Source organism: Carassius carassius, chromosome 36, assembly GCF_963082965.1.
Source record: "Carassius carassius chromosome 36, fCarCar2.1, whole genome shotgun sequence".
NCBI classification, from domain to species: Eukaryota; Metazoa; Chordata; class Actinopteri; order Cypriniformes; family Cyprinidae; genus Carassius; species Carassius carassius.
In genome coordinates, this window is record NC_081790.1 from 24,025,713 (window position 1) to 24,295,494 (window position 269,782).

The following is a 269,782-nucleotide window of genomic DNA, read 5'->3' on the forward strand; positions in this document are numbered from 1 at the left end:
CAAAAAAACCTTTCCACTGCATTTCATTGCTGTCATTAAAGGACCTGCTGAGATCATTTCAGTAATCGTCTTGTTAACTCAGGTGAGAATGTTGACGAGCACAAGGCTGGAGATCATTATGTCAGGCTGATTGGGTTAGAATGGCAGACTTGACATGTTAAAAGGAGGGTGATGCTTGAAATCATTGTTCTTCCATTGTTAACCATGGTGACCTGCAAAGAAACGCGTGCAGCCATCATTGCGTTGCATAAAAATGGCTTCACAGGCAAGGATATTGTGGCTACTAAGATTGCACCTAAATCAACAATTTATAGGATCATCAAGAACTTCAAGGAAAGAGGTTCAATTCTTGTAAAGAAGGCTTCAGGGCATCCAAGAAAGTCCAGCAAGCGCCAGGATCGTCTCCTAAAGAGGATTCAGCTGCGGGATCGGAGTGCCACCAGTGCAGAGCTTGTTCAGGAATGGCAGCAGGCAGGTGTGAGCGCATCTGCACGCACAGTGAGGCCAAGACTTGTGGAAGATGGCCTGGTGTCAAGAAGGGCAGCAAAGAAGCCACTTCTCTCCAAAAAAAACATCAGGGACAGATTGATCTTCTGCAGAAAGCATAGTGAATGGACTGCTGAGGACTGGGGCAAAGTCATATTCTCCGATGAAGCCCCTTTCCGATTGTTTGGGACATCTGGAAAAAGGCTTGTCCGGAGAAGAAAAGGTGAGCGCTACCATCAGTCCTGTGTCATGCCAACAGTAAAGCATCCTGACACCATTCATGTGTGGGGTTGCTTCTCATCCAAGGGAGTGGGCTCACTCACAATTCTGCCCAAAAACACAGCCATGAATAAAGAATGGTACCAAAACACCCTCCAACAGCAACTTCTTCCAACAATAGTTTGGTGAAGAACAACGCATTTTCCAGCACGATGGAGCACCGTGCCATAAGGCAAAAGTGATAACTAAGTGGCTCAGGGACCAGAATGTTGAAATTTTGGGTCCATGGCCTGGAAACTCTCCAGATCTTAATCCCATTTAGAACTTGTGGTCAATCCTCAAGAGGCGGGTGGACAAACAAAAACCCACTAATTCTGACAAACTCCAAGAAGTGATTATAAAAGAATGGGTTGCTATCAGTCAGGATTTTGCCCAGAAGTTGATTGAGAGCATGCCCAGACGAATTGCAGAGGTCCTGAAAAATAAGGGCCAACACTGCAAATACTGACTCTTTGCATAAATGTCATGTAATTGTCGATAAAAGCCTTTGAAACGTATAAAGTGCTTGTAATTATATTTCAGTACATCACAGAAACAACTGAAACAAAGATCTAAAAGCAGTTTAGCAGCAAACTTTTTGAAAACTAATATTTATGTAATTCTCAAAACTTTTGGCCACGACTGTATATGAATCTAAACAAAATACAAAATAAAATGCAAATAAATCTACAGTTGTATAAACCATAATTTTTCATCTATTTTTGTGATTACCATTCTGCACTGGATAAAAAAAAGTTAGAATGTAATGATTTCAGGATTTTAGAAACCCTGTCATTAACTGTTTTCCTCTTTTTCCCACTTCTTTTGTATTCTCCAGTTGACACAGTATTTCATTTGTTTTAGTTGTTTTGTTTAAATCAGACAAAGAATCATTTGCTTACATATTTGCTTACACATTACATAAAGCTAAATAGTGGTCTATAAATAATGAAAAAACATAAATATTCAGTAAAATATGACATAAAGACAAACATGTTTTAATTTTTCACAAAAATCAGGTACAACACCAGATTCATGGTGCCAGATTGAAATAAACCCTATAATATATTATAATAAGTGTAATTATAATTAAGGTCTTTGACCTTTCTTTAGTTAGTTCTAATGATGATCTTGAGAAGCCATTATTTTTTCAGACTGCTTGCTCTTTATCTGCTTAAGCTACATGCATCAATGTAGCTTTTCTCCTGATTTCTTCTTCAGACACCTGAGCTTTTATTGACCAAAATGGAACATCATGCACAAGCTTTAGCTTTAGCAACGTCCCACTAGAGGGCAGAATTAAACTGACTTAGTCTACTGAAAATCTAGGCTATATGGTAATATTAGTGCTTTGTTTACATATTTATGCGTGCTGTGTATATTTATTATGTATATATAAATACACATACCTGCATATAATTTCAGAAGAATAAGTTGTTTAAATTTAAGTCCTGCTATCTGACATAACAACATTTCACAAGACAAAATAATTACAGAATTTTGATGAACTTTAATAACCTTTTTATTAAATTTTGGATAGAAGTTTACAATCTCTTGGTTCTTATGATGGTCAGTCTGAGGCTTTATTAATGATAATCAGAAACTGTTTACATGTTTTGTGAAAGATATTCATGAGGTTTTGACTCACCACCACATGTGTGTGTGTGTGTGTGTGTGTGTGTGTGTGTGTGTGTGTGTGTGTGTGTGTGTAATTAAATATGTGCTTTGTAAGCTAACACACTGTTTTATATTCCTTATTATTTTGTGTGTGTGTGTGTGTGTGTGTGTGTGTGTATGTTTAGAAGGCATTAACAGTGATTAACAATTACAAATCTAAATGGGGGCCAGGACTGGATGGGGTGCTATAAACAATTCAATCTCATTTGATTAAGTGAAGAGAAAACACTCTATAAAATGTGTGAATGTCCTCGCTTTTTTTGTTCAGTCCAGCACATATGAGAATTATATGGCTATATAAGATTTCTGCTGGTGATGTCATACAGTACAGAGTTATAAAGACTGTGTTTGGAATATAGCCTTTGATCCTAATTATATTATGCTGCTATATATATATATATATTTTTTTTTTTTTTTTTTTTTTGAGGTAATAAGAGTGATGCTCACTTTCTTTTATCACTTATCCATGTGCACTTAATCTTTATTGTATTATCACAACTCCTTCCCAGTATACACATGTATAATAAACATGTTGCAGATTTTTTTTTGTATTAATCATTTATTTGCCTTTAGTGGCAGGGGGGTGTAAGATTCCATGCAAACCCTGATCACAAGTTTTGTCGTCCTTGAGCACACGCTCGTAGTCACTGCACTGTAAACCACACAAAACTTAAGGATTTCTCACTGACTCCTGTCAGCTTCATTGGCTAAATGAACGAGGTGTTGGGATGGATATGGCAGATGGCTAACTAACCCTTTCGTGTCTCTGACGCACTGCTTTGGTGGCGATGCTTTGCACTGGAGGTGTCCTGCATCATTCATCTGTTCAATCAAATCGTGAGTAGCATTACACAGCGTCATGTATCACCACATGTTTACTGAGATTGCTGACCTTGAAACGCGGTGCGGTGATTTCAAGACATCGTAATAGCCTAATGGAGGTGTAGTTTAAAGAAATAGTCAAGATTATATGTAAGGTTAAAAAATGAACCGTTACGATATTGTTTTTATACGTTTCAGCAGAATCAGCTGTCAATAATCAGTGTATAGTTGATCCATCATTTGTTGACATTCCATGGATCAGTGCGTGAAGGTTTATGGGTGGGTAGTTACTGTTGAAAACGCTGTGAAAACGGCATAAACATAGTAAAGGATTAATTAAGTCATCGACATGAGGATTATGTGCTTTTTATGAAGAAAACACCTTGGTTTGGCAAAATTTCGCCTTAAAGACGATAGATTGCGATGTTTACATGCTCCAGTCGCCGTTACGCATTTCCTGGGTCTGAATGTCCCGGATGCACAGATGACATAATGCTGATTTTAACCTGAATCTGCTGATGATGATGGTGATGGTGTAACAAAATATACTTTTAAGATCCATAGTAAGCCATCTGAAATGTTGTTATTTGTGCATAAAGTGGTAAAAAAAAAACATTCTTAAAATGTCATAAAAATGTATGTCTTTTTCACTAAAACAAAATAGCCTATCAAACCAAGTGGCATTGCAACAGTCAAGCTCTGGAAGTAAAATCCCCATTTATTTTCTCCATATGGGAAATTATATTGAAGACAGGCATAATGAGAGCTGCAAGGTTGTTAATCGATGGTATTGTTGAAGCCATCAGCCTGCATTATATCAATTTATTTTCTAAATAATCGTGTTCAACATTGAAGGCCCTGGGGAAAAACTGCATTACTCATGATTCTGCAGAGATTACCATCAGAGAAAAAAATGTGGGTGGATTCAAGATCTAGTGATCACAAATGGAAATCACTTCATGGAAGTGACCATCACATGTTCCCTTTGCTAACGGACTTCTGTAAAGGGATTCAGTTGTCCACTTTCGTCTGGAACGTCCCTATAAATGGCATTCCTTTTCCAAAGTGCCCTTCAAGAGTGCAAAAAGCCATTTGGAATTCACCCTTAGAGTTAAATGAAGCACTGCAAATAACATACTGTAGACTCTGTTATCCTATGCTCTTAAATTGCTTAAATGTGTGTTGTAATTTTATATTTCTCCATAATTTTTAATTCATTAAAGGTGCTCTAAGTGATGTCACACATTTTTTAGGCCAAAACAATTTTTGTCACATCCGGCAAACATCTCCTCACTATCCGCTAGCTGCTTGTCCCCTGAACACACTGTGAAAAAACGGGGTCTCTCTAGACACCACAGGCTCCACAAACAACAAGAGAAACAAACTGGGCTCACCCGCACCACAAAACATAACAAACTGTTCCAGCCAATAACCGACAAGAAAGATTTGGGGGGTTAGTGCACGGATGAGAAGGAGGGAGGGTCTAGCTAGCCTCCGTTTTGTTTGACAACAATTTGAACATCAACAAGAAGTTACGACTCCCGGCATCGCTTAGAGCACCTTTAACACTGCTTATTGTAGGAACCGGTTGTTTTTATCTTCATATGGGCATGTTTTATAATTACCTCAATAAATGTATGTGTTGATTTTTATGTCAAATACTTAAATTTAACCAGCTCAGTCAATAAGAATATCATAATCTGTTACTAATAAATTTTTATCAACGTCAACAACAGCCATCTTTAAACTGCAAAGAAATGAAACACCTGACATGGCATTTATGTTTACTTGTACAGGCTGCCAAAAGCTGCTCAAATATGGCATACATGTATTTACACAACATTGTAAAAAACCTACAGTATATACAAAGAATAAATTAAATTAATAAAATTTACAAAAAAATAAATAATTGAAGAAAGAACAGGAGTTCTTTACAGGGCTACAATAGTATGACAAAAATTACATTATTGTTGATTATCACTCTGGATATAGTCATAATAATAGCATTTTCGTGTTTGGGGGAATGGCTTATTCTGGCTACAAAGTCCAATTCTGACTACAAAGAGAAAACAAACTAAGAACTGGTCATGCATTTATTATTATTATTATTATTATTATTTTATATGCTTTAGAATATCCAGGAAAGTGAGCAATGATTATTTCCCATCATTGACTTCAGTGTAGCATGAGAAAGCACTCTCAAAATCGCAGAAGCTGTCTACAATTTGAAATTAATCTTATTTATGCACTTTGTTGTTTATAATGACAAAAAACTTAAGAGTGCAGAATTTAGTCAGTTTAAGCATGCACTGACCATTACTGGGCTTCTTCGCCCGAAAACGGCCGAAAACTTGAACGTTTTGAAATGTTTAATTTTTTTGCTTCATCGGATGGGGATGAAACTTGGTGACTTTTGTTGTATTACCTATATGAACACACAAAAAAATCAAGGAGATGATTCTGATATGTTAAAGGGTCGTAAAAAAAAAAAGTCACACTTAGCTTCCTCCCGCCCGAAAACGGGCGACATAGGAAATGAATGGGAAATACGAAAAAATAGGAAAACTCAGAGAAACTTTTGGTGGTACAAGCTACAGATCAGCAACTGTGCTGAAAAAAAAGTGTACAGCAATGAAGGGGTGACACTCTAGAACATCAAGAGTGCAAATAAGACCCCCCCCCCCCCCCCCACACACACACCCACATACACAGATAAACTGGCGACTGCAACAGCAAATTTGTAGAATATTCCACAGAAAATCAATAAATGAAAAAAAAAAACTTGCTCAAATGCACACACACACACACACACACACACAGAGAGAGAGAGAGAGAGAGAGAGAGAAAGAGAGAGAGAAAGAGAGAGACTGGTAAGACTACAACAGCAAATTTTGAGAATATGCAAAAATAAATAAATAAAAAATACAAAAAGAGACTCTCGCTCAAATGCAACACACACACACACACACACACACACACACACACACACATTCACTCACACATACACACACACACACACACACACATTGTGTTCCCTTTCTAACCAAATGCTATAGTTTGATTGTAATCATAATGCAAAACCTGATACTTATCTAAACATTTTTGTTAAGAAAATAAAGTAATCATCTTTTAGAATATCTAAATGTATATCTAAATAAAAAAAAACGAATAAGAGAGAAATCATGTCTAAAACAACAAAAGGAATCAAAAAGCCTTTCTATATAGGATATATAGGAAGCTATAGACAGCCTACAGGCTGGTACAGGACATTACACAAAAGTGGCTATTTTTTAAAGCCACTAGATGAAGTTCTTCTCCTGGAACATTTTTTTTTTAGGCTGGCACTCTATTTTGATGTGAAATGCTGCATTTATTGAAATTTTTTTTTAAATAAATATAAAATAAAAAATGATATATTAATTCTAATGGAAAAAATAGCTCATAAAAATTATATAATTAATGCAAAGTATCATAAAAAAATCTAAAAATTCTAAATAATAATCAGAAAACATTATAGAACAAAAATATATTTGATTGGTTATCCTGGGAAAAAGTAAAGTACAATTTTAAGGCTTCACCCGTTTTCGGGCGGGAGGAAGCTAAGTGTGACCCATTTACGAAGAAGCCCAGAGGGTTAAAGGGGTCATAGGATGCCCATTTTCCACAAGCTGATATGATTCTTTAGGGTCTTAATGAAAAGTGTGTAACATAAAAAAAAAGTGTGTTTAACATTGGTTAAAATTTCTCAATGGTAGTAAAACAGAGCAAGCCGTTTTGTAGCATTTTCCTTTAAATGTTAATGAGCTCTGCTGACCCCGCTCCTTTCTTCCGAGGTGCTCTCAGAGAGACTGTTTACTTTACATTATTACATCCAACACCTCAATCGCTTAGGAGTCATTCTTGTCCACATTTGCTTCATTGGTGAAACAATTGAGGACTGATGACAGCTCACTCAGGGTGGGTCTAAGGTAAGACACCAGTCTAGTCTGTGCTGAAACGTCACTGTCAATCAAACGATCGTGGGAACTATCCCGAGTCATCTGAGATCGGCTCATTTGAGAAAACTAGATTAAGAAAAAAAAAACACTGGGTGTTTTTTTTTATTATTAGAGGGTAGTTGTGTACACACACTGCCAACACACATTTCAGTTCAAACAACTTGTAAAAGTGCATGTAGCATCCGACGACCCATTTAAGCATTCTGAAACTTGTTTGATGTTAATGTCACGATCATTAGATGGAGTGCCCATGAACTTCCGTAGAGGGCACTCCACTCAGGACCATTCCACCCATCAACCACCAGATGTCACTTGGACACTAGCACCTCTCATACTGTTGCACCACACCCGAACTACATTCCCCATGAGTCACTGCATCACAATCACCTTGCCACACCTGCTCCTCATTCATCAGCCAATTTCCTTGCCACACCTGCACCTCATTTACACACACATAAAAGCAGCACAATCACTCTCACTCACTGCAAAGTCTTGTTTAGCCTGTCTAACATTTCTGAGCGTTTCTCCCTGTGTTTGTCATTCCCGTGTTTGATCTTTGGACTGATTACTCTGACTCTGATTCTCTGCTGCCTGCCCCGATCTCTGCTTGTTTCTGGTTTCGACTCTGGTTATCCCTGACACACCTGACGCCATTCCTGATTTCTGCCTGTTTGACCATTCTTTAATAAAACGCTGCATTTGGATCCGAACGTCTCTGGCTCATCATTACAGAAGACTTTGCCAAACCAGGATCCAGCAGGTTTATTGAACCCCAGACCAGGTATGGATCCAGCTAAAAGTTCATTCAACCCTGTAGGTGTGCTATGCTCCATTTTTCAAGATGGCTGACCAATTGAGCTCTTTGTGGAGGAATTCATTAAGTATAGTAACCTTTTGCCTGGGAATGAGGATCTGGTAAAGGACTGTTTCTGGAGTGGTCTTGACGCTAAGATAAGCTTAAGTTTACCAGAAGAAGACCCTAGCTGGACCAAGGAAAGTTTATTGACTTTGTATTGTAGTTTTGTGGCTCTCCCTTTACAGTTGAGGAGGTCACTTCTCCAAGCTATCCAGCTCCTATCCGTTTGGTGGTCCCTGTACCTGAGCTTCTGCACAAGATGGCTGCCAGCCCAGCGCCGCTGCACAAGATGGCCGCCAGCCCAGCGCCGCTGCACAAGATGGTCCCCAGCCCAGCGCCGCTGCACAAGATGGCCGCCAGCCCAGCGCCGCTGCACAAGATGGCCGCCAGCCCAGCGCCACTGCACAAGATTGCCGCCAGCCCAGCGCCGCTGCGCAAGATGGCAGCCACGGTTGATCTTCCAGAGTCAGGTCAGGTCCCCGTCGACTTTCCAGAGTCAGGTCAGGTCCCCGTCGACTTTCCAGAGTCAGGTCAGGTCCCCGTCGACTTTCCAGAGTCAGGTCAGGTCCCCGTCGACTTTCCAGAGTCAGGTCAGGTCCCCGTCGACTTTCCAGAGTCAGGTCAGGTCCCCGACGACTTTCCAGAGTCAGGTCAGGTCCCCGACGACTTTCCAGAGTCAGGTCAGGTCCCCGTCGACTTTCCAGAATCAGGTCAAGTCGCCACTAACACCCAAGAGTCAAGTGAAACAACAGTTAAACTTCATGAGTCTAGTCAGGTCACCGTTGACCATCCAGAGTCAGGACAAGTCTCCGCTGACCGTCCAGAGTCCGGTCAAGTCACCATTAACACCCATGAGTCAAGTAAAACCACAGTTAAACTTCATGAGTCTAGTCAGGTCACCATTGATCAGGTCCCTGTTGATTTCCCGGAGTCTAGTCAGGTCACTGTTGACCATCCAGAGTCAGGTGAAGTCTCCGCTGACCGTCCAGAGTCAGGTCAAGTCACCATTAACACCCATGAGTCAAGTAAAACCACAGTTAAACATCATGAGTCAAAGCAAGTCACCATTAACCTCCGTGAACTAAGTCAAGTCACAGTTGATCTTCATGAGCCAAGTCAAGTCACCAACGATCTTCATGAACAAAATCAAACCACAGTTGATCTTCAGGAACCAAGTCAAGTCACAGTTGATCTTCAGGAACCAAGTCAAGTCACAGTTGATCCTCATGAGCACAGTCAAGACACCAACGATCTTCATGAGCACAGTCAAGTCACCAATGATCTTCATGAGCCAAGTCAAGTCACAGTTGATCTTCATGAACTAAGTCAAGTCACAGTTGATCTTCATGAACTAAGTCAAGTCACAGTTGATCTTCATGAGCCAAGTCAAGTCACCATTAACCTCCTTGAGCCAAGTCAAGTCACCAATGATCTTCATGAGCCAAGTCAAGTCACCAATGATCTTCATGAACTAAGTCAAGTCACAGTTGATCTCCATGAACTAAGTCGAGTCACCACGGGTCTACCAGAGCCTCGCCACGTCTCAGCCGAACTACTAGAACTCTCATCCTATCCTGTCATGGCCATGAAGGCCATCCACCAAGTCACTGTCTGTCCTGTCACGGCCACGGAGGCCATCCATGAACTCACCGCCCGCCCTGTCACAGCCACGGAGGCCAGCTACCATCTCATCACGGCCACGGAGGCTGCTATTAACCTGTTTATGTTCTCTGTTTCAGTCCCACCTGAGCAGACTTGCTCTCCTGTGCCATCGACTCCGCTGTGGTGGTCCTCTGCTGTGCACTGGTGGGCTTCTGTCCCGTCCGCTCGGCTGAGGTGGTCCTCTGCTCCTCCCTGGTGGGCTTCTGTACCGTCTTCTCAGCTGTGGTGGTCCTCTGCACTGCCCTGGTGGGCTTCTGTCTCATCCGCTCAGCTATGGTGGTCCTCTGTTCCGCCCTGGTGGGCTTCTGTCCCGTCTTCTCGGCTGTGGTCGTCCTCTGCTCTGCCCTGGTGGGCTTCTGTCCCATCATCTCGGCTGTGGTGGTCCTTTGCTCCGCCCTGGTGGGCTTCTGTCCCATCTACTCGGCTGTGGTGGTCCTCTACTCCGCCCTGGTGGGCTCCCATGCCACCTGCTCTACCTTGGTGGACCCCGGTTCCCGAGTTAGGCCCACGGCGGGCCCCTGTTCCCGAGTTAGGCCCACGGCGGGTTCCTGTTCCCGACTTAAGCCCATGGCGGGCCCCTGTTCCCGAGTTAAGCCCTGTTTCCGAGTTAAGCCCATGGCGGGTCCCTGTTTCCCCAGTCAGGCCCAGGAAGGGCCCCTGTTTCCCATGTCAGGTCCAGGAAAGGCTCCTGATCTCCATGTTAGGCCCAGTTCCGCCTGCTCTGCCCCCGGTCCCCGGCCACTGCACGTCCACATGGACCTGGCCCTCCGTCCCTCCCCCTATTCCGCCTCCGCTCCACCGCCCTCCTATATTGTTTTGAGCGTCTGGAAGCCGCTCCTTTGGGGGGGGGGGGCTATGTCACGATCATTAGATGGAGTGCCCATGAACTTTAGTAGAGGGCACTCCACTCAGGACCATTCCACCCATTAACCACCAGATGTCACTTGGACACTAGCACCTCTCATACTGTTGCACCACACCCGAACTACATTCCCCATGAGTCACTGCATCACAATCACCTTGCCACACCTGCACCTCATTTACACACACATAAGCAGCACAATCACTCTCACTCACTGCGAAGTCTTGTTTAGCCTGTCTAACATTTCCGAGCATTTCTCCCTGTGTTTGTCATTCCCGTGTTTGATCTTTGGACTGATTACCCCGACTCTGATTCTCTGCTGCCTGCCCCGATCTCTGCTTGTTTCTGGTTTCGACTCTGGTTATCTCTGACACACCTGACGCCATTCCTTATTTCTGCCTGTTTGACCATTCTTTAATAAATGCTGCATTTGGATCTGAACGTCTCTAGCTCATCATTACAGATAAAATGCTCAGCGCTGCAATAAATGTGTAAACATAAATCTGATGCAACGTGAGTAGATCTCTTTCACATTTCACTTTAATCATTTCAGCCATAATAGATATATTTTAATTATGCAGTGGGGTTTTATTTATTTTTATCTTATTTATTACTTATTTATTATTTTGTAATCTTAAATTTGACTCTAATTTTGGTCTATTTTCATGGTATTTTTTTACCACTTTAATTTCTGGCCCATTTTTGTCTTTTTGTCCAGTTTTCAAATACTTTTCTGCTTCAAATCAAAATTTGTAATGTTGTGATTCACCTTACAGCTGTTTCGTTCATGGCTTGTGATTCTTTTTTTTTTAAAGATAAATAAAAGTAAAAAAAAAAAAACTAGGAAATATGATTGTGAAAAATACTTCTGGAACCAAGGCTGCTGAAAAAGTTGGAAAACACTTTTTTATTAAACAAGAAAAAATATAGGCTGGGGCTTTATTTTTTATGCATCTCCTCGCTAACTCTAGCTCACATCAGACTGGCGGTTGGAGGGGAATGGTTAATGGAAATTAGTCTGCTTCCACTTTTAATTAATTGTTTGGCCTAAGTAAAGGAAGTGTTTACTTTGTATTGACATACTAACAATTTTAACTTGATTGTAAACAGGTGCTGTAACCCGCCAACATCTAGGAGCCTTCCATGGATAGATCCACATTTACCCAACAGGTGGAGAGCGTTGAGCGTAATGTAAAATTTTTGCAACAGGAACACCGGATCCTCCTTAGCGGTCTACGGCTAGAGATCCGCAACCTGAAGAAACGATGCAATGGTCTGTCACTCATCCTAATTCCATAGATTCTCCATTCTGAACTCAAATATAGAAATACCTAATACAGGACTTTGCACTTAATTAAGTATGATTTCATAAGAAAGCAAAGTTTTGTCAATGAAACAGTCTATATTAAGTTAAAACAGGTCAAGTAGATTTTATTTATATAGTGATTTTCACATTATTTTATAGCTGTTTTACATAGAATATTTACCTAATCACCTAAAAATGAGAGTCCTTTTTACTTACCCTCATTTTGTTCCAAAGCTTACTACATTACATTTTGAAGAATGCTGATTTTGTTAATTTTCATTCATTAGGACAGAAGGGAAAATTTAAGGTATGCTTAACTCAGACCTTGCACTTCAAATTAAAACCTCTTCCTCCATCAAACTGACTAAAACAGTGGTCTGTGAAGTTAAGAAAACAAAAATTAAGAAACATTTTTCTGCACAGTCAAAGCTAATATATATATTAATAAAATATGCTGAAATATTATCTTGAACATTTTTAGTGCAATGACTATGTAAAAACCAGTTATTTCTTTTTTGGAATTTAATTTTGTTTTGTTTGTTTTTTGTAAATAGAAAATATATAGCTGCATTTATATATTATAGGAAGCGGTCCCTTGCAACAGGATTGTCACATTTGGTGGTCCTTAGCATCAAAAGCCCTTGGCCTAAAAGATACTTTCATGGCACTCTCATGTCTGTTAAATCCTCTCTGTGTGCATATCATTACAGAGCTGAGTTGTGAACTAAGTGAAAGAGCACCAGTAAAAAGCCAAGAAGGTAAGTATCAGATTTCACAAGATTCCAGTCATTCCCACATGTTCCCTCAACTACATGTTTTTTACAGATATCAAACAAGAGGAAGAGCTTCTGCAGGCACGATTACTAGAGACAGAGCAGCATCTGGCTGAGGAGGAAAGCACCCTGGTGGAGCTGCGATCAGAGCTACGGAAAAAGGGGGCACTTGCGAGCGCACTGCAGGTTCGACTTCGAGATGAAGAGCGGCGATTCCTGGAGGAGCTAAAACGACGCAGTCATAAGATTACAACATTGAGTCGTGATCTCCGCAAGCAGACTGACCTGGCCGCTCAGCTCTCCTTCCAACTGCATTCAGCACAGTTTCGATTGTATCACCAGACAGAAGACTACGAGGAAGAGGATGAAGAAGAAGAGGATGAAGGAGGCACCATGCAGGTAGGAGGCACTAAGGCTGGATTTACTCATAACCTGGGGCATGAATAAGACTTATTCTTTTACCTTTCCACAGGAATCAGAATGGACTGCAAATTCTCCATGGACATCTCCAGTAATGGCGGAAAGTCCACGTCAAAGCCGAGCTTCAGGAAGGGTGCGGAGATCAGAAAGAGTGAGGGAATGCGTGCCCCGCGAAAGGGTGCTTGGGCCCGAAGAGGCACGCCCCATGCCTGATCCCGCCCTTTTCCTTTATCCTTTCAGACATAGGCTCCTCCCCTTGCACAGGTCACTTGGAGGTCACTGGAGAGAAGGTGGCCTTTCAAGGATGCCAGAAGCTCGAATAGGTAGATTCAGAGACCGACCACTGAGGGAGGACATTGGACCAGAGACAACTGAGTTATAAAGTGCAACAGTGCCCTTTATTCAATGGCCTTGGTTCTGGAGGGATTTTTCCCATTCATTTTTCCTATAGAGTGTTTTTTAAAGGTGCTGTATGCAATTTTTTTTCACTGTACTAAAGCATAAAAATACCATAATATGTTTGCAGGTATGTAAGAATACACATACTTGTTCCTCCAAAAAACTAAGCGACAGCCAGTTATTCTGCTTTGAAATGTGTGTTCCTTGTCTGAATGTCTGTTTTTTTTTTTGGTCTGTGTGATTCCGCCCACTGCTAATTTACTAGGGATGTCCAGATCCGATCGCGTGGTTTCAGACTCGATCGGAATCGGACGTTACCTCCCGATCAGGACTCGGATATATATATATTCTCATTAATTTTTAACACATCTTTTGTTATGCGGTGGCACAGAGTTAGACCCTTTTGACTCCACACAGAAACAGCAACTCGTGCGGCATGACATCACTTTGTTTTCAAGAGCTGGTGTGTATAAATATAGATTCAAACTCAAAGAGACATGATAGTTTGCGCATGACCTGATATTTCATTCAGACCAGGATACAGCGAGAAGAACATCACAGAGCGCTAAACTCTCATGCAGTGTGTGTTTCATTCATACTCGAAGCCGGAGCACGCTCTCGCGCTGATATCAGGATATTCCTAATATGGACAAAAGCGTCCAGCTATGCTGTGGTGCTCACAGGAAAACAGAAACTTATGCAAACACGAAGACATTAATATACGATCACGACAATAAATTGTTCAAGTCATCTCCAGCAGGTGATAAATAAAGTATGAACAATGCAGTGCTGATTGACATAGTATTTATTACAGTATAGAAACTATTCTGCATTATTATGTGATAAACAGTGTTTGTAGTATATAAACAAATCATTATTATTTGTTATTGTCCAGCATTTATAGATTTCTAAGTCAATTAAAAGCTAGAAATTAGAGAAAAAATAAAGTTGCCTATACTACCAGTCAGAAGTTTTTGAACAGTAAGCTTGTTAAGGTTTTTTTTTTTTTTTTTTTTTTTTTTAAGAAGTCCCTTCTATTCACCAAGCCTGCATTTATTTGATCCAAAGTACAGCAAAACAGTAAGATTTTGAAATATTTTTACTAGCCTATTTAAAATAGCTGTTTTATATTTGAATATATTTCAAAATGTAATTTATTGAAGATCCTGGATCTGTTTTTTTGCTCTTCTTTATTCTTTTTTTATCTATTATAGAAGTATCGGATCGGGACTCGGTATCGGCAGATACTCAAAATCAAATGACTCGGACTCGAGGACAAAAAAACCTGATCGGGACATCCCTATAATTTACCCAATAGTATTTTGACACACTTGGTTGCCAGTTAGCGGAAAATTTCTCAGTACTGCAGCCATGGAAACGAGCAAACAAACTGGATCAGAGATCGCAGATTCCACCCCACCTAAAAAGCCTTGGCATCCAAGCTCTATGGCTTATTAAAACATAGATAAGTCAACTTATCAATGTACAGTGTAAGGCTTGGTTTCCTCCATTATCAATTGTGCTCATTCCTTTTTCGTGTTCTCAATCTGGCAACCTGCAATCCTTTGAATTTGGATCGCAGTACCCATGTCAACTGCTAGCTATCAATATCACATACTGCACCTTTAAAAGTGTTTGTTTAAGAGATATAATCAACCAACTTTAACATATTCAACAAAAACATATACAATCGATTAGCAACCTCATAGTTTAAAGTAGCTCTGTCTTTAAAGGTTTATATGTTATTGTTGAAAATCCATTGCCCTATGGAGAAAGTGAATGGGATTTTGACTTCCAGAACCTGATTGTTGCATTCTAGAAACTTCCAAGCAAAGTTGTAAGGAAAGTTACAGAGTAAAGGCCCGTTCACACCAAGCACGATAACGATAAAGATATAATTCTAAAAATCATTCTCAATATTAAAGAATAGCGGAGTCCACACCACAACTATAACGATAAAGGCACAGAGAAACGATATCGTTGGAATCACCTTCAGAACGATTTTTTTTTCTGATGAACGATAAAAACATTGCCAACCAATCAGAATCAATCCTGCTGTAATGAGCTCGAGAATTTAAAGCAGCAGACGCGCATCCGCTTAGAATACACAGACAATATCGTTCGCTGGTGTGGAAGCTAATATCGTTATCTTTATAGTTATCTTTATAGTTATCGTTCTTGGTGTGAACAGGCCTTAACTCTCGAGTTACAGAGCACCTGAAACCTACATTGTGATGTCCATTTTTGAAATCTTTCTTTTTTTGAATCCAGAACACTCTATAACCGAGTTTTCACTTTCCATGCAGTTATCATTTGTATCAGTGAAGTGAATTATTCTTATAACATTAGACACACTTTAGAAGAACAGCAAGGGCAGATGCAGGTAAACAGGTGTATTATATTGTTTTTGTGTTTTTGGTTTCTCTGTCTCTATTGGAATATAGCTGTATAATGTGTTGAATATATATGAAGTGAAACTTGGTTTATTTATTAAATATTACAAAAATGGTTTATATTTGTTGTTCTAGTTCTGTTTATTCACATATTTATTATATTTATAAAGTTCCTTGAAAGTATGTTCACTGATGAGGACTGGGACAAAAGAGGCTAAAATACTGAAAATTAAAAAAGAAAATACACTGTATAAATGTATCAATGAATCTTCAATTTCAATGTATCAATGAATTTTTATAAAAGTTTTGTTTAACTTTGTTTCTTATATATATATATATATATATATATATATATATATATATATATACATATATATATGTTGACAACTTGTACAAGCTAATCTGTTTTAGTCATGCATTACATACCATTACATGGTACATGCATAATACTGAGATAACAAATTAACAGACAGTTACAAGAAATAAATCCAAAACGTCAGAAGTGTACGTTGGATGATTTTTGTCTTTTATGACTGGTTCCAAAATGTTCTGGAATGTTCCAGAAAGCACTAGAATAAAATAAAATAAAAATGTTATATAAACTTGCAGAATGTTGATCATGGCAAAATATCTTTTAAAATAAAAAAACATATCTGATGATTTTGTTCTTAACCAATGTTTAATAATTAATTAAGTTCTAAACTTACTTGATCAAACTGTTTACCAAATACTGATTTTACATTAAAAAAAAATGGTACAGTAATAATTAGCATCACAGAATTACAGAAGAACCATGAAAAATTTAAGTGAAATAATTTTTTTTATTAAATTTAAATGCAGCAGCCATTTTGCTTTTTATGGGGCAGTATTACAGACACCTCAATCTTAATTCTTGACTTACGATTTGAAGAATTTAGTGAAACTGGTTACTAAATGGATAATGGGATAAGAAATACTTACAATTTGCCATTATATAAAATTCCCAAATATTTTTTACAGGTTGTTACAGAATTGACACATCAAGGTTAGATTATAAACAAAATTAGCCTGCTCTAAATTATAACAATTATCAAACTCAACAGAGTCACAGGTTGAGAGGGCCTACAGTAGGCTAGTCTATGAAAAACTGACTGTGATATTACAAGATATTGTTTTATATAGTTTCGTAATACTGTTTCTTTTAAAGAAACATGGTATAATATATTTTTGATCAAATCAAGTGAAAACGTTATGGACAAGTAACAAACATTCTAATCGAATTTATATATTTCAAAACTAAAAACCGCTAAACCTGTGGCTGCTTCTCTATTTTGTAAGTTTTTTCATAGACTTTAAAAAACAGTTCAACTATATTTCTTATGTATAATTAAAAATACTGCAATATCAGTCACCTAAAGAGCGATCTTAACGACCTTGAGCGTATTAAGATAAAATATACTTTTCCGTTCTTTGGAATTCATATGTTAATACGTTTATATTTATTTTGGTTCCTATACAAATTAATTTAATAAGATATCTATAATAAACGGCCGTTGTGTCATTCGAATCGAAAAGGACAGTTTAGCGACCGTTAGTAGCTTACGCGCATGCGCAGAGAATAAAGGTAAGCTTCTGGGAGAAGAAAACAAGGAGAAGATCCATAAGCTTACAACAAAAATAATGCGTACAACTGCTCGTTTAGTATTCTTAAGGTTCTCTGTTCCACCCACTTCTCCGACTATTGTAGCTTTTCCAAACAGGTCCTACATTCCGCCGGTGCTGCAGCACTGTGTCATAGCGACCGCTCGAGCCAGCAGCTGATTCAGAGCAAACATCAGAGAGGTGCATCAGCGAGCGATCATATAGAAGACTCCTGGACGAGTGTGTGATCTGGCATGGATTCAAGAAAGCATGTCATGTGCTTTTTTGTTCATTGAAACTAAAGAAATGAGTAGCGATTTCTCTGGAAGAGGAATGGGATGCAGGGAACTCCACCTCGACGCCTCCCACCGGGAATAGAAATGTATGAGACACAGGATGAAGGGCAGAGGAAAAGACACTATAGAATTGTGCTGCGTCTTATGGAGAGAGGGACATCTCTGCTTGGGACAAGCTATTCTGCTTACCTGTGATTCTATAGAGATTTATGGGGCAGATGGACAGCGGGCACATTTATGAAGGAATATAACTGTGAGAAGATGCTTGCATGTTTAATATTAATTATTAATCCGTTATCTTCAATTGCATAGTAAAACAAATGTGTATTTTTAATCAGCCATTTTATTTTAATCAAGTCTATGCAAGGTTTCTGATCTTCTGCTGTTAACTTTTTTAGGTATTCTTTTTTTTTTTATAGGAGATACTATCAACCAGCCAGTCAATTAATCTATGCATAAATGATCCTTTCAATAATTTCTGGCATGCAAAACAGAATTGAATGTCTTTACTGTATTTGCTGTCTAGAACATGTTTAAGCTATTGCAGAGTTGCCAGATGCCAGGCTTGGTAATTGGGTATGTCAGCTGTCTGTCAGGCTTGTCTTAAAGATTTACCAACAAAGCAAGGTTTTTCTAGCAGCCAAGGTCATTTTAAAACCAAATGAGCTCTTATTAGCTGACTCACAGTTTCTTGGGCTGCAAAATTACAGTTCTTTTGCTCTTGTGTACACAAGTGGACAATATGGGGAACATACTTTACTGTTGCCGTAAGGTTTCCGAGTTTGTTAATGCCAAGGGAGCTGGGAACCAGACCGAGGAACAGTCTCTGCTGCTATCCCAAGAGAATAGTGATATAGAAAGTCTTTCTCCTTCAAGAAGCTCGGCTGACCTTCTGGCCTCTCCTGTTCTGGACCAAGATCATCTCCTGTTCCCAGACATCATACTTAGTAGCAACCTTCGGGTCAGAGGGGACTCGATTCAGCCTTTGGAGCTCTTGTTGGCAACGAGGAGGGAAGCACAGGATGTCAGAAGGGACGAAGGAGTATATGAAAGCAATCTACGAAATGGAGGAGAGAGAAATAGAGAGCTGGTGGGGCCGCCAAGCACAAACATTACAAGCATAAATCAGTTATGCTCAACAAAGGATGAATGGCCCCTTCTGTCATCCCTGTATCAGATACCTGCTGCTCAAAAACAAATATGCACTCATGGACTAGAAGCAGACACTTGTAAACATCATGGGATGGGACTATTTGCAGATATTACGGTAAGTCAAAATTCTTTTTCTGGTCATAAGAGCATTCCTGTGCTTGCTGCATCTTCACTGGATGCCTCACAAAGTGACATTGACGTCAGTCAGAGAGAAGATGGTTGGACTCAAACAGAGCAGTTCACTGAGCGTGAAGAACCTAAGGAGCAATCAAGAGTAAATGTAATACACACCGAAAAGAAACTAGACAAGAAACTACTGAAGGAACCAAACAGTGCACCTCTTGATGCGATGAAGATGCAACCTGTGAATGCCATTACAAGTGAATGTCCTTTGCTTCAGAAGATGCAAAGGGAAGCACAAACCTTGGAACTCATAGCACAACCAGATTTCTTTGAAGACTCTCAAAGACCAGACCCAGAGCAAGATGCACAGAAGTATGAGACACTAGAGATGGAAATTATAAAGAGAGAGCAAACTAATGAGAATGCTACTACAACTGCAGAGCATCTTCTTTGTATGGAGAAGAAAATATCTCATGTAGAACAACCAGAAATTACAGACATGAGCTCTGGGCTGATGGAGGAAGAGTTAGGAGAGATTGAGCAAAGCCTGTCACAGATGGACCAGGACTTGATGTGGAAAAAGAAGGAAGTGGAACAGATGCAGTGTGACCTGGAAGCACTAAAGCAGAGCACAGGGTTATCACTGCAGGATTCTGAGCAGACAACCCTCGCTGTGACACAGGTAGAGCAAAGAAAGGATCAGACTGAACGCTTCACACTTTTTGTGGTTGATAAACTGTTCCTGGCCACTCCGAATATTTCAGGTGTGTATTCTTTCTAGGGGTGCACAGTATATAGGAATATAACCTTTTTATTATTTATTTTTTATTATCAGTATTGGAAATATTGGGTATTTAATTGTGCATGCTCATTTCCCCTATTTTTAAACTAAGATTTCTTTAATGCTCACTTAAGATTAATATTTAATAACATTTGTAATTAACTGAGTATTAATATTAATTGAATAACAATGTAATTGTTAGCAAATCCCCTAATAAAAATAGGTTTAGTACAATACAATAAAATTCTGTACAATATGGTGTTGTTATGCCAGCATTTAAAACAGTTAATTTTAGTGTTTAATATTTTAATTATTTTGTTGTTGTTGTTGTTTTTAGAAACAAATGGCATATCATTTTATTATTGGTCAGCCATAACCTGAAAATAATTATAGGCTTAACAATAATTATAAACAAATCAAATCTAAACAAATGTATAACAAGTGTTTTAGCTATTTTTATAGAAGTGCTGATAAAAAAATTGTGAATGTTTCAAGGTAGGCCTTAGTTCATCCCAAACCTTTCAAAACTCTTTTTTTAATCTACTTGTGATTTGTATTCTTCTGTTTTCCAAAATACAAGCGCCCAGTGCCGAAATCATGTCTAGTGACCATGTGCTAGACACTCCAGCAGACAACTTGACTGAACAAGTAGAGGGCGATAGCAAAAAACAAGAGCTTCCTGCTGTTCCGGACATGGACCCATCTGAGGATACAGGATTCACGGTGAAAATCCAGGCTCCTGGAACAGAACCCACGGACTTCCAGGTAAAGACTTGTCACCTACAGGAATTCAAACAAAGCTGCTTTCTACTGTATGTGTAGATATAACCTGATATTTATCTGTCTATATGTCTGTCTGTTTATATTGGGCTCAAGGTGTCACCTTTAGCGATGGTGCAGGAAATTAAGCAAGTGTTGATGGACCGGGAGGAGACCTGTCGTCGAACCTGCTTCTCCCTGCAGCTCAATGGAGTAACTCTTGACAACTTTACCCACCTTAGATCTATACCAGGTCTTCAGGAGGGCTCCATTCTGAGGGTTGTGGAGGGTAAGGCTGTAAAAATGTACCTGATTAAGGGCCAAATTTCCTAATCAGTGTAAATTAGCAACTGGTAATGGTTATGTCAAGTGCAAAATGAGTTAAGATACTTTTCTGGGAGGGGGGGGGGCTTAAATGCACCCATAAATGAAAATTCTGCCATTAATTACTCACCGTCATGTCATTCCAAGTCTGTAAGACATTCGTTCATCTTCAGAACACAAATTAAGATATTTTTTGATGAAATCTGATAAATTGATACATTTTGTGGCAACCGTCAACTGTTTGGTCACCAATATTCTTCAAGATATCTTATTTTGTGTTCATCAGAAGAAAGCATTTGCAACAAGTGGAGAGTGAAAAAAATTAAGTCAGAATTTGCATTTTTAGGTGAACTATCCCTTTAAATACTCTCTGCCCACACATTTTTTGTGTGAAAGGGAAATTCCTACAAATGCATACATATACTAAGGTCAGCCATTAAAAAAAAAAAACCTTTCATCACTAAATTCTGGCAATAGTTTTTTAATGGCAAAAGAGGTTTTGCATTGGTGCAAACTTAACAGTTTGGCCCTAAATCAGATTGACATTATCATAGTTGACCAAGTAAGCTATAACTAAGCTAAAACGTCACCTAAAAGTAAAATGGTTGAATTTTAAATTTTAGGCATGCATACAATTAGCACCATTAACTGCCTCAAATTTCTGTTCTTGCCCCCCCTTTGAATTTGACCAAGAGCCATACACTTTTCGAGAAGTGCGTATCCATTTACGCCACATCAGAGACCTTTTAAAGAGCCTGGATCTTACTGATGGTTATAATGGAGTGGAGGGCAGCTCACCGTCCTTTCTCAGTTGTGTCACAGAAGAATGTCTAGAAGGTAAGATACCTGTCTTAGGATAAATAGATACCAGGCTTAAAAGTTTGGTAAAAAAAAATAACCTTATACAGTAGATCTATATACCAGACCTATAAATGAATAACCGGAGTTTATAAAATATTGGTGCTTGTTGCCTCGCGGAACTGCCGATGAACTGAAGATGGCACAGTTTGATTTTAAGGTGACCAATCAACAGAAAGGGCCGTTTAATTCCCGTCCACGTGTAGAAATTTAATATTCAAGCTGTTTATACATTTTTCTACCCCTGAACAAAAAAAGGGAAGATTTAGCTGAATTCTTGTTTTCTTCTTTCAATATTAAATAAAAAAATGAATGAGTGACGAATGATAAACGGATTCAAGTCAGTATGCAATACAAGTATATTGGCTTATTACAATTTTAATTTCATTTAATTCCCAGAGAACAGCAAACCTAAGCGAAAAGGTGAAGGGTTGAAGCAGATGAGCTGCAGCCCTCCAGATCACATCCTTCCAGGTTCTAAGGAGCGTCTGCTGGTTCCCCTACTACCTCATACAAATTCTGGGAAGGTAAGAATTAAATGATCTGTGACAGTAATGGCAGTAAAGTTGTTCTAGACAGTATTTATTTCTGGGTTAAGGATGATAATATGTAGTTGTTCATCTTTTAAACAGTCCTCAGGGTGCTTGAAGGTTCTGACAATGAGTAGCTGGAATCCCCCTCCTGGAAACAGAAAGATGCACGGAGACCTCATGTATTTTAATGTGGTCACCATGGAGGACAGACATTTTAGTATAACAGCATCAAGTCGTGGGTTCTACGTAAATCAGTGAGTTACCGAGTACAGTTCTCTTCTAAATTGTCCTTTCCCTCATAAAGGCAAATAGAAATTTATTTTAAAAATCTGGTTCACTTAGGTCTACGACTTCAAGTTTTAACCCAAAACCAGCCAATCCTAGTGTCCTCAGTCATGCTCTGCTGGATCTTCTGGGTCATATCAGTCCAGTTTTTAAGAAGAACTTCAGTGCCTTGCTGAAAAAGAGGTATGCCAATTCTCACAAGGAGTAAAAGAGGACCAAAAAACTGAGCTAAAGCATGGGTACTGCGCCTATATTTTACTCAATTAAAAGACACAATTTCTGGCTAAAACATTCTACAGTAATATTTATGCATTATAGTACTTTACATTGTAAAATATTTTAGATTTTTGTTGCCGTTTAAATACAATATCAAAAATATAATATGCAATACAAAAAAATAATAATTTTTTTAGCTGAAAATCACTTTATCACAGCAACGAGACTATTAAAATCGAGTGATAATCATAGTAAATAAGAATAAACAAATACATTTTTTGATAATAGTACTGAGTCTGTAGAGGAAAATATGCAATGTCAAGATGCAAAAAATCATAATGTTCCTAAAAATAAGAACTGTTTATTTATTGAGGAAATGTATTCATATGAATTTATTTATATAGGAAATGTTTAAGTCTTGTTGACCTGAAAAATATGTACTGGTCTGAATAAAATTATAGTTGTACAAATCTAACTTCTGTCTTATTTTAGAGGGTCCACACACCCCTTTGAAAGGATTGCTACACCTTTCCAGGTGTTCAGCTGGACTGCTCCAGCACTTGACCATACAATGGACTGTGTTCGAGCAGAAGATGTCAGCTCCTTCCGCCTGGGTTATGAAGAACATGTGCCTGCTCTGGTAAACATGTTGAAAGTCAGCACACAAGCCAGTTACATGAATAGATTTTAATCAATTTCTCTGTGTTGAACAAAGGCCCGGGACTGGAATGAAGAACTTCAGACCACAAGAGAGCTTCCAAGGAAAACCGTGACTGATCGTCTGATGAGGGACCGAGCTGTTTTTAAGGTATCTTTATCACCAATCATCAGGGGCATAAATTCTTACAGCATCCCATCCCAGAATCCCATCTTACAGTAGGGGAGAACAATAAACCTAAAATTTCTCAATAGCAATTTTTGAAAGAGACACAAATAATACAGCTAATACTGTACTTGTAAGGATAAGTGTACGCAGAGGAAAGCCTCACTACTTTTATTGTAGCAGGGAGACCGACCGTGCCCAATTAGACAACTTCATGCTGTTGTGGTCACAGCGCGATAGCACTTGTGTCTGTTGTAGACATGACTATCCATCAAGCAGGTAAAGTTATTATTGCTAAAATAGCAGACTCATCAAAAAATGCATTGGCACCATTTGTATTAAAGAGAAAATAATCACTTCATCCAATTTTTAAATGAATAAAATAGCCTTGACAGCTGAGTTTCACAACCACTGATTTTTTTCTCACTAATCGGACTGTAGGTAATGCAGGGTTGCCAGGTTTTCGCCAAAAAAAATGCCCAAATGCTACTCAAAACTATCCCAATCAAGTGTCGAGGGGGGGTTCCACCGGTAAAATTTGCATTCCAGGAGCTAAATATCACGTTAAGGGCGCCGCTAAAAGGAAAAACAACCAAAAGTAGCAAGGCAACTGTTAAAGTAGCCTAATACCACCAGAAAACCACTAACTTGGCAAAACTGATTGATGTAAGAGAGGAAAGCAGGCATTTGGACCAAAGTACTGTGAGGCAAGGAAGGGGGGGGCTCAAAATGTTTTTAAACTTAAAACGCATTTTTACCCCGTTTGCATTGTTGTTTCACTACTTACAAAGTTATTTAAAGTATAAAACATTGTTATTTATAGTACACAGCATGGTCTGCTTAATAAGAAATGGAAACAAACCAAATTTAGCTGGGATTGGACTATGTTTAGGGTGTGCTGTGGGCAGCCATTTGGTCCAGCACCAAAAGCACCTCAGTTGTGTTATTGAAGGTGGTCATTCACTAACCCCACCTGCAATCCCTGCTAGGGCTGAGACTTGAACCCATGACCTTCAGGTTAAAAGTCTGACTGTCTAACCTTTAGGCCACAACTGCCCCTCATCTCTGACATCAGAAACAGTCAACATTTTATCAGTGAACAAAAACTTTAGCTTTAACCAATCAGCTCTTGAAGAACCTGTTGATAAAAATATACTTTTGTTGAGCACACTCTAAATGACAAAATAGCTGGATGGAATTTGCATACAACACTTAATTCTAATGGAGAAACAAATGAGGGGGTGAGAGTTTAACATTTCATGCATAATCTGTGTATCCTGGCTAAACATAACATAAATTGTTTTGGTGTAGTTACTAAAATTTGTCCTATTGAATGCATTTTTTACTACCTCTGGAAGTGGTTCAATGTGGACAAGCTCGAAACGTTTTAGACCGTTTACACCTGTATTTAACGTTGTCCACTTGTGATCGAATCATTGAAAACCAGGTGTAAACAGGCCCTTAGAAAACTAACCAACACAGCATAACCCAAAAACCCAGAACCCAGTGTTGGTAGTCTTAAAATGTTAAATTACATTGGCGCCAATAGCTTTGTGGCTATTGCGCTGTTGCGCTTCAGGTGTCCCGAGTTCGAGTCCCAGCTCATGGATCTAGGAACAAACACTCGTAATGAAGTTAAGAGTGTTCTGCCAAAAACCAAATCTGATATCTGAAAAACCTAAACTGTATTGTCTGTTCTTGATGTCTGTTTAGGCTGTATCTAAACCAAGTAGACCAATAATTATTACCACATTTTATAGGCTAACAGTGATTTTGTGAGCACTGCCACTCGAGGAGCCATGGCAGTGGTAGATGGTAACGTGATGCCTATCAACCCTAGTGAAGAACCACGACAACAAATGTTCATCTGGAGCAACACTTTCTTCAGTTTAGGCTTCGATGTGCGGGACCAGTACAGAGATCTGGGAGGTGAGGCTGCGGCCCACGCCGCCCCTCTTCTTGACCTGAATGGTGTGAGAGCTTATTGGGCAGTGGATCAGGAAGGCCTCTTCCTGTTTGGCACTGTAGTGATCGATTACAGCGGCTACCGCGTCACTGCCCAAACTATCGTGCCGGGAATCCTTGAGCGTGACCAGGAACAGAGTGTCGTCTACGGCTCCATTGACTTTGGCAAGACTGTTGTGTCTGATGACAGGTAGAAGGATCGTGTTTATTTTAACAATGTGTTAGAAATTACATAAACAATTAATACCTATTTGTAACCACATTTTTATACTCTGTGAAGGTATCTAGAGCTGCTTGACAAACCCAGTAAAAAGCTGAGAGTGCAGCGCCATCTAGTGCTAAACAAAGATGATACAGCAGTAGAGTTGTGCTCCTCGGTGGAGCACAAGGGCATTGTGGGTAATGATGGACGGCCTTACATCCTGGATCTACTCTTCACCTTCCCGCCCGACCTCAACTTTCTTCCTGTAGAAGGAGAGGATTTGGATCCTGTGTGTCTACATCTAGGCTTTCCAAAGTTACATCCTCATCGCCTGGTCTGCCTGAGACAGGAACTCATTGACGCCTTTGTGAAGCACAGGTGATTCTGTTCACCTGTCTTATGATCAATATATGGGTGAATCTCATAAAACATGTCAGGAATGTCATATTTAACTCTAAAATCAAAAACAAAACAAACAAAAACATACAGAAAATGAAGCCTATTTTAATATTATATATACATACACATTGGGTTAAACTACTAGTATTGAACACGTCACCATTTTTCTCAGGGAATATATTTCTAAAGGTGCTGTTGACATGAAATTTTCCCCAGATGTCAATAACAACCCAAGTAACCCATACATACAAAGAGAACAAAACAAATATGTTCAGAAAAAATGTATGTGTGATAAAATTGAACGACAAAGGGAAAAAGTACTGAACACAAGGGAGGTGCAAAAAGGCACGGAGAGCCAAGACACCAGCTGAAATCTATCAGTAACAAGAAAACAATCCTGCTCCAGTCAGTGGAAATTAATATTAGCTGGTTCAGTACCAGGATGATAAAGATGAATTCTAAGGAATATTTGCTTAATTGTCATGAAAACAGTGTCAAGATGCAAAATCTTTGATTTTCTTTAGGCCTTTTCATTTTGTAGTTAAATATGATTTGTAACAGGTTTTGTGAGATTCACTCACACAATTATTCTAATGGTACTACATTTATTAAATTAAATTAAATTAAATTAAATTAAATTAAATTAAATTAAATTAAATTAAATTAAATTAAATTAAATTAAATTAAATTAAATTAAATTAAATTAATGCATTTAGCAGACGCTTTTATCCAAAGCGACTTACAGTGCATTCAGGCTTACAATTTTTACCTATCATTTATCATTTTAATTTATCATTACTACATTTATAGAATGATTTCAGTGCTTTTATTATAATTCATTGTAAATAGCAAAGAAATCTTTTAAAAATAAATCAAATGCACAGAATAAAAAAAAAAACCTCATATCATGATGCAGATATTAACCTGATGTGAGTTTTTGAGCTAAACAGTCTTTTTATATGTGTGTCTATCTCATAAGATACCAGATATTCATGGAGAATATCTCCAAAAGTACTGAGCATGACAGAGAAATCGCCAAAGCCGTTGGCACATCAGCGATAAAGAGTGATCCAATTACTACACCTCAGCTTCCCTCAAATACTGTCACACCCCAAGACCAGGGCACAGAGCACCATTCCCTAAAAAATGTGCCAGTGAATAACATCCAGCAGGGGTCTTCAATAAAGCATGTCTTCTCCTCCCTCGGGGATGCTTTTGACATACACTTCAATCCTAACGTCTTTTGTGCAGGTGCGCTGTTAGCTTTTTGGACCAGCAGACAATATTAGAAATATGTGTGTGGCTTAATATGAACATTACTAATATTTTCATTCTTTTAACAGGTGTACGTTTTCCCAAGGAAAGTACTGAAGATATCCAGAAACAGAAACAGCAGTTAAAGGAAGCAGCAGTGTTTCTAATTTCCAATCAAATGCCTGCATTTGTAAGTTGCTTTTTTATAATGATTGAACTTATTAAACAGATAGTCCCTGATGTCTGTCCTTCTGTAACCCTGGAGATGAATGAGAGGATTCACATCTTGTGTCTCTGTAGATGAAGAGTTGCCTTGCCCATACATCAATGCCTACAGATGGTGTCACACTAACAGAGGCTCTCCATCAGCACGGCATCAACATCCGATACCTGGGAACTGTGCTGGAGTATACTGAGAAGATACCCCAGAAGGAAAGACTTGATCATGTCTATGTGAGTGTGTATTTCACTCATGCATTCAATCAGTTCAGTCAATTCTGAATGCAACGTACACATCTGTACACTACCATTCGAAAAGACAGATAATTAGAGATAATTATAATAAGTAAATTACATATACATTTACTAGGGGTGTAACGGTACGCAAAAATCACAGTTCGGTACGTACCTTGGTTTTAAAGTCACGGTTCTGTTTATTTTCGGTACAGTAAGGGAAAGAAATGGAAACATTAAACTGCAGGTTGTTCATTACTATAAACTTTTTTTTACAATTTGTTTACACTTTTTTTAAAATACTTTTTAATAAAATATATAAAAAATAAAAAAATAATGCGAAATAAAATACTGCTGCAAAGTTCTCCACTAAATAAAATACTCTCAGTCTCAAACCAATATCATATAATAAAATATAATGAAAAATATAAATAAATAACTATGATTTTTAGTGCAGCATTACCAATCCCAGCTTGTAGGCCTGCTCATATTAAAAAAAATATATATAATTTTTCCAAAGTGTAAAGTGCAGCATCAACAGTTTCAGTTTTAAGACCTGCTCAGATTTCGTTATTGTGTTGGACCGATCGGAATTAAGAGCAAAGGTCTGTTTAAATGCCGACGGGAGCTGCGTTTGAATTACAATCGTTTTTTCCTAGTTGTAATGATGTTCACACTCGTGTGATGCCTTTTGAAAACCTTAGGCCGGTGACACACTGGCATATTGCACCTGTCAAACATCGTCTATTTTGCCGTCAATGCTGTTGACGGTGTCCTTTATCAGTAGGCTTTATATTTATGCTCAATATGAAGTATAGATATTGTTATCATGAAGACAAGATCCTGGTCTGTCGGCGCCCTCCCTCTAATATGTCACCTACAGTAGCAGCAGCGCGTCAGCGCCGTGTCAGGCACTATTCTGGTGTGTAAAGACACAGAAAACGTGAAGCAGCCGTCACGCAACTGACACGCAGCAGAAACGCCACGCTCACGCCATGCAGGGCGGGATTTGCGCTGAACGCGGAGACTTCCGTCACTTAATATGTTCGTTTGGAAACACGAAAATGTACCTATGTTCCGCACACAAAATATTGCATTCGGTCATTCGGTACACACGTGCACCGTACCGAAAGCCCTGTACCGAAACGATCCAGTACGAATACACGTACCGTTACACCCCTAACATTTACACATTTACATGGAGCAAACAAAAGCTATTTATCAAACAGCTAACAATATTCAACTATATATATATATATACTTAAAGGGGACCTTGATTATGATTTCACTTTTTTAAATTGGGTATTTGAAACTATTTTAATAGTTCAAGTATTTATATATGTTTTATATTTTTTATACTATGATATAATAAATACATATTATATATATATATATATATATATATATATATATATATAATAAGAATTACAAATATCATAACAATTTAATCTTAATGAAAATTAAGGACTAACTCATCTTACTCTTAAGAGAAGAACTATTCAGATCAAAAGAAAAATATGTGCGTCTAATCTGAAAAAGTAATTTTTTTTAACTTTTTCAGAGAATTGCACTCTGTGAGCTGATCACCAGATGTGCGAAACATCTGTTTAAGACGTATCTTTTGGTGAGTGTCCAGAAATTGCTTATGGTGGGGATATCACTAATAAAATGTTGTACATTATGATACCCTTGCCAAAAATCCTTTATCTCTGCCCAAGGCTGTCGAACCATCTGCCTTGTCCGCCTCCGTCAGCCATTTCCTCAACTGCTTCCTCGGCTCCTTCGCTGATGCTGGAGTCATTCAGCAGAACGACAAGTTAGCTTCTAGACGCAGGAGTCGGAGAAGGCAGAGCCATGCGTCTGTGGGTGGTGCTGTGACCTCCTGGTCCAACCTCACTCCGACTGACCTTTGGGGGGCCATCAGAGCCGAGGCTCAGGAGTACTTCCATTACAGCCTGCCCTGGTGAGTGTCCTGTTCTCTGCACACAAATAGATGCTGTGCTGTGATTTGATACGTGGGGGATCTCATCTCTTTCTGGCAGTGGAAGCATCGAGGAGGCCGTGGACAAATGCAGGCTGCAGAGGATCACCCTGCTCAGAGAAATCGCCATCAAAACTGGCTTTCAGGTATATCAGTTTGTAATAACTGTCTCTGTGCATCTCTTTAACTCTGATTGCTAATTCATCTCCATCTCTCCTTCAGATTCTTTTAAGAGAATATCACTTTGATTCTGAGGACAAAACTGTATTCACTGAAGACGACATCCTCAACATTTTCCCCGTAGTAAAGCACATCAGCCCTAGGTCCAGTGATGCGCTTTATCTCCTGCGCTGTGGTCAGTCTAGAGTACAGCAAGGTGAGCTTTCAGAGTAACTCTGAGTGTACCAATAATCTAAATTTAATCAGACTAAAATATTTTATATTTATTATATCATATTTATAACATTTTATTTTATTTAAGTGGCAACAATTATTAGAATGTAACAACAAAATTAAAAAAGTATTTATTAATTATAAATACAAATAATTAACATTATTTTAGCTCAATAAGTGAATAGTGAATAAAGTGAATAAAATAAAAAACAGAAAGTGCATTTATATGCATATTTATATGAATATAGACTAGCGTTCAGAGGTAAGAAGTAAGAAGTATCTTACTCCCACCAAGGCTGTGTTTATTTGATCTTGTGAAATATTATTACAAATATTATTTTCTATTTTAAGATATTTTAATTTGATCCTGTGAGGGCAAACATGAATGTCAGCAACCATTATTCTAGTCTTCAGTTTCACTGATCTTTTAAAAATTATTTTTAAATGCTAATTGCAAGAAACATTTATTATCAAAGTTGAATCATTTATGCTGCTTATTATTTCTATGAATACTGAATATTTTTTTTGTATCAAAAGTACACCATTTATTTGGAATAGAAATCTTTTGTAACATTGTAAATGTCTTTACTGTCACTTTCAATCAATGTAATGCTTCCTAAATAATTATTTGTTTCAAAATATAAAAACATTTACAGACCCCAAACCTTTGAATAGTGGTGCATATCAAGACAAAAATAACAATAAAACAATCTCTAATTTTTTTACCTTTTCTTAATTCATTTGCGCATGTCTAGGTTGTCTGAAAGAGGGCTGTGAGTTAATAAACCAGGCTCTGGGGCTCTTCACTAACGTTTACGGAGCTCTGCATCAGGATGTCTGCATATGTCTGCGGTTACTGGGACGCATACACTACATCCTCGGAGACTACGCTGAGGTATCACATGTTCCAAAATGACAGATGAGCCAAAATAAATCATTTGAAAAGGACATTTTGAAACAAACTTTGAATTTCTGCTGTCAGGCCCTCAGTCACCAGCAGAGGGCTGTGCTGATCAGTGAGAGAGTTCTGGGACTTGAGCATCCCAACACTATACAGGAATACGTAAGTAAAATTCTGTTTATTCAAATAAGTTTAACTCTGGTTTACTGTAGTATCATACAGTTGTTTCCCCTTTGTGTAGAAGCACCTTGGTCTGTATTGCTTTGCTGGGGGCCAGTCAATGACAGCTCTGCGATTACTGTACCGCGCTCGCTACCTGATGCTTCTGGTGTGTGGAGACGACCACCCTGAGATGGCGTTACTGGATGTGAGTTGTGATGATAGCAACGTGATAATAATAAATAACATGGACATTGAACTTCAAATAGTGCCCCTACTTTTATTTCATGTTTTGTTTTGTTTTGTTTTGTTTTGTTTTGTTTTGTTTTGTTTTGTTTTTTGTTTTGCTTTGCTTTGCTTTGCTTTGCTTTGCTTTGCTTTGCTTTGCTTTGTTTAGTTTAGTTTACTTTAGTTTTGCTTTGCTTTGCTTTGTTTTGTTGTTCTGGTATATTTTCACATGCTATTAAGAGATTTATATTCTTTTATGTATTTAAGTTAAGTATTTTTTAATGTTTTTGAAAGAAGTCTCATATGTTCACCAAAGGCTGTATTAATTTGATCAAAAATACAGTAATTACAAGTATTGTTATATTGTGAAATGTAAAAATTTAAATTTGTTTTGCTTTAAAAACAATTTTAAATAACTGTTTTCTATTTAAATATATTTTATAATTAGTTTGAAAAAATATATATTAATTGTATTCAATAATGAGGCATTAAATTGGACTGACAATAAAGACATTTATAATGTAACAAAAGATTTCTGTTTCAAATAAATGATATAATTTAGAATTTTATTTTCATCTGTCAAAACAGATCAATCACTGTTCTCATCATGAATATTAATAAATGTTTCTCAATCGCCAAATCAGTATATTTAAAATGATTTTGTGACACTGAAGACTGGAGTAAAGATGCCGAATAAATTACATTTCTAATATATTCAAATAGAAAACTTGAAATAGTAATAATATTTCACAATATTTTTGTTTATTATCAAATGAATACAGGCTTGGTGATCATAAAAGACAGACATCCTTCAAGAACATTTTAAAAAATCTTACTGACCCCAAATGATTGAACAGTAATACTTTGGTTCATACATTCATATAAATTTCAATCTCAAATGTCCATGGTATTTGCGTCTCCCATAATCTTGATAAGTAATACTCATACAAATATCTGCAAATGTTTAATATTTAAGTACTGAATACACCAAACACTTATCTGAAACATATTCTGCATTCAACTCCTGTTCAGAGTAAGATAGGTCTTGTGCTTCATAGTATGATGGCCTGTGACCTTTCCCTCAAATTCCTCGAGGACGCCCTTGTCCTGACCTCCAAATATCAGGGACCCTCATCTCTCAAACTGGCACAAAGGTGAAGACTCAACAGAAACACATACACATATAGCACTCTAAAATAAATTCTGAACATGACCAAAAAAAATCATGTATCATCCCTCTTTACAGTCATCACTTGTTGGCGAAGGTGCATGAAAGTAAAGGAGATTTCCGTGCTGCACTGATGCATGAAAAAGAGCGTTATGGCATATACAGGAAGCAGGTGAATGATTACAGTTCCAAAAAGGATAAGCAGATTTGTTCTAGGCTAAAATCTAAAGTCTAGATATTCATAAATGCTGTTTTAATAGGCCGGAGAAGCACATGAGAAAACCCAAGCAAGTTCAGAGTACCTAAAGCATCTGACACATCAAGCAGTGATTCTACAGAAAACTATGAACTGGATCTACAAAACTGGCTCAGACACCAATATTCCCCCTTTCAATGTTAGTATTGTACATGTGTCTTAACTGATGCATGGTATAATAATGATTAAATGAATTAATAACGCTTCATCCTCATATAGCTGAACTCTCCAAGTCGTGTCTGGATAATGGAGCAGCTAAATCTCGTCACTGGGATTGTCCTCATTCCTCTTAGGTAAGAGAGATCTGAGGCTTACTTTGTGTTATATGAACTTCATATATTATTATGGTCACATTAAAATATTTTAAAACTGTCCTTGCATTTCTTTCATTCTCTCATGTATCCACTTTTTTATACATTGAAGTAACAGAGACCTTGAGAAACTCAGGACTGATGCTCAGAAAACATCTCAGCTCACACAAAATGATGTTCAGTCCATGGAGGATCTGCAGGGGGCCGTTTGAGGAGCACGACACATCACAAGCTATTACTCAACAGGACTAGAAGACTGCACTTTAAATAAAGTGAACAAACAGATGAGCCCCTAAATGAACAGGGTTCTTCTTGGGGTTTAAACATATTAACATGAAGATAAAAATGTAAAAGTGTAAATGAACTCTTGCCAAAAAAATAAAAAAAATTTATATATATATATATATATATATATATATATATATATATATATATATATATATATATATATATATATTAGCACTCCCTTTAAAAAGCATGAGCTTATCTAGGCAAATTTGCACATTTGTTAACAGGACTGTCTGGTCATTTATGTCCTCTTTGTACATTGATGTATGATGACTGCACTGTATATGTATAAGAGCCACAGAGCAGTGAAAGAGGGCCAATGCATGCACTTCATACTTGACTGACTTCAGCTTGATTTCAAGGAATGTACGACAAGAAATATTGTTATTGCATTGTGATAAAGTGCTACAAATAAAGCAATTTAAATGGATTGCTATTTTAGTATTATTTATATAGTTTTTAATTAATATTTTGAATTTGCTTTTATTTTTAAATTTGCAGTTTTCATTTTTTTATATTACTTTTTCAGTTTTAACTGATTATAAGTTACTTATTTATTTCAATTTAGTGCTTCAAATTAAACTTATTTCAGTTAGCTCCCAAAGCTGCATTTCTTATTTTTGCTTATTTTTTCATTTAATGTTCGTATTTTATTTCAGTTAACAAAAATGTTAGTTTTCGTCTTAGATAGCATTCGCAGCACACTATATAATACGCATGTCTACATGAATTAAAATCTTCCTAAGTTATCTAATTAATAATAGCTCACGCAGAAATTTAATGAAAATTCTTATGACATGCTTATGACATAGTGCAGTTTTAATTGCTTTGTGCTATGCAGTGTGCACTAATATGTAACTACAGAGGATCGCATGTTAACTGACATATTTTTTATAGAGAAAAAATATATGTTTTGAAAATATTCACACTAGGAAGACCCATGGTTAAAATGCATGAATTCATAAATGCCAATATTTATGGAAACGTGCCACCATAACGCGCGGCTCATCCTAGGTGTCGGCTGAAGGTTATGATGATGTAGTGAGCGGCCGCTGTGATCCTCAAGGCGTGCGCGCCCCCGTCCGCTGTGATCCTCAAGGCGTGCGCGCCCCCGGCCGCGTCATCAGTAGACGGTTATGCGGCGCAGAAATCAGGAGCAGAAACAGCGCTGGCTGAGCCGCAAAATCAGAAGTGACTTTCAGCAGAGACACATCCCACTCGTTTTTACTTTTTTACCTTGCTGCGTTATCTGGCAGATGAGACACCCCTCATGTTAAAAGGTAAGGGTCATTTCTGTTGACTGCTAGTTGCTCTATAGTGAAAGTGAGTCAGGTAAAGTGTGTATGTGGCTGCGAAATTTGCGCCGCCTGCCTGACTGACTCAAAATGGCGGACAGGCCGTTAGAGCAAAATAAGGGTGGGAATATCAGAGAACGATATAAACCAACGCCGGTAATGGCATGACTTGCTTACAGACGTAGATGCGAAAATAAAACGTTTCTTTAATTCTCATTAAATTAAATCAAACCCTTGCTTGACCTGAAATTTGTGACAGTCGGCCTTAAGTGATTTGACCCATAATGTTAGCTAGTTCGCGTTAGCATCCTCTCAGCACTAAACGCATTGAATAAGTAATAACAACTGATGTCATTTGTATTTATGTGTTTCAAAACCTCTTTGGACTAAACTTGGCTTCATAAAGCCGTTGAAGTTGTATTTCAGCGGCTGGTGTGGGTGATATTTGGGGTTGGGTGTGCCTGTGATGGTTGAAGGCCGGATTCGTCACATCGATGCCGGTGTATAATTGTATGCTTCGCTACTGTTTTGATAATGTGCTGTTTAATCTGTCAACATGGGCGTGTATGGTATGTTGCGCTATGTTTGCTAAATAATAGTCGGGCCTTTCATGATTATAGTTGGCAAACTAATTGTCGACGTTGACTGTCTGTCTGCCGTCATGTTTTGATCCTGTGTTTAAGATTTAATGTTTTTGAAGAAGATAAATAAACAATATTCTTAAATGATATTACGAGCCATCGGCAACTTAATGTTGAGCAGACATTAATAAATATTGGCTATGCTCAATTCTGGTAAGAAAACATCACTAGCTCAAGAATCATGACATCACATGTAGAGGTGTGAACTTGTCTTGTTCTCGGTAACACTTGAGATATATATATATATATATATATATATATATATATATATATATATATTTTTTTTTTTATATATATATATATATATATATGCACGCCTCATATTATTTAGCTGTCTTCATTCTCTTACCACGCGGGTGTTGCCATGCTGTGGCCAATGATTATTATTTATCCGGCCTAATTCATTTTAGGCTACTTGGCCTGAACTTGCCTTATGTCATGACGTCATTCAGTGTGACGTCTTCATTGCAATCTAATTCTGATATCATTTTCCCCCTGATATAAACTAACTAACGCCTTACCCTTCCCAGATGTACATGACAAACTGACACACGATTCTTGAGAATGTTTTTTTAGAAATAAAACTGGTCATTTTCCATGAATGTATTCAATGTGCTCCTATATGTTTGGAATTGTTGTAAATTAGGGCTTTGTTCATGCCCACACAAATGCTTGACATGTAATCCAATCAAATTTTTGGATGTGATTTGTCTCCTCTGACCAAAGCTAAAAAAAAATGGCATGAATAAATTAAAATGGATGCACCGATGTATTGGCTAATAATTGGTGGCAGTTGATAAAAGCAATTATCTGCTCTATAGGTCATTGCAAATTGTTCAAAAACGGCTAATGGTCAAGTCCAATTATATCCTGTCAGTCAAAAGGGGGTGGAAAAACATGTCATACTGCAACTTGTGTGTGGAGAAAATGTCTCTTGTGTAGATTTAGGGCTGTCGAAGTTAATTCAATAATAATGCACACCCAACACCATTAACTCAGGGATTGCGAACTCTGATCCTGGAGAGCCGCAGCTCTGCAGACTTCTGCTCCAACCCTACTTACAACTCACCTGCCTGTAGCTTCCTAGTAACCGTTCATATCTTGATTAGCTTATTCGGGTGTTTGATTAGGGTTGAAGCAAAACTCTGCAGGGCTGCCGCTTTCCAGGACTACTGTTCACCAACCCAGTATTAACGTAATCTAATTTTAAAATACATACATAATACACACACACACATGTAAATACACCATAGTTAACGCTGGTTCTATAATATGACCCTATGAATCACACACAGTTCAGGCCAGGGTTGCCAGTTCTGTGTTTTTTCTTTTCACCAAACATTATTTGTAGCATGCCGCCCATCCATTATTCACAAAGAGCTTTGTTCTGTTACTTTTAATAAAAAAAACATAGTCACAGCTCTCTAATTCTGTCCATTTTGTCACAAAATTTAAACGATAAATGCTCAGATTGTTGCATTTATGTTTTTAGTACTAATCAGAATATTCTTAAATTATTGCCAAATATTTATTTAAAACGTAGACTGATTACGAGATTGTATATTAAAATTTACCTGGTAGTTAAAAGCACCAGATCACAATTAAAGGTGCTGTAAGTTTTTGACTCTACTAAAGCATAAAAATACCATAATATGTTTGCAGAAATTTAAGAAACATTCTAAGTTAACATACTTGTTTATCTGAAAAACAATGCTATGTTATTGTCAGTTATTCTCCTTTGAAAATGTGTGTTCCAGGTCAGATTGTTGGTCTCTGTTTGGTCTGTGAAACCCGCCCACTGCCAGTTTACTCAATTGTATTTGAGCACCACGGGTTGCCAGCTGGCGGAAAACAGAGCTTATTTCATTTCATTCATCGTCAAGTGCATTTGTTCCTGTTGGTGTCATCAATCTAGCACCCTCGTGTGCATCAAGTTTGAGGAGGGGACGAGTGGGAAAAAAAGAAAGAAAAAAAAACCCTCTCCAGTATTTTGAATTTGGACTGCAATACTTAGTTCAACCACTCGGTCAATCCTACATACAGCACCTTTAAATGAAATCAAAATTCAACAGCAATACATGGTTCCAATCCATTAAATCTCTTCAGTGTGATCCGTGTATACTATATACATGGAAAAAATATTTGAGTAGAATTGTTTTGTTTAAAAGCATTTACCTTTATGAGCGCTTTATGTAGCTGCAAGTATTAAAAGTTAATGAATCCATAAAAGAAAAACCCACAGAATCTTAATTGATTAAATCCTAATTAAATCAGCTGTATTCACACTGACCATCTTCATATAGTTTGTTGCTCGGTCACAGACAGCAACAGTCACAGTGTTGGTCTAGAGTTGAGCAGTGGTTCTTGGAATCCAACAAGTGCAACAAGACCACGCCCCCCTTTTTGTGAATTCATGTGGGCGGAGGTTAGTCAAAAAACGGTTTTAGTGACGTCATTACTGCAGGAACTAGAGGGTTGTATTCCAAACGGGTCGTTTTTTGTAGGTGAATTCTGTTAAATAAAATATCTCGCTTGGCATTGAACTTTGAGCTTTAGAATTTTACAGATATTATTTATACTCTAACAACAACATTACACACTAACTAAAGTTTAAAACATGGGATCACAAAGAAGGGGACCTTTAATGTGTTTGCTTGAATGTGTGGCATGCTTCAAAGTGAATGAGTGGTGCTCTGTTCTGTTCTGTCCTCTACTACACTCCAAACACACATGGTATAGGGCTTGTTTTTTTCAGTGGCCTCAGAGCAGTTTGCTGTTTTTGATTGTTCCACATGAAGTGTTGGATCAGTTAAAGTCCACAGTTCAGTTTTGTGGTAATGTGAATTGAGAACCCTAAGTTATCAAAGCTTTTTACTCGTGGCCGACCGATATATCACCGTCGACCGATATATTTGCCTTTTTTTTTTTTTTTTTTTTTTTTTCCGGCATTGGCCGATAAGTTTTTCTGCTTGGCCGATGTGTTTGAGGTGGGACTTTTATTTTGACGGCGCTGAGAAAGGCTGCTCCTGAGCAAACAATGCTCACATTCTCCCTCTTGTTTACTGTCGTTGTTAACCGTTCTGTCTTATACGAATCGAAGTCTGTCTAATAATCCGATAGAACAGTTAAACAAAGGAATTAATGTATACAGACAGTATTATAATGATTGCTTTTATATTATTAGTAATCGAAAGGCAAACATTATAATACTTTATAATTTGCCGTCAGCATTAAGCAAATATGCATTTATATAATTTAAACAAATCTTTAATTTCACAAGCCATGCAAACTTAGTCTAATCCAGCTGTAAGATCTTGTGAAGTGTGCATTTCTATCTTGAATGATCGCATGTTTTCATTTGAAAAATATGATTCCCAGTGCACACAAACTTCCCAGAATACTGAGTGCCCTGTTGGTTACAGTGTTCACTTTTTTATAATATTTTTATTACATTTATTTTGTGAAAAATACTTTGTCATCTAAAGTATGTTTATTTTAGACATTTATTTTTTAATCCTTTGTCAAATCATTTCAAATTTCTTAAATATTAATAAAAAAAAAATTAATAATATCGGCCTTATATCGGCCCCCTGCTTTCCAAAATATCGGCATTTACATCGGCTGTCAAAAAAACAATATCGGTCAACCACTACTTTTTACACATGGTATTCTAAACATGATTGTTATATTTAATTGTTAGGCAGGAGTGCATTTCAAACTATTGTGAATTACACAAAAGATGGTTCACCAAAAAACATTAATTATGAAAATGTTATCACTCATGTCATTCCAGACTTATCAGACTTTTTTTCATCTAACACACAAATTACGATATTTTGATTATTCTATATATAAAACATCCGTATGACTACATAATCCATCTGAATCAAGTGGTTTAATCCAGGTCAGATACTGTTGCTTTATGTTGAACAAAATTCATTTAAGCTTTATGCACAAGAGCAATGATCAATGCACACACACATAGAGCACATCAAATAGGCAAATGGAAGCCCAAACTGATTTGAGTAAATGGTGACCGTTTTCATTTGTGTGTGAATTCACTTTAGAAACCCTTTTTAAGTCTTCAGCCAAAAATATAGATTTGCCGAAAAATGTAGTTCAGAGACATAAGGCATTACTACACCATTTTGACTGCAAAATGTCTTGTAGCATGAAGTGCTGTTGAAGTCAAGATTGTAATGTGTTTTTGGAATGAACTGCACAAAACATAATATTTGATGTTCTTTCCCAAGTCCAAAACACAGCCACATGTCTGGATATCTCATCTGCTCTCTGAAGGCCAGATCAGGCATTTTTCACCTGTGTCAAGCTATTTTAGTTTGCTCCACACAGATTAGAGTGGATATTTGCAGGCTGTCAAAACTGACTGAAAGGATTACAAGGTCTTGTCTCAGTCCCCCAACACCCCACTTCTCGTCTGGACAACTGTTTTATTGGACCACCATCCCCTCAGGATTAGCAAAGGAGATTTACGCCCTGCCACCTCCAGCACTTCCAGTCTGGTTGTCATCGAGGGGCTCAATGTTATTGTAGATCTTTGGGTTGGCTGTGATGGTTTCTTGTGAGCGCACATGGTCAGAATGAAATGTCTGATTTAATGTAAGTTGAGAATGAGTAAGAAAGCTAATAGATTAGTAAAGGCTCCCTCTTTTAATGTGTTTGTAAAGGTTTTTTGTTTAGTTAAATCATGTCCTAGGCCATTTTAGACTCTGGTCAGGTCAATGTCAGAATTATTGCCGCTTCACATTTATCATGTATGAGCTTTTGTGTTTCTTTTTCTAATTAATCTCTCCTTTTCCCCTCTCATTTTTCCTAGATGGCAAGTTGATCAAATTGGTGTTAGTTCCAGTGGGTCATCAATTTTGTCTTGTGTGTCGCTGTGGACAAAGTCTCCAGGCTGCAAAAGTGACGTCGGTTTGCACAAGAGTGTGAGATTGTGTCTCTCATCCAACAGTTCGTCCTGCTGAGGAGCTGCTCCGGACTGTTTGCCAGCTCCCTACTTGGGGCAGAGACAGCGCCCCCACTCTCCTGCCAAAATGGTGTTGTCACAGAGGCAACGAGATGAACTGTGAGTCTGAATTCTCATGTACTCATGATATACAGACCTGTATCTGACACATTAATAGACCACCATGTTTGAAATTCTGTCACTTATCGTATTTTGCAGAAAATAAATTACAAAGGATCAAAATTGCACTGTTCAGAGAAGTTGCATCAGTGTATAAGCCACTTTTTTATTACATTCAGAAATTATGTAAAACACCAGTAAATAAAAGTAAATGGTATAGTTCCCCTCACTCCACAACAAATCCTTTAAATTTGCCTGTATTCAGAGCAGTACAGGAATGAAAAATGGCAGTCTAATAATTAAAAAAAATTATGTAAAGCGAAACCGAAACTGCCAGTGTGTGGGAAATAACTTCTCTCATTCAGCATGAATCCTAATGTTCACTTTGTGTGTGTTTTGTGTGCTTGCCCTTAATTGCATTATATAAGCCACTAGACTTGCAACTAACGATTATTTTTTCTGTCGACTACTCTAACGATTATTTTTATTACAATAAATGATCTAATGTTCTTTTTTTGATTAGCTAATGAATCCTTTGGATAACTTTACAAAGAAATATAAGTACAACTTCTAATATAATATTTCAACCTTTATTCATTTTCAACCAATGTGGTTGAAGTTTTTACAGTATACAAAAATAAAGAGGCAAAGAAAATTATTTTAATATGGTAAATATGTGTTTAGAATATAGTTTATAATTAAACCACAGTAGCCACAAATTTACAGTTGTCTGAGACGTCATGAAATGTTCTTTAGCATCACAAACCATAAAATGTAGTCATCGAGTTAAAAACATCTCAACTTTTCAGAATGCCGCAAGCGCACCACGGGTCATGTGCCAAGAGCTAACCAGCTTAAATCAGCTTCATCCTTTCCCGTAACAACGTTGAAAACTCAGCTAAGATGAGGGAACAGCTGATAATAGCTGTATATGGATTGCGATTTTGAAATAAATTTAGTAGCAGAGCTACTGCAAGCGATTTTTAGTGCTGCAAATCCATTTATCCTTTGCTGAAATTTCCGCGTCTTCATGGAGAGAGCACGTCATGGTTGTTTAGCAATGGCAGACCCCCCAGGGGCGCAACTGCCCAAATGCTTTGGAAAGAAGGAGAAAGCGGCGCAACTAGTGTTTTCCACGCGTTTTTAGGCGCGATATGTGAACGCCCCTAACGTGTGTTCGAAACCCGCGCCAACACAGACTTACTTTATTTTTTATTTTATCCTTACTTCAGCCGCAGTCGTTTTCCTCTGAGGTGCTCGTTCATCGCATTTGTGCTGCCGTGGTACATCATATCGGTTTTGCAAAGGGAACAAAGGGCCATTTTATTTGGCCTCTGTTTAAAGTATTCCCATACTTTTGATAACAGTGGTCTCTGTTTTTGTGATAGAATGCAACTTTCTCCATTCCCAGTATGCCATTACGCGAGATGTAAACAGTGTGACGCGTCAACGCATTTCACGCACATGTCGACGCTTCATTGCAGCACTATAAGCCACTTTAGAATACAAGTTGCAGCATGTTCGAGATGATAAAAAGTGGCATTCCTGAAAATACAGCAAGTTTTCACTGTTAAATGGGTAGATATCGATGTGTGATAAAATGAAATGATTATACCCTGTGAAACTTGACATCAAGTGCAGTTCAGTGCACTAGTAAAGAACATGACTGCCTGCGCCTCAGGGAGCATCCTGCGACAGCTAGTTAGCTTTAATATTTCATAAAGCCTCCACGAAGTGGAGGAGGGGTTCATAATTACGTGACCATCTTTGTGCATTCTGAGGTTCTAAGCAGTGTTGGGGTAGTTACTCAAAAAATGTAATTAGTTACTAGTTACTTCTGTAAATTGTAATGAGATTACTTTACTAGTTACTGCATTTGAAAAGTAACTTCACTACTTATTACTTTACTTTTTATTTTTCTCAACTCCTTTTTAATGGTTACATTTAATTGTATTCATCAAAAAGCATGTCTAATTCATTTAATTCATAACACATACATTTTCACAGCAATTTATTAAAAGTTTAACAAAAATAAAATGTTCAGGGCCCTATGAAATGTTTTATTTCTTCACCATGTTTTATTTATTTTTTTAGCATGTGTAATTATTTAAATGCATAAAAACAACTTCATTTATTATTTTTTTCTTAAAATAGCCTTATGAAATGTTTTTTTCCCCTCAGAAAGTCTGTTGTGTATTTACATTTTTCTGGTTATCAAATGAAGGCATAAATCAAAACAAATTTAGATTTTATTTTAAAGATAAATTGCATTTCTTTTTTCTTCTTCTGAGAAATATATTTTCAATCTGAGTATGAACAATAAACACAAACTATGCAGCATATAGTAAAAACAATTGCACAAATTGTCTTCAACAATACAGTGCAATAACAGTGCAAATGATTCACAAACTACACACAAAATGAGTGAGAAATATTCAGAGTGCAACAGTAAAAAATAGTGCAACTATCTTTATGAACTGTATAATTATATAATGAATTACTTAGTATACATAATATACATATTATAAATGATCTATTCGTTGCCTGTAATCTGTGTCAGAATCGATTTTACTGGGACATCGCCTAACGACCCAAGACATAAATCCCAGTGCTTTATCAGATATGTGTTTCATCCTTGTTTTTGTTTTGTTTTATGTCAAAGTACTCTGTCGAGTGTTTTTTGTGCTTTTTCTGAGAGTTTTCTCATGCAAATGTGTTATTGTGTGTTTGTATTCATGCACTTACGACAGACTTTCACTTTGTTTTCGTTCATTTTCCAAAGCAATAGGCTATGTTAAGTAGTAGTTCAAAAGACTACTTATTGGTTTAATATGGGAGAGTTTGAACCAATCTGCGCACGGGGGTGGGACTAAGCGTCAACAATCATTTCTGTTTGGCTCAGAGGAACAAAAGCATTGGTTTCTTCTGACGAATCAATGTTGTCAAAATGCGATGACGTAATCACATACACTACGGCGCCTCTGAATATCCATAATGAGTCTTTGAGGGTTAAGCGCTAAGATCAATCGTTATCGGGAAACCCCAGCCAGAACTTTACACACAGGCAAACACGGCATGTGTAACGCAGGAAAGCGCGTTCCTATAGTCTAGTAAAGTAGTGTAGTTACCAATATTATTAGTGTAATGCGTTACTTTACTTCGTTACCCCAAAAAGTAATATAGTTACTGTAATCCGTTACTTTGTAACTCGTTACCCCCAACACTGGTTCTAAGGTTCTCTCGGTAATCTTGGGTGCCCCGTAAATCTGTGAATTTCTCAATTCACTTATTTAAAGAGTGGCAGTGATGAAGAAACTGTTATGATATAGGTGAGGGGCAGTTCTGTCTGATATTTGATGAGCATGTTTAGATGTGTCGTTGTTGGCTGACCACCTTGTTTGGAAGGAATGTTATTGCTGGAAGCTTGTACTGCTGAAGCCTTTAAGCCAAAGCATCATAACAAACATCAAAAGCCTTCACCCAGTTGAGGCCAATGATTGTAATTCAGCAGCTCCCTAAATAATCACTACACTGAAGTTAAATCATGCTTTACATTTTTTCTTTAAAGGCATACTACACCCCAAAATGAAAATTTTGTCATTAATTACTTAAGACTGTAAGTTACAAGTAAGCTTCACTGTCAAAGTCCAGAAAAGTATGAAAGACATCAGAATAGTCCATATGTAAATGAGAGCGTATGCATTGGAAACTGCTTATGTTTCCGATGTGAACTCTTATTTGTTAAGAAATGCGTGTTTTGCATTGTAGCAGATGCAAAGTAAATAGGAGATAGTGGACCTGTTTTGGATGGGGCATTTAAAAGCATAAAATATGAATTTTATGGGGAATGGATATTTTCCCCCGTCACAGCTTTGTGTAGACACTAGTGAAGGGCTTGAGACCGCAAAATGTTCTTGTAACGCCATCAGGCAGTCAGTGAACAGTCAGTGCCATAGTGTTTGAGCTCTTCAGAAAGCCAACTTATGAGTGGTTAGCTTACAGTTGTCTGTGTAGATAAAATTGGCATCGGAGAAAGTATTTTAACTGAAAAAGAATCCACATCACCATTAAGAAACTTATGGAAACATTAAGAAATTTAATGAGGTGGTTGCACTTTGATTCCAGTTTTTGCCTATAGTTACTGGACCACTTGTGTTCCACAGCTTCCTTCAGAAAGGTCACTGTTACTAATACTAGTCTTGAAGCTGCTGACATCTGTCTAAATTTAGCCCATTGGCCAGCTCATGAAATATTCACCATCATCTGAAGAGGTGAAAGTCTCATTTACATAATGAAGCACAGGAAGAGAAAAGAAGAGGCAGTGTTTCGAGAGACTACGTGAACGTGTTCAGTCCTCCATTTTGGCATTTCCTGCTGTGTCATTTGAGACTTTTTCCATCCTTAGTGGTGAGTGTCCATGTCAACCAGGGCGCTGTGTTTTGGTTACTTCCAGGCCCTTTCTCCCCCAGTCTCCACGTTCATTATAGATTGAACTTTCTTACGGAGTTGTACTGCTGGAACTGCACTCTTTATTGCCATGAAGATGTCACCGTCACATCACTTGCAGCTGCGCACGCATTGTGGTGGCAGAAAAACACTGGTTACGAGTGGAGGGAAAATCCATGGAATAACAGAAAAAATGTATTATTTTGTGCCTTTTGGATGTCAATCAAAATGCTAATAATTTTTATGGAATACTGTCATCTAAGACACTATTTGAAGCTAAACGCAGATGTTTAAATGAACAAACAAAGGATTAAAACTACAACAATTGCAACGATGGGGAAAAAAGCCAGTAGTCGGGGATAGGAACCATGAGGAATGGGGGATCAGAATGATTCTTAACCAAGGGGAAAAAGAGAAATGACGAGTTGTTTTCAGAGTTATGAGAGAGAATCTTGGAGAAATGTGAAAATAAAGTCAGATTTTTAAAAATATATGCTCAGATTAATCTTAATTAATCTTAAAATTAATCCAAGGCTTTCATAGACTGCTACTTGAAAACGTTAACTTTCTGCCACCAGTCACCTTTCTGCACATAAAAAAAAAAAAATAAAGTCATCACTGTTTCATAGGGGTGGGCGATTTGGCAAAAATTCATATCACATTTTCTTTTGAAAAAAATCAATATTTTATCCAGATTCTTTTCTATTGTGCAAGTTGTTTGAGCATTACAGCCAAACTAATTCCCAAAACATCTGTCAAAAGACAGCCTTTCAAGGATACAAAATATATAAAATAATTGCGGATATTTAGGCCAAAGTGGGTGAAGAAAATAATCTTGTCATTATTTTTATCTTTGTAAAAAACAAATGAGAACAAAAATGCACATTACAAATACACATAAAATACAAATAAAACAAACAGTTTCTTTTCAGGTAAAATAAGTGTATTTAGCAGGAGCATTCAAGAAATTGAATGAACACATAAAAAATAAATTAATTTGTGAGTGATTTGTTTCTTCTGTTTTGGTGTTTTATTAACATTTAAATGAATAGTTCACTCAAAAATAAAATGTTTTATTTGTATACCATCATTTACTCACGCAAAAGATGTTTTAAATAGGGCTGCACGATATTGGGAAACAATGACATTGCGATATTTATTTTTCTGCGTTATATATTGCAATATGAAATCTAATCAAATTTTTTCTTACAAACAAAAATGGGGTGAGCACACTTACATTCTCATTTTAAATGATTTAAACATCAGAGTATTATTTAAGTTAGAGTAAATTATTTGTTTGTAACTTTAGGATATGGTTTGAATTGTTAACATATTAACTAACATGATCTTACCACGAGCAACACTTTTGTTACTATTATTTATTAATCTTTGTTTATCTTAGTTTATAAAAACACAGCTGTTCATTGTTTGGTAATGTGACTTCACAGTGCATTAACTATGTTAACAAATACTGTACAACTTTTGATTTCAACAATGAAGGCTATAGCCTAAATGTTGAAATTAACAATGTTGTAGAAGTGCAGTTTAGTAATAGTAAATGTTAAATAATTTAGTTAAATAGTTTAATAAATAGAACATTATTGTAAAGTGTTACAGATTTTTTTTAATACACCAATTCAGACGTCTCGTGAGTTCAGTGTTGGGCAGGTCAGTTGTCCATTCATTAAATTGAATCGGTTCAAAGGAATCATTAGTTCGCGAATCAGACGTGTACGGCGCGCGTTGTGTAATTATCTCTGCAGTTTAGGATATCGCACAAGATTTGACAACACAGAAAACATTTCATAACTGGATAGTGTTTTTTTATTTATTTTTTGTTCGACACCATCGTGTCAATTGATTTTGATTAATATGCATGAGGGAGAGAGAAACCACATTTGCACGATGTTGCGACTGAAAACGTGTGGAAAACGCTAGGCGCGCCGCTGTCCTTATTTCCAAAGCACTCTGTATCCTGCGATCTACGCTGGCGCTCCAGTGGTGTCTGCTGTTGCTGGGCAACCATGACCCGCTCTCCATGAAGACGCAGAAGTTTCAGCAAAGAATAAATGGATTTCCAGCACTAAAAATCCCTTGCAGTAGCTCTGCTAATAGATTCATTTAAAAAATGGCTATCCTTGTACTGCTATGATCATCTGTTTCTCCATCTTAGCTTTCAGTATTGTCCGGGAAAGGATGTGCATGACCAGGGGTGCACTTACTGCGACCAGAAAAGTTTAGATGTTTCTAATTTAATTTTCTACCTGTTAGATTGTGTTTTATTTATGTCTACACCTAAGCCTTAAACGTACCCTTTACAATAATGAAATACTATTATTGTTGTAAGTGTAGGGGTTGCAAGACTACTGATTTCTACTAGTCAATTATTTTAATAAAAAATGTTTGAGTTACTCGACTACTCATGGTTCATGCTATTTTAAATGAAAACACATTAAATAGTTTTTTTTTTTTATCAATAAACGCTTATTAATGTATAGGCTTATGCAACAATTACATATGTACATTTTTAAAACTTTATAATTATGACATATTTAAATTTTCATGTAACAGCCAGTATTTGTATCTGTAACAATCACAACATTTTTCGTATCTACATTCGTATACAACATCGTACAGTTACTTGATAAGACCGTTGTGACTTTTTATATTTTTTTTTCGTAGTTAACACTGAACAAGTATGTCGTGTTAAACTAAAATAATTTATTTCTAAAATAATATTTATCATGCAAGCAGAGAGATGTCATGACAAACGTTTAGTGATCATTTGAACACAACTGAATCCATTCAATGCGCACATTTTCATTATGCAGAACACTTTAAGCAAATCTTAATGTTAATGAACTTCACTAAACAGATGTGTGTGTGCTGCACAAACCAGCAAAAGGTAAAGATGCAAACATGTAGGCCAAGTAGACAATGTATCCGTATCTAAGCTGATTATTAGCCTACTCTTGAGAGAGAACTGATTTGGTTTTTGAGAGACTGAGACACGCAACGCTGCTGTTTGATTGGTGAGCGCGCTGTGCTTATTCCATTCATTCATATCATATCGTAGCCTAAGCTTTAAATCATTGCCTTTTAAATATATACAAATTCTATATTACTCTTGCAACGCTCTGATTTCTGAGAGATGCACAGAGAGGCGACAACAATTCGGTGTTTGATTTGCGCTCTTTTCACTCATAAAGTTTACATTCATTCACTTCTGGCTCTGATCCCCTGGCTCACCTGTTATCTAGCAAACACCAGACTGTGTCAGCTTCAGCCGAGTATTCAGGCAGAATTATTCCTTGTCCTTTATTCATTTTTTAAGCCATTATCCGAGCCATTCCGAATAAGGTATTCGGCTTCAGGCACAACCCTAATTATTACATTACATATTTTATTTTTACATGCAACATAGATAAGGTCATATAGTAACAGCTCCATGCAATATTGTAATTCTAAAATTCACGTCGTACTTGCAAACACTTTGTATGTATTATGGTTAATGCATGCTGGAGTAGTTGATTGTTTCCGACAGCGCCGAGTAGTCTATGCAAGCACTAGTACAGTATGACAAAAGTTTCGCTGTATTTATGTGCACATGCCCAGTAGAGCCAAAAGTATCCCTTCTAGCCTTAACTGCGCGCATTTGTCATGTCCCGAGCTTTGCATGTGTGTGTGCGCTGTGCCAAGGCATCAGTCATTTTAATTTTTGACCACAGACATAATGTCAGCAAAAGCAGCATTATTAAGTAAATAAAATGAAAATAAAGTACGGTACTTAAAAATAATTTGACCTTACAGCTCCAAACTCTGTTCTAGAGGGCCAGTGTCCTTTATAGTTTGGCTCCCAGGGTCGGACTGGGGGTAAAACCAGTACTCATTACCAGGGCTCCAAAGGAAGAGAGGGCCCTTGAAAAGTATGAATCTGAAATATATTTTATTTTACCTGGATATTTTCATGGGTGGGGGGCATGGGGGCCCATCAGGACTGCCTATGCATAGGGCCCGGGATCTTGTGTAACGCCCCTCTTAGCTTTAACCCTAATTATACACACTTGAACCAGCTAATAAAGCTCTTACTAGACACATTAATCTTCCAGGTGTGTTAAGGCCAGTTGGAGCTAAACTTTTCAGGACATTGGCCATCCAGGATCTAGTTTGGAGACCCATGTCCTACAGAGTTGTTACTTTGCACATGCTTTTTGATCATTACAAATAATAATGTAAAATTATATTCTTAGAATAGGAGATATGCTGTCTCTCGCATCACAAACATTATCAGTAGTTAAGTATGTGGTCTTGAAGAGGACCCTTTTTTCTCTCATTTGGACTCGGTCTTGACTTGGACTCGAAACTTTTGAACTTGGACTTGACTTGGACTCGTCAAAGCTGGACTTGACTACAGCTCTACAATTAATCTGCGAATCACATTCGTCAAGGGCCGGGAGCAGCTGGCCCGTACAGTTAATGAATAACGGATTAACTACGACAGCCTACATCGCACATCCTGCGATGTGACTATCGTGGATTCATACATCGCGATATCGATGCTTAAACGACACATCGTGCAGCCCTAGTTTTAAACCTGAATGAGTTTCTTTCTTCTGCTGAAAATAATGATATTTGAAGAATGTGAAAAACCAAACAGTTGCGGTCCACAGCAACTTCCGTAGTATTTTTTCCTATAGTATATTACTACGATATTTCTTCAAAAGTAGATTGTGAAGACATTTTTATCATCCACAGTCAAAAATCATTAGTTTCACCGAATTGGTCTGTAGGACATGAGTATTGCATCACCAAAACATCTGTCAAAAGCAAAAGAATAGCCTTGTTCACACTGCAGCTAAATACATTTGTCATTTCTATTAAATCACTTCTCTTTCTGTACACAAAGTCTGTTAAATGTTGTTACTTCATAACAGTAATGTAGCTGATGCTTTCCTGCACTTGAATACCATTGTTACTCGCAAAACTTTTCAGCATTTTTTTTGTGTCCAATTCTTGATGTCCCTAACGAACAAAATTTACATATCTGTAATTGTGACTTGCTGCATATTGATCTCTATGCCACTGCCCATGTGATAAGTGCAGTTTCATCATTGATCATTTACCATTTGCGGAAAGCCTTAGCTGCATGATTCCACATTTCTTTATCTAATGAAATCACCTCTTTTTCTTTCAGAAATCGAGCAATAGCAGATTATTTGCGCTCTAATGGCTATGAAGAAGCATATTCTGTTTTTAAGAAGGAAGCAGAGTTGGATATGGTAATAGCATGTTTTTACACTAAGCTTCAAAATGGAAAAAGATGTATTAGGTCTCATTCTTGTAATTTCTTCAGAATGAGGAGTTGGACAAGAAGTATGCGGGCCTTTTGGAAAAGAAATGGACTTCAGTCATCAGATTACAAAAAAAGGTCAGTAAATCATTTTTTCAGTATATTATCTTTAAAAAAAATGGGCTATATGTCTTAAATAACTGCACAGGTGTCAATTTTTCAAAATAAACAATCCCAATTTTTGTTAGGTAATGGAGTTGGAGTCCAAACTAAATGAAGCTAAGGAAGAGATCACTTTAGGAGGCCCTGTGGGACAGAAACGAGACCCCAAAGAGTGGATCCCACGCCCGCCTGAGAAGTACGCCCTCAGCGGCCACAGAAGCCCTGTCACACGCGTCATCTTCCACCCTGTGTTCAGCCTCATGGTCTCCGCCTCCGAGGACGCCACTATAAAGGTGTTTTTATTACTCTGTATTTTTGTGTCAGATGTTGGGACATTGATAGGCTGCACAAGGATGTGTGCATATGCTATACGGATGGTGTGTTGTGCCATGTTTCAGTTTATAAATCCATCTGCTCTTATTCTTTTCTGCTGAGTCACTGAGTGTCTCTATGGAGAAACCCTGATGCTCTGGTTTCCCTGGGCAATGGCGCAGTGAGCAGTTCTCTGGACACCAGGCAGTGCAGTTATAAGCGTTCTCAGCCTGCATTTCTGTCAGATCATTCTTTGTGCATTTCTCTGTACCTTCTGCATGGCAAGATATGGATGGATCCCAAGTAAATATCACAGCCAGACTGCTGGAGACATGTTGCATCACACCTTTTTACATAGGTCTTCTAGAAATCACCTATTTTCTCTGTTGTCTAACCTGTTGCCATTTGCAGTTGAAGTGGTATACTCTTCCATGCTACGTTTAAAACCGGCTATTAAGCTTTGCTACTGTACATTTAACATTCTAGATTGGAGCTTTAGTGTAAAGTAGAGCTTGCAAAAATAAAACAGTACTGGTTATCCAAAAGTATTTGATGACTCGGCGTGTTAATATTTGCCTAATGTAAATGATACTGTGCAGCTCTAGCAGTCTTTGGTGTTTTGGGAAACCAAGCACTGAGTTAACAGTGTGTGAGTGATGCATTGTCATGAAAAAAGCCAAGTAAAAAAAAATTCTCCATGAACATGGAAAACATCGATAAGGGCATTTACCCATGGTCTGTAGCATTGTGTTCTTTGTTCATCCTCGAAGATAACACTGCAAATTGAGATTAAGTCAGATTTTCATGCTCTCTCAATTGTGAAAATTGTGCGCTCACATTCGATTTCCTCTATCACCGCATCCTCCATTCATCGGTTATTGACATTTGTAAATACCACGAATAAAGACCTCACCAACGGCCTCTTCAGAATTCCTGCTTCCAGGAAAATGGGTCGAGAAAAAAATAGGATCTCTAGGAATGACCCTGCTGGCTAGTTCCTAGAACTGCACTGTGTGAAATCACCGATGTTCTGAAAGTACCAGAGCACTCAAATGTTTTACTCAAGCTACACAAACTGTCTTTGAAAGTGTGCAACATTATTATTATTTTGAATCACTTTGAAACAGGTGTGTAAGCATGTTCCGTTGCATTGTTTTGCAGGTTTGGGACTATGAGGCTGGGGATTTCGAGCGTACCCTGAAGGGTCACACTGACTCAGTGCAGGACATCTCCTTTGATCTGAATGGAAAGCTGCTGGCTTCTTGCTCCGCAGACATGACCATCAAACTCTGGGACTTCCAGGGCTTTGAGTGCATCAGGACCATGCATGGTGTGTATTTGCTACCACATTATAACCATTATTCAAATCTACTGCTTGAAGAACTTCCTTAAATGGCCTTTGAGTTACCATGTACTGCAGCCACCTCCAATATAGGCTTAACGCTTACTGGGATCCTTATTAGTGTGCTGGAGAATCCTCTCTCTGGATGCTGAGACTCAGTCAGGACCTGTTGGTCCAGGGGGAGGGGTAAAGGTTTGTTTGGGTTAGGATTAATCATGCTGACAGATTTAATCTCTCTCTCAAATAACAAAGCTGCCTCTTTTAATCATATGCCATAAGTCCTGTCCTTTACATCTGTCAGTAAATGACTAGATATTTCAAATGAAGATTCTGGTTAATTTTTGTTTTGTTTTGTTTGTTTGACATTGGATGAAAATGCTTCTAACCATAAGTCCAGTTGCTTGAGTCTTAACTGTAACTAAGCTTTCCCCTGCACCTTTTATCTCATTCATCCTCCTCCTCACATCCTCAGGACATGATCACAATGTGTCGTCAGTTGCCATCTTGCCCAACGGTGATCACATAGTGTCTGCTTCCAGGGATAAGACCATTAAAATGTGGGAGGTGGCTACTGGGTGAGTAATACTGAAGTGCATTGTGTGGGTGATTGTGATCCGAATATTGAACACTCAAGAATTTCAGTGAGTCACATGGAGCTTTGAATGTCTTGTAGTGTTTGCCATGTTATTGCCTCAAGCAAAGTAATTACATAATTTGGCTTTTTTTTTTTTTTTTTTTACATAGCAATACAAAACATTCTGGAAGCATATGCATATTAATGTATAATGATTCTCTTGGTCTTGCCACAGCTACTGTATGAAGACGTTCACGGGTCACAGGGAGTGGGTGCGTATGGTCCGGCCCAATCAAGATGGCACACTATTGGCCAGCTGCTCTAATGACCAGACGGTGCGCGTGTGGGTGGTGGCCACCAAGGAGTGCAAGGCGGAGCTGCGGGAGCACGAGCATGTGGTGGAGTGCATTTCCTGGGCCCCTGAGAGCGCACACCCCACCATATCTGAGGCTACAGGTTCTGAGGTACATTGTGTTGGTTGATGTGAGCCTCATTTTCTCTTTTCTGCATCATCATGATCCTCTAGGATGATATAATGTATTTCGTTAATAATTTATTGTATTTACTCTCTTCCAGAACAAGAAGAGTGGAAAGCCTGGGCCATTCCTGCTATCTGGATCCAGAGACAAGACCATTAAAATGTGGGACATAAGTACTGGCATGTGCCTCATGACACTGGTGAGTTAAGCTATAGTTCAGGCAGCTTCATTGTATTATATCTATAGCTATACTGCCTGTGTTCAGAATAGAAAACACTCCTCACTGCATTCGGCTAATTTTTATTTTATATTTTTTAGCTGTTAACAAGTTTGCACTTCTGTTTCCACTTTCAAAAAAGGTCATAATAATGAAATCAAACTGAAATATAAGATACTAAGTTGTAATTCAGAGATCGAATGTTGATATTGACAAAAGGTGTCAGTAAAAATGTGAAAATGAGATACTAAATTATGAGATTTGTCCAATTTCTAAGACAAAATGATCAATAGTGTAAAAATATATGAAGCACTGCTCACAAATAAGTCACTGTCAAACCAAGCAACTTTCTGCTTGTTAGCACGGTGACTTGAACCCGTTGTGAAATCTGCATGGGAAATTTGTATAGAATTCCTGATTAAATGGATTCCTTTTGAAATGTGACTGCACCTGTCATAAATATGAGAAGTTGATAAGTTGTGATTATGAGAAACTAAGTCATACCTGGAGAGTTGGAATGTTTTTTTTTTCTTTATAATTATGACTTTGTTGTAATTGCCTGTTAGTTTCATCTTAACACTTGGTCATAATTTGAATACTTTTTAATTTGTTATAAAATTATTTCAACAAAGTATTGCTTTTTCCTTATTTGTGGTGGAAATGGGCCACCATTTATTTATTTGATGCTCAACAATTTTAAACCGTTGTGTGTTACATTGTGACACTGTCATTGTTGAATGCTGAGTTTTCAATTTCTGAAACCTTTTTTTTTTAAATCCAATTTAGTTTATATAGAGAGTCAGTAACAGTCCAGTTAAATAAAGAGTTAAATAGAGGATGTTTAAAGTAGCAGCTGATTCCCTCTGCTTTATTTCTCATGCTATTAATTAACAGTTGCATTGCATTACCCAATACAATGTGCTCTATTTTATAATGCACATTTTAATAAAATGTATTCATTGTATTCCTTGCATATAGAGATTTTGCCTTGCAATGGTTGTATACTATTTTAAACATGGCCACTGTGTATATATCATACTCTATTTACTGCTTTGTATTTGATTGATTGGTGAAGTATTAGCCAACTGCTTTTTCAAATACACACTGAAGTGACTTTTCCCATTTGCCAGATCTATTGAATCATACAGCAAATTTATGCTTTTATCCATCGTTTCTCCTTCTTCTTTCATCTTTTCCTTCTCTCGTCACTCAGGTCGGTCATGATAACTGGGTGCGTGGAGTGCTGTTCCATCCTGGTGGGAGATTTGTAGTGAGCTGTGCTGATGACAAGACCCTGCGCATCTGGGACTATAAGAACAAGCGCTGCATGAAGACTCTGAGTGCCCATGAACACTTTGTTACCTCTCTGGGTAAGTCAAGCAGATGGTGAAATTTGAGTCTCCATACACCATTAAATAAATGCAATATTCATCCTTTCTTCCACAGATTTCCACAAGACTTCTCCTTACGTGGTGACAGGAAGTGTAGATCAAACGGTCAAAGTGTGGGAATGTCGCTGATCTCCACAGGATCCGCCCGTCCCTTTCCCCCCCCAACGCCACCACTTTGGCCACTCCCACACCTGCTCTTCAGGATGCACTCATTACTATGGTTACCACCTCATCCAGCTCTCTTCTAATAACTATTGTCCTTTCATGTAAATTACTCTGGATGTAGTTTGAGCTTATTAAATGTTTCACAAGACACTCACATGGTAAAAAAAAAGAAATGAGTAAAAAGTAAACAAGTATTCTTGCATGGTGAATCCAGACCTTGTATACTGTACATTATTTGCTTCTCCTCATCTAAAGTACCGTAGGGATGCGGAGCACAGGTGTTGCTCTCGCCTCAAGCATTTATGAACAGAAGGCAGAGTTCAGGGTACAGGGCACTCAAAACCGTTCTGTTGGACATTTACGTTTTCTTTCTTTGACGTTTGTCACATTCTGCTTTACAGAAAAGAAAGACTTTTAAACATTTAAACTGACTGAAGATGAACAGCTTTACATGTCTGTTCCGGGGGTCTGTAATGTAATGTAATTTAACTGTATGAACACCTGGATGCTCAAAAGATTCGTCACTTTAAGAACTGGTAACTACTTCAGTTCACATTATTGAATCGTTCTCATCCATGAAGTCCTTTCCATTTAAAAAGCAGGCAAATCTTCATTCAATCCCATTAGAAACTAACTGCAGGAAACATGATATGAGCTTTTAAAAGGACCTGGATCAGTAAAGTGCACTTGTCCCTGGAGAAAATAGGGTTTACATTTTTGTTTTTGCTTTCTCTTTTTTTTTTTTTTTTTGTACGGAAGATCTCATTCTGACACCCTCCGTCACCACGTCTCGGAAATGGAGGACTTTGACATACTTTATTTACTGATAGAGGGCAAGTGAAGTGTCATTTTACTCCTCCTTAATTGCGCACATTCACCATTTCCAGAACTGCGTTCAACTTTCGGGACAAATGCAGCTACATCTCATCCACGGTCTGATTTCCTCCCAGATTTCTCTCTGACCGCCCACATTCTGCCTCCCTATTCTCGAAAATGACTTCATTGGGTCATAGGTTTCACTAACCCCTTCTGCGTCATTGATATAGCGCTTTCATTGCTTTGTCATTCCGCTGCTTGCTTGCACCATCTGCTGCCCGTCCGCTTGTGCACGCGTTTGTGAAGACTTCAGGAGACGATGCCCATACAGGCTTTCTGATGTGCTCTGTGGTACTGCTCAGTGACCATGTGCCGAGGAGCTAATCTAGTCAGTCTCTCTTGATTTAGGCAGGTTCTTGGCATTGCAGAAGAAGATGCTTTTTTTAAAGTGACACCTCCACCGTAGATCAACGTGCAATATCTATTGGCTGCTCTGTGTTAACTATTAAGGTGTGTATGTGTTTTCTATGAACACAGTTCTAGGAAAATGGCCTTCTGATCAGATTAACAGGGCAGACAGTTTGAAAGGTAATCCACTGGCTGCCGTACAAGGCAACAATTAGCAACTTATAAGACTACATCAGTGGTGAGTAGATTGCTGTGCTTGCTGGTCCGCAGCGTACTGTTTCCAACAGTAGAGTCATGTATGCCCAACCACTGCCATCCTAAAGCTGTGTATGTAGAATCTATGGATGTGTGCGTGGCCGTCACTTCCTGTCTGTGAGCACACGGTGGACTCTGACTCCAGCTATTCGCTTTCTCTGCCTTGTTAATGTGCTGAGAATCCCCAGTATGGAGGACTTCATTCTGCTTTTTGTGGTCTCACTGTTGACACACACTCGTGCACTCACATAAATAAATAATTGTCCATCAGTATATCTTGATGTCATTGTTTGCAACATAATTAAAATAATAAAATATCTGTAAATATACATCAGCCCATCTGTTGTTGTTCTTTCATCAAGGGTAGTGGCCAAAATATTGCCATTCTCTTTGTGGGAATAATGCAACATTTCAACCAAAATAGTTGTTTTCAACAGGTCTGTGAAGGGTATTCAATATTATTCAGTAATATTTGTAGAAAAAGTTTACTAATACAATATGTTTATTAAATCAAGTAAATGTAAATATTATATATACATTGTTTTGCAGTGTAAGAATTATATTATAGTAACATATACTGTACATGGTTTCTTAAAATAAGATCCATGTTGTAAAATTTTTTAATTAAAATGATTTTTTTGGGGGTATGAATTAATTTGGGTTGCAGTGAGCCAAATCAAAAAGCCAAATAAATAATATTCATTTATTATACATGGAGAAGCATTGAATATCTGTGCCCTTAGATGTATTTTATTATATAAAATAATAGGGTTGTGCTGATAGATGATATAGTCAGAGATAACGCCTGTGGCTGATACTCTTTAAGTGATGTCAAGATTATTATAATAATAATTATTATTAGGCTAATATTACCATCTAATTAATATCAGGGTTTATTTGTTCCCTTCTGTTTCTTTTTACGCACACGTTATAGCTAACCACACACACACACACACACACGATTCAGTTGAGTTTTTGAATGCAGTGGCCAATCAGAGGCGTTCAGATGAGTAATCGCTGAAACAAGCAGTTTTGTTGAGTGCGCGTGCTGCTGACTGAATTCTGCTGTCTCGTGAATTCTCTCACCATAAACAGAAAACGCAGGTGTAAGTATAAGTGAGCTGATTTTGATTTTAAGTGATTTAACTTGCGCCAGTAAATGATGTTTTTTTTCTCCTTTTCTGTAGCTGCTGTTTTATGCTTTCTATAATTAGTAAATTACAATGTTTTTATTAAATTGTGATCATGTTAAATACAAATTACGTGTATTAAATAAGCAATATGATATCATGTATAAAATTACCCAGAACTGTGTGATTGATGAATTTTTGAAAAGGGCCATGTTTGTAGGCTTATTCTGTACACTGGTCTTGTCATCTGCAGTGACTTTGTTCTGACCTTGCACATCTAATGATGTCATGCCTGAGAAACTTCAACAGGCTGGCGCCAAAACAGCCGTTTCCATGGAAACAGTGGATGATGCAGCGTGGACACAGCACTGAAGACGTCAATAATGTCTATCTCTCTTTCACTCCAGCTTCTGTTCATTTTTATTTTGTTCCTGCAGATAATACAATACAAGTCAACAATTAAAAACTAAACCATTAAAGCATTTTCATTGCGTTTATCTGCCACTTGTGCATTTGTAGACGTCATTTGACAAACCAGAAACTACTTCATATAAACTTATAATGGTCCTAACATGGGTATAGAAAAAAATAACATCATTTTATGTAAGAGCAAATGATACGGTTTAATTTAAGACCTCATTACATCCCCAGTGTTGAGGATATTAGGAACAATAATATATTTCAGCCTACTACATCAGACATTTAGACACAGGCCACTGTATCCTGGCAACAGTGTGTGTGTGTGTGTGCGCGAGAGAGAGAGAGAGAGACAGACAGAAGGCTCAGTTCTCTCTATGGAGTCTCTAATGAGTCGGCCAATGAGATGCCCATTGTTTGTAAGGGATTCAGTGTCCAGCCATGTGACATTTTGGCCAATGTCTGCATTTCCTGCTCTATATATATATCCTGTGTCAGATACATTTTACTACTCTGTTAAAGTATAAATTGTGAGAAAACAATAAGCTATGCAAAATTTGGTGTTGTGGCATCGTTGACAAAAAGAAGTCTGAAGTTATTAGCATGTTTACCATCATTGTAATAGCAAAAGTAATAGTTTTTTTGCAGCATGTTTGGAGTATAATGTAAACACGGTTTTCTCAAAAAGGGCTTTTAATACCACTAGATGGAGCACTTGCATTGAAAAACAATATAGTATAACAATATCATAAAACATAACTTAGAAATGAATCGTGACATTTTTCAATTAAAACCCATCTAGTCAATAAATTCAAATTGATGGGTGCATGCACAAAGATTTTTGAATGTTACTGTTATTACCATGTTATTATAAAATTTATCCATCCCTTTTCATTGTGAAATTTATAAAAACTAGTGCTGTCAAAAGATTAATTGCATCCAAAAGAAAATAAAAATTCACATAGTATATGTGTGTGTACTGTGTATATTTATTATGTATATATAAATACACATCTATGCATGTATATATTTAAGAAAAATATGCTATGTATACATATTAAATATATTTACATATAAATTATTTGGATATAAATATATACATGTAAATATTTTCAAAATATATACTGTATTTGTGTGTATTTATATATACATAAATATACACAGTACACACAGATATATTATGAAAATAAAAACTTATTTTGGATGCGATTATTCGTTTGATGGCACTAATAAAAACATAATCCCTGAGAATTACCAGTATCAGTGGGTTTAATTAAATTCCTATGAACTTGTAACTCCAATAACATAACAGTCCAAATTTATATCAAACTTTTATTTTATTTATTTAACAAAACAACATTAATGTTACTCTGGAATGTTTATGCAAGTAAATTAAAATGAACAATACACTCTTAGGAAAAAAATGACAAAAGCTGCCATTGTGGTTGTACCTTTTCAAAAGGAATGAATTGTGGATATTACCTTAAAAGATCATATAGTACCTTAGAGGGTTAGTTCACCCAAAAATGATAATTAGGTTTTGTTTTACTCACCCCCGAGGCATCCTAGGTTTATATGACTTTCTGGTTTCAGACGAATCCAGTCAGAGTTATATAAAAGTTGTCTTTAATATTTCAAGATCTATCGTTGGAGTCGGTGGGTATTGCATTGCTTCAGTCCAAAAGAAGTTAAATAAAAAAGCACCCTTCTGTAAAAACTGAAAAAAAGTGTCTCACACAGCTCCAGGCGGGGGGTGAATAAAGGCCTCCTGTAGCGACTTGATGCGTTTTTTAAGGAAATATCCATATTCAAAATATAATAATCACTTTAATGTAGCTTGCGCCAACAGTTGTAAACAGTATGATGTACACTGTTAATTATTTCACTGTAAATTTACAATAAATAGCAGGTTAATAATTGCATGACTTTCACAGCAAGTTACCGTATCATTTTTACAGTAAATAATTGTGAAATGACAGCTGTTTACTGTGACTTCACAATAACTATGCCGTCATATTACTGTGATTTAGCAGTAAGCTGCTGTATAATTACAGTATTTTACTGTGCAATTACAGTTAGTCTATCATATTACTGTAATTTAACAGTAAGGTGCTGTAGAATTACTGTATTTAACCATGTCTATACTGTGATTTAGCATAAATGATGGACCAAACAAAACTGAAAAAAACATTGGTTTAACTTTTATTTTTTTAGAAGACAAATACATTTTAATAACAGGAATAAACACTGTGTAACATGAATGAACACTGGGTAACATAAATGAACACTGGGTAACATGAATGTCTGTCAATATGTGTGTGAATGTGTTTACTGTGTTTACCATTATGTGATAATGGTACTTGAAAAATACAATTTAATAACAGGAATAAACACTGGGTAACAGGAATGAACACTGGGTAACAGGAATGTGTGTGCACTGTGCATGTGTTTACTATGTGATAATGGTACTTCACAACGTAGGAGATGAAAAGAGAAAGAAGGAGAGAGAGAAGAGAGTGAGAGAGGGAAGAAAAGACAAAATGGTGGAAAAAGAGAGGGTTGCAGGTGTCTCACTCCTTCCCTTGCAACAGGCACCTGCATAGTATGGGTTCTGTCCACTATCTACAAAAGATAAGAAAGACAAAAAGTTTAAGTTACTTTGTGGTGCAAGTACCTGCAAGTATGGTACTCGCATTGTAAAACTAATCCTAAAATGTGTACAATTTAAGAAATTACAATTGTAAAAATCATGTGAATAGTACTATATCAATTAATATTAAATCAACAAACCAGAGGACTCTGAAAGTAACATGATTGAGGTTAAGCAAAAATTACATGACATGCGTACATAGTAATGCAACTCAGTAAGCCAGTAATGTGATGTAAATTTACACTTAAAACTATTGTAAAGTTTTTATTCTAACATATCAATAACCTATAACATTGAAAGGCATGTTTAATTCAAATAAACGTAAGAACAATGAATTTTACACATTTTGCAGCGTGTCTAAACTCGTAGAACAGATTAAAGGGATAGTTTACCCAAAAACCCACCCTCATTCCAAACACGTTAGCCCTTCATTCATCTTTGGAACACAAATTAAGACATTTTCTGACTCCTCCATGGACAGCAATTTTATTACCACTTTCAAGGCCCGGAAAGGTAGTGAAGATTGTTAAAATAGTCCATGTGACTACAGTGGTTCAACCTTAATGTTATGAAGCGATGCAAAAATACTTAATAGTGCGGAACACACAAAAAGTATTCTCGTCGCATCATAGCAATAAGGTTGAACCACTGTAGTCACATGGACTATTTTAACAATGTTTTTACTACCTTTCTGGGGCTTGAAAGCGGTTATAACATTGCAGTCTATAAGCGGGATCAGAAAGCTCTCGGACTTCTTAAAATTATCTTAATTTGTGTTGAACAAAATTGTTTGGAACATCATGAGGGAGTGTAATTAATGAGAGACTTTACATTTTTGAGTGAACTAACCCTTTAATAGCTTAAGTAAACATCTTACTGCATAACTAATTCTAGTTTAAAACAAAGACAGTGTTTCGTTAGTCTGTTCTGAAGTTGGAACACAACTTACATTAGACTGACATCCATTTAAAGTCAATGAGCTTCCTGATCAGTGTAAAGACATGCTGGTTTATGTGTCCTCTCTGCCTCTTTGATTTTGTACCTGTCTCTGGGTTGATGCCCAAGAAGCACATATAAACAAAAAGACAGAGAAGAAAGATGTTAGTTTAATTCAAGTGGGATTAAAAAGGTTTCAGTTCCTAGTCATCACCTTCAGTGGGTCACTGCTGTTGCAGTACTGAGCAAAACTAAAGTTAGCTCAGTTTTAACAAGGTGACATAACTTGGATTCAATTAAACAGCAACCATTTAAATAACTTAACAGCAACTGAAAAACATTTACATCACAAACACACAGTCAAGAATAGTCCTGCAACAAAGTAAGTTAGATGTGTGTGATTTGTTAATCATTTTTTAAATAGACGCTGTCATTATAAATAAACCGCATATTTGAGTTTAAAACAACTACATTCTCGCCTGAAATACTTTTAAAACTACATTTCATAACACAATAACAGTAATATTTTGAAAATTATCCGAATAAAAATGGCGGTTGAAAATGCTGCGTGAACTCAGCTGGCAGAAGCCCCCCCATGACCAATAGACGCGAATTCGCGTCTGTTGTGAAGTTAATTTCACGCGCGAATGAAGCGAATGATCTCAAAATGGTCAAGCGGCAAACTAGACGCGAATTTGACGCTCTATTCGCGTTTGGTGTGAACACAGCACTAGTATTATTACCCGTTCACAGACAAAATGGCTCCTAATATCTCCAGATGTCGACCTGTTTTACTTTAGAATAGGACAGCTAACGAAGCTCCACTAATTCAGTGATAAAAACATTTATTTTCCTATATCTTTTTTATAATAAAATGCACTTTATTTTTTCTGCTGACGAGACAGACAACGGCTGCTCCGTTTCACACACACGGCAGAAAAATATGGACGACGCACAGCTAGCTAACATTACTAATTTGAGATTAATTTATTCCACCTTTGCACAAATCCACAACACTATATTGTATCTAGTTGATCATAACTGTCATAATACACACATTAAGGCCACAGCTTACCTTATAACTTTATTTCCCGGTGGTAGAAAAATGCTGTGGGAAAAGAGAGTGCTGTTAGAGTAACGAACGTTAACTACGAAAAGCATGAAGCAAAGCTAAAGTTCAGTTTTGACGGTGTAGTTAACGTGAAGCCTCACAGTTAATAACTTAATACGGTACTACTAGCTATACACTTATTAACACAACCAACGTCTGATCATTCAAATTTGCGCGCTCAAACCTAGACGCGAGTCTGCTCCATACAGTCTATGTTCTGCTCCAGCTAAGTTACAAAAACATGAAACAGAACTTAACTAACGCTAATTTGGTTCATACTTTTAAATAACATGAAATTTCATATTAAAAACACTCATCAAATTGACAAAGTTTGAAATTAAACACTTACCGCACTGAACCGCACTGAGTCTTGTGAAAACCAACGTTTGTTTACAGGATAAAAAGAAGCAATGTTTCCTTACTTTAGCAAAGGAAAACCAGTCTCCTCTTGGCTTATATTGAAATCCTCCTACATTCTTCTTTACAAATCCTCGTTTTGTACTTCTAATTAGTGACCATTGTTTTGTTTTGATCTCTCCGCTGTGATTTCCACGTTAGTCACTTCTAGGGTGACCACCTACTAATAAGCCCAAGGGGGGACAAGGGGTATGTTTCTGAGGGACAATGTGGGACACTGCCTTGCGCGGCGGTGCCCCCACCCCATGGGCAGACTCACTGATAGTGGTTTACCCATTTCTAGCACATACCACCTTACATGGTATATTAATGGGAAGTCGTGGCCTAGTGGTTAGAGGTTGTGAGTTCGAGTCCCGGGCCGGCAGGAATTGTGGGTGGGGGGAGTGCATGTACAGTGCTATCTCCACCCTCAGTACCACGACTTAGGTGCCCTTGAGCAAGGCATCGAACCCCCAACTAATCCCTGGGTGCCGCAGCATAAATGGCTGCCCACTGCTCCGGGTGTGTGTTCACAGTGTGTGTGTGTGTGTTCACTGCTCTGTGTGTGTGCACTTCGGATGGGTTAAATGCAGAGCACGAATTCTGAGTATGGGTCACCATACTTGGCTGAATGTCACGTCACTTTCACTTTTCACTTTCACTTAATAATGCCATATTCCCCTAAACATGTGTAATTGCTGATGTATGCTCATGACAGAATTGACAGATGCACTTCCACTTACGATTTACTTTAGCTATTTTTTTTCTTTTTCATTACAATTTATTCACTTTAAATAAATTATAATATAAAATTATAGGATTAAAATTAATTGTAGTTGCTCAACACCACAGGAACAGTTAAAAAAAAAAGTCTAAACTCACAACTCCTGAGGTTCACGGAACGAGAAGGGAGAGAAAGGATGGTGAACTTGCATGTTAGTAAAGGCAGGCGCATGGAAAAAAAACAGTTTGAAACAGGACACACCTTCTCTTTTTTAATTGATGATAGCGGTGCCTCACTTTCTCCATTTTTCGAATTGGAAAGCGTGCATGTAAAAGTTCCTTCCCAGTGTGTCTGGTATGCACGTGCGTACGCTGTCATGACAACAACGAAAAAGTTGACAACAACCTAGTCAGCAGTTCAACTGAGGGGTGGGTGTGGCAACAGTAGCGTGCTGAACTGTCAAGTAATGTTCGTTTGGCTGCCTGGGACTCGAAGATATAGAGCGACCAACTTTGAGCAAGCATTGATTATGCGTGACACAGTCTCTATTCGTGGGACGCATGAATTGGGCTTCAAACGCTGTGCGCGCACGCGCTACACGGGACGGGTGGTCACCCTAGTCACTTCTGAGTGGCACATGCGCAAGGCTGACCTGTCATCCTCCCAGAACTGCTTCAGTGTGCAACTGTGAGTGCAAGCTAGATTAAAGTGATTATTATGTTTTGAATATGGATATTTTTCTTACAAAGACGCATCAATTCACTACAGGAGGCCTTTGTTCACATCCCACCACCCCACCTACCAACTCTGACTGGATTCGTCTGAAAGCAGAAAGTCATATACACCTAGGATGCCTCGGGGGTGAACAAAACAGCCTAATTTTCATTTTTGGTTGAACTAACCCTCTAAGTGTGCATGTTAGTACCCTTAGCAGTTAGTACCCTTGCAATGGTACCTTAGTACCCTTTTTTTTGAGAGTGTGTTCATTTTACTTCTATAAACTTTCATTTTCAGATGACAGCGATGATAAATGCTTCAATAGGGGCGCATGTTAATGTTTATCAAAAAAATTCAGTCCCAAAAGTGTGTATGAGGAGGGAAAAGGCTAAAATATAATACAAATAAATTTTTGAGACAAAACAAACTTATAGATAAAAAATAATAATAATCAGCCTAAGCATAAAGCAGCTGATACCCAAGTTGTAATAGGCCCCAAAATGTGTAACTTTTATTTAAATTTTTATATCTAAGAAAGAAAGAGAAGTGATGTGTATTTGTATAGTTGTGCCTTATTTGCTAAATTTGCTTTGTGTACTAAAAACTATGATTTTTTTTTGTGTCTCTTCCATGTCAAAACAGATGCAAATGCATTATTTAATAAAATAAATAAAAATGTAAAAAAAAAATCAAAAGAGTAATTATAATTATATTATAAATGATAATTCATTTAGATATAGTATACAAATATGGAGATGTTACAGTGTTTCAGCAGTTGACTTGAAAGACACCTCACTTTATCATCCCAGCCTGCAGTGAACCTGCGAGACATCTCTGGGAGGAGCTGTGAATGACAGTCAGACTGCAGTCTGTGTGCTGTGTGTAGTTAGTAAAGTTTGTGCATGAGCTGCATGTGTTGACATCTGCTATTTGTGTCTTTGTGAAACAGGTGTGCATACACAGACATGCACTTAATGTAGACTGTCTATGTGTGTATTTGTATGTACGTGTATTACCATGTTGCAGCTCTGAGCTCAGTGCTGATTGGAGGAGAGGCTCTGACTGTATTGTAGTCATATAGGATATACCTAAAAATCAGCCAATCACAGTCTGTTGCCATGCAAGCACTCATTCATAGAGATGTCAGCATGCACAAGCCACAATACTGTTACACTGCATCTTAAAAAAAAGCTGCTTCACATTTTTTACATTTAAAATAGTACAAGGACCATTAAAAAGTCTTTATATTGTTAATTATTATTATTACTACTAATAATAGCCGTTGTGGATTATCATTGCAACTGGCCAAATTCTGGAGTCAGGCCATGTATTTTGCTTAAAAGCAATAAGGTCCTTTCATCCTGCATTACGTAGCATTAATTTGAAAAAAATCTTGAAATCCAAAGTATATTAATAGTTAAAGCAATCATAGGCCTAGTAAGTGTTTAAATGCTATAAGACGTTGTATTATTTAAATTAAATATTATTTAAATAAGGTTTTTTAAGTTCTTTACAGCTTTCCAGAAAAGAAGTTTCAGTTTCAAAAGCGTCTGATTTGCATACTAACAACGAAACGGTTCACTTTTAGTTAGGTTTAGAGCTGTTTCTTTCTTAAAATACATTTTCAGATCTATGGAAAAAATAATAATCATTTGTTCATTCTGTAACGGAGCCTGGCTGCCTGTAAAATAAGCTGAATCATAGAGATTCTTGCGTTGATTTCGACGGTACACAGTGAACATCGCCTACCCAAAAGCTAAACAAGATCTGGGCGTGGTCATTTCGACACTCGTTCAAGATGATTGGCAGGTACCAAGACAGCGAGGCAGTCTCACGCTCTATGGCAAGCCGCTTCAACACATAAAATGAAAAAGAAATCCGCACATATTTTGTAACCAACACATATAATTTTTAGATAGTAGTAGTATACAATAGTGACTACAAACCTGAGTCCAAAAAAGTTGGGACACTGTACAAATTTTGAATAAAAACAGAATGCAATGATGTTGAAGTTTCAAATTTAAAGATTTTATTCAGTATACAACACAGATGACATATCAAATGTTTTTTTTTTAAATAATAATTTTAAGGGAAAAATAAGTTGATTTTAAATTTCATGGCATCAACACATGTCAAAAAAGTTGGGACAAGGCCATGTTTACCACTGTGTGGCATCCCCTCTTCTTTTTGTAACAGTCTGCAAACATCTGGAGACTGGGGAGACAAGTTGGTCAAGTTTAGGAATAGGAATGTTGTTCCATTCTTGTCTAATACAGGCTTCTAGTTGCTCAACTGTCTTAGTTCTTCTTTGTCGCATCTTCCTCTTTATGATGCACCAAATGTTTTCTATGGGTGAAAAATCTGGACTGCAGGCTGGCCATTTCAGTACCCTTGTCAATGTCAATGTCACCTTTATTTATATAGCGCTTTAAACAAAATACATTGCGTCAAAGCAACTGAACAACATTCATTAGGAAAACAGTGTCAATAATGCAAAGATGATAGTTAAAGGCAGTTCATCATTGGATTCAGTTATGTCATCTCTGTTCAGTTAAATAGTGTCTGTCCATTTATTTGCAATCAAGTCAACGATATCGCTGTAGATGAAGTGTCCCCAACTAAGCAAGCCAGAGGCGACAGCGGCAAGGAACCGAAACTCCATCGGTGACAGAATGGAGAAAAAAAACCTTGGGAGAAACCAGGCTCAGTTGGGGGGCCAGTTCTCCTCTGACCAGACGAAACCAGTAGTTCAATTCCAGGCTGCAGCAAAGTCAGATTGTGCAGAAGAATCATCTGTTTCCTGTGGTCTTGTCCTGGTGCTCCTCTGAGACAAGGTCTTTACAGGGGATCTGTATCTGGGGCTCTAGTTGTCCTGGTCTCCGCTGTCTTTCAGGGATGTAGAGGTCCTTTCTAGGTGCTGATCCAGCATCTGGTCTGGATACGTACTGGATCCGGGTGACTGCAGTGACCCTCTGATCTGGACACAGACTGGATCTGGTGGCCACGGTGACCTCGGAACAAGAGAGAAACAGACAAATATTAGCGTAGATGCCATTCTTCTAATGATGTAGCAAGTACATAGGTTGTTATGGGAAGTGTTTCCGGTTCCGGTTTACCTAATTAATGCAGCCTAAAAATCCTTTAACGGATTTGGATAATAAAAGCATATTAGTATGTTATGTGTATGCCAGGTTAAAGAGATGGGTCTTTAATCTAGATTTAAACTGCAAGAGTGTGTCTGCCTCCCGAACAATGTTAGGTAGGTTATTCCAGAGTTTGGGCGCCAAATAGGAAAAGGATCTGCCGCCTGCAGTTGATTTTGATATTCTAGGTATTATCAAATTGCCTGAGTTTTGAGAACGTAGCGGACGTAGAGGATTATAATGTAAAAGGAGCTCATTCAAATACTGAGGTGCTAAACCATTCAGGGCTTTATAAGTAATAAGCAATATTTTAAAATCTATGCGATGCTTGATAGGGAGCCAGTGCAGTGTTGACAGGACCGGGCTAATATGGTCATACTTCCTGGTTCTAGTAAGAACTCTTGCTGCTGCATTTTGGACTAGCTGTAGTTTGTTTACTAAGCGTGCAGAACAACCACCCAATAAAGCATTACAATAATCTAACCTTGAGGTCATAAATGCATGGATTAACATTTCTGCATTTGACATTGAGAGCATAGGCCGTAATTTAGATATATTTTTGAGATGGAAAAATGCAGTTTTACAAATGCTAGAAACGTGGCTTTCTAAGGAAAGATTGCGATCAAGTAGCACACCTAGGTTCCTAACTGATGACGAAGAATTGACAGAGCAACCATCAAGTCTTAGACAGTGTTCTAGGTTATTACAAGCAGAGTTTTTAGGTCCTATAATTAACACCTCTGTTTTTTCAGAATTTAGCAGTAAGAAATTACTCGTCATCCAGTTTTTTATATCGACTATGCAATCCATTAGTTTTTCAAATTGGTGTGTTTCACCGGGCTGCGAAGAAATATAGAGCTGAGTATCATCAGCATAACAGTGAAAGCTAACACCATGTTTCCTGATGATATCTCCCAAGGGTAACATATAAAGCGTGAAGAGTAGCGGCCCTAGTACTGAGCCTTGAGGTACTCCATACTGCACTTGTGATCGATAGGATACATCTTCATTCACTGCTACGAACTGATGGCGGTCCTATAAGTATGATTTAAACCATGCTAATGCACTTCCACTGATGCCAACAAAGTATTCAAGTCTATGCAAAAGAATGTTGTGGTCAATTGTGTCAAACGCAGCACTAAGATCCAATAAAACTAATAGAGAGATACACCCACGATCAGATGATAAGAGCAGATCATTTGTAACTCTAAGAAGAGCAGTCTCAGTACTATGATACGGTCTAAATCCTGACTGGAAATCCTCACATATACCATTTTTCTCTAAGAAGGAATATAATTGTGTGGATACCACCTTTTCTAGTATCTTGGACAGAAAAGGGAGATTCGAGATTGGTCTATAATTAACTAGTTCTTTGGGGTCAAGTTGTGGTTTTTTGATGAGAGGCTTAATAACAGCCAGTTTGAAGGTTTTGGGGACATGTCCTAATGACAATGAGGAATTAATAATAGTCAGAAGAGGATCTATGACTTCTGGAAGCACCTCTTTCAGGAGCTTAGATGGTATAGGGTCTAACATACATGTTGTTGGTTTAGATGATTTAACAAGTTTATACAATTCTTCCTCTCCTATGGTAGAGAATGAGTGGAACTGTTCCTCAGGGGGTCTATAGTGCACTGTCTGATGTGATACTGTAGCTGACGGCTGAATGGTTGCAATTTTATCTCTAATAGTATCGATTTTAGAAGTAAAGTAGTTCATAAACTCATTACTGCTGTGGTGTTGGGAAATGTCAACACTTGTTGAGGCTTTATTTTTCGTTAATTTAGCCACTGTATTGAATAAATACCTGGGGTTATGTTTGTTTTCTTCTAAAAGAGAAGAAAAGTAATCGGATCTAGCAGTTTTTAATGCTTTTCTGTAGGATATGTTACTTTCCCGCCAAGCAATACGAAATACCTCTAGTTTTGTTTTCCTCCAGCTGCGCTCCATTTTTCGGGCTGCTCTCTTTAGGGTGCGAGTATGCTCATTATACCATGGTGTCAAACTGTTTTCCTTAACCTTCCTTAAGCGTAAAGGAGCAACTTTATTTAAAGTGCTAGAAAAGAGAGAGTCCATAGTTTCTGTTACATCATCAAGTTGTTCTGAGGTTTTGGATATGCTAAGGAATTTGGATACATCAGGAAGATAACTTAAAAAGCAGTCTTTTGTGTTAGAAATGATGGTTCTTCCATACTTGTAACAAGAAGTACGCAGCCATGATGTTGTAATTGATGTGGTCAGGCATTGTCATGTTGGAAAATGAAAGGTCTTTCCTGAAAGAGACGACGTCTGGATGGGAGGATATGTTGTTCTAAAACTTGAATATAACTTTCAGCATTGATGGTGCCTATCCAGATGTGTAAGTTGCCCATGCCACACCAGAGACAATTTATAAGTGACATGCCACTTCCTCAATCCTCAGTGCAACTATATAAGGAAAACCCGTAACGGCAAAGATGGCGTTTGTATGCACATGTCCCACCCCTCCAGCTGGAAAGCCAATCATCTGCCTTTAACAGTCAAGCCGGGAAACATTTAAAGGGTTAGTTCACCCAAAAATCCAAATTATGTCATTAATGACTCACCCTCATGTCATCCCGAGCCCGTAAGACCTCCGTTCATCTTCGGAACACAGTTTAAGATATTTTAAATTTAGTCCAAGAGCTTTCTGTCCCTCCATTGAAACTGTGTGTACGGTATACTGTCCATGTCCAGAAAGGTAAGAAAAACATCATCAAAGTAGTCCATGTGACATCAGAGGGTCAGATAGAATGACTTTTCAGTTAGAATGACTTTTCAGTCATCTTTTGAAGCATCGAAAATACATTTTTGGTCCAAAAATAGCAAAAACTACGACTTTATTCAGCATTGTCTTCTCTTCCGGTCTGTTGTGAGACCGTTCAAAACATTGTAGTTTAGTGATATCCGATTCGCGAACGAATCATTCGATGTAATCAGATCTTCTTGAAACAGTTCACCAAATCGAACTGAATCGTTTGAAATGGTTCGCGTCTCCAATAAGCATTAATCCACAAATGACTTAAGCTGTTAACTTTTTTAATGTGGCTGACACTCTCTCTGAGTTAAGACAAACCAATATCCCGGAGTAATTCATGTACTCAAACAGTACATTGACTGAACTGCTGTGAAGAAAGAACTGAAGATGAACACCGAGCCGAGCCAGATAACGAACGAAAGATTGACTCGTTCTCGAGTCAAGAACCGTTTCTGTCAGACGCATCCGATTCGAGAACCGAGGAGCTGATGATACTGCGCATGTGTGATTCAGTGTGAAGCAGAATGACACACAGCGCGTCTGAACCGAACTGTTTTTTTTGGTGATTGATTCTGAACTGATTCTTTGCTAATGTTATGAGCGCGGGTAAACCAAAGGCTTGAAACAAGGGCAATCATCGCCAATGACGTCATTACGTAGAGCGCAGAAAAACAGGTGAACCGTTTTCTTCAACTGGTTTATTGAATCGAACTGTCCGAAAGAACCGGTTCACAGAAAAGAACTGAACTTCCCATCACTACTGGTGATCCGAAAACCGATGCAACCGGTTCTTGACTCGTGAACGGGTCAATCTTTCGTTCATTATCTGGTTTGACTCTGTGTTTATCTTCAGTTCTCTATTCACAGCAGTTCAGTCAGTGTACTGTTTGAGTAAATGAATTACTCCGGGATATTTGATTGTTTTAACTCAGAGGGAGTGTCAGCCACGTTTAAAAAGTTAACAGCTTAAGTCATTTGTGGATTAATGCTTATTGGAGACGTGAACAATTTCAAATGATTCAGTTCCATTTGGTTATATCACTACACTGCAGTCTTTTGAACTCTCTCACAACAGACCGGAAGAAAAGACAATGCTGAATAAAGTCGTAGTTTTTGCTATTTTTGGACCAAAATGTATTTTCGATGCGTCAACAAATTCTAACTGACCCTCTGATGTCACATGGACTACTTTGATGATGTTTTTCTTACCTTTCTGGACATGGACAGTATACCGTACACACAGTTTCAATGGAGGGACAGACAGCTCTCAGACTAAATCTAAAATATCTTAAACTGTGTTCCGAAGATGAACGGAGGTCTCACGTGTTTGGAACAACATGAGGGTGAGTCATTAATGACATCATTTTGATTTTTGGGTGAACTAACCCTTTAAGTCTATCGTCTGGTCCCACTGACTCATGCGCACAGTTGAGGTTTTGTGACAACAGAGACGATTGGGCGACAGCGAGTTGTGGTGTGTGCAAAATCAGATGGAATCCACATAGAAGAGGATGATAACAACGTGAAGGCACCGGACTACCAAGGTAGTTAAAGCATTTTATATCAACCACAAATATGCATTTGTTTAAGTGCTTGGCACAACACAATTCTGGATAGAGGATGTAAATGAAGTTGGTGTCGTGAACCCTTGCGTATGCGTAGTAAAAGTATAACCTGTGGGGCAAAAGGCGTTTTAAACCTTATTTTGGGCCAAAGTCATCAAACTTTTTCAGCGAATTTTATCATATTTTACTGCTGTTTCTATACATGCAGTTTTTATGTCCCGGTGACCAGTGAAAGTGCAGTTCTGACTCTCTGCCTGTTCATTTCGCTAGGAGCCTGGTCTTGTTAGTCTGAAATAGCTGCCCGGAGGCGTTGCCAAGATGGCGGCCGAGTGGGATGACTTGCCTAAAAGGACTTTGGCCACACACACTCATGCAACCCCATACCATCAGAGATGCAGGCTTCTGAACTGAGCACTGATAATAACTTGGGTTGTCCTTGTCCTCTTTAGTCTGGATGACATGGCCTCTCAGTTTTCCAAAAAGAACTTCAAATTTTGATTCGTCTGACCACAGAACAGTTTTCCACTTTGCCACAGTCCATTTTAAATGAGCCTTGGCCAAGAGAAAACGCCTGCGCTTCTGGATCATGTTTAGATATGGCTTTTTTTTTTACCTATAGAGTTTTAGCCAGCAACAGCGAATGGCACGATGGATTGTGTTCACTGACAATGTTTTCTGGAAGTATTCCTGAGCCCATGTTGTGATTTCCATTACAGTAGCATTCCTGTATGTGATGCAGTGCCGTCTAAGGGCCCGAAGATCACAGGCATCCAGTATGGTTTTCCGGCCTTGACCCTTACGCACAGAGATTTTTCCAGATTCTCTGAATCTTTGGATGATATTATGCACTGTAGATGATGATCATTTCAAACTCTTTGCAATTTTTCTCTGAGAAACTCGTTTCTGATATTGCTCCATTATTTTTCGCCACAGCATTGGGGGAAATGGTGATCCTCTGCCCATCTTGACTTCTGAGAGACACTGCCACTCTGAGAGGCTCTTTTTATATCCAATCATGTTGCCAATTGACCTAATAAGTTGCAAATTGGTCTTCCAGTTGTTCCTTATATGTACATTTAACTTTTTCGGCCAGTTATTACTACCTGCGCCAACTTTTTTGGAATGTGTAGCTCTCATGAAATCCAAAATGAGCCAATATTTGGCATGACATTTCAAAATATCTCACTTTCAACATTTGATATATTATCTATATTCTATTGTGAATAAAATATAAGTTTATGAGATTTGTAAATTATTCCATTCCTTTTTTACTCACAATTTGTACAGTGTCCCAACATTTTTGCAATCGGGTTTGTAGTATCTCATCAGTTTACAAATTTTCCTAGTACTTATAGCAACTAGTTTTCCCTGTACTGAATAAAAGTATCTATTAAAATGTACATTTCTATTAAACTTTTCAATTGCACTATGAAGTAGTCATTTCTGCTATATACTACTAAACCAGGTAGCGAGTCAAGAAATGTTATAAGAAAACGGATCGATACTAAAGATATAGTAACAACTAGTGGGATAAGTATAGTAGCTAATGATAAAATTGGAATACATAACAACAACTGGCCCTTTATAGAGACCTGCCCCCCCACCACCTTCATTGCTATTGATACGCCCAATAAGCCATGGCTATCTCACACCATACATCATGTTCTCACGCAGTGAAAAAAAAACATCGTGGAGCAAAGAGGACACTGACAATGCACCAGCAGGTAAGACCGGGCAGGTTACTTTTGGTATGGAACAAAGTCTCAGCTTGGAAATGTTGTCATTTTGTAAGAAATTCAAACAATAAATACCATTTTGTGTCTCGTGTTGTGACAGATTGCTGTAGGGCAGTTGGAGCAGCACATGAAGCGATCATCTCTTCAGCTTGACTAGTTATTAGGGTTGGGCCAATGTCTACCAAATTGGCATCAGACGATGTCTTCAGTGATCATGATGGATGATGACATCTGGGGAAGGGCCCGAAGTGTGAATCCGTATACAGAAAGCCACAGAAATAACACATTCTACGGAGTCACTGAAGGGACATGGTTAGACGCTTGCTAATGGTAGCCTGTTACAATACAGTACACAAAAGTTCACTTACCACATAAACAGAGTAAGGAAAGATGACTGATAGGATGATGGCGAATGATTTGCAGATCCTGAGCACCACTGACAAGCATCTAATCTTGTAAAATGTGTGATAAGTACTGTTACTCTGTAGAACACGGAGTACATGTGAACATGAATCTCAAACTTCATACTTCAAACTTCGTGTGGGAAGTCATGGCCTAGTGGTTATAGAGTTCCTAACCCTAAGGTTGTGAGTTCGAGTCTCGGGCCGGCAATACCACAACTGAGGTGCCCTTGAGCAAGGCACTGCCCAACTGCTCCCAACTGCTCTCCTGGCGTCGGAGCATAAATGGCTGCCCACTGCTCTGGGTGTGTGTTCACTGATGTGTGTGTGCACTTTGGATGGGTTAAATGCATAGCATGAATTCTGAGTATAGGCAACTCGGCCGCCATCTTGGCAACGCCTCCGGGTAGCTATTTCAGACTAACAAGACCAGGCTCCTATCTAAATGAATGGGTAGAGAGTCAGAACTGCACTTTCACTGGTCACCGGGACATAAAAACTGCATGTATAGAAACAGCAGTAAAATATGATAAAAAAATCGCTGAAAAAGTTTGATGACTTTGCCCCAAAATAAGGTTTAAAACGCCTTTTCCCCCACAGTTTATACTTTTACTACGCATGCACAAGGGTTCTCAACACCAACTTCATTTACGTCTCTATCCAGAATGCCGGTGTCTTTTACTTAGAATGTAAGGTAACATATGTGGTCGATATAAAATGCTTTAACTGGTAGTCCGATGCCTTCGTGTTGTTATCACCCTCTTCTATGTGGATTCCATCTGATCTTGCACACACCACAACTGGCTATCACCAAATCGTCTCCGCTGTCACAAAAAACAACTGTGCGGATGTGTCAGTGGAACCAGACGATAGGCTTAAATGTTTCCCGGCTTGACTGTTAAAAGCAGATAATTGGCTCTCCAGCGAGAGGGGCGGGAGATGTGCATACAACCATCATTTTTGCCGTTACGGGTTTTCCTTATATAGTTGTATTGAGGATTGAGGAAGTGGCATGTCTCTTATAAATTTTCTATGGTATGGGTCACCATACTTGGATGTATGTCATGTCATCACCAAAAGTGAAAGTAAAAAGCGATCATGCACTCGAAAGCAGTTTCAATGCCCCAAATATTAATAGTGGAACTCTAACACCTGCAATTTATATACAGTATAATTATGCAACTATATATCTCTGAGAGAAAGTATTGAAATATATATTTTCCTCCCATCTCGTATTTATTCTGTAGTGCCATCGGTGATGGATGATGGCAGTGTCTATCGCCCCATCCCTACTAGTTATAGTACGAAATAAACATGAATAAACATCAGAAGGTATCTTGTTTCAACTGCGGAAAGATGTCAATGAACACCATTTTTCAAGTTCAAGTCCACCTATGTTATGCTTTATAGTCTGGTTTATTTGTCAGACAAAATTATGTTATGATGTCAACCAAACTCCCTGCAAAGGGTCAATAAACCGTTTGCAAAGGCCTTCCCTCCTTAGTTACAATGCCACTCTGTACATCAACATCCTGAAAAATACATTGCAGAGCAAAGAGGAAACTGAAAACACACCGACAGACAAGACAGAGCAGGTTACTTCTGGTATGAGACAAGGTCTCAGGGCTCTCATCTTTCAAATTTGGTAATTTTTAAAGAGAGTAAAACGGCTTGCCATACATGGTCTCGCCATGCAAATGAGCCGCGCTCAGCCTTTAGCGGCTGCCCATGTGGACAGACACCATGCCTTGTTGTTCTCCACGCCCATTGGTTCCCTCTCATCTACATGTTTTAATCATGTGCTAATGTACTGCAAGGTAGGGCTACCGCGAAACCCCGGAACATGGATTCCGTAGACGCTTTGCATTATTTCCTTCTTTTATGCTCTAATAAGCGACCGGAAACAAGTTTACACAGATTCTATTCTGCCATATAAATCTCACCATTAAGTCTTGATCATTTATATAAAGATTTAGATCTCATTATGAGATTTCGTTAGGTCTAGATTCCCGATCCTAATGGTGGCGTGACAGCGTGTTGTGCCCTAGTTTTTATTCACTGGTAGTATGAGGGAGGAGCAGCAGCGAGGAGGCCGGTCCTTGCACTGTATGCTTTTCGACTTGTTGTGTTTTCTGTTACTCCAATCGCCATCTTGTTGCCAGTGAAGTAATGTATTTCTGATGAATTTCGGGAGCGCCCTGGATGTCTTATGACTGTCTTTGGAAGCCAGTGGATTATATTGTGATTTAACCCACCACATATATCCGTACCGGGGGCTTGCATACATTTTTAACGGGAACGTATTGTATCGGTGTTGAAAATGAGTATCGATACTCTATTGGAAGCGGCCAGGTATTTGGAGTGGCAAGCCCAGCAACAACAGATTACACGTGGTAAGGCGGGGGAACTGGGTGATTGCATAGATATATGGGTATGAACTAACTGGGATTTTACCCAGCAAACTGCATTTTTATGCCGGCACACTTCAAGATAAATAGCTACAGTTTAATTTTCTTTAAAAAGAAAGAAAGAAAAAAATTGTGAAGCAGGTTTTTTTAATTATTTAAAAAAATTAAGTATTGCAAAAAGAAGAGCTCTTTGTCTCAGTAGTAATGTCCAGTGGTTTACACTGTTTTTAGGGTGCAGGCTTCGTGATTTGGGCATAATTCGCTCCCTTGGTTTCCGGGTTAAATCCATGCTATATTTAGTGTGCTACTATACAGACAGATCCTAGTACATGGCGCGTCATATTTTTGTCATACACATAAAGTTACACGTTTATGCACTTATATTGGCTGGGTAGAATTCTTAAAATTATAACAACCTACTAGTTAATTTATAAACAGGTTAGCTGAAAGTAGCGAACGTCGTGTTTCTTATCCGTTGGGCGGTGGCAATAGACCATTGGTTTTTTCTCCTACATAATGACATTGCTGAGTTGTTATCTGACTTTCAAGACACTGTGTGATTTCATCAACAATTTATTCGTTATCATCTGCTTAATCTTTTTTTCGCACCTTCTATACGCAGAAATTCCATAAAACAGTGTAAGATTTAACTGGCGATTTATATTTCACTTTAAACACAGACAGCGGGGGGGGGCTTTTTGTTTCATTCTCGAGGTGACGTGTCAGTAAAGCCACACCCACAGCAAATACCGCGTGCTGAAAGTCCTCCCTCTTCAGCCACGTGCGCGCCAGACACCAACCCCCGCCCCCCTCCTTCTCTCCCAGGTCACAACTGGGGAGAAAATAGGGCAACGCCACCCTCCCTCAATGCAGAAGTTATATAATGTGAATTTTTCATTCATCTCTAAGTAAAAGCTTGACAGACTGATTTACTCTTTTCCACACTATTTAAATCTTGGTAATACAGATGAAAAAGCTGTACAACACTTGACATATTTGAAAATTTCTTCAAGGTCCCTCTCTTTAAAGACTATTCACATGTGCACATTTTGAATAAACTTACACAATGTTTGACCTTGTACTAGATCTATAAAATTGCATGTAAGCTCAAATGTGCTGAATTAAATGAGAGGCTTTATGTTAAAGGAAGTGAGAATGAAACCCTATGTTTATTACAAAAACAAACAAAAACTAACATTTATTTGCATAAACAGGGAGAATTTCCTTTTGCTTTTTACATTGTCAAACATGGTTAAACTTTCACTTACTGTTTGAGCTTTGGTACGGCAGAAAAAGGTTCTTAACTAATTGTCTAGATCTAATTATTTGTTCTCTTATGTTTCCCAAGCTGCTCATAATTGTACAAGAGCTTTGTACCAGCCAGCACACTTGCTTATCTTAGAGTAATACAGTCATAAATAGGTTAGTTTGAGAAGGTGGTTGTTAAATGTTTGCATTTGATTTTATTGTTCAAAATGAATTATTGTCATTGCTTTTTATGCAAGCACAGTTTTATATGAGCAAAGCCTCTTAAAATCTTTTGTGCTTTTCTTGTCTAGTGGGTCATCATTGCACGTTAGCCTGTGAAAACGGAATGGAATTTTTGCTGTTTGCTAGACATGAGGAAACTTCATTAGTAGTTTCCTTTGTCCCTTTTACGCGGTGCCATGTTGATAATGCACACAAAGCCTACGGACCGCCATAGTATATCCTCAAGAGCTTTACATGCTTTACATTTATGGAGAGCAATATATGGATCTGAGCTTATTAGCCTGGCTGTATAATATTTGCACAGTGACACAGTAGTGTTTGTGATCCCATTTCTAACATGCTATTCATTTCTTTGTACGCTTTTAAATGTCAAGAGAACTGGCATTTTGCTATGTACTTGTCTTCTCCTGTTATATAATGGAGAAATATGCAAGCACTAAAAATATTGATCCCAGCATTCTGTGCTTCTGAGAACGTCTTTCACAGTCAATATTATTTGTCCTGCTGATGCAGGAGGATTCCCGCATGGCGTGGTTTGAACTGTATAGGAACGCTTTTCATCAGGTCACCCCTTTGTCTGCAGCGTGCTCACATTCGCAAGATGCAGTTTCTCCTGCACAGGAATGTTTTGTGGTGCAAATGACAGTTTTGGTTCAAAGACGCTTTGGACAGCAGCCAGAAATCCTCCTTCCTCTTGTATTAAAATTCAAAGATCGATCTGAAGTCACAACTCAGATGCAACTGAATATGGATCGATGCTCTAAACAATAGATCTGTCCATCAGTCATGGAAATCGTCAGATGGCGAGGGCGTACGGCCTGGCCTCAGATTCCCCACGCCAGCTCTTGGCTTTTCGTGCAGACTGCTGTGTGACGTCAGTGTAGACCTGGAGACAAGACTCTTACTTGGACTTCTCTCTTAAAGAGACAGACCACGCAGGACAGCTAGCTCACACCCCACCCTAACTGGAGTCATGATTTGCTGCTCCCTTGCTTTTCTTGTTTAAAATAAAAACTATGGGTACACCACTGGTTTTGCTCCCTGTTTTATGAATTTCATACACTGTCTTGATGTATTAAATGACTCCGTTAGTCTGCAGCTTCTCATTATTAATTTACACTTCACAACTATGAGCGCTTCTTAGACAGAGCCTAGAAAAGCACTGATTAGTTCCATTACTGATCCGTAGTATTGTTGCTGGTATTCATTAGCTATGGTTATAGTTTAGTTTCATTATTATTATTTGTATTATTCATTTTGTACAAACAGAGTAATGCCATTACAGCTAGATAATAAATAGTAAATAACTTTTTGTAATCGGTGCTGTGAATTTATTTTAAGCTATTAATGAATCAGGCGACCACATGAATGTGAGTTTCATAAAATATTTATCAGTCTGAGGGAAATGAATCGTATTTATTATGTATTATATTTTGACAGTCAATGAGTATGGTAGCTCAATAATCCAATCTATTACAATCTTAAGAACAAATTTATTTTTTATTTTCTTCAATGGCCTGGACTTGTGTGTCCAATTGAATGTTGAATTTTGAACATTGACATGATACGATCTGATTGCAGCAAATTGGATTTTGTTTAATCTCAGAAATTTTGTGTAGAAGTATTTCACACAATATTTCCTTAAATCGTAAAAAAAATTGAAATACTATTTGATTTATTTGCATGGGTGTCATAGATTTTTGGAGTGACACAAGGGCTTTTTGGTCATTTTAAAACGTTGCAATTAGCCAGTTATCACTATAACTCTGGTGTATAAAGTGAATTAGGTTTTCTTTGGCAAGCTGTTTTGAACTACTGACAGCTCCAAGCTAATTTAGTATTGGCTTGATTTTTGTTCAAAAAGAAGTCACACCAGTTCTTAGGTTTTGATTTTGATTCTGCTGTGAATTCATGTGAGAAATCAGAATACCTCAAAAACTGTTTGTGAATAGAGCAGCATTTCCTTCTTTCTCTAACCAGAACCTCCAGTTAGAGTCGAGAAGAAAAGAAGTGTTTCCATTAAAGCTTCAAATGTAATTTTATTCAATATTTTATTCAATAAATCAGATAACTACAAAAACTGTGCGGATCAAGCAGTGTTTCTGTCTCTTTCTGATTAGAATCTCCAGTGAGGGAATAGTTCATTTCTATTCAAGCTGCAAATTGAATTTATGCAACAAATACTGCAAAACTATTTACAGATCAAGCAGCGTTTCCATTCTATGTGTTCAAGAGAACAAAATGGTCAATTCTAAGGAAATTCCAAAATATAAAAGAAGAGAGAAGCTATAGGCTTTTTTTATTGTTATTAAATGTAATCAATAACTTGCTATTCAGAATGTGCAAACACAAATGCTCTGACAATCTTCAGGCAGTTTTAAAGGGTAAAAGTAACCAATCATGAGTGAATTAATCAGTCACATGCCTTTTTTAATGAGCGTCTGCTGGGAATGTATTCTGTAAATGTGTTTCAAGTAGTTTATGTATTAAAAATGTATCCACCGCAAGCAAATGCATACTTTTTTTCTTGCACATTTTGGATTGTGTATTCACATTTCATTTTTTTTTATACAGCATCCCAAATTTAAATATACAGTGTATTATTCTCGAATAGCAACTTTCGTTTAATCTGTCTTTGTGCATAATTTTAGGGGTTTTTTTCTCTACAGAGGAGGAGGAGCGGCGGCGAGAGAAGGCCTTGCTGTCCCGTGAGGCGGAGCAGAAGCTCTCCGCCCCAATTATACAGTCTGTCCAAGTTAACCATGTGACCTGGGCCGACAACATGCGGCTCGAGCCACACTGCCACCACCAGCACCACCCGCCGGTCCCGCCCCCTCCCCTCCCACCACCTGTTCCCATAGCTGTCATTCCTATCCCAGTGGTCCCTGCCAACCCTGTGGCCCCTCCCATTCAGTCCGCTTCGTCCCTTCACACAGCCTCCCCTATGCCAGTGGTCACACCCTTGACCACAGCCCTGTGCCCACCAGCAGCCCCCCTCCTCAGCCCCAATGGCAAGGATGCCCTTTCCCCTCCACAGCAGCAGCAGCAACACCATCACTTGATCGCACATGTGAAAGCAGAAGCTAACAGCTTGCCTCTGTCGAATAACAGTCCCAAGCAGCAACCGCAGCCACAGCCACAACAAACACAGGCACTTTTGCAACAGTATCAAGCCCCCATCATCACAGCCCAGCCTTCACCACATCGACATGCCCTCCTGCCCCAGCCAGCACTACCCCAACCTCAGCCCACACCGGCCCAGGGTCAGGAAGGTCAACCGCCCAGACATAACGGAGCTGCTGTGGAAGAGTCACGCAGCCTGGATGGGAAGAGGAGACCTGGAGGGTGAGCTGTGTTTTGTGACTTCATACAAAAAAAACTGAAGAGATTTTTTTTTTTTAAGTGGAGGAGATTAAACTGTATGACACACATCTGTAATCATAACTGAACAAAACTGGGTTGGCTATTTTGTTATGAGATTGCAATTTTTAAAAAGTAGGCTGCTGACCTGTACGGTGACCCATGAGGAGACATAACGCTGTCCCTCAAGTCATGCTGTGTGTTTTTAGATTGTAAACTAAATTTGTGATTTCTGATATACATACAGGTCCTTCTCAAAAAATTAGCATATTGTGATAAAGTTAATTATTTTCCATAATGTAATTATAAAAATTAAACTTTCATATATTTTAGATTCATTGCACACCAACTGAAATATTTCATGTCTTTTATTGTTTTAATAGTGATGATTTTGGCATACAGCTCATGAAAACCCAAAATTCCTATCTCAAAAAATTAGCATATCATGAAAAGGTTCTCTAAACGAGCTATTAACCTAATCATCTGAATCAACTAATTAACTCTAAACACCTGCAAAAGATTCCTGAGGCTTTTAAAAACTCCCAGCCTGGTTCATTACTCAAAACCGCAATCATGGGTAAGACTGCCGACCTGACTGCTGTCCAGAAGGCCATCATTGACACCCTCAAGTGAGAGTGTAAGACACAGAAAGAAATTTCTGGACGAACAGGCTGTTCCCAGAGTGCTGTATCAAGGCACCTCAGTGGGAAGTCTGTGGGAAGGAAAAAGTGTGGCAAAAAACGCTGCACAACGAGAAGAGGTTACCGGACCCTGAGGAAGATTGTAGAGAAGGACCGATTCCAGACCTTGGGGGACCTGCGGAGTCTGGAGTAGTAACATCCAGAGCCACCGTGCACAGGCGTGTGCAGGAAATGGGCTACAGGTGCTGCATTCCCCAGGTCAAGCCACGTTTGAACCAGAAACAGCGGCAGAAGCACCTGACCTGGGCTACAGAGAAGCAGCACTGGACTTTTGGACAAATTTTGCATGTCATTCGGAAATCAAGGTGCCAGAGTCTGGAGGAAGACTGGGGAGAAGGAAATGCCAAAATGCCTGAAGTCCAGTGTCAAGTACCCACAGTCAGTAATGGTCTGGGGTGCCATGTCAGCTGCTGGTGTTTGTCCACTGTGTTTTATCAAGAGCAGGGTCAATGCAGCTAGCTATCAGGAGATTTTGGAGCACTTCATGCTTCCATCTGCTGAAAAGCTTTATGGAGATGAAGATGTTGTTTTTCAGCACGACCTGGCACCTGCTCACAGTGCCAAAACCACTGGTAAATGGTTTACTGACCATGGTATTACTGTGCTCAATTGGCCTGCCAACTCTCCTGACCTGAACCCCATAGAGAATCTGTGGGATATTGTGAAGAGAAAGTTGAGAGACGCAAGACCCAACACTCTGGATGAGCTTAAGGCTGCTATCGAAGCATCCTGGGCCTCCATAACACCTCAGCAGTGCCACAGGCTGATTGCCTCCATGCCACACCGCATTGAAGCAGTCATTTCTGCAAAAGGATTCCCGACCAAGTATTGAGTGCATAACTGAACATAATTATTTGAAGGTTGACTTTTTTTGTATTAAAAACACTTTTCTTTTATTGGTCGGATGAAATATGCTAATTTTTTGAGACGGGCATTTTGGGTTTTCATGAGCTGTATGCCAAAATCATCAGTATTAAAACAATAAAAGACCTGAAATATTTCAGTTGGTGTGCAATGAATCTAAAATATATGAAAGTTTAATTTTTATCATTACATTATGGAAAATAATGAACTTTATCACAATATGCTAATTTTTTGAGAAGGACCTGTATTTAATGTGGAACACAAAAGGAGATCATTTGAGAACGTTCACGAATTTTAAGGAGGTTAAAGGAATAGTTCACCCAAAAATGAAAATTCTGTCATTAATTATTCACCCTCATGTTGTTCCAAACCTGTAAGTCCTTCGTTCATCTTCGGAACACAAATTAAGATTTTTCTGATGAAATCTGAGAGCTCTCTGACCCTGCATTGGCAGCAATGCAACTGAAATGTTCCTAGGCTCATAAACGTATTAAGGACATTAAAATAATCCATGTGACTTTCGTGGTTCAACCGTAATTTTTTGAAGCAAAGAAAACAAAAATACTAACTTTATTCAACAATTCTTCTCTTCCTCTGCCATTATGGAGAGTATCGTGAAATGTGTGTTGCTTTCCTCTGCACGTGTTCACACGCATGTTGTTCATGTGCAGAGGTACTCTCGATAATGGCTGAAGATGTGATTTGGAGGAGAAGAAGTGTTGAATAAAGTCATTATTTTAGTTTTCTTTGTGCACAAAAAGTATTCTTGCAACTTTGTAAAATTATGGTTGAACCACTGATGTCACATGAACTGTTTTACTGATATTCTTAATATGTTTCTGAGACGGGAAACATTTTAGTTGCATTGTTGTCTATGCAGGATCAGAGAGCTCTCATCCAAAATATCTAATTTGTGACCCTGGACCACAACATTTTTAAGTCGCTGGGGTATATTTAAAGTAATAACCAAAAAACATTGTATACAGTAGGTCAAAATTATCGAATAATTATAGAAAATAATTTTTCTTTTATGCCAAAAATATCCCCTTAAGATGCTGAGAACTCAGATGAGAGTCTGTTGCAGCACCTAAATGCATGTGTTCTGAGTTTGCATCGCTTATAACGTGCATTCGCGAACACACTATTCACCAGTTATTTTTGCAAAATTGTAATGAGAAGTGCTTATAAACCTGCTGTTGTCAACAAGAGAGGCACTTTCAGGGCTCTTTGGGCCCAAATAAAAGCTTGATGTTTTAACATTTGAAAATGAAAAAATAAAGACTTAAATGTTAAATACCTCTTATCTACAGTGGAATATTACAATACTGATATTTACTATTGTTTATAAATATTCTTAGCTAGTAGTAGAAGCAATCATAATTTTGGATGATTTGTGCAGCCCAACCACAGCAAACCTGAAGGATTTTTATATATATATATATATTGCATAATAAACAATGTTCCCCCCAAATCAAGCCAAAGTTTTGGTCTGTTGTTCTCATGAAGCTATCATTTGGCTTCAGAAGACTCATACGGACCACTTATTATAGTACTTTTATATATTTTGTTTTTTCATAGCTTTGACAGTGTTTAATGTCATTGTTTGTGTAAGAGCTGTAGGAAAATCTTTCCTTTTGTGTTCCCTAGAAGACAAAAAATGTTAGAAATAACATGAGCGTGAGTTAGCGATGATGACATTTGCTCATACATGAAACAGACCATGATATAAAACGTAATGGGTTGATTTGTTAACGTTAACTTATAGTGACCTAAAAACATATTCAATATTTTTCCCGCAGGGCTGGAACTCGAGAAGTTCACAACAAGCTGGAAAAGAACAGGTGGGTTAACTTCTGTTTACATTTTAGTTTTTATTCACTTTGACGAACAGACGCTGAGCATGTAAAGTCATTGAGTAGCCTTAATGTAAGTTGTATGGTGGCTGGAATTGATCACAGACACATTAACCCTTGTCGCTTTGCAATTAATGCGCTATTTGTTTTTACTGGCTTGAAGGTCTTTAGTAACCACAGTAACAAATATTATATCACAAAGCAATTGCTTTTTGACTTCCTTCACCAAATCACTTTGCCTCAACATCTGTTAAAACTCTCACTTGCTTTGCACAAAACGAATAGAAACTGAATGATCGGTGCTTTTCGTTCTATCACAGACGAGCACATCTGAAAGAATGCTTTGAGACCCTCAAGAGGAACGTTCCTAATGTGGATGAAAAGAAAACTTCCAATCTGAGTGTCTTGAGGAGTGCGCTCCGCTACATCCAGGTAAATCAATGATGGGATTGGATATGAGTGCTGTAAAAGGTTTTACGTGCATCCAATTGAAAATAAATAATATTTTAATAATATAATCAATATATTTTGCATATAAAAGAAGCCTATTTTTAGGGTCATTGAGAATACTAAAATTTAAAAATATTTAATTTTTCTCCTTTGATTTCTGAGGGTAAAGGTTTGATGACCCGGACATGTTTTTATGAGATCACCTAGAAACACATCCATCCTTGTTTCCTTTTGTAGGATAACTGGTGAGGACTGTTACATCTGTGAGGATGGAGTTTTGATTGGGAATGTTTTTCCTTTGACCTATTATAGTCGATGCCAACTTGAATTCATAAAGAAATGATAATTTCATTTATTCCCAAAGCATATTTTATGGTAATAACGAATGACAACCGATAATGTGTTGGGAATAGGTCAGAAGATGGGGATTTGTAGTATGTTTTCTCCTCCTTTTCTCGTTCTCACCCTCCCACCCACATCCATTTCTCCACATGTCTGCTGGCAGAATTGTCACATGGATCTGCCGAAACATTCTGAGTCAAATTCTTCTCTGTGTGTGCTCATTAGATCTTTCCCTTACCCTCTTTCCCTGTTCTTTTCTAACTAAGAGGTATACTTCTTTTTTCCCCACTTGGCTGTTTCTCTAGCCATCTGTTTTTTCTTTGCAAGCTAAATATGTTCATTTGAGAATGTGAAAACCTTGATATATTTTAAATTACTGAAGATTACATTTTGCACATTTAGAATTCATTTGGAGGTCAATGACATGTTGTTAAAGTGCATACAAGTTTCCCGGATCAGAACATTAACACTGACGTAGATACAGCTGACATAAAAGCGCCAAGGTCACGGTCGATCGTTTCATTTGCAGACTGCAGCCGCAACAGTTAGTATAATAGTGTAAAGATATAATAAAGATATAAAAGACATATCTTTGAGTTATGATCTCAAAAGCTATAAAACTGAAGCCGACGATGGTTATAAAGACACGATAAACACAAGCGAGTCAATGTTGGCCACCCGCTCGCACGCTACTCTCTTCTGAGAGCGCAGTTCTGTTGCTCTCTCTCCCAGGGTTGCCAGGTTGTCACAACAATTGCTACTCAAAACTATCCCAATCTGAGTGAGTGAGTGAAGTGAGTGAAGTGACATTCGGCCAAGTATGGTGACCCATACTCAGAATTTGTGCTCTGCATTTAACCCATCCGAAGTGCACACACACAGAGCTGTGAACACACACACACACTGTGAACACACACCCGGAGCAGTGGGCAGCCATTTATGCTGCGGCGCCCGGGGAGCAGTTGGGGGTTCGGTGCCTTGCTCAAGGGCACCTCAGTCGTGGTATTGAGGGTGGTGAGAGAACTGTACATGCACTCCCCCCACCCACAATTCCTGCCGGCCCGGGACTCGAACCCACAACCCTTCGATTGGGAGTCCGATTCTCTAACCACCAGGCCACGACTTCCCAAAATTGTTAGCAGAGGATGGTTTCGATCCATCGACCTCTGGGTTATGGGCCCAGCACGCTTCCGCTGCGCCACTCTGCTAGGCTCTGCAATCTTGTTTCGGGGATCCCCTGGTAAAAATAGCATTCGGTTGGGGTAAAATAGACGTTTTTTGCGGGGTTCCCCTGGTAAAATTCGCATTATTTTAGGGGATAAATATCACGTTATTGGAGTCTCTTAAACCGGCGGACATGAAACATAACCCTCGGCATCTGTTAAAGGAGCCTAATTTCGCGGGAAAACCGTGGACTTGGCAACAGTGCTCCCTCCCTTGTCTGCTTTGAGCCTGCTCCGTGTCCACGTGAGGCATGAGCACATGGCTAGCGCGAGCCCGGTGACGTCAACTGCTTTTCCGTGCTCGTCCTCCCCTCCCGCTCCCTCCCTCAGCGCGCGCACACCAGACACACACATGCCGACCGAAACTGTTCAAATCAAACAATGCACTGTTGCAGCAAATGATGCGTGCTGTATGGCATGCTTGTGTGAAAGTAGGTTACGCTACATTGTTCGAGTCGAGTTTTTTCTTTCTTTCTTTTCTGGGCCGTGGAGCTGTGAATCGTTGTAAGCAGGGAGACTGGTGGTCAGTGAACAGCAGGGGGTCCCTCTGTCTGTAGATTGAGTTTCTTTACAGTTTCGCTCTAGATGCAGTCAAATGTTGTCTGCGGGTTTTTTCCAGGCATGGTGTGCTTGTTTTACGCCCACTGGTTGTGGAGCAATATATAACAGGGACAGCAGTGATGAATTTTCATACAAGAAAATGAGTTACATGATCGTTTAACAGCTGCAGTGATGTACCATCATCTTTGGTGTTGATTTATGGTGGTCCAGTATGTGCTAATGTTGATATTTTATTACACGTTATTTGCTCCTGTGGTCAACTAATATTTTTTGTTCTTTTGGTGGCTGATATGATATAATGCCTCTATACATATGATCACACTAATAAAAATATAACATTTTGCATACTTTTAAAAGAGTACTTATGGAAATAATATACTTTAGAGGAATGTATTGAAGTGCAAACTGATTTTCAAGTCCATTGCAATTAAATGGTAAAGTATTATAGTTGACACAAACTGAATGCATACTGAATTTCATAATTTTGTTATCTTTGAAATGTGGTTGAAGTTTACTGTCATCATTTAAGTTAAACTACAGTGTACTTTAATGCCATTTCTTCTGAAACTTGTAAGTAATATACTTGTAAGTTCATGTAGTTGTAATTACATACTTGAAATGATGCTCAAATGTAGTACATTTAAAATATATATTAACCTTACATTTAGAATTGTTTTATAATTCAATATTAGTTTATATTTTAACATACTAGGCTACAGTTAAATTTTAAATCAATTATTTTGTATGTGCTTAAATTGTTTTTTGTCAAATCAGTTTAAACTTCTGATACACAGTTCTCTGAGTGTACACAGCTAAGTTCTCTTTCGTGTCTTATTGCGCTTAAACTGTCAAATACACACAAGTTTGTTAAAAACGCACAAGTTACAAAAACAGTTGGTTATGTCTGTGAAGGTAAACAGCTGGGGAAAAAATCACATGTTTATATTAGGTCTGTGTGGCCTCAGTGTAATATACAGTAAATAAATCAATAAATCCATTGCTCTCTTGTCTCCTCTGAGGCTCGTCTGTGCAGCCAAAGACAGAACAGTTAGCATGCTTTGCTCAAACTTTTGCAATGCTGTATTTAAATTGACCAATTAGTCATCTATGTACTTTAATTTACTCTTATGTAAATAATTTTAAAAACAAAAGATGTGCATTATCTATTGACAAGACACTCAAAGACAATGCAACTGAGGCACAGTAAATTGGGCAATAAAAAAATGAAATATTGGATGTTTAACAGCCTATTATAAAAAATCAGTCTCTAATATTATTGCAGCATTATTTCATTGTTTGGATGTTCAAATGCAGTTTTACTTAAGCACCCTCTTTTTCAAACTACATGTGGTAAAAGTGAACATGAAAGCGCAGGGATGCTGGGAGCAGGTGAGGGATGTTTTAATCACAAAGGTAGAGAGGCATGAAGACATGAAACGGGGAGGGAGTGTGAGAGCCATCAGACTGGAAAACACTAGAGGTCGATGTGAGCCAATCGCATTAGCCCTTGCCTCTCTCTTACACCTTCTCCTCAGCACCACGTTGCTCCTACCCTGCTCTGTTGCCAAGGAGACCATAGCGGGTTCCAGCTGTTGCCTTGGTGATATCCAGTGGGAACTGATATCTAGTCTGTAGGAATGTCTAGTCGATTTCTTTACACACAAAAGATGGAGTGGGTTCAAAACTGTCCTGGGGTCAGTCAGTCAGCACAGGGTTTGTACACACATTAGGATTTGAGCTGATGGCTGGGGTTGATGTTTCCATGATATCATGACTGCTTTATCACTGACTGAAGAGTCGCATTCACAAGAACTATGACGACACAGTCTTGTTGTCATTCTGATTTGTCATCTTGACTTGTTTATTTCAAGTGCATTTCGCTTCTAAAGCATCTCTTCTAGCAGTATTAAGTTCAGTTGTTTGTCACAAAAACATGCCTTTGTTTCTGTGAATCTTTGACAAGGTGTTAAAAGTCATTTAACAACTACAACAAAGTCCAAAATGCAGTTCTCGAGACCTATGTTTTTGCAGACTACGTTCAGCGTGCGTTTCCCAGAAAATAATTGCACACCTCAGAACGATCGTCAGCAAATCAGATTCAAGCATTCAACGGCCCTGTAGTATAAAATGCTTTAATGTTAAAAAAACACATTATTTTTCAAATATTTTACATTATTGTAGGTCCTCTGTGCCCCGCCTCTCTCAAACACGTCGTCTTCTACAAAGTCCCTCCTTCTGACAAGCACAGTCTGCTCTGATTGGCTAAACTGACCCAGTGCATTATGATTGGCCGAACACCGCAAGCACTCATCGGAAATGTTACGCCACTTGCCATAATCGCAAGCTTCATCTTTCAAAATAAATGTAACGACAGTTCATAGTGTAATTAGTTTTACCAACAGTTCAAGCTCGAAAGAGTAACGGAGTCACGTGACAGACACAGTGATGAAGCTCGTATGTGTTTGCAGTACACAAGCCATGGATGGTTAAGACAGCTGACTACACTGTGTGACCCACTCTCTTCTCTCACTCACACATACACACACGACACACAAAACTCCGCATTTGAAAATTTAATAGCAAATACTTAAACTAATAACAAAACATACATACAGTAGCTGATTCAGAAGCGCCAGATTGTCGTAGCAAAGTCAGAATTAACTCCTCTGAATTACCTAGGCTGACAAAACAGTCATCCGTAAAATGAATTACTGTTCTGTTGTAAGTAATCTTAAAGATTCCTAAATGCATATACTTTGGGAAGGTCAAATAAAGTGCTTTTGCTTTCTCCTAGATCCACACAGTATCTCCCTGACATGACTGCTTCAACACTAACTGTGTAACTGAAACCACACCTTCTTTTTTGCGTGAACATTTGGGTGGCATTATGCAAATATTTCCACATAGTGATGTAGAGATGTGGGGGCGTGTTTGAATGAGCCGTTTTAGGCAGTGCGCTTAAACTATAAAATACACAAAGTTTGTTTAAAAACACACGAGTTCCATAAACAGTTGGTTATGTCTGTGAAGGTAAACAGCAGGGAAAGAAATCACATTTATATTAGATCTATGTGACAGTAGCATAATATACAGTAAATAAATCCATTGCTCTCTCGTCTCCTCTGAGGCTGGGACTCTAAACACTGTTCTGTGCTCATCTGTGCAGCCAAAGACAGAACAGTTAGCATGCTTTGCTCGAACTGTTGCCATGCCATTAGAACTGGTACACTGGATGGAAACTTTCAGATTAAGGGGCAGTATAAGTAAAATAATATCTTATTATAATTTATATTATAATAAGATCCTCTCTCTTCTACAACACAGGGGTGCGAAATCTTGAGTGGCTCGTTTTTTCACAAGCTTGCAGAGAAAGAATTAGCAAAAAAAAAAAATTACTGCGTTGTTCTTTTTCATGTTTTTTGGGTTGCACTTATAGCACTTAAACATGGGAAAAAAAGCCAGATTTTCATGATACATCATTTTTAAAGTCATATTAATATTAATTTTAAGTCATATTATTTGGCAATATAAGTTTTTTTTTACAACATAACATTTAACAACATAAGAATTCATTCCAAAAACCTTACAAATAAATTGCATAAACCCAAACTTTTGTGCTGTGTATGTTTATGGCTTAAAAATATCAGACAGAATTTAATATCTGTGCAACCCTACATTTAGTGCATGTTTGTGTAATTTTATGTCAATGTTAAAATAACTTTCAGTTGCAGCCTAATATCATCAGTTGAAGGTTCAAAAACACCGTTTTAGAAAAATGTTTAAAGATTTAATATGATACATTTTAATAGCGCTGTTTGCATGTAGAAAACAGAATGTGTTGGCTTGTATGTATCGCTCTGTGTGTGTGTGTGTGTGTGTGTGTGTGTGTGTGTGTGTGTGTTGGTGTTGACCTGCTGTGTGAAGGGGGTTTAGGGCCAGACAGTCCAATCTGACTAATCCTGGATCAGGCTTCACTAGGACAGACTCTCTCTCTCTGCCTGCGCTCTCAACCTACTGCACCAGTCGCATTCATATTCCCTTAATACTGTATCAGTGTTATATAATCCCAGACACGCACGAAAAACCCCCTCCATCTCTGCACATCACTCTATCTTCGTGCACGCTCATGGTCTCGCTGCTTTCTATTCTTCAGCACTCAGAAGCATGCGGTTATCATGTATACTGCGGCCCTCTGACTCTACAGGAGTACTGTTAATTAGGAGCTGTGTTGTTGCACACTTTCTTTGGCAAGAGCATAGGTGAGGAAGGACTGAGGAGGAATCTGGCTGATGTGAGTGTGTCAGAGCCATCACGTGAACAAGGCTTTGACAGACAGGCTGGGATGTGTAAACTGCTTTGCTCCATGGACAGTTTGTTTCCTAAAATTTTATGAACACATATGTTAAACATTGTCACATGGCCAGCCTCTCTTACTCACATTTCTTGAATGTGGATAGACATAACTGCTCCTCTTCAAGAGTTTAAATGTCTAAACAGTTAGTTTCCATTAGTGCGGTCAGCTGACTTAACACAAAAAGTGGGTCAAACCATTTGCCTGTGTGTCTGCCACATCCCTTCTTTCATTCCTCTCTTCTTCTTCTCTTCCCTTAGGACTTTAAACTGTTGCTCTCTTTTAAAAAGGTGCACTCAGTTATTTCTGTATGTTCGCGTTGGCGTTATTTTGAGGGGAGTGAACATGTTCAGTTCAGAGGGCACTGCAAACAATAAAGGAAATAAGGGAATGGGGGAACATTGATTCTCTTGTTTTTCTATCTGCTAGTAGTTCTTCATTATTCAATTCAAACAGGAAGTAGAGACTGTATAGCCAATGCATATTCTTAAGCTTAGACATCAGTTAATTGTTTAAACACATTTGTTGGCTGATTGAGAAATTTCATACTGAATCCAGAACGTGTGTGATTGAGTGTTTGCGCAGTGATGAATGCTTCATGTGCATATTAAAGTGCAGATGATACAGTTATGTATCATGTTTCTTGCAGACTTTGAAGCGGAAAGAAAAGGAGTACGAGCATGAGATGGAGCGCTTGGCACGGGAGAAGATCGCCACTCAGCAAAGACTCGCCGAGCTGAAGAATGAGCTGAGCCAGTGTATAGACATCATGGAGATCGACAGGATACTCCGACAAACTGTTCAACCGGAAGATGATCAGGCCTCCACATCAACAGCATCAGGTACATCACACACACAACACTTAAAATCACAGTTTCCACAAAAATATTAAGCAGCACAGCTTTTCAACTATTCATAATAAGAGATGTTTCTTAAGCAGCAAATCAGCATATTAGAATAATTTCTGAATGACATGGAAGACCGAAGTAATTGCTGCTGAAAATATAGCTTTTCCATGATAGAAATTTAAAAATATACTCAAAAGAAAACCATTATTTAAAATTCTAATAATATTTCACAATCACTTATTTAGATGTATTTGATAAAAAATAGAATGTTTATTTTAATCACTTAATTTTTTGGAACTTTTTCTAACACCAGAAATAGATCTAAAATTATTATTCTATTTTTTATTAATCTTTCCCCCCATGTTGAGGTTTTTTGCACCAGAAACAGTTCTTTGTAGTTTTTCATGGTGTGTATAACTAAACAGACCATTTTCCTTCCCAAGTTTACACTGATGTCATTTTACATCAAGCATCAATTTTTCCCGTGATATGATTAATTGTAATGTGTATCAGGGCTAAGACACAAGGTAAAATCTAATTACCATGAATCATTTCCACTCTTTTTAGAGGGTGAAGACAACTTCGACCAAGATGTAGATGATGACATGCTCTCCTCCCCGCCCTCGTCTTCTGCGGCCAAACCGTCTGCACCGGCGCCGTCAGAGCCCCGCGCTGCCATGCCTCCACCCTCCATTCTCACCACGCATATCGCCATACATCACAAACCCACCACACCACCCAATCAACCCCAGCCCACCGTGGTCACCCCTCAAGCCATAGCCCCTGCGCCCCCTTCCCACATCGTTTCCCCTCCTCAGCCAACAGTCATCACCCACGCATCCGTATCGCATGCGTCCGTCATCCAAGCTGTCAACCACGTCATCCCAGCTGGGCCAAAACATCTGGCGCACATTGCGCCCTCTAGTGGCGGCCAGCCTATCGGGCACATCACCGTGCATCCCGTGGCCCACCTCCCCGCCGCAATCTACCCGCAGTCGGTGACCGTCTCGCAGGCGGCGATGGTGGGGCACATCACACACACGTTGGCACACCACCCGCACACTCACGCCCATGTTAATGGCACGCCGGTCACAGGCCAGCAGGCCACCATGGTGGGAAAGCCAACAGCTGTGGTCGCTCACCATCACACCGGGCTGGTGGGCCAGACGGTGCTCAATCCGGTGACTATGGTGACTGTTCCTCCTTTTCCCGTCAGCACACTAAAGCTGGCCTGAAGAAAAGAGAGGCTGCACAGAACGACTTCCATGAATGGAGGTCTTACGAAGCGAGAGCAAGAGAGACTAAAGACGAAGACCTTAAAGGACGACTAGATCCTGTTTAGAAAATCACTACTGTCGCTCCTGCGTGCTGGGACCTTGTCAGGATCAGAGCGTGTCCTCTTTCGCTTGTAGAAGGGGCTTGCTTGTCTTTTGCCATGCAGCATTGGAATGAAATTCGTGTAATGCACTTGCTTAACTAAATCCGAAGACATTGGTCAGTCTTTAGTAATGTGAGAGTGGAGTGCTAAAACAAATCAGTTCTTCTCTTTCCCTCATGTCCTTCTTTCTTGTGTGCAAATGATCTCACACTTTACATTCACTTACCAAAAAATCTCCTCTTTATTTAAAAAAAAAAACGAGTGCTTAAAGGTCAGTACTGAAAGCATGCAGACAAACGTTTACTGTGTAACTATATTTAAGGGTCTTTTAAAACTCTTCATACGGGGCTTTTGACTAAAACAAACAAACGGGTACATCCAGACTGAGGACAGGTTTCTCAGTGTCTTTGTACTTGCGAGCAAATGTAAGTGCCTCAGTCTCAATTCAAGCCCAGTGGCGCCACTTGCTGCCTACGGAGTGCAACAACAACACTGCTGAATATGAAGCGCATGCGCATTAGACTGCCAGGACCTGACCTACAATCACAGACACCGCAATTAAAGTCTTAAAAAAAGTGTCGGAGCGAATGGGTTGTAAGTAAACTCAACTAATATACAAGTCAACATCTGAAAAACACATGTATTTTAAAGTACATTTATAACAAGTGCTCAGATATTTAACTTAATAATACTTCGTAATACTTGATTAACGTTTCAAATGATTAAAAGCGTTACTTACGTCGTGTGATAGTCGGGCATTAGTCAAATCAGCAGTTACTGATGTTCTCGTGCTTGTAGCAAGCAACAGGATGAAAAACGTCGAAAGAAGTCCTAGAAAATAGTTAACGTGAATGAATCTCGGGCGTCACGCCGCGCGCACGTTCCTCGGTGGCGTCATCGGTGCTGTTGTGTGTCCATTCTACGGCCATCGGCGCAAAGTCATTGTCGTGAAATAATCGCTTGTTAATAAGCATTTTAGGAGGTTAAAACATGCTGTTGTCGGTTTCACTGACATCAATAGCAGTGCTGCTCTTAAATCGGCCGTCATTCTCAATGCACTCGCTTGGTTGACCCTGCACAGTTTACCCATGTGAACCTAATGGTTTTCTGTCGATGGTTAGGTACACCACGTTGTTTCTTTTTTACTGTCACTTTCAAACGGAACACTGTGATTCATGCTCTCAACATCCTCTTTCTGCTGCAAAAAATTGAGGTTTGGATTTTCTGTTTGACTTCCTTTTAATTTTTGGAAGAATGTGACGATGGAATAATACATGCTGTGCTTCACGCTCAGTAAAAAAAAAAACACATACAAAAAATAGCCTAAACTTTGTGAAATTTATTAGTGTGTTTCATTTTCCATTTTTTTAAATATATGTGTATGGATGTATGTATATATGTGAGGTATGTGCATGCATTCACGTGTATGTATTTTAGGATTATACTGATGCCTGGTTTTGCATGTAGATTGCTGTTTTTGTTTGTTTGTTTAAATGTTAATCCCTCCCCTTATTTCATTTTTTTTGGGACCATGTATCATTCTGTATGATGTGGGCGGGACCGTTAGACCTCATTCTACATTGATATTATATATGAATATATGAAAACTGTGCATTTTTCCCTATGGAGAAAGTTTAAGTTATATATCGCCTGTACATTTTGGGCTGCATTAAGATCGAATTGTCCACCATGTTTAACTAAAATAGTAATAAAACGTATTAAAATATGCTAGATTACTACAAAAAAAAAACATTGACGATTCATAATAAATCTTATGACATTTACAAGTCAAGTTGTATTGGTCTTATTTCTTATGCATCACAGCAGTCGTATTTACATTCAATCTAAAATATTAAAAGTATTTCTGTAGATGTATTCATACCTTTTCAGACGGCTAATTTAGGACACATTCCTTCAAACACCTACTTTCACAAGATGCACACATTATATAGTTATATAGTTAATATTCTCTGCACCTTTGACATCGTAAACATTTCAGTTAATTGATTAGTCTGTCTTAATATCCATGATGCATCTGTTCCTGAATCCTTTCCAGAACTTCCTGCATTCGGCGCAACTGCAGAAGGAGAAAGTAACCAGATTAATTACAACTATCAGAGAACTTTAATGAAATGAGAGACTTAACAAGCACCAAACATGCACTGGAGACATTGTATGCATCTAATTAAAAAACAAAACTGTATTACCTCTTCATCTTTCTCCCAAATAAGTCGCTCAGTCTCGCTGTCCACCGGCATCAGAGGCACAGGAAGATCTGAGGTGCTGTCTCTTTGCCGGTTACACAGGCTGGATGAAAGAAACAGTAACATAAACCACACAGGAAGGTCAGTGATGAAGCATCATGATCATGAATAAGCACACCATTAATTTACACTAAAGAATATAGTCTGATGATGTCAGTTCATCCTCTGACCTGCGTTTCCTCTCCCTGACCACCATGCGGGTCATGTTCTGGATGCACTGAGCGCGGTAATTCTCGTAATGAGCTTCCCGTGTCACATCCTTCAGGTCTTGCATGTGCGTGCGCACCAACATGTTCCTCAGCTTCAGGAAGTCGGAGTGAGCAGGGTTCTCCACTGCAAGAGCCATTTTGATTTAATATATAGTACATATGTGTGCTGTACAGAAGTGATGAGCACTTTCAAAACAACGGCTTCATGAATTTTTAGTTTCGAATCATATCATACTCATATTTTACACATACTACCAAAGTGACATGATTTCAGTAAACGAGGCTGTTTCTAAACTAAAATGTTTTCGACATTTCAGTGATCCACTGCTAGAGGTGAGCTCTGTGAACCCCTAAATCGTACAAGATCACTGAGATTGCCCCATAACGGTAAACCACTGAACAAGCGTCTAATTCTGTCCTGATTTCAGATCAGATTTTATAAATTTGTATAATTATAAGGAATAATAGTATAGTTAATAATCATTTAATGTCCCGATTAGCCGAGACATTCATTGAATAACCAAAACAAACCCTGAAAATGGATAAAAGATCATATGCAGACACTTAATATTTAATGGATGGTTAGATAATTTTAGTTTACCCTATTTATATGCATGTTTGGACTGAGTTTTCATTGCATTTACACAGTTTTGACCGTTAGGTGTCACTAGTGTGTGGTTTAGAACACTTCGAAATATTGAATCATTTTGCGAAGCAATTGGTTCAGTTGTTTCAAAGATTTGAAAAGCTTCGTTTCTCTCATCAAAACTGTACCTATATATGGAACTTTGTATCCAGCTCTCTATATATCGAACGATAGCTAAGCTACATTTTTGTTACAAATTAAATAACTTGCATCATCCCAAATAAATAAATAAATAATCACTGGCTAAAAATATAGTTTACACTTTTCACCAATATTACAATCAAGATGTTGAGATTTGCTATTTAATACATATCGCTATGTATCCAGGTAAGAGCATACTGTACAGATTATTACTGTTTTTGCAAGGACACTTAATTAATCGTCTGTGTACAAACAGAAGAGTATGTACAATAGTACATTAAAGTCTACGATGAGGTCTAAGTACCTTCCACCACACCCCAGGGGTACTGACGGCCTCTGAAGCGCCTGCCTTGGCTTTCAACTTGGACATTACTGCCAATTACTGCAAAGGGAATGGTGTCCTGTAACAAAGAAGGAAATCCACATGTCAGTTTGGTCTGTGTTATGGTAAGTGTGATGTAAATATGGAGCAGGGCAGGGCACCTTCAGTTCCTGGTGTTGAAGTTTGAACTCCTCATCTTCATCTGAATCACATTCAGGGAACTGGTAGATGTTAATATCGAATCTCTCAATCTCCATACGAATCTAGAGAAAAAAAAACAAACCCATGAGGACTGTGATATTATATATAGATACTTTTTATACACTCCATACCTTCATTTTCATTTTTCTGACTTCCAGTGGGGTGAGACCATCTGCTTTGGCCAGCACAGGCACTATGTTGACCTTCTCATGTAGCATCTTCATGAACTCCACGTCCATCGGTCTGAGTCTGAGGAGAGACGGGAAGAAAGTGTCACCCATCCCATAATTCCTGAGGTACATTTCCAAAACAAAATGCCAGTGCCACCTCTATTGGTTCATATTATCATTAAACTGATTTAATCTTAAATAGTGGTTGATTGATATGGGTTTTACAACATGCTGATTGCAATATTTCAGAGGTTTCAAAAAATCAATATAGAACATGATTCTGGGATTGACTTAATAACTAAACACCTTTTTTTTTAGATGATGCTGATAACCTAAAAATACTAAATGCTAGTAGCTACAGTAGTTGTCAGGGAATGTTACCCATGGCCATATGGTGAGATGAAGTAGAGGCAGCAGTGCACACGGTTGTCCTGAATGTTTTTACGGTTGAGGCCGCTTTCATCACGAAAGTATTGCTCAAACTGCTGGTCAATGTAGTCCACAACTGTCCTCCAGCTGTTACAGTTAACATAAAATTGAGGTTACAAAACTGAAAACGAGCAAATGTATTTGTATCAGCAAAGTCCAACATGTATTCGGAGAGAAATGACTTCATTTTGTAGTTCCACCTCTCTGTGTTGTTGACAGCATCCCCGAATCCTGGTGTATCCACAATGGTGAGTTTCAGTTTGACTCCTTTCTCCTCTATAGCCACAGTGTGTTTCGTGATTTCCACTGTCTGTGAGATCCGCTCTTCAATGAGTCAGTGATAAATACAGATAAAGAAAAACAAGAAAACAAGTTAAAAATGTGTGCCTAGTTATTAGAAATGTAATAGTTGAATTAATGGTTTCATGTAGTTTTGAAAATGTATACCATTTTCAAGAAAAGTTAGTTTCATGTGGTGTAACCATCAAGTAATATTAATAACATTTTCCTTACACCTTGAATACATGTTCATATATTAAGCATTATTAAAATGCTTTAAAATATATACTTTTCAAAGTAAATCAATTGTTTTTAACACATATTATGAATGTATTAATTAACAAATATTATTACACTTATTGGGGGGGGGGGTATAACCACATGACTTTTTACAACCTGAACTTTGCCTCGTCATTAAGTCAAATTATCTGATATTTTAAGAGCCGTTTTAGTTCCTCCATATTGGTTGCACCACATGACTTTGATTTAATCCACAAGGGTTTTTAAATATTTCATCAAAATGAATTTTAATTAAAAAATATGTTTGATGGCGTATTTATGTCACTGTAATTTTTAAATTGCAGTTGTTTTCTTAAACAAAAAATGTGTTGTGATTGACTAAACTACATAATGCTTATAAGTTGTTTTACAGAAGAATGAACTCTACACCAATGTTATTTCTAGTATAATTAAAATGCTATTACAGTTTTTCTTACTATTTTCTAAAAAAAAAATATTTGTATGTCTTTACAGTTTACAGTTACAATTTAAGTAATTGTGTTGTGGTTTGTCTTTTTTTTTTTTTTTTCTTTTTATATTTCTACACAATTTTTTTGTTGGTTTATTTAGTTTATTGTAGTATTTCAACTTGTTGTTTTATTCCAGGAAATGTTTGAGTAAATTTTTTATTGATTTTGTTTCGGTTAATGATATCCTACCTTCAGCATTCAGCATCTTCCTGTCTTTGTAAAGGTCTGTGAGGAAGAGGCTGTTGACTAGTGTAGATTTCCCCAAACCCGACTCCCCTGGACGGATCAAAAGAAAGTTTCATTGGACATCAAATTTAATTTTTACTTTGTGCTGGCTGTGACATATAGCATCTGATGACCTCACCTGCCACCATAAGAGTAAAGGCAAACCCCTTTTTCACAGATTTCCTGTGCACTTGGCTAGGCAGCGTTGCAAAGCCAACATACTCCTTATCTTGATCCTAAAAGTTGGGGATGTGATTTAAAAATAAGTATTTTCAAAATTAGGTCCAGAGCAAGCCATCAAATAGGCTGACAACATTATGCATCATACACAGGACTGGCATTACCTCAGCAGAGTCATAGGGGTCAAATCTGCCCCAAGGACTTTTTGGGCGAGAGGGGCTCAGGGGAGAATCCAGAGAGCTCATGGAGCTGAGCTGTCCACGGTGGGGTAACTCCGTCTCAGAGCCCAGGAAACTTCTGTTCATCGGCCGGGTGAAAGTGGGTGTCCCTAGTGTATTAGGGTGGGTGCTGCCATCCGGCTCCCTGTCCATCATGGGCTTCTCACATCCAGGGAAGGTGTGAGCAGCTCTAGGGGGCAGGTCTCTCATGGTATAGGCCAGTTCAGCGTCCTCACAGTCTTCTATGGCTAAACTAGACAACTGCAGATGTGGAACACAAATTACTTTATTGTTTCCATATGTATAAACTTAATAACACACACACACACACACACACATATACATATATATATATATATATATATATATATATATTATATATATATATATAAATAAAATAATCAGTTTGAAGGTTGCACTGTAACAGAAGTAAGCTACATACATCTTTTTTTCTAGTCTTTTTTCTAGTGCTGTCTAACGATTAATCATGATTAATCACATCCAAAATAAAAGCTTTTGTTTACATAATATATGTATGTGTATATATATATCAAAAATTTTGTTTATATGTTAAATATATTTATATATAGTATAAAATATAAGAATATAAATATATAGATGTAAATGGCTACATGTAAATATTTTCTAAATATTTACTGTGTGTGTTTATATATACATAATAAATATATAAAGTATATATTATGTAAACAAAAACTTTTATTTTGGATTCGATTCATTGTTTGACAGCACTATTTATTTTTTGTAACTTATTTGTTTGTTTACTGAATAGTGATTAACCTTTTCTTTCTTCCATCTGATGATTAACCATTTATAGCTACAGTAATGTTGATTACTAGACAATAATATAATAATAGACAAACACTGTAAACCTTAATGGTCAAAATAATTAACTGTTGAGTAGGGATCTCTTAAATTAAGCAATTTCAAACAAATGGACTTTTATGAGTATTCAGTTCTCTTTTTCAAGTTGAAATTGTGTGATATTTTTAAGTTAAATGCATGAGTTATCTTACTCAAATACTGCAGGTATGAGTACAAAATAACAATTTTGATGTAACTTGAGTTTTGCCCACTTATTCAGGTTGACAGTGAAAGACAAAAGCATTTTTGTGGGAAATAAAGAGTGATATTTATATAAGTATTCTTTGATAATCTTTCTAATAATTTCAGAGCTTGACCGACCAAGTCCACATTTACTTTTATTAGCTATATGGAAATGTTTTGGAATTATTTTGGAGCCAGAAAATCATAAGTGGCACTGGCATTTAATCATACACAATTTTAATTTGTCACTTTACTCAATTCCCCTTCATTCTGCCCCAGACCAATTCATCCATAGTTTATTAGCAAACTATTAATTTAACAATATATATATTTTTTTATGAATTACATGTTTTATCACAACAAAATCACAATATCAAATAGATATAAAAGAAAAGAACAGAACAGCTTTGAGCGGTTTGAACGACAGTAAAGGTTCATCTCTGTACAGATTGACTACAGAAAGTCGCTCAGTCTTTAATGCAAACAACGTGACCTGCATTCAGCCTGTCACTGCTCATTAGTCCAGACACATTAATACCTCACACTAATGCTCTGATCTCCAGTAAGATGCTGGAGAAGTGTGGATTGTTTTGTCACAACTCTTACTACATTTCTATCTTAGAGGAGATGAATTGTTATGCATCCATACCTCAGGATCTGGTGCCAATGAAAGCATGTAAACAAAGAGAAAAAATATTATTCAAGTTTCAAAATTTATCTAGATTTAGTCGGATGCGTCAATGACCTACATAAGCAAATCCATTATGTAAAAATGTATTGTGTTTATCTTAAAAAAAAAAAAAAAAAAGTCTTACCGCGCTCGCGCTGCCTGTACATCGCATTCACGAACCTGTTGGTGGTCGACGACAGGTGCTCCATGTTCCCAGACGGAGTTTACATCCACTTGTCAATGCTTTGGGTGTTTTTCTAATGATCTTTTCCTCTATGCGGGGTTTATCTGTGGAGTTAATATCCGCACTAAAATTAACGTACCTTCCCTGACCCTTAAAACGCTTGGTAACCTACATACGGATGAAAGCAGGCACAACTAACGCGGTTGACTGTCCAATCTGACAACGGCTCAGTGCAATCAGTGAGAGCAGCGCGTCGCGTTCACTCGCGTTTCAGTTGCGTCGCGTTTATAAACAAGTCTTTGATTGGTCGCTTAGGTGCCAACGCCAGCTTAAAGATGCGTTGGTTGGCGTCATTGCGCTCGTTTGTAGGTACACTACTATAATTATATTGCGTTTAAAATATGAATGAGATTGAAAACCTTAACATATAATATGCCAAGTAAAATAATAAATGTCTTTATCTGTGAACAAATCGCCATAACCATGAAAAGACATGATTACTTTCATTATAGTAGCTCAATGGAAAAAAATGAATAAATAATAATTTTTACATACCAAATGATCAGTTACAGATAAACTGTAAGTCTATGTTATTCATTTAAAAAGAATGTAAAAACTCTACAGTAAACTCGATCCGCTGGAAATTAACATTATATAATATACAAAACCAAAGGCCTGCATTCAATGTGAAAAAACAATAATTTAGTAAAAAAAAAAAAGAGTATGAATTGTGCTATGAATTATTATAAATATGAATAAATTATATATTGCCATGTGAAATCTAATATTTAGGAAAATAGGCAGTTGCACAGATAGACCCCAAGAGGTGCTCAAGCAGCTGCCCTTTTGACCTCTGACTATACAAGTTCCTTTTTTTAGACTTTTTATATTTTACTTTTTTATATAAGTTTGGTCAATGGTATCACTTCTGAATATGGCAGATAACTGAATTTTAATGCTAATAGACCTTAGTTGGGATTGGACCGTATTTAGTGTTTGACAGGCATGAAAATGAAGCTGTGAGAAATAGAAGTGCAGGCTTGTACAGGACAGTGGTTTAACAATACCAATTATTCAGTCGACAAAACATCTTTCTGAAAAGAAAAAACTTCAGTGGACAAAGTTGTGTAAGTTTGAGATTTGATAATAAATATGGTTATTAAATACTGGAGCGAACACCTGGAGGAAGCAATCACCAGTCACTCTCAAGTTGATGAATGCTGGAGTGACAGCATCTCACAAGATTTAGTTGATTTGTCTGTATGAAGAAGTGATGTTGCCCTTTAAGTGTCAGTTTGTATTATAATGTTTATTAAGCTAAAAAAAATTCTATTTCTCTAATAGTTTTGTCCTATAACAATAATTATACTTTTCTAACTCTTTCCTTTGTTAGCACTCTTGGTGTATCATATATTAACCATTTAGACTACTCCATCAGCATTGTAAGTAGGCTGTGCATTCTATTTCTCCTCTCAGTCACTGTTTTAATTTCAAACATCTCATATCAACATTAATCATAGACTATATATGATTTTTCAATAGACAACTGCCATTTTTTGTAATTTGTAACTTTTTTTTCAGCTTCATGACTGACAGGGATTCTTAACAACAGCAGCCCGTCATGTGTGAGGAGTTAAATTGGTTTGTCCTGTGGCAAATAGTGACCACTGAAGAGGATGTGGCACGGGTTATCATGCGCCAGGAAACAGTCACATTTCAAATGTGTTGCCAATCTGTACTGTTGCACTGCAATATTTAAACTGTAAATTTGGCAATTCAAATCTGATTCCAAACATTAATCTTATACTAATCTAATAGACAAAAAACTAATCTAAAAACTGTCTTCTAGGGTGGTTTTTCCAAACTCCTTCCACAGGAGGTCACTCTGCAAATTCTTGCACATCAGAGCAATTCAAAGACGGCTTGTCATAAGGTGAGATCTTGATTTCAAGTTGTTGTTTTTTCTAAAATAAAATTATCATATATTACCATTCATTCATAGATATGAAGTTTTTGAGGAGCCATTATATGACATTTAAAAAAAAGAACTAACCGTATCTTGAACTTAACTTTACATAAGCACATCATATCTTATTTTAAGAAACACCTAAAGGTGTGTCTGGGTTCTGCTCACCTATCAATATATTACTACTGGATACATTTGACAGTTTTTTCTTTTCTTTTCTTGCAGAAGAAATTTTAAAGAAAACATAGCAGCTGTGTCTCTCAGAAAGTGTTATTTTGTCTTTTCAGAGACAATAAATGACAATACATGTGCATTTAACAGTAAAGCATTGATTTGTTTCCTGAGTAAAAATATGAGTACCCTAATTTAAAGTTATGCAGTAAAAAGAGGCTGATTGTATTTTAGTTACATAGTTTCTATTTTTATTTATTTATTTTTGTTTCGCCCCAAATAAATGTATGGGTCTAAATGGTAAAAAAATTTTGTTAGACACCTCAATTTAAATAATTCAAACATGCAATAGGGTCATGGCTCTGTCTTTAAGTTAACTTTTTAAAATTGTACATTAAAAAAAAAATATATATATTCTTCAGTAGGCCCTTTCATTGCCTCTTCCGTTTTGAGATTTCAGTGAGACACACATTGTCCTCATCTGTCATCTTGCTGAAAAATCCTTAGACATTCTCCTATTGTTAACAAAAACAAACCAAAGAAAAAAAAGAATTATTGTTATTAACAAGGTCATGAAATTTTCTCAGTGCTAAAGGATAAATAAGTTGCCTTTTTATACCAAGAATGGGTTCCTGCACAGGCTATTTATACGATAGTTCTCATACAACACATAGTGGGTTGTGTGTATCAGGTCCTGCATGTGTGTGCGGATCAACATGTTTCTCAGATGCACAAAATCACTGTGAGATGGATTCTCAACTGTTAGAGAAAGAGAAAAAAGGGATGTTTAAAGAGCACTTTACATACAGTATACCCATCATAAATGACCTCTGTGTTATATTCAGTTAATAGAAAGAAAAGTAGGGGAAAGAGCAATGTTAGAGCAACTTCTCATTTTGTTATTGACAGAAGAGATTCATGTAGATAGGAAACAACACAATGACATAATTTTTATTTTTAAGTCACGTATTCCTGTTAAAATTAATTTAGCTCTTTATATTTTAACATCCTAAATGTTACCTTAAGTATAAATGTAACATCTCATGGTGTAAGTAAACATACCTTCTACAGTGCCCCATGGATAGACACGGGCTCGAACTCTTCTGCCATTTCTCTCTACTACTGTACTACTCCCAATAACAGCAAAGGGTATACTTCTCTATAGGAGGACATAGAAACATTGTAGAGTTGTCACAAAAGTTTTATAAACATTAACAAATAGGCAACAAGATAAATCCTTATAATTTTTATTTTTTTTAAATAAGATTAAAAATGACTGCGTAAATAAACAGTGCACTTATTTATATTGAATGTGCACTTGTACTATACTTAATATTTTAAAAGTATATTTATAAAAACTATACTTGTAAATAATATAATACCAATTAAATAAAAGTATAGTACACTTTCATGACTGTTTTTAACACACGTAAATACACTTTTAAATAGTTCACTTCCTAATAATTTCAAATTAAAAGTTAAAATTTTTTTCAATAACCATCTAGTGTGCTTTAAAGTACAGTCATTTTTATGTAGACTAACATACTAAAGCACATGTATTGATTATTTTAACTGTAATGTGTAATTTGATATTACATTAAAAGGAGGGGTATCGAATGTTTTATAAACAAGGCCCAGTTCGAAGCTGGATTTAAACATCGTTTGTTAATGAAAGATGAGAGTGGTCCCAGCGATAAAAGATTCCGGACATGATTCAGAACTGCAGATAGGTATAGGTAGGTAAAGCTGCATCAAATTTTTGTATTTTGTTGGCATTCTGACTCTTTAGCTCCACCCACAGTGCACCGCCAGGAGCTCAGCTGTTTTCAGAGAATAGTAAAGCTGTATCTTTCTTTTATAAATATATTACATTAGTTTACTATAAATGCCTCAGTATTCATTTTAAATCAGTACATTTGACAGTACTCCGATTCTTGGTGAAAAAATATGTCATTACAACTTTAAAGAAGCAAAACAAAATCTGTGACTCTTTTCTAAAAGAAACCTGTAGTCCTGACCTTTATCTCTAGAGTCTGCTGCTTAAACAGATCTTCATTATACGTGTCGCACTCCGAGACCTGGAAGATCCTGATTTTGAATTTATCAATTTCACTCAAAATCTAAGGAGACAAATGGGATTTGTTTAGCTCATCTGGTGGTTTTTGTTGACAGTTCCATGTTCTCAAAAATATCTACATGATACACTTTAGAAACATCTGTCACTGTATGTGAGTTTACTCAGACTTTCAGTACACGTGCCTTCTCACCTTTGCCTTCATATTGCGGGTCTCTTTTGGAGTGAGGCTGTCTGCTTTAGCCAGCACAGGCACAATGTTGACCTTCTGATCCAGGGCTTTCATAAAGTTCACATCAATTGGTTTGAGACTGAGACAGCACAAAGGAAATTTGTCATTTGAACATGGTCTCAGTTTTCATGGTTACTAAAATCCTGGGATAGAAACAGACACAAAAACACCTGTGCCGAGAAGAGGTCTTACCCATGGCCATGAGGCGAAATGAAGTACAGACAGCAGTGCACTCTGTTGTCTGTTATGTTTTTACGGTTCAACCCAATCTCATTTTTGCGGTACTTCTCCATCTCCTGATCTACATAATGAACCGCAGCCTTCCAGCTGGAAGAAAAACCATGTGTAAATACCTTTTTGCATTTTTAAGGCCCTATCATACACCTGGCACAAAGCAGCACAAAGCACAGTGTAAGTGTTTTTGCTAGTTTCAGGCACACGCAGGTCTCATTTTCAAGTCCTGCGCCGCGCTGCTCAAATAGCAAGTGCATTTGTGTGCCCATGGGCGTACTGGTCTAAAAGAGAGGTGTGTTCAGGCACACTGTTGGGGTGTTGCTTTTTGAGAAACTGAAAATAGACTGCGCCATAGACCAACTCAAACCTTGTCTAAAGTCTGGCATATATTTGGCTGTCTAGTATATTTTATTTGTTATATACGCGGGTGCAAAACACGCATACACTTTGCTTATTACACACACACAGCAGCTCACAAACATTTTTTTTAATGAAAAATTACATTCTGCCATGTAAATAGCGAACCCACCATGGCTTTAGTGCAACTGGCTTTTAAAGGGGATGGGAGATAAGACTCTGATTGGTTTATTGCACGTTTCGCCCAAAACACACCCATTACTCATTAGGAGAATAGGGACAACCCGTTTAGACCATTTGCCTGGGTGCGCCAACCGTTTTCCAGTTGTTAAACTAGCAAAGATGGATCCATACACGCCCTGAGTGCACCTGCGCCGTGTGCTTTAGACCAGTGGTTCCCAAACTTTTCCATTCCACGACCCACCTAGACAAGTGTAATATATTTCACGACCCACCAAAATATTAAAAAAAAAAAAAAAACAACGAGTGAAATTACTTTAAACCTAATCTTACTTAAAATTTTTATGACAGAAATTAAGTATTTAAGAAAAATAACCATTTTATTTTAGAGTACAACTGAAAATTTCACTACAAATTTACAAGTTTTAATTTTTGTTTACTGGCGTTAAAATATGTAGTGTCCATAAAAACGTGAAGCAGGCTCACTCCAGTGAAGTGTGATCTGCGCTGCTGTGTTTTGTTGCATTCATGATCCTTCCGTGTGTGTCGGCGAGAACGGAGCACAATCCAACACTTTTTTAGAAAAGCATAAGAAGCAAAGCAGAACTATCTAAAACAGTTTGGAGATTAAAATAATTGTGAAATAGGTAAAAAAAGACCGATTGAACCTTTTAATGACATTGCTCTGAGACCTTCAAAACACGCAACGCACACGGACTTAATTGCAATTTGAAAATCACACTAAGGATATTGCAGTTCATTATTAATGTTGGTGGGCTATATCGTTGTGATGAGTGGGTTCCCAGTTCCCGCCTCCTTCTTCCTGTGATTGTGAAGATTTTAATGTTTTACACTGGTGCCGAAGCCAGGGAGGAAGGAGGGGCGCGCTGCCGAAGATCCTTCGCCGCTGGGGTGAATCCGCAGTGCCATCGAGCAGGGCGAAGGAGTCTGCCGCCGAGGGTGCTCGATGTGGTGGGCTGGAGTGAGTTGCCGGGGGGGGGGGGGGGGGGCGAACTCACTCCAGCCCACCGCCTCGATGACTCCTTCGTGGAAAGAGGTGGGAACCGGCGGACAATCAAACAAAGTTTTAATAACCAAATAAACACAAAACAGCGCGACAGCCCCTCTCGGATGACTGCCGTGCACAAATAAAAAACAAACACAAAATAAAACCCAGGCCTGGTCCTCTCTCGTCCTTCACTGTCATCGCTCCTCTTTTGTATCTTTCCGATCTCCTCCGTGGTTCTTGAGACCGGTGAGTGTTGCTCATTTCCCAATCACTCCACCGGCCTAGCTCTGTTCCCATGGCACTAGGCCCCGCCCCACTCGTCACATTCGTGCAGCCCTAGACTGAACTGTGTTAGTGTCTGTGTGTCATTGAAACGCAAAATTAGCTGCAGCCAAGTGACTTTGTGCGACCCACCTTGTTCCATTCCGTGACCCACGAGTGGGTCGCGACCCACAGTTTGAAAACCCCTGCTTTAGACCATGTGCTTAGTTTGTTAAAATAGGGCCCTTAATATTTCTTCTTAACAAGCAGTCACTCAAGTTATGTGATTCAATTTGGTAATTCTAAAACAGCTTTTAAAAAAGTGCTCAATAACCTGCGCTGGGTAGTAATTACAAAGATATAGAAGCCCAAGAGTCGAAACACTGTTGTGTTATGGGTAACAGTCTGTAGATGGCGCTGTTGAGGCGCAGCCCCCATTATGGACTGAAAGCTGCTGAAATTGTTAGCGACAGTTTGAGTGTAGAGGTTTTGCTGTTCGTTTTTAGAAATCTATACAAAACTTGAACTGGCTAGTAGCTGGCTAGCAAGTAGCTGGCTAGTAGTACACTAGTTTCCGAAATATGGTCAGAGTTCTTTTTTGTTCATGTGTGCATTTGCTAGATTATACACCTTTTTGACTAATGCTTCCATTCTATGTCAGTGCGTCTTCTCTCACAAAAGGAAAAAAAATACAAACAAACTTTTCATACACGAATGCACACACAATAGATGGTGGTTTCTGATTAATTACTGAGATCTTATAGCACCACTTCCATTTTAGTACTGTTTATAGTTCATGTGTGCACTTGCTAGATTGCACATCTTTTTTCTGTACCTTTCCGCCTGTAATAGGACATTCACAGATTGTTTTTGTTCTTGCCATTGGAACGTTCACTGTGTGCACTTTCACTGAAGATGTTGAAAAACAAGTTGTTAATATTTTTGTGATATTCTTGTTAAAGGTGAACTGTCTTTAGAAATGCTCATTTATAATTTTATTTATTTAGTTATTTTTACAAATTATATATATGGTGATGTTCACTAATGTCAAAATCAACATTTGAATAAATCTTATTACTGTGTGTCTGCCTATATATTATTTCATGAATTTCTGTTATTCATATAACAAGGAAAATGCATAATAGAACATAAATATTGATAGATTAAAGGTTTGCAATAATTTTATAATTGTATCTTTGCAAACCGTAAGTGGTAGGCTAATGAAGCCGATTCGGTGGGGGACATACCCTTACAAAAAAGTGCAATAGGAATCTTATATTATATAGGAATCAAAATATTATAGTAATCTTATAGGAATACTAGGCCTATAGTAACTTGGGACATACTACAGAAGTACGATAAGACTACTATAGAAATACTATAGCAGCTTTAAAATATTATAGAGGTATTACAGAACATCACAGAATATGTTATGTTCTGTAATACCTCTACCTCTATAATATCCTAGAGCCGCTATAGTATTTCTATAGTAGTCTTATAGTACTTCTATAGTAATATTTTGTCCCAAAATACTATTTTCCTAAGGGTAATTAGGCCATGCATAACCAACACATAGACGAATATTTTCTGTCATTTAACGTCGGTCATCCTCATTAATGTATTTTAAATTGTTTTCATATTTAGATATGACGGCCAGAAAAAATTAAGTTCTGTTAAGTTTTTGTTATGTTAAGTTTTTCAGTGCCATTGACTCCCGTTATTTCTCGGCGTTTTCCTTCAGTTTTCAGTCCATAAAGGCGGCCGCGCCGTCACGTCATGGGGGCAACTGTTGCTATGGAGCGTTCTATTGAGTTTCGCCTCTTGGGCTTCTATACTCTTTGGTAATTATTTCCATGTAATCTGAATTACATACTCAGATTACAGACTGGCAGTAATATTTTTATAATTTATTGATTTTCTCTAATTCTTATTTTTTTCTCTTTTAATTTTCGTTAAAAATCTGTAAACATTAATGGTCCTTTTAAAGTAATAAACAAATTAGTGTTACTGTGTGGTTGCCTCATGGGGTGCCTGGCTGGGAGCATATGATGAGCTGTATTTCCCAAAAATATCACATAACCATCTTTTATTTGACAGTATTACAGGAAAATAAATGAATAATACAAGTCTTTGCTGTTGCAAGATATATCTTGACCACTATGTCAGTATAGGTTCAAGACCATTATCATATGAATGAGTGGAACATAAACAAAAAATGAATGAGTACACATTTAAAACTTAAAATACCTTTCATGATTATTAATGGCATCTCCAAAACCAGGGGTGTCGATAACAGTGAGTCTTAGATTTACTCCCTCTTCAACAATGTCTAAAGTGTTTTTCGTTACTGATACTGTCCGAGCTATCTTCTCTGTGAAAGAGATATTAATACATTTCACAATCTAATCTTCTCTGCAGTTTGGTATACTACTTTTATAAGTAGTATACAAATGTTGTTCAATAATGTTAGGTTTACCTGAAACACCAGGCATGCATCTGTCCATATAGAGGTTTGTGTGGAAAAGGCTGTTGACAAGAGTGGATTTGCCTAAGCCAGACTCACCTAAACATATAAATGATATATTTTAGGATTATAAACATTCCAAGAAAAAATACATTTTAAAATGCATTAAAGTTTTAAATTGTAATTAGACTTCTTTTAAAAAATGTGTAGTGTGTGTGTATGTATGTATGTTACATGTTTCTTACCAACAACCATCAGATTGAACACAAATCCCCTTTTCACTGCTTTCTGTTGTACTTGGTTTGGCAATGTAACAATGCCAACATATTTCTGGGAGGGAGAGTGAAAAATAATCTGGTTTGTGTACAGTACATCACATCATACATCTTTTTAAAGTGTAATACTGTTTTACTGTATTTTTGATCAAATAAATGCAGCCTTTGTAAACATGAGAGACTTCATCATACTTTGGCCACTGAAGGTGGGCAGCATGTTACACTACCTCTAAAAAGCCAGGAGAGTCAAAGCTGCCCCCTGGACTCTTGGGTCTAAGAGGTGATTTGTCATTAGCGGAATGAGTCTCTTCAGCCAGAGAAGAGGATGAGCCAAATATGTGAGACGAATGGATATTTTCATATTTGTCCTCCGCTTCAGTGGAGTCGCAAAGAGAAGTGTCAGGATCCCTGAGGAGACTTTCCATTCCAGAGTCATTCAGAGTTACGGAAAACTAGCAAAAAAAGCATAATGTGACTGAATGTGATGACTGGCAGCTTGTGTAAACTGAATTTGTATTTATTTATTTTTTTAACTTTTTGTTTTTGATTGTTTTGTTTATTAAATACAAAACCTACCTCCCCTACTATGGCAGATATTCATGAAATATGAAGTGGCATGGGAAATAGACAAAAAAAATAATAACAGTTTTAAAAGTAATTTCCTTGACAACATCAACTGTATAAAGCACACATATATGATATTTATCTATAACAATAGCAACTTACTGCTAAGAATAAAGATAAAAAATTATTCACAAACATAAAAATTAACTGTTAAAATTAAAAGTGTTAACTTTACCTTGAAAGTCAATGTCCTCAATCTGTAAACCTATAGTGATTGCTAGATATTGTAAATATTTAATAGATGCTGTTAGACTTTCTTTTTTTTTTGAGAGCCCCTAGTGATGGATGTTTAAATAGCATTTTCATTTAACGTTCGCTTAATACAACAGCAGAGAACGAATTGAGGCTTATATATATATATATATATATACATATTTTATTTTATTTCTGGGCCTTCTAGGAACCGTAAGGTGGTTTAAATATAGTAAGTATAGTAACGTACTCTTTAAGTGATTAAGTTGCGGCCCGATATCCAAATGTTTGTTCATTTAACAGTTAACTTAGATATCCTGATATGTCGTCGCTTGGAGGTATGAAAATGTCCCGGTTGAAACTAACCGTTATTACATAGCGTATGTTTATTGATATTAATAAATACTCACTGTCACTGTGCTTATCCATTATGCTCCTCAACTGTTGATAAATGCTAGTTTTGCCTAGACAAATAAGTACATCGATAACCTCTCGTCAACCAGCACATTCATCGGTTGAAAAAATACAAGAGTTAATCAACTGTAAAATATCCAACGGACAGTGGTGAATGTGTAAAATAATAGTAAATCTATGAAAATCTTATTATTTCTTACTTGTTAAAGAGGATCCGTTTCGGTGAATGAACTAAACCGTCAAACTGGCTTCAGTGAATTCAAATGAAAACATGACATTTATTCGTTCCGTCAGTTGGGAGTTTCACAGTATCTTACACGTGTAACAGAAAATTAGACATACATGAATGTAAAATAATAGCCTAATATTAATAATAAAAAAGTCTACAATCGTACATAAACAATAAAGACAATTTAAAATGTAATGAAACCCCAGACTACTTTTTCTGAGATTTTAGCAGAGGTGTTTGTGTTGCACATCATGATGGAAGACTATGTTAGCATCCAATAATTTTAACTGTTGGAAGAAACTGGTTAATTTGAATCCGCTAGAAATATTAAAAGCATTTTTGCTTACATTTAAATTTACATTTAGTCATTTAGCAGATGATTTTATACAAAGCAAGCAGGACAATGGAAGCAATCAAAATCATCAAAAGAGCAATGATATACAAGTGCTATACAAGTCTCAGTTAACTTAACGCAGTACACATAAGGTCTTTTATTTTAGCTTACATTTATAATACTAACAATCTATTAGCACCATTGTGTCTGAGAACAGTACAAACAGATCAAAATGACTACAGCAGATTGTACTACCAAAAACAAGTAAAAAAAATAAAATAAATAAATACAGTGACCCTAAAATGTATTTAGACACTTAAATGTAGCATTACATAGCAAAATATGAAAATTGAATACTAAGGGGAAAAAAGTAAGGGTCACTGCAAAAATGGCTCAGAAAAAGTATTTAACCACATTCATACATGATCTGGGGTCAGTTGCATAACCTAAGCCTCGGTGTTAAGATTTTGTCTTAAGAACTAGTCTGACCAACTAGCAGTTAGCAAAGGGTAATGAGTCTTATTTCTGTCAGGAGGACCACTATAGTCAAAGATGACTCACAGTTAGCGTACAGTTTGGATTGGAGGAAAGGTTCTATTCTAGCAGCCTAGAATGGATAAGAGCAGGGAGAGCAGCAATAACCCCCCATGTTAAACAGAACATAACAAACATGAATGTAGATATCATTAAGGTTCAAAATTTTATGTAACATTTAAGATCTTAGTCTGATTCAATGAGCCTCAAAAGGCTGAATCCTGACTGACGAGAGGAGGAGTTGGGGATGGAGGTGGGTAATTAGCTATTGAGCAACGTGAAAGCTGGTGATAATACTGAAGGACCTTATATATGAGTGCTGTTATAGTTGTTGCATTCCTATAGGTAGACATGGATCAACTGAGAGTCAGCTGACGCTAGCTTGACTAACGTGGACTGCCAGAACTGACACTATGCTTGATTTTTCTGATTCAAAATAATAAAATCTAGGTTTTAACGTAACAGATGAACTTGTAAGACTAGTCTTTTGTTCAACCGCCCACAGATCACATGAAATTTCAGCTTCTGCCTAAGGCTGAATTCTCCATCTGTTTCGCAGATGGAATCCCATAAATTTGTTTTGACTGGCTGTGGTTCTCCCAAAACGTTTGGCGGATTTTATCTAGTTCTGACATCAAAGGAAGTCGAATCTCCATGTGCATCATTAGGTTCTCCAGCCACTCCTCTAATTTAGCAAAACTGGGACTATAGAAAGAAATAGGGAGAAAAGGCCACGTTTCAGCATATGAGATTTTGTTTATGGTAAGGTTATGTAGATGACCAATGACAATCACCGTTTTTCAGCCTCCAAGGCACAGCAAAGAACCGCAATGGGAAAGAAAGCCGGAGGGCAATCTTTGGACCAGCATCGCTTCAAAAATTCATTCACATTCAGTCCATACTCCTGTGTGCGAGGGAGGTCATCCGGATCGGCATATACTCTTCCAATAATCTGCCATAAGGATGGAATATACATATACTGTATGTTAAATTATCTTTATATAAAAATTTGGACTTAAGGTAGAGAAATATGTAAGTTCACCTCACAAACGACAATCCCAAATGAGAAAATGTCAACATGTTCATCGTAGATTTTTCCTGCAGGTGAGAAATAACATGTAAAAAAGAAAAAAATCACAAAACTGAAAAAAGGTCAATCCTTTGATTGTTAATTCATATGGCTCACCTTGGATCATTTCTGGTGCCATCCAATAGGGGTTGCCCACCACCGTATACCGTTTTTTACGACCAAGCTTGTTCAGTTTGGACACTTGTCCAGGAGAGGAGCTCTTTTCTTCCTTTACAAGCCGGGCCAAACCAAAGTCTGCAACTACCACTGTTTGGTTCTGTGAGGAAAACCAGTACTGTCACACAATTCAGCTCAGTTGGAGACATGCTCTACGTTTAGAAGTATTCAGATGTATTCTGACCTCTTGGACAAAGCAGTTGTGTGAGTTCAGATCCCGATGAATGACATTCATTGAATGAAGGTAAGCCTGGATTGGGCAGAGAAAATACATGTATTTGGATGCTAACTATAGCTTCAGATTCATATTCTTTGTCAAAACATGTCTTTGTATTAAGCAATTCGGCAAGGGTTTGAAGATCTAATGAAAAGATTTCCATCTTTTATTGCATTGTTGGATTGCTCTTCATTACGTACCATTCCAGCGGCAATGTCCTTGGCATAGCTCACTCTAACTTTCCAAGTGTGATCCTTGTCACAAATAATGAAAAAAAATTTGTTTATTAACTCAGAACCATAACAGCATGCTTTTCGACAAGAATATATGGACTTCATGAGATGAAATTATATACAGTAAGGAAAGAACAAACAGGAGGTAGAGCTTTTTCACATTTGGCTCCCAAACTCTGGAATAGCCTTCCTGATAATGTTCGGGGTTCAGACCCACTCTCTCTGTTTAAATCTAGATTAAAAACGCATCTCTTTCGCCAAGCATTTGAATAATGTATCTTAAATTGTGAGTATAGTTGTATCTGATCAAATGTGCATTCTGATTCTTTAGCTTGGGTTAAACTAATCAATTTTACTTTGTTGGAACAGCAGCTATGCTAATGATGTCTCTATTTGTTTCTATGTTGGTAACTAGGATTTACACAAGCTCCAGTCTGGATCCAGAACACCTGAGAAGAGATGATGCTGACCCTCAGAGGACCCCAGATGATGCTAACCCTGAATCAACAAACAGAACTAACAAATATTGCTACAAGTGTGACTGCATCATATAATAATGATTAATTATTAATAAAATTAATATTGTTCATCATCTGGCTGACTACGACTTGTATACATTTTTCTACAAATCCTGTCATAGGTGCACAAACTGACAGTCACCACTTATAAGCTATTACTAAATATTGTAGAAACATAATTTTCTGTAAAGTTGCTTTGTAACGTTTTGTATTGTAAAAAGCGCTATACAAATAAACTTGAATTGAATTGAATTGAACAAACCTTTTTCTGGATGGTGTCCCTCAGCGTTCCTCCTTGCACATACTCAGTGATCAGGTTCAGTCGTTTGTCTTTGTAGAGAATGCCGATAAACTTTAAGACATTAGGATGCTCTAGGCATCTCATAACTTTGACCTGGAGCCAAAAACGTTTAGATTAGCAAACAATCCATTTGCGCCATAGCAGTCTGAGAAAGAAAAAAACTATGACGAACCTCTTTCAAGAATGTCTTCTGAGTCTCTTCATCGAACTGAAGAAGTTCCTTAATCACCATGACCTCACCTGTTTCCGAATGCGTCACCTGAAAACCCAAAGGAAGCGGTTAATTCCTTCATTCCATCAGTCTGTGATCTCAGGTGATACTCTATGTGATCATTCAGACATACTGCTTTACCTTTATGGCTTGTCCAAAACAACCTTTACCCAAAACTTCACCGTATATGAGGTCAGAGGGTCGGAAGATACGTTGTGTTTTGTCAGTGGGGTCAAAACGCAGAGACTCTGATCGATTAATGTCTCTTCTATGGGAAAGAAGTGCAGCATGCCGTTGTGAGCATGGACCTTTATCAATGCTGCAGCTGCGCCTACAGAGGCAGACAAACAGAAATTAATAATTAATAAAAGAGCCTGACATAAATACGACCTTTTAAATTATTTGGTGCTTTTTTTAAACTAAAAATTCCAGTTTTATCTTCACAGGGAAAATGTTTATGTGTATAATTTCACACCTATAAGAAACCTGTATGCAGTTCTCAAAAATGACTTTCAGATTTCTTTATCAAATAACATTTGATATATTTTCTTAATTTTAGTCCTATTATCCAGTAAAAACCTCTAAAAATCATCTTACAGTACATAACACGATTTCAAGACTTGTTTCCAAAGAATATTGATATGTGACTCTGGAGCACAAAACCAGTCTTAAGTCGCACAGGTATATTTGTAGTCAAAATGATTGATTTTTCTTCTATGGCAAAAATCATTAGGATATTAAGTAAAGATCATGTGCCATGAAGATATTTAGTAAACTTCCTACCATACATATATCAAAACTTAATTTTTGATTAGTAATATGCATTGCTAAGGACTTCATTCGGACAACTGTAAGGCGATTTTCTCAATATTTTTATTTTTTAAGACGTATCTGGAATCTGTATCTCGGTCAAATATAGTCCGATCGTAACAAACCATACATTAATGGAAAGCTTATTTACCAGCTTTCAGGTGATGTATAGATCTCAAATAAAAAAAACGGACCCTTATGACTGGTTTTGTGTTCCAGTGTAACACATGTTCATGGTCTATTGGCAAAATGACTTTTGTTTTTTTCTTGTTTTAAGTATACATCTTTAAAACAAATTATGGGAACAATTTAGAATAACACTTGTTAACTATTAACTACGACATTTCTCTCAATAAATTTGCTGCTTATTAATAGTTAGTAAGGTATTTGTTAGGTTTAGGTATTGGGTAAGATTAGGGATGTAGAATAAGGTCAAGTAGAATAAGACATTAATATGTTCTTAATTAGCACTAATACATGGCTAATATTCTAGTAATATGCATGCTAATAAGCAACTAATAGGTGTTACCTATTCTAAAGTGTTGCCCAAATTACCACAGGAAAGAATAAATTAAAGGAATAGTTCACCCAAAAATGAAAATTCTGTCATCATTTACTCACCCTCACATCATTCCAAACCTGTATGAGTTGCTTTCTAGAAGATATTTCTAGAAGATATTTTGATGATTGCTAGTAATCAAACAGTTGGTGGTTGCCACTGACTTCCATAGTAGGGAAAAATACTATGGAAGTCAGTGGCAATCACAAACTGCTTGATTACCAGCAATCTTCAAAATATCTTCTTTTATGTTCAACATAAGAAAGCAACTCATACAGGTTTGAAACGACATGAGGGTGAGTAAATGATGACAGAACTTTCATTTTTGAGTAAACTTTCCCTTTCATTTTTTTAATGTGCATTCTCTAAAGAAAATTGCCTATCAAAAAATTAATGTTGCTTATATGTTTAGATATTTTTTTACCTAAAACAAGAAAAAATGATTTTGTTTGCAGTGTAGCATTACATGTAATAAAGTCTAATAGGGCCATAATTCTTACAGAATATTTCTGGATCTAGGGCTTATTTGACTGCTGCTGGAAAGGGGAAAGAAACCTAGTTTTCCAGGCTGGTCCAGTTCTTCTCCCAGTAGGCCAGATAAGTCTTCTTGTTTTGTGAGTTCTTTAGGATCATGTTCAATTGTGATTTGTAACCAGTGCTCTGTATCATGAATCAACTGATCTATCTGTAAAAAAAAAAAAAAGCCAAAATATAAAGGGTAATAGATGAAATGAGCTCTAGATTGTTGTTATCTTATCTGAGGTAAAGGACTGACCTCATTGAGTGGAATGTTCTGGACAGAAATTCCATTGATCTCAAGAATGCTGTCTCCAACATGGATCAAAGGCTTAACTTCAGGGCTCAGGTTGTGCATGTCCACTCTGAATTTTTTATATCAATATTAATTGAATGCTGTCATTAATTTAACAATTTATTTAATAAAATGATGTTTATTGGTCCTATATTTTTGCTCAGGTGTGACTGTGTCTAAATTGACAACTTACTGAGATACAGTGATCAAAGGGCTTGCGTCCTTCTGCTCTACCGTGAAGGATAAACGTCGTCTGCTTTCTGCAGAAGGAGGAAATGACATCGATGTCACAGTATGAGAAAGCCGTGAACATTTTGCTGCAGAGTGTTGCATTGACACCTTCTGATGTCCACATTGTCCGCTATGAGAGAAGAAGAGATCTTATTAACTGAGGTACTTACTTTCCCATCAAAATGCTTAGCAATTGGCAAGTAATAAATGTTTTTACAAAACCAACCAGTATAAATTGGCATTATCCACTAGAGTGAAAGAATCACCATCTCCAATAACCATGCCACAGCTTTCACAGAGAAAACACTCGGGATGGTATTTATGCTTCCCAGCTACCTGCAGAGATGGAAGGAAGAGGCACTGTTATTTTCTAGTACAGTTTATCTTGAATTCAGCTGAAACTGTAAGTGAGGAATTGAGAAGTGGTACAAGGTGGATGACATCATTCTGCAGAAGTGAAGCAGCACAATGAAAGGAAGCAAGATTGTGAGTGGGAGGGGTCCATGACCTCAGGTCACAGCAGGAAATGGTGACAAAACACAAAAACCTCCAAGTTAACCTTTTCAAGATCAAATTGCTGTAACCGTTTAGTGACTGAATTGTTGTCTGGTTGTGCAGTCTACTAAAGGAACGCATGTATTCATGAATCCACTACTATCCAGTTTTTTAGTCAGTATCTTAAAAAAACAGAAATGTCACATTTTGTTGTAAATGCTCTGTTGCTTAACACATTCTTCACAAACGTCTTGTTAGTGTAAGTGCTCAGTGACATTCAAAGATGGCCATGCTTCTTTCCATGCTTTATTTACAACAGCTGATAATTAAAAATATAATACTAAAACTAAAATCAGTCATTTGAAATGTCATAAGTCAATTTAAGCATCACAACAAAAAGGCTTAAATCTCTTTTTGGGATTTGATGAAGATTAAATGTATTTAAATTAAATTTATTAAATTTCTAACACTTTTTTTTTTTTTAAGTTTAAGTTAAATTGAGCAGTAAATGAAAACAAAAGTAAACAGAAATATAAAAATAGATAAAATTAACATGCACATATATCCAATATTGGCCAATGCAGATAAAAGCTAGCTACAGTTAAAAAAAAAAAGAAGTTTTTGTTGTTGTTGTTGTTTTAAGTTTATGTAAATGCACATTATTGGAATATGTTTTTCTGGAAACTTCTATAACAGTCTTTCACCTTCAAAATGTCATGTTAAATTCAGACTATTTTTTCAGTTTATGTAGTACCAAAATATTGAGCATCAAGTTTGTTTTACTAAGCTAACATTTCCCCTTTATTTTTAATGTTATGAACTGATTTGTCAATGTTGTATTCTTACCATAATGAGACCGGTGGTGATAGACTCTGAGCAGCCGTGGCATTGCTCCCCAAATCTTGACCAGTAATCTTTCTTACAGAAGAATTGTCCATCTCTTTCATAGTACCAATGAGAAAGAACCGAATTACATACACAACACCTAACAAAGAGAGAGGGACAGATAAGAAAACTTGTATTTTTATTTACTTATTTATTGCATATTTTTACAAAACTTAAAGAGGTGTCACATTAAAATTTTGTGCTAAATTGGGTCACTTGAATACATTTACTATGTCATGTAACTACTGTTCGTGTCAGATTATGCTGAAGTGAATATTAAATGCTAAAAGCCAGGGGCGTTTTCTTTCTTGCTGCATCTGAGCAGGATGCATGTCATGTGTTCCACAGCTGGTGGTTATCTGCTCTTTTCCTTTCATTCACGGAAACACATGCACATTACACACACACTAATGTACACAGTTTTAAACACTAGCAAACAAAGAGCAGAAAATCAGAATAACAAGAAAGTGTTGTTTAATTCTATGGTTGACAGGGGTGTAAAGTACAGTATTGTTCTTCATTACTATAATTAAGTATTATTTTGGTGAATCTGAGCTTTACCTGTGTTATTGAAACTTGCACTTCTACTCAGATTATATTACCTAAAACAATACGTTTTATTCATTACAACAACATATTGATCTCATTAACCTTTTCTTGAATTAAAAAAATAACTAAATGGATGGATAACTTAATTAAATGAATACATAGATATCACCTAACAAAGCAGTCCATCTTCACAAGTTTCATTTTCTGAATGAAATAAATTTCAGTGTAAAATCTGTCAAAGCATCATTTGAGCATGTCTCTTTAACAGTCTATTTTGTAAGTATATAACACTTTTACATTTTTTATGTCAAGTTCAGCTGAATGTAAAGCTCTTTTGCTTTACTTTAAGAGTGTTTTGTCTAGATACTTGAGAATTTAATATTAATACAGTAAAGATAAGTACAATTTCAATATACGTTATACGCCTCTAGGCCAGATTAAATACACTTTTGCACATTTCATCCACTAGTCTGAAAATAGCACTCTATTACAGACAGGATTCAGCACAAACTCATATATCATTCTTTGTACAAGTTTGCCTGTTATTGTAATGAATATATGCAAAATTATATCTAAATGCCAATGTAATCATAGTCCTGCATCACTTTAATAAAACCAGATTCTCAGTAGAGAAGTGGGAGTGAACAGACCTATTGTGCAACAAACAAAGTATGAATTATTTTTCTGTTTACACAAACACAGTGTTGACTGTGCCAAAGAAGTCTCATCCCAACTCACAAGACCACACACTTCTACACTTCGAGAGGTTATAAACCAAAATATAAGTTTTAATTTTAAAACGTTCTATAATTACGTTATCTCACGATAACAATCTGAAAGTAAACTGTTGACAAAGAAGTTCCTGTTTTTGTTTTACAAGAAATGTACAGACAACGGAAAAACACAACTGTGAGCCTTTTCCGAGAAATAAAGGAAATGAAAGAAGCAAGACATTGAAACTTAAGAGAAAACGTAAAGTAGCAAACAAAACAAGTCCGATGTGACTTACCTTGCCTTCCCTCCTCTCCGGCAATACAGGTCCTGACAAGACTTGAGCATAGCAACAGTAGTAAAGCTCTGCTAGTTTTCTTACTGTCCTCCACTCATTTCATGGGTGGAGTGAAGTGGGAGGAGAGGACCAAACTGTTACATACACGCTCAAATAGTTTTTCTTTCATACTGAGATTCACTAGGCTGCTTCCTGCCAAGAGTCTGAAGAAGAGAGAGACAGATCCCTCCCACTCCTCCTAATTCTAGCCCACCCTCTTCTGCTTTAATCTGTAGCAGAAAGAATGCATTCTGTTTCTGTCAGAGGATATGGAGTTAACCGACCTGTGTCACATGCCAGACCACCTGCTGATAGCCCTCATGAACTACATGACGGGGCAAAGACGTGCGTTTAAATGCCACTGATTCATGAAGGGAGGGTTTGTGTAAGTGTATTCATGCAAGAGAAATTATGAAATGATCTTGCTTTGGAACTGCTCACCACGTGTTTGTTTGAGGGTTACTTACATCCAGTCTTTAAACTTTGAAGTAGAGTGGAGCTGCAAAAGTAATTTAAAATTGTATATTGTAAATAAACAGGTTTGTATATGTAAAGGTTTGCTATCAGAATTATATATAGTGTGGAGGCTATACTGAAAAACGTAAAACAATTATAAAAGCCAAAGTGGTGACTTGTCCTGACCTTACATTTATGTAAAAAAAAAAAAAACAACAACAACAAAAAAGGCTAAATGTTTCAGTTAAACTCTGGCTTCATTACATGGTAAATAAATAATATATAAATAAAATACAATATTAGGATATTCAAATTTTATTTTGGATGATATGCTTAAAATAATTAGGCCTAAATGTAAGATTTACAGAAGATAAGTATTTGAATTGTAATAAATCAATCATGAATTGATTATATATTAAAACTTCTGTCCAGTTGGATTATAGGCTTACAGGTTAGCCAGAGTCAACCTGAGGAAGGGTATCTGCCAGGACAAACTCACACATAAACAGAGGATTGAAGAACACTTAATTCTTCAGACTCCCAGCATATATGGCAAAGCATAAAAACTATCACAGATTACAAACAACCCAGTACTGTGCCTCCCTCCAGCTCTGCCGCCCTCCCTGAAGAGCTGTTATTTTTATGCTCGGTTTGATCAAAATAATAAGGAGATCTCCCTCGATGCTGAGAATCAACCCAGTGAACTGCCTCTCACATTCTCCACCTTAGATGTCTACTCCACTCTGTGTAAGGTGAATGCACGGAAGGCAGCTGGCCCTGACGGAAAACCTGGTCGTGTGCTTAAAGCCTGTGCGGAGCAGCTGGCTGAGGTCTTCACAGACATTTTTAATCTGTCCCTGGCCCAAACAACTGTCCCCACTAGCTTCAAAACCCCTACCATCGTACCAGTAAAAAAGCACTCCACTGCCTCGGTCCCTAACGACTTCCATCCTGTCGCACTCACCCACATCATTGCCAAGGCCTTTGAAAGGCAGGTTGCATCCCACTTAAAATCTTGTTTCCCTGCTTCACTAGACCCATTCCAATTTGCTTATCGCCACAATAGATCAAAAGAGGACGCCATCTCTACGGCACTTCACTCTGCCCTCTCACCTGGACAGTCAAAATACACATGTGAGAGTGCTGTTCATTGATTTCAGTTCTGCATTTAATACTGTAATCCCCTCCAAGCTGATCTTCAACCTCAGCCAGATTGGAATCAGCACATCCCTCTGCAACTGGACTCTTGATTTTCTGACTAACAGACCTCAGTCTGTTAAGTTAGATAGCCTCTCGTCCTCCATCATCACCCTGAAAACCGGTGTGCCACAGGGCTGCGTACTGAGCACTCTCCTGGACTCCCTAGTGTCAAGTTCCTTGGCACCCACATCTCTGATGACCTCACCTGGTCCCTTAACAACTCCACCTTATTAAAAAAGGCACAGCAGCGTCTTTACTTTGTACAGATCCTTAAGAAAGTTCACAAGAGTCCCAGGATCCTAGTGAAATTCTACCGCTGTACCATTGAGAGCATACTCACAAACTGCATCTCAGTATGTTACAGCAATTGCTCCGCATCTGACCGCAAAGCACTCCAGTGGGTGGTGAAAACTGCTCAACGGATCACCGGCACCCAGTTAACTTGAGAACATTTATCACAACAATGCCTGGGCAGGGCAAGAAACACCATCAAGGATGCCTCTCACCCTAACCATGGACTCTTCACCCTCCTTCCATCCGGCAGGCATTACAGGAGCCTACGCTCTCGCACTAGTAGGCTCAGGAAGAGTTCTTCCTCAAGGCTGTGACACTTCTGAACGCCACACCACCAATCTAACCTGCACCTGCTTTCTTACTGCACTGGTCACAGTACTTTACATACATGTATTTTAACTGCTCATATTTTGCACAGACTGCACATTGTTCACGCTATTACACTGTAAACTGTACAAAGCACAGTAAACTATTTCTATAAAAATATCATTGCACTACTGATATTTTGCATAGAATACTTTGTTTAACAATACTATTGTACACTCAACCAACTGTATTTATTACCACTGTCTTATGTTGCTGCTGTTCATAATGTATATATAATTGCATTCTTATTTATATTCTGTATATACTCTGCTCAACACTGTAAATAGCAACTCCACTGTACATTCTGTAAATCATAGCTTCACTTACTCTGCACTTATATGTATATAAAACACTATATTCTTGCACTTCTGGTTAGATGCTAACTGCATTTAATTAGCTCTGTAATAAATTGTGCATCACAATAAATTAGTTTATTAGTTTATGTTAAAACTGTGTGATCCAAATGGAAGGAAATTTTATATAGAATTCAAATATCTTAAACGTAGGCCTAAATGCTTTGGTTTTAAAATAGTAATTTTGATTTTAAATCAATAAAAACAAATTACATTTTATTATAATATATATATATATATATATATATATATATATATATATATATATATATATATATATATATATATATAATGTTTGTATTATTTTAAAACAATTTCCTTAAAAAAAAAAAAACATGATTTAGTTTTTACTATTTATTTTCAGAAATGTGTGATAAAAGGCCCAAAAAAAATTAAAGGTCATACAAAAATGTGTTGGAGTTTCACAAGTAACAAGTGCATAAACATGAAGAAACAAACATAAACAATGCGAGAAGATTCACTAGATGAATTGCCTTTATCATACTTTCATGTCACATTTGAATAGTTGCACTTATACAAACACAGATACAACATTCACAACACATGATGCTTAAAAAAAACGAGTTAGGCTAAATGCATAGATATCCTTAAAAACCCAACATTTTAATTTAATAAGAGTTACGTTAAAACAAACAAACAAAAACAAGGTTTTACTAAGGTCAGGATACTAGAAAAGAAACCGCTTCAAGTTCCTGAGGTATCGTTGAAGACAGCTTATAATCCTCAGTACTTAGATGCTGTCTACTGCAGTTACGACAAGCATTTTGTTCTTATAAGACTAAAATTGGTAAGCCTCCTTCATGTGACTATGCTTTGAATGAACGAAGATGCTGGAAAAAAAACAAAATATGGATTCATGAACTCATATGCATATAGTGCATATAGCTAGAAAGAAAACAGGTTCTCTTTACTTTATGATAGGTGGCCAGAACATGAAGCCTAATGATGCCGGTTCCCCCACAGACACAGTTCAGCCTCAAATAGCAGCGACATGTCCTTAGATTGCATGTGTCTAAATACACAGCTAAGTGTAAGTGAGCAACTGCAGCAAAACCAGAAGAGATGCACAGCTGGAACTGCAGAATTTTAACATTAAATGATAAAACGGTAAAAAAAAAAAAAAAATCAAACAATCATATTAAACTTGTAGAAACTGTATAGTGACATAAGTAAAGTAAAGGGAGTTTAGGCAGTGCAAAGAGTGCCTGGTTCACATCACATCTAATCACACGGCTGAAAAATTCTTTAGTGTAAGTCCAAATCGCTCACATATTACATGAGGCACTTTTAAACTGTAAAAAAGTGCATTTGAGATCAGGCAGTAGCACCACTGGTTTATGAGGTCACTTTTATCAGCTGGTTTCTCACTTCCTCCTTCTTCCGCAGTATTTGCCTTGGCATCCTGCGCCCCCTACAGGAAAAGACACTGTCACTACCACCACTACTTCTATAACAGCGTGTCATGTTCATTCAGAATACAAACAGTGTTATTTCAGAATAATTCAGAAACTATTGTACTTCTATTTTTTTTATCAATATTTTGAAATCGTTTTATTTCTATACTTGCTGTTTTCATTTTAATTTTAGCTTTATTTGCCTTTTTTTGAAGGTTAAACTAAATGAAATGTTGCTTTGGCAGAAAAAACAAATGTTTAAGGGTTTTAAAAAATATATTTTTGTATTTTATTATATTTTCATATTTTATAATATTTAAGTTAAAGTTCATTTGAATTCAATTAACAAAATGGTTTTTGGATTTAGTTCGCTACAGTAACCACAATACATATATAATGAACTACTGCGGTATTTGGGCATTTTAGCTTTATGGTCAATATAGCACTTGTGTGAGACCCATTTTACATTTACATGGAATAACATGCACTGAAGAGCCATTAATAAGACCAGGAATGTGTATTACGAAAGTGGTGTCAATTTCATTTTGATTTTAAAGCTGATTCTTTGTGTTCTGTGGTTTGATTTCTTTTGGTTTATTAAAACATGAACTTTTGCAACTAAAAGTCATTATTTCAGGTTTCTGTTGTATGGACAATAGAAAAAAACGGTGCATTTATGTCTGCTTACGTACCTCTGAAGCCTCCAGCACCTAGAAAGCCTTGAAGAGCTGCATATTTGGCTGCTTTTGCTATAAAAAATCACACAAGACACGAGCAATAAATACTTGTTATTGGCTGTAGATAATGTACAGGTCTAGACCAAACTATAATTTTATCATGTGCTGCATTTGTAATATTAGCTAATAAAGAGTGTGCTGAAATAGCAGAACGTCTTACATTGCTGAGGTGTAAGTGGAGCACTTCCAGGTCCCCCTGCACCAGTGCCACCATAACCTACAATACAATATAATATAATCACAACTCTTCATTAACCACTCTGAACAAATTACACTAATCAATGTAACACATTGGTACAGTAAAATATCATTCACTGTTTATTTACACACCACCAAAATGTTCCTCTAGTAATGTTTTGATCCAGAATGTTTTGTTATGCTAATTTATATGTTTTTGACGGCTGTGACTTTATTCGTGATTTCCTTGGATTTTTTGTGAGAAATCCAAAGTATTAAAGTAAACTGACGTCCAATGAAAGAGTTGCATTGCATCTCGTGTTGGCTATCTTTCAAATGATCAATTAAAGTGATCGTATCTCATCAAAAGAGACTCATATAATCATATGATTTTTTTTAACGCATGTAGGTTTTGACTTTCAATGGATGGATGAAAAGAATAAGATCCAATGTAACTCTGTTTACTGATCTCAGCTGTTTTATAAATTTATCTGAGAGAAAAATAGGTGTAGATGAGGAATTTCCCCAAGAGGCATAAGAAGAATTGAGGAAGGATATAATAGCTCACCTGGCTGATAGCCTTGACCACCCAGTGTACCCGTGCCAAAGCCTTCAGGACATTGAAACAAAGGCAGGTAAATTTAATCTCTCCAAAGTTTACATCCAGTATTCTCATTTAGTTGGTGAGACGAATGAGAAGAATTTGACAAAAGCCATGCTCTAAGTAAAGTGAATTTGCCTTATTATAAATATTATTAAATGGCAATTCAACAAATATAACTTTACCAGTTCCTACTGGGCTTCCAGCACCTCCTCCTAGACCTCCACCTGCTCCTCCTAGACCTCCCATGCCTCCAGCTGCACCTAAACCTCCATACCCTACAATAAAAACAATATGTCAACATTATAATCATATGATGGCAAAGATGTCAGTAGCGATTCAATTTAATGTCACCACAGCAATATCTGATTGAAGTATGAACTGAGGTGAGCATTTCTGTACAAATGTAATACTTACTTAAGTTTTAAAAACAATGCTATTTATGGAAAAACACACTTTTAAAGAATATAGTAAAATTGCAAACTGACACCTAAATGCATTTAATGCACTATTAAATTAAATTTATTATATTTTAAATATATATTAAATGCAACTTTAGAATACTTTTTTGACCCATTTAAGTAGGACTTGTGTACACATTTATAAATAATTTTACATTGTGGAAAGTACTGACAAGAATTCATGGTAAACTACACTATACTTGAATGCATTTCTATTGAAAATTGTGTGTCACATATTTAAATATATTTCTAATTACACATTTGCAGTGATGAAGGAGCAGTTTAGTACAGATATAATATATTAACTTGTAAATTAATGCAATATAACTCTACAGTTAAAATTAATAACCAAGTAAGCACATCAGTTAACATCAAAATAATTGTACTTCTCTGAGATTATTAAAAGATTATATATATATATATATATATATATATATATATATATAATTAAACTACATTATTACAAACAGCACTTTTTAAAAGTGTGTTTAGAAATTATGTCAAGAAAGCATACTATATGTAAGTACACCTAAGTGGTCATTTATTTCATTAAGATATCTCCAAGAACAGTTTTTTAATATAAGGTTCTTTTAAGATGTGAAGAGCACTGCAAGTGCATATTCAATACAGTTAACAATTCTCTCTACCATCATCCAAGCCAGACTAGGAGTTTACCATTACATTCAGGCTCCTAAGATAATGTAATGATAATATCATAATTATCATAAATATCATAATTATCAAGTCATAATTATATCGATATTTTAAAACACAATAACCTGATTTCCCAGGTTTCAAAGCTCCAGCTCCCAGGCCACCACCTGGATATCTGGCACCTAAACCTAAAACAAACAAAAAAGCTTTAATATAATTATTTATGGCACAGATGTGTAGTTAATGTGATTTAAGATGCACATGTATATTTTAGTATTTAATGCATTGTTGCATTTGTAATAGATCTTGTCGTTTATATACTAATTATCACATTTTAATTTTATTCAATCTGTTCTAACTATGTGAACAAATTTCATTCAGTTTTATTGCATTACTATCAAACTTATGTTTAATGTATATTAAAGCACATCATACCCAGCCCTCCAACTCCTCCAGGACCTCCACCAACACCTCCTGGTCCTGCTCCTAAACCACCACCAAGACCTCCAGGACCTCCACCAACACCTCCTCTTCCAGCCCCACCTAATGTTCCAGTTCCTCCATAGCCTGAAAAAAAAAAACAGAAACAAAAACAAATACGTGTGATTTTTTTTTTGTCTAACCTACAAAGGATAGGTTATTGTAGTATTAAAGTGCTGATTTTATGGGTTTTACATACTTTTAGGTGGTTTTACCGCGCCAGGACCATAACCATAACCAAGCCCTTAAAAAAAAATAAAAAAATTCAAATGTAAAAAAGTGTCAGTCGTCCAAATTTCAGAAGTAAAAACATAATTTCTGTCGTCCCTTTTCTTGTAGTTCTTTGATCACACTATCAAAAACTGAAACTTCAACTTCGAATTTGGGTGATTTTTGCAATTTCTCTCTGGTATTGTTAACAAGAAATATACACATCAGCTGCTTGGGTGTCCCACATTACCCAATGTTCCAGGTTACCCTTATTAAGCATTTTTAAAATTGTGGGAGGAATATGAGATGTGTAACACCCAAATAACACTTCAAATACTTACCACCAATTCCAGGCCCTCCAAGTCCCCCAGCACTGCCCGGGCCACCACCATAGCCACCTGGACCACCTCCAAAGCCACCGGGTCCTGTTCCATATCCGCCTGGGCCTCCATACCCACCAAGTGTGCCTGCTGCCCCATAAACTTTCACCAAAGTGATAAATTCGTCATTCAACAGTCTTTCCAGGTCAGTGTGTAAAATACAACCAAACTACACTTTCATCATAAGAATTGTGGATTAGCAAATATGTTTTCTGGTACCTTTTCCTTGTTTGCTGCCCACTGCAGCCCCACTGGGGAACCTGAGGCCTGCAAAAAATGAAACATACAATTCTCAACAAAACAACAACTGTCATAACTGGTACATAAAATATCATCTGAAAAATATTTACCAGTCCCTGGTAGGATCCCACCGGCCCCTAAACTTCCAGCTCCTCCATAACCTACAATAGATTTACAAACTTATAAGCTAAGGCACAAGCTAATTACATTCTAATGTAAATGTTGAGTACACTTTATTCATCTCCACCTCCTGGTAGTAAACCACCACCTCCAGGCAGAAGTCCAGCTCCTCCTGTTCCGGCTGGACCCGTTCCACCTACACCTCCAACTCCTAGAGCTCCAGTTCCACCTGTACCGCTGTAAACTACATGAAACACATTGATTGTGTTATAATCCTTGTTTTGCAAACACAGAAAAACACAGCTAATAGACGTTACAGATCAAGATGTTCATGGTAAATCACCTTTAGGGGGTTTAACTCCTCCTCCAACTCCACCTGGAACTCCACCAACTCCTCCTGGAACTCCTCCTGGAACTCCACCAACTCCTCCTGGAACTCCACCAACTCCACCTGGAACTCCACCAATTCCTCCTGGAACACCACCTGGAACTCCACCAACTCCTCCTGGAACTCCACCTGGAACTCCACCAACTCCTCCTGGAACTCCACCTGGAACTCCACCAACTCCTCCTGGAACTCCACCTGGAACTCCACCAACTCCTCCTGGAACTCCACCTGGAACTCCACCAACTCCTCCTGGAACTCCACCTGGAACTCCACCAACTCCTCCTGGAACTCCTCCTGGAACTCCACCTGGAACTCCACCAACTCCACCTGGAACTCCACCAACTCCTCCTGGAACTCCACCTGGAACTCCACCAACTCCTCCTGGAACTCCACCTGGAACTCCACCAACTCCTCCTGGAACTCCACCTGGAACTCCACCAACTCCTCCTGGAACTCCACCTGGAACTCCACCAACTCCTCCTGGAACTCCACCAACCCCACCTAGACCACTGCCTACACTTCCAGGTCCTCCTTCAATAATGCCTGGGGTATCTCCACGTCCAGCAATGGCTCCACCTCCAATGACTACAGTAAGAAAAATAAAATAAATCTTTTTGCAAATGAAAAAGCACCCGCTTTGCTTGACCAAATATTTCAAGACAGTAAGAGTACAGTGAATGGCATGAAGTACCTGGGGGCTTTAGTGGTTTGGCTCCTGGAAGTGTCCCGCTATCGCCAACTCCTAAGGTAGAACAACTTTATTTTAAGTGATTTATTCATACAGGGACATACAAATATTAAAGCCTCTTCAAGCAATGTTTACCACGAACCTTATTTTCATATAAACTAAAAATCAATCAAAAACCACCATTCTAAAAACCTAAAATAAGAACTTTTCAAGGGAACCAATAAAAAGACTAATTCTTTGTACCGGACTCAGGAAAAAAAAAAAGTTGTCTTTGTCTCTTATACAGATTATATTTTGAATTTTCACCGCTAATTATATTTGCATTAAAAAAGCATTAAAAAGCTCAGTAAAATGTCATTTTATTAAAGTTACTAAAACCACACCCAGGTGAAGAAAAGAAAGCTGCATTTCCATAATGTACTTAAAGTGCTCTATTTTCACACAGTAATTATGAACTTAATATACTAAAATTATTCTTTAGTACCTTTTAAGATAAGCTTAACTACATTAACTAAATGTACTCAGCTGTGCTATTTTGGGACACCATGAATATGAACTAAAAATGTTTAACAAATCTCTATTAAATACAACTCTGTATTTAAAAAAATGTATTTAGTTACCACATGTAGTACACTTGAACCATCTTTCATACACTAGTACACTCAAGTGTAGTGTAAGTGGTGACTAAATATTTATTTTATATACAGTATGTTAAAAGCACATTCTAGTTTATATTCACAGTGTCCCAAAATAGGACAGCTGAGAACCCTTAGATGATCTTAAGTTTATTTTAAAGGTTCTGTATGTAGGATTAACACCGAGCACATTTTCAAAGGAATAACTGACTGTAGCATTGTCTTTCAGATAAACAAGTGTTAACTTAGCATATTTCTTAAATATCTGCAAACATATTATGTTATTTTTATGCTTTAGTAGAGTCAAAAATGTACATACAGTACCTTTACGAAAAGTATTAAATAATTGTTTTAGTATATTAAGTACAAAATTAGTACGTGAAAATAGAGCGGAAGTGTACTTTTCTTTTCCACTTGGGCATGCAAGAGACTCCTCGACCACTAGAGGGAGCCGTAACATTAGCAAGTTTTGAACATGATGTCGGTGGATTATTTCGTGTAAATTGGCTGAACTCCTACCACTAGCAAATACTAAAATAACAAACAGGAAACATAATCTTGAATTCAGTTATTTTATGTGAGTCCAGTATTTATTTCAGGTTACGAAGACTTACTGTCGGGTCGTGGCACTCCCGTTCCACCTAAAAAGGGAAAACGTCAATAAGGTAAAAAGGAATGGTCAGACTTAATAAATTACTGTTACAGTACAAATAAAAGCTATATACAAACCTGGTACAGTTCCAGAGATACCTAAAACATGAAAAAAAGGTCATACATTTAGTAATTTTGTGTTGACGTATCTCTTCAAATCCCATTTTCAACACTTCATAAGCAATTACAAATCATTCTGAACACGCAATGTATTTTGATTTCAATTTATGTTATTTTTTTGTGTTATGTGGTTTTGCTTGGCTTTATTACGGCCTTCATGAATAACCAGCTGTTACATAGTAGCCTACACAAATGGAAATAATTTTAATTAATTCGACTATAAATATGAATTGCTTATTTTAAGAATAGTTTTGCCAATACTAGGCCTACTACCTCTACTACTAATATTCATAGTAAAAGACACAGTTTACTCCAAATATGTACGACCATCTTACTTCTGTGGACCAAATAGCAAAATTTTAAAAGAATATTCAGTCAAAACATAGTGAACAAGAAGGTATGAGTGGCAGGACCTGGCATCTTAAAATCCATCAAGTACATCCTCTTTTCCTCCATCCATTCAGTGTTAAAGATAACAAATACATGATTTTATGGTGCAGTTTAATCCATGCTTCAAACTTGAAACAAAGCTTTATAACCCAAAATCGTATCAATGAATCGTGAATAGTGTAGTTGGCCAAAGATTGTGTCTGAACAAACATAATCTGGTGAACTTTTCATGTCTGTACTGTAGGCTTGTCTGGATTTTTGACTGTTACAGAAGATGCAATGTATGCTTTTTATTCTATGTTAAGTCCATGTTGCAGGTTAGCCACCACTTTCGATTAATGGGTACATAAATCACTCAAGATATGTATATCATTTTTAAAATGTCTCAAAAATGGTCTTAAAGACCTATTTTTTAAGTTTGTGGTATTAACGTTTTTTTTTTTACGCAACTCGGTGATGACGTCACGTTGGGGAGAAGTCGAGGAAAGGTCGCCTCAGCTTAGTATGATGCCGCGTTCCAGGCAACCTGTAACCCCTGTTTTTCCAACCTTAAACCCGTGAAAGTGCACTGGAACGGTAGTCAAACCCGTGACTTCCCACCCGTGAACTCGTACTAGATAGATGTACTCCGAGTTACGAACTCTGCTGTCACATAGCCTGCGAAACAACAATGGCAGCCTCTACGGATAATATTGCCTATGGATGCAGTGTTTACGCAAGTGGTGCACGTTAAAAAAACGATTTTAGGACAATATAACATTGCAATAAAATTAATAATCTAGCTACAATTGCTTGCGCTCAGGAAGTTTGGCGTGACTTGCCTGGAACGCTATAAAGTCGTGAGTCGTGGTTTGAAATCGTGACTTACGGGCTCAAAAACCTGCCTGGAACGCAGCATTGTCAAGTTCCGAGGTCACACAGCACGCGAAACAAAGATGGCAGCCCCTACGAATAATACTGCCTACGGATGTAGTGTTTATGCAAGTGGTACACGTTGAAAAAACGATTTTAGGTCAATGTAACGTTGCAATAAAATAAATAATCTAGTTACAATTCCTTGCGCTCAGAAAGTTTGGCATAACTTGCCTGGAACGGTACAAAGTTGTTAGTAGTGGTATGAAATAGTGATTACGAGCTCAAAAACCTGCCTGGAACGCAGCATCAGAACTAAGAGGTGGCAAGAGCTAACATGTATGATGGCCCGCAGCCATATAATTTCAAACCTGCCAGACGTGAGAGGACACATGAGGAATTGCCAAGAACTGATGTCCGTCAAAGCTAATTAAATGCATGGTCCGAGGAGAATGAGTGGAGAGTTGGTGAAGTGTCCTGGTAAGTTGCTATCATTTAGCATCGCAGCAATGAGCACTGGAGCTAGTCTACGAGCAGCAGTGCACAATAAGACACACACACACACACACACACACACACATATATATATATATATATATATATATATATATATAATTTTTTTTTTTTTTACTGTCATTGAGTAGCACCAACTGAAAAAAAATCAACGTTTTCTTTATATCTAGTGGCAGTGATCATGACATTAGTTCGGATAAGTACCGGTAACCTTTGTCATAGTGTCGTAGAACTGGTAAACTTTGTCTTTGTCATCTAGAAATAGAAGGCATCATGCTAGCTATATGGACGTTTCTAAGCGTTTATTTCTGCCTCCGGTGAAAATGTTGTTGCAAACGTAGCCGCGTGTGTGTCGCTGGCGCTGTGTTTGGCAGGTGCTTGTGTGGGCGGTGCTATCCCATGGAAACTGCACTGGAAAGCTTTTACTGTAGGGAAGTGAGTGCGTTTGGGTCGCTGTTGGTCGATATCTATCTATCTATCTATCTATCTATCTATCTATCTATCTATCTATCTATCTATCTATCTATCTATCTATCTATCTATCATCTGATCTGCGCTATCTGAATACTCTCGTCTTCTACTCGTCTCTCTCTAGTCACTCTCAATGCTCTCAAGGCGGGCTGTGGTAAATTCTCTCCCCAACGTGACGTGATGCAATGCATTGTGGGGGAAAGGAGACCGCTGTAAGATAGTACCTTCTTTTACGTATTATATTCCGTTTTGTGATACCCAACAACATAAAATACAATGGATAACAGTTTAAATGTTTATTACCAACAAGCAAATTGCACAAATTCGTTAAAAAATTAACCCTGCAACACGGCCTTTAGATGTGAGCTACAAAAAGAAATCACATTGATAAAAAATAGATGACAAACTGAACAGGATGATGTCTATAAAGCTCACTGAAAAAGAAGAGTCTACCTGTTTTTTCTCCAGCTAAGATGGGTATTCCTGTCCCACCAACCCCATCAAGTCCACCTGAAAAAGATTACATGCTGCTCAGTTTCTATACTTTAAAAAGTTGGAAATTCAACTTAAAATATCACCTCCAATAGACCCACCTGATCCCTCTATTGGTCCGCCAGATTCTGAAATAATCACAAAATAAAACTGGTGGCTAAAAGGTGAAAATGCCTGCTCATTTTTTCTTACATTGTCAAAAGGGACAATTGTTTTATTCTAGTTGATGGGATCAGATGGGATGTAAAAAAAAACAAGAAAAAAACAACAAAACAAAATAAAAAAAAACTTGTCTTACCAGTCTTGGGAGCTTTTGTTCCACCTGTGTGTTCAGGAACAAACAAATTAACAGCTAAATAACAAATAATAGATGCAATAAATATCTATAATAGAGTAAAGGAAAAAGGGGAATAATCTTGACCTTCTCCAGCACCACGGGTTGCACCATCAGGACTGCCAATCACTAACATGGAACAGGTAAGAGTGATGGTCTACTATTATGGATATTACATACAGTATGTGTATTTTAATGAACATTCCAAATGAATTGCATTACCTCCATCAACTCCAGGTTTAGGTCCTGCTCCACGATCTGTGCCGGTAGCATCTGTACTTCCTGGAATTGCTGTTCCTCCTATGATGCCTATGATGAAAATTGGAATAGCAATACGGTACTGGAAATATGGATTGGTTAGATTATATAATCATAGATTGCCAACTCACCATATTTGTCTGGTTTAGTCCCTGAAACGGGTGTGCCTCCAGCCCCACCTACACCAACTGTGATGAAACGCTGAGCATGTAAACAAATTCCTTTCAATTAACTGTTATTAAGTCGTCTTTTAGCAATAATCATCACCAGTTCCAATTCCGGTTCCTATGGCCCCAGTTCCACCAGTTGCTGGTAGTGACCCACCCAACACACTTCCAGCCCCACCAGCAGGTTGTCCTAGTATGAATGCATGGGGTAAAATCTTAGTTTCTATATTTGTGATATTTTAATTATAAAAGTTAAGTACGAGAAGTGGTTTACCATATTTAGGTGGTTTTTGTGCTCCTCCATACCCTTAAGAATGAAATGTGCAAAACAGCAGGTTCACCCACCAATGCTTAGATGACATACTTCAATTTTAGTAATTAGTATTTCACATCTAATGAAAGTTTTTAAAACTTTACCTCCATATCCAACACCGGTCCCAAGTCCGCCAGGCAGAACTAAAACACACATTGTTTGAATTGTATAAAACAAGTACTTAAAACATTTCACAAACTGCTGTATGTTCCATTGAAGAAAGAATGTCATGTAGTTTTAAAACAAGTAAATATAGGTAAGTACAGATTTCTTTGGATCGAGTGTCCCCACATACCGCCAGTACCTCCCACCAATCCTGTTCCAGCTCCAGGTACACCTCCTGCTCCCAAGACACCTCCAGATCCAGGTAAACCTTTCAAGATATACATGGGTTTAGACCTTGTTAATGTTCTATCATTTTAAGGCAAGCATTTTATATTTATACTTAACAAATATTGGTAATGTGCATTAAACACAGATACATTATATTCAAAAAAGATTTGGTAACATTTTTGTTACCAATTAAAGATTTGTGTACTATATATTACTGTACTATAAGTGTAATATATATTAATCAATGATCAAGAGCCATTTGCAATATACATGTATGTGTATGTAGTGTGTTTCAACTTGCCATATTTAGCTGCTTTTGATCCAGGTCCATATCCTATAAGACACATGTAATTAATTGAAGGATAAGTTGATCAGGTACAGTTTTAATAATACAGATTTATTTATTCCTGTGTATGACTTACTCTGACTGGTTTAAATTACCTCCAGCACCTGTTCCATACCCAGGCCCAAGCCCTCCTCTGCTTCCTGCTCCGACAGCACCACCAGGTAATCCAGACCCCTGGCCTCCTACAATCCCTGGACCATAACCACCAACTGGCCATGCCCCCGTGCCAAATCCTCCTGCTGGACCAGTTCCTACCTGACCCTGCAGACCAAGTCCCGGAGCTCCTCCACTACCAGCAGCACCTACACAAGGATTAAAATAAGTGTTAATGTCATATTGTAATAAAAAAACAGGATGGCATAATGAATTGAAAATATCCTACCATATTTTAGGGCCTTTGGTCCACCTGGATATGCTGCATTGGATACAAAGTATGAATGCAAATATGGAAACAAAAAGAAAGCATAAACTTCATAAATGTAATAAAGTGTTTGTCAGCATACCTCCAGAGCCCGGTCCATATCCTCCAGCAGGTACTCCTCCTGGCCCATAACCACCCACAGGTGCCCCTCCAGGTCCGTAGCCACTGATTGGTGCTCCCCCTGGTCCATAACCACCAATTGGTGCCCCCCCAGGTCCAATTCCTCCACCTGGTGTTCCTCCAGCAGCTCCAACACCTGACACTGTTCCACTACCAAGTGACCCTCCTAATCCTCCAGGCAATCCTGTTCCACCAGTAATCCCTTTTTGAAAAAAAAAACCAAAACAAAAAATTTTTAATTTATAATTTGTCTTTTTCTACATGGATACTAAAATTAGGAGATTATTTAATTTCACCATACCATATTTGCGAGCTTTGGCCCCAGCGTATCCTAAAATACAAGAAGTCAATATTAGAGAAATATGATTTAGCAGTGGTTAAAGCTATGTATCGTTCTTGTTATGAAACTTTGTTTCGTAAAGTGTTTAGATATGAGCACAGCAAGATTTTTATAGCTTGTGCTTCTGTGGAAAACCTCCAATGATCCAATCTTTAACTCTTTTCACCTGCTGATAAAAATACTCTAGTCTAACAACTTAAAGATGTCGCCTCAAAAAACATTAGCTAGAAAAGTGTCATGAGGCATAACTGCTCAATGATGAGCTGCAGCGTATCGAAATACTACTTATGCTTAAAATCAACATCTGGTAGATAATCAACAATGTGCGCTAACCACACTAAACCTACATTACTGTGTGCTTGAATGATACAGTAATCCTCTTGGATGACACTGATGAGACATTAGAATGTGCCCAAGAATGCAATGGCTATGTTTAGTCAACCAAAAGAAAGGTCATCTGGGGATAGACTTGGCTAGACATGCTACTTTGGTTTCCAGATTGGCTAGGGTTTAATTAAACTACAGAAAAGGTTGAAGCTATCATTTTCTTATGACATTGCATTACTATGCCTGGTGAGTTATTAGTGATGCTTTGTGCCTGTCTGTCAGTTTGGTTCAATAACAAATGTCAATATAACCAACCAGTGTCAATGTTGCAATGTTCATCAATTTTGAACAAATCTGATTTAGCTATAGAGCAGAAGACAACAGTGTCATTGTTTTTTAGCCCAGTGTTTGAAATCTTCAGAAACTCTGATTTACCTCCAGGTCCAAATGCACTTCCAGAAACACTACCAGGTCCAAGCCCACCACCGGGTACACCTCCTGGACCAAAACCCCCACCAGGGACACCTCCTTGTCCAGCCCCAGTTCCTGGTATAATCCCTGCCCCAAACGGTCTAACACCAGTGCTTGGTAATCCACCTGGAATACCTGCTGCTAATCCAGTGCCTGGGCCTAAACCAGCACCTCCACCAAGTAGACCTTGAAAAATAAAAACGTTGTAAAGCTAAGTAAAGTTTGGATAATAAATGATATCAATAAAACCAACATAATTCATTTAACAGTGCAGTTTGTTGAATCATTGAATTAAAGGTTGCTTTACCATATTTACGAGCCTTTGCCTCTGCATATCCTGCAAAGCATCAGAATATTTATTATTAAATATGACCTCAAATCTTTATAGCAAACTTTATATCCTAAAATATGATGGTATGATTTGGTACCATTTCCAAAGCCGGGGAGTCCCCCAGCACCACCACTAGGAAGACCACCAACTCCACCAGGTAATCCACCAAGTCCACCTCCAGGTAGCCCTCCAACTCCGCCTCCAGGTTGTCCACCAATCCCAAGACCTCCACCAGGTAATCCACCAAGTCCACCTCCAGGTAGCCCTCCAACTCCGCCTCCAGGTTGTCCACCAATCCCAAAACCTCCACCAGGTAGTCCACCAAGTCCAACACCGGCTGCTCCACCTGGCAATCCTCCTGTACCTAAAGTCCCACCAGGACGTCCAAACTGAGCTAGGAAGTATTTATCAGTGAATATCAATATCTTACATTTCTTTTGGTTTCTGTGACTGTGGTAAAATTACATAAATTATATATTAAATAAAATCATCAAAGCTAAGCACAGTATTGTATTCTTATATTATATTATTAGGATTAGATTTGTCCTGTGGGAAACTAGTTGAGGAGCCCTTTTGTTATACAGTATATACTAAATCATTAAGACGCATGTTAAAGTAATTTTTTTAACAATAAAAGGAGCCAAACAATAGAGCCAAAAAAATTAAGTCTGGAGTTTTAATGAAACTATTATTTTGTAAGGTGAAAATATAAATAAAAACTCTGTTCATACACACCTTCCTGCAATTTTTTATAATTCTCAGCACCTTGGTTTAGGTGTGTTTGATTAGGGTTGGAGCTAAGGTAACTCCAGGAACAGGGTTGGCTATCCCTGTGCTAGAGCTAAATTGTATATTTATGGACACAGTTAAGACAATTACAATGACATTAATATTGATTTGTCAATATCAAGAACTACAGTATTTCATTGTACAATGCGAAATGTAAAGTCATACCATATTTTCTTGCTTTGGCTGCAGCATATCCTAAAACATGGCAGAACATAAATATCATTGTGCTGTTAATGATAATAAATTTGAAAACAAAACAAGTTAATTATCAGGATACCTTCAGGACCAACTCCAGGTCCAGGGATTCCACCTGTGCCAAGACCACCAACTCCCAAACCAGAACCAGGAAGTCCTCCAGCTCCAAGGCCACCCGCTCCCAAACCAGAACCAGGAAGTCCTCCAGCTCCAAGGCCACCCGCTCCCAAACCAGAACCAGGAAGTCCTCCAGCTCCAAGGCCACCCATGCCCAAACCAGAACCAGGAAGTACTCCAGCTCCAAGGCCACCCGCTCCCAAACCAGAACCAGGAAGTCCTCCAGCTCCAAGACCACCCACTCCCAAACCAGAAACAGGAACTCCACCAGTTCCTATCCCGGAAGCTAGAAAGTAAACAACCCAAAATTGCTTAGAAATTAAGATGAAACTCTGTTTTTATATATGTTGCATAATAAACATCAACTTAATTTTTCATGTTTGATTTGGCTTTTTCTACTTTAACTTATTTTTTACCAGGCTTAATATTTAAAATTTGGTTCCCTCTGATATCTACTGTAATTTTTTCCACGAAAGAGACAGTTGTCAGCCAGGTGATTATATATAACATGACTCTAGAAGTGTTCTTACCATACTTCCGAGCTTTTGCCCCAGTTCCTAATGAGAGACAATCGGTGTATATTATAAGACTGAAGTAAATTTCAGTGTTTTAGATAATCCTGAAACATTTCTCAATTTGTAATAAATCATAAATTTACCCCCAGGATAGGAACCACCAGCTCCCGGATATAGGACACCAAGAATTCCCCCGCTAGCTCCAGGAATGACAACACCACCTGTACCTGGAACACCGCCTATGCCTGGAACACCACCTGCACCTGGAACACCACCTATGCCTGGAACACCACCTGCACCTGGAACACCACCTATGCCTGGAAAACCACCTGGAACACCACCTATGCCTGGAACAACACCTGCACCTGGAACACCACCTATGCCTGGAATGCCACCTGCACCTGGAACACCACCTGCACCAGGTATACCTCCAAGCCCACCACCGAGACCTGGAACACCACCAACCCCTGCGAGAGTCAGCAATATCAAACATGTCGTATAGATATATATTGAAATTCTTTCTCTGAAGAAAGTCTTATTTTTTTTTCCTGCATGACTTACCGTACTTGGCAGCTTTAGCCTGAGACTTAGCAGCGCTTGTACCTTAAATGGAGTAAGAAAGTACATTTCCATAAATACTCTGTAATCACATGGCAAATAACTTGATTTTAAATAATGAGAAGCTAATGTCATTGGCTGACAAGTATAATTTGTGTTGGTTGATCTCAAATATAAATAACTACAATGGATAAAGGGATACATTTTTAATTGAATGCTACCTCCAGACTTTGGTGATATAAGAGGATATCCACGGAACACGCCTGGTATTTGTTGACCAAATCCTCCACGACCTCCTGAAAGCGAAAAGATAAATTAGTTCTGTTAGAATTAGTTTTCATACCTTTTATTGAATGGACTGTTCTTTTAGTAACTTATTTTACCATTAGCTCCAAGTGCACCTTGACCAAGCTGCCCTATAAACACAAAATAGAAAAGAGAGAGTCTCAGAAAATATTTTAGTTTGCTGGATAAAGCTATAAATTATAAAACTATAAACAACATAAATCTTACCAGTTTGAGATCCTGTGGGTACACCTGGCAGAATGCCTCTACCTCCAAAACCTACATATTAAGACAAAAATGTAAATGTCATATCTATATGAATATTCAGTTACACTTTATTTTAAAGGGTTAGTTCACCCAAAAATGAAAATTATGTAATTAAAAGGTTAGTTCAGCCAAAAATGAAAATTATGTCATTAATGAGTCACCCTCATGTCGTTCCAAACCCGTAAGATCTCCGTTCATCTTCAGAACACAGTTTAAGATATTTTAGATTTAGTCCGAGAGCTTTCTGTCCCTCCATTGAAAATGTATGTACGGTATACTGTCCATGTCCAGAAAGGTAATAAAAACATCTTCAAAGTAGTCCATGTGACATCAGAGGGTTAGTTAGAATTTGTTGAAGCATCGAAAATACATTTTGGTCCAAAAATAACAAAAATTACGACTTTATTCAGCATCGTCTTCTCTTCCGTGTCTGTTGTGAGAGAGTTCACAACTGTGTTCTGAAGATGAACGGAGGTCTTACGGGTTTGGAACGACATGAGGGTGAGTCGTTAATGACATCATTTTCATTTTTGGGTGAACTAACCCTTTAAGGTGTCCTTGTTAGAATGTAATTACACATATAAATATTGAGTAATATTAATTAACTACTTGTAGGGTTAGGATTAGGGTTGGCCTAGGGGTACGTGCATGTAATCATGCATAATTAAATGTTATTATAAAAGTAAGTAAATGTAACATGTAACAAGGACATCTTAAAATAAAGTGTTACCAAATATTCTAGAAACAGTGAAATTTCTAATAACTGTCAAATATTTCAGTCTCCCACCTTGTCCAGGAACTATACCCCCTTGGTATAGCCCAGGAATCCCAACACCTTGTTTGTTTGGAGAAAGAAAAATAAAACAATTCTTTCTTGTCAAAGATTTGATAAAAAAATATTCCAACAAAAAGGGAGCTCCATTAATACACACAGTTACCTGGCACTGGTGCCTTCCCAATCTTTCCAACTTTGCCCCCAGCACCTATCCCAGTTCCTGGCAAGCCAGTTTGAGGTAGAAAAGGTGCTAGGAGCGATAACGGATTGAAAAGTTGCAAAGGTTAAAAGTTGCAAGTAAATGCAAACAGCAGTAATTTAACAGTGATGCCCCTCAAAACTTACCTCCACCAGGTGGAACTCCTGCTCCTCCAATTCCTGTTCCAGTGCCACCATGTCCAATTCCTACACCTCCAGGCCCAACTCCAGCTCCACCTGGACCAATTCCTGTGCCACCTGGACCAATTCCTGCACCACCTGGTCCAATTCCTGTGCCACCCGGTCTAATTCCTACACCTCCAGGCAGAACTCCCGCACCCCCAGGTCTAAGTCCTGTGCCACCTGGACCAATTCCTACACCTCCGGGTCTAAATCCTATTTCATCAAATCCAGCATGTGTTGATACAATTTAAATATGTATTTTTAAAAAGTGTAATCAAGTTTCACACCTTCATTCAAGCCAATACTCATGTCCATAGATCTAGCTTTACCTGGTTTTGGTGGTTTCTGACCAGTTGTTCCAGCTCCAGGATAAGTACCATATCCACTATAGCTACCTAAAAACAAATTCAATTTTAAAGCAGCAGGTAATATTCTTTTGTAATTTAACCTCCTCAAAATTCACTTTTAACTAGTCACCTTTAAATGTATTCCTTTTTATTGTTTATTGCTACAAAACATAAGGAATGGAAGTATATTCTTACCAGCTGATGGATAGCCTGTTCCAGCACCTCCAGGTGTAAGTGGAATAGCACCTGCTCCAAGACTTCCTGTTCCAAATGGTCTGCCGCCAAAACCCCCAGGCCCACCATAACCTAAATTTACACAATCTGAGGTAAATGCATTTTGAACCAATATACTGCTTTAGACTGCAATAGCTATAAGAATAATGATGTTCACAACAAAAACAATGGATTTTAATGCATGCACTTTTTTATTGTAGTTGCAGAACACTTTAAAATTCAGATCATACCTGGTTTCCCAGGTTTTCTGCCTGCTCCTGTGATAAGGCAATTTTTTTTTTGTTTATTTTTATGAAATAGTGATATGAACAGAATCACAAAGGCAGTAATAGAAAAAACTTGTTGTGTCTACTGTTGATTGAAAAGATGTCTTACCAGGACTCCAGACACCTGGCCCAACACCACCAGGGACAATGCCACCTGGTCCAACACCACCAGGGACAATGCCACCTGGTCCAACACCACCAGGGACAATGCCACCTGGTCCAACACCACCAGGGACAATGCCACCTGGTCCAACACCACCAGGGACAATGCCACCTGGCCTGACGCCACCTGGTCCAACACCACCAGGGAAAATGCCACCTGGTCCAACGCCACCAGGGACAATGGCACCAGTTCCAATACCTCCAGTGCTGACACCTCCTGGGCCATAACCACCAAGACCTCCGTAACCTGAAAATAATGTGTATATATTTAAATATTTAAAGTCAAGCTACCTTTAAATTCCTTAGTGAAGATGAAACACTGCATCTTGCAGACTGCATACCTGTTTTGGGTGGTTTTCCTCCCACACCTAGAAGCAGGAAAGGGATAAAAAAACGTCACTAAGCAAACCTTAAAATATTTCTAATTTAGCTTTTAAATATCCATATATAGTTACTAGCATTTGTTTTAATTTTCTAACCTCTTCCAGCACCTATTGGACCAGCTCCACCAGGGCCAAACCCTCCCACAACAGTGCCCACACCTGACAATAACAATTATAGAATTCTCTGTTGTAAGAAATATCACCATAAAAGATTGCTTTACTTTATAGTTTCTCTACCAGTTTCTCTACCTTGTCCAGGTATTCCTGTGCCGACGCCACTAGCTCCAGGACCAACACCAAAGCCACCTGGTACTACACCTCCAAGGCCAGCACCTCCTGGCCTGAATCCAAGGCCACCAAGACCTCCAGTTCCGAGAGTGCCTGGAATACCCCCATAACCTGTTTGTATTAAGCAAGACTCATGCAAGTCTTAATCAAAATAATACATTATTTGCTCAATTTAATGCATGTGGCTGAAATTGCAAATGTATGAGAGCACTTCATTGACTGCAGTTTTCTCCCACTCACCTGGTTTAGGGGGTTTGCCACCAGCACCTACAGACAGAATGAAGATGAAATAACAACAACAAAAAAATACTTGAGATTTGCAGTGTTTATTTGGCTCAGCTTCACTGAGTTATTCTACAGTTCCTAGCAGAGACTAGCATAACCTTATATGAAACATTTCAGTTACGTTTGATTGCATTCTGAGAAATATTACCTGCTCCAAGGCCTCCAGTTCCAACACCAGTACCAATTCCTCCAGGTCGGACACTTCCTGGTCCAGTTCCTATGGAACCAGGTACAATGCCACCAGGTCCAATGCCACCAGGTCCTATACCTCCTGGACCAATGCCAGAAGGACCAACTCCTCCAGGTGCAAGTGATCCAGGACCAACACCTGTACCACCTGGTCCAATTCCTGATAGACCTCCATATCCTCCTGTGTTTACACAATTAATTTCTTATCTGATAAAGCCAATGTCTCTGCCAATCTTTACTATTAAAATTAATCTCAACTTTTAGCATGCTTTACAACGCACCTGTTTTAGGTGGCTTGACGAATGACCCTGTGGAAAAGATCAAGTTCATAAAATAATTTTTGTGCCTTGATAGCATGCCCCTAAATAGTTAAATGTGTTAATTACAAAATTATAATTATGTTAATTACAGTTTATGGTACATTACAGTACCATAATATGTAAAAGAAATTTCATCAACCTGTCCCAAGGCCTCCGGTGCCTAATCCACCAGTACCAAGTCCTCCTGTACCAAGCCCTGCACCACCAGGCCCAACTCCCCCTAGACCTCCAGCACCGGGCCCAACTCCCCCAAGGCCTCCAGCACCCAGTCCAGCACCTTGCCCCCAAGCACCGCCGCCTCCAAAGACTATTACAAGTTAGACAAGTAAATATTAATTTCATTAAACTTAAAATGACTAATTAGGAGAAATTTAGCCTCTCACCTCCGGTCTTTCCTGGTTTGAAACCAGGTATTCCTCCAACTCCTGATAAGTAAATAAATAAGTAAACAAATAAAATTATTGTATTAGATACAGAATACAATACAATGCACAATACAATATTCTTTATTAGTTGCTAATTTATTAAAGATTATTGTAGCACACTGTTAAACCTGGTAAGTTAAGAATACTCAAAACATTTGTGGAAACTTATTGTCTTAAAATTTTTGAGTAAACAACCTCATTTTTTAAAGTTAATAAAACTTAACATTGTTATGACAAGAGGGGCGGGGCTCAGAGCCATGGGAGCCAAGCCAAGCCTCGCTTCCATGATCCCACCCCACTCATCACAATGATAATCATATGCAACTTACTTCCATTAACAGCATATTCATTCAGATCATTATAGTTCTGTGCTAATTAACAACAGCACACTGGTATGTACTAATGTAGTTATCAAAGAAGACTTTAAGCCTTTAAGTTTTGCTTTCCATCCTCAACCTAACCACAGGCTCTACTCTTCACCAGAACGGTAACACTACAAAACAAACATAACAGAAACATATGTAAATCCTAACATAACACAACATTTAAGTACTAATTTATTTCTCTCTATGTTAATCTTGTGTAAAAACACACAAAACAACACTTAATTTCTAAATTTATTTTCCTTGTTGGCTGATGCAAAGCATGCTGGGAACTAGAAAACAATAATTTTAAGTTCACCTTACTACAACAGCATTTTGAGTTTACAGAACTTATTTCAATTAAGTCCAATGAACTTTCATTATTAATTGAGCGAAATTAACTTAATTTCTTTTTATTAATTTTCAATGTTCAGTTTTACAGTGCACTGATATGGAAGTTATGGACATTAGTTGCACATGAAATGTTTAAGAATAAATGTAAATTGTTACCAGTTCCAGGTCTGATTCCAGTTCCTGGCCCTATTCCAAGACCACCTGGACCTAATCCTGTTCCAACTCCTCCAGGACCTGTTCCAGCACCAAGTCCAGCTCCAGTTCCAAGACCAGCCCCTAAACCAGCTCCAGTTCCTCCCCCTGCACCAGCTGGTATATAAATTCCTGAGAGAGAAAGTGAACATTAAAAAACTCCCTTATTAATGTGTCCTGTTCATGTTAGCATGCCAGATAAAGAAATAACCAAGCATTTAATGGCATGTTTTTGTATATATTTGAGAAACCTGAAGAGGAGAATAAGGAGAATATCTTCTAAAACATTATTTTATTCAATATAGAGTAGAAACTACAAAATTTCTGCAAAAATCACTGTTTGCACTGCAAACTCATACTTCTTTTATTTGACAATGATGCATATTTGGATCTAACTCCTGCAACACATTACCATTTTATGAGGACCATTCTTGTCCTTTACTCAGTGATGATGCCACTTCCCCAGGGGGTTCTAACTAATCTTGCATCTAGTCTTTCATGTGAAACCTCAAACAGCACCGAATGCATTACCACATTAAGTTTCTGTGACCTCCTGCCTTGTTGTTTAAGGTTTGGAGGCATAGGGGAACAGAGAATGGATGTGATTCAGATGAAGAACAACATCCTATACATGACCTCTTCCAAGAGCTTAGAACTAAAAAGCTGAAGTCCTTTGTTCTACAAACCCACTGGGAAATGCTTGTAGGTTGTTAGTATATGATGTAATGATCTGTATTAGAATTTCTCAGATCATTCCTTCAACATGTATAAAAGATGGCAAGTGGAAACCATTCCCATAAACATAAACAGTGACTTCAAATCTTTCAACAAAAAAAAAAAGTAATTTATTTTAGTCAAAATCCATCTGGTTTTATGGAGTACTATTTGTGATTGTATCAAATTAAACTTAAAAATAAATTGAAAACTTTAACCAAATGCAAATGCATCATGTTTCACTGATATGTGACATACTTCACTGATATTTAGTTTTATCCACCAATAAAAAATAAATAGAAAATCAAAGTAATATAAAATGCTATCTCAGCTCATTTTAAATGGACAATCTGTAATTTTACTGAACTACAAGTTGGCAATGTTTCCTCATCATCATACATTTTTAAGTATTAAGATTTAAAGGTCATGCAAGAACGAGACCTGAGTCAAATTTCATTGACACAGTAAATCATCCTGCAAAAATACACTATAGCAATACACTCAGTACAGCACTTTTCATTCAAGTTGCTTACTTTTTATAATCCATCCTTTACCTGAACCTAGAACATTCAGAACACAGAAAACAAAGTACAGCCTAATTGCATCCACTGTCAGCAGTGTGCAACTAAATTAAAAAAGTGTGATGCTATTGCCAAAACTGCAATACACCTGTAATGCAATGAGATAGAAAAAGCCAAATGAGTTTGGAGAGACCTTACCTCCTTGAAGGGAGGGTTTACACAGAACCAGCAGGAGAAATCCATGCAAGAGCAGAGGTACCTTACTCCAGGCCATCCTGCTCTGTAATATCCCTCTCCACTCCCAAACTGTGGGTTTTATCCCCCAAAAGCAAATCTCTGCACACCCATGTCTCAAACAAGAAGGATAAGGGGTGGGGGGCCAGTATGAAAGAGAGAGAAAAAAAGAAAGAAAGGATGGAGGAACACTACGTAATTAGGGAAACTAGCACACTTGGGTCTTGTACATTGGTTTTTTTTCTGTTTTTTCTAACCCCACCCCTAGCCCCCCTAAATGACTGGTGCTAGTGCATTTATTTGGGTCACCTCTGCCAACATGAGTCAAAGCATTGGCCAAAAAATAAAGACAGATATTTGAGGATAGGGAGAGAGAGAAAATCTCTCTCACTCTCTTAACATCTACCTCACCAAGAGAAACATCTGCCAGATATTCTCATGGAGAGTATTTCTTTTTTTATCCAATCAAAAGCAGTAAGAAATCACTCCAGATAAGGTTATTACATGATATATTGTTTCCAGCTATGGGGGTGTAAGTAACATTTAAGGACCTGACCCATCATTTAGTTATTCACGAAGGAAGATTGCTCACCTCTGAGGTTTAAAGTCATTTGGCCTGGCTCCAGGGATCGCTCTATTGTTATTAACTTATGAGTCCCAGTGGAACACATGAAATCATGTATGTGATGGAAAACACTGAATGGGTGTGTGTTGGAACACATTATTGAAAGTTAACAACACAGATTTTAATAACCCCTGTAGCCCCAAAGCCTTTAGATCCAACTGGGATGTTGACGGCTAAATCATGAAGACATTTGAAATAATGGTGCATCCGTAACAGTCCAATGTGACCTCTGAGAATGGAGGCTTACAATAGGGACCAATACAGAAATGTCCTTTTCATAATTAAGTTGTTTCTCTCCTTAATAGGCAATAAATTGTAATGTACTTCAAACTTCAAACAGTCTTTTAGGCTGAATGACGTCCAGATCTGAAGATCTGACAATAGGAGTATGACTCACACATTACGCTTAAACTGCTATAAGCGTCATCTACTAGCTTAAAATATGACAGTCATTTGTTATTATTTGATATAATTTTTTCCATGTTTTATGAAATGGTTTCTTCTCCAGAGGTACCATTCCATATGGTCACTTACACTCATGGCTTGTTGTAATACTGCCTGTACGCAACTGCCTGTTAGATTGCTGGATTCTTGCATATACATCAATTCTGGCAGTTTGTGTCAAAGTTTTGTAGAGAAACCAAGGGGGTTTTCTGGAAAGGTACCATATCCCCCTCCCCACCCCTTGCTGTGTTTTAAACCCAGATTGTCTAGCACTCCTTGTTTGGTCTGGAGGAGTTTTGCCAAAAAGTCTGCGTTCAAGCACTAGTTGTGTTTCAGGCTATTGGCAAAGAAGAAGATTAGGTCATTCCTCTACTGATAGACGCTTTTTTCATTTCAATGTAAAACTATGTACACGTGTATACCTTTTTGTGTTTGTGTGTGTTTGGAGGTTGAGAGGGGAAGTGTTGGCAAGAAGCATATCTCACTAATTAAGAATAAAGAATGAGTGGATGGTCTTTACTTTCCAAGCCACAAAAATAAACAACACCAAGGTCCATAACTGTGCAGTGATCCTTGGAAGAAAGCATTGACAACTAATCATTTAAAAGCACCTGCTAGTTGTAAAAAAGATATAATAATAATGAGTCTGTCTCTGTAAATTTGCATCATTGTATATAGGACCAGATTTTTACTCTTTCTGAAAAAGTAAGTGGTGTTTTCTCATGCAAGGCTTGATTATTTTTTCTTTTGTTGCTGTAATTTTTTTTTTAAGCTAGGCATTCTGAAAAGGAGTTGGTATGTGGTTGCTAGGGTATTGCGATTCAGTTACTAGGCTATTTTGAAAGCTTGCTTAAGCATTGCCAGATGATTGCTAGGGTGTTGCTATTCAGTTTTTAGGTCATTCAGATACATGGTGCTGTGTGGGTGCTAAAGGGTTCTGGGTTGTTGCTAGAGTGCTGTTTTAGGCCATTCGGAGATAGAGTTGAAATTTGGTTCCAGGGTGATGGCGTTTCTACGCTGGTCTTTGAGCTTATAGGTACTACTAGGGTGTTGCGAGGCACCTTCCAGAGTCAAGTCGAGTCAAGTCACCTTTATTTATATAGCGCTTTAAACAAAAAGCAACTGTCAACTTTTGTCAAAGCAACTGAACAACATTCATTAGGAAAACAGTGTGTCAATAATGCAAAATGACAGATAAAGGCATTTCATAATTGAAATCAGTAATGTCATCTCTGTTCAGTTTAAATAGTGTCTGTGCATTTATTTGCAATCAAGTCAACGATATCGGTATAGATGAAGTGACCCCAACTAAGCAAGCCAGAGGTGACAGCGACAAGGAACCGAAACTCCATTGGTGACAGAATGGAGAAAAAACCTTGGGAGAAAGCAGGCTCAGAGAGGGGGCCAGTTCTCCTCTGACCAGATGAAACCAGTAGTTCAATTCCAGGCTGCAGCAAAGTCAGATTGTGCAGAAGAATCATCTGTTTCCTGTGGTCTTGTCATGTTGGTCATCTGAGACAAGGTCTTTACAGGGGACCTGTATCTGGGGCTCTAGTTGTCCTGGTCTCTGCTGTCTTTCAGGGCTGTTGAGGTCCTTTCTAGGTGCTGATCCACCATCTGGTCTGGATACGTACTGGATCTGGGTGACTGCAGTGACCCTCTGATCTGGATACAGACTGGATCTGGTGGCCACGGTGACCTCGGAATAAGAGAGAAACAGACTAATATTAGCGTAGATGCCATTCTTGTAATGATATAGCAAGTACATCGGGTGTTATGGGAAGTGTTCCCAGTTCCAGTTTACCTAATTAATGCAGCCTAAAAATCCTTTAATGGATTTGGATATTAAAAGCATATTAGTATGTTATGTGTAAGCCAGGTTAAATAGATGGGTCTTTAATCTAGATTTAAACTGCAAGAGTGTGTCTGCCTCCCGAACAATGTTAGGTAGGTTATTCCAGAGTTTAGGCGCCAAATAGGAAAAGGATCTGTCGCCCGCAGTTGATTTTGATATTCTAGGTATTATCAAATAACACTTTTGAGTTTTGAGAACGTAGCGGACGAAGAGGATTATAATGTAAAAGGAGCTCACTCAAATACTGAGCTGCTAAACCAAATAAACCAAGTAATAAGCAATATTTTAAAATCTATACGATGTTTGATAGGGAGCCAGTGCATTGTTGACAGGACCGGGCTAATGTGGTCGTACTTCCAGGTTTTAGTAAGAACTCTTGCTGCTGCATTTTGGACTAGCTGTAGTTTGTTTACTAAGCATGCAGAACAACCACCCAATAAAGCATTACAATAATCTAACCTTGAGGTCATAAATGCATGTATTAACATTTCTGCATTTGACATTGAGAGCATAGGCTGTAATTTAGATATATTTGCATAGGCTGTAATTTAGATATATTTTTGAGATGGAAAAATGCAGTTTTACAAATGCTAGAAACGTGGCTTTCTAAAGATTGCGATCAAATAGTACACCTAGGTTCCTAACTGATGACTAAGAATTGACAGAGCAGCCATCAAGCCTTAGATAGTGTTCTAGGTTATTACATGCAGAGTTTTTAGGTCCTATAATTAACACTTCTGTTTTTTCAGAATTTAGCAGTAAGAAATTACTCGTCATCCAGTTTTTTATATCGACTATGCATTCCGTTAGTTTTTCAAATTGGTGTGTTTCACCGGGCCGCGAAGAAATATAGAGCTGAGTATAATCAGCATAACAGTGAAAGCTAACACCATGTTTCCTGATGATATCTCCCAAGGGTAACATATAAAGCGTGAAGAGTAGCGGCCCTAGAACTGAGCCTTGAGGTACTCCATACTGCACTTGTGATCGACATGATACATCTTCATTCATTGCTACGAACTGATGGTGGTCATATAAGTACGATTTAAACCATGCTAATGCACTTCCATTAATGCCAACAAAGTGTTCAAGTCTATGCAAAAGAATGTTGTGGTCAATTGTGTCAAACGCAGCACTAAGATCCAATAGAACTAATAGAGAGATACAACCAAGATACAACCACGATCAGATGATAAGAGCAGGTAATTTGTAACTAAGGAGATCAGTCTCAGTACTATGATATGGTCTAAATCCTTACTGGAAGAGTACACATTTAATCAAAAAGCTTCACAATTTTGAGCTGTTACTCATGCCCATAGCAGAAATAGTTTACTTATTAGAGTATCGAATTTCTTTGAATATAATACTAATAGTGATGGATGCGTAAAGTAAGCAATACTTAACATGACTACATGATGCTCATGAGAGGCAATCCCCTCTGTCTTTTATAAAAGGTTTCCCATATTAACACAATGTGAACATGATATCCAATATGCAGACAGTTTTAAAAACAAGCTGAATGCTATATTTGGCATGGGTGAAAAGTGATAAGCCTGCAATCTGCATTACTGCTGACCCAGTTACACTCTGATTCAGGGGTTGACAGCTGATTCAGCCGAATTTCAAAAGTGTTTTTCTTTTTTTTTTAGAGATAGAGAGAGAGAGGTGGTGGATATATAGCGGAATAGGGTGTTTTCTCTGTCCGTAATTGGACTGAAAGTGTTTTACTGCTTTTCAGGCTGAAATGGTTTTACATGGATACTTTGATGGAGTAACATAGTTATGTGGTGAAACATGCATGGAATAAAAAGAACAAGAGAAGATAGATGTCTCTCCTAAGCTGATAAAGCAATTTGAGAACATGGTGTCCATTGATAAGGCTTGATCTAATAAAAACACATGCAGACTTGGCATGTGAATTGTTTTGCAGTGGATCTCTGACCTAAAAGCTCTATCAAGTAATACAAATATCTCCAATACCACATCGCCTGCAGTTTCTTTGTCTTCTAACAGCTGCTTATGACTGTGCATTGTAAATTCTACCACCCTCTTGTATGCATAAAACAGTTATGCACACAATCCTGCAGCGGTGTTTCCAGTGCCAGTGCAGAGAGGCATATCGCAGTTATGAAAACAGCTGTTGACTGAAAAGTGCCTGTTTTCAGTTTACCTAACGTCTACCTTGCGTTTACCTAATGTCTGCTGTCTATATAAGGGCCGGCACAGTGGCAAGCTGAAGGAGACTGCCTCAGCTTTTGAAGCAAGGAGGGGTATCAGAATAGGGCTCCTTCAGATAAGCTGGCACTGCTGCTGAGATTTCTCAGCTCATTTCTCTTGTTTTATTGCAGTCTGGGCTATACAAAAGATGTGGTGGGCCTGGATATTTAAACAAACTAGGGTTCAAGCAGGTGCTTAGAGCACAGTCAATGTAATGGAAAGAATAGGAAAATTATGCTTTAACTATCATGAATACATAATACAAGATATGGCAATAGCTTGTATTCTTCTCTGTGTTTATGAGTATTATTGATTAAAAGATAAAAAAAGCCCTAAGCTAAAGAATTCTGACCATTGTAAGTCTAGTATAATAAGCATAAAGTATAACGTAAAATTCAATAAATAATTTGAGTCTGAATTGAAAAATTAACATAATTTATATATATATATTATATATATATTTTTTTTTGTCGCGTTCTATATTTAGCTTTTTTTTAATTACATTTTAATTTTTAAATCTGTGTTCTCTGCATTTTGAACCCTACTGATTTTGATGAACTTACTTTAAAACAAAAATAGTATGGTCTAAATTTAATAAATTGTTAATGCTAATATTAATCAATATTACATTAAAAGATGAAGAACCTAAGTCGGTTCAACATCAGCATAAAAATCACAAGATTAAGTCCCAAAATGAATACTTCATGTATGTGCACTTTACAGGGAGACTGCTGGGAATTCTTCACAGGCAGATTCCCAGTGATGTGATCATTTTGCTATTGGTTACGGCAGCAATAACACCAGAGCAAGCTAACATTATACTGTCCAGGATTTAACCTGGTGACAGGAATAATGTGAGAAATCAACTGAACATTGTTTGATTGATTTAGACTGAGTAAACACACACACTGTGATTTTTATGAGGTAAAGTCTATTCCATTTTTGAGTTCACAGCAATGCGCGTGTAAAGGAATAAAACTGGCCAAATTGTAAAGCAAACAAAAGCAATATATAATGTGCAATATATCATTGGCATATATGATCTGATATCTTGAGAGGTGTCATTATAAATGGAGGTCAGACACTTGTTGAATAAGGGTCATTGCTAAGAACATAATTTTCTGAAATGGCAACACTGAAATTCCTGTGACACAGCTTTGAAAACAATATTGAAGTGTCTGACGTCATATGAGTTATGCCGCATGATGTCGCCTGCCATGTCAAGTCCTTTTCCCATGAATCAATGTACCGTGCTGGCCTTGATTCAGGAGGTTGAAAACAATAAAACAACAATAACTGTGTAAGAAGAAGATTATTTAAAGGAGTGCAGTGGAAAAGCTTCATTAATCAAAAGTCAAGGAGCCAGACCAAAAGGATTGTGGGAAAGCTAAGCTTACCCTGACATCTTCATGTTCCTATTGGTTTTCTCAGGAAATGGAGAAATTAGCTTGGGTTACACTTTCTATTAAGGTGTCCTTGTTACGGTGTAATTATATATTTAAGTACTGAGTAACATTAATTAACTTCACATACTTAATGTATGGTTAGGGTTAGGATTAGGGTCATGCGGCGTTCCAGGCAACTCGTAACCCGGGTTTTTCCAACCTTCTACTCGTAAAAAGTGCACCAGAATGGCAGTCAAACGCGTGACTTCCCATCTGTGAACTTGTACTAGATCGATGTACTCCCATTTCCGAGCTCTGACGTCACATAGCACGCAAAACAACTATGGCAGCCCCTATAGATAATATTGTCTACGGATTCAGTGTTTATGCAAGTGGTACACGCTGAGAAATAGACTTTAGGACAATATAACGTCGCAATAAATTTAATCTAGCCACAATTCCTTGCGCTCATTAAGTTTGGCATGACTTGCCTGGAATGCTACAAAATCGTGAGTCGTGGTTTGATGTCATGATTTACGGGCTCAAAAACCTGCCTGAAACTTACTTGCATGTAATTATGCATAATTCATTGTTGTTACAATAGTAAATACATGTAGCATGTGTAACAAGGACACATTAAAATAAAGTGTTATCCTAGTTTGAATTGCATCCCTCCATGTCCTTCAATTCTCCTTCAGTTTGTGGTTCCTGAATATCTTGAGAGGATTTTATTCCATTATCTGATTCTAAATGTTTTCCCTTTTTTGGTTGACCATGATGTTAAACAATGGGGTGAACCGGTGTCTCTTGAAGAGCTCCTTTTCACAGCCTGACAAGGAAAAACAGAATCCTAGTCATAACTGCTGAATTGTTCGAGTTCTATAAGTAATTAAATCCAGAACTAATTTTAGGGTTTAGCAGGAATGCTGACCCCCAACATAAACAAATGGATTGGCTCAGTAACAGTAGGAAATAAGATGTGCCAACGTTCTGGCGTAATTTAGGAATATTTCTTCACCTCGCTGGATTGCAGATGTTTTACATTCCACATCCCTAAAGATGGCTGATGTAAGAACATGATTTCAGGTCTGCTGCAAATGAGGCTTCACTTTGAGCAGAAAAGGACTGAGCCAGAGACAGGAAATATGGCAGGGTAACTCAAGCATAGTGTGATCCTACCAGGAGCTGAAGTGGCCAGCAAAAATAGGAACAACAGTTGCCGAGAGACTACATCTTATGAAAAATTGTTGATGATCATATAATCATTCAGAAAGTTCAGCAAGTACCCCAGATAGCAAAATGACTTCGGAGTGGTTCCCCCCTGGATTCACCACAAGCTCCAGAACGGATCCACAAAACCAAAGTAAAAAACAAATAAATAAATCACATGCACACATGCTGCATTTCTTCTCTCCAAGTTAAATGATCTGATGTATCATTTGTATCCATAACAGTTTAAACTGTTAAAATATATCACAATTTTTTATTTCCCACACTGATAAAATAACTAAAAGATAAAACCTAATAACTGTAGTTTACCATCTCTGGAGGATATGAAACAGAATGTTTATAAAAATAGATCTGATACTGTAGTGGTCATGAGAGAGATTAGATGCAGATTTTTCTTCAGCTTTCATCGTGTTAATTAATGTGTTGAACCTTTCACCCTCACTGTCATTAGTATTTGCATATATAACCACATACTACGTCTAACTCTAGAAGTAGAGCGTTTCAGTGCTTCAAACTTCATATTTCCCCCATCCCATTCTGAAGTCATCTTCCGATCATTGTAGTTGTCCCAAAAAAAATAGACATGATCCGTATCATTAACATCAAATCAAAATCATTCAGCTGGAAGCACTTTAAATCAGATTTGTGGAAGTTTCTCTTCTGACGTCATTGTAATATAATGTTCCCATCCATATTTTGAAAAACGCACATTTTACTGTAGTACATTTGTTAGCATTTTTGAGCATTGGACTATCTCCAACAGAGCAAGAGACTACTTAACTTAATCTAGTGTCAAAGATAAGAGAGAAGTTAGGTAAACTGAACTTTTAAACTTCAAATAACGATACAGTTTTATACTGTAACAGTGTGTCAATCACTGTGATTTTACAGCTAAACCAAACTTCTCCAAATGTATACTGTATAGGTAAACCATGTGAACGTGGTGTTATTCGCTTCAGTTGTAACCTTGCCAATTGATCAGAGGCGGACAGAGTACACAGCTTTATTACTTGAGTAAAAGTACAGATACCCCTTGCTAAATTTTACTCAAGTACAAGTACAAGTACAAGTACTACAGTCAGTTGTGTACTTAAGTAAAAGTACGGAAGTACTTGTTTTTAAAAATACTTGGGTATCAAGAGTACATTTTCTAAATATTGCATTACTACTGCTACAGTGCTTACATTTATGTACAGTAACGTCCTGCATGGAGTTATGAAAAATGTTAATGTTAATACCTTGGAGAATGTAAAAGGAATTGAAACTAAAATCAAGTCATTTTCATTTTTTTTACTATGTTTCTTTATTTAACATTTCTCACTTGCCCACAAGGCAATAGCACAATGGCAACGCTCTGACAAACCTCTGTTAGAGTTTTAATGCATTTTTTGCACCCACATTTGAACCTGACTGTGTTAAACACTGCATACTCAAGAACATCAAAGCAAATGCTCAACTTACATTAATGTCTAATATCAGAAAAGAAAATTCAGCTAACAATTGTGTGTACATGTGAGTTTCTATGTTTTTTCATCAATCTAATCAATAAACCTAAACCAGCAAAGAAGGCAATATAGCAATGTTCTGACACAACTCTGAACCTGACCGTGTTATACACGCAGCATAGAAGAGAAAATAATAATGATTAAAGAAAATCATTTAGGTCAGTGTACAAAGAAGGAAAAAATAATTCAGCTCATTTGAGTGACAGTATTAAGCCCCTTCCTCTCACATTGACATACAGGCAAAGGCAGAAGAAAATACTTTCAGCTGAATTAACACCATTCTCACATACACAATCTATGTGTGACAACTCTCTCTCTCTCTCTGTGTGTGTGTGTGTGTGTGTGTGTGTGTGTGTACGTACTGTCATGAAGTCCTTGGTGGAAAGCTGAAGGTTATTGTAATGGATGGGGCCGATGAAGTAACGGGTACTTACGGTTATGAATAGAAATGTAGCGGAGTAAAGAGTACAATATTTGCCTCTCAAATGTACTTGAGTAAAGTCATGAGTACTCCCCAAAAATGAAACTCGAGTAAAGTACAGATCCCTCAAAATTGTACTTAAGTACTGTACTCAAGTAAATGTACTCCGTTACTGTCCGGCTCTGCAATTGATCACTCAGTCAAGCACTCAATGTTCAGTGATCCATTGATAATACAGAGCCAGTGGACCATGTCTATAGAGTCAAAGTATGTTTTAAAAGCTAATCACATAATAATTACTCATTAACAGCTTCCTTTATTACAGCAGATTCTGGCCTCCCATCAAAGCTCTGCAGATTGATTTATGGTGCGGATTGTTGCCGGTCAGATAAGCTCAATTATGTCTGCAAGTGCTCCCTGATAAAACACAAGTTGGTATTTAATTTGAGTTTAATTAATATCATTATGTAACATTGGGGTTGCTAGGCTTCCCCATGCGCTATTACATGCACAATTTGATTTCAGTGGTATCAAAAGCATTGAAATTCCACATATTATTTGTTAGTTGTTGATTTTTAAATTATGATTTTTGGTCAAAAAAAAAATGGTGCATGTTGTACGAAACATGTTGTATATCTTTCTATATAGGCTATATGCAAGCACACAGACTTGGCTTCAGGCAGTCATACAGTAATCGAGACACCCGTCTTATGTCACCTTTTTGGCAAAACACCCTGTCAGATAAAAAATAAAAAGATAAAAAAGTTAAGCCCCCCCAGCATGTCATTACATAAAACACACACACACACACACATATTGCTGTAGAACGAGAGTGTGGTGAATATGTTACATGCCATAGTCGTGAGCACATTATATATACAACATTAGAGCTTACAGTGTGAATCACTGAACAAACAATGCCGGGGAATTTAATCAGAGCGAAACGGAGCAAAGAAACAGGGGGGTTAGCTGTCCATCAACGTTCTGGCTAAGGCAAAGGCTTTCTTTTGGGCTCGTACCTGTGAGCTGTTACCATACATAGAATCAGCACTTATCACAGAAGAGGGATATAAATATTGAATTTAGAGCGTCTGGCTCGTATGGAAGCCAAGAACTTAATGCTGCGACTATGAATAGAAATCCCTTTATTAGCTGTCTTTGTACACAGTCTTCTCGTTCGCAGTGCTGTAAAATGAGAGGATAAACTGAGTTTGTTTGTAACACATGTCGTTAGAATGAGAGTCGTCCTTTTGATCATTAATGTGGTTTACTACCCATTAAAACAGACTTTTTATTGTAAGCTCACTTTTTACTAAGAGAACAACACTAAGAACGAGGAACTATGTTTGGACTCGACTTCAAAACCCAAACTGTTCCTAGATTTCATTAGCAGGCAAATAACACTACAAGAATACAGATGGATATGGGTGTTTCTTCAGTTTGAGGCACTTCTATGACCCAGAGGATGATTTTCTCTGGGTTTTCCTGTAGCTTTAGCTTGAACTGTAGATCGTGGTGCTAGCAACACCATGGTCACTGGTTCGACTCTCAGGGAATGCATGAGCTAATGAATTATATATCATAAATGTAATGTAAGTCACTTTTGATAAAAGCATGAATGATGTAGATGTTGTTATAGGAAGGTTACATCATAACTGTTTAGGTAATATTTTTAACATGCCTTCATCGTTTATTTTAGCTACTTGTAAAGTTAAATTATATAGATAAAATGAAATGTATGACAAAACATCATCATGATCAATCTACAAAAAAATAAAAATCGAACAAACAAACTCATGAGAGCAAGTTCAGACGTGAACTTACCTGGTTAATGTACTTGCTTTCCAAAGAGCTAACAGTGTTTTTTTGTCACAATTTGCATAAATTGAAAGCTGTGAAATTAAACAGAATGTTATGTTATCAAACATAATACATCATTTGAGATGCAATGGAAACAATATGGTGGGGAAATGTTCATGACAATCAGAATAAAATGATAGAATTCTCCTGTAATTCATGTATATTCATTTGTTGGACAAATTAAATAAACTAGTGAGAGTGTGAAAAGTAAAGTTATAAGAGAGTTTATTTTCTTAAAGTCCACATGGCCAAAAGTGTCCATTAGATGAAGAAACACCAGATTTTGACATCTGAAATGTGATGCATATTGTAATTCATAAAGGCATAAAGAAAACATGCATTTAATTATCTGGCAGACTTGACGTTTTACATTTTTGACAATTTCAAGAACAAAAGAATGGTTTTAAGAAATGCCAGTTAAACTAAAAAGGGAGAATTTCTGGTATTGTGTGACCTTAAAGGGATAGTTCACCCTTTCACAAATATCATAATTTACATTGTGTCTTTCCAGACTTGTATGGCTTTGCTTCTTTTGCAAAAACAAAAGGCATTTTGAAAAATGTTAAGTGTTTTTGTTCACACTTTGAGAGTGGGGTCCAAATCATCACTGGACTTTTATTGTAAGGAAAAAAGAAAAAACATCCAAAACATTTTTTTATATATAATTCTTCTGTACTAAGCGAAGCCTGACCTCAGAAAATACACTCTGACGGTATTAGACATAAAACAAGATAAAACCTTGCTTAAGATACAAGGATGCATTTGCTCTATGAACTGTAATGAGATTTGAAGAGTTCAGTGAAGTGTCTGTGCCAAGGAATGGTTAATTGTGATAACTTTGAGACAGCGATATTGCATTTGAGTCGCTGCAGCTGCTTTGTGCTAAATTATGAATTATGATCATTATAATAGTCACCACAGAACCAATTACTCAAATGTCTCTGAAATATGCAGCTTGTCTCAGTGATAGTAATTCACTCTAACATCTAAATATCCTTCCCATGCTCATTCAAGATAGAAGTGAACCTCAACTATGTTATCTGAAGTCTGGGTTGGATCGTTCGGATGACTTCACTGCCTGAACCTGAAAATGTTCATGGTATTTGAACAGGAACATTGTTTTAATTGTGACATCACAGTCAATCTGTCATCGCTGCCAGTGTGATAATGTTCCACACACTGGGCTTATTTCATTGTGTCTGCAGTCTGTGATACACCATCCTGAGACCATGGCTCTGGTCCAAAACCTAGTGAGCTGCCTATACAGCAGTTAAAGCTATCAACTTTGTCCATGACAGACCCTAAACCTAACCACACTGAGTGTATAAAGCTGATCAGCTTGTCAGACACCAAAAAGGCCACCTTTACACTTTAGTATGTATTACAGAACTACTATACTTAAAGGGGTCATATGACGTTGCTAAAAATAATGTTATTTTGTGTATTTGGTGTAATGCAATGTGTTTATGCAGTTTAAGGTACAAAAAATAAAATAATAAAAACACTTTATTTTCCACATAATGGACATTATTGTTTCTCCTCTATGCCTCGCCTTCGGAAACACGTTGATTTTTACAAAGGTCATTGTTCTGAAAAGCAAGGTGTGCTCTGATTGGCCAGCTATCCAGTGCGTTGTGATTGGCTGAATATTTCAAGCATGTGACAGAAATGTTACGCCCCTTACCATACTGTGATGCCCCCCCGTCCCCCACAAGACGAGACAAAACCAGTAAAACCCATTATAAACGAGGCATTTGTTGCACCCAGTGGGGACATAATTACAGATTATAATGACTTATACTGTGATTTTACATGTTGCGTATCGCACTGCGTAAACAAACCATGTCTGCATTTGTGATCGGAGAAATGACAAACAACAAGCACTACTCTACACTGCTCAAAACCCATGTTTGAATCATCAGTGGCAAATTCTTTAAATATAAAAATATTTACTCGGAGACTGTGTCAGAAGCGCCACACTGTCCTTGCAAAGTTGGAATTGCCCCACATTATAGAAACGGACATCGGCATTGTAGGCTACTCTCACAGGAAATAGTCCTCATCCTCCATAAAATGTGCTGCACACATCTGAATATTTGGGTGGAATTGTTCTGGAACAATTCAACCACAACTTAATACAACTTACAACTTAACACTGAGTTCTAGTTGTGTCTCTTTTGGAAGGCCAAACAAAGTAGTTTCGCTTTCACAACGAAACACATTGTCTCAACAACATGGTGGCTGCAACAATACTACAGCGAGAATCAAAGTCATGCCTTATTTCTTTGTGTGAACATTTGGGCGGCGTTGTGCAGATTTTTCCACACCGTGATGTAGACATGTCAGGGCGCGTTAGAATGAGCCGTTTTAGGAGGGCGTAGTTGACTCTTAACTTTTATAAAGTATATCTCTTTGGGTTTGAGACTTTAGTCTTTGCAACTTTGCAGATCTTCTTTATGCACCAAGAGCTTGTAACACTGCAAAGAGAAAGGAAGTTTGAAGTATTCTTTCAGTGTTTTTGCATGTTATTTACAATTAAATGAAAATGCATTATAGTATATACATATGAAATCTAAGGAATAGTTCATAGTTCAGAAACACTTTAATGACCCCCCCCCCCAAAAAAGTCACAAAAACCTTTATATTTATTAATTTATTTGATAATTAATTTAAAAAAGGCTTCCTTAGAAAATAGAAGGCAACCACAAGTTGCACCGACAACCTCAACAAAAAATCCTTTCAAAATGGAGTAAGAAGTGAGAAAAGCACTTATTATTTATTTAATAATGAAAAGTATTGATTAAAAATAGCCCATTCACCTGTATGAGGCCACTGCATGTGATATCAGAGTGACATGCTAAGGTTTGATTTGTTTTGACAAAACATCATTTTAAAAAGACAGAGCAATATTTTCCCAACATAATGTGACAGATTAAGATAAGAATGGAGGTGCTGCACAAGGTTTACTCATGCACTTGCAGTGGTTGGTGGAGCAATGGTGGTCGGGTCTGGAACATATCCAACAATAATCAGTGAAATCCCTTGGGGGCAAGGAAAGAGAAACAGATTGTATTTGTATGTGTGTTTGAGATTTAAGTGTGTTTTTACTGTTAAGACTAGAATAAATAAACCTAAAATTCATATTTTTTATCCTTAACCTAAATTACAGCTTTTAGCATCCCAACAGTTATATTTTCTGCTGTATAATAGATGTATTGCTCAGTAGATGATGCAAAAAATTTAAACAACAATAATAATAATTCAATCTAATTCTCCCAGTAGAGTACAAACATTAGAACAAGGGTGACTGCCTGCATCACACATGCAAGAATTTTTTGTCCGATTATTCAGATATCATTAAATTCATAGTGGCCTACATCTGTGAAGGAGTCACCAGAATTATAACAACAGAGAAGAAACAGGACCTTCAAAATTGCCTTCGCTGTATTTCAAGGGAAATTAGTCAGTATAAAATTAATAGAAAACATAGTAAAAGAGTCGTTTTTAGGTTTTACAATATCTGTAGTTGTGAGGGATGTGTGGTCCATATGTAAACCTTCTACAGTACAAGCTTGCAGCTGAAACAAAAAGCCTGAAACAAAAAAATGATTTTTTTTTTTTTAAAGAGACACTCCACAATTAGTTTTTACATATATCCCCTACCATCTCACACACATACTATTGAGAACAACTTTTAAAAAGTGCACTTTGTAATAATAAAAAATTAAATAGTTTCTTACCTTTTTTATTTATTTATTTTTTTTACATTTTAATCCCTGTTTTAAAAATCTTTTGTTGAGCCTTAAAATACAATTGATGTGTTGACTAAAATACTTGTAATGAACGGGCTGGTGCCATCCATCCAACCACCAGAGGGAGCCCTCTCCTGAATACTAGCTGTCTGTTTTTCCATCGGTAACTTTATGTTTGGTACCATATTTTAACCATGCAGTCCCTATTGCTCACTGCAAATTATTGCTAGTTTTCACTCCTTAGCAAGTGCTTTTCAACCTGTTTTGCTTTACTTTTGTGACCATTGTGCCTGCCTTATTTGACCACTGCCTTTTGGATTACTGTTTCTGCGTAGTTTGCCTTGTTGGACTGTCTTCACATTTACTGAATACCTGCCTGTCTTACCTACTAAGATTCTGCCTTGTGATTTTGATTTGTTACTGAGTATTATTAAAAGTCTTGCATTTGAATCATACACTGCCTCCATATTGTTGCCTACAGCTTCCTCACAGAATAGTTCGCTTAAGATCGATCCAGCAGAAGTCTCTGAGTGTTAGCCTACCAGAGTGAGATGCTCAGTGGATATTAGGAACAGCTGGTGCATCTTAGAAATGCCTTCCTCAATACATCCACTCTCTCCCCGCTCTTCAAAGCTCTCTGTTAAGACTCGCTTTACCTGACAGTTTTGATGGCTCACCAGAACTATGTTTAGGGTTTATTCTTCAATGCAAGATGTTATTTGCTAGTAAACCTGAGACTTATGATCAACAATCTAAGAAGTTTGCGGTGCTTATGTCGTTGTTAAGCTTTAGACTGGGCATCTACGGTGTGGGAGAGTGACGCTCACATACAGTCTTTGTTTGACTATTTCATCTCCTTGCTTTACCAAGTGTTTGAAAATCCTGAGGTGGGGCAGGATATTTCTGACCAACTACTGAATGTTAAACAGAGGACTATGCTATTGAATTCTGAACGTTTGATGCAAAGAGCGGATGGTACAACATAGCTCCCAAGGCAGTGTTTAAAACGAGGGTGATTGTAAAGTTATAAACAGAGCTGTTCTGTAATGCCGTAGATTTATCATATTGGCTCTGGAATTACAGCCACAAGCCTGTTACTCTTTATACTGGACTCTTCCATAAAGATACTATAACCTTCTACGTGGTTCCATCATGTAAATCCAAGGTAATTTTGGGTCACCCTTGGCTAGGTATTTACGATCCTCTTATCTCTTGGAACCAGGGACGACTCACCCAATGGTCAGCATACTGTCATTCCCAGTGCTTCACTAACACCTTGTCTCTACCCTACCTGACCACCAGCATAGAGAGCCCTGAGGTTAAGACCCAAGCTGCACTACCACCAATCCATGCCACCTTCTCTGACGTATTCAGCAAATCTAAAACCACACAACATCTCCCTCATCAACCTTGGGACTGCGCCATTGATCTTTTACCCAATATTTCCCTGCCTAAAAGCAAAGTTTATCCAATGTCACGCCTAGAGACTGTGGAGACATACGTATAGGAAGCTCTTGCCTCTGGCTACATTCAACCTTCTTCATCCTTGCATAGACTATCGGGGACTGAATAATGTAATGGTCAAGTAGTGGTATACATTGCCTTTATGCCCCTCTGCCTTGAAACAGTTGCACGAGGCCCTAGTTTACACCAAGCTTGACCTTAGAAGTTCCAATAACCTGATCCACATACGAGAAGGAGATGAGTGGAAAACTGCTTTCCTGACCACTAGGGGGCACTATGAATACCTTGTTATGCTCTATGGGCTAGCCAACTTAACTTTATCAATGAGATCTTCCGCGATCTATTGAACAAGTGCATCATTGCCTACATTGTAATCTTGATCTACTCCCCGAACATCGAGCAATGCATCACAGATTTCAAGACAGTCCTGTCACAGCCACAGCAACGCCAATTTTATGCAAAGTTAGAAAAATGTAAGTTACATATCTCTAAAATGTAATCTCTGGGGTATATCGTCAGTCAGATAGACGATTCAAAAGTTCAGGGCAATAACAGAATGGCCTATGCACAAGATGTTAAAGAACTCCAATGATTCCTGGGATTTGCCAGCTTTTACTGCCGGTTCATTCGCAACTATTGCAGCCCCAATGACTTCCCTCCTAAAGGAAAAACCAGCCAAACTAAAATGGAAATTCAAGGATCTCAAAGCCAGTTTTACAACAGAGCCCATTTTGAAAAGTCCAGAACCCTTCCCTTCACTGTGGAAGTGAATGCATCAGACCATGGGATTGGTGCAGTACTTTCACAACATTATGAAACCCCTGGTAAACTTAATCTCTGTGCATTTTTTTCACGTAAACTGACTGCTGCAGAAAAGAATTACAACATGAGCAATGCACCACTACAAGATTATCACAGACCATAAAAACCTAAAGTATATCAAGGGCCCCAGGCAGATGAATCCCAAGCAGGCTCGCTGTCCTTTATTTTCACATGCTTCAATTTTACTGTGACTTACTATCCAAGTAGCAAGAACCACAAGGCCAACATCTCCTCATGCAGGTATGACCCTGGACAACATGACCAACTAGTCATATGTATCTTAACCACCATCTGTATTCATCACTCAGATCAGTTGGGATATCATGGAGGAAATTCAAAGAGGCCAGCAGGATGACTCACCTCTACCAGAATGTCCACCCAATCAACAATACATTTCTCAAGCCCTCCACAATTGAACTTTACATTGGGTCTACACCTCGCAAAGTTCTGAACACCCTGGAATTCACCGAACTACGACTTCGGTGAAGTCGTAAAACTCTATCATAAACTACCTGCCGGTCTGCTCCAACCCATACCAATCCCTCAACATTCTTGGTCAAACTTGTCGACTGACTTTATCACTGACCTAGCCAACTTCAACAGCTATACTACTATCCTAGTTATCATAGATTGTTTCTTTTAGACTGATACCACTCAAGGGTTTTCCCACAACCATGGAATTTAGAATATATGGAATACCAGAGGACATATTGTCTGACCGGGGGTCTCAGTTCACCTCAAGGGTATGGCAGGCATTAATGTGATTAATGACATCAATGTCACCCTCACCTCTGGATATCATTCCGAGTCTAACGGGCAGGTTGAGAGACTCAATCAAGAAACTGGATGTTACCTCAGAACTTATTGTAGTAAAGAACAGGACAAATGGAGTGACTTCCTCCCATGGGCCATTAATCCACTGATCTAAACCCTTTTCGGTGTGTTCTAGGCTACCAGCCCTCTATGTTGTCCTGGTCTGGTGCCGGCGGTGGATGACTGGATCAAGCACAGCAAAAGGGTGTGGGACAGCACTCATGCGAATCTTAGAGAGCCATAAGTGCCCAACAGATCCAAGCGGACCATAGGGGGCATCCCCACCCTAACTATCAACCAGGCCAGAGAGTCTGGCTATCCACTCGAGATCTCTGAGTACGACTGCCGAAGCTCACCCTGAGGTATGTAGGTCCTTTCAGGATTCTGAAACAAATCAACCTTGTTACATACCGCCTCGAGCTTTCTATTAATAATGGCATCTCTCTCATTTCATGTCTACCTCCTGAAACCAGTCCACACTAAATCTGGCCCTGGCACCTCGATCCCTGGGCCTCCTCCTCCCCTGGAGATTGACAGCACACCTGCTTAGTCGATTAACAAGATCCTGGATTCACACCATAGAAGGGGTTAGTTGCAATATCTGGTGGACTGGGAGGGCTACAGACCAGAGGAGATCTTGGATTGCATAGAGGGATATACTGGACCCATTGCTGATCCAGGAGTGCCACCAATGGCACCTTGACTGCCCAGCACCAAGTCCCAGGGGTCGACCCAAGAAAAGAACACCGCGAGGTGTTCGTGGGATGGAGGGGTGGGGGGTATAACAAAAGTTCTGTAACAAAAGTCTCAATAGAAATGACATTAAAATATATTTTAGTTTACCATAAACGCTTGTTAGTACATCTGACAGTTATATTCCATGTTATGCTCCATGTTGAGCTATGTCAATCAGTTTCCAAATGAACCAAATTTCTAAATTAGTCAAGTTTAGAGGTCAAAGTTGATAGTTTGTTTATACAACGTTGTTCATTGGAGAAAAAAAAATACAGTTGCCAAACTTCCTCCATGCCTGCATGATGCTTTATAAAGTATGGCAATGCAGGTTGAACTCATCCATGTTCAAGAGCATCTAAATAGATGCCTGCAATGGAATCTGTGTCAAGTTATTCAGCTGTGATCTGGCAATGGTCAGATCATTCGATACACCTTATCAAAATGTATGTCTCATTCACTTACTGCAACTCAGAGCATTTTTAAATCTACTTTAAAAACTATGAGAGGAAGAAAAACATGACTATTAAGACACTCTGTTAATCAAGATTCCCATGGGAAGTTCTGGTATATATACGAAGGGAATTTGAAATCAGCAGTTACAATCTGAAATAATACATTTGTAATTCCTTTAAATAAATCATAAAATATTCAGCCATGACAAGAAGGAGGAATAAAACAAAACAGGATAGCTTTTTAACATGAATGACATTTTCAGGCCCATATTTGGGAATCTAAAGGGGAAATGGGATTTTTTTAAGCTAATGTGAGTGGTGGTGGCCTATGCACAATATTAGATTATTATTAAAGTATTCTTACAGCTACTCATAGATATTATAATTCTGGCTGATACCAGAGAGCATATAATTATTTTCATGGCTTTATAACAAATAAATGGCCAAAATGAATTTTTTTTATAAATATTTTGTAATAAAATTTTGTGTTAATATAAAAATATAACACTTTGTAACACTTAAATGTAGCATTTGTAGCATCACACCATTATTATACCATTAGAAGCCAATTTTTCAGTAAATTACTGCGTAATAGTAATTCATAAGTACTTACTAGAGAGTTATGATTTAGTTTAGGCTTAGGCTACAAGTTTTTGTGATATGGTTATGTTTAAGGGTGGGTTGGGTCAACAGTGTAATTACAGATTTCAAGTCACCTTTATTTATAAAGTGCTTAACAAAATACAAATAGTTTCAAAGCAGCCTTACAGGCATAAAAAGGTCTCAGTCACTTTACAATTTCGTACCTTATTTACCCATAAATGGTGCATATTAGTACCAAAATATTAGTCCCTTTTAAAAGGGTACCACCACTGTAACAGCTTTTGTTTTGTACTTTTTTCTGATAGCGAATGATGGACACAGAGATCAATTTTTGTGAAAAAACAAAACAAAAAAAAACAATTGTGTCATTGTTCAGCTGGGGTCAGATCAGTGTTGATTCAGTTCCAATCAATGACTGTGTAAATATCATAAATTAAAGTAGTTCAATTCAGCTGTAAAGCTGATTTGTAGAAAACAGTGATGTCATCATCCAGCTCAGTTCAGTTCTCATCCAATAGTGTCAGTACAGACAATTCAATAATATTTCTGAATATTAAGAGTCCCCATCTACGCAAGCCAGAGGCGACAGTGGCAAACTCCACTGGTGACAGAAATGGAGAAAACAGTAAAATACAAAAATTAATTACAGACGTAATTACATGCAGGTATTTGTTTTAAATATAGGTCCAATGTTATGTATCTACTCAATAAGTGATTGTATGAAATGATTCTTTGTAATGAATCATAAAGACCAAAATAAGCAAAGACAAAGTGAATCCAAAACTTTATGTAAAGGTGTCCCTGTCACAGTGTAATTACACAAATAGATAGTGCGGAATATTAATTGTACTTACTATAGAGTCAAGGCTAGGATTAGTTGCTTGTAATTATGTACAATTTAGTATTATTAAGTACATGTACACTGTAAAATAAAGTATTACCAAAACTCTAATAACAGCCATTAACTGATATTTTACCAACAAACAGAATCATTGCTAGGTTGTTCGGATTGGTTGCATACTGGCCCAAGTCAGAAGATATTCTGGTCTAGATATGACTCATTCAATGTAGGTCAATGTTTTTTTTTTTTACCGTTTCTTCATCTGCCAGGTGAAAAAAAATAGTTCAGGAAAAGTCTCATCACTTACAAGAACACACTTCTTAACAAGCTGCACAGTTTGAGGTATCATTCATGTTCACAGCACAATGTGCATAGCAATAGTAATTCATGCCATACAGCTGACATTTTTCTGAACATTTCCATGTCTCATTGGTCAATCAATTGGATAGTCCCACCCCCAACTCAAACCACTAGTTGAGTCAGTTGCTGTGTCAGGCTAGATTGGATGCTCAAACAATTCATCGATGTCATTATAGTAGCAATGACATCAGATTGCATGATAATGACATGGCCAAGGTACACAAGCTAAGCAGGCCATGACTTCATGTTTAGAGAAAGAATAAGTCAAGGTCAAATCTGGTTATTCAGTGCGGGAGAATAAAATCACCGCCAAGCAAGTTTCAGATAAACAAAAGCCTAATATGTTTTCAATCTACATAGGATAAACTACAGGAATACCACGTTGCATACTGGCACTCATGAACTCTTACTGGTGTGCGTCAGAGTGGACGCCCCCCATCTTCAACTACACTTTTGGTCTCTCCATGAAGTGCTTCTACCATGCTCCATGTTTACAGCTTGACAAGCTCTGTTTGCAGAAGGCACTGCGAATGGCAGAATTGAAACGTTGTGTTTATGTAAACAGACCAGACCGTACGTCTGCTGCTGCCACACAGATGACGAGACGGGATTCTGGGATATGTCCTCACAATATGCCACTGCTGCCCAGCTAGTTGAGACTGTTTGTCTTGTGTGTCAGTGTGTGTATTTTGCTCTAGTGCTGTTCCCTTTCCCGGGGGATACCTAGACTATGAGCTTCATTCTTGGCAGATTTTGACCTCATGGGACATACTTGAAATGTATATGAGGTGTTCTGCACATTGTGCATGTTGCATGAAAATAGTAAGTGTTGTTGGCGCAGGTGTGGCACACGAATCCAACTTTATGGGCCGTATCCTGCACTGTGATTCAAGTGGACAAAAATATTATTGCAGTAATTAATAAATGACTTTCTTCTGCTAGTCTGCTGGTATTTCCATAGTGATCTCATGTTTGTTTTCAAGCGACACTGACATCAGCTTGCAGAAGACATTACTCTGGAGCATCTGCCATAAAAACACACAAGCCATTAATCAGCATAATGGAATGTAGCAACATGGTTGTAAACACAGGAACAATTAAAGAAGACAAATTATTCTAATAGTCTTTCAACTGTAGCTTTATGAATCAGAAAATTCTAGATAAGTTGTGGCTGGTTGCCATGCGGTTGCTAGGATGTATAAAAGAGGGGGTTTCTTTGATCTACAGACAAATGTGATAATGTTACTTGTAAGTAATGTACAGTGTCCATAATAAAGAAAACACATGCTCTTTGTATTCATACTGGTTTTGAAAAACCTTTATATAATTTTTTAAGACACCATATTGACTCTAAAACATCATGAAGTGTGACCATAAAGTGTGTGTGTGTGTGTGTATAAATGTTACGTTTTTTGGGAGTTCACTATATATATTTGCAACAATCATTGATAAAATCTAACATGAACAGTCACATATATGTTGTTTCATATGCTCAAATAGCGTTCATTTTTGGTAACACTTTATTTTAAGGACAAAACACATATTAATGTCTTGACCATATTTTAGAACAATTAATCCTATTAACTATTAATAAGCAGCAAATTAGGATGAATAAATCATAGTTACTCAACCTTAAAATAAAGTGTGACTATTTTTTTTTTCCTAAGGTTGGTTTAGTCAATGTGGATATGGGGTCCCAAGTGCATGTCTCTGTTTCTGTCGGAACCGGAGTTTCTAATGGTAGCTGAATTGAAAAGATGACTTTACAAATTGGCTAATGACTCTTTTAATCACTAAGCGAGATTCAATCCGCCATATTATGCTCTAAACTTTCTACTATTAATTATTAACAGTAATAAGCACTGCAATATTCCATAAAAACACAAACTGTCAGCTTTGGTTTCATCGTTAATTTAACAGAAAATAATTAAATGGGCGAAACTTAGCATTGTATCTTTGACCCAGTTATCAAAAACTCACACTTTCATGGAAAATGCCACATTAATTCACAGTTGTGTGGTCTTTATAGCTTTATAAACACAAATATAATGAATTGCTGTCTTTTTCTCCCAGCCATGTTCTCTGTAACCCCTCTGACGCCAGCCTCATACAAAAACATTAAACAAATGGAGCGCAAAACAGGAATATGGTGACAGCGATCTCGTTCATCACTCAAGTGTGTTTAAATTTGCTTTTCATTTCTGCAGGGAAAATATTCATAAGTCACACTCGAATCTCCAGAGAAAATAAACTGGGCCGCATGAGTCATGGCCTCTTTCACACTAGCATGTATGTTAACGGTTCGGGGTGTTTCCTACAAGCTGACCTCTCCCTTCCTCCTGTTGCTGCGTTCTTATCTGCTTCTCTCCAATCAGCTTCACTATCGCTGTCAGAACAACACTGAACTAGTGCAAAGGCTACACTGAAGGGCAGCGACTCAGACAGAGAAAACGTTAGGCAGGAGCAGAGATGATGGAGAGATCTTAAAAGACCGATGAATTTACAGAATGCTTCGTGACTTTTTGGGAATCCGTGTTCTGGGCTGGCACTGTTACCATTCAGACATGTACCATAAGCTTTCATCTGCAGAGTACATTTATTTAAATCTATTATGCCTGAAATGGAACAGGTCGGTCAGTCAGGAATAATGACTGATATATTGCATGTTTCTGAAAGCACAAGAGCATTGCAGACGGATCGTGTGCAAGCCTTCCACTAAAACTCCCATTGCACTGCCTTAAATGGGAATCACATAGAAACAAGCCATGTTTTCTGTGTGGTTCTGATTAATACCAGATTCGACTGCGCTGGCTCTCATCCAGTTCCCACCCAGGGACAGGCCGATTTCTTTTTCTTACACACATTAGAGTATGGCATGATCTGTTCCCCTATTTTAGACACATCTTTCTTCTTTTCTAAATGCCTTTTCCCTGAGTCTTGACTCAATGCCAGTTAGAACAACAGGCCAGATAGTTCAAATGGGAGTTGGACCACTATATGCGAAGCACTTTGCTGTAATAAACTTTGCTCTGTGCAAGGCAAACTTTATTAGGGGAGTTCACAAAATGCATTCTTTAGTTTGTAAAAAGTGACGTTACTACCATACACAAATCAGCATGATGGAAGGTGTGGGCATGAAAGTCTGAACTCATTTTGTGTATTAGAATACACATAAATGTATAGATAAAGAATAAAAAAATATCAATTAATAATTAATAATAATTGTTGGAAATATAAATAATTGTAATAATAATTGGTTATCATACATGTATATAAAAATTTATTCAAATATTTATTTGGGTATAATCTTGATATATGCTTAAATTGCATACATTATTTAAACCTACAATTATTAAAAACAAGTACAATTACGTTTCATGTTATACATTTCATGTTTATTATGTACATTTGTATGTGCTTACAACACTTACAAATACATTCTCTGTAAAAGACAGAAAATTATTTATAAGAAAAATTTGCATTTTGGGGGAAACACTGTCCAATAATAATAATACTAATATGTTTTAGTATTTTAGTGTGTGTGTGTGTGTGTGTATTAGTATATTCCCAGCAAAATATATTCTTACAACACTTGTCAAACACAAAATTATTCATTAGAAAAAATACTTTAAAAAATATGATACTTAATAATAATAATAATGTCACGCGTGGTGGTATACCAAAAAAGTCTATTATAAATAAAATATTTACTATATATTTAAATAGTTTATCTAATTTTCCAGTTTATTAAAATAATAAGAAATATCATGCGTTTTATTTGTATACTTAAATATTTGACGTACTTCAGCTCTGAACTTTGTGGTTCGCAACCCGCCATAAAACTAAAAGAAGCTGCCTTTGTATCTTTTTTTTTTTTTGCTGACGAACAATCGTTTTCCCCTTTGCCAATCCGTATTACGTCATCAACATGAGCCATGAGTCTTGACATTCAGACGCATGCTGAATGTTTTCATGAGTTTTTGACCTTTACAAAAACGTTTACCTTTACAGGGACCCCGGTAAGTGTGTTATTTACACTTTTCTTTTCCATACACACAGAAATGCCTGTTGTTGTGTTATGCCAATTATATAATCTGGCCTCAGATTCGCTAAATTCATCTAACGTGAACATTTCCTACATGTTAGGGGACTGTAAAACATACACGCCATGTCCACGCGTCAAGCATCGGTCCACGCGAAATGGATCATCGGTCAGGTGATCGGAACCAAGATGAAGAAGACGGCGAAGGTTCGAGTCACTAGACTTGTGCTCGATCCGTACCTGCTCAAGGTAAGATGTGTTGATTTCTTATCATTGATTTCATGTGTTTTTCTTTCATTGCATTAAAATATTTGTAGTTTTAAGCATTAGGATAATTTATGTTGGTAAAATAATGACGCATTATTTGCAAAACGGTTTGTACACAAAATTAGCCTGATCCTGTACTAATATGCCTTTTTTTTCCAAGTACTACAACAAGAGGAAGACATACTTTGCCCACGATCCTTTGGAGCAGTGCACTATTGGGGATGTTGTTTTGCTGAAGGCTTTGCCGGAGAAAAGATCCAAACATGTCAACCATGAACTCGCAGAGATTGTGTATAAAGTCGGGCAGGTGGTCGACCCACTTACTGGGAAGAGGGTTGCTGGGACACAGTATTTGGAGCCGCTTACGGAAAGCACAGAAGACACAGAAGTGTCTTTAACGGAGAAACTGGAGCAGCTAAACATTACTGCCTCCACTACACCTCCTTCAGCCTCTTAGTATTGTGTTTGTCCTTGATGTATGTACAGAACTCGTGTCCTGATTTTCACATAAAATACAATCACTGTGCCTAGTATTTGTGTGGTCATCAATCTTACATACAAATGCTTCTACCTGCTGTCCTCTTTGACACAGTCGAGAAACCATATGTGTGACCCTGGAGCACAAAACCAGTCTTAAGTCACTGGGGTATATTTTTAGCAATAGCCAAAAAAAACATTGTGTGGGTCAAAATTATCGATTTTCTTTCTTTAATGCCAAAAATCATCAGGATATTAGAGTTAAGATCATGTTCCATGAAGTTATTGTGTACATTTCCTACCGTAAATATATCAAAACCTAATTTTTTATTAGTAATATCCATTGATTAGAATTCATATCGACAACGTCAAAGGCGATTTTCTCTTCTTTTTTTTTTTTGCATCCTCAGATTCCAGATTTTCAAATAGTTGTAACTCAGCCAAATATTGTTCGATCCTAATAAACCATAATTTGAGAAATTGACACTTAAGAAGGTTTTGTGGTCCAGGGTCACATATCAGTCTGCATTAGACTATTATTATTAATATAGATTTAAATGACCATTTCTACATAGAATTTCCACTAGTCCTTTTTAGACATTTTTATTAAGAAGTTCGATGTGTCTGTGCCCTCTAGTGGAGGAAAAAAGACCAGTAATTAATTTTTTTTGTCATTGATAATGGGTCAGACCATGTTATAAGGTATTCAAAAAAACAAATGAAAAAAAAATCATCTATAGCTAACAAAATTATAAATTATATCTTATTCAAAAATTCCCAAGAACACATTTTATTTACAGCAAATTTACAAACATACTTTATAGTATATGTATTGCATTTTCAAAAAAAGTAAAAGTTCTATAATCCAGAAGACTTGTAACAATAGTGTATTTAAAAGATAACTGAGCATTAATACTGATGTGTCTTGCATAATTATTTGAAAACAATGTAAGTCTTTAATATATTAAAAAGATTATTTCTATTCATTTCATTATACATTTAGACATAAAATATATTTAAATTACTGTAAGACACTGTCAGTTACAGGAAGAGTTCTGTCACAAAGTCTTTTCAAAAATATAATAAGACAGGAAAGAAGCCAACGATCAATGAATGTGCAAAAAGCTGTGCACTTACTTCCATGATATGATGTTGCATGTTGTGTTTTTTTTTTGTAATTAAAATCTGAGTTGGCACAGTAAAGTGTTTCTGAGTGGTTATCACTGTGCCGGCTCCACCGTCCTCTGAATATGAGACACTTCCAGCACTGGCATGAGGAGCTGGAACGCGTCCTGGATATATGATGCACTGTTTGATGCCTTAAAAAGTGAAAAAGATCTTATTACTTCTGTGCAGACATCAACATAGAAGTCTTAGATCTTTCGCATGTGCAAAAGAAGAGACATAAAATAAAGACAAACCTCCAGAAAAATGCTGGTAATAAGTGGATTGAGAACTTCTCCCTTTTCATTTGCCTGAAATAACAAACATTTTGACTTAGGTACTTTGGCATACAAAACTCACATTTTATAATGACTATAAACCTATAATTTAGATCTCTAAACTATAAGAAGTGAAGCGTCTTACCCAAATGGTAGTCAAACAAGACGTGAACTTTTTGGATAGTAGTGATACCTCCTTGCAAATAACAATAGTAACTCTAAAAGTGAAGCAGATTATGGTTTTGATTTCTCCAAATCTAAATTTTGCACACTTTTTGCAACAAAAAAAAAAAAAAAGAACTGACTGTGATAGGACTTTGGCTTGTTCTGTGGCCGTCACGACCCCAGGGTTACAGTGGAGCAGCATTTCAGCCGTTTTGTGGAACTGCTCTATGGATCTAGCTGTGACCTCGGCCAGGCTTTTAATGGCAGACAAATGGGCCTCCTATGAAAATGAAAACTCAATTGTCAGAACAAACACAAATATACATGTATGCATATCTTAGAAGTCATTTAGTACATTGTTAGGCTAAATAGTAAGCGTTGCAGACCTCAACACTGCATTTCGACACTGCCGTTTTCTGTTTCTCCTCTCCTTCTTGCTTTGGGTTTTCACTTTGTTGCTTCATGTTTGTGATATGGTTGAATGCATTTTTTCTTGCCTGAGTGGATATGAGTAAGCCTAAATAATCGGACACAGAAAACACTTGAAGATTACAATTATGACGAGATGTGTTACCTTGCTAAGTTTGTCTGCTGATGTGGAAATCTGTAGTCTTTCAAGGACATCTGTCAGTTCCTTCACAAAATCCTCGCCATCATCACCTGAGAATAAAACTTACGTTTTTTATGTTTGTAATCATTTGTTGTTCATTTACAAAGTTCCAGATTTTAAAAATGTTACCATCACTATATTAGTTTGACTTTAGCATTGTGTCGATTGTAAGCTTTTACCCTTCGCATCATCATCCACCTCCTCGTCAAACTCCATGAGGGAAAAAGGCTCTTTAATGTCCTGTAGTTCTTGTATAAGTTTAGCTAACTCCTCACCGGACAGAGAGGTCCGCACAGATTTCACCTGCACACAAACACAACACCTGCATTCAAATCCTTCACGGTTTTAAATTCGAGCATTGATTTCAAATATTAAAAAATCCCACTGACCTTGGCCTCACTATCTCTAGAGAGGATCTCCAAAGCCTCCAGATGGGACAGGCCTTGAAACTCATCAAACAACAGCCCATAATGAGCCTTCTTGTCTGTTTCAGAAGTGAAGTTTTCAGCTATCTGCTGCTCCTCACGTTCTTTTGCTTCCTTCAACACCTTTAAGAGACGAAAAACAGAATCAGATAAGCAGAATCCAATCACCAATCGGTCAAGTAAAGGTCATATATTTCTGTACTGTCTGAGTGTGTGAAGGGGAGTTGAAGTGGCTGTTACTATAGTCCATCTCACTGGGAGAGAGCTACTGCACCTGTGACAGTGTGGAGTTTCTGTTCATCAGTCCCTTTGTTTTGTTAAAGCCGGGGTCTCCCTCTGCTATCACATCCATGGTCTTCTTCCCAATAAACTCCAATGCATCCAGACCACCACTTATTACCGTTTTACCCTAGCCAACAAACATAGGAACACAGAATAAATAAAAGTGCAATCAAATAAAATATATAAAATAATTAATTAGTTTAAAATAATAACTGTTCATTAATATTTATTAATATAACAATTTTTCATCTGTTTTTCCATCTTGTTTGTTTTGTAAATAAACTTTGTAAGTAGGCACAGTTGAATTAGTTTATAATTTGAATACATTTTTATTTGCACTTAAGCACAATCCAAAGATGATTGATTTAATTATAATAATGTATTATTATTGTACATTTTAATTATATGAATTATATTTCAAGGTTCCAGAAGTTTTAGGAGCTTCAGGGAACATGAACTTGACTCATCCAATCTCCTTTGATTCACTGGCTAATGATTACGGATAATATTTTTTCTAATCGATTTAACTAAATTTCTGGTTGAGGAATCATACCTCCTCTGGTTTTTCAAGACCTTGGTTCTTCAATTAATCAATCAATCCATCAGTAAATAAAACCGTTGTTGAGGAGGTAAATTGGAACAAAAATAATTTTGCTATTATTTTAAAGTCTATTTTAAATAATAATAAATTTGCTTTATTACAATCCAGCATACTTTTAAAGCTTACCGTACTCTGAACCACAGTGGTTAAAGATGACAGCATATCCATACTACTGGAGGAGATCATTCCCATAGCACCACCCATCCCATACGGCTTCTCCTCGTCATCATCTTTACTTTCCTTCTTACTGGCTGAATCTGCAGAGAAAAAAGCATGAAGATCATCAACACTTGTGAACCGGTGTGCTTGGTCTGATGTATCCCATTTCAATCAAAGAGCACTTCATTACCATCAGTTTTTTCTTTTTCCGCTTGAGCTGAGAGCTCCTCAGGACTTGGGATTCCTTGAGACGTCTCAGCTTTCTCAATGACCTGTGTCAACCCTTGGCCTTAGACAATGAATGAACAGTATGAGTCTTGATGATATAAGAATTGAGCCGTTTAAAAGCCGTTGAGCCTCTTACCCACAGTAGCTACAGTGGCAGTAGCAGTGGAGAGGATAGATTTACCCCAGCTACCCCAGTAACCCCAACCTCCCTGGGAAACAGCTGTCTCTGGGGAGGCCTGATGGAAAAGTGACAGGTATATTACTATTATTAACCCCATGATGGTATTTTTATACTGAAACAGTTTCACGTTCTGAAAAAAAAAAAACATTTTGGGACATGATTAGAAAAAGCTAAGCGGTTGACCAGTCACATCAGACTGGGCCAGCTGACCAATCAGAGGAAACAGAGTGGAAAGGTGGCCTTTAAACAGACAGAAACTAAAACAGAACTTTTAGGTGAGAAGAGGTGATGCAACAATGTACGGTGAATATAACGTTTTTAAAACCTTAAGTCATGTAAATGTATTATAAGTAACAGAACATACAAATAAGATTAGAAAATGACAATAATTTTTAAATGACAAACTATAACATGGGCACTTTTTTAAAAAGTTACACAAGTAAACTTTGCAGTCAAAATGACCAAATAAGAGAAAATATGATAAATATGAAAATATAGAGCAATTTTCTTGGGTACAATCTATAAATCAGCCACAGTGAAATAGTCTTTGATTTAAATATATTATTTGAAGTATATATTTAAGTGCAAAACCTAATATATATATATATTATATGTGTGTGTGTATATATATATTGTGAGCCGTGTCCCGGGCACCTATCAGCGTCGCCCTGGAAATAGGGAGATTCACCTGCACGCAATCACAGCGGGCTGATCGGTCCCAGCTGAAGCGGATGAGAAGAGGACCATAAATGCTGCGCCTGAGGGTGACACAGGGAGAGAGGATCTCCATGCGACAGAAACTAATGTTGTGTCTCTTGTCCCTCCAGAAAGCTGCGGATCGACCAGCCCGCCACCCGAGCACCGGACACCAAGTCCCATTGCACTCAGCCGGCCGGCAAACAGGATCACGTGGCACCAAGGACGAGCACCGGACACCAATGCCACCTTCACGGTTTAAAGCACCTGTCAATAAATACACCCTCCGGGGCTTCACTTTTGCACTAAACCCTGTCGTGTGATTCTTCAGCCCGTGACAATATATATACATATATATATATATATATATATATATATATAGTACAGACCAAAAGTTTGGACACACCTTCTCATTCAAAGAGTTTTCTTTATTTTCATGACTATGAAAATTGTAGAGTCACACTGAAGGCATCAAGGGCTATTTGACCAAGAAGGAGAGTGATGGGGTGCTGCGCCAGATGACCTAGCCTCCACAGTCACCGGACATGAACCCAATCGAGATGGTTTAGGGGTGAGCTGGACCGCAGACAGAAGGCAAAAGGGCCAACAAGTGCTAAGCATCTCTTGGGGAACTCCTTCAAGACTGTTGGAAGACCATTTCAGGTGACTACCTCTTGAAGCTCATCAAGAGAATGCCAAGAGTGTGCAAAGCAGTAATCAAAGCAAAAGGTGGCTACTTTGAAGAACCTAGAATATGACATATTTTCAGTTGTTTCACACTTTTTTGTTATGTATATAATTCCATATATAATTTGACATGTGTTAATTCATAGTTTTGATGCCTTCAGTGTGAATCTACAATTTTCATAGTCATGAAAATAAAGAAAACTCTTTGAATGAGAAGGTGTGTCCAAACTTTTGGTCTGTACTGTATATATATATATATATATATGTATATATATTTAGATTTAGCAGATGCTTTTATCCAAATCGACTTACAAATGAGGAAAATGGAAGCAGTCAAAATCAACAAAAGAGCAATGATTTGCAAGTTCTAAAACAAGTCTAAGTTTAACGCAGTACACGTAGAAAGTTTTTTTTATTTATATATATATATATAATAAAAGAAAACAGATAGGATAGAAAAAGAATAGAGCAAGTTAGTGTTAGAGGCCTTTTTCTGCTTTTGTTAATTGTATAATAAATAAAAAGAAAACAGATAGAATACAAAAAGATTAGAAAAGCAAGTGTTAGTTTTTTAATATATATATATATATATCTCAGTAGAAATGTGATAAAAGTTTACGTCTGAAGCGCTCTCTGCTGGTTTTTGTGTCTCTGGGCTCTTCTGTTCTTCTGGTGCAGGTTTATATTCGGGTCTTCTCCTGGTCTTTCGGGTCGAGCCGTCGCTCTGAGTCTTAGCGGAGGACTCATCTCTGGTGGATGATGAAGGATCCTCGGGCTCTGTTTGGTCACTTGTGGAGCTTTCGTTGTCAGACATCTTACCACATAACAGTCTCCTGAAATGGACATATAAATATGTAATTTCTTTTAAATGATAGCTATATGATATGAGGTGTGTACATGCCAGTTTAGTTTATGAAACTGGAAACCAATGCATCTTTTAATGTCTTCAGTACAACGTTAGAGAAAATTGTTACGTCCCTGGATGTAAGGTTACAAACTGCTGAGGCCAAAGATTGATTCATATACGTTACTCAAACAAAAACTTTTGACATTAATGAACTTCTAGAAATGAGTTGATCATAAAAAGCCGTTATAACAGATGCTGTAATACATAACTTACTAAGTAAATAAGCCACATTACATTTGTCTGTAATAATGTCTGGCATAGCCTACTGTACTGATCTGTATTTTAAGATACGCTAAGTTTCACCAGTGAGCTTGTTTATATTCAAATGAATAAGGGATAAACATAATAACATATCAGACCTACTGTCCCCTGTTTCTCTTCTCCAGCGTGCGGCCACGTCACTGGACTCGACTCAGCCCTGCTTTGTTTAGTCAAAGTTTATTTTTTCCAGATACACTCGCTCTTCCATCGAGGAATGAAGCATAGATTCGACATTTGTATTTCGCCACCTGCTGTTTGGAGAAGGTCACTGTTTGCACTGTATCCAGCTACGGTACGAACTCAGAGTCTCCGATGGGATCCATCAGTAGGAAAAAACAAGCATCTTCCATCAGAAAACTTGTGTTGCATCTCGGGGCAAAGCAAAAAACAATGCTGAACAACAGTATAAAATGCGGGAAACTATTAATTTTTTATTCTAAAATTAATTGTACTGTAAATTAATTAATTGTACTAAAATGAATTGTACTGTAAACTGAATCCATCCATTTATAACACTTTCCTGGTTTATGTAATGTGCAGTCATTTATATTTTGAAGTTTTTGAAATATAATTCCGTGGCACAGGACATTAGTTATGCTTACATATAGTTTATATAGTACATAAGTACTATGTAGTACTGCTACATATAGTTTATATCTTGTTTTTATTATAGCACAGTTAAATAAATATTTTCTTAGTGTTACAAAAAAAATTACGCAAGGTTTCCAGATTACAGATTACAGATTACAACTTTCAAAAAGCAAATCACGAAAACTACACCTCGAATCTGATTGGCTGAGTGTTTTGGGCTCTGTGATTGGTTCACTGCTGTGGTCGATGAGTCTCGATGTTCTCACGCACATGTTCTAGTGTTGCCAGATTGAGCGGATTCCCGCGACACTACGGTAAGCCATTATTGTTGTTGTTCTTTTTTTGTTTTAAATTGTCGTATTATCGTAGAGTAGGATATGCATCAGTAAACACATGGTGTGTGTATGAATGAACGTGAAATGCCTTGTAATTACGTTGCTTTTCCCTATCACTTAATCTTAATGCATTTACTTGCTAACTTGAAAATGATGCATGTGTTTTCTAGATGGTATCAGTTAATTTCTTGATTGCCGTTTTTATAGTGTGTTTGCATATTTTAATCATATTTGGCTATTTTCCCCGATTTATGCATTGACCTATGAAATGTACCTAACGTTATTTATATTATTGACTCGTCATTATTTTGTTTTAAGGAGTTATACATTTCCCTTATCAACCTTGATTGATATATTCTATCACATTATTTTTACAGTTAAAGTTTTGAGCGATTTTATTTGAGTGGGCGGGTTTTTGTGAGCTTTAAGGCTGGAAATCGTCCGTCCAATCTGGCAACACAGCGCATAACATCAGAAACGAAATGGCTGAAGAGGAGGTCGAGCAAACTTCGGGAATTCTTCAGGAAATTTTCACTTCGCCTCTGAACATTAGTTTGCTTTTTCTCTGTTTATTTCTGTTGTACAAAATCGTCCGCGGAGACAAGCCTACAGACTCTGGCCCGGTTGAAGAACCGATGCCTAAACTAAAGAAAAGAGATTTCACTTTAGCAGAGCTGCAAGAGTACGATGGACTGAAAAACCCAAGAATCCTGATGGCTGTCAACGGGAAAGTGTTTGATGTTACAAGAGGAAAGAAGTTCTACGGACCAGGTAACATGCTCATATCTCAGATTCAGTCTCGGGTCTAATTTCAAACTTATATCAGGTGATTTTTTTTATGCATTTATTTATTTTTTCAAATGATTGCGTTATTTCTTGAATTACGTTGGCATATATGTGAGTTATAAATTTTAAAATATTCCATGAAAATGCATTCATTTAATGTCAGACACTCCCCTTTATGTCGCACCTTTTAAACAACGTACAAATGCCAAGTCATAACCTCTAACCCACTGAAAATTCAGAATAGTGGAGATGTCACGCAATCCTGTTAAAGTGCATCTATGTTTACAATATTTTTCGTCTCATACCGAGATTTATTTTGTAACTTTTGTGCACACTTTTGCAATGGCAAAACTGCTGATCATCAGTGAACGATTAACTAAACTTGGATAAAGGTTGATTAGATACTGAAGATATCCACTGAGCACAGAATGGTGCTTCATTCAAGAAAATATATCTATATTTGAAGACCTAATACCCACTTTGTTCACTTTTAGAGGGCCCTTATGGGGTCTTTGCGGGCAGAGATGCATCCAGAGGACTGGCCACGTTCTGTTTGGAGAAGGAGGCCTTGAAAGACACTCATGATGATCTTTCAGATCTCAATGCTATGCAGCAGGAGGGCCTGAGCGAGTGGGAGACCCAGTTCACACGTGAGTTGAAGGACACTTTTTGTTCCAGCCTCTGATTTTTCAGTTGCACGCTTCAGGAATGTTGCAACGGGGTTGCATTGCTAAATGTTGAGTAATGGGTCGTGTTTGCCTCCACAGAGAAATATGATTATGTTGGGAAGCTTCTTAAGCCTGGAGAAGAACCGACTGAGTACACAGATGATGAGGAAGTCAAGGACAAAAAGAAGGATTAGAACATGGAGATCACGACAAACCTAGCTCTCCCATTCATGTTAGTTTTGTTGCGGTCACATTTGCTGATAGCTCATTTTGACTGTTTTGTCTGACTCTGAACCACTTCGTATACATCACTGTGACCTTAATTCGCACGTCATGTGTTCAGAAACATAATCTCATTTCACTGTATTCATAAACCTAATGTAGTATATGTTGTAATTACAGCAACTGTGACTCATAATCATGTAATTTGAAGAATTCTTGGGGAAAAATATTCTTTGGGAATATATGGCTTGCTATAAATATGGGACACAATTCTCGCTCTTTTTATTTTGATTGCCGACTCCAGATTTTTAACTAACCGGAGAACATTTAAACCAAATACGTATATAAACATCAAAATACACTAGAATGCTTTTAAATGAGTGCCACAGTAAAAGTTGGAGTGGAGATCTCTTTCAAGGGTGCTTGTCGGACCAGTTTCCCTGATACAGATTAAGATGAGACCCATACTAAAGAGGGTTTCGAGCAAACTTATCACATACTAGTCTTAACATCTGCTCAGGACATTTGTAGATCAGATACACATTACATTCCATTATGTTGAGATTGCTTTTGACTTTTGTTACATAGAAAAGTATTTGCAAAACACCTTTTCTGCTCATAATGTTCATTATTAAAGAATATGATTTATTACCATTGTGCATTACTGCTTTTGTTTTAAAACTCTGGTTCAAAGTATATGTTGCTGAATACTGGTGGTGTTTCCATGAACCCATGGAATCATAAATCTATTTAACCAAGCAGTTGTTCCTATAGCAAGTTAACTCTATAAAGCTTACTGAATGATATTTGGTACATAAATTTCAAAAGGCCTCTAGATTATCAACATGATCAAAACTTTGCTGAAAAACACGTTTTACGTAACCTACAACAAGCCTTTTGTCATCTGATTGAGACTTTTTAGCAAATAAAAGGCCTGTTTGTATAATTCTGTAAGCGTACACACTCAGGTTGTGGCACATGTGTGTTTTTGCTGTGAAATCGAATTATTTTTTATAATGTAATTGTAAGAACTTATATAGTATTATTAACATTTCAACATTTACTAGACAGAAGCCACTTTTTCGTGTTAAAATGTATCAAATATGAATATATGATGCAGCATGCTACTGTGAAATGTCTATGTGTGCCTCTGTCAGTCATCATTGCACTGTATCACACTATATTTCACTAATGCTCATTAAACCTGCAGAGCTTGGATTATTTAATTGAAGAGATAGTTCACCCAAAAATGAAAGTTCTGTCATCAATTACTCACCGTATTCCAAGCCTGCTTGAATTTTTCGGGAATCAGTGGTTCCCAACATTTCCTTGTACTCTTTACAGATTAATTGGAACAACTTAAGTGTGTTTAAATTGTTATTTTTGAATGAACTACCCCTTATTTTAAGTGGTATTTAAATCTAATTTACTAAGATATATTATTGGAAGATAAAGTTTATTTCTACTTGAGTGTGAGCTGCATATTCTCACTATAGCACATTTTATAAAAGCCTGATGTAGCAAATATGATACAACAGATTAAACACAAATGCAACTTGTTAAAATATATATATTTTTTTATTTTGTACAAGTATTAATAAACAGTTTGATGGGGAGAAAACCTCGATTTTTAATCTTTTTTTTCTCTCTCTCAGAATAAGTGGTTTAGGTATAGTTTCCTGACTGTTTTATTCATAGGCTTTACAATGTAAGAGAAGGGAAGACAGACATATCCCTCTAATTTTGTGAATATGTAACATTGCCCAAAAAGGATGAACTTGTTTCTTGCATTTAATACATCTGATAAACTTCGTATTATTTCTAGCTCAAGAAAAGGATGAGCTTGTTTCTTGCATTTAATACATCTGATAAACTTCGTATTATTTCTAGCTCAAGAAAAAAAAAAGTATGTGTCAGAAGTGGGATTCGAACCCACGCCTCCATTCGGAGACCAGAATACCCGTTTCTTCGGAAGGGAACACCCCTTGAGTCTGGCGCCTTAGACCACTCGGCCATCCTGACACGGATGATAATTACTATCCCAAAATCTCTAATTCACAATACGTTCTTACACAGTTAATGCACAGTTAATACCGATCAACCGGCGAATTGTTGAAATAATTTTAACACTGTTAAAACAGCAGTGATGGTTCCTTAATATACACAGGAACAAAAAAATATATTTTAATTATTTTAACGCTTTTATACTTATTAGAATACGTTACCCCCCCATAGGTTATCCATATACCACATATCCTTAAACTATCAGTTTGTTTTCGTGTATCATTTTAATTTTGCGTTATGTTGAATCTACCGCTGATAGCTCGCGTGCACGCGCGCACGCATCGCTCACTATTTCCTATTTCCGCGTTGCCATCTTGTTTCTGCCATTCATTCAGTTCAAGGGTATTGGCACGAGCAGTTTGCTGTACAGACACATAACCATGTATCGTTTCGCCAAGGCTGCCCTGAACCTCAGCGGTAGGTTAAGTCTCTTATTCAAGGACTGACCGTTTTATTTCACATTTCAGTGAACCGTATCTGGCTGTTATTTTCCTGTATGCTAAAGCTAGTTCAATGTAATACTCCTGTAAGTTAGCTCGCTGGTGTGTACGTTTTAGCAAGTCATTTAATATGTTGTCACCTTTTATATTTTACTTATTTGCCATATATGCGCTTAAAACCTGTCTGGCATCACATATAGCTCATAAAATAATGTAATACTCCCGCTAAATGCAATAATTCTTTTTGTTTTATGTTTTAAAATGTTTCTAATATATTTGTAAGTCTATGCCATAATTGTCGTGTATATTACTAAAAAGAGGTCAATTAGGAATCATGTATATTACTAAAAAGAGGTGCATTAGGAATGTCTTTAATAAATTCAGTGAGTCCAAGTTTTTGACAATTCTTCGTCGAGACAATGAATAATGTGTTAAAGCATATATAAACTTGAATAAATTTTTTCTTCTTTACAATAGGTCAGACTGCCCGTCAGGTGGCTGTGCGACAGAAGTCTGATCTGTCCCGTGAATTTCATGCAAAGTATGGACCTCCTCTGCTGATTGCTGGGGCCACATTTTGCACAGCTGTTTGGGCATATGTAAGTGACCGCAAACACAAACCCAAAAAACACAAAATTACACTAGTAATTATTTATCTCATTTCAATGTGTTATATGTGATTTTGTGCACTGTCTTTGCAGGTGATCACTTCAACAGGCATTACATGGAACCTGTCACCTGTAGGCAAGGTCCAGCCCAAGCCGTGGCTGGAGGAATGAATGCATCTCCTCATTGTGCACCGGATGCTGGAGGATTCTGAATGACATTTTGAACTTTTCCATTTTGCAAATGGAAAATTTTCACCTTACCCAATCCTGTTGCCATCGTTGCATGCCTGTAAAAATGTAATAAATTAATTCCAAATCATAACATTAGTCATCTTGTTTACTTTGTTAAAATGTGTTATTAAAATGTTTATGTCATTTGATCCTACATCAGTTGACATTTGACATGTTACATTAGCTTGACATTCTATAATCAAATTAACTGTCTTTTTTTATGGTCATGTCCATTTTGAAGGTCAGTTTTGTATTTATGATAAAACCTTAAACTGTTCACAACTCCAATTCATTTACCATGAAGCTTGCTGAACAAACTGGGTTACAGGATTGGTTTCACACTGACAAAACCAAACCAATGTAATCAAGCTTTGTTGGTAGGCTACCATGCCGTGGGTGTTTCTTATTTTTTTATTTGTGCATCTTTGTTTCTTTTCCTCGTATCTTGGCTTCACCACTTAGGATGCGTGGGGAGGATGCAAAGAAAATGAGGATGGAGGAACTGAAGGGAAACTTGTTTATTGATTTAGAATATTATAAATTTATATTTTTATTTAAACTGCAAAGTTAAAATATAAATTTAAAACCAGTGTGACGGATGTGAAGAAGAAGGTTATACTGATGCATGTAATTTATACATGTATCAGGTTTTTTGACCGGAAATGTGTCATTTTAATCCTCGCTTAGAGCACCCCTAGAACAGATGTCCAGTATTTTCCCTGGAAGGGCCACTGTCCTGCAGATTTTAGCTCCAACACACTTTCCTGGAAGTTTCTAGTGAGTTTGAAGACCTTGATTAGCTGGTCCAGGGATGTTTAATTAGGGTTGACGCTAAGTTCTGCTGAATAGTGGCTCTCCAGAAACCGGTTTGGACAATTATTTAGTATTCATATTTAGTTTTAGTTCATTTATTCATTCATGTACTTTAATATTTCATTATTTAACTAGGTGCAGAACGTTGATGCTGCTGTATGAAGTAAAGGGCTTTCAAATATTTTTTTCTTTTATTTTTTTACAACAAGAATATTTAGAAGACAAAATCACTGAAAAATACCTTTGGACACGTTCATAGCGGATTTTGTTTTTAAATCTTTTGCGCCTTTTTACTCAATGTGTGAAACCACCAGCTTCCGAGGCAACATAAACCTTCTGCCAATGCATGGATGTTGATTTAATGCTTAGGCAGGTTATACAAGTCTCTTGTTGTACATGAAGGAAGTTGTCAACTTGAATTTCTTGCAACTGTACTGTACGGGGACTCCACATTGTCACGAGGCGTCGCCCCAGAAACATCCCATCAGCCCAGTGATCACAATTTGTGATCTCCACATCCAGAAGCACAGGATAATGATAGCACCCAATGCAGAGAGGTACGTGGAGCATGTGGATGACCTGGCCAGGAAGTTACTGACTTCTTTAAAAAAATAAAAAAAATTCTTAGAATTGCGAGTTCGTATCTTGCAAAACGCAACTGCAAGTTAAAAAGTCAGACTTGCGAGATTTTCCCCTGGTCTCAACTGAAAATATCTTAAAATATGTCAGTGTCATTGTTCTGTGTCAAGATGCACACCTGTAATGTTTTCTTCTAAGGCATAAAAGTTGCTTAAATATCTTAATTTAACTATGGTCTAGTCCTGGCTTAAGCTAAGCACTGTTTGTGAAACCAGAATTGTGAGTTATAAAGTCAGAATTGTGAGTTTATATCTCGCAATTCTAACATCATAACACAGTTTAGACTTTATAACTCACAATTGTTAGTTGATATCTATATTTCACAAATGAACTCGCAATTCTGATAAAAAAAAATATTGTTTTAAAAATTGTGGAGTTAAAAAGTCACAACGACCTTGTTTTATTTTTAATTGAGTGGCGGAAACGGGCTTCCCAACAATCTCCAAGAATCAGTTCGGATTCTCATTCCTTTTTGGGACAATGAAAACGGATTGGGTCTGCGCCACGTGGTTCTTCAGGCAGTAGCCACCTACCTTAACACCACACTCTACAATCTGCTGCGGTACAAGGAAGGCCTGGGTAGAAGAAGGGATATCTGCCGGGAAGTGTTTGGTTATCCACATACGTTTGGGAGAGCCTTGGAGATAGTCACCTCCATGAGTTACCATTGTCCACTGTCTTGAACTTGAGATGATTCATTTCCCACACATCAAGCACTGGATTAAGATGTGCAACTGCAAAGCAAAATGGAACTTCAAGGATTTTGTGGAGCTATACAAGCCCAGTGAGGTGACATCTGCAGCAGCTCATGCAGCCATGTACAGAGGAGATGTGTGTGCCAGAATTGAGGAGTTGGATCTGTCGTTCTCAAGAAACCTGAAGAAGTAGAGAACATGGCATGCCATGGTTGAAGATCTGTATATAGTGTTTCCTCAGAGGCACGTCACAAGACAGAACGATCACTGCTCTGGTGTTCCTCAGCTGCATGGGGATGATCAAAACAGCGATTATGTGTCTTTCCAGAAACTGGCAGAGCTGGAGTGCCAGCTGCCAGTCACTCAGAAGCATCTCCAGCAGTTGAGGGTATGGTCTCAGCTGCTCCTGATCCAGTCTCTTCAAGTTTGGAGGTTCCATGGGTCAGTGTATTTTAAAGTTGTCCTGCCGTATTAAGTACACCTTCGTCCACGTGTTCCTGTTCAGGAACCAAGATGGAGATGGAGGAGCTAGTTAAAAAAATCCAACCAAGCTGTGTACCTGCAAGTTCCAACAGTAGGTGGACAAATTTGGAGGTCTCCTACATTTACCAGAACCCCCAGTTAAGCCATGATCAGGACTATGAGGTGCACATGCAAAGACACCTCTACCTCAGTGCACACATTCCTTGCCTTTTTATCTAAACGCCAATACCTGATGGCAGACGCTAAAGTTCCAGTCATCTTTTTATATTCTTGGAATGATATACAGTAGTAATGTTTGCCATGTGTCTTATATCTTCACTCTCATAGTTCCTGGGGATGGGGTAAGAAAACCTAATAAAGTACAATTGTTCCCCTGACATTTAGGAGCGTAGGGTCTCTAGATAGGAGCAGCAACATTGCAACACGCTCCGTCATCGTCATAGTTTCTAACATCCTTTGAGCTCAGTTAGCAATTGATTGACAGCAGGTATATCCAATGAGCGCTACGCTTAGAACCGCATACCTCTATTAGACCCGCCCACACTGTGTACATCAGCATCAAGCTAAAGGTCACTCTCTCATTCGAGAACTTACCCAGCACTGCACCACTGCGCCACGCCACCTAAAGAGAAATTCGTTGCAAATCCACAGCCAGAATGTCTCTGTCAAACAAACTCACGTTGGACAAGGTGGATGTGAAAGGAAAGCGCGTGATCATGAGGTGAGTCTGAATTGTCACCGTTATAATACTCACAAACGATATATCCACATGCCCGTACTCTTAATTTATGCTGTCTGGCTTAATGTAGGCATATCAAAATTCAGCTTTAATTTTTTGGAATCGCTCAAGGTTATGCGAAAGAACGCCTAGAGAGTTCAATCATTGATAACCGGAAGTGTAAGTGTCATGCGTCACGTTTTACGTGCAGGATGGCAGCTGCACCAAAGGCACGTGAATGTCCTCTAATATCTGTATATAATATACAGATATTATAACCGTTGTATTAAAATAAAAGCAGATGTTTAAACTTCTCACAATCATGTCCTGTAGACGCTGTAAAATGTCTCGGTGAAATGACACCACACAGCTACAAATGTCAAATGGTCAGGGAGCCTCTAGTCACTTTATTTTTATATTATACCGACAACCAGCATGTTTTTACATCACGTAATGTTTTAGGTGTGCTGGCGGGTGTATACCAGTATGCACGTTCATTTAGTGGCGTGTTGCTGCTTGTTATACTCCTGTCACTCACGCATGCCAGGTATTTCTTTTCATGCACATAAATGAAAATTGTTTATAATATATTCCGCTAAAAGACATAAACATCTTCTCAGCAACTATTAGAATAATGGTATTCAGAACCGAAAAAAGGCCTGCCAGCAAATAGCTTTTGACTGAAAGTCCACATTGGCTGACCATCATGTCTCGCCCACAGTCTGCTGCTTTATTTAACATTTTTCACCCTTACATAAATATCCAAATTATGTATCATTTTGAATAAGTAATTAGTAGCTTTCACGATGATGATCATGAGTCAGTAGATATTCCTGCAGTTGCAATGGCTCATGCTCTTACAATGACCACTGTCAGGCTCTAAACTGCTATAATATTGTCTAACTTTGTTAATAATATTACAGTAGCCGATGCAACAGCACCCTGAATGCATCTGAATGCTTTAGTGGGCTTTACAGTAATAATTCACTGTAGTCTGGAGACGTTGCAGCAGTGTGTGTACTCCTATAATATGTATATGATAATTATCAGATAGCTTTCAGATAGCTTATAGACTTAGTTGTTTATTATTGTCATTCAACAGTATTTTTATTTATTAAAAAAGCTTATTAAAGTGTATATTATTAGTGTTTTTCATAGACTAAAATTTACGCTAAAGAGATAAATTGCTATTAAAAGTTTTGGATAACAAGACTGAATTTTCACGTGTCTCTTATTTTAAATGAATTTTCTTTATCTTTTTATTTTCCAAATAATGAATGAGCAATCTAGTCATTACATTAAATGATGGCATTTTATGTATCAAATTCTGTAGTAGATCGATTTTCTTTTCTCTCTCTCCATTAGGGTTGACTTCAACGTCCCTATGAAGGACAAGACCATAACAAATAACCAGAGGTGAGATGGATATTGCTGATATTCCCAAAAAAAAATTTTTTTGTCTTGCCAGTAATGGTTACTTCAAATTCTGTGTTGATGAATTGCAATGTTTTTATCATTCAAATGGACCAACAGCTTTTTGTTTATAAATTGCTCTATATTATCATTCATTCATGTCTATATATTCTTGCAAAATATTAAAGAACTGATAAAATTCCAGACGTTTGAGCTTTACTTGTAATTACAATCTCAACAAACAAATTAACAGTTTATATAATATCTAAATTGTTCTAATTAAGTGCATTTAGTTTGAAATACCAATTTATGATTACAAAATGTTTTTTATTATTATTATATATATTTGTATATAGCACTGGCTTACTGTTGAAAAAGACATGTTGGCCATGTGATACAGAATTTGTAACTAATATCATATTTGCTCTCATCAGAATCAAGGCTGCAGTCCCATCAATTCAGTATTGTTTAGATAATGGGGCCAAAGCTGTAGTCCTGATGAGCCACTTGGGCCGGCCGGATGGAGTCCCCATGCCCAAGTACTCTCTGGAGCCTGTGGCTGCAGAACTCAAGAGCCTGCTGGGAAAGTAAGAGCGTTCAATATAGACTTTTAACCTACATGTATTACACCATCAGTTAAAAAAATAATATAAACCTTCAAGCTACATCTGTTTGACTGCAGTGGTGTTATATAGCTTTACTGCATAAACATTAGAAATGTATAGCAGAAAATCATTCCCAAGCTGACATCTTAATAGCAAAGCATACATAATTCAATTTAGTGCTTCGCCACCAATCTTGCGGTTTAATTTGCTTATGAAGAGATGTTCAGTTCCTGAAGGACTGTGTGGGTCCAGATGTGGAGAAAGCCTGTGCAGACCCAGCTGCAGGTTCTGTCATTCTACTGGAGAACCTGCGGTTCCATGTGGCCGAGGAGGGCAAAGGCAAAGACGCATCGGGAAACAAGGTCAGTGCGCCGTACAACAGTGGCTCTGCAGAAAGTGCTTGGTCATCTTACAGAAATATTCAAATCAAATTTTAAGACCTGGACAAATAAAATCACTGTGGTCCATACAGAACAGATTCCACATACTCTAAATCATGTATCTTTTGTTTATCATATATCTATCATAGTATATAACAAAAAAAATACCACAGCTATCCAGAAAAAAAATAATTTATGCATAATGCAACTATTAATTATAAACTAGTCTAAAATGCAATAGGACTCTTATTTTGAAATGTCTATGCTTAACTACTTCCATCTGCTAATTAAAAAAGATGAGGGTGAAGGAGATCCATGACTCTACAACACATTAAAATATAAACACCATAAAGTAAACATTGCAAAGTAAACTCAAAACTGTGAGCCTGTAGAATGCATTACAGTGCTGTTGTAACTTCTACAATTTTAAGAAAAAAAATAAATTTAAGATTTTTGCTATAAACATTTAAGATCATGATTAAAACAATTAATTACAATGTCTGTTTAACAATTTTTGTTGGAGTGTTTTTAACTTAAATAGACAGACAACAGTGTTATTCAGAAATATTTAATTGATGTATTTTAAAAAAGTATCACCTGAATGCATTTGAGATTTTGTCTAGTATTAGCCTTAAATGTCATATATAGCTTCTTGTTAATTGTATGACCTTTTGTTATATTTTGTTTTTATCATGAAGATAGCCTTGCTTTTGACATGGCTTTAAAAATAAATATGAAGCTGATTAAACTGAATTTAAGACCTTATAAGTTCCCATGATGGCAGTATGACCTATACAGTAGGATCTGTGGTTTTTAATGCTATGTGCTAAAAAAAAAAAAAAGAAAGAAATGAGAATAGGGTATTTGTTATAAGGACTCTTGCAACTACAAATATTTAATATAAACTAATCCGTAAAGAAAACCCTCTAAGATTAGGCTAGTTTCACAAATCTCTTACTAAATCATTCTGTTTTGGCTCAAGAAGCTAATAATTTGCTTCTATCATTGAGTGATAGCTTGTCTACAAAGCACAAGCTACTGCTGTTAAAGGCAATCAGTGGTTTTGTGTGCATGCAGAGATACTGTATGCAGCTGACCTATTGACATTTGTAGGAAGGTCATATGTGATCATGTGGCTTTTCTGGTCCATGGATCCCTGTCTGGAATGCATACTGGAAAGGGTAGAAGAGAAAGAGTGAGATGAGTAGAGACCATAGAAAGAGACCGGGAAACTGCCATCTTCTTTTCTGGCAGGCGACTGCACTGAACTTGTGCTTGGCATTTTCTAGGCACCTGTGTAACATTTCATTACAGTAGTTCAGAAGTCATGAACTTTGAGTGCATGTGGACAGCAGTAATGTGATCTTAACTATATGTAGGTTGGTCTTGTTCCAGGGGTCTTACTGTAACTGGGTTAAAATACTTTCCCCAGTTTACTATGCAAACACAACCATAAGTATGCCATTTGCTGGTTTACACATTATATACATGGTTCAAAATGTGCACCAAAGTCGCTAGAAGGCAAACCTGAAAAAGTGTAACGTCTAATGGTAACGGAAAGGAGACCAGAGGGGTTTTTTTTTTTTTATATATATATATATATATATTTTTTTTTTTTTTTTTTTAATGGATTTCAATGAAGGAGAGGCTTCACTAATCTGAATAAACAGCTTTTCAGAGGAAAAGGCTTGTCATATAATGAATCGACAGCCTATCAGCTAATCTTAAACATGATTTACATTAATACTTTCGGATTGATTATGGTTTTATATTTTTAGAGTTTACCATGAAAACAAATGCTCTGTAATAAAACAAGTGACTGACTTTTTGCGACAGGTGGGATTCAGCTTACAGCACTTCTCATTCATTCCTATGGTATTCGTAAACCTTAATTGAGTGTCGCACAACTCAAAACTTCAGTGACATCAGAACTGTAATGTGATTGGTTATTAAGGCACACATGATCCAAGTTAGAGTTACACTTTCTCCAGTAGTAAGTAATACAGACTCATCTCCCAATAGTAAGACGATCTCTGAAGTGCCCATTGAATAGCAACTTGGTTCAACCAATGGCGTTAGTTTAGGGCGGGATTATGCTCATTGAAAAAAGGCTTGTGCACATTGACAAATATACAGCGAGATATAAAAAAAAAAAAAAGTTTTAATGGGTCTTTTCAGACTGACACAAACGGTCACATACTATTGAAGTGACTTTGTTTTTTTCTTTTTAGGGTTAACTTTGCATATTCATTCAAGCCCGTTTTTGTCACTGATTTAACTGATTAACTTTTTTGTAGAATTGCAATGTTTCTTTTTTAATCTAAAAATTTTAACCGTTGAGTTCTCACTTGATAGTTGCGAGTTGCAAAGTCAGAATTGGAAGATATAAACTCGCAAATGTAAGAAAATCCTCTCAATGGTGAGTTTATCTTCTCTCACAATTCTGAGATGTCAGAATTGGAAAAAAAAAAAAAGTTAGAATTGCGAGATATTAGCTTGCAATTGTGAGTTTATATCCCACAATTCTGACTTAATATCACAATTCTGATTGCAAGACATGTGTTAGTGTGAACAGACCTTAATGCCAAAAAGGGGGAGCATTACAGAAACGTTTGCAGTAATTACACAGTTCAGTTTTTATGCTCTTTTTATTCTCCAAGTGGCATATGCCCTATAAATGTTTTTTGATGTATTTTGATTCCTCTTTTTAGACCAAAGCAAGTCAGAAGGAAATCGATTCTTTCCGTGCCTCCCTGTCCAAGCTGGGTGATGTCTACGTCAACGATGCCTTTGGAACTGCTCACAGAGCTCATAGGTGCTCCATTACATGAAACCGTGATTGAAAAATAGAAATGATCAAGTTTTTTTCTCCTTTTGGGTTTCATGTCTAATGTCTCACTCTAGCTCCATGGTTGGAGTGAATCTCCCTCAGAAGGCAGCTGGTTTTCTGATGAAGAAGGAGTTGGACTACTTTGCCATGGCCCTTGAGAAACCACAGAAGCCTTTCTTGGCAATTCTCGGAGGGTGAGTATTGGAGTATGTTGATAGCTTATCATTTTAGTTCTGAATAATGTTATAAGAAGGATAAGTTTTAACCAGGTTTAGTTATTAAAAACACCAAAAGACTTTGTATGGTAAGATCTTGTCCGTGATCAAAGGAAAGGTTTCAGCTCATTATTCTGGTCAATGTACTGCTAGTGAACTTCTAAACAACTAAATGATCACCTGATATAATGGCAGATAATATGAGATGCTTTACTACAATGCATCTGTCTTTTCTTACTTGAAAAAAAACCCTCAGAACGCATTAGTGACAGTCCAGGAATAGATGAGTTTATCCTCTTATGCAACAGTAGGATGTGTGACAATATCCATTTTGCTCTTCTGTTCTTTAAGCCTCACCTCCTATATGTGGCTGTAAAAAGAATTGTATTTAAGCATTTGTAGATTTCCTCCTTTTCATAGTTTCATGTCCTCTAGGTGTAATGCTGAAACCCTTGTGATGCAGCTATGCATGATGCAATGATGGAACTCACTTAAAACGAATTAGCAGTGATCACTACACAGTGTTCTTGTGGAAATGGAGGATTCAGTGCAAATTATTTGCTTGAAGTCATAGTTCAGGCCGTTGCACAACTTATACAATGTCTTTATTTAATTTTTTCTCTGAAAGCATCCACCCCTGCATATTCATTGGCCGTCAGTCATGTGCAGTTGTGACTGAAGTAGTCCAGGGTTTGTCCCAGTTACAAAGATCAGTGAGGCAACTGACCCAATGATAAGCTGTACTGCAATGAAAAACAATCCTTAAACTTTTGTCTCATAAATAAACCGTTCTAGGGCAGTTTCTCAAAGGCAGATGTTTCTCAGTTTCATCCCAAAAAGATTTACATTAAAAAAATTAGCATTTCATTGAAAGGGCTTTGTTTAATTGATTGTTGCTTTGATCATACAGAGCCAAGGTCAAAGATAAGATTCAGCTGATCAACAACATGTTGGATAAGGTGAATGAGATGATCATTGGTGGAGGAATGGCCTTTACCTTCCTCAAGGTTCTCAAAAACATGGAGGTAAGTGGGTTGAAGCTTCATTCAAACTGCAAACTAAAGTCCCCAACTTAAGAATTTTATTTTTTTATTATTATAATCATGGTGTTATGTGAAAAGTCCCTAAAATAAATTAGGTTAAAATAAACATTATTTTGTTATAACAGTGCTTTGTAATTAACAAAATATGTGACTATAATGTAACTGTAACGTGTAAGTGCAAGAAAGAGCCGAGGTAGGATCCAAGTGTAATCAGTGGAACATTTAATAAAACAAAAGGTAATCCAGAAACATAGAACCAAACACAGAAAGAACCAGGAAATAGAAACAACACTGACTCGGACTGACTAAAACACTGGACTGTTATACACCGAGACACTAACAAGATACAAGACACACATGGGAATACAATCAAGAGGACCAATGAAACAAAAGGACTACAAATGGCACTCTAGACAGAAAGTAATACAAATATATATAAGATAAGGGAACACTGGCAAGATCGTGATTATAATATTATAAAATATAATAACGTGAAATCTGTAACACCCTCTTTTTTTTATCTATAATCTTACCCAAGTATATGGCATAAAGTGTTTTCTGAAGTACCCCCATCAAGTTTTAAAAAAATTGTTCTCTTGTTGTGCTCAGATTGGCACTTCCCTGTTTGACGAAGAGGGTGCCAAAATTGTGAAAGACCTCATGGCTAAGGCCGAGAAGAATGGCGTGAAGATCACACTTCCTGTTGACTTTGTCACTGCAGACAAGTTTGATGAGAAGGCAGTGACCGGGTCTGCATTGGTAGCCGATGGTATTCCAGCTGGCTGGATGGTGAGGTGGACAAATGTTAGATTGTTGTGAGCTGTATCATCTTCTCCTCTTCCTCTGAAGTGAGCTAGAAATGGTTCTCCTTCTGTCCAGGGTCTAGACTGTGGTTCTGAGAGCTCCAAGCTCAATGCAGAGGCTGTAGCCAGAGCCAAGCAGATTGTGTGGAATGGACCTGTTGGTGTGTTTGAGTGGGACAACTTCTCTTTTGGAACCAAGAACTTGATGGACAAAGTAGTGGAAGCGACCAAAAATGGCTGCATCACCATTATTGGTAAGGATTTCATTTCATTGTTTAAGTTCTTGCCCAAAATGCCTGTAATGACACGCATCTAATAGATTGGTCTTACAGAATCAAGTAGTTCCTATCTGAAATTTAATCTGAAATTTAAAGGGATAGTTCACCCAAAAATGAAAATGTAATGTTTATCTGCTTACCCCCAGGGCATCCAAGATCTTGGTGGCTTTGTTTCTTCAGTAGAACACAAACTGAGATTTTTTTTTTTTTAATTTTTTTTACTAAAACCGTTGCAGTTCATCAGTCTTATAATGTAAGTGGATGTGAATCACGGCTAAAACATACAATAAAAAAATCCGAGTTGGTTTCTTCTTGCTTTATGGCGGATTGCAGACTTAAGTGCATTACCGCCACCTATCTCTCAAATGGACAATTGACACTCCTAATTGAGATTGTAGATGGTGTCAATGGTCCATTTGAGAGATAGGTGGCGGTAATCCACTTCAGTCTGCAATCAGCCATAAAGCAAGAAGACGCGTGACTGCTTGAACGCGTTCAGGAGAGTTCTAATAGTTCGGACATTGTGTGTATCAGAGGTAAAAAAAAAAAAAAAAAGTAGATAGATAGATAGATATAAATACTGTTCAGTTTCTTGCACAGACCAATCATTTTGTGTCACGAGCCACAGGGTTTAATTTGGTTTTGTTTGTGTATGTTTTTTGACTCCCAAGGCCGTGATTCACATCCACTTACATTATAAGACTGACAGACTGCAATGGTTTGAGCTAAAAATCTCAGTTTGTGTTCTACTGAAGAAACTGTCACCTACTTCTTGGATGCCCTGGGGGTAACCAGATAAATATCAAATTTTCATTTTTGGGTGAACTATCCCTTTAAGATCAAATGATTTCAAATGTATTTCCAAGTGATTCGTTTCTAATTATTTTAGTAAATATTACATATAAATTTAATTGCAGAAATGATACATGTGATACTTAAATTTAAGCAGCGTGATGTGATATTGTCCTATATTGACTTTTTTCGGCCATTGGCCACCTGGCTCTCTAAGATATCGTTATCGGCTGCTATAAAAAGCCATATCAGTCGACAACTATAATAAACTAAACTAATGGACTTATTTGTCTCTTTAAATTCAGGTGGGGGAGACACAGCAACCTGCTGTGCCAAGTGGGACACAGAAGACAAGGTCAGTCATGTGAGCACAGGAGGCGGAGCCAGTCTGGAGCTGCTGGAGGGGAAAGTGTTGCCTGGTGTTGAAGCCCTCAGCAACGTATAATTGCTCTGAGCCTCTCCTCCCAGAAGTTGTGTGCTCAACTCCCAAGAAGCTGTCATCCTTACTTACTCAGCGTTCTATCACCTGTCGGGATGCAAATGACAACTACTCCACTCTCAATGGACGGCTAACTGTGCATGCTGTATGCTGTGTTAGGCTCGCTGACCTATTGACTCATGCACATTCAGATCATCCATTTGCTTTTCTTCTGTCAAATAATTTAAAATGTTTCTCATTCAAGATGTTTTCACTTGTCATGAGCGAAAGGTTGACATCAGCAGTAATGGCTGTTCCTGTTATGAGTGTTATATTTGAGAGATGGGTTATTTGTTTTATCTGCTTAAGTGTTAATGTGTACCATTGTAGTCTGAATGTGTGTTGTGATTCTAGAGTTTATATTTGATATTTGTGGGCTCCTCACAGATGTTGAGTACCTGTAATACTGTAGACACTTTCCTCCCCATATTGCACTTGTCATCCCAGACCTGCAGCTTATGAGATAGATGTTCCGCACTGGAATTATGATGTGCTAATGTTAGACCCAAGCAACCTGTCGTGGAGTAAGAATGAAAACAACAAAAACAGAAAAATAAAAATTTAAACTTTTTTTTCTTTGCTTTGAGTCTTTTTTTTTTTTCTGCACCCAATATGGTAGTATGGTATTATAAGAGATGGTAAAGTAACCAGAAATGATCATGAGCATATTAATAAATAATCACTACATCAATGCACAATTTGAACCATATTATTGCCCTATATATATATACAAACCCAATTCCAAAAATGTTGGGACACTGTACAAATTGTGAGTAAAAACAGAATGGAATAATTTACAAATCTCAAACTTATATTTTATTCACAATAGAATATAGATAACATATCAAATGTCGAAAGTGAGACATTTCGAAAAGTCATGCCAAATATTGGCTCATTTCTGTGGTCAGACGAATCAAAATTTTAAGTTCTTTTTGGAAAACTGGGACGCCATGTCATCCGGACTAAAGAGGACAAGGACAACCCAAGTTGTTATCAGCGCTCAGCTCAGAAGCCTGCATCTCTGATGGTATGGGGTTGCATGAGTGTGTGTGGCATGGGCAGCTTACACATCTGGAAAGGCACCATCAATGCTGAAAGGTATATCCAAGTTCTAGAACAACATCCAGATGTGGTCTCTTTCAGGGAAGACCTTACATTTTCCAACATGACAATGCTAGACCACATACTGCATGAATTACAACATCATGGCTGCGTAGAAGAAGGATCTGGGTACTGAAATGGCCAGCCTGCAGTCCAGATCTTTCACCCATAGAAAACATTTGGCGCATCATAAAGAGGAAGATGCGACAAAGAAGAACTAAGACAGTTGAGCAACTAGAAGCATGTATTAGACAAGAACGGGACAACATTCCTATTCCTACACTTGAGCAGCTTGTCTCCTCAGTTCCTAGACGTTTGCAGACTGTTATAAAAGGAAGAGGGGATGCCACACCGTGGTAAACATGGCCTTGTCCCAACTTTTTTTTTGAGATGTGTTGATGCCATGAAATTTTAAATCAACTTATTTTTCCCTTAAAAGGATTTTTGATATGTCATCTATGTTGTATTCTGAATAAAATATTGAAATTTGAAACTTCCACATCATTATTTAAATATTAAATATTGATTATTTATATTATTATTAATATATATATGAGTGTATTCAGCATAAAGCAATGTAAGCATTATCACACAGCTCTCTATTTAAAGCTCTTTGGTGAATTCAGGTGATATGGGCCATTTAAGCTTGATTGTACTATGCTCATTAGGTTTACACTTTCAGAACCTAAATATGGTCTTTAAAGGAGCACTTAAAAAAAAGTAAAGTTTTGTATATATATACAATATACAATATAACACAAAATATTAACTGAATTCTAATTGAAAATATTAGCTGGACATTCAAATTTAACAAAGGTAATAAATAAAAGAAACGGGAAAAAAATATGGGTATCTAAATTACAAGCTATAGCCTAATAACAAAAAGTCTCACAAATGTATAGCCTAATAACAAAAAATTATATTGGCTATGTAAATATCAGGCCTTATATCCAACTTTATCCCAAATTTTTGATTATTTTATTAAATGGATGTTATTCTTTTGAGTGAGCCAAGACAGATGTACCTTAGCGATCTTTCTTTGAACCCTTGAAATGAACCTAGCAATGTTACTTCACGGCTGGTCCTGTGATTAAACTGTTGTTGCAGGTAGTAGACTCTAGGCCAGGGATCCTCAAATCTGGCCCACGACTTCCACTTTCCTTAAGAGTTTAGCTCTAACCCTAATCAAACACACCTGAGCATGCTAATCAATGTCTTCAGGATCATTAGAAAATCTCAGGTAGGTGAGTTTGATTAGGGTTGGACCTAAACTCTGCAGCAGATTGGCCCTCCACGGCAAGATTTGAGGAATTCTGCTGTAGACTACATTTCCCACAATTCACGGCACTGTCTTAGCTCCGCCCTCACCTGCCGAAGTGTGTATACGTCATTCAACAACAGCTGTGAGCGAAAAGTGTTAATGCAGGGCAGTTTCTGAGATTAAGGTAAACTATGTTTTGTTCTTTTTAGCCGCAGTAATCTGTTATATAGCACCGTGCACACGATAACAATGAGTCAGTAAAGACTTTACTGTACAATGAATGAGTCAATAAAGACTGTGAGCGTTTCTTTTCCAGGACATGCAGCAGTGGAAGATGGAGATCAGATTAATAGCTTACTGTACATGTCCACTGATCCAGTGAAATGGATTTCATATGATTTTATACTAGCTTCACCTCAACCAGTAACTTTGGTAAATAACCTGAAGTCGAAATCTGTATGTTAGTTAATTGTTAATTGTTTGTATGTTTTATTCATTACTTATGTAATGCGTTTTTTTCTAAGGAAGAACCGATGCAGAAGGAGAGATTGTAAATGCAAGCATGATTTCAGTCGAGGACTGGAGCCCAGACCAAGTGTCCACATGGATAAAGCATATTGGATTTCCTCAATATGCGCAGAGTTTTGTGGGTGAGGGGATTCATTTTCATCGAACATCTAAAGAGTTACATCACAACGTCTTTAAAATGAAAAACAGTCGATTTTACTTTTGTATTGTACTTTTAGGAAACCTTTTTTTTTTCTTTGTTAAACTTTGCGCAATCACAAGAGGGCGCTCAATTACAGTTTTCAACTCTCATGATCTTTTGAGATTCACTCTTAACTTTGTTTGCAAAAATGTTGTAATACCTCAAACACAATTGTTATATACTGTATACTCATCAATATGTTGAGTTACTCTTCAAAAGATTAATAGAGTACATAAACATAGTTCTATTTATTTATGCCTTCACAGAAAATGGAGTTTCTGGATTAGATCTTTTAGAAGTCACTGGTTCAGTTTTAGGTAAGACTTTTTTTTTTGTCTTACATTTTTCAGACACCTTCAGGCATGGTTTTAACTTTTTTATTACCTGCCTTTTTATAATGTCACCAGTAATATATTTATTGTACAAGTTTGGGCCTGTTAGCAACAATCTTTTGTTGTATCCAAAACCCCAAAATAAACACTTCCATTGAACATTTACCATTACTTCAAACACATGTGGAGCTATTCATCTTAGAACGTAATAAAGGATAAAGCCATTAAAGGGTGTGCTATGTTTATCTAGTAGAAAGGCATCTTTTAAGTTCCGCCTGATGTCATGACATTATCATTAAGCTTTTGCAAATGCAGTCAGTGGATATTGTTCTGCAGCTGTTCTGTTACTACAAATAAATATTAACAATACACTAAACATTTTTTTATAATTCTCTGTTGTGGTTGTCAAAACTATAAGAGATGGTACTCTGTCTTTATATTTCAGAGCTCCTAACTGTATGCCATAAAATTATGTAAGATTAATTATAACTCAGCCTATTTGAGCTATTCAAATCAATTTGTTACTATAAAAATGTATTGATAACAAAGGTGGTACAATGAAAAGCCATATGATGACTTTACATTCATCAAAATCTGACTGTCCAACAGCAGTAATTCAGATTAAATGATTGGGTAAATTATAATGTAGTAGTTAGTAAAATGTATGTAGCCTTTGTCTTTTAAAACACACACACACACACACACACACACACACACACATATATATATATATATATAGCCTATATATAGGCCTTTTTATAAATTGTAAATGCAGTAACTTGTGAAGTTGTTAAGCATGTTTGCCATGCAGTACGTATCCCAAGGTAAAGTTAGTTATAATTACTGTATATTTTATTTTAACGTTAATGTTTAAGAGTTGTATTACAGACAAATCTTTATAGTGGAGTAAAGCACAAATGTAAAATATTTAATAGGTAATTTTCCTCTGAAGTCACTGCTGTGGGTTGTCCTACACGCAAGACTCTTTGACAGGCTCCTGATCTTAAAGACACACAAAAGCTTTTTGTCATTTAGTTGCTTGAGCGACGTTCCTTAAGGCCAACAGAAGAACAAGAACAATCGGCCAACTCTCCGAAGGAGGGCTCTCCTGGCTTTAAAAAGTCCTTTTGATTCCCTTCTAGTTCTCTGCAAAGGGGAACTGTTTTTTTCTCCTCACAACTCTTGAGTAAGAAATTTCGCTGTAGCTTCGCCTTCACAGTCCGTATGAAGTGGAGTGCAGCCCAATTCCTTCCCTCACAGCACACTTCTAGTGAAAAACACAGCTCAACGCGTTTAATGTGAGGAAAAGTGCAAAGATTATCGGAAAGTCCCCTCGGATTGACGATCTGTGAAGCGTGTGAGAGGCTTTGGGATCAACAGAAAACTTGTAACGGACTTAAAGACGTAGGACGGCAGATCGAAATAAAGCGGGACTTGCCGAAAACTCATGAAGGTAAATAACTTTTAACAGAAGTTTAGTGTAAACAGTCATTATTTAATTCGAATTACAAGGATTGTTATTGAATAGAGCGCGTTTTATTTAGCCTGCAGAAGTTTACCAAAACGTATTTATGCGACTAAATATGAAATATGAAAACCTAAAGACTTTAGTATAGACATAAGTGTATTAGTTTGTTTTGAAAAGGCAGACTTCGCATGGTTTGCATCTTCTTGGAGTGAATGAGAATGCTGCAATGCTGTTACTTTGTTGATAGGACGCTCTCTAACGACATGCGCAATGCTGACATATTTGCTACAAGTCAACCTGCTTCATATAGCCTTAAGACATACATCAACGCTATATGTACTGTTAATAATATATGAATATAAGCTACTAAAAGCTTGGCTGTATTTGTCCTGCAGAAATGATATTTAAGGCTAGATGCTAACTGATTGTTGAAAAGCGCACATTTTCTTAAATATTCATTATAGCTGTCAACCCTATTTACTTTTTCTATTGTTCTTATAGTTTTTTTATTGTAATTTATGTTAAGTAATGAATCAGGCTGCATGGGATCATTAGAGGCCTTGCTTATGGATGTCACCCCACTTCTCTGAGGAATGTCGCCCAGGGCCGAGGGGGGAGCGGGACACAGATATGCACACTACATAGGGCAGGAATGCAGTCATGTGTTATTGGAAATCAAAGCAAGAGGCCAAGTTATGAGGAACGCTTAGACTTTATTAGGTGAAACTAATTGCCCTTTACTACTTAACCATTGCTAGCAGTTGTACAGGCCATGCCTAATAATGCTTTCATTGAGTGCTTTGCATTTAAGTGCTCCCTCTCAATGTAGGGAGGTCTTGTTTACTCGGAGTTCCAAAAGGGTTACTGGGGTAGCCATGGACGACATTCCAAGAAATGTCCGTCGCACTTCCAGAATGAACCCACGGCTTTATTAGCCGGACGCTCAGCATTCGGATGGTCTCCTCTCTCTTCCTGTTATCCGAACAGTGCCATGGAAAGCCAGTGCTTTTTGTTGTAAAGGTAGTGAACTATTGCCAGAAAAGTGCCTAGCGGCATTGACTCACAGTGCAGGAATGTCAGCTCTCTTTCGCTTTTCCCTCCTCTCTCCATCTCTTTCCATCCCTCACTTCCTTTGCCCCCTGCCTCCCTCCCTCTTTTTTTTCAGAGAGGCCAAAGTTCTGCTTGCTGACTCAGCCTCCAAATCACCCAATTGCCTTTTCCACTGAGCTTTTTGGAAGTCCAAAAAGCCTGAAGTCCTGAAGTTTTACAATTATGTTGTGTCCAACTGAGAACACTGCATCTCCCATCCCCCTCGAGGGAATCTGCTTTGTATATATAATACAAAAACTCCCATTAAAAGAAATTGGTCAAAGGACATGACGCTAACTAAGGAATGTTGATGAAACTGAAAACAAAAAGTTGATGATAAATTCCGTTGTTGGTTATTTTGGTCCGCGTTGAACCTTTAAGATATCCATTTTGCTTGATTGCAAGTGCAAAAATAAAGTAAAATAACCGAATGTGTAAAATAGTGATTACAAGGCTAAACTATTGTCAGAAATAATGGTAATCACATTTGTTTTAATTGACTGTGAACGGAAAACTGCCTGATATAACTGTAATATTTTATAATATGTCTTTATAAACGTTCAGGTACAAAATGATTTTTCGTTTCCACTAATGCTAAATTAGTTTTTTCATTGACCGTGTCTTGTGTAACCCAATGCCCCAGCATGTTGTGTACCTGCTTACCTCAGGGCAGTAAAGTCAGAGACGCCTGTGGTGGAATGTGTCACTAAATTTCAGACACAGTCACATGGGTGAGCTATATTGTCTCGCCATTCACTCGTATATGTTAATTGCTTAAGCCGGATGTGTCATGTAAAATATCAGGAACCGGGGGAAGCCACCACAAGTCAGACATTGATTTGCCTCCAGATGGTCAAATGAGGTATATAATGCTTTCTGAGTCAACCTCTGTCAAACCGAAATGGAGAGTTTTTGCCATCTGGTTGACTGAATAAGCTAATTCATCAGTGGTGTTGCTTTCCTTGTATAAATATTACATTATATGGGTATACATATATTTGTGTGTGTGTGTGTGTGTGTGTGTGTATAGGCTATACACACACACACACACACACACACACACTAGGGGTGTAACAGTCTATCGATATTGTCTAATGTGTAATTTTCTCATTTGCTTTATTTTTGTAATTGGATGAACAAATCCTGACAAAATTATATTAATAATTTTCTGTAAACATAATCAGTTATATCTTTATGTAAACAATTAAGAAAGAAAACACGTGTAAGTTAGAAAAGATTCTTAGCACTTAGCTCTGCATGTCTGATTGAGACCCAGACTGTGATGAGTAGTAACAGCCAAAAAAAAAGCAAATTAAGTTTGAAGAGCTTTATTTTTGTAATTTCTTTTTGTATATATATTTAATAAATTGCACATATATTGCACATATTTAGCACAGCATGAATTACTTTTTTTTGTCATAAGATGTCATAGTTATTTATTTTTCTTTTATTATTTAAAAAAGTGTATTTTTGTTGTGAATGTCCTTACTTGGGGAAAAATATGTGCAAGTTTAAGAGAAAAATTCATTTTATATGTTTTGGATGCATTTGTGAGTAAATAAAAATGTAACTGCTTGTGTAAAATAGGTATATAATATCATAATATCAATAAAGCGATTGATATACTCCTGAGTCGAATCGTATCATAGAATATTTTGGGTGTGAGAATCGATATCATATTGAGATGAATCATCTGATTTTGCACCCCTATTATATACATTTTAAATATAAAAAAATAGGTTTGATTAACCAATTTAAAATGTAAAAATCTAATTAAATGCTGATGTTATCTTAAAATACATTTGGTACCTTCCTGTTTATTAACAAATACACTACAAAGATATTAAAAGTGTACAGACGCTGCACATGTTTGACCGATATCTTGCTGATTGCATCCCCCACATCTGTCGGACATGATCAAAATGCTGTTAATTGTCACTTTGGTCATAAATTTAAGATTTTATAGATTTTTTTTTCTCTTTTACAAAATGGGAATGGGGAGGGGGGGTCTGAATATTTATTTTTTTCCTCTGCTGAGGGAATGAAACTGGTGCAGAGCTTCAGTGGTAAAGATGAAGCATCTCTAGCACATGCTTTTCATTAAGGCTTTGGATGGAAGAGTGGGTGGGGGTTGAGCTGGAGTCGAGGGGAGCAGCGCTGTGTTTCCAAATACTTGGGCCAGTATCAGGGACTTGTGGGGGGAAAAAAACCACATTATAGAGACCTTGTTGCAGTTGGAGTATGGAGGAAGAGAAGAAATAGAGGGAGTTATTCTGTGACTCATGTTGCATTTTTTTCTGCCATAATGGCACACAGGTTTGCAGGGCCTCTATTGCAGCTCTTTCTTTTACATTTATAGTTGAATAAAGATAAAAAGGTGACATTTAGGATAACAGTATTTCTTCAAGCTAAGTTTAAAGGCTTATCTTTAATGATTAATGAAACATCAACCATATACCTTTGTTTGGAAGTTAATGTGGAGTATTAGTTTTACTTACAACATGTGCTATGGTGGCACCATGTAACAGTGATGGTATTGGAGAGTAATACTTTGCTAATACTAATTTGACATATGGGTAAATCTCACTAAACATACCAGTAATATATCTGGGAAGCAGTTAATTTATATCGAGGCATTGTGGCATTACATTCATGACAGTTACACACATTCATGCATCAAAATCTCATTGCCTTAATGCAATTTTTTTTTTACCATTCTTTAAAATGTTGTTTGGATTATTTATCTCATTATGCTAGTATTTGTTGAATAAATATGCTTGATGATAATAAATGTCAAATTATGGTTCTAAAATAGGCTTAATATTCTTTATGTAAAATTATTTAATAATTTAATTTAATAATTGAATCATTTACTTGGACATTTTTGTTATATGCACAGATTCACTTATGGAAGTGTATTGCATAAATGTATGGTATCACATGGTATTGATGCTTCATGGCGTACCGTAGTATAATGGTAGTCACCAATTCAACCTGGTAATGCCATACAACTGTATCCAATAAAGAATTGTATTATGGAAGGGTTTTTTACCCTAAAACAGTCCACTGTGTGCCGAAGTGCCCCAAGTGCTGTCTTCTGGTTTCTCTCAGCGCTGACTTTTCATCGGGCCCCTCACATGTTTAAAAGAACGTAATCCCTTGAAATGAATCACGGTTGAATTCCAAGAAAGCAGCACAATTGAGGGAGGAGGTGAATTAATGCGGTGAAGACATATTGCGTCGAACATGGAAACCGAGGTAGAGAGAAGGAGCAGATGTGTCAGAGTTTCTTGGCCTACTTCTTTTCCAGTCCTGCAGTGTGAGAATTGGTCCGAGCTGGGAGTAATGGACACAGGGGGAGGCTGAGCTTTACGCTTTCTCCACGGTCGCAGCGCCAGACCTTTCCAGAATGGAATGTTGCGTTTCCTGCTCAGTTCCTGCCATGTGTTTCTCAATTCCCCCTTCTGCCTTAATCTCTGTCTGCATGTGGCTTTGTTCTCGGACTGTTCCTTTGTCACTGTCTCATCCACTTGTTGGATGTATGCTAAAAAAGAGATTAATCAAATTTGCGTGTGAGAATAGTTTATGGTTTGGGGTGCATCTCTTTTTGTTCCTTAAAAATCTCATGAAATGAAAATGAAAGGTTTTCGATCATGTCTTTTAGTTTTGACACATCTATGCTAGTCGAATCTTAAACTGTGACAAAATTGCTTATTTTATCAGATAATCATGTTTTAAATGTACAGTTTTTCTTTTCCGTGTAACCAAACCAAAATGAATGATGACTGCACAGATTTTTATCTAGCTACATGCATTTAGATTATTTTTATCCAATTACATTAAATCACTAGAATGAGATTGTCCCTCCCCCTAAATAGCACCTGCAACTGACTAGCAATAGCATGTAGCAAATTTTTGGTTCATAACTGCTTAAATCAAAACCTAATGGCTTTTTTCCACAAAAATAAAAAATAAAATAAAAAACCTGGAAAGAAAACTGCGCTCAAGCACATTCAACTAACAGCCCTTGTTTGTGAACCATTCATAAAAAGACACATTTCAGCTGTCTTAGATTCTCAGTGATCTTTCACTGCCATATTAATTCCTAATTCCTTAATTCCAAATACATTTTTTGTCTTTTGAAAAAAAAAAAAAGATGCCATTCTTGTGGCCTCATCATCATCTTGTTCACTTTAGTGTCTCTTCAAACACGCAGCTTTATTTAGTATTAGCTCCTCCTTCACTCATAACAGTATTATCATGTCCTACATAAAGCATAAAAGAACTCTTAACATTGACGAGCTCTCTGGAGTTCATTAAACCTCGTTCCACTAATGCTCCCCTGTTATGTACACAGTGCCTGTGAAAGTTGGGGGTGACTTTTTTTTTTAACTATCAGAGGGCTGCTCGCTCTTCCATGAGACACCTTCCTAATATTTCCCACTTTTAAGTTTTGATGTCAGGAGGCTGTCCTGGTGAAACTCTAGCCCTTGTGGAATGCTGCCCTTCCACTCGTCAGCGTTAAGACGGTTTACCGTTGTTGCCAGCGGCAATATTCATCAGAGGTCGGGAAGTAAGACAAGAAAATGCATTGGAAAATCTGTCTTTCTTCTGTTTCTTTTTCTGTCACAGTTCTCTGAAAAGTGGTACCAAAGGGTGAAGTTCTTACCTATAGTAACATGCGTATGGTTCAATGACACAATGCTCATTTTTGTGTCCAGATTTGTCATAATATTTCCAAAACTGTAAAAATGCAATTCATATAGTTCACTTGGATGCTGAACATTTTATATTTCCAAATGACTTTGGTCTGCGGAAGTTAACAAATACCTTCTAATATCACGATGAAGAAAAAATACTCTTTAAAATAATTAATAAAAAAAAGACAAGATTAACAAGCAAGTAGTTTGATAAAATGTTCTATTAATAATTGTGAGAAAAATATTTTAACAAAACCGCTTTATTAACGTTTTAAAAATGTTTCGCCACCAAATCAAAGTCAAATGGTACAACCAACAAAAAAACCGTAAAAAGGAAATTATATCATAAAAGGGACCCCTGTAAACCCCCTATGGAGGGTATTTTGATATTTTTATGACAAGAAAAATTTCATTATATTTATTAATTATTTGTTTTCACTAATTTGCTAACAACAAAACCAGTACATATTGTTCCCTTTAGACTTCCATAGGTTAATACTGTTCAAATCAAATCCACTTGGTGATTAATTCTATTGTCAGCTTCTAGTCTTATGACTAAAAAGACCTTAAATTTAACAGGAGACTTGTTTTGAAAGACTACATGTGATGGTATTAGTCACCCTGTAAACCAAACTACAGGGTATTTTTGGAAATAGTTTTAAAGTTTAGCAAGCATGTCCTAAATTAATAGTTAAGAAACAGTTACAGAAACAGTTTTTGTTTTCAATTCCAAAACGTTTTAAAAAGTTAAGCATTAACATCAGACCTGGATCAGATATTAACCTGAACATCTGTCAGTGCTGTACCGAGAACCTGGAGTGTTTCAGTGTAATGAGGGCAGGAAAGGAGCGTACTGTCAGAGGCTGTTTGATAGTCTGCCAGCATCGGGCCTGTACTCAAACCTGCCCCCGTACCACATTCCTGATGTATTACCCGAGTAAACACTGTCTGCATGGGGGCCCTGGGAAACTTGTGCATGAAATGTAAATATTTAGACAATATCAGCGTCCATTCAGAATGTTCTGGATGATCAGAAACAAGGTAACATAGGGGGGAATACATCTATTTTGAATGATCTGATCTTATTCACTACAGCTATCACTGCAATTAAAATCAGACATTTTGAAACCGCTTTGAGGATTTTTTTTTAGTATATATCCAAATAACTTTTTGTAAAAGGAAGTGAGATTGTAATAAATGAGAATGTTTGCTCAAGTTAATCAAAAGATTATTGCACACCAGTGGAGATAATTTTTTTCCATCGAACACTGACATTTCTTTAATAAAATCCAAGAGGATGAAACCTTTTTTAATTAATTGCACTCTTTCAGCTGTTGCCCAGTACCAGTGTTGCTCTTGGCTTTGTTTAGTTGCTCTTGAAAGAGACATAGACAGCAGCGGTTAGAAATATGAGGAAGGAATAATTGCTGTCTGTGTTAGGACAAGCCAGGTGTTATAGTTCTTATCAGAGGACTTGCGGTTTGCCACCTGTTTCTACATTACTCTTCTTTTCTTAGCAGGTGGATCCTTTCCCCAATTTGACCTGGATTTGTCCGTTGACAACATGTTAGGGTTATTGATGGCTGACGATGGTCAGCTAATCAACTAGTCAACTGACTAGTCCAGTTAGACAAATGCCCCCTAATGAGATGATCCCTTTTTGAACGCTCCTCCTGCTATGAAACAAAGGTCAAATGCATATATCTAATCAAATGTAGATGTTATATAGTCACTAACTCTCTGTCCAACAGTTTTTGCATGCAATGTCCCACGTACATGCATCCCATGTCTTGTTTTCATTCTCATCTGGCGTCCACCCCAATGAAGTTTATTAGCTCATCAATGTTTATGTCAACATCTCAACTAGTAATTCATATTTGGATTATTCTAGCATACATAAATTGAAGAGTAATGGGTAAAATATCTCCGCACACTAAACGAGATCAGAAGCCCCTTGTGAAAGTGAAATGTTTTGAAATGGTTAATAAACTATTTTGACATTCCAGTAAACCCAAACCCGATAATCTGGATTAAATAAAACTGGACACAGGTTTCGGGCAAGCTTCAAAGAGAAATAATTTGTATAAACCACAATTACTTTTATTCAACTGTTATATTCGTCAGATTTCAGATATGCATCGCACACCCAGTGTCTTATAATTATCTTTACTCATTTTGATGTAAGTTGGAGTGTTAACAGCAGCAGGCAGGTTTGAAGGTGTGTAATTAACTGGCACTGATCCAGCTCACCTATCCTTACAGCCACACCTGATGGAATGCATTAGTTAGTTCAGTGTACGAGCTTACTGCAGCAGTGTCGTTAAGCATGTGAACAAAGGAGTACAGCTCAAGACAAATGGTCAACGGTTAGAAGAGTTCAGTGGAGTTTTCTCATCCAAGACGTCTTTGGTGGAAAGGTGGTGGGAACTCTGTGAGTTGAATTTGTGTTGAATGTGTATCTTTTAGCTTTTTAATAGCTTTAATTTCTGGTCTTGATTGTACTATAAAAGGGATGCCAAGTTCGTCAAAATCAACTAGCATAATAATGTTTGAACTTTATTCAAAGTCTAGACAAAAGATGCATTTGCTCTATATGGACGTTGTAGGTAGTAAATTTAAAGGGAACATGTTCATGAAGTTAAGAGGATAGATAAACATTCCCCCTAGTTTTGTAGTTCTGGGAATCATGCTTGACATGCTTCATACCTTGGTCAGGACTTTAATTGTAAACAGATAGTGTCACTGACACAATCATGGCGAGACTCCGAGGTCAGAGACTTTGGAAAACTTTGGTTAGGAGCCCTATCTGTGGACTTTTAGGCATGTCAGATTCCCCGAATTCACTTCTGGACACTCTGGCTGTGGAATAAACTGTTTATCTGAAACAGTCAAGGAACTTGAAGTTCAAGCGTCAGCAGGGGAGGAGGCATCTGTAGTCTATTTCTGTTTTTGCCGAGGTTGGGGCGTATTAGAGAGGGGTCTGGTTTATTGCATGATTCAGACTGTTTCATAGCAATGTGAAGTTGTGTATGTGAGTGATTCAAGAGTTTCTGTAGTGAGTTTTCTTTAAAAAATGTGTTGTCTGAAAGAGAGGGAGTTTCTAGGTTTTGTCAACAGACAAATATAAGTGAAACACACAAAACCTGTCAAGAAAATATCCTGTCATATTTCACTCTGACCTGGGCATATTCTAAATAAATAATCAGGGCTTGAAAAAAAAAATTCAACCAGTTCACGTTTATCGTTTCTGTTCCTGCGTTCCTCTGTATTATTATTATTATTGTTCCGAAACCAGTTTGCCTAGAAAAAATAAAGTAACGTTATTCGTAAACTTTTTATTTGCCTATAATAATAATAATAATAATAATAATAGTAATAATAATAATAAAGTACAGCATTTTCTTTACTAAAAAACAAACAAACAATCAAATTAAATAAAATCTGTTCACCCAATGTGCTTATTCATAGCCATACAACATGACATTAAAATATTTTTAAAGATATTAAAAAAAATTCAAAGGTATACAGATAGAAGCAAGACATAAAATTAAATAAATACATTTATGCATTTAGCAGACGATTTTATCAGACATCATTCAAAACTGTCAAGCTTTTGCAAAACAAATAAAACTGTAAAATAAAAGCATTTGCAAAATAATAAAAACTACTACTATCTTGTTTTACTTTCCGTAAACTTTGGATCGCGTAATAATGAACAGAAACTCAGCACATTTTTTCTTTTGTTTCTTTCATCCATCAATGATTTAAGTGAAATATATTTAGGCCAATATAGACTTTTCCTTTGATGTATGCCTAGTTTATTCTTTTTTCTCCATTCACATCCATTCACAGAAGCGCTGAAGGTGCGTGTGATCTGTTGAGTCCTTACACTATCCTTGGAAAACTCATCAGTGTCACATTTGCAAATATGCTGTACTACTTGAATAAATTTCAAATTTTAAATGGATTGATAAAATAACGTTATTAACCAGTAAATGGTCATTTCAAATTTTTGATTTTATTCAGAATTATAAAATGTAATTTTGTTTCTGGTTCTGTTCCTGTCAGAATTTTGTTTGTTTCTGGTTTTCGTTTTCGTTCCTTGAACCGGTTCTGAGTAGGGCTGCAACGATTCGTCGACGTTGTCGACAAAAATCGATAATAGAAATAGTCGACAATGAATTTCATTGTCGAAGTTGTCGCCAGACATGTTTTTTCCGACCGAGTGAGGCATCTCTCTTCATTACAATTTCTGCCGAGAGTCGCACATGCGCATTAGCTTCTCTGCTGAGCGATAACATACAGAAATGGCGGCGTCCAACGCAGCAGCTGCGCGTACCAAAACATCTAAAGTTTGGGAGCATTTTAGCCTGCATACGGCGAATAAAAAGATTATCTGCATGGTTTGCAAAGCAGTCCTTGCGTATCACGGCAGCACCTCGGTGATGCATGAACATTTAAAGAGAAAGCACGTCGGACAGTTGAATGAAACGGAGTTTGACTCGCCTCGGTAAGATTTAAATAACATGGAAGCCAATACGTTTTGTTTTGGATGTACATTGTACATTTGTGACCTCTTATGTGTAATTTTTTTTAAATTGAGATTTATACATCATCTGAAAGCTGAATACATAATCTTTCCATTGATATATATTGTTTGTTATGATAGGATAATATTTGCAAAATGCACTTAATATTTTTGTTTACTGTTTTATTGCTGCTAATGTGCCTGCCCCTGGTTTACAGGAAGAAAATGTTTACTTGATTTTAATTTATTTTTTCTTATAAAACAAATGTGCCTGTCCTTTATAAAAATGATAGAGTTTCTTTATTTATGCATTTATGTCTATACTGACCGAGCGCTGTGCCTAATTGGTTTTAGACAGGGCATTTTTATTTACTTTTAGTATGAATCGGCCTATCAGCAGCAAAGTTCAATAAAATATGCATTTTTCATTGAAGTACCCCCTTCTTTCTTGTGTTTACTATAATTTTCCAAAGAAATTAAAGCAATCTCATGCTAAATTTTAGAAATTTTTTATAATTATTCGATTAGTCGACTAATCGTTTCAATAGTCGGTGACTAGTCGACTATTAAAATAGTCGTTAGTTGCAGCTCTAGTTCTGAGCACTGTATTAATTATATTTTACTTGAAGAAAATTATGGATGGGATAGGAATTAAATAATAAAGCATTATGTTTAAAACATTTATGTATCACACACATTACCACAAATTTGACAGCCCAAAACATTTATAGTAACTTTAATGTAATAAAAGTAAACGACAACAAAAAAATTAATCTGAAATTAGCAACAAAAACTCTAAAGTAAAACAGTCTGTGTTACAGTAATGAGAGTTTTGTGGGAAATGTGCTTGATTTTAATGAATATTTCACAGTACAAATACATCTTAATGGCCTAAAGAGCTTTTAGGTTTATGCAAAATATCGCTGACCTGTTTTCAATATATTCATTTTGGGAACTAATGTTAAATATTTTTTTAAAGACTTTTGCAAGTCCCCAAAGCATTACAATTACACACTATAATTTGATGTTACGAGTTTCTTTGGCATTATGTAGCTAATGCCATTCCCATAAAACTATGCATATCCTTAAATAAAATTGAACTTGAACCACTGCCATCTTTTCCAGCTGATCAGGAACCTGCCTCCTTCCCTTAAACTATTTTATCTGTGTGTAAGAATTTCATGTTAGTCTCCGTCCAGTAGCTGAACATAGTATTTTCTATCACCTAGCTACACAACTACAGTGTGGTCCTTAATGGCTTTAATGGCTGTTTTTTTTCTGTCTCAATCAGGAAACAAACATACCTCACGTTCCCTATTTTTCACATGAAATATATTTCTCTCTACAATCCAAAAAAAGCCCCTCTGGTTGTCTTTGGACCCCACCCCTATTGTTCTAACTCGCCAGAGTGCCTTCCTGTTCTAGAGTGGCTTGGCGTTCAGGACCTTGCGGACCGGCTGTGTGTTTTGGAGCAACTTGAGGAGCTTCTTCAGTCCAGTGACCCTAGCCATTGTCAGCACCATGAGCAGCCAGAATTGACACACGACAGCGTCTACAGCAGCCACAGAGGTAGGTGACCTTGAGAACACCATAGCCTAGATGGGTGGGGTGGACATCAATGGGACAAAAATAAGTATTAAATGTTATACGTTAGTCCAGTTCGGCTTGGCTTCGTCCTACCCTGTGATTCCAGCTACCAAAATGTAGAACCTCTTTGGATATAAGTTTATCACTTAAAAAGTCCTGTGATATAGGCTATATTTTATATTTAAAGTGATTAATAAAAACAATGGGCATATATTTATTTTTTTTCATCTAAATTCTAGAGCTTAAGATTTGTCCAGCTATTTTTTTTTTATATTCCTGGATGAAGGTCCCAGAAAAAAACTGATATGTGTAAACACATGTATTATAAATCTGCTGACAGGTATCTTTTAGAGACCATTTTAGTTCTTCATCTACAGTAAAATCAGCCATCATTTCATTTGATTTAACCATGAGTTTTTTCGCGACCTCGGCATTTCACATTCTCATCCTGCTTTTGTTTGTGGCCATCCCTGTCATTGACTCTGAGGAGGTCTCAGTGAGCGAAAGATTGGAGAATGACAGGAAGTGGAAGTTAAAGTATGGGGGGTTGGGCCACTATGAACTGTATTTTTTTTTTTTCAATATCTATGTCTCCACTTTCTCTGGCTTTCCAGTTTGAAAAGCAGTTGTACACTGATGGCTCTGTTTCTTACTCACTTTACGTTTATTTATTTATTCACCACAGATGTTTCGGAAAAAAGCCTCATCCTCCTTGAGAATGCGAGGAATATCAGAAAACAATAGATGTAATAAGTTACCCTTCATTACTTTTTAGATGGTATAATAAACACTGCAAAACTGCAAACCGAAAGCCAGTGGTGGCAACCATTCCAGATTAACAACATTTAGAGAAACAGAATGTTTATGACAGTAACCTTGCAGTAGTGATGTAGAGGTACTACACATTATACCCCACATTGGCTTTAATGTTATGGAATGGTTTTCACCTAATGGCTTTGTATGCTTTAACAGCTTACTGTTTTTTTAATTGCTCTGTGTGATTTCTAAGTGTCTACAGCTCAAGCATACAGGGATATTGGGGTTTAGGCTTGGAACTAAGACATAAGCTTTGGATAATCAGATGACTCAACTGCAATGCATGTTAAAGAAATGGAGCAGTTGTACAGAGATGTGGTGTATATATGGTACTGGTAATATGATTTGCATCATTGGTGAACTTCAACACCTTGGCCCTGGGCTCCCCTTCTTTACAATACAGAAACTTTAATCCCTGATTTACATTTTAATAGTAATTAGTAGTGGCTAAAGATCATCAGAGTTCTATCTTTGTCCCATATATACTGGGAATTGGTGTCATAAATTGTTAAACTTCATGACTGTGGTGCCCAGATGTCAATGTGTGAAGAGTCTGGGACAGTTGGGATCTGAGATTTCAAGAATTTCTCTAAAAACATGCAGAAGATTTGACAGTCTCCTTCAGTCTGTTTTCATTCTTTTTCAGCTTGATACACTCATGGTCCAGCCTATGATAAAAGTTAGTGGCTAAACTTATCACTAATCGTTAATTGGTGTTGTGTGCAGGGAGTGTGGACCGTGCCCGAAGCTCCTCCTTCCATGAGGTAGGCAGGTCACGGGAGCTGGAAATGAGGGCGGCAGCCTCAGTTTCCGAGGACACATCAGCTAGCAGCAGTAGTGGTAGTGGCCATACGGTTCTACAGCGGCTCTTACAGGAGCAAATGCGCTATGGCGAGGGCCGAAATTATCTTGCCTTGCAGCAACAACAACAACAACAACAACAACAGCAGCAGCAACAACAACAACAAGGTCCAGTAAGTGGATACCCGGGCCCTGGCAGCCCAGGGGATGAGCACTCCATGGTCTCTCACATTGCGAGGCAGGAGCCTCAAGGCCAGGAGCTGCAGGCCGACAGCGGCATGGAGAAGCTTAGCACACGCACTGGCAGTGGAGGCACGGGGTCAGGTGGTGGAAGCTGTGTGAGTAGACAAGGGCAGAATCCCGAAGACTTGCCCACCTATGACCAAGCCAAGGTGCAGTCACAGTATTTCCGTGGCCATCAGCCCCAGCAGCCTCAACCACAGATACCCCCATCAGTAGGTGCAGCATTTTATGTGACTGGCGTCAGCAACCCTAAGGTGCGACCCCCAGAGGGCAGGCCTACGGTGCAAAGAGTGAACGGAGGCAAAGTGCACCAGGATGATGGGCTCAAGGATCTTAAACAAGGACATGTACGTTCGCTCAGCGAAAGACTAATGCAGCTCTCGCTGGCTACCAGTGGGGTCAAGGCCCATGCGCCTGTTACCAGTTCACCACTTTCTCCCCAGCTGCCTCCACCTGGACTTCCTGGAGACTATTATAAACCCACTGGGCCCCCACACAGAGGCCCACCTCCAGACTACCCTTTTAAAGGAATGCCCTCTCCACCCAAACAACAGCAGCACCATCAGCCTCAGCACCAGGAGCCTGGACACTTCTACCCAGACCACCGTGGCACAAGCCAGCCAGCTAGGGCTGATATTCCTCATGTCCGTTACCAGCCACCACCTGAATATGGCTCTTTCCGGTAAGTGTAACGTAAAGGCTCCAGTGTGGCCTAAGTTTGGGATTCTTTGTGGGAACTAGAGTGATACACCTTGAAACACAAATTGCATTCCTTGACTATTCAGTTAAAAAAAATCCAAATGCTGAGTTTTAAAAGACAACCCTTCCCTTAGATGCTGGGACATGTTGTCAGGAAACCAGTTATGGGAAAAGCCAGTTTTGCCTGTTTCCCTGAATTCATTCACCTCCGAGCCAGTGTGTGGCATATAGCAAAATACTGCATATCAAATTTGAATAATCATCTACAGCATGTCACAACATGACATTTTCTCCATTATGTTTCAGAGAACCAGGAATGTTGACCTGTGAAAAAAATATTTTTATGAACGGTTGGAATGCATTGCATAGTTTCCACTTTGGACAAGTTGTTGTTCTCCAACTGTGATTTAATCTCGTACAAGAAACCGTTGGATATGCAAGTGTAAATCAGCCTCATTTATTTGTTGGTCAACAAAAGTTTTGTAATCAATATGTGAATATTATTTATTGCTCTGCTCTCATTAGGTCAAATAAGGAGAGTTCAAATCACTCTCAAAGGTCTGTCCATCACCACAGCCCTTCATCTTCTGTTACGTCAGGGGGCTCACTTTCCCGTGCTCAGTCTTCCACTCTCAGCAGCATCTTGGCCTCTTCCCACCCTCCTATGGGTCACCAGGGAGAGCACTTCCTAACTGGTGCTCGTAGCTCACAGGGGCCTGGTTCCCACCAGGGGGATCCATTCGGTCCAGGTCACCCTCCACATCAGCGGAGCCACGTGTTTCCTCATGATCATTATGGGTCAGCTCCCAGGGGCCTCCACATGCATCAGCACCAGTACCACCAACAGGGCCCCCAGCAGCAGCAGCAACAGGGTCCAGGACAACACTACCCACATCCACACTCCATGCAGGGAGATCCTTACGCCATGCTAGCCCGTGCCCAGCAGATGGTGGATATGCTGTCCGAAGAAAACCGCTTGCTTAAGCAAGAGCTGGAAGTGTGTGGGGAGAAGGTGTCCAAATTACAAAAGGTAATTTTGTTTTTCTCAAGTCAATGGAAACTTCAGTTCTTAAAAGACCCGTGTTTCCCAATCTTGTTCCCAGAGGCACACCAACAGTACACATTTTGAATGTCACTTTTATCTAACCCATCTATTTCTGGTCTTGGAGTCTCTACTAAAGAGCTGATTAGTTGATTTAGTTGTGTTTAATAATGAAGAGTTTGAAAGTGTGGTGCATTGGTGTGCCTCCAGGAACAGGGTGGGGAAACACCGTAATAGGTTCCCAGATTGCCCAGCACCAACTCTGGCATGAGATCCATTACCATTTTTCGTATGAAAGTGTAGAAGATTTGGAGTTATCATGTTTCATGCAAGGCAGCTTTCTATACTATATCCTTTTGAATTCCAAACACGTATTAATTATATTATTTTCTGTAAGGCCTCAGTAATGTTAAAGCTCTCTCTTAACTCTGCAGCTGGAGACTGAGATCCAGATGGTGTCTGAAGTCTATGAGAACCTGGCCAAATCATCCACAAAGAGGGAAGCTCTCGAGAAGACCATGAGAAGTAAGCTGGAGATGGAGGTGCGCAGGATGCATGACTTCAACAGGGATCTAAGAGGTGAGCACACAACAGGATAATTCAATGAAAAACAGTGTTTAAGAGAGTAATAGGAGATTATTATGAAAGTAGTGTTCATGAATTGTAACTTGCCACTGTATCACAATCTTATGAAAAAGTAATGACTCCAAAGCATATTTGTGTTGTTCTTATTTTATAGTGCACCAATTTGATGTAAATGTTATGGGTTTTTTTTGTAATATGCTTGAGAAATCAGTAAGAGGACATCTGTTTGTGGCTGACAAGAGTGGAATGGATTAATGGATTAGAGTAGAGCTGAAACAACGAATCGATTTAATCGATAAAAATCGATTATTAAAATAGTTGTCAACTAATTTAGTCATCGATTCGTTGCTAAATAACTTTTATTTGCCGTAAACGGCTCATTTCGTGCATATTTCAAATCTGCGGTGACCAAAGTGTGGCAGTAATGAGCCACCGGAGGTTTTACTCAGCCAGTACAGCAGGAGAAGTAGCGAATAGCCAATAGCTGGCCTCGTTTATGTCACGTGCTTCCCGAACAGCGTCTCTGCAGCATTTAGCGGGATGTGGGAGACTGGGAGTACTTTACTTTGAGCCTTCAAAAAAAGAAGAGTAACCTGTAAACTCTGCACTACTGAACTGTTTAAGGGGACGTTCACATATCGCGTCTTTTGCGCGCTCAAGTTCGTTATTTCCAACACCGCACCGCATCGAGTTAAAAACATCTCAACTTTTCAGAATGCTGCAAGCGCATCGCGGGTCATGTGACAAGAACTAACCAATCAGCTTCATCCTTTCCCGTAACAACGTTAAAAGCTCAGTCAAGATGAAAGGAACAGCTGATCATAGTTGTATATGGATTTCCATTTTGAAATAAATTTAGTAGCAGAGCTACTGCAAGCGATTTTTTGAGCTGCAAATCCATTTATCCTTTGCTGAAATTTCCGCGTCTTCAAGGAGAGAGCACGTCATGGTTGCTTATCAAAGGCAGACGCCTCAGGGGCGCTTCTGCGCGAGCGCTTTGGAAAGAAGGAGAAAGCGGCGCGCCTAGCGTTTTTCCACGCGTTTTTAGGCGCGATTTGTGAACGGCCCCTAAGACTTTCATTTGTGCAGATTCTCCAGTACAATGTTGTTTGCAAATGTTTAGTCGTAAAAGCTGATAACATTGCTTTTTAACAGTTAACATTAAAAGCTTTACAAACATGTTCTGTGATCAGTTTGTAGTTTACCAGTTCAAAATTCAGTCGTGCAGCCTAATTATGACTGAATGACAGAGGTAAATGTTTAAAGATATTTGAAATGCACTTTTTTTCTAAGTATTCACTGCTCTTTTTCACACAGCAGGTTTTTTGTTTGTGACTGTCCAATTTTTTTTTCTGGACAACCTTCTGATGGATTTTACTTTAAATTGTGAGTTCCATTCAGGTTTCATGCCACTGGCACTTTATTCGAAGGATTGTTTACAATTTCTCAGCAAAAGCTATAAAGCTGTTTCCCAGTAAATAATAAAATACAATGCACTGCAATTTTATTCTGTTTTATCCTTATTCTTAGTGAAAATATGTTCTGAAAGATTCCTTAAGCTTCGTTCGGGATGTTAAACTACTTTAGGAGCTCTAAGGACTGCCATGGTGAAAACATTATTTTAAATCTTGTGAAATTTGCTAGGGTATGGGTCAGTGTTCTGATTGCAGAAGAGTTCGACAAAGGATTACTAACACAATAAAACAACTCCAGGTATATTTTTGATTAGGATATAACAGAGCAAAATGGTTAAAATCTCTTAAAAATCTATGCTGAAGGATAAAGACCATTTATTAATAATTTACTTGGGGAAAAAATGGAAAAAACTAAAATATAAGTACATAAACCGATTAATCGATTAATCGTAAAAATAATCGACAGATTAATCGATTATCAAAATAATCGTTAGTTGCAGCCCTAGATTAGAGTTAGATATACCAGGTTGCAGTAGAGCAGAGTAGAGCTTCAAGACTAAATATTATTTCGGTCGTGACAACTAGGATTGTTATGTACATGAAAATATTAATGTGTTTGTTCTTGGCGGAATATATCCACTACGCTGCTGCTGCAGAGCAGGTACTATGACTTGTCTCTGCCAATACATCCTCAGACGTGCTGTTGTGAGCATGTAAGAAATACTGCTGCTGCACATTTAACACGTATGAAATAACCCCCCATAAATAACATACATGATATCACCCTATAGGATAGGGGAAGGTGGATGGTTTTTGAAGGGAGCTGCAACTGCTTCAGCAAGCACTAGCTGAATATTTGAATATTTAGCAGTAAACTCACAGCAGGCTGCAACATTGTCCTTTGTCATTGAAACTGTCCTTTCCATTCAAAGAGACTCCTTATTCTTATCCAAGTTCAAAACATTTTAATTTTCATTTACTTTGTTTTCTTCTGTGTGATATCACATGCTCTGTATAGTATCTTTTGCAGTCCAAACCAAAGCAATAGTTTCTCTCTATCATTCCTCTGCTGCTGTCAGCAGGCCCACTCTGCCTGAGTGTGGCCACCTCTATGATCATGCCTCACTGTGTTCTTTAGTCCAGCAGAGAACAGAGAAACCCTGATTTATGGCAGTATGCCCTAGGGCTGTCGCGATAACCGCAATATTGTAATATCGTGCTATTGACAAGCAAACCGCAGAGGAAAGATAGCAACCGCAGAAACCGCGGCAACTGCAGTGTTCAGTTTTTTTTTTTTTTTTTTTTTTATGAGCCTATGGCCTTCTTGGTTTTTTTTTTTTCAATTTTTCACTGTGCATTCAATGTAAAATAAATTAATGATACAATATGGTTACGACTGTAATTTTCTTGCGAGCCGTTGTAGCTTTATGGTGCTTCGTTTGTTTTGAATAGCCCGGATGAAACGATGGGAGGCGCTCGATCTCGTCCCAAAACCTAATGTCACGTCGCCAGTTTGGGAACATTTTGGCTTTCAACCCAATGAAAAGGGCGAGCCAGCGAATATAGATGAGCCGATATGCAAAATTTGCTCAAAAAGTTCCTGTGACGCAGCAATACATCTAATTTGAGGTCATCGGGACATTCTAAAACGCTTAACGTGAAAAACACTTAACGTGGTTTAATGTACTAATACAGTGATATTAACAGACCAAACTCACTAAACATCATATTAATAAAGTATACTATCTACAAAAAAATCAGATGATCCCTGAATATGAATTCATCGCGTTTAATAACACGTTAAGCCTTACCTCCCATAGAAAACCATCATAAGACTTAACATGTTATTAAACGACTTGCATTCATATTCAGGGATCATCTGTTTTTTGTACATCGTATACTTTATTAGTATAATGTTTAGTGAGTTTGGTCTTTAAAAATCACTGTCTTAGTACATTAAGCCACATTAAGCGTTTTCTTAACGGTTTTCTATGGGAAGAAAAGGCTAAACGTGTTATTAAATGAGTTGCATTCATTTTCAGGGCACACCTGATTTTTGTATAGATCGTATACGGTACCCTGTCATCCAGCGCAGCTGCCCCCTCAAGTATCAGGTCGCGGAGCAACATCAAAAAGAACAGCTGAGACCGGTACCGGCCGACAGTTAGGAGTAGCTGAAGCCTTTGGGAAATCTGTAAAATACAGCCGTGAAAGTAACAGGCATACCTGCTGAAGTCACGGACAACCTCCGCGTCAGTGCCCATACCCAAGAGAGCGTGAGCAGATAACGAGGAGTGCATTGACTCCAACGCAAATCCACTGTCCTGGTGGGCCAGTGGTGGCGCGATTATTCAGTCTAGATTTCTGCTGCTGTCCAAGTCACGCGCAAATACGTGTAATACCCTTTATAACTCTTTGATTTCTTTAAAAAAAAAAAATTATTGGAAAACGCATGTTCTTGTTGCTGTTTGGCATTTAACAATAAACAAAAATGTTTTAAAACGTGTCTCTCTTGTCAGTTAAAAAAGCAACTATATATGCTACATAACTCAACGATAAAGCTTTGTATGCAGCAAAATCAGGATAAATTGGGTATGGAAAAAAAAAAACGGCGGTAATACCGCATATCGCGCTATTGAGCCACCCATAATAACCGCAGGGGAAATTTCTTAACCGCGACAGCCCTACTATGCCCAGACTTTAAGTCCACAGGGAGCTCCCAGAGATTTTTACAGCAAATTTTTCTTCTCTCTCTTGCCCTTCTTTCTTTCACCCCATGTTTCTCATATTTTTTGTTGCTTGATATACTACTTTTGCTATTGTTCAAACCTAGATTTTATCAAAGTGGATTTCTTACCATCAATAAGAAGTGTTGTTCGTGAAGGCATCCATCATTGTTACTCTTGCTCATTTTGAGGGTCAGGGATTTAAAAAAAAAACACGATGCTAACTGTTAATCTTCGATGTATACTTTTTCCTAAAATGTTTGTTCTGTGAACAAAAGAAGTTGAAGTGTGCTGTTATTGTTTTGCAACTCCATGGTATCATTACTTGTATATTTTCTTGTAATTACTTGTAGCATATTTTTCTACCAGAAATGTTATTTCTCATCTATATTTTAAATCTAGATTAGAATCTTAATTCTTTTGAGAGGCACTAAGGTGCAGTGGGGGAAAGGCATTTGATTCTGGAATGCTCGTCTCACAGTCTGGTTGACTTAACACAGGGGGAAATATTGTTTTAACGTTTGGCCTGCTTCCCTGATGAATGGTTTGCCATTGCAAAAAACTACCAACCCCTACTATATAATGGCCCTTTTTTTCTGGGCCAGTTTTAACAGCACATCATGACTTATATGAAGACCACTCTTTGGGAACTAGGCACATATAAAATGTTTGTTAGATTCTTGTTTTCCAATTTGCTGAGCAACCAGTCCCAGTGGTATATCATTTGTGAGAAGAGGCCTGGAATATGAGCTTCATATTCTAGGGTGTTTTGGTAGGATGGAGAGTATTGCACAAAAGCTTCTGTTAAAACAATTACAGCTGTTTGTTGCGTTTATTAAATGCATGAAGAAAATTTTATATTTTTATTTTGGTATTAGCATTTCGAAAAGGCTTTGTCGTTACAAAACCACATTTTGTAATGAGAGGTCATATAAACTTTCACATGAATACATCTGCATATAAAATCTGTTTGACACAGATGGTCTGGTTTTGGTAACACTGATTTAATCTCTCGCACATGACCAAACTTTATGAGGCATTGTGATATTTTTGAACCATAAAATTAGGGGAAAGTATGATTGTATTGTCTCTTTCTTTCAATAGAGCGAATGGAAACGGCCAACAAGCAGCTTGCTGCAAAAGAGTGTGAAGGCACCGAGGACAATCGCAAAACCATCTCACAGCTTCTGGCTCAGAGTGAGTGGACCTCTAAATCTAGAAAAATCTGGCTAAAATTTACTTGAAGCCAGTGTGGTCACTTAAATTAACCATAGATTTGTGTTGAAATACCATTCATTTGTAAGCACAAATGTAGTTGTAATATACTTGAAAATAAAATGTTGAATGTACATTTCACTCATTTATCAGTTAAAGAGATTCAAAGAGAGAAGGAGAAGCAGGATATCGAGTTGAATTCACTTCGCTCCACCAACGAGGACCAGCGCAGACACATAGAGATCCGTGACCAGGCCTTGAATAACGCCCAAGCCAAAGTGGTCAAACTGGAGGAGGAGGTAGAGCTCATTGATAACCAATGGTACCCTTGTTCAATTTTAGCAATTAGTTTTACATGCTTTATTCACTCAATAGTGTTTTTAAATTTGTATAGGTATATGCACACTTTTTAATAGCTAATTTTTGTAAAAAATAAGCATGCATTTTAAATTTGGACAGAACAAAGCAGACATTCAGGTTCTCACTCGTCTGGTGTTCATTTAATTACCTGCATGTCAAGAAAATTAATTTACATTTTCTATGATTTCTGTGACCATATGTATGTATATGTGTTCCCTTCCCCCTTGTGGTCACATTGTGTGTTACTCTTTCAGAGCTAAGGAAATCTTAAAGGACTTCTGACTATTTTCTTTGAAATTATTTTTTTTAATTTTGGTAAGGGAGTTGCTGAATCAAACTGTCATCCAGATGAAGGGCTGAGCAGTTTGCCTGTTTGGCAGCCTTTCACTGAGCAGATTTTAGACGGGGCTTGATCTATTCCAGATACTTCACAAATTGCTTTTTAGAATGCTCTGACCATTGAACAATATAGCAGAACAGATTGGGAACTAAATTAACATCTGTAAATATTTTCTGCTTATGAGTTTCTTATTGTTGATAAACAAAGTTGTGGGTGTACTTTATCGAAACCAGCATTAAATAGACATTTCATTGAGTCACAACCCACTTATCCTCAAACACATCCCTGTGGTACTCCACCACAATGTTTAAGCTCAACCTTCTTAAGTTATTTGAAGCCCTTCCCATCAGTTCGTCATTGCTGCAGATAAGATCTTCAAGCTCAAGTGAACCGCTGGCTGCAACTTTCTCTGAAACCGCACAACCTTTACTGAGGCCAAAAAAAGCTTCAATAGGGAGAGAAAGTGAGAAAAAAGCCTTCTAACCGAAGTAGCAGTGACGTATCTGCACTCCGCTCTTGAGTGTTTGTAACAGTTGGAGTCTGTGGTTGAGCTCTTTTGGCGTTCTCCCAATTGGCCTATTGGCCATAGCTGAACGGGGCACGCACCCTTGTGTCCCAAAATGCACCGGGCCGTTCCACTTTTGTTCTGCCCTGTCACAAACGCCCGCTTGTTCTCCTAACAAAGCCTCTTGAGTTGTCTGCCATGAAAGGACTTGAAGATGGCTGAATTCTTGCCCTCTCCCCCCACCGCTTCCAAATGGGAGCCAAATACTTCTGTGCTCTCTCTCTCTCACTATGTTGTCCCCTCCTGAGCTAAACTGAGGCATTCATTTTGGCTGCAATTACGACCACTGCTGATTTGAGAGATGTAAAGAAGTGAAAAAGATGGTTGAATGTTACAATTAGGCATTGTAAGGTGGATGGGGTCTTCTGGTTGAAGCGTGAGCGGCAGCATCTGATCTGCATTCTCTGTGTTTGTATAGCTGAAGAAAAAACAGGTATATGTGGAGAAGGTGGAGCGGATGCAGCAGGCTCTAGCACAGCTTCAGGCTGCTTGTGAGAAGAGAGAACAGCTTGAGCATCGGCTACGCACACGACTGGAGAGAGAGCTCGAATCACTGCGAATGCAACAGGTAAGATATTTACACGCCATTCTCAATTAATCACACTTTTGACTTTTATTTGGAATTTGACCACATTCTGGTCAAGAACCATTTGTTATTTCGACAGCTATATATCTCTGGAATCCAGTTTGAAAACCCTTTAAACTGCAATAAGCGCAACCAATTACTGTTTCTACACACACAAAAGTCATACATGGATGAGTCCCAGCTGCAGGCAGCAGGAGCTCATGCTGTCATTGTCGAGATGATCTGTTTTATTGTGTACCCTCTTCCTATGTGTCCAATTTTTACTGACCCCAAATCTGGAGGAAAGGTTGCAACTCACCCTCCTTTGTTAATGTGCATGTTGAGCACGGAGGAGGAGTAGCAGACAGCTGTATTCTTCATTAGGGGCCCAGACACTGGACATCCTTCCTCTGTTGTGTTCCTTCAACCAGGACACCTGAAACAACCTTGAGATGAGATTAAAAGGTCCCACTTTATATTAGGTGGCCTTAATTACTATGTACTTACATTTAAATTAACCATTTGATACAATGCATTTATTGTGTACATACATGCTGCATGCCATTACATCTGTAATTACATTTATAATTACACTGTTAACCTACCCATACCACCAAACCTGTCCCTAACCTTTTGCAATTCAATATGAACATAGGTACATTGTACTTATTTTTAATGTAAGTACATAGTTGTTAAGGTCACCTAATATAAAGTGGGGCCGAATAAAATACATTAAATCAGCAGTATTCAAATCTTAGAGCCTGTTTACAGCTGATCACTTCAGGCGTTTTCTCTGATTGCATAGCTATCTTATCATTAAAACACCATGTGTAAATGTCCTCTGAAATGCTTTCGAGATGGATTTAAATCTGATCTCTCAAACCAATTCAGGAGGTGGTCTGGTACACATTCCAGACAAAACTGGACAAGTGCATTCCACATTGAGAAGACTCAACTCACGATTGATTACAATAGAGTTGATAGTTAGTATAAAGGTAAATCAGTAGCAAAACTCGAGAGGTTGAAGATCTGAATGTGAGAACTTGTCATATTAATATTTGTATTTGTAAGTTAAAATTTACACTCATGGCTCTGATGTGAAGAGTTGAATCTTTCAATTTGCACACACAGACAATGATCAAAACACCCGTGTTTTGAATTGGAAGTTGTAGATTAATAGTCACAAATGTGTAGAATGACATTCACACAAAGAAAATGACATATACACACGTTTACGACATATTTACTTTTGCACTTTACTTCAGTTTCGCTGCACAACGTCAAGTCGGCACTTACAACCTCTCAGATCTGGAAGTACAAGTTCAAATCTTAGCGCTCTGACTTTTGCTACTCTTTTTGCGGTATTCTGTTGCAAAACTCACTTGTGCACTTGTATATCATGGGAAGTCGTGACCTAATGGTTAGAGAGTCGGACTCCCAATCGAAAGGTTGTGAGTTCGAGTCCCGGGCCGGCAGGAATTGTGGGTGGGGGGAGTGCATGTACAGTTCTCTCTCCACCTTCAATACCACGACTTAGGTGCCCTTGAGCAAGGCATCGAACCCCCAACTGCTCCCCGGGCGCCGCAGCATAAATGGCTGCCCACTGCTCCGGGTGTGTGCTCACAGTGTGTGTGTGTGTTCACTGCTCTGTGTGTGTGCATTTCGGATGGGTTAAATGCAGAGCACAAATTCTGAGTATGGGTCACCGTACTTGGCTGAATGTCTCAGGGGAAGTCGTGGCCTGGTGGTTAGAGAATCGGACTCCCAATCGAAGGGTTGTGGGTTCGAGTCCCGGGCCGGCAGGAATTGTGGGTGGGGGGAGTGCATGTACAGTTCTCTCTCCACCTTCAATACCACGACTTAGGTGCCCTTGAGCAAGGCATTGAACCCCCAACTGCTCCCCGGGCGCCGCAGCATAAATGGCTGCCCACTGCTCCGGGTGTGTGCTCACAGTGTGTGTGTGTGTTCACTGCTCTGTGTGTGTGCACTTCGGATGGGTTAAATGCAGAGCACAAATTCTGAGTATGGGTCACCATACTTGGCCGAATGTCACTTCACCTTCACCTTCACCTTATATGCAGATGTGAGAGAGCAGAGCTGGGGGCGGGGCTTTGGTGCGAATGAGAACATTTTATTGGTCGATGGCCGACCAATGAACAACGCCAATTGTTTTCACTGAATATCCTTAGCTTTGACAGGATTTTAAGACACTGCATTCATTTTGCCATTCAGGTATTATCTGGTAGACAAATAATGCAACATATTTTATATGTATATCCCACTGCATATCACTCTACCAGAGTTGCAATATAATGCTGTTTTTATTATTTTTATGTTTTGTAAAAATAATTTTAACATCTTCATTGGGTTACATTCCTAATTTGCTTGTCAGTAATGAACCTTTTTAAATGCAACATTATTATTATTATTTTTTTTTATAAAATAGAGTGTCTAAATGTACATTAAACAGCAAAACCTAAAAAATAAGCACTTATGACCAGAAATACTGTTTTGAGCAACTAGTAGAGCTAAATACATGTATTTATTAAACATCAACAAGGCCATCTAGTGTTTAAGCAATGGAATTGCATATGAATATTATCTTTCTGGCCACCAAATGCCTCTAATTTAAAGCGTGCCTCTTTGCACTGGAATTTAAACCTAAATATTTACATAACTGTATGTAAATATTATGTATGTGGCCGAGTAATGCTATCAAGATTAGCCACCAACTTAAGGTTAAGGTTTATTATTTGTGTTGTGTAGGCAATCAGCTCTGCGAATGACATGACTTGTGCAATCTTTAGAAGCAGCTGTTTAGGCAAGTTTTGCACTTTAGTGGTTTTGGAACAAATGTATTGCAATTACTTTGATGTTAGCTTGTTGCAAAGCTTCTGGTGTTGGATGTTAGCTTGTTGCTAAGCTACTGGTGTTGAAGTCACAGTCTAAAGGTATATAAAAGTACACTGCATATGCAAATATTTTGTAAAATTGTTGATTTTTACATATAGTCTGTTTTTTTTTAAAAAATCTATCTATACAAGAGACTCTTCTACAGACTGATTCTGATAAAGCTTGATGTTAGCATGTTACTAAGCTATGCATAGTATTGCTTGGTGCTCAGTAGTCATAAAATACATTTTTCATTGGATTGCATTGATTGTAACCCTAGAATAGATTTTTAGTCTAAGCCAGTTGGGTTATTTTAACTAGCTTAAATAGGGAAACATATATATTTTTAATGACATTTTAGTCAGAATTTATACACTTAACTAAAATGTATTAATGGTTCTTTCTTTCTGTCTGTCTCTCTCTCTCTCTCTCTGTCTCTCTCTCACACAGAGGCAGGGCGGTTCTCAGAACCCAGTAAGTCCTGAGTTTAGCACAGCGGCTCTGATGGAGCACCTGAGAGAAAAAGAGGAGAGGATTTTGGCCCTGGAGGCCGATATGACAAAATGGGAGCAGAAGTACCTGGAGGAGAGTGTCATGAGACAGTTCGCGCTGGACGCCGCTGCTTCTGTGGCCACACAGAGGTACACAAGTTCACTTCTATTCCCTAAGCCTACAATGTAAGACATTTAGAAAGTTACTTAAGATTTCTCAACATTGTCATCCTGAAAACTAACAATGAAAATATATTTTTTACCTGAAATGGACATAATGGACATTATTGGACCTTAAATGCATAAATGGATATATGGGACCCCCTCGAAAATGAAATGGTAGATCTCAAGGGGTTAATCCTTATCAATAAATTCAAACATTAAAATTGTGAGTGTGCATAACAATAACACTAAACTGAAACTATATTGCACAAATGGGCAAAATAGAACATTTATTCATTTGGTAAATTCCTTCATTTGAAGTGACAATATGAATGATTACTATACAAATACTGAAACTATCTAAAATAAAACTAAAAGTTTAAATTACTATTAGATAAAAACAGAAGTAAAACTATCTATAACCATTAATAGAAACTGAAACTTAACTGTAATTAAAAGCAAACTACAAAATAAAAGTAATTAGAGAAACTTTACTGAAAGTCTACTCAGTTCCTCATTTGTTTTTATATTCGTTTATTTTCTAACCTATCCAGAGACACATCCTCTGCCATCATAAGCCATTCCCCCAGCAGCAGCTACGACACTTCGGTGGAGGCACGTATCCAGAAAGAAGAAGAGGAGATCCTCATGGCTAACCGCCGTTGTCTGGACATGGAGAGCAGGATCAAGAACCTGCACGCTCAGATCATAGAGAAGGACGCCATGATAAAGGTACTGCATCAGCGCTCACGGAAAGAACCGGCTAGCAAATTAGACGCCCCTGCCATGAGGCCCTCCAAGTCCCTCATGTCCATAGCCATGGGCACCGGCAGCTCCAGCGGCTCCGGGCTGCTCTCACACTCTATGGGTCTGAGCGGAAGCAGTCCCATCACAGAGGAGCGTAGGGAAGACCGCAGCTGGAAGGGCAGTCTGGGTAAGTTCATAAGAAAGAGATCTGAAATGCATTGCTGTGGGATTGTTTAACCCTCAGAGAGGCCTCAGTTGTAAATTAGCAAAAGAAGTAATAAAATAAATAGGGCTCTCAGTTTAACGCGTGTAAATGTCTTATAAATCGCATTAATATTTTCCTACACCGTTTATAAAATATATAATATTTTATTTTTATATGTTAAAAAGACATTATAGTTCGACAGTGTCACCTTATCTGTTCAGGCTTTTATTTTGAAAAGTGCCGTTCTTCTTCTTCGAAAGTGCGGATGTTTTTTATGACGCTAAACTTCCTGTTACTCTCTCTCTGCACAATGTGCTCGCGCGTCGTCGAAAGAACGAGATCCGAACTGTGATGGTGTGTCGAGCTAGAGAGCATGGTAGCTGATGGCAGAAACTCTTTGAATTAGCGCCCTTGGAGAAGCGGAATGAGTTTTCACGGTGTTCATGGTGTGCATGGTGCTCGTTGAGAGAAATAAATAAAATGACACCCGTTTGAAACTCTCTGCGTCTTGATATATCTGAGGGGCCGCTACAGAGAAAACTCATCGCTGCACCAGCCCTGCCGTCCCTGGTGAGAAGCTGACGCCATCACATCTGAGGTCCATCCACCAACGTAATACCAGCCAGTTTTCTTCGCTCGCATCCAACTCATGCACCCCAGGCAAGACTTAAAATGGACAGCATGCTTAAGGTACAGCTAAAGCTGCAAAAAGAGACACTGGATGCCAAGGAGCAAAAAAGCTGAAAAAGGGACAATTTCTAAACACATCCTTGCAGCATAACTGAAGTGACTTAAATAATAATATGGTATTATAAGGTGAAAATATCTTGCAAGCTAATTCTCAGTTCCTAACGCTTCTAAAACTGGTGACTATTTCAAGAAACTAGCTCATGCGCTTGGGTAATGTCTATTTATGAAAAGGTAGAAAGTGAGTTTTTTGTTGTTACTGTTTTTAAGCTAAAAATCCTTTAGATGTCCATAATCCTTTAATGCTCAGCATAAACATTACTCTGTGGTAAAAGATAACTACAGCTTACAAGTGAAAATTCAGGCATTGGACAATCAAAGGCTACTCTCGACTTAAAGCAGCAGCACAAACAAACAAGATGTCACTTAAAGACACCCCATGCAGGTCTAGATCACGTGAAAGAAAGCTAACAGAGAAAGGCCAAGAGATGCATGACCAAGACACCAGAAAACGTGAGAAAGCATTTAACAAGTCCTATGACGCTTGGAAGCTGGTAGCAAGGGAGACTAGGACAAAATTAAAAACCCTCTGTTCATCAGAAGACCTTATTGAATTACAGCAAGACATTCAAGCAAAGCGTGATGACGTAAGTAAGCAGTATGAACCTATACTTCGTAACAGTAACACCACACCAGAGATTGTAAAGAAAATGGATGCCTGTGTTACGCTAACAAAAGACATTTGTGACCTCATTAGTATCCGTCTAGAGACCGTTAACCAAGATTATAATGATCAACTTGAGAAGGAAAGGGTAAGAGAAACATTAAACAAAGTTGAGTACGGGTCTGTCTTTGGCCACACTAAAACTGAAACTGAAACGGTGAGTTCAGTGGAGTCACCGGAGAGATTAAGCAACCACTCCAGCTCAGCCAGTACCCACAGCAGTAGAGTAGATGCACAAGCCGAGCTTGCAGTTAAGCTGGAACAATCAAAAGCCATGAAAGAAATCCAAGCACAGCAAGCACATCTTCAGAAGTTAGAAGGTGAATGGAAACTTAAAGAAGCAAAAATGTTAGTAGAAATGAAACAAAAAGAGGTGGAGATGCATCAACAGTTGGAACATGAGAGAACCAAATTGCAGCAGTTACAAACAGCAAAAGATGTTGCCATAGCAGCAGCTCGTGTGAGAGCATATGACGATTTTGAAGGGTTTGAAAACCATGATGAAGTGATTAAATCCTGAGACTGCATCATTCCAACCTCACCAAACTGCTCCGGATGTGAGAATGTCCCAGGAGTCTGTCAGTCTAGCACAAGCAATCGCCAGCTCATTAAGCATGAACCGCTTGCCTCTCCCGGAACCAACCATGTTCCGTGGTGACCCTTTGCAGTTTACAGATTGGAAGATGTCATTCATAGCTCTTATTGACAGAAAACCCCTCCCACCAAGTGAGAAGATGTTTTATCTAAAAAATTATCTTGCTGGAGAGGCGCGCAAAGCTGTAGAAGGTTTCTTTTATCGAGATTCAGAAAGCGCATACAATGGAGCATGGAAAGTCTTACAAGACAGATATGGGAACCCGTTCATCATACAAAAGGCTTTCCGAGATAAGCTCATGAGATGGCCAAAGATCAACGCAAACGACCCACTTGCACTACAAGAGTTTGCCGACTTCCTTCAAGGCTGCAATGAGGCGATTGTGAGGAAAACCACAAGTTGCTCAAAAAACTACCGGAATGGATCGTGCGCAAGTGGAGTCGAATTGTTGTAGAGGAACTTGACTCATCCGGAAGCTATCCAGATTTTGCATGCTTTACAAAGTTCCTGAGCAAAGAGGCACGGATAGCCTGTAACCCTATTGCTTCTCCATTGTTGATGAACTTTAAGGCCACAGATGAAAGATCACCAAAGAGAGCCAAAGCTCTCAACACAAATACGCAAACTAAGAGTTTCACTCAGGAGAGACAAGAAACAAACAGCAGTAAACCAAAATCAACTTGCTCCGTCTGTAAAAGTGAAGCTCATAACATCACCAAGTGTCCCACCTTCGCAGCAAAGAGTGGTGAAGATAAAAAGGCATTCATCTGTGAAAATCGGCTCTGCTTTGGGTGCTTGAGGAAGGGTCACATGACCAAAGATTGTAAGAGACGACACACATGCAACATATGCAGCCGTCGTCACCCAACCTGCTTGCACGATGACAGGAAACAAAGACCTGTGGAAGCAACAACGAATAGCTCCACTTTCACAGAAAACCATGCAAGCTTGGAAATGCACAAGGTCGTATCACATGCATCAACACAACGTGCTTCAGCTACCTCAAGTATCGTCCCAGTCTTTGTGTCTTCAATACAAGAGCCACACAGAGAAGTACTTACGTACGCAATACTGGACACACAGAGTGACTCAACGTTTGTCTTAGAAGATGTACTTGACAAACTGAATGTTGATGCCCAACCAGTAAAATTAAAATTGAGTACTATGACGGCTATTGATACAATCATATCTAGCAAGAACATCCATGGTTTACAAGTACGAGGACTGCACTCTAAGAACCACATCCAATTACAGCAAGCTTACAGCCGTGACTTTATCCCGGTGGACAAGTCTTACGTCCCAACGAAGGAAACAGCTTTACTCTGGCCTCATCTCAGACATTTGGCAGATAAGCTACCACCCCTTCAAGACTGTGATGTAGGGCTCTTGATTGGATATGACTGTCCAGCAGCACTAGCTCCTCTTGAGGTAATCATTGGAGACAAAAATCAACCGTTTGCACAGAGATCAAAACTAGGATGGAGTATCATAGGCTCATCAAATCCTCATCTAGACAGACAAGGAAGTCAGAGCTTTGTGCATCGGCTCACAGTAAAAGAACTGCCAATTCCATCGGCGACAGATGTTCTAAAAGCCCTAGAATCAGACTTCACCGAGAGAACTTATGAAGATAAATATGTGTCCCAGAACGATGTTCATTTCATACAGTTCCTCAGTGACAACATCTCACAGAAGAAAGACGGACATTATGAGATGCCCCTCCCTTTCAAGGGCAATAGTCCACCCAACCTACCAAACAACAAGAGGTTAGCCACAGTTCGCCTGCAGTGCCTTAAGAAGAAATTAAAGACCAATAAACAATATTATGATAAATACAAAACATTCATGGAAGAAACGATTAACAAGGGTGATGAAGAGCCTGCCCTTACAACATTTGCAGGAGAGACTGAGTGGTACCTTCCGCATCACGGCATCTATCACCCCAGAAAACCAGATAAGCTGAGAGTCGTATTCGACTGTTCAGCCAAATTCCATGGTGTTTCTCTAAACGACACTCTGCTAACTGGGCCTGATCTTATCAATCCTCTGGTAGGAGTTCTCTGCCGCTTTAGGAAGGAGGCTGTAGCGATCATCTGTGATATCGAAAGAATGTTTTATCAGTTCTCCGTCACTCCTGAATCCCGAAATTATCTGAAATTCCTCTGGTGGAAAGGTGGAGATTTGGAGAAGGAACCGCAGGAATACAGGATGGCGGTTCATCTCTTCGGAGCCGCCTCGTCTCCAGGATGTGCCAACTTTGGCTTAAAACATCTCGCACGGCAACACAAAGCTACCTATCCACTAGCATCAACATTTGTGGAGAAAAACTTTTATGTTGATGACGGCTAGTCAGCGTCCCATCAGTCGAGGAAGCCCAGAAACTGATCATTGAGTCACAGGAGTTGTGCAAAAGAGGAGGTCTACGCCTCCATAAATTCAACTCAAATGAGGAAGCAGCCCTCGCCTGCTTAGATCCCTCAGAAAGAGCAGCAACCATCGAACCTCTAGAACTGGATCCAACATTATCAGAGCGTGCACTCGGCATTCAATGGTCAATTGAAACTGACACTTTCAGTTTTAGCAGCAGCTTGAAAGATCAGCCTTCAACTCGGCGTGGTTGCCTTTCTGTCATTGCCTCTCTTTATGACCCTCTTGGATTCATCGCTCCATTCAGCCTAACTGGAAAGCGTATACTTCAAGAGCTGTGTCACAGAGGCATCGGATGGGATGATCCACTCCCAGAAGATATGAGGCCACGGTGGGAGGAGTGGATAAATGGGCTTCAGAGGTTGAGAGAGGTTTCAATTCCGAGATGTTACCACCCACATGACTTCCATAACATTGTCAGAGTAGAGTTGCACCATTTTTCGGATGCCAGCTGCGTGGGATACGGTGCATGTTCTTACCTCAGGCTCAAAAATGACAAGGATGAAGTCCATTGCAGTCTCGTTCTGGCAAAGGCAAGGGTTGCACCCTCAAAGGTCCTAAGTATCCCGAGACTAGAACTCGCAGCAGCTGTGGTTTCTACGAAAGTCAGTGTCATGTTAAAAAGTGAACTTGACATAAAGATTGATGAAGAGGTTTTCTGGACAGACTCACAAGTTGTGCTTGCGTATATTAACAATGATGCCCGGAGGTTCCACATATTTGTTGCAAACCGTGTTCAGCTGATAAGGAATAATAGTGATCCCAGTCAGTGGCACTATGTGGACACCGCAGAAAACCCGGCTGATCATGCTTCACGAGGTCTTTGTGCTTCAGACATTCATTCAACAAACTGGCTGCGAGGACCAAAGTTTCTCTGGGAGAGTAAATTAATTCTAACACCCAGCGGTCCATCAGAATTACTCATAGGTGATCCTGAAGTCAAGACAATTCAGGTGTTTGCAACAGAAGTCAAAAACTGCAATGACATCCTCAGGCGTTTGAGTCAGTTTTCCTCCTGGACAACAATTATTAAGGTGGTGGCAAGAATCAAGAGGTTGGGTTCTAAACAGAAACAACACAGTGAGTATGTGACTGTTAAGGAGCGTGAGAAGGCTGCAGACGAAGTGATTAAGATCGTACAGCAGCAAGCCTTCCCCCAGGAGATAAAGATGCTTCAGGGTAAAAAAGACCTTCCAAACTCAAGCTCTCTTTTCCGTCTCGACCCTATCTGGTCTGAAGGACTTCTCTGTGTTGGTGGGAGATTGAAAGAGTCATCGCTCTGTCACAATGTCAAGCACCCAGTCATCCTACCGAATAACAGCCACATCACCAAGCTGATTGTGTCTCATTTCCACGCTAAAACATGCCATCAGGGTCGAAACCAGACTTTAATGGAGCTTCGGGCCAATGGATTCTGGGTAATTGGTGGGAGCAAGTTGGTTGCCAAGCTTATACACACTTGTGTGCTTTGCAGAAAACTGCGACGGCCGACAGAAAGACAACAAATGGCCGAGCTGCCCGCAGAACGCGTCGAAGCCTCAGCACCTTTCACGCACAGCGGCATGGACTGTTTCGGTCCTTTCATTGTAAAGAGAGCCCGCAAAGAATACAAAAGATACGGCTTAATTTTTACATGTCTGTACTCTAGAGCTGTTCATATTGAAATGCTCGAAGATTTGTCAACAGACTCATTCATCAACTCGTTGAGATGCTTCATCAGCCTGAGAGGAGCTGTTCGCTGTGACCAACTTCGCTGTGACCAAGGTTCTAATTTTGTTGGCGCCAGGAATGAGCTCAAGGAAGCACTTAAACAGTGTGATACTAAGCTACTCGAAATCTTCCTGACTGAGAGGCAGTGCGAATTCGTCTTCAATGCTCCCTCTGACAGTCCTGCAGGTGGTGTCTGGGAACGCCAGATCAGAACTGTTCGAAATGTGCTGAATGCCACCTTCGCACAGTGCCCAGGTCGACTTGATGATGCCTCCCTCAGAACACTGCTATATGAGGCCATGGCTATTGTTAACAGCCGTCCGTTAACAGTGGATGGAATCAATGATCCTCAGGCACTGGAGCCTATAACACCGAATCACCTCATTATGATGAAATCTAAAGTTGCTCTTCCTCCTCCTGGAGTATTTGTCAAGGAGGACCTGTATGCGACAAAGAGGTGGAGGAGAGTTCAGTATCTCATCGAACAGTTTTGGAGCCGCTGGAAAAAGGAGTATCTGCTGAACATATCCTTGAGACAGAAATGGCACTCACCTCAACGCAACATCCAAGTGAATGACATTGTCATTATTAAAGACGACAACCTCCCAAGAAATCAGTGGCAACTTGGACGAGTCATTGAGACTGTTCAAAGTAGTGATGGCTTGGTTCGTAGAGTTAAAGTGCAAGTTGGGGAGAGGAAACCTCATAAAAAACAAGATCCTCCCTCCAAGCCCTCAGTTATTGAGAGACCAATCAAAAGATTGGTGCTCCTCCTTGAGAACTGACTAGAAGAAAGCGATTGATAACACTACACAAACTGCTCTGTGTTACACCTCTGATAGCTTAAATCCAGGCTATTCATTTCTTAGAGTCAAGAAATCCTGCACAATTCACTTACTCTTTGTATTTTTGTTCATTCATTGTACTAGGATTTGGTGGGAGTGTAAATGTCTTATAAATCGCATTAATATTTTCCTACACCGTTTATAAAATATATAATATTTTATTTTTATATGTTAAAAAGACATTATAGTTCGACAGTGTCACCTTATCTGTTCAGGCTTTTATTTTGAAAAGTGCCGTTCTTCTTCTTCGAAAGTGCGGATGTTTTTTATGACGCTAAACTTCCTGTTACTCTCTCTCTGCACAATGTGCTCGCGCGTCGTCGAAAGAACGAGATCCGAACTGTGATGGTGTGTCGAGCTAGAGAGCATGGTAGCTGATGGCAGAAACTCTTTGAATTAGCGCCCTTGGAGAAGCGGAATGAGTTTTCACAGTGTTCATGGTGTGCATGGTGCTCGTTGAGAGAAATAAAAATGACACCCGTTTGAAACTCTCTGCGTCTTGATACATCTGAGGGGCCGCTACAATGCGTTAGCTTAATTAGTTATGATAAAATAACAAGATTGAAATGTTTTAGCGCAGTTAATGCACTGACCCCGCCCCCAAACCTGTACATCATCTTACATTTCATACAGTTGACTGTTGACAAAAGCGCAGTTATGCTTCCAGAATTCAAGATATTGGTGCAAAAAAATATTTTGTGTTATATTTCAAGCACAATAAATGTACAGCAGTGATTAGCAAAAAATACTGTCTTTTAAAATACTTTTTTTTACTGTCTTTTTCTGTCTTTTTTCTATTATCTTCTGTTTGTTCCGTAGTTTATGTTAGGCCATTGTCGCCTAAATGTTAATAAAAAATATTTCTTTCTATAGCTACAATTTGTAATGCCTACTTGATACTTTCTCATTTAACACAAAAATAGCTTTAAATAATCACAATCACATTAATTAATTGACAAGTAATTAAGTAGATTATAAAATATAGGACTGACAGCCCTATATTTTTACTAAATGTGTTAAATCAAAAAAAAAAAAATCTGATCAAAATAAAATGTTGACTGATTCTGTAACATTTGATAAAAAAAAAAATAGATGGTGTCTGAAAGTCGTGGTTGATGGTCATTTCTAAAGAGACATTTTAGTAAATTATTCACTTATCACCAAAACTCTGTTTGCCACCATAATATAGTGAAAATATGTATTAATGTATGTCTTTTATCCACTCACATCTGAATTGTTCACACTCTTTGTGTTCCAGGTGTTCTGCTCGGCCCAGAGTTCAGAGGTGACTCTCTGAGAACAGAGTCCATCTCCTCCTCTCCATCTCCAGTCCTGCCCTCCACCCCCATGCCCGCCGCCACACACTCGAAAACCGGCAGCAGAGACAGCTGCACCCAGACAGAAAAGGGTCAGGAGGCCAGCAAGCCAAGCACACCTGCCCTGCAGAGCGTATCTGGACCGAGCCGGATCAGCAGCCCGAGCCCAGTCTACATACCCGACCGCATCGCCGGTACAGCACACACAAAATCACATATTACAGATAATAAACTACTGTTTTCTTTAGGTTTTGAATTTGTAATGACGAACTAACCCAGCAACCACTAAAGCCTAGTTGAGTGCTAATTGATATGAACAGCACAATAGAAAAGTGATTAAAATTGGTAAAGAAATTTTGATAAAATTGTCAAGCACATGAGTTAAAAAAACAGATGTAATCATTTATTCAACAAACATGCAATTCATAAATACAATAACTTGAATACTCTTCTACTTCATAAAGTAAAAAAAAAATATTAAGGTTATGTAACTTTCTTAACTGGTGGGTCGCGATCCACTGAGTGTACGGCCAAAGAAACGACATTCAAAAAAACAACAAAAAAAAACACATAATTCTGATTGTTTTTTTCTGATGCGAGACTTTTAGTTTAAAAGGCTTGCATGAAGCTCTTGACACTTCTATATTCTCGTTATTTTCGGATCTTGTTATGAAATAAAAAGTCTCTCACCGCAGAAAAGCGAACTATCCTGTCCTGCCAGATGTTATACCGTGTTCGTAATGCGCACTCTGCACACTTTATTGTACTCTGAGACGTTTCCTCGTTTTATTAACAGTTCATGTTAGTATTGTATATTCACCAAGGTGACCGTTGTTTCCACAACCCAGAAATACCATGTTATTTCCATTTTGTGTCATTTTGTAGATGTTAAATGACTGTGGTGGCTCATACCAACTTAATTGTATTAACAAAAACTAGTTTGGGTCCTTTATTTCTGTGAAATACATTTGGTTTGTTTTTGTTTTTTAACAAATTATATATATATATATATATATATATATATATATATATATATTAGTGCTGTCAATCGATTAAAAACTTTAACTAGATTAATCACACATTTTTTCTGTGATTAATCACAATAAAAAAGAAATGTTTTTGTACGTTTTTAATATATTTTTTAATGTACTAATTTCACAGTTAAATTTAAATACTTGTTTAAATGATATCTTTTTATGAATGAAGGCCAGTATTACTGATATTAATACAGCTACTGATTTTTTATTTATTTATTTTTTTACATTTATTATTAGGCTTCAAAAATATAACAGTTTTTAATTTAAGTAAACTTAAAACAATGCTAACATAAACCCATAATAAATGTCATGTTTACTCCTGCCCTTCCTGTCTTAACAGTTAAGAAATATACAGAAATTTAATAAAGTTATCAAAGTTATATGCAGTCTGCACTGCATAAACTATAAATTAAATAGTTAATCCTTATTAAAGCTACAAAAGTTATTTAGTCAAGAGCAGCGAGTCATTTTCTCTGTTCCCTTTGTTCTTTAACTTTACTGACAGGAAGCTTTATTGGCTGCTGTCCCTTTAAGAGCAGACAGACACGCGGATCTCACCATTTATATACTGTCTATGGATCTCGCCTCATTCTCTCACAACTCTTTTTGTTCATTTTAGACTTTATATAAATCATTTAAGATTGCTCTTATGAGGATAATCGACAAAACTGGCACTTTGGGATGTTTATTGTTAGTTCAAGCGCTTAAGAGAACTGGATTCTGGCGCCCTGTCTATGCATTGTGTGTGTGTGTGTGTGTGTGTGTGTGTGTGTGTGTACGTGTGTATGTGTCACATAAGGGCATTCACAGACAGCGGATTCTCTTTTGTCTTGCCGCGCTTGAAATGTTTAAAAGTATTTAAATGAATAAGAGCGTGATCATATAATGTAAAGTTAGCCAACTGATGGCAGAAAATACGGATGCTGCGTTAATTGCGTTAAATATTTTGACACGTTAAACCAGACAAAAATTAATCGCATGCGTTAACGTTGACAGCACTAATATATATATATAAATAACATCTGCATGTTTCTCTGTCTCTACAGATGTGCCAGTGTTTCACAGCAGTACATTAGAGAGGAGAGCTCCAGTGCAGTCGCTCACGCAGCAGAGCCTGCCCCCGACGCCACTCCCAGCGCAGGACATGGACAACGAGATGGTGGAGATACTCATCTGATCACACACACACATTGATAAAGAACTCGAAGCAGGTGAAGGAATCTGTGCACTTCTCTTCTCTCCGTTACTCTCAGATCAAGACTGTCAGGATGCTTAGGAATGCATTCGAATCTGCGATCAACAATATACGACTTCATTTACAATCAAAAAATGTTTTTTGTTACAGTATTGTCTGGTGGTCTTTTTCCTCATCCAGACCCTCGGACCAAATATATTGCCATTATTTTTTTTTTTACATTTATTGCACTACTTTTGTTTGTTTTTACACACATTTTCTTGGTTATGCAATTGTTTTGTTGTTTATGTGTACTAATAATACAAATGTGGCACTTGAGTATCAAGCGAAATGGTGACTAGCCGAACAGTTGTTACGTGTAAATACTGAACCGGAATACTGTAAAACTGAATGTCGTAGGGCCTTTTGTATTCTTGGACGCATTGTCTGTTCAGCTCGTACTGTACAGTTCACCGAGCAATGGACCAACAAGCGTTTACCTGTGTCCACAAGCTATGTGAAAGTATGAGTAACCCAACTGGTTTTGGGTTTGTCTGTGTGAGAGTCTGCAGTTTTCCTATCAGAACTGAGGTCCATCATTCCAGTAGAGCTACAGCAGCCCACAACGTGCCTTGAGTGAGAGGTATCCTCATTTAGCGCGTTGTGTTAGCCAGGGGTCCAGGATTTCCCGGTCTGTCCTTTCACGGTTTGGAAAGCCTCCAAACCTCTGGTTTCAATGTGATGGTTACTTTTAAGTCATGGTTTTGTTTTGTAGATAACAAATGAGCTTTTATCCAGTCTCGTGATTGCAAGACAGACATTTAGCTCTTGACCAAAGGAATCCGTAAAAAAAAAAAGACAAATTATACGCAAGTGTTTTAAAGCAGGGCCAAGCAACGATCCTCATATTATTTAGAGGGTCTAACGTAACGCAAGATTACATGGATGTGTAAATGAGATTCTTCCATGAAATCAGTAAATATCTATGAAACCATCTGATTTCAATGCTTTTTTTTGGCATTTTGTCATGTGCTTCTTCAGAACGACCTCTGGATCTAAATTGCAAGTGATTTTCTGCTTGACGCTTGCGCACGTCACTGTGACGTCTGTTCAATATGTCCGTTCTCATCTGGAACATGTCACATTTCAAGTGTTTGCACATCTGAACAACCTTTCTAAAACCTTCCTTGGCAGATGTTACTACAACATTGAGCTGATTTATTTGTGAATTTTGCTTGTGTTTCTCAGGTGCTCATACACAAATACGATAAATAGTCTCAAAGATGTTCTGCAGTGTGTTAACTGGGGTTTTTGTCATTTCTGAATGAATAAACATTCAAACGCTAGTTTTTAAAGCAGGCCATCATGTCAAAGAACTCAAAACTTCAGATGAATGATTCTAGATGTTTGGATTAATATTAACAATACCATTTCAAATTTGGGGTCGGTAAGATTTTTTAAAAATCTTTATGGTCACCAAGTCTACGTATATTTCATTGAAACAATTTAAAATAAAAGCTTTCTATTTGAATATATTTTATGTAGATTAATCTTGGGATGGCAAAGCTGGATTCTCACCAGCCATCACATGATCCTTCAGAAATCATTCTAATTGGTTGATTTGGTCCTTAAGAAATATTTTTACAGAAACAATATATTTCTTTTGAATGTTTAAAAACTGAACAATAATAATATCATACTACAATTTCTGCTAGATAAAAGTCAAAATAAAACAAATAAAATAAAAATAAATATCTTACTAACCCTAAACTTTTGTGTTAAACTTGGCGCTAATCAAAATTTGCCCCCTGCAGGACACACACATCATTGCAGTATAAAACCCATTCCTCTTAAGGGGTCAGCTGGTACAGGAAATGTCTCGAGCCAATCACCTGAGCCCTAAATGCCATGTGACTAATGTGGAGCCATTATATGACGATTTCAAAAATACAGGGCTAAAAAAAATATAATCCAACATAGCAGTTTCATATTTATAGTTCAGTTTTTGAGATAAGACAACCACATACAATTCTAACACAAACCTGATTTTCCCTAAATATTTGATTTTATAGCTTGTTTTTTTTTTTTTTTGAAACATGGAACAAATTAATTTGCGAGTAATCAAGTATTTGAGCACAGTCGGTCACAGTTCAGCACATTGTGTGCGTCGGTACTTGACATTTTGTACACAATCAGTCTTTTCTCATTTGCTTGAGAGATAGAAACTAGTTAGTTTTCTTCCTTCCTGTCTTTCTTTTTTTAGATAAAATCTGAAAGAAACATTTCCAGCATTGTTAGATCACCCATTGTCAATGCTCAACAGCTGTGCATTTAGGACATTTTCAGCAAGTTTGAAGAGCACTAATCTAATTTGGATACAAACTAAGACAATGGACCAAAGAGTGGACTGAGACAAAGGTGGAACAAAATACTGATAAACAAGCTTATTACATTTCAAATACAGTTCCCAGAATGCAAACTGAGACGCTGCCTACTGTAATGCTTTAAATTGGTCAACATGCAGAAAAAAACTAGAGTTAAAGTCAGTGATTGTGTGGTTTATCTGGACATTTCATTACCATGTTTATCAGTTTGTTCTACCTGAAGCCTCAGTCTTGATATTTGAAGTAATCTTGATGGTCTTGCTACATTTGATACTTAATAGTTTGAGTTGGTAAAGAGGAATGTGTCGGTCCATCTCAGGACGAATTATGAGAATGTGTTTTTGTATTATTTTGTATAGTATGTACCCTTGTGTCCCAATCAATGGTTATTTTACTTTTTTTTTTTTCTCACAAGGAATGTTTTTATGTTCATTTCACTAGTATTTGTTTCAAAATGTCACTCTAGTTGCTGCTTGATAATATTACTGTAAAATGATTATAAATTTGAATTAAATTGTATTCCTAGTCATCATTTCCTCTTATCTCATGCAGATTTTATATAAGGCTTTGCATTTTTCATTTGGTTTATCGTCTAAAGCGTTTCAATAACTTTTTCCTTGGTTAATTTAATTTTTTAATAAACTGATCCATTTGCAGCGTTTAGTTGTTCTTTGTCAGGCATCATGTGAATGCAAATCTTGCTAAATTAACATTGACAGTGAGAGAACGAGACATCCGAGACGAATTACAGTTTTTATTATTTTAAATATTCATCATACATCAGGCTGGGGAAATGAGTTAAAAAGGCTATTCAAATATACATGTATACATTCATATTTATACTTTAATAAATACGTGTAAAGCATGCAGAAAATCTCAGCATTTGCTTGATTTGCAGAATAAGTCAAATACAAAAAACTAGCTACTAGTCTGATCAAAAGAGCCAGAGGGACGGCGTTACTCAATGACATCATCAGTGGAAAAACATACTCGAGTTCCTCAAATCACTTGTAATGCAAAGTGGCCCATGTCACTGCCGTGATCACGTGACACATCCGAGTGTAAAGTTCAGAGATTAACATCTCATTCTGATGAAAGTGGTTTCTAAACCATCCACTGACCATAATTTTTATGAGAACAAATGTAGTAAATCTCTATAGACAAATGTGCAGTAGTTTAGTGCTGTCTATATAGTGTGAGCAGTCATCTGCGCATCCACAGCCAGCCGTTGAGCAGACAGGCAGACAGTAACAGAGAGAACAGCAGCAGCTCCGTCTGTCTGTGCTCTGTGCTCTGTCTCTCCAGCCCTGCTATCCTCCTGCTCATCTTCAGCACCTGAAATCAAAGGAACGTAATCAATGTCGTCCAAACTATACACACTCATATACTGCATTCTAGGGGTGTAACGGTATGAGTATTCATACAGGGCTTTTGGTACGGTGCACGTGTGCACCGAATGACCGAATGCAATATTTTGTGCACGGAACATAGGTACATTTTTGTGTTTCCAAACTAACATATTAAGTGGTGGAAGTCCCCGCGTTCAGCGCAAATCCCGCCCTGCAGCTGATTTTTAAGGCCGGTGACACACTGGCTGGGTGGCATGAGCGTGGCGTTTCTGCTGCGTGTCAGTTGCGTGACGGCTGCTTCGCGTTTTCCAGAATCGTGCCTGACACGGCGCTGGCGCGCTGCTGCTACTGTAGGTGACATAGAGGGAGACCGCCGACAGACCAGGATCTTGTCTTCAGGACAACAATATCTATACTTCATATTGAGCATAAATATAAAGCCTACTGATAAAGGACACCGTCAACAGCATTGACGGCAAAATAGACGATGTTTGACAGGTGCAATATGCCAGTGTGTCTCCGGCCTAAGGTTTTCAAAAGGCATCACACGAGTGTGAACATCATTACAACTAGGAAAAAACGATTGTAATTCAAACGCAGCTCCCGTCGGCATTTAAACAGACCTTTGCTCTTAATTCCGATCGGTCCAACGCAATAACGAAATCTGAGCAGGTCTCAAAACTGAAACTGTTGTTGATGCACTTTACACTTTGGAAAAGTTAAATATATTTTTTTAATATGAGCAGGCCTACAAGCTGTGATTGGTAATGCTGCACTAAAAATCATAGTTATTTATTTATTTATATTTTACATTATATGATATTGGTTTGAGACAGAGTATTTTATTTAGTGGAGAACTTTGCAGCAATATTTTATTTCTTATTCTTTTTTAATTTTATATATATTTTATTAAAAGGTATTTAAAAAAAAGTGTAAACATTGTTAAAAAAAAAGTTTATAGTAATAAACAACCTGCAGTTTAATGTTTCCATTTCTTCAATATCAATATTTTAGTTCTTGAATTATTCTATTTTTTTACTTTAACTGAGCTTTCAAAAATATATATGCAACAATTAGTCAATGTAATATGTGTCAACTACAGATTTGTAGAGTACTCTAATGTACACATTGTATTCCTACGGACTACATTGTATACAGTATATTGTGTTATGTGTATACAAACTTCTGTATGCATGACATGCAAAATTGCACAATAGAAAAATACCTAGCATGAATGAGTGCATTGTGATCGGTGTGAAGCTCAAGCACTCACCTGTCTGCGGAGCACCATGAACTCGACAGCGGTACCTGTGTCCTCTTCAGGACTGAGCCAGAACTCCTGCGAGGCACTGTGGGACAAGAAATAGATGTTAACAAAAACATCAACATCTTACCACTGAAATGTACTTAACGGCCTCCCTTTCATCACTGACTGATTAACTTCATGATAAAAACCCTACATAAACAACCAAACAGGAAGTGTTTGCTTGCACTTAGATCGCCGTACAGGAGCAGTCCATTATTGTATACAGTACATAGAGATTGCATGAGCCACTGTCACCTTGTCCTGCTTTGATCAGGTTGAACCTCCACAGCCTGAGAGGGATGGTTTTCTGGGTAACCAAACCTTAAAACACAAGAGAGACACCAGGAACCACAGCGGTCCACGATGAACATTCCTTAACAATTCCATTCAAAATGAGAAGAAAGGGGGAAGCTCAAAGCTCAGTTTTAGAATGCCTAAGGCGCTTGTTAGTTGCTCGGGTAAAGCAATAGCAGTAAATTCAATCAAAGCCCAAAGCTCTGATGTGAATTTGCAGGCATGAAAGGTGCACCAACTCTAAGATCCTGACAGGAAGACTAGTCTGAGGCAGTTCCGTCAGAAACACTAAACCAAAGGTCAGAACAAACAGCTGAATATCTTAGGTTAGTTAGAGCCCACAACCGCAGGTAAAGGACAGGCAGGGCATGAAGGATGAGGATCCGTGTCACCTGGAGGAGTATTTTGTGGCGACGGTCTGGAGGAGTTTCTGAGATGCCTGCTGGCCCAGCTCCTTGGCAGCCTGCAGCATGCTCTGAGGGGACAGCAGGTTGGGTGGGATGGAGGGGAGTCCTGAGGGCTTTGGTGGGGACGGGTGTGTATGCACGACAGGTGGACGTCCAATATTGCGACTATTGCGGAAGGGGTGGGAGAGTACGGACATAGAGGAGCACCACTGTTATTTAAAGACTGATACTAGCTTTATCAAACAAACCTCACACGCTTCATTTAAATGGGTTTGTTTAAATAAATGTCTCATCAGATAAATGCATCTGGTAAATAAGCTTCTCGTTTAGCACAGAGGGTGAGGTGAACTGACCAACATCTCTCCTGCCCTCTAGAGGCTGTTTAGTGGTAGAGAGACCTTTATATAAAGGCTATGAAATGGACACATACTGTAGTAATTCTCTGGCGAAATATCAGAAGAAATTTGTATTAGGGTGGCTGATAAGGAAATACATTTATAAAGTTGTTTAAATCTACATTTACAATCTACAATAAACATTTGCTAGTTCTTTTACAATCATGCCACTTTTATAAGCTCATTAACTTCTTCATATATTTGTATATGACAGAGCATTAGAACTCTATAATAATAAGATTCCCAGTCAGAATGCTTCAGCACTCAAGTAAACAGTGAACTGGACTTACGGAGAATGGGAGCGGAGTGTTTGTCTGGAGTGTGTGGGGGTTCCAGGTGGGGTTCGACCAAATCCCTGGTCACTGTAAGACCTTCGCAGTGGACTCTGTGTGACACATTACAAGCAATATCATGAACTGGAATAAATCCATTTATGACCCTCACTGACATTTATATACAGGTGCATCTCGATAAATTTGAATTGTCATGAAAAAGTTCATTTATTTCAGTAAATCAACTCAAATTGTGAAACTCGTGTATTAAATAAATTCAATAAACACAGACTGAAGTAGTTTGTCTTTGGTTCTTTTAATTGTGATGATCACAAAATGGGCTGCATCTGAAAACTTAGTCAGGTGAGTTGGTGCCTCGCTGCTGTATCAGCCAATGACTTTGCAGGCAGCGTTTTTGCATGAAGGCACCTCATGAAACTGATTTTGGACAGGCTTCGGAGGCAGAGTAATGGTTAAATGATTTACAGCAAAATATAAAGAGCTCTGGTGATAACGAAGTGGATATTTATTTACTGCAATATTAATTTCTAGCTAGAAATGACATAAAAAGTGGAAAACCTTGATCAAAAACATACAGGTGCTGGTCATATAATTAGAATATCAACAAAAAGTTGATTTCACTAATTCCATTCAAAAAGTGAAACTTGTATATTATATTCATTCATTACACACAGACTGATATATTTCAAATGTTTATTTATTTTAATTTGCATGATTATAACTGACAACTAAGGGAAATCCCAAATTCAGTATCTCAGAAAATTTGAATATTATATAAGACCAATACAAAGAAAGGATTTTTAGAAATCTTGGCCAACTGAAAAGTATGAGCATGTACAGCACTCAATACTTAATTGGGGCTCCTTTTGCCTGAATTACTGCAGCAATGCGGCGTGGCATGGAGTCGATCAGTCTGTGGCACTGCTCAGGTGTTATGAGAGCCCAGGTTGCTCTGATGGTGGTCTTCAGCTCTTCTGCATTCTTAAGTCTGTCATATCACATCTTCCTCTTCACAATACCCCATAGGTTTTCTATGGGGTTAAGGTCGGGCGAGTTTGCAGGCCATTTAAGAACAGGGACACCATGGTCCTTAAACCAGGTACTGGTAGCTTTGGCACTGTGTGCAGGTCCCAAGTCCTGTTGGAAATTGAAATCTGCATCTCCATAAAGTTGGTCAGCAGCAGGAAGCATAAAGTACTCTAAAACTTCCTGGTGTACGGCTGTGTTGACCTTGGACCTCAGAAAACACAGTGGACCAACACCAGCAGTTGACATGGCACCCCAAACCATCACGGACTGTGGAAACTTTACACTGGACCTCAAGTAATGTGGATTGTGTGCCTCTCCTCTCTTCCTCCAGACTCTGGGACCCTTTTTTCCAAAGGAAATTTTAAATTTACTTTCATCAGAGAACATAACTTTGGACCACTCAGCAGCAGTCCAGTACTTTTTGTCTTAAGCCCAGGCGAGATGCTTCTGACTCGGTCTGTTGTTCAAGAGTGACTTGACAAGGAATGCGACAGCTGAAACCCATGTCTTGCATACGTCTGTGCATAGTGGTTCTTGAAGTACTGACTCAAACTGCAGTCCACTCTTTGTGAATCTCCCCCACATTTTTGAATGGGTTTTGTTTCACAATCCTCTCCAGGGTGCGGTTATCCCTGTTGCTTGTACACTTTTTCTACCACATCCTTTCCTTCCCTTCGCCTCTATTAATGTGCTTGGACACAGAGCTAACTGAACAGCCAAACTCTTTTGCAATGACCTTTTGTGTCTTGCCCTCCTTGTGCAAGGTGTCAATGGTCATCTTTTGGACAACTGTCAAGTCAGCAGTCTTCCCCATGATTGTGTAGCCTACAGAACTAGATTGAAAGACCATTTAAAGGCCTTTGCAGGAGTTCTGAGTTGATTAGCTGATTAGAGTGTGGCACCAGGTGTCTTCAATATTGAACCTTTTCACAATATTCAAATTTTCTGAGATACTGAATTTGGGATTTTCCTTAGTTGTCAGTTATAATCATCAAAATTAAAAGAAATAAACATTTGACATATATCAGTCTGTGTATAATGAATGAATATAATATACAAGTTTCACTTTTTGAATGGAATTAGTGAAATAAATCAACTTTTTGAAGATATTCTAATTATATGACCAGCACCTGTACATTTACACACAAACTGACCTCTGACCGCAACTTCCAGACACCATCTTTATTTTTTGGCTCAACCATCACGGAATGGAACGCACAGGATGGTGGGATATCGAAGGCAGCGAAGGATACATCTATGCTGCCTTCAAAAATCGGCCAGATGAAGGCATCTCATGAGACAGGAACTGAAGCTAACATTAAATTCGGACTTTCCTTGCCCTTGATGCCTTCCTACCTTGGAATGCTTCCTCCGAAGGCAGCATTTTTCAGTTTTCGGGTGCAGCCCATTGGTCTCGAAGTTTGGTTCACTAGGCTACACAATCATGGGGAAGACTGCTGATCTGACAGTTGTCCAGAAGGCAATCATTGACACCCTTCACAAGGAGGTTAAGCAACAAACATTCATTGCCAAAGAAGCTGGCTGTTCACAGAGTGCTGTATCCAAGCATGTTAACAGAAACTTGAGTGGAAGGAAAAAGTGTGGAGGAAAAAGATGCACAACCAACCAAAAGAGAACCGCAGCCTTATGATGATTGTCAAGCAAAATCCATTCAAGAATTTGAGTGAACTTCACAAGGAATGGACTGAGGCTGGGGTCAAGACATCAAGATCCACCACACACAGACGTGTCAAGGAACTTGCTGAACCACAGACAACGTCAGAGGTGTCTTAACTGGGCTAAGGAGAAGAAGAACTGGACTGTTGCCCAGTGGTCCAAAGTCCTCTTTTCAGATTTCATTTGGAAACCACGGTCCTAGAGTCTGGAGGAAGGATGGAGAAGCTCATAGCCCAAGTTGCTTGAAGTCCAGTGTTAAGTTTCCACAGTCTGTGATGATTTGGGATGCGATGTCATCTGCTGGAGTTGGTCCATTGTGTTTTTTTGAAAACCAAAGTCACTGCACCATATACCAAGAAATTTTGGAGCACTTCATGCTTCCTTCTGCTGACCAGCTTTTTGAAGATGCTGATTTAATTTTCCAGCAGGATTTGGCACCTGCCCACACTGTCAAAAGCACCACAACTTGGTTAAATGACCATGGTGTTGGTGTGCTTGACTGGCCAGCAAACTCACCAGACCTGAACCCCATAGAGAATCTATGGGGTATTGTCAAGAGGAAAATGAAAAACAAGAGACCAAAAAAACATGCAGATGAGCTGAAGGCCACTGTCAAAGAAACCTGGGCTTCCATACCACCTCCATGCCACGCTGAATTGAGGCAGTAATTAAAGCAAAAGGAGCCCCTACCAAGTATTGAGTACATGTACAGTAAATGAACATACTTTCCAGAAGGCCAACAATTCACTAAAAATGTTTTTTTTTTTTTTGGTCTTATGAAGTATTTTAACTGATGGGTTTTGTTAAATGTGAGCCAGAATCAGGTTTGGCTATGTGAGACTACCTGAACAGGCTCTCTCATGAACCCCTCCCTGTCCCAGGACCCATGCTGCAGGTCCCACATTGATGAAGTGTGTTTAGTGAAGAGAGGGTGTGGACTCAGATCAGGAGCATCTTTTGAAAAACGTAAAAGATTTAAGATTTAGGACACATTTTGGAAAAATATACACTAATTGTAATTATGTTTTAGAAAGAAGTAACTTATGCTCATGAATCTTGTATTTATTTGACCAAAAACATAATGAAAGCAGTAGTGTTGTGAAATATTAGCACAATTTTAATATATTTTAAAATGTAATTTATTCCTGTGATGGCAAAGCTGAATTTTTAACAGCCATTACTCCAGTCTTCAATGTCATATGATCTTTCTAATAAATCATTCTGATCAATATGCTGATTTGGTGGCTCTTATTATTAATAATTGTTCTTATTATCATCAATGTTGAAAAGAGTTTCTGCCTTTTAATATTTTTTGTGGAAAATGTTATACATTTATTCAGGATTGACTGACAAATAGACCGTTCAATGAACAACATTTATTTCATATAGAAATCTTTTTGTTACGTCATAAATGTCTTTAATTTCACAACGTTGTTTTGACTGTACTTTTGATCAAATAAATCAACTACACATTCAAAGATAGTCTGAACTATGCCCAGTATGCAATCTACCTGTTAAGGCCAGTCTGTCTGGGATGTGCATGCTATAGGCAGCAGGTAGCTCTTCATGTCTTTGGTCTGCATGTGCGTGCGCGTGAGGCACTGGACCGACCCTCAGCCGCTCGGGCACGCGCATCCTCTGGCTGATGGCCTCGGTGAAGTAGGGGTCACGCTCGCGCATCGGAGGACCGTCACCAAAATACCCTGAAGATGCCATAACTAACCTAAAACCAGTCAAGGGAATTAGACTGACCGCATGGCACAACACCAAAAGTTAAGCTGCGTTACGTGAGCAAAACAAACACAGGGACGGAAATAGGTTACAAAATAAAGTCATGGTAAGTATTTTTTTAAAGAATCACAATCTAACGTTAGTAGCAAATGCTCAAGACAACTGTTGCTTGCTGGTTGTAATATACTGAAAGTGAGCCATGTATGTTTAGATAAAGGTCAGCCATCAAGATTGTTCCTTTATGACCTAACGTTACAGTCTCCTAGATAGACGTCAATTCTCGACTAAGCAGTTTTACATTTCTATACAGCAACACACTGCTGAACAGAAACCTGTTGATTACAGCTCGCGGGGCTACATTTGTCAACTCGACGTTAACTTTACATGGTAATGTCCACGGCTTGGACTAAGCGGTTTAGTTTCGTTTGTTCACTCAGACTTATGAATGTCTATTAGCGATATAACAGCTAACAGTAAACAGAGCTGTATAAGCGTTTTGGCTTAATAAAAACACTTCTTTAAACTTCCAACAAGCTGTCCAACCCACCTTCATGCAGTTCACGTCTACTGCTGACGTACGTGACGTCATATGAGCGCGAGCAAAAGTGGGCGGCGCATACGTTTTGTCTCACTGCTGAAAAAAAATGGAATCTTAGAGCTATTGCGACTCTTTTATATAATAAGCATTACATTTTTTATTCTAAATGTGGCAATTTACTTAATATATCATGTTCCTGTAACAGTTCTATACAAAAAAAAAATCTGCTTAGCAAATTCATGTTCTTTGTAAAAAAAAAAAAAAAAAAAAATTCAGACATAGCCTATATATACAGCGTTTTCCCATTCTTTAATAGATTATTATCCAAGAACATCAGTGTTTTCACAAAAAGTAAATTGGCACTTGGAACATTTAATTAACAGTGTGATCTCAGGGAAAGGAAAACACTTCTCAAGTATCATACATGTGCAATGTTGTTTTATCTCCCTTTATTTAACAAATGCAGATGTTTTGGATATAAACCGTGTCCATAATACACATTTTTGAGCAAAATGTAAACATGTAGTGTTTTTCTAACAGGGTTATTAAACATAAAAATATATATATTTCAGCTTGTTAACTTAATGCACTAAACTTTATTAAACTAAACCCTATACAGAATGTACTATAAATCTATGCAAACATATAAAAAAATAATAAATGACAAAAACTACATTATTTAAAATGGAAAATAAAAATCGAAAACTAATTAAAAATATTAACACAAACTATAATAGTACCTCATTGAAACTAAAATAAGTTCTCTAATCACAACTCTTTAGGCAGATATAATATGTACAGCAAATTTAAATTTAATGAAATGATTCATATATGATGTTTGTGACAGAACAGGAACAACTTAATTTTTCAAAACATATCAACCTCATTGGAAGCTCTGTTAAGATCCATGTGAGACCAGTCTTAAAGAAAAGCTATAAAGATTTGTTATGGAAGACTCTAAAGACTTCTGGCTGTTTTTAAAGTCAGTGGTCTATTAAACACAATTAAAGCCTAATTAAAAGTACTAAAGAGCAATAAATGATCATTGTCTCTGGGTGGGATACATACTTCATTGATAGTTAATGCTTTTAACAAGTCTGTGGCAAAACACAAAGCACTCAACATGAATTAAACTGAGCTCACAGAGCTGTGTTGATTCTTTTTTTTTTTTTAAATATGAAGAAATATTTCTAAAGCAAAATAAAAAATTCGTGCATCAGTTTACTATTTACGCAACTGACTTTCATGGGCGAATGATTATAAGCAATGTATATTCACACTAAATGGATATTTGAGTATATTATATCCATTTGGTATAGAAATTGCCATGATGCCTAAAATTAAGGAAATCTGATACAAGACATACAAATGTACAATTCTGTCATAATTATGAATTTCATAAAATGTGTTTACATTTAAATGCAAAATTGTTGTAACTAGCACAAACAGATTAAAGATAATTAAGAACCACAGTGGAAACATATAAATGCAAAAAAAATATACAAAAACAAAATACATATCATGACTGATGAAAAAAATCATGCAATTTGGCTTGAAGAACAACAATGATGTATCATGTTTTGGTTTAGGATATAACATATATTTAGCATATAAACCAAAGCCTGTGGCTTCTGTGGCACATTCTTACTAGCACAAACCCTAGACAGGAACATGAGCGCTGGCAACAGGCATAGATACGAACACGTACACGCATATTCTCCCACACATTTCTTCACGCGTACAGTTCTCTCTTGGTCTAAAATAAACACGAAGATAAACCAAACTTGAAATTATCTTCAGTTCTTACTACCTCTGACATGATGTTGTTACAATAGAAACCTGTTGCTTTATGCGGCATTGTGACGTTCAGCCATAACTTACAACTCACTGAAGCTACCAGCAGTCCAGCTCATCTCGTAACGCTCATCATCTGCTATAGTGAGTTGTCTATGCTATACTCTTATGAGTCTTTCAACAGTAACCAAGCCTGAAACTGATCTGCGGTCCGTGCCAGCCGTTATCAATGATGTCTACTGAGCTGGGTGCTCCATCAGCGCAAAAGACAGTCTGTCAGGGCATTGTGGGACTGATTGTTGTGGCTGGAGAAAGAGGCAAAAGAGACTTGAGCCAAGCCCCAAGTCAAGTTAGGCGTTTGCAATTCCTCCATTTTCAATGAGCAGAAGCAAGGTCAAACCGCACTTCCTCAGTACATCTTTCAAATAGTTTTTGTATATTTATTCAATCTGTTTGATCTACTGTTTGGATAAAAGCGCTTGGTCATGCTAAAGTTCTAACCCTTTTTGCATTAGCATTTTATAATACAGTGATTTCAGCACAATTATATTAAGGCTTCATTAGTTTTAGTGCTTTGCTCATCAACCCACTGGTGCCTTGCAATGTCACTTTTACATTTATATTGGATTTATACAGCAATATTCCCATCACAACACAAAAGTCTGGTCATATTCGCAAAATGTTGTGGTCAAACCGGCTAATTTGAGTGAACGTTGTGAAATCTGCCTAAGGCAATCTTACGCCCTCAGCACAAATAACTGCATTTTGCAAGAAAAAAATTCATCGTTGGTAAATGTTACCATGCCTTAAGTCAAATATCCCAGTCACTCAGAAGTTGGCAGTGTGAGAGATTATTTACACATTTACTACAATGGCAGCAGTTCATTGGCTTAAACCTGAGCTGGAAAATGTGATTCAGCAGTGATGAGGAGGGAAACAAGGTGAGAACAAGCAGCATTATAGTACAGTATAGCACCTGGTGATGTCAAAAGCAACGGAAAGCTTTGTACAAATTCACACAGTTTTTACACTGTTGTTAAAAAAGAGTCATAAAACACATTGTAAACAGTCTAAGAACAACGGTGAGAACAACAAAACAAAAACATAGAGGGCCTGGAATGTTGTATTATCCAATGATTGGGCCCCAAACACAGTTCTGTGTAAACAATCGAATAGTGTGCATACCTGTGAGTGCATTTTCTTCAATTTTACAGATATGTGATTTGGATGTTGTATTTCGCATTTGTTCGGTTCCCATCAGTGTTAATTAATTCTAAGGACGTTGGCATGGATCAGAGATACTGGTATTAGTATACGTGGTGTAAGGGAATTGTGAAATCATGACTTTATGAACACAAGAAAGGACAGCATGCACACACTATAAATATTCAGTGTGTCAGCACATTTCTACCATACACCAGTTGCATTTGTCACATCATCTGGTTTTCCCAAGTGAACGCTCCTTTTTATTCCTAGCAGGCTCTGAAGCTTGATGCCTGATGCGATTACAATGCAGCGCACAAATTGGCAACTCTTGTGAGGGATATATCTCTTCTTCACTTACTTCTACACATTTTCTTTCTGAAGGGCAGCCACAGCAGCCGAAGAAGGAGAGAAAAGGTACACGGAAATAGTGAGAAGGCTGCATGAGTGTGAAGGCAGGAGGACCCTTTGCGACTTGAAAAACAACCACGTTTATTAGTGCAGTCCACGATCTACGACAAAAGAAGACTGTACACATTCATAGCCTGCACAATCTGTTCAGAGTGAGAGCCACATTAAGATCAGTGCTTGGGAACCAGTGCATCCGTAACATTTGGTTACCGCTATATGAGTCCTCTTTTATGAAAGATCTCACTTTTCCAGCACTATCTCCTCATATTTGGGCGGAGGATCACTGTAAGGGGCTGTTGTCTCATCGCTGCTGCTCTCTAAGTGGCCGGTAACTTCCTCATAGGAAGGCGGTGGGGTCGCCCCGGACAGGTGGGAAGCCACGGACAAAGACGAATCTTGTACATACAGGGAGCGATTGTTCTGAGAGTGGCTGGAGTCATGATGGCCGTCTTGTGGTGCCACCGAAGCCCTGCCCCTCTCGCCACTGCTGACCACCACACCTGGCCTGTCATTGGCGTGAGAGTTCTCTGAATGTGAGGGAGGGTCCCGGTGCACCAGGATGCGCGGGAGGCTGCGGGCATTTCGGTTAGCCAGATAGCGGTTCTGGGTGTAGGCCGGACGCCGGCGTGTGGCCTTCTGCAGTTGACAGCGCCAGATGAGGAAGAGCGCGATGATGATGAGGAGAGCCACGCCCAGGAGAGGCACCACCATGTACACAGTGTCCGGGCGCTCCAAGCGGGAATCAGCATTGCTGTTCACTGTGTAGATGCTGCGGTTTTTCCAGAACTCCATCTATGAATGAAGTGATAAATGATATAAGCCACTTGCACACATGAAACTCTTAAAAAGCCATGGCCTTCTGTGTTTCATACTAGCATTCACATACCACCACCAGAACACCATTCCATAGTTTTGCCATCTTTTCCACCAACATTTTTTTTTTTTTACATTCTGTTGTTAAATCTTATTAAAATAATGTCAAATTAATGCTGTCTGATGGCTTCAACAAAAGGATATACCACCAATTTACAAACTTAAAAATCACAATCTGTCTCTCTTTAAAGGTTTTTAAGGTTTTGGTAAAAAATAGTTTCCCTATAGAGGAAATGGGTTTTAAAATTGCAGGATTAGAGGAACTGCACTCTATTTTGCCCTTAATAATTTAAAAAAAGTTAGTATATACTTGTTTAGCAGTGAGACAGCAGTGTCAATAAAAATGTAATGTATGAAAAAAAAACGATATCACTAAAGCTGTAATTTAGTAAAATGATGAACAAAAATATTGTTGTGTATATTTATATTTATTTTTTAAGTGTAAAATGTGATATGCATTACTTTTTATTTCCATCACAGAATGCCATTAAACACAACATGTAATTTACGATGTGATGGGAATGGAGCTGAGATAAAAAATGTCCAAAAATCAGCAAATTGCTGAAACTGATTTTCTGGTTTTTGACAACCTCTCTAAAAGGAACAATCTGTATGTGTAAAGCATTAGACTTGCATTAAAGGGTTCATGACATGAGAAATCAAATTTGCCTTGATCTTTTGGAAAATAAAAGACCTTTGTACCTATTGGCTGCCCACTGCGCCGGGTGTGTGTTCACTACGGTGTGTGTTCACTACTCTGTCTGTTCACTACAGTGTGTGTTCACTACAGTGTGTGTGCACTTGGATGGGTTAAATGCAGAGCACAAATTCCAAGTATGGGTGTCCATACTTGGCCACACGTCCTTTCCTTTTTCCTTTCCTTGTCATAATACACCTGCAGTAGCGATGGGGCGTTGATGCTGCTTCCTATGCGATGACGTTAGCTAATCATAACAGTGGCCAATTACTGAGATGCCTTAAAGGACACGCCCCTTAAAAACAGGTTGTTTCAGAGAGAGGTTCAGAATGAGGCTTGAAAATAATTATTTTATTATTATTTATGTTCGTTGTGCAAAAAACTTTTTTAAAGTTGTAAGTAAACCTCAAGGAACATATTCAAATAATTAAACAATCCATGTCACAACCCCCTTAGTATTAAATTCCATCCGCAAACAAACAAACAAACACAGGAAATAGAATCTGTTTACATCTTTGGCCGATGGAGACAGGATTTACCGTTCGCTCCTTATTTTCAAACACTTCATTGGCCTCCTCAAAGCTGCAGCTCTCCTCGGCACACTCCCTCTCAATGTTACCCTGCCGAAACTCCTCCAGGAAGCCATTGGCCCGTGGAGAACGTTTGAGGAGAGAGTTTGCATCCCTGCCATCTAGGAACGCTGAGAGATCGGAAGACATCTGTGTGTTTTATTGGGGGCAAAGGTGTTTCTCTGTTTGTTCCTGTGAGTAGTATACGTATGTTTGCCAATCATAAACTCAAAATGTTTTTTTGCTATTCCCATAAAATTGGCAATTACTGATATATTTTGATTTTGATTTTTTTTTCTGATAATCATTTTCCATCCATTTATCACTCTGCATTTTATTAAAGTCAAGATTTAAAAAAATGAAGCATTTTCACAGAAAAAGTTACGTACAAGACCAATAACGTACATTTAGAAAATAGATAGGGTCAATGTTCATTTCATGCAGAATATAAAATCTATTTGCTAAATTAATAGGGCTATTTCAATGCATTCAAATACATCTCAAGAAGGGCACAAAGAGCTTTGACACATAATTTATAACTTCAAGGTTTTATGTCATTTAACAAGGCTGTCAAGAACTACTGCACTATTTTAAGATCAGACAGAAATATGAATGGACCCTAGACAAACGTCAACATTTTAAGATGAAGTTGTTGAAAACTGGTCCTTACCTGGTGCCATACTACCACAAGAGAACTCAATCTGAACTATTTTGACCTGGGGAGAAGAAAAAAGATTAATTTGAAGGGTTGGAAAAAGTTTTCTTATAAGCACACTTGTTGCTATTCATCATATTCATCATCAAATGACAGATAAAACAACTGGGAGAATCAAATATGAACTCCAGGACATTTGCATACTAAACATTATGGAAAATATTCTAATTTGCATATTCTAAAATATATCATATATAAAAAAAGACTGCTTTCACGAAGCTAATTTCTTTGCTATATAAATCTATTTAATCTTGTTGATGGGAGGAGGGGCGGGTGGAGGAGGTTCCCATAGTAACGGAGAGGGTAGACAGAGAGATGCACGAGCTAAATTTATATCACTCGAGCTCGAGCTCACTCCTTACCGAATTAATTTCATTCGCGAGTTACTATAACTGTGTCGCACACGAAAAATGCCACCCAATGCTATTTCACGTTTATTAGTGTCTAGAAACCGCATCGAATTAAAAATAACGGAGAAAAAAAGACATCCAAAGCATACTTGAAATTCTAGATTCAAAACAGATTTTCTTCTAAGTGCAAGTGTTTTTAGAAAATATTGACAAAACAATTTAATGTAGTTACATTTCCTACGGCCATTCTTTCAAGCAAATAGCTTTCTTAAAAGCGAATAATATTAATAAGAGACACATATTCAGCTGACAGTAAGTAAGTCCTTAGAGGGGCTCTCGGTGTGATTAAAGATGTATGTTAAAAACGCAGCGAATTTTTTAGTTGCCATGGAACAAAACAATGTACACATTTGTAATTTAGAGGAAGATGCAAAATAATAATAAAGCCTACCTTCCAGGCTGTTACAATTGCTATCCCGTTCCATCTCTGTTTCCAGCTAGGGAGCACCCACATGCGTCACGGATGCCGTTTGATTGACATGCGGATGGACCAATAGGAGTCACGGCTTCCCCCTGATTATCCAATGAAACTCTACTTTTGATTTCGTACACGCAAAATCATACTTCATCGGGAATGGGGAAAAATAAACTGGGTAGTGTAGTCTGTCAGTGCACACGTATACGCTTCTCCGACACAGTTTCTAGAAACCCTTGCATGTTTATGCCCAGACATTAATGTTTTATTCCTATCGTTATGGACGCGGAATGCTATCAAGTGACATGTTCATTTGAGAAAGAGGATGATAGAGTCAGCATAGAGTCAGGGGTCTCTCTCGATGCCACGCCTTGAGTTAAAAGACAGCATTACCCACAATGCTGAAAGGCTCCTTTTTTAACTCTTGTCTTGCCGCTTGTGATGGAGCTGTGGGATTTTTTAAATATCAGTAAGCCAAAAGGTTGGAAAACGACCTTTTAACTCACATTTAAATGTAACAACCAAATTAAGCTATACCATCCTACACGTCTTAATACTGGCCTACGTTAACATACATTTCTAGTAAATAAAACATATTGGATAAGTTAGACATAGCAAATTGCGTACCGAGGCTAACTTCTCTGGCATTGTTTTTTTTTATTTATGTATTTTTATTATTTTATTTATTAATGCGCTACTGTAATGGAGGAGTAGTACATACTGTATGATGCTCACAAGCCATTAAAATAACAATTGATGAGTCATATACATTACATTTAGCTTAACTTAATATAAAATTAGTTTGAGGGCAAACAATAACCCACAGACACCCTGCAGTACCACAATAGTCCCTTTAGGGGTCACAGACCCCCTGTTGAAAACCCCTAACTCCTTTTATGCTTTAATTATTTTCTCAGTTTTAAAGTCACTTTCCCTTGTAAAAAAAAAATAACTGAACATAAGAGTTTTAAATGCACACTTGTGTACATGACATTGTAAAAGTATATTTAAGAAAAAAGTTTTTGCAGATAATATTAAATTAATTAAATAAAAGGTTACAAGTGTACTTAAAGAGAGGACACTTTCATTAGTATATTTAACGGTTTACTTTAAGTTGTCCTTGTTACACAAGTTACAGGTAATTACTATTATAATAACAAAAATGTATGCATAATTACATGCAAGTAACCCTAAACCAAGCCCTAATCCTCACCCTAAAGCAAAACATATTTCTTAACAAATTTAAGTACACTTTTAGAAAGTGAAAATGATTTAATTACTATGTTTTAATAATCTTTTGTCATGCTTAATATTTTTTATTTGTGTTTTTATTTTAACTAAAAAAACTGAAGCACTTATAAAGTACTAACAGTTAAAGTTAACTCAAACTTAATATATTTTAAATGAACTAAACTACAATTTCATTAAAAGTGTAATTACGAATATATTTAAATACATGACACACACAAATTTCAATAAATATAACATGAAAGTATGCTTGTTAGTACATTCAGCAATACATTATGAAATTGCATTTAAGATGTACAATTATTTCTGTAATAAGTGCTCATTTTTTTAATATGCTAAAATGTCATTCTTTTTCTCAAGGGTTTACAGTATACTATAACACTTTTATGTATTTATATACTGAACAAACATATATCTTAGAAGTGTTAGAGGCTTTCCATAGCCAAAATGTTCTGTTCTCATCTTTTTCTGGCCCATTGTATAACCATCCTATATATATATTCACAGAAGTAGCAAAGCTATCAGTTCAAGTCTCTGCTGACCTGTGACTTTAACAGAAAGTTAAATCTAACATTCTTAAGGGGACATCGTCATAATAGACAGTGTCCTTTATCAAAGCTCTTTTGTTTGAAACCTGGACAAACAGCAGAGCCCCTCCTAGTCAACAGATAGGCTCAGAAAACATCAAAGGACTCGAGTGAGTTAAAAAAGAGACTTATCAGAAGCACAAATCCCAAACAGACAAGGTTTGCACTCATTTAAATATAGATTTTTATTTTAAATCAAAAGTACAAAAGTAGAAAAATATGCCATAAATACATATATACATAAAATGTACATAAATCATATTATTAAATTAGGGATGGGTAATAGAGTACAAATAGAATTTTATAAGAACCCTGAGATTCCTCTGAAACAACATTTCCCAATGTGGGATTGCATTTTCACTGTTTTTAACAGGAATCACTTTTATACATGACATATCTTAATCTGCATTCATGTAATTGATGTTTCTTGCATAAAACAATCAGTAAATCACTCTGGTTGTGCTCTAGATGCTCATAAGAAACACCATGTCCATGCACTGAATTATTGATGGCACGAGTAGAGCGCGATGTGGTTTCATGATGTATTTTTCTCAACATAAAGTCACTGTTGCAAAGACGGGTGAGGAGGAACATTCAGTTGTAACTGGTGAAGTGACTGTTAAATTTAAGACACTCCTCAGCATCGCTGTCATCATCTTCATCACAGCTGTCCTCCTCTTCCTCGCTGTCTGACTCATCGTAGAAGTTTATGGTGGCCTGCACTGGGAAATTTCTAAGAAGGGCCTCGCCATCGCTGAAGAGGTAGTCGTAGGATTTCGATATGGGCCAATACAGCCTAAAGTATAAAGAAATAAATGGTAACTACACAAACAGAGCACGGAAATGAATTTTTAGCCTGGTAAAATAAGCATTATTTGGAACAGATTAAGGTTTTAGAGCCAAAATAAAAGCATGTTATAAAACAAAACCATTGCTCAAGCAAAATTAAATGCTCACTGACCTGACAGGGTGCTGGAAAGACTGCATTTTGCCATCTGTTGTAGTGTTACTGGGCACTTCTGGCCTGGAGTAAGGCTGGAAAGAGTGAGAAAAGACGTGTAAGACCACATGCACGAAATACAGCTCAAACAATGCTTTCTGTCCAGTGTTTATGAGGTGATATCACTGCCAGCTTCATGGGTGTAAAACACCCTGGGCAGGATGCAAAAGCTGTGACATGGAGGGTGTCAGGCTAAAGTGTTTGTGGGAACCTGGCTCCTACTCCCTTTCCCAAACCTAGAGGTGTCCGCTTAAATCTTGGCAAGCGATCGCTTGCTCTCTGAGAGCTGTTTTCCCCTACACCTCGTCTCTGGGCACAGACTCAGTGTTCACACACAGACAATGGTGCCATATGGCTAAGTGTCTCAGCGCTAGAGCTGCTCAGTTTGCCTCTGTGTCACTGAATGGCTTGGTGTCAATGAAACACCTCCACAGTCACACAGTCTGCTGCCTAATGCTCACCACACGCCTGTCTGTCACCTTAAAGCTAGCTGCTGCTCTAAAAAAAACTGTAGGCCTATGCCACAAAAACAATTGAAATGTTCTGTGCTGTTAAATTGAATTAATCCCGAGTTCATAACGGTACCATGTGTTTTCTGAGCTTAATAACATTCCTATAGCCTACAGATGGAAATTCTATTGAAATATTAGAATCGCAGTGGCGAAAAAAAAAAAACTTACACAAGCCAACTTGGTTCTGCGGCATTCAGTTTGTGCATCCTTTCTTGTCATGAGCCACGGTCTCCACAGGGAAGCTGGGCTGTGGATTGAAAGACAGTAATATTTTAGATGCACATCTAACAGGTAACCTCTAAATAAAGAATAGAATAGAATAGAATAGAATAGAATAGAATAGAATAGAAAAGAATGCTCACCTGCTAGACTGCTGGATGTCAGTGTTCATTGCATTGGAAAAAGGGACGGCAACGCACACAGAATTCATTTTTCTTTTTTGCTGTGGGATATTCCCAAATAGTCCTGTTTTGGAAGATCTCCGAGAGATGGACGCCTGGATGAGTCGTTATCCTCCGGAGGGAAGCGAATGAAGGTAGGGGAATCGCTCTCGGGGTTTTTATGGAGCTGGAGCTGCAGGGGTGGGGCTGGACGATGGTGCCGATGCCAAATGATCCGAGGTTGTTTGAGGGGGTTTGGTGCTGTTTGCCAAATGACTGGGATAGAGACTGCTACGGACATTTTGGTGTGAAGGCTTCTCCAGTTGTATAAACAGTGCACCCCAGCGTGACGGTGAGAAATCTGGTACCGTGAGGTTATTGCATCAACACGGAGGGGCAAACTTACTCACCATCTGCGAGAAAGACGACGGGAGGCGACACAGGAGTGGAGCCATATATAATGAAGGCTAGTTAGATAGTTAGAAGGTCTCGAGGCTACATTAATGTGTCGTGATCAAACCATATGCTACATAAAACCCTAAACGTGTGTCCTATCCTTACTTAGACTATGTAGCCTTTTTAGACTATAGGGAAATACAAAGTTCTTATTAATCCTATGTAGGCTGATATATTAGTTTATTTATTTTACGATTGTAAGTTGTCCCCTGTGTTCTTGTTAAAATAAAGAAATCATGTAAATTAAACGAATCAATAAAAACACTGCTTACGCCATCTCATTGAATTGTATGAATTTTACCCTTTTACTACCCTTTCTGGTTTTGTACATCAACCGACAGTGCAAAACCGAACGGTTGTAGAAATACTTTATTCTCTTAATTCTAAACTCTTTTTTTTATTAGGCTAGGCCAGGCTATAATAACACCATCTAGTAGGTATCATGGGCTAATTGTAAAATGTATAACTATACCCAACACAGACCTATAGGCATTTTATTATTTTTAAATTTAGCTTAAGATTGTATAGAACAGTTTGCTCACATTTAAAGTCATTCTTTACCTAATTAAATGTTTAAAATCTTTACGTTAAAATAACATTTAATAAACTGAATTTTATTTGAAAGACGCATACTTTTATTTAGATTTGCTGATGATTCGTCTCTGCTGTCAGTGACTCCTTTAATTATTGCCTTCAAAAACTGATCTGAAAACAGCTGTTAACTTAAACATTTGCAGGAGTCACCAAAAGCTGAAGAACTCAAGCCGATCCTCAGTCAGTTCGAGCGCGTCTCGCGCTGTTTGTCTAAAAGCACGCGTTCACACTTCACCGCGTTAAGAAGGGTGCAAAATATCTCACTAAGAGAATTTAATGATGTCCTAATAGGGGCTTGATGGACTTCGATGCTCCATTTGGAGGAGCAAATTTGCTAGACTGCGTCCCTCTGACCTCCTGTAGGGCCAGCAAACTGACCCGCGTCAGGCAAAAGGCACAAATGGACAACTCAAGATAGAGGCGAGCAATTGTTGAGATAACAGATAATGCAATGAATTAATCAATTAACGACGGTTGTGTTTTCGTTCACTTTAATCTAATTAGAAGACAATGTGACGGACAAACGTAGTCTTGCAGATAGATGGTAAAAAGTTATGCCATTAGTAAAATAAACGAGTCAAATCTATAGGCCACAGATTACACCAATTAAAGTAATTTAAAGGATCATAGATAGATAGATAGATCTTAAGAAACTAAAGCACAGAGCAACAATAAGAGATAGGCATGTTGTTTATTCTGTTCATTTGGGAGTGTTCTGGCTTATGGGGGTCTGTCTAGTTCCAGTCTGTTTTAACATTTGCTGATCTCAGTCTTGGAAACCCCCTGCCACTAAAGGCTCTTAAAAAATCTTCTCCCCCATGGTCAGGAATGTCCGTAATCACCAGCCCACTGCTCCCCAAGCCTGACCAGTGTGTGTGTTTTTTAAGCAAGTCAACACGGACCTTTAATTTAAAATAACAAGAAATGGATTAGTTAGAGCATGCAGTGTTTATCAGTTCTCCCCAAGAATTCAGCAGAAGTGAAGATCTCTGATTTGTTGTTTTGTCTTGTTCTTGTAATTACTGCAGATAATAAATAAATAAATGTATTTTGTCTTTATTTTATAGTGAAAGATATGAACTGATATGTGACTAATACATGACACTAAAGTGTCAGTTTAAGCTGTTTATTTAAAAGTCAGCGTCTCACTAGCAAAGTGTTAAAAAGTATTTCTTTTAAAGTTCTGATTGATTGATTAGTTGGATGAAGTTATATGTTTTAAAAATATTTTAATAATGCAGTGACCGGCACATAACCTTGCCCTCAAGCCAAGACTGACTTAATGATTTAGATCACAGCAGTGGTAAATTCTAAAATACACGTAATGGATTATTTCAGAGGAAATTCCATGGCTTATTGAAATGTTAGCCGATTTCTTACATCTCAGATTTACTAAAAAACACACTGTTGTCACAATGCCTCCTTTTGAAATCTTTCACTTGCCTTTGTAAATAATAACTTCTCTTGTGTGAATTGAAAAATGGTGAAAACATATTTAAAATATGAGGAAATAACTGGAAAATATTTTTGTAGGCATTTGTATGTGTTCCTTTTACAGCTTGTATTCTGAAGTAAAAGTAAAAAATTAACTGAAAACAAATTACTTTTATGTACAAAATTATATAAATCAAAGAATGTTTTTCTATATATATATTTCACTTGCCTTTTTATATTTAAATAGTTATTTGACTGATACAGTATTACTTCAGTGATCACAACATTGTCAGTTTAAAACAAACATTAAACTATTGCATTAAATACAGTGCTTAAGTAATCTGTGTTGATTTCCTTTCTTAAAGCTACAGACCCTCATCGGCCCTCTAAAGGGCCAACATTCCTAAACCAGTCAAGAGCCAATAGAATTATTATTACAGAAGATTCTTTAGATGCATTGTCAATTAAAACCTTTTTATTACAGTAAAACTACATTTTTAGTGCAAGTATAAGCATTTCAGATTAGTTAAATAGCCCTACTGACTCTTGTCCCTGCTAAATGAACTAGAGCTGTTTCCTTACCTACTGATGCATGTGTCCTGTCATCTAACCAGTGAAGTGAAAAAGTGCAATTTAGAAAGTTTAACAAACATTACCAACATCCTGTGAATAAAATTAGGTAAATTACCCTTTCACAAATTCGAATGAGTCTGTTTAACTGAATCAGCATAAATGCAAACATATATCTAATCTAATAAATATACCACTAATTCAGAAAACTCAAACGAGCATTAGCCGTTTTAAAACAACGCTATTAAATATCTCATGGTACAGCTGAGCTTTTCTCAGGGTCCGAGTGTCCAGCGATGTTCATTCCAGTGACCCAGTCATCCTCACGTCTACACAAGCATCACACCTCTGCTCTCATCTGAGGCGGTGTGTGCATGACACCAGCCCTCACACTTCTCTCACCCTCTCTTCTGCTCCGTCCATGTTCCCACAGCAGCACCAACATCTTCACTTCTCAACTCTGAACCTCACTGATGCACATTCATCATTCAATAAGTAACAGAATGACAGAGCCATGAAGCAGAATTAAAATCAGTGTAGTGAGTGAAGTTAATGTAATTAGGAAAACCTCCGATAGGGGGCAGCCTGTCTTCTCAAAATGAGGAACTAAGACTGTTGAAATCCTTTGTGTTTTTAGGATCCCTTTGAACCCTATGAACACAATAATTCAACCTAATGTTTTATTTTAATTTAGTTTTTTTTTTGTCAGTTAATGTTTGCAATGTTTATTTTATAGTTTTTAACAAATTAAATTTTAGTGTGTTCCTCACAAAAGCCTTCGAGGGTTTTCATGCAAGTTAAATGGATTACATTAAAGTATTATAAAACTACATTTTGGTAGTTTTATAATACTTTAAACATTTTTTTTTAGAATGGTTACAATATGTGTATGAGAAAGAGCATCAAGAACATTTACTTTTGTGTTCTACTGTAAAGAAATAACAAAATAGTGATAATTATGGGGATGATTGTGGTGAATAAATGATGAATGAATGTTCATTTTTTGAGTCATTTCTTTTGTGTGCAAAAAGTCATTATAAATTAAACATCTCAGAGAAACTGCATGTTTGATTCAGATCCTGGATGATTAGTCGGGACAGATGCCATATTGAACTTTTCTGTTAACATACTGTGTAAAGTTAGAACACATTATTTTCAAAGCAGTTTCATTGAGTGTTTTTCTTCTGAAAGTTTCTTTGGGAAGGTGATTTCTTAGATAAACCACTGGCATGTTGAGGAACTACAGTACAAATCCATACTCTTATCACTCTCATCACTCATAGTGCGACCCTGACAAAGGTCAATCAGATTATTATCGTGACAGGTAATACTGAAAAATGAAAGGTTTATGATATTTCATTATAATGCTGAGCTTTGCTCAGGGTCCGAGTGTCCAGCGATGTTCAGTCCAGTGACCCAGTCATTCTCACGTCAACACAAGCATCACACCTCTGCTCTCATCTGACACCAGCCCTCACACTTCTCTCACTCTCTGCTGCTCTGCTCTCTCCACTGGCACCCAGTTATACACACAGTACATGTACCAGAACCTGCATCACTGTTCCCACATCCACACCTACAAATAAACACCGACCCTGCTGTAACTCAGGCAAGTTTGGAAGCATGGCAGTCTCAAACTGAATTTATTGTATAGAATAAAAAAAAAAATTATTATAAGTATAATTGGGGACCAATTCTCATGACTCCTAAACTCCTAATTTGCTGCCTATTAATAGTTATTAAGTTAGTTGTAATTTTAGGTATGGGTTAAGAGGGATGTGAAATATGGTCATGCAGTATAAGTCATTCATGTGCTTTATAAACAGCCTACTAATAAACAGTCAAAATGCTAGTAATATGCATGTAATATGCATGCATATTGTATTTTTACAGGAAAATCCTGGCAACTAATTGCCGTGAATTTACTGCAAGTAATATACAAGAAACATACTGTTGATTTAATACAATAAAATTCTGTTTATACAGTAGTGTTGCTGTGATTACAGTAGCATCAACACAGTAAAATGTTGTATTTTGTATTGTTGTCGTACAATCCTCAACAGTGGTGACAATCCCGAAAAACAGAATTGCAGCAATGCATGCTGGGAGCCATGAACATGTTTTGTATGCTGGCATGAAACATGTCACCATTGTTGTGTTTCATACGCCAAATGTTGATGTCTGTGAGTTTATAAATATCCTAAAACATGGTTTAAACAAAAAGTTAGCAAAGACAACATTTATCACTGTTAAACATCAGTGTACGAACCACAACAGTGTTTCAAATTACTTATTTTTGTATCATTTGGTTCACTTAAACAATTTTAGTGCAGTCAGTAGGTTGCTATTAAAACAGACTTGTTGATCTGCTTTATATATGCAGAAATGTTTTCTGAAAACAACTGCAACTGCTGCAGAAAAAAGTATTGCAGCAAAAGTTGAGGGTCAAGAGCACGAATGAAGCAAACCCTGATC

At 37.8% G+C, this 269,782-nt stretch overlaps 18 protein-coding genes, 3 long non-coding RNA genes and 1 other non-coding gene across 28 annotated transcripts; 10 read left to right on the plus strand and 12 right to left on the minus strand.

Annotated features, from left to right (window-relative positions):
• Nucleotides 1-3,044: 3,044 nt before the first annotated feature.
• ccdc92bb (coiled-coil domain containing 92Bb) lies at nt 3,045-14,962 on the plus strand. Its single transcript, XM_059526734.1, has 6 exons — nt 3,045-3,258; nt 11,732-11,894; nt 12,638-12,685; nt 12,753-13,099; nt 13,173-13,788; nt 14,838-14,962. Exons 2-5 carry the CDS (start codon nt 11,765-11,767, stop codon nt 13,500-13,502), a joined length of 855 nt encoding a protein of 284 aa, XP_059382717.1. The 5' UTR covers nt 3,045-3,258; nt 11,732-11,764; the 3' UTR covers nt 13,503-13,788; nt 14,838-14,962.
• Nucleotides 14,963-17,429: 2,467 nt separating this feature from the next.
• Nucleotides 17,430-34,070, plus strand: LOC132117445 (clustered mitochondria protein homolog). 4 transcript variants are annotated; one of them, XM_059526736.1, is made up of 26 exons: nt 17,430-19,867; nt 20,465-20,649; nt 20,761-20,932; nt 21,661-21,804; nt 22,225-22,352; nt 22,458-22,612; nt 22,701-22,826; nt 23,352-23,499; nt 23,575-23,667; nt 25,443-25,837; nt 25,928-26,227; nt 27,228-27,499; nt 27,592-27,692; nt 27,803-27,955; nt 29,517-29,579; nt 29,674-29,918; nt 29,998-30,082; nt 30,159-30,312; nt 31,085-31,224; nt 31,312-31,392; nt 31,472-31,597; nt 32,650-32,771; nt 32,864-32,957; nt 33,046-33,180; nt 33,261-33,334; nt 33,471-34,070. In XM_059526736.1, exons 1-26 carry the CDS (start codon nt 18,571-18,573, stop codon nt 33,562-33,564), a joined length of 5,082 nt encoding a protein of 1,693 aa, XP_059382719.1. In that variant the 5' UTR covers nt 17,430-18,570; the 3' UTR covers nt 33,565-34,070. The 4 variants fall into 4 exon arrangements, with proteins under 4 accessions (XP_059382719.1, XP_059382718.1, XP_059382720.1 ...); XM_059526735.1 differs by having other exon boundaries at nt 17,431-19,867; nt 33,465-34,070; XM_059526737.1 differs by having other exon boundaries at nt 17,437-18,081; nt 33,465-34,070.
• Nucleotides 34,071-34,758: 688 nt separating this feature from the next.
• On the plus strand, nt 34,759-56,851 carry pafah1b1b (platelet-activating factor acetylhydrolase 1b, regulatory subunit 1b). Its single transcript, XM_059526739.1, has 11 exons — nt 34,759-34,920; nt 40,414-40,665; nt 50,306-50,390; nt 50,465-50,539; nt 50,650-50,856; nt 52,037-52,205; nt 52,690-52,792; nt 53,027-53,255; nt 53,368-53,469; nt 54,701-54,857; nt 54,934-56,851. The coding sequence occupies exons 2-11, from the start codon at nt 40,634-40,636 to the stop codon at nt 55,005-55,007; spliced, it is 1,233 nt and encodes a 410-aa protein (XP_059382722.1). The 5' UTR covers nt 34,759-34,920; nt 40,414-40,633; the 3' UTR covers nt 55,008-56,851.
• Nucleotides 56,852-76,270: 19,419 nt separating this feature from the next.
• Nucleotides 76,271-95,804, plus strand: mntb (MAX network transcriptional repressor b). Its single transcript, XM_059526741.1, has 6 exons — nt 76,271-76,617; nt 80,793-81,468; nt 84,848-84,889; nt 85,222-85,333; nt 92,478-92,670; nt 93,244-95,804. The coding sequence occupies exons 1-6, from the start codon at nt 76,545-76,547 to the stop codon at nt 93,909-93,911; spliced, it is 1,764 nt and encodes a 587-aa protein (XP_059382724.1). The 5' UTR covers nt 76,271-76,544; the 3' UTR covers nt 93,912-95,804.
• Nucleotides 95,805-95,826: 22 nt separating this feature from the next.
• Nucleotides 95,827-102,288, minus strand: septin4a (septin 4a). Its single transcript, XM_059526742.1, has 12 exons — nt 101,968-102,288; nt 100,034-100,348; nt 99,829-99,925; nt 99,654-99,740; nt 98,637-98,760; nt 98,389-98,523; nt 97,969-98,086; nt 97,798-97,899; nt 97,619-97,715; nt 96,489-96,651; nt 96,262-96,361; nt 95,827-96,131 (listed from the first exon to the last, which is right to left on the minus strand). The coding sequence occupies exons 1-12, from the start codon at nt 101,992-101,994 to the stop codon at nt 96,072-96,074; spliced, it is 1,425 nt and encodes a 474-aa protein (XP_059382725.1). The 5' UTR covers nt 101,995-102,288; the 3' UTR covers nt 95,827-96,071.
• A 2,263-nt stretch (nt 102,289-104,551) lies between these two features.
• On the minus strand, nt 104,552-113,343 carry zgc:162239 (uncharacterized protein LOC558037 homolog). The gene is made up of 13 exons (XM_059526744.1): nt 112,660-113,343; nt 112,456-112,509; nt 112,024-112,070; nt 111,457-111,681; nt 111,200-111,284; nt 110,967-111,053; nt 110,738-110,861; nt 106,642-106,776; nt 106,411-106,528; nt 106,162-106,263; nt 105,206-105,302; nt 104,763-104,902; nt 104,552-104,658 (listed from the first exon to the last, which is right to left on the minus strand). Exons 2-13 carry the CDS (start codon nt 112,472-112,474, stop codon nt 104,647-104,649), a joined length of 1,191 nt encoding a protein of 396 aa, XP_059382727.1. The 5' UTR covers nt 112,475-112,509; nt 112,660-113,343; the 3' UTR covers nt 104,552-104,646.
• Nucleotides 113,344-113,353: 10 nt separating this feature from the next.
• LOC132117449 (LIM domain kinase 1-like) lies at nt 113,354-121,846 on the minus strand. The gene is made up of 15 exons (XM_059526743.1): nt 121,632-121,846; nt 120,035-120,173; nt 118,920-119,029; nt 118,656-118,823; nt 118,427-118,532; nt 118,152-118,336; nt 116,424-116,613; nt 116,244-116,330; nt 116,033-116,164; nt 115,220-115,273; nt 114,987-115,052; nt 114,743-114,902; nt 114,599-114,654; nt 114,351-114,508; nt 113,354-114,261 (listed from the first exon to the last, which is right to left on the minus strand). The coding sequence occupies exons 1-15, from the start codon at nt 121,679-121,681 to the stop codon at nt 114,075-114,077; spliced, it is 1,848 nt and encodes a 615-aa protein (XP_059382726.1). The 5' UTR covers nt 121,682-121,846; the 3' UTR covers nt 113,354-114,074.
• A 2,871-nt stretch (nt 121,847-124,717) lies between these two features.
• LOC132116788 (uncharacterized) lies at nt 124,718-128,568 on the minus strand. The gene is made up of 6 exons (XM_059525650.1): nt 128,510-128,568; nt 127,455-127,547; nt 127,237-127,278; nt 126,652-126,708; nt 126,447-126,503; nt 124,718-125,771 (listed from the first exon to the last, which is right to left on the minus strand). The coding sequence occupies exons 2-6, from the start codon at nt 127,516-127,518 to the stop codon at nt 125,725-125,727; spliced, it is 267 nt and encodes an 88-aa protein (XP_059381633.1). The 5' UTR covers nt 127,519-127,547; nt 128,510-128,568; the 3' UTR covers nt 124,718-125,724.
• A 255-nt stretch (nt 128,569-128,823) lies between these two features.
• Nucleotides 128,824-129,476, minus strand: LOC132117452 (uncharacterized). Its single transcript, XR_009425757.1, has 3 exons — nt 129,416-129,476; nt 129,064-129,108; nt 128,824-128,951 (listed from the first exon to the last, which is right to left on the minus strand). It is a non-coding gene; the product is annotated as an uncharacterized LOC132117452 (long non-coding RNA).
• A 9,530-nt stretch (nt 129,477-139,006) lies between these two features.
• Nucleotides 139,007-139,985, minus strand: LOC132117451 (uncharacterized). Its single transcript, XR_009425756.1, has 3 exons — nt 139,842-139,985; nt 139,730-139,759; nt 139,007-139,169 (listed from the first exon to the last, which is right to left on the minus strand). It is a non-coding gene; the product is annotated as an uncharacterized LOC132117451 (long non-coding RNA).
• A 4-nt stretch (nt 139,986-139,989) lies between these two features.
• Nucleotides 139,990-148,062, minus strand: LOC132116832 (elastin-like; the record flags this gene model as incomplete). The annotated part of the gene is made up of 26 exons (XM_059525698.1): nt 147,898-148,062; nt 146,429-146,596; nt 145,515-145,556; nt 145,271-145,438; nt 145,093-145,119; nt 144,771-144,992; nt 144,578-144,604; nt 144,299-144,448; nt 144,146-144,208; nt 144,008-144,034; nt 143,749-143,913; nt 143,614-143,658; nt 143,469-143,495; nt 143,200-143,310; nt 142,987-143,052; nt 142,622-142,870; nt 142,440-142,526; nt 142,289-142,336; nt 141,463-141,513; nt 141,333-141,365; nt 141,171-141,245; nt 140,953-140,994; nt 140,757-140,840; nt 140,535-140,708; nt 140,407-140,433; nt 139,990-140,162 (listed from the first exon to the last, which is right to left on the minus strand). Coding segments are annotated over exons 1-26 (2,427 nt in total), but the record flags the coding sequence as incomplete, so codon positions are not given.
• Nucleotides 148,063-173,219: 25,157 nt separating this feature from the next.
• On the plus strand, nt 173,220-174,230 carry LOC132116789 (small ribosomal subunit protein uS17m-like). The gene is made up of 3 exons (XM_059525651.1): nt 173,220-173,336; nt 173,464-173,608; nt 173,787-174,230. The coding sequence occupies exons 2-3, from the start codon at nt 173,486-173,488 to the stop codon at nt 174,081-174,083; spliced, it is 420 nt and encodes a 139-aa protein (XP_059381634.1). The 5' UTR covers nt 173,220-173,336; nt 173,464-173,485; the 3' UTR covers nt 174,084-174,230.
• A 983-nt stretch (nt 174,231-175,213) lies between these two features.
• Nucleotides 175,214-180,944, minus strand: LOC132116790 (protein FAM114A2-like). The gene is made up of 14 exons (XM_059525652.1): nt 180,846-180,944; nt 180,199-180,409; nt 178,152-178,251; nt 177,978-178,076; nt 177,755-177,885; nt 177,020-177,154; nt 176,710-176,868; nt 176,500-176,623; nt 176,285-176,370; nt 176,097-176,207; nt 175,851-175,990; nt 175,691-175,763; nt 175,525-175,578; nt 175,214-175,422 (listed from the first exon to the last, which is right to left on the minus strand). The coding sequence occupies exons 2-14, from the start codon at nt 180,391-180,393 to the stop codon at nt 175,324-175,326; spliced, it is 1,506 nt and encodes a 501-aa protein (XP_059381635.1). The 5' UTR covers nt 180,394-180,409; nt 180,846-180,944; the 3' UTR covers nt 175,214-175,323.
• Nucleotides 180,945-182,116: 1,172 nt separating this feature from the next.
• LOC132117453 (membrane-associated progesterone receptor component 1-like) lies at nt 182,117-184,003 on the plus strand. Its single transcript, XM_059526745.1, has 3 exons — nt 182,117-182,444; nt 182,954-183,109; nt 183,227-184,003. Exons 1-3 carry the CDS (start codon nt 182,156-182,158, stop codon nt 183,319-183,321), a joined length of 540 nt encoding a protein of 179 aa, XP_059382728.1. The 5' UTR covers nt 182,117-182,155; the 3' UTR covers nt 183,322-184,003.
• Nucleotides 184,004-185,260: 1,257 nt separating this feature from the next.
• Nucleotides 185,261-185,371, minus strand: trnal-caa (transfer RNA leucine (anticodon CAA)). The gene is made up of 2 exons: nt 185,334-185,371; nt 185,261-185,306 (listed from the first exon to the last, which is right to left on the minus strand). It is a non-coding gene; the product is annotated as a tRNA-Leu (tRNA).
• Nucleotides 185,372-185,672: 301 nt separating this feature from the next.
• On the plus strand, nt 185,673-186,783 carry LOC132116792 (cytochrome c oxidase subunit 7B, mitochondrial-like). Its single transcript, XM_059525653.1, has 3 exons — nt 185,673-185,830; nt 186,331-186,452; nt 186,555-186,783. The coding sequence occupies exons 1-3, from the start codon at nt 185,794-185,796 to the stop codon at nt 186,630-186,632; spliced, it is 237 nt and encodes a 78-aa protein (XP_059381636.1). The 5' UTR covers nt 185,673-185,793; the 3' UTR covers nt 186,633-186,783.
• A 3,096-nt stretch (nt 186,784-189,879) lies between these two features.
• On the plus strand, nt 189,880-199,431 carry LOC132117454 (phosphoglycerate kinase 1-like). The gene is made up of 10 exons (XM_059526747.1): nt 189,880-190,043; nt 191,406-191,456; nt 191,888-192,040; nt 192,276-192,420; nt 195,150-195,253; nt 195,343-195,462; nt 196,394-196,508; nt 197,136-197,315; nt 197,406-197,583; nt 198,705-199,431. Exons 1-10 carry the CDS (start codon nt 189,979-189,981, stop codon nt 198,842-198,844), a joined length of 1,251 nt encoding a protein of 416 aa, XP_059382730.1. The 5' UTR covers nt 189,880-189,978; the 3' UTR covers nt 198,845-199,431.
• Nucleotides 199,432-201,511: 2,080 nt separating this feature from the next.
• Nucleotides 201,512-243,257, plus strand: amot (angiomotin). 2 transcript variants are annotated; one of them, XM_059526748.1, is made up of 14 exons: nt 201,512-201,662; nt 201,764-201,889; nt 202,215-202,265; nt 215,491-215,634; nt 217,195-218,194; nt 218,737-219,241; nt 219,688-219,832; nt 225,084-225,176; nt 225,348-225,493; nt 226,878-227,027; nt 230,367-230,557; nt 231,124-231,503; nt 239,768-240,019; nt 241,909-243,257. In XM_059526748.1, exons 2-14 carry the CDS (start codon nt 201,802-201,804, stop codon nt 242,037-242,039), a joined length of 3,276 nt encoding a protein of 1,091 aa, XP_059382731.1. In that variant the 5' UTR covers nt 201,512-201,662; nt 201,764-201,801; the 3' UTR covers nt 242,040-243,257. The 2 variants fall into 2 exon arrangements, with proteins under 2 accessions (XP_059382731.1, XP_059382732.1); XM_059526749.1 differs by lacking the exons at nt 201,512-201,662; nt 201,764-201,889; nt 202,215-202,265 and adding an exon at nt 216,338-216,398 and having other exon boundaries at nt 215,494-215,634.
• Nucleotides 243,258-245,590: 2,333 nt separating this feature from the next.
• LOC132117456 (mitochondrial fission factor-like) lies at nt 245,591-253,534 on the minus strand. 3 transcript variants are annotated; one of them, XM_059526750.1, is made up of 8 exons: nt 253,449-253,534; nt 252,682-252,893; nt 252,015-252,124; nt 248,462-248,556; nt 247,762-247,941; nt 247,331-247,396; nt 247,043-247,118; nt 245,591-245,755 (listed from the first exon to the last, which is right to left on the minus strand). In XM_059526750.1, the coding sequence occupies exons 2-8, from the start codon at nt 252,884-252,886 to the stop codon at nt 245,624-245,626; spliced, it is 864 nt and encodes a 287-aa protein (XP_059382733.1). In that variant the 5' UTR covers nt 252,887-252,893; nt 253,449-253,534; the 3' UTR covers nt 245,591-245,623. The 3 variants fall into 3 exon arrangements, with proteins under 3 accessions (XP_059382733.1, XP_059382734.1, XP_059382735.1); XM_059526751.1 differs by lacking the exons at nt 247,762-247,941; nt 253,449-253,534 and having other exon boundaries at nt 252,682-253,021; XM_059526752.1 differs by lacking the exons at nt 247,331-247,396; nt 247,762-247,941; nt 253,449-253,534 and having other exon boundaries at nt 252,682-253,017.
• A 1,807-nt stretch (nt 253,535-255,341) lies between these two features.
• LOC132117458 (uncharacterized) lies at nt 255,342-256,075 on the plus strand. Its single transcript, XR_009425758.1, has 3 exons — nt 255,342-255,481; nt 255,514-255,684; nt 255,773-256,075. It is a non-coding gene; the product is annotated as an uncharacterized LOC132117458 (long non-coding RNA).
• Nucleotides 256,076-256,683: 608 nt separating this feature from the next.
• On the minus strand, nt 256,684-260,568 carry LOC132117457 (transmembrane gamma-carboxyglutamic acid protein 3-like). The gene is made up of 4 exons (XM_059526753.1): nt 260,503-260,568; nt 259,657-259,702; nt 258,957-259,117; nt 256,684-257,639 (listed from the first exon to the last, which is right to left on the minus strand). Exons 1-4 carry the CDS (start codon nt 260,563-260,565, stop codon nt 257,088-257,090), a joined length of 822 nt encoding a protein of 273 aa, XP_059382736.1. The 5' UTR covers nt 260,566-260,568; the 3' UTR covers nt 256,684-257,087.
• Nucleotides 260,569-262,521: 1,953 nt separating this feature from the next.
• Nucleotides 262,522-264,596, minus strand: LOC132116793 (protein ripply1-like). The gene is made up of 4 exons (XM_059525654.1): nt 264,236-264,596; nt 264,042-264,120; nt 263,323-263,396; nt 262,522-263,157 (listed from the first exon to the last, which is right to left on the minus strand). Exons 1-4 carry the CDS (start codon nt 264,301-264,303, stop codon nt 262,956-262,958), a joined length of 423 nt encoding a protein of 140 aa, XP_059381637.1. The 5' UTR covers nt 264,304-264,596; the 3' UTR covers nt 262,522-262,955.
• Between the last annotated feature and the right edge of the window lie 5,186 nt (nt 264,597-269,782).

Bases quoted from the DNA above. Each gene is read 5' to 3' on its own strand.
- LOC132117454 (XM_059526747.1), top strand. From the start codon at position 189,979: ATGTCTCTGTCAAACAAACTCACGTTGGACAAGGTGGATGTGAAAGGA. The intron at 192,041-192,275 runs GTAAGAGCGTTC...TTGCTTATGAAG, and splicing joins CTCAAGAGCCTGCTGGGAAA to AGATGTTCAGTTCCTGAAGG. The intron at 196,509-197,135 runs GTAAGTGGGTTG...TGTTGTGCTCAG, and splicing joins AGGTTCTCAAAAACATGGAG to ATTGGCACTTCCCTGTTTGA.
- LOC132117453 (XM_059526745.1), top strand. From the start codon at position 182,156: ATGGCTGAAGAGGAGGTCGAGCAAACTTCGGGAATTCTTCAGGAAATT. The intron at 182,445-182,953 runs GTAACATGCTCA...GTTCACTTTTAG, and splicing joins AAAGAAGTTCTACGGACCAG to AGGGCCCTTATGGGGTCTTT. The intron at 183,110-183,226 runs GTGAGTTGAAGG...TTGCCTCCACAG, and splicing joins GTGGGAGACCCAGTTCACAC to AGAAATATGATTATGTTGGG.
- LOC132116792 (XM_059525653.1), top strand. From the start codon at position 185,794: ATGTATCGTTTCGCCAAGGCTGCCCTGAACCTCAGCG. The intron at 185,831-186,330 runs GTAGGTTAAGTC...TCTTTACAATAG, and splicing joins GGCTGCCCTGAACCTCAGCG to GTCAGACTGCCCGTCAGGTG. The intron at 186,453-186,554 runs GTAAGTGACCGC...CTGTCTTTGCAG, and splicing joins GCACAGCTGTTTGGGCATAT to GTGATCACTTCAACAGGCAT.
- ccdc92bb (XM_059526734.1), top strand. From the start codon at position 11,765: ATGGATAGATCCACATTTACCCAACAGGTGGAGAGCGTTGAGCGTAAT. The intron at 11,895-12,637 runs GTCTGTCACTCA...ATATCATTACAG, and splicing joins CCTGAAGAAACGATGCAATG to AGCTGAGTTGTGAACTAAGT. The intron at 12,686-12,752 runs GTAAGTATCAGA...TGTTTTTTACAG, and splicing joins ACCAGTAAAAAGCCAAGAAG to ATATCAAACAAGAGGAAGAG.
- zgc:162239 (XM_059526744.1), bottom strand. The intron at 111,682-112,023 runs GTTAACACTTTT...TTTTTTTGCTAG, and splicing joins ACATTGACTTTCAAGGTAAA to TTTTCCGTAACTCTGAATGA. The intron at 106,529-106,641 runs GTAAGACCTCTT...GTGCTGTCTCAG, and splicing joins ATTTCGCCTCATGGCCATGG to TCTCAAACCAATTGATGTGA.
- amot (XM_059526748.1), top strand. From the start codon at position 201,802: ATGATTTCAGTCGAGGACTGGAGCCCAGACCAAGTGTCCACATGGATA. The intron at 219,833-225,083 runs GTGAGCACACAA...TTCTTTCAATAG, and splicing joins CTTCAACAGGGATCTAAGAG to AGCGAATGGAAACGGCCAAC. The intron at 227,028-230,366 runs GTAAGATATTTA...TCTCTCACACAG, and splicing joins AATCACTGCGAATGCAACAG to AGGCAGGGCGGTTCTCAGAA.
- LOC132117445 (XM_059526735.1), top strand. From the start codon at position 18,571: ATGGGGAACATACTTTACTGTTGCCGTAAGGTTTCCGAGTTTGTTAAT. The intron at 22,613-22,700 runs GTGAGTTACCGA...TGGTTCACTTAG, and splicing joins CGTGGGTTCTACGTAAATCA to GTCTACGACTTCAAGTTTTA. The intron at 31,225-31,311 runs GTATCACATGTT...TTCTGCTGTCAG, and splicing joins TCCTCGGAGACTACGCTGAG to GCCCTCAGTCACCAGCAGAG.
- LOC132117449 (XM_059526743.1), bottom strand. From the start codon at position 121,681: ATGCTCAAGTCTTGTCAGGACCTGTATTGCCGGAGAGGAGGGAAGGCA. The intron at 120,174-121,631 runs GTAAGTCACATC...TCTCTTTGTTAG, and splicing joins CGGAGAGGAGGGAAGGCAAG to GTGTTGTGTATGTAATTCGG. The intron at 118,533-118,655 runs GTAAGTTGTCAA...TAAAAAATTCAG, and splicing joins CCTTTGATCACTGTATCTCA to AGTGGACATGCACAACCTGA.
- LOC132117456 (XM_059526750.1), bottom strand. From the start codon at position 252,886: ATGGCATCTTCAGGGTATTTTGGTGACGGTCCTCCGATGCGCGAGCGT. The intron at 248,557-252,014 runs GTAGTCTCACAT...TGTGTCACACAG, and splicing joins TCATGAGAGAGCCTGTTCAG to AGTCCACTGCGAAGGTCTTA. The intron at 247,397-247,761 runs GTGACACGGATC...TTGTGTTTTAAG, and splicing joins GCCACAAAATACTCCTCCAG to GTTTGGTTACCCAGAAAACC.
- LOC132116788 (XM_059525650.1), bottom strand. From the start codon at position 127,518: ATGGGAGGTCTAGGAGGAGCAGGTGGAGGTCTAGGAGGAGGTGCTGGA. The intron at 127,279-127,454 runs GTAAAGTTATAT...AATGTCCTGAAG, and splicing joins TGGAAGCCCAGTAGGAACTG to GCTTTGGCACGGGTACACTG. The intron at 126,709-127,236 runs GTGAGCTATTAT...ATTGTATTGTAG, and splicing joins TGGTCAAGGCTATCAGCCAG to GTTATGGTGGCACTGGTGCA.
- LOC132116790 (XM_059525652.1), bottom strand. From the start codon at position 180,393: ATGTCTGACAACGAAAGCTCCACAAGTGACCAAACAGAGCCCGAGGAT. The intron at 178,077-178,151 runs GTAAGAGGCTCA...TCATTGTCTAAG, and splicing joins TGCCACTGTAGCTACTGTGG to GCCAAGGGTTGACACAGGTC. The intron at 175,423-175,524 runs GTTTGTCTTTAT...TCACTTTTTAAG, and splicing joins TTACCAGCATTTTTCTGGAG to GCATCAAACAGTGCATCATA.
- pafah1b1b (XM_059526739.1), top strand. From the start codon at position 40,634: ATGGTGTTGTCACAGAGGCAACGAGATGAACT. The intron at 50,540-50,649 runs GTCAGTAAATCA...AATTTTTGTTAG, and splicing joins TCATCAGATTACAAAAAAAG to GTAATGGAGTTGGAGTCCAA. The intron at 53,256-53,367 runs GTACATTGTGTT...ACTCTCTTCCAG, and splicing joins CTGAGGCTACAGGTTCTGAG to AACAAGAAGAGTGGAAAGCC.
- mntb (XM_059526741.1), top strand. From the start codon at position 76,545: ATGAGTATCGATACTCTATTGGAAGCGGCCAGGTATTTGGAGTGGCAA. The intron at 84,890-85,221 runs GTGGGTTAACTT...GTTCTATCACAG, and splicing joins AACAAGCTGGAAAAGAACAG to ACGAGCACATCTGAAAGAAT. The intron at 92,671-93,243 runs GTACATCACACA...CACTCTTTTTAG, and splicing joins CTCCACATCAACAGCATCAG to AGGGTGAAGACAACTTCGAC.
- septin4a (XM_059526742.1), bottom strand. From the start codon at position 101,994: ATGCGATGTACAGGCAGCGCGAGCGCG. The intron at 99,741-99,828 runs GTGAGGTCATCA...TGATCCGTCCAG, and splicing joins CTTTACTCTTATGGTGGCAG to GGGAGTCGGGTTTGGGGAAA. The intron at 96,132-96,261 runs GTAATACAGTTT...CTCCTTCTGCAG, and splicing joins TTTGGGAGAAAGATGAAGAG to TTGCGCCGAATGCAGGAAGT.
- LOC132116789 (XM_059525651.1), top strand. From the start codon at position 173,486: ATGTCCACGCGTCAAGCATCGGTCCACGCGAAATGGATCATCGGTCAG. The intron at 173,609-173,786 runs GTAAGATGTGTT...TTTTTTTCCAAG, and splicing joins TCGATCCGTACCTGCTCAAG to TACTACAACAAGAGGAAGAC.
- LOC132116793 (XM_059525654.1), bottom strand. From the start codon at position 264,303: ATGAATTCTGTGTGCGTTGCCGTCCCTTTTTCCAATGCAATGAACACT. The intron at 263,397-264,041 runs GTAAGTTTTTTT...CACTCTTTCCAG, and splicing joins GCAGAACCAAGTTGGCTTGT to CCTTACTCCAGGCCAGAAGT. The intron at 263,158-263,322 runs GTCAGTGAGCAT...TTTATACTTTAG, and splicing joins TCTTTCCAGCACCCTGTCAG to GCTGTATTGGCCCATATCGA.
- LOC132117457 (XM_059526753.1), bottom strand. From the start codon at position 260,565: ATGTGGGTGCTCCCTAGCTGGAAACAGAGATGGAACGGGATAGCAATT. The intron at 259,703-260,502 runs GTAGGCTTTATT...TCTTCTCCCCAG, and splicing joins CAATTGTAACAGCCTGGAAG to GTCAAAATAGTTCAGATTGA. The intron at 257,640-258,956 runs GTAAATCCTGTC...CTTCATTCATAG, and splicing joins TTGAAAATAAGGAGCGAACG to ATGGAGTTCTGGAAAAACCG.